Source organism: Rhinoderma darwinii, chromosome 4 (genome assembly GCF_050947455.1).
Source record: "Rhinoderma darwinii isolate aRhiDar2 chromosome 4, aRhiDar2.hap1, whole genome shotgun sequence".
Classification (NCBI taxonomy): Eukaryota; Metazoa; Chordata; class Amphibia; order Anura; family Rhinodermatidae; genus Rhinoderma; species Rhinoderma darwinii.
The window spans coordinates 93,443,715-93,716,229 of NC_134690.1; the positions used below are offsets into that span (position 1 = coordinate 93,443,715).

Consider the following 272,515-nt stretch of genomic DNA (forward strand, 5'->3'; position numbering starts at 1 on the left):
AGTGTCATAGTTCCTGGGCAGAGCATCAGGTAGTTGGACAGTGACATCAAGGGAATCGGGCAGCTCAAAACTCGTAATGTCACTTTGCATATATGGACAGCAGAGACGCAAGTTCCCATGTGAGGAACACCCCGCCAAATTGTTGCCGATGCACTGCCCGGGGACTCCGGCTTTGCAAAGCTTCTGACATCATTGTCCATATATGCACAGTGACATCAGGAGCAGTGCTGGAGTCCCAAGGCAGAGCGCTAGTAGATGCTCTGCCTCAGGACTTCGGCCCTGGGAAAGCTCCTGCCGTCACTATCCATACACAGACAGTGACTTCAGGAGTTTTCCCAGTGCCAGGGAGACGTATCCCACCGTATGCCATAGAGTGGGATATGTTTGGCCCTTCATTGGAGGTATATGTCGGGAGTCTTCCCGGCGTATACCTCAGATAGATGGTCAAAAAGTGACGTGAATGGGGCCTAATACTGGAGTCGCCACTGTTATGTGATATAGTGGCCTTTGGGCCCCTTCAGATGTGTGGATCCACCCAAAGGCCTTGTTCACACGGAAAATGCATGCAAAATCTGCATCAAACTTGCACTAAGCCCAAACCGGAAATGGATCCAGGAGTGGAGACAATTTTAAGCCTTCCTTTATATATTTCTGCAGTTTAGGTTCCTGGCCTTGGCTTAAAAAATACATGCAAAATCTGCACTGTGTAAATAAGGCATAAAGGTAAACTCAGACATTGCGGTTGAGGTGCAGTTGAAACCGCCTCAAAAGATCTGCATGTGTGTTTACATAATTTTCAATCCGGTTAAGGTTTTAATCGGTGAAACATGTTAAATAAATGAGGCCTTACGACCAGTGGGTTATTCTCTACTAGGAGCATGCAGTGCTTCTAGGGAAGAATATTTCCGTATGAATAAGAAAGAAAAAACCTATTAAATTGGAGGTAGAGAATAGCGCCATAGATATTTAGGGGAGCCATATTACAGCGCCAAACAACTGTACGGAGTTGTAATACACCCCTGTGCGCAAGGCCGTATTAGGATATAAAAAAAAATATACAATCGGCTGCCACTGACTCCTTTACACAGACCCATTGGACCATTTTTATTATTTAAGGGGAAATGTACATACCAGGCATTATAATAAAACAGCACAATTTCATTGTAAGAAAATATAATTGAAAGCACATTCATACCAGCTCCTTCAAAATTCACCTGTCACAAGATATATACATTACCACATGATGTCCAAAAGTGTAAAATGGTGGGTTCTGTTTGTGTCAACTATAAAGTCCCCTGAATGGGAAAGTATTGCTCTTCTGCTGACCGCCTGAAGCTGTCCGGCGGGTGATGCTGTCAGATGGAAGTCCTCTCTGCCTGCAGGCTCTCAAAGTCTAAGGCTCAGATTTACTAAGACTGTCGTTTTATAAGCCAGTCTTAGCGATCTGCTTCACTAGAATAAGATGTGACAGATTTATTAAGAGCCGCAAGCCTCTTAATAAATGTTCGCAACTTCCCGCTGGCTGTGCGCTATCATTGTGGGTCAGGTCCTTACATGCGACAAAGCGCTCAACGCCATGTTGTATGAGCCGCGTCATGCGAAGGAGAGACGGTGGGGAGAAGAGGAACGGTGAACGTCCCTTTGGAAAGCCAGAGTATTTTCGACAAAAGTGGCGAGGGCGTTGTAAAAAGGACTAAAGATGCAATTTGCACTAGAAAGGTTGATACATTTTTGGGCAAAATAGTGTGTTTGAATGAAGGAGGTCTAAAGAGCTACCAACAAAATTTAACAGGATTTGAATTAGTCAGTCAGTGTGTTTAGTGTAACTTTGTGATTAGTCTTTATTAAAAAATCGTTTTACTGTTTGACATACATCTGGTTTGAATTCTCTATACAGAGCACCTGTATCGTTCGCTTTACACTGAATCCGTCAGTCCCACGTACCTGACAGGTTCAGTGTTGGCGGGTCCAGCGTGTCATCACCTGTAAACGATCACATCTGACGGATTCAGTGTAAAGCGAACGATACAGCTGCTCTGTATAGAGAATATAGAACAGCTGTATCTCCAAAAGTATAATGATTTTTTAATAAAGACTTATTACAAAGTTAGACTAATCACACTGACTTATCTATTTATTTTTAAAAAAATGCCCTCAAAATGTTTACATAGCTTTTATGTAGTAATTACTAAAGATACCTATACCATTGATATTCATACACATTTACAGTGAGCCTTCTTGCAAGTAAAAACATATTTTTAGCAACCCCAGTAAAAACAACCTTGTCATTAAATACGCAAATATATTTAGGTAAACTGGCCAGAAATAGATGAATTACAAAAACCATCACGAAATAAGGAATCTGCTAATTCTTTAAGCCCATGGTCTCAACCTGTGGCTCTCAAGCTTTTGTAAAACTACAACTTCCAGTATGCTTTAACAGCCGCAGGCCGTCAGGGCATGCTGGAAGGTGTAGTTTCACATCAGCTGGAGAAAACCAGTTATTAGAGCACCATGTTATTGACCATTTCTATAAGCCTTTCGAACCCTTGTGTGTTATTATACAAATATTTTCCATCTTGTTGGTATATAAGGTCCAGTTCACACTTTGGATTTTGATGCAGTTTTTTGTAGCCAAAAACTACAAATGGATACAAAAAAGAAAAAAAAATATGACTCATACAGCTTTAAATAATCCTTCATCCTTCTCCCTGTAGACTCTTGCTTTTGGCTGAAAAAGAAAAAAACTGCATCAAAACTGGGCGTTAAATAAACCCCTAACAGCACAGTCATGTTTCAGGAGTCATTCTTCTTAACACTCCCCAACTTGTCCTTCCTTTGATGGTCCCCTCTAGTTTAGGATATTCAGGAAATCCATTGACAGTCAACTCTTTACAAGAGGCTATAAATGTCATACCGAGACAATGAAATACAATGAATGTGCCCACCTTTCCGGAGTAGGTGCAGAGGTTTCTCTTCTATATCGTGTGAGAAGCCTCAGAAAGTTACTTTAACACCTGGTGGGACTAGATTAGCTACTGAGATTTTGTAATGGACCCTAAAATCCCCCACCCCCGTACACCTTGGCAGATTTGCCACTGTTCTAAGCTACTTTCCCTGGATAGAGCGTGGCAGCATCAGATGGAGATCCTGTTACGGCTAATCTATTGACACATAAGTATAGCGGTTATATGCCTAACCACTGCCTGCTTGACCAACACAATACGATTTACCCCAACATGTCTGAGATCTGTACTGTACGGTCATGCCAATATTGGTCTTTTGAGTGCACTTCCATTTGTGTATTGTTAATTATCAAAACACTATTCTCACACAAACGGATGCTAAAGTCACAATCACATAATAGTCAAAAGGGTCAACAAACTTTGTGACAGCTGCATTTACCAAGGTCTCACAATTGGTTTGGCCTGGTGAAAAGCACGGTCAGTAAATTTCACATGGGTGAGATAGGGAATCCGGATAAGATAAGACGTGTTTGAATGATTCGCTGAGAGTATGAAGTTATAAAAACAATGTTCATTCAGGTGGTTAACATCAAAAGCTTTCCAGGCCTAAAATATATTTTTAAAAAAAGACAGCAAAAATATAGATAGCTTTCCATATGGAAGTTAAAAAACTTACATGAAATACAGAGTAAGTCAACAAATCATTGATATATTGCTCAGTATACAAAATTTGGCACCTACATCGTCACCTGCACAGTCATAGCACTGATTTGGTACTGACCGCAAAATATTAGAGCATTAGACCTAACAGCAAAGCAATGGCTTGGCACCAACACCAAGAAGGTGATTTATTCAGATTAGTTTTCTACTATGCTTAGAAACGGAGAAAGTCATTGCAAGGGCGACCTTTCTCCACTTAGCATCAATATTTCTCTTAAATCTAAAGAAGAACAAGAGAAAAAAAACTCCAGTGCAGTATAAAGCTTCATGCCTCCAAATAACAGGACTATGGGGTGATGTATGGGTACTACACAGTAAAAACGTTACTCATTCCTACCAACTCAATCCTATTTGGAAAACTGTTGCAGAGACATTGCAAACATGAATCCATGATGAATTAATACTGCACTTAGAAATATGGCCTTGAAAGTTCCTACAGGAGGAAAGTCAGTCTGAAACTGTGAAGTCCCAAGAATCGGAGACTCCTCCATTTTTAAATCAAAAAGGTTTAATCCTTTATTTGGAGCACTTTAATTTTGAAGTTAACACTGGTAAGCCATAAACACCGATGTTGTGCCGTGGACTAGACAGTTGATCAATTTCTTCACATTGTCTGTTCCTGTGATGGGACGGAAAAGCACAAATAAATTTGGTCTTAGTCTTAAACCCTATCTCTATCTTTGTGTCATAGTGTTAAGTGCAAGTTGTATCTCCTTCATTCGGATTTTTGTAAGTCTGCTGGAGCCATTATCACTCTGCTTGCTTTCCACCCTCTCCATTCCATTCTGAGCTATGGCTGAGCGGGATCTGGTTCAATACTTCATCTGCAAAAGAGACACCAAAACGTTTTTTTCAGGCCTTCTTGATATCAAAATATTTCAGAAGTTAAAGCTGGTAAATTATATAATGTAAGCCTACTTCCGAGCTCAGTCCCTATCTATCCTATTCTGCCCTCAGATAGGAGGGCAGAAGCATAGGAGCATAGGAAACCTGACAGGGCCTAAATATCTAAATAAAAATATTAACCTAATTCATTATTTCTTCTCCCATACCACACTACAGCACCTCACAAAATGTAGAATATGCAGCTCCGGGAACCGCGTAAATGATGTTGTCAGCAGTCGCAATTTAGATCTATCTATCTCATATCTAGCACACAAGAAAATGGCGAAAGCACACTGTGAACACCAATGTCACCTAAGCCACTAAATATAAATAAATATGCATTACTGCTAAATCTACTTACAATAGGGAGGTTCTTAGTGCGCATTTTGATCAAATTGTCTCATATCTATCTGTCTGAAATATATCGGTATATAGTATAGTTTTAGGCTGGGGATACACGACGACTTTGGCCACGACACAGGTCCCATGGCCATAAATCACTTTGTCCAGTAGCCTACATCGCAAGTAAAATTACAGCGACCACATTCACTTTCATTACTTGCCACGTAGGCTACAGACTACAGTGATCTTTGGCCGTGCAACTTGTGTCGCGGCCAAGGTCACCGTGTAGCCCCAGCCTAACACTATACTATATATCAATATATATGAGATAGATACATACGGTATATACATACATAGATAGATAGATAATTTACTAGTATAGAAAACCTGTTACACAGGTTTCCTAGCAAAAGGAATGATGATAAGTATTTGTAAAAAATATTACAAGAAGATAGAAGTGTATTTTAAAACCTAGTTACCAAGATTTGAAACCTAAGAAAAATGCGGAAGCGTTTGCTGAATAATAGATTATTCACCCAGAGTAAAGGTATAATACCACAGAGAACAGTGATAACTCTCTGAGTACAGATAATAAAGATGTTACCTGCAGTCCTATGTAAGGCTTTATTCACACGACAAGTGTCGGCCGATAAAAATGGCCGTTTTGGTTAGTTTTTCTCTGACGTTTTGCATCCGTTCCTTTTCCGTTCCGGGCCGTGTTTCCCATTTTAACGGATGATTTTGACCCGTTTTGCATCCGTTTTTTTCCCTGTCCGTTTTGAAAACGGATGAATTTAATTTGTAAATTTTCTGCCACACACTTCTCTCTGTAGAGAATGCCACACACTGCCCTCTGTAGATAATGCCACATACTGCCCTCTGTAGATAATGCCACAACCCCCCAGTAGATAATGCCACACAGACCCCATTGTAGGTATTGCCACACAGACCCCCTTGTAAGTAGTGCCACACAGACCCCCTTGCAGGTAGTGCCACACAGACCCCCTTGCAGGTAGTGCCACACAGACCCCCTTGCAGGTAGTGCCACACAGACCCCCTTGCAGGTAGTGCCACACAGACCCCCTTGCAGGTAGTGCCACACAGCCCCCCTGTAAGTAGTGCCACACAGCCCCCCTGTAGGTAGTGCTACACAGCACCCTTGTACATAGCCACCCTCACAGATTGCACCCCCCATACCTTCCTGCAGGGGACCACTCCAGGAGAAGTCCCTGACTTCAATGTCCACAGCGCCGGGGATTCCGCTTCAGAAGTCCCTGGACATTGAAGTCAGGGACTTCTGGAGCGGAATCCCTGGCCACAGCTTCAGCCAAAGATGTGGCCGGGGATTAGAGATTCAGCTCCTACAGGGAGCAACAAAATACCCTCTTCCTCACATGCACTTCGCACTGTGAGGAGAAGAGAGCGAGCGGCAGAAAGCATGGCCGTCAGTCAGATCCCATAGAAAATCGGCCGTGTGAATAGTCCCATTTGGGGGTCTATTATTTCTACTGCGGCCGTGTGACAGCCGAGAATCCCTGTCGTGTGAATAGGGCGTAACACCACAGATAACACACAGTGATAACTCTGAGTACAGATAATGTAGTAGATGCACACACACAAATATATACGCATACAGATACATATATAGGCACTTAGACACACAAATACACACACACACACACACACACACACACACACACACACACATACACTGGAACTTATACACACACAAACACAGAGACACACAGGCAAATAGAGGCACAAACAACAGACAGACTGAGCACTCACATCTCCTTCCTCACAGGCTTCTTGCAGGTCGGGCTGTGGGCGGAGCTAACTGTGCCTCGGACACCACGTCCTTGGCAAATATATATACAATGATTGGAGAAAAAAAAAAGTGTGTGTTTTATTACTTACTGTTCCCGCTCTCGGGCAGCCTGCCAGGAGAGGGACACATTACAGGGGGGCAGTGCCAAGAGGGGCGGGGGTGTCGCGAGAATGGAGCAGGGAGTGCCGCAAGGATGGCGAAGCAGCCGACGGGGAAAGTATTGTGATCATTGTGACAGGTTGTCACAATGATCACATGCCCAGAGACCGTGCTGATTGGTCTCTGAGCAGAGCTCAGTGATGTGAGCTGTGTAGAGACAACTGTATCACGGAACTAAATGCCGCTACAGAGCGGAAGAAAGTATAAATCTGCAGGACATTCTGAAACGTCCCTGCTGAGTTAATTGCGGACTGCCCGGACATTTATACTCCACCGCAAGTTGTTAAGCAAATAGTAATACACCCATAACAGAAATAGGGTATGTTTTAGAAGTATCTGTATATTCTTACCTTTTTATGTCATCCCACATATTTTAATTAGAATATGAATATGCTGCTTTAAAAGCCCTACATCATTTATATACAGTGGATATAAAAAGTCTACACAACCCTGTTAAAATGCCAGGTTTTGTCATGTCAAAATATCAGCACAAGATGAATCATTTCAGAACTTTGTTCACCTTTAATGTGACCCATAATCTGTACAATTCCATAAAAAAATAAACTGAAATCATTTAGAGGGGAAAAATAAAAATAAAACAACTACAATAATGTGGTTGCATAAGTGTGAACACCCTCTTATATTTGGGGATGTGGTTGTGTTTAGAATTAGCCAATCACATTTATTCATGTTAAATAGTAGTCAGTACACAGCTGCCATTATTTTTTTTTAAATCAAACAACTGTTTATTGAAAATATATAACATACAGCTTTCATCTGTTATAGTTCCACATTGGCAGAAAAATACAGGTTACATTATATATAACATCAGGTCTTATAAACTCTGTACATACATTATATATTTCCCATATATTTCCGTAATAACATCCCCACCCCCTAACATTAACTCCCTTTCACACCCCTTTCTTCCACCCATTCCCCTCCCTGCGCGTCCATGTCTCTATCCCTTGGTATATCTCACTCCATTTTTACTGACCTACCAATCCATAGTATTGTGTCCATTTACCCCATTGCTTATCATATTTATGAATCGCTCCACGTTTCATATAAATTCTTCGTTCCAACGTCACCGTACAAGTAACATAACTCACTAGTTCAGAAACCTCCGGGGGATCCCCCTGTAACCAGTATTTGGCAATTAGTTTTCTTGCGTGATATAGTACTTTTTTAATGGATAACAGTTCAGCCCTATCTTCCTCCACCCCTCCCATGCAGCCCAACAGATATATCTTAGGATCCAGCGGGAATTCCCTGCCATATACCCGAGACACCATTTCTTTAACCTCTCCCCAATATCCGTGCAGCCTCGGGCAGCTCCAGAACATATGTTTTAAATCCGCCCCATTCAATGAACATCTCTGACACTCCATCGTAGATCTAAGCCGCATTTGCCAGAGCACCTTAGGTGTTCTATATACTCTGTGCAGAAGAAAAAGTTGCGACCTCCTATGCGCTACACTAAGGGAAGCTTGGCTAAAGTGGAATTGCACTGGCTTACCGCCAAAAAGACATCTGCCAAGGTGGGTCCAGGCACTGCCAGGTCATGTGTGCCTCCTTCCGAGCCGTCTGCTTGATTGTCCGGCACCCCTCCTCCATTTTCTTCCTCATCCGACTCCATCTGAGTCCTCAGTGGCTTAAACCGAGAACCGGAGCCTGAGCCTTCCGCCATCCTCTCCCTATTACTCATCGGCCCCCTGATTACAGCAGGCTTCGTAGGTGTGTGCCGGGCAAAGCGCTCTAACCTCGATGCTGCCACCCCTCTCACATCTCTGCGCGCCGCGAAGGAGCACGCTTCGGCGCCATCTTGCTCCTTCAGCTCCTCGTCCTCTGCCGCCTTTGATTTCCAGGATCGGGTCATTATGAGCGTCGTTAATGGTCCAAAATATCGTCCCCAGGTTCTTCACCACTTTTCCTCTCGTGACAGGTAAGACACCGCGCGAAGTTAACACTGGCAGGATACAATTTAAGGAGAATGGCAGCGGGAGCTCCGGATCCTGCTTCCTCTCACATGCGCTGCTAGGCCACGCCCCCCCCCACAGCTGCCATTATTTAAAGTGATTCTGAGTAATCTCATATAAAGTTCAGCTGTTCTATTAGGATTTTCCTAACATTTTCTTTGTTGCATGTGACAGCAAAAGCCATGGTCTGTAAAGAGCTTACAACACATCAAAGAGATCTGATTGCTGAAAGGCATCAGTCAGGAGAAGGGTACCAATGAATTTCCAAGGCATTAGATATACCATGGAACACAGTGAAGACGGTCATCAAGAAGTGGATTACATTTGGCACAACAGTGACATTACCAAGAACTGGACGTCCCTCAAAACTTGATGAAAAGACCAGACGAAAATTGGTCTGGGAGGCTACCAAGAGGCCTACAGCAACATTAAAGGAGCTGCAGGACTTTCGGGGAGGTACTGGTTGTGTAGTACATGTGACAACAATCTCCCTTATTCTTCATATGTCTGGGCTGTGGGAAGGGTGGCAAGACGGAAGCCTTTTCTAACAAAGAAAAACATCCAAGCCCGGTTATGTTTTGCAAAGATCAACATCAAGTCTGCCAAAAGCATGTGGGAAAACATGTTATGGTCTGATGAGACCAAGGTTGAACTATTTGGCCATAATTTCAAAAGGTATGTTTGGTGCAAAGACAACACTGCAGATCTCCAAAAGAACACCATTCCCAAAGTAAAGAATGGTGGAGGCAACATTATGCTTTGGGGCTGTTTTTCTGCAGCTGGAACTAGGGCTTTAGTCAAGGTGAAGGGAATTATGAACAGTTCCAAATATCAGGCAATATTGGAACAAAGCCTGCAGGCCTCTCCTAAAAAGCTGAAGATGAATTTCAACTTTCAGCACGACAAAGACCCAAAGCATACCTCCAAATCAATAAAATAATGACATCACCAGTAGAAGGGCAAAGTTTTGGAATGGCCCAGCCAGAGCCCAGACCTGAATCCCATTTCAAATCTGTGGGGTGACCTGAAGAAGGCTGTACACAGGAGATGCCTCGCAATCTGACAGATGTGGAGCGCTTTTGAAAGGAAGAGTGGGCAACAATTGCCAAGTCAAGATGTGCCATGCTTCTACCCAAAAAGACTGAATGCTGTCATAAAGTCAAAGTGTAATTAAACAAAGTATTAGTTTAAGGGTCTGCATATTTATGCAACCACATTATTTTTCCACCCTAAATGATTTCAGTTTGTTTTTCAATGGCATTTTACAGATTATAGGTGACATTAAAAGGTGGAAAAGATTCTAAAATGATTAATCTTGGACTGATTTTTTGACATGACAAAAACCTGGCATTTTAACAGGGATGTGTAGACTTTTTATATCTACTGTATGTATTTTTTTTTTACTTACCTGTTTGGGAGCAGGCAGGTGGATATACCTCTTCCCAGGTATATTCTGCAAGGTTAACAGGCTGTGTCACCCATAGGTCCCTGAGAAGTTCATCCAGAGTCATACGCATTTCTGGGTCACGGTGAAGTAGGCCAGAGATAAGATCATGCAACTCTAGACGATGAAAACATACAGTACAATTATTATGACCAGGTTCCCAATTCGCTACTATGTTCACATCACATTTTTTGCCTACGTTTGACCTATACATTGGGAAAAAGCTCCCAACATATACCTTAAACATAGACTGTGACGGATGCCTAAAATAGATATTAATAGTATCCATTAAATGAATAAGTAGTGTACGGTGATCATGAGAGTTAACCTCTTAATGACCCGGCCCTAATGACCAAGCATACTTTTTCGTTTTTTTCATTGTCCCAATTCAAAAGTCAGAACTTTTTTTATTTTTCCATCGAAATAACTGTATGAGGGCTTGTTGTTTGCGGTACAAGTTGAATTTCTCAATATACGTATAGTATATTGATTAACTTAATATTTTTTGTTTGGGAGGGAATTAAATTTAAAAAAACAAAAAAAAAACACAGCTATTCCAGCATTGTCTTTCGCAGTTTAAATTTACGCAGTTCACAATGCGGCATAAATAATAATAATAAGGTTTTTTGCTTTACACTTTTACAAAATAAAATTACTTCTTATGGGGAAAAAAATATATATTTTATTTTTACTGTGCCCTATTTTTTTTCTAAACTTTATTTAACTGTAACATAAATGTATTTTATTTTTTTCTAGTCCCACTAGGGTACTTCTGATCACTGATATAATGCTCTGGTATACTCAGTATACCAAAGCATTACGGCCTGCCAGTGTATATGAATGTACGTGATAATATGGAAAGGGGTTAAATGGAAACCATTATAGCCTATGGGTAACGTATGCCACATCCCTTTATCGTGCCCGTCACCTATTGACTATAATGGTATCTGTTTAACGTTTACGTCATGAAATGCTATTCAAAAGCCCATGGCGTGTACATTAAACATATGTTGGTGACATATGCCATACAGTGGCGTATGTCACCCTAAGGCTCGCATGTTAAAAAACAGGTATACCGCGTAGTATACTTTTGGAATACTGTAGCCTACTACGCTACTTCATTCTCAAAAAAAAAGGTATACCGACGTATACCAGCCCGACGGAGGTCAAAAGGATACACTTGGCCTCTGTCGAGCTAATGGAGCCCTATGGACACCTTTAGCCAAAACGTAATTTGATCAGGGCCTAATCCTATTCAAATACATTGCTAAGCAAACGTTACAGCAGCTAAAATGTAAAAAAACAAAACATGAAAAGACCTTCTACTACCATTCACAGCAGATTGTTCATGTTTTATTCTCTAGGACAGGTGACGAGAATGCTGGTGACGAGAATGCTCATCATGAGAGGCCGACAGTAGGTGTGTCAGAATGACAATACTCATCATGCTAATTCCGCAAGTGATAGACAGCAGCAGCCCTGCTCTAACAGCGGAGATCAGAGAAACCGCTAACCTCCGCTGTTTAACCCTTTGAAAAAAGTCCATGATGCGCTCGATATATGGAGATAGTATCGCTAGTAGTAGATATGCGCATATCAACTACTAGGGATACTATCACCATATACTGAGTGCATCATGGACTTTGTGTGACTAGACAATTGGATTGTCTGATGAAGGTTGTGTCTGTACAAAAACATTTACAAATATGATTTGTCCGAATAAAAACTCATATAAAAGATCAGTTTAGAGTGCAAATTTTTACTTCATCCAGATAGGAGGATCTAAAAATAAAAGCGTTATTACCACAGGAATCCAAAGGAGAACAAAATACCAAACGTCCAGAATTGACCTGGCCCTTAAAAAAGGTTAAAGCAAAAGGGACAAAAAGGCTGCAGAGTTGTCTCTGGATTGTGGATCTTAGTTTATAAACTAATAAAAGAATTGTTTACAGACTGCACCATATCCAGTACATTATATAGAACTCTGTTAGTCGGATGGCCACTAACCTGGAATTCCCACTAATCTGGCATTGGTCAAAATATTAACAAATATTATTTTTATATAGTTCTAATAGTCCAGAAAGTGAGTAAATACAGATAATTTGCACACTAAATAACCTAATATGTCTGGAATCCATTAGAAGAGGGGAATCAGATGAATGGTGGGTAAAGGGTAGATGGGTATAAGGGGGTTTCTGTTATTATAGTTATTTTTAGTTTAAAAAAAGGCAATCCAACATCAAGGTGATTCAGGGCAGTATACAATGTCAGGAGTTCTGTAAACACACAAACATGTGCGTCACAAGTATTTATTATGTTACCTAGTGAACGTGCCTATGAGGTGTCTTACCTTGAGATACAGAGAATGGAGGGTTCAGTTCTGCCTCCAAGATCTCCTCAACCTCACAGAAAGGATTCTCTCCAAATATCAGCGTGTACAGAGTCACCCCAAGAGACCACATTTCCAGCTCAGGACCTGGATACCTGAAAATATAGACTGGAATAAACATTTGCAGAGATTTACAATTGTACAGGATTCAGCCTACAACTGGCCTGCTAAAAATGCTACAAACAAATAGCTTTTCTAGTCCTGTATAATAATCTTAGCAGCACTGAGCATTGTCCCTGCAGAATGTTGTTTTACACAATGCCTAATAAAATGAATAGACGGCCATATATTGTGCCAAGTCTCCCTAGACGAAAGTCGCTATCTCCAGCAGGTCCCTCCACTCTGGATAATAGGTGGAGGTCCTGAGTGGACAACCCCTTTATTCTTTGTAGACAATTAGAAAAGGGCCATCAGCACCACTCGTGGTTTCTTCTGTGCAAAATTGGCTCCAGGCTTTACCGGAGCCAATTTGGGGCTTGAGAATGGCCAATTGATGGCTGAAATGTCACCTTCACTGTATTTGCAACTTTTGATGGAATAAAGACCAGGCTTATTTTACAATCTGGTGTAGTGGCTATACATCTTTTGAACGACTTTAATCTAGAATATCCCCAATAAATTGACAAGTGATATTTGGTTTCACATAATGTCATTTCGCTTTTACAGTTGGACTCTAAGATTACACGGTGGGTACTTACAGTAGGCGATTCCGCCATGGATCATGAGGAAATTCTGTGACAGAAATCTGCACACAGAATAGTTTCATTAAAGGGATATTCCGATCTTAGACATTTATGGTATATCCACGGGATATGCCAAAATGTTTGATAGATGTGGGTTTTAGAGCTGGGACCTGCACTTCTTTAGAGAACGGGGGTCCCCAGACCCCTTCTAGCTGGAATGTGGAAGTCGTCTCACCAGGCAGGAGAGGGGTTGGGGGTCCCCTGTTCTGGAGTTCTACATCCAGGTGGAGATTTAGTGGAGAGGTGGCCAGGATTACAGAAACAGCCTATGCTGCACAACGCTGCTTTTGTAACTCCAATCAATTTTTGATGGAAGTTAAGAAAACAGCGTAGCGCAGCGAGCTAGGCTGTTTCCATAATCCCGGCCACCTCTCCACTAATTCACCGTCTGGGAGCGGAGGCCATCGGTTGCCTCGCAAGGCAGGGACAGTGTATACCCCGTTCACGAGATAGGTGCAGATCCCAGAAATAGAACCTGCAGCTATCAGAGATTTATGGCAAATCTTGTGGATATGCCAAGAAAAATTCAAATATGAATCCTCTTTTAAATTTCAATAATCAGCATGCTGCAGATTATAAAATCTCTGGCACGGTCAATATTCTGCATGGATTTTTTTCTAGTAGTATGTGAATGGGGCATAAAATACCCCAATCACATGCACTGTAGGCAGAATTGTTGCAGGTTTTGTCCAAAATTAGGTGCAGAATCTGCTCCTTAATCCTGACAGAGTCCACAACGTGTGAACATGACTGAAGACTGTTTATTGCCATTATGAAGTGTTAATGCCCTAAACAATATTATCTGGTTTAGTATATAGTATCAGTCATATCTGTTCTTTGTTTTAATAGGGCAATCTTTGTATTACTAAACCAGTATCACTAAATTTATTTTATTATCTGTTGAGATATTTTAAAAACGAATTGGTTGGACCATTGCATACTTCTGGTGTACTGGATCTCACAGCTGCAACAGTAGCAAATGAATTACAGAAGCTAAATAAACGTACGGATTGCCGAGGAGAACTTCTGGTGCACAGTATTCGGTGGTGCCGCAGAACGTAGAGAACAATTTCCCAGGTTGCAAACGGGTTGCAGAACCAAAGTCAACCAGCTTTATCGTGAAGTCTGGAGCAATAATAATATTTTCATCTTTAATGTCACGGTGCAAAATATAGTGACTATGTAGATATCCCACTGCTGACACCAACTGCAATCACACAAAACGACACATGAATGACTGGTGAAACCAAAATATTAATCAATTGATAATAAATAAAGCAGTATAGAACTAAAAGTGCTCTAATTTGGCATCAATGGGACCCAATAAGTGCCAGATTATTAAATATTTTAGATTATTGGAAGTTGAAAAGTATGTAAAAGTAGACAACTAATTATGAAATTCCTAAAGGTTACCTCTGCTCAGTCTCCTGCTTCTGCTTTTAATGAAATGCAATATTACACAGTCGAGTCACATTATTATGACCAGCAGCTAATATCCAGAGTAACCGCCGTGTGCAGCACGGACAGCAGCTAGACGGGCTGGGAGTGACTCAATAAGGTGCTGGTCGGTTGTCTCAGGTATCTGGAGCCGTGCTGACTGCAGTGCATCCCACATTTGCCGCAGGGTGCGTGGGGGAAGATCCATAGAGCCAACAAGACGATAGAGTTGGTCCCACAGATGCTCAATTGGGTTCAAGTCTGGTGAATTAGGGGGTCAGGGAAATACTTGGAGTTCTTGGTTGTGCTCTTACAACCACTGTCAGACATTTCTAGCCGTGTGACATGTCGCATTGTCTTGCTGGAAGATTCCATCTGCCCCAGAGATGACAAACAGCATGTATGGTGGACGTGATCTGCATCGATGGATTCATACAAAAATCGGTTCAGGATGCCTTCCACATGGATGAGTGGTCCCAGAGAATGCCATGAAAAAATTCCCCAGACCATAACGCTGCCGCCACCAGCTTGTGTTCTTCCAGCAATGGTTGCAGGGTGTTTGTTCTCTGATGTTTCTTGCCTGGCACGCCAACGTCCGTCCGTTCAATGAAGCAGAAAACGTGACTCATCGGAGAAGGCAACCCTTTGCCAATCATCGGTGGTCCAAATCCGATACTGTTGTGCAAATTGAAGCCTTTTTTTTCCGCTGCACCTTTGTTAGCATAGGAGCAGTGACCATCCGTCTGCTTCGGAGCCCCATATGCAGTAGGGTTCGCTGAACTGTTGTTTTAGACACGTCTGGTTGCCCCCTGGTTGAATTTCAAGGTGAGCTGCTCCACTGTAGCGTGTCGTTCGGCCCTCGCACACCTTCATAGTTGACGTTCATCTCTCACATCAATGGCACGTCGTGCTCCGCAGTTTTCACGTGTGATATTCCCAATGGTGCCATTTGTCCACTCACTATACACTTTCACCACAGCAGCACGCGAACAGTTCACAAACTGCGCTGTTTGAGAAATACTGCCACCCTTGGTCCGAAAGCCAATAATCATCGCTTTTTGCAACTCTGATAAATCTGCACTTTTACCCATGACAACAACGAGTGATATGTGTTCAGACAGCCTATATACCCACCAAGCCAGCCCATGAGACATCACTTCCTTCAGGTTGTCATAATGACGTGACTCGACTATGTATATGTGGTTTTGTGATGAGAACAAGTGGTGGATTAGAAGACTTTTTGTCTTATTGGATGCTGGATTAAAGGAGTTTCACGTAAAATTCCTTTCATCAGGCATCTGACAGCCGAGAAAATGTGGATGTCTGGGACACGTTTCTGGATATGAACTGCAAGGTAACCTATAATCTATCAAGCCCAAAAGGAGAAGAATGAGTAGAAATTCTGAAAAAATAGTAGCAGATTTCATTTTGCCATTTTATTTTGCGTTCTTTTCCTGGAGCCTTTCAATACATACAAGTACATTTCACATACTTTGCTATGACAGTCTAATAATCCGGAGTATTTGATAACCTGGCACCTATTAGGTCCTGTTAAGGTTAGATTAAGGCCCCTTTCACACTGCGTTTCCACTGCACGTTTGATGTATGCATCGGGAAAGCTTCTGGTGCATACGTCAAACATACCCATAGGCTCCCATTATACCGATGGAGGCCAATAGTGTTTATTGGGCTTCCACTGGGCAGTAAACATCGGGGATACCCATTTTTTGTTGGATAGAATAGCGTAGTCGACTACGCTATTGTACCCAGAGGTATCCTACAAAAAATGTATACTGCACGAAATATGTTTTTTTTTTTCCAACATTGGAGCCTTTGGGTGATGGATGCCACTGTATGCCATCCGTCACAGGCTTCCATTAAACGTATACCTCATGAGCTTTTCAAAACAGATTCATTAAACAGATGTCATGTTAGCCTATGGGTGACAGATACCTTAGAGAAAACTGTCACCCTTAGGCTATTATGGGATCTATCTGACAATCATCTGTTAAAAAGGTCATGACGTATCCGTTTAATGGAACCCATAATAGTCTATAGGTGACAGATGCCCTGGTTAGGCATCCATCACAGCCTGCGTTTAACGTATACGTCGGAAGGTTTTCGTCAAACGGAAACCATAGAGTGTGAAATGAGCCTAAAAGAAGTTTTACTGAAGTAATACATCTACACTTACACAGTAAGGTGTGAATTTAGAACGCACACAATGAATGGCCTAATGCAAAATTACATTGCAGACATTAAATAAAACAATACTTGCCTCCATAAAATTAATACTGCACAATCTGAAGCACAAACCGTTCTTATCAGCCTCTTCCATGTAGCATGGAGGGAGGATATATTTTTCCTAGTTAAACGTAAAAGTAATATTCCCATCTTAGACATTTATGGCATTTTCCTACTGTGATGGGGCGGCTCTCACCTGGCAGGAGAGTGGTGGGGGTGGGTTCCCTGTTCTGGAGAAAGGTGAGGGGTCCCAGAAGTGAGACCAACATCTATAAAGACATTTATGGCATATCCCGTGGATATTTGTTAAAAAACAGCTCTACCTGTAACACTGGTAGAGCTGTTTTTTAACAAATATTAGTGGAATCTGAGCTAGAACCCCACTAATCTGCTATGACTAATGTCTTATTGTACAGTATAGATGATGTTGCTTTAATCATTTACAAAACATAAAATAATTAAAGTGAAATTGCTCTGACCTGACGAAAGATGTAACTGGCCAGAGACTCATCCAAATTAGGCTGATTGTCAATGAAGTCAAAGAGGTCGAGTGCGTCGCCATAGAGTTCCATCACTAGCTGAAAAAACTTGTCATTCTCAAAGACCCCAAGGACCTGGAAGGCATTAAATATATGCAGAAGCAAAAGAAAAATGAACAGTGAGAGGAGTATCAATGAATGCACTATACTGGAAAGTATGCCTACATATTGAGTCACTATGTAGGCCTAGTCAAAGTAACAGACAGGGGGAGACCAGCAACCAAGGACAGAAAAAGACTTCCAGTAGTAAATTTATAACTTTTTTTTTCCTTCAGTTTCTCAGCCGTGTTGAAAAATGTCCAGATCCCGGATTGTCTTTTTGAATCGTTTAAAACAAGAAAAATAATTTAAATCTCACCCTGATAATATTGGGGTGCTGTATCCTGGACAAAATTGCAATTTCTTGTGTGACCCTCCCAAGTTCAGGATCCTGCACCCAGCAGTCATCTATCACCCGATCCTTACGAATAAATTTCACTACAACCTGTTGAAAGAGAAATACATTTTTGTCATGATATAATCAGTGTTTACTGACTGTAGATATCGCTGTTACAATTACTTGTTATGACACCTCCTGTGTTCTTTTGATTCCCTCTTAGGCTGGGTTCACACTGAGTTTTTTACAGGAGGAAAATCTGCCTCAAAATTCCGTTTGGAGTTTTGAGGCAGATTTACCTCTGCCTGCACGCCGATTTTCGCTGCGTTTTTCGCCCGCGGCCATTGACCGCCGCAGGCATAAAACACTGCAAAATACGCTTTCTCTGCCTCCCATTGATGTCAATCGGAGGTCAGAGGCGTAGCGCCCGAAGATAGGGCATGTCCCTTCTTTTTCCCGCGAGCCGATTTTTCCCGTGCCGCTCAATGGCTGTGGCCGAAAAAGAATGCAGGCAAAGTGCAGACAGGTCAAAATCTGCCTCAAAATTCCTGTAGGAATTTCCACCTGCAAAATACTTGGTGTGAACAGGGCCTTAGAACGTCCACCTAATGTGTCCAGGACCAGTGGTCACACATGCCCAGTAGGACAGTCCCACCACTCAGATCCTCCTGTACAAGGATGGCAAATTAATTTTTCAGACCAGCCAATAAGAAATTAGTCCGCTAGAAGCTGCTGCTTCTTACCAGCACTGGTATATTAGGTAGACAATCTGAGCAGTGAATCACGGCTCCACAACAAGTACACTTTAAGGCCAAAAGTATGTGGACAACCTTAATTATGGAGTTCAGGTGTCTCAGCAACACCATTGCAAACAGGTACATAAAATCAAGAACACAGTGATGCAATGTGATTCCAAAGACAAATTTTAATAGTAGTATGGGTGTTACTGAATATGTCAGTGACTTTAAACGTGGCACTGTTAGGCTGGGTTCACACGACCTATTTTCAGACGTAATGGAGGCGTTTTACGCCTCGAATTAAGTCTGAAAAAACGGCTCCAATACGTCGGCAAACATCTGCCCATTACTTTCAATGGGTTTGCCGATGTACTGTACCGACGACCTGTCATTTTACGCGTCGCTGTCAAAAGACGGCTCGTAAAATTACAGCCTCGTCAAAAGAAGTGCAGAACACTTCTTGGGACGTTTTTTGGAGCCGTTTTCTGATAGACTCCAATGAAAACAGCTCTAAAAACGGCCGTAAAAAACGCTGCGAAAAACGCGAGTTGCTCAAAAAACGTCTGAAAATCAGGGGCTATTTTCCCTTGAAAACAGCTCCGTATTTTGAGACGTTTTTGACTCTACGTGTGAACATACCCATATAGGATGCCTCCTTTTCCACAAGTCAGTTTCTGAAATTTCTGATCTGCTAGATCTGCCAAGGTCATATATATTAAAAAAAGGACAAGGAGTCATGCACTATTTTTTATGAAAGTGAAAAAGTCTAAAATTTAATACATTTTCAAAAAATGGGGAATATAAAATACACAGACAATCCCACCAAGATTAACGCCTCATTCACACGACAGAGTCCGAGTGTCGGCCGATAAAATCGGCCGTTTTGGGCCGTTTTTCCCGGCCGGTTTGCATCCGTTCCGGGCCGTGTTGCCGTTTTTAACGGCCGATTTTGCATCCGTTTTTTTTTCCCTGTCCGTTTTAAAATCGGATGAATTTCATTTAAATTTGTTGCCACACACAGCCCTCTGTAGATAATGCCACCCAGCCCCCTGTTGGTAATGCCACCCATCCACCTGCAGATAATGCCACCCAGCCCCCTGCAGGTAATGTCCCCCAGTCCCCTGTAGATTAATGCCACACAGCCCTCTGTTGGTAATGCCACACAGCCCTCTGCTGGTAATGCCACACAGCCCTCTGCTGGTAATGCCACACAGCCCTCTGCTGGTAATGCCACACAGCCCTCTGCTGGTAATGCCACACAGCCCTCTGCTGGTAATGCCACCCTGCCCCCTGTTGGCAATGCCACCCTGCCCCGTTGGCAATGCCACCCTGCCCCCTGTAGGTAATGCCACCCTGCCCCTTGTAGGTAATGCCACCCAGCTCCCTGTATGTAATGCCACCAAGTCCCCTGTAGGTAATGCCACCCTGCTCCCTGTAGGTAATGCCACACAGCCCCCTGTAGGTAATGCCACCCAGCCCCCTGTTTGTAATGCCACCCTGCCCCCTGTAGGTAATGCCACCCTGCCCCCTGTAGTTAATGCCACCCTGCCCCCTGTAGGTAATGCCACCCTGCCCCCTGTAGGTAATGCCACACAGCCCCCTGTTGGTAATGTCACACAGCCCCCTGTAGGTAATGCCACACAGCACCCTGTAGGTAATGCCACACAGCCCCCTGTTGTTAATGCCATCCTGCCCCCTGTTGGCAATGCCACCCTGTCCCCTGTTGGCAATGCCACCCTGCCCCCTGTAGGTAATGTCACCCAGCCCCCTGTAGGTAATGCCACCAAGTCCCCTGTAGGTAATGCCACCCTGCTCCCTGTAGGTAATGCCACACAGCCCCCTGTAGGTAATGCCACCCAGCCCCCTGTTTGTAATGCCACCCTGCCCCCTGTAGGTAATGCCACCCTGCCCCCTGTAGGTAATGCCACCCTGCCCCCTGTAGGTAATGCCACACAGCCCCCTGTTGGTAATGTCACACAGCCCCCTGTAGGTAATGCCACACAGCACCCTGTAGGTAATGCCACACAGCCCCCTGTTGTTAATGCCACCCTGTCCCCTGTTGGCAATGCCACCCTGCCCCCTGTAGGTAATGTCACCCAGCCCCCTGTAGGTAATGTCACACAGCCCCCTGTAGGTTGCACCCATCCCCCCCTTCCAGGATAAGTCACTGACTTCAATGTCCATATATGGACAGTTTAGTCACTGACTTCTCCTGGAGTGGAATCCCCCGGCCACAGGGTCGGGGATTCCGCTTCTGAAGTGAGTGACGTCACTGTGTCCATATATGGACTGTGTAGTCACCCACTTCTCCTGTAGCGGAATCCCCGGCCAAGGTGTCGAGGATTCCGCTTCAGAAGTGAGTGACGTCGCTGTGTCCATATATGGTTTCAACTGTATTTTTATAGAAAATTTTCAAAATATACATATGACATAAAGATGCATGGGAAGGCCATGCAATTCACTTGACATCGCAGTAAATTCCAATAGACAAACAAGACATCAGGGAAAAGACACAAGGGGAAAAAAAGGGGGGGAGGGATAGTCAGAGCTCAATCTACAACCTAATCTTGAGATATCTGTAACCAATGCTTGTCCCACGGGTCCCACACCACTTTGAACCTGTCCAGTTCATTGTCAATAGAGGCCGTCATATGCTCCATTGTGCGAATTTCCCTAATTCTAGTCAGTAAGTCGATGTGAGAGGGAGGGGCGGTCTGTCTCCATTTCCAAGCTATCAACGTCTTAGCGGCGGTGAGAAAGTGTCGAAAGAGTCGGGCTAATGGTTTCCCCAAAGACCTAGGAGGGACATTCAGGAGATAATGAAGAGGGTCTAGAGGAATATCCTGCTGCAACACCGCCAACGCCAAATTCCTAACCTCCAACCAAAACTGTTGGACCAGTGAGCAGCTCCAGAAAATATGGAACAGGTCACCTCTCTGATTTCTACATTGCCAGCAATCCGAAGGAATACCCGGATTGAAGCTATGCAGAAAGGCAGGGGTATGGTACCAAAACATAAAAATTTTATATTGGTTTTCTTTATATGCAGTGCAGATGGAGGTTTTAGCTGCTTGTGACCAGATAATCTGCCATAATGAGAGAGGGATAGATTTATTCAGCAGGGTCTCCCACTTCAACATATACCTATGCCCAGGCGGAGGGGAACCATCCGGGGATAGCAGTATTGCGTAAATGGCGGATATAAGCCCCTTAGTGGTGGTAGTATACCTACACAACCTTTCGAAGCTTGTAGGTGTAGTGACCCGCATGGATCTGAAAGTTTGTTGCATGTAATGTCTGATCTGAAGATAGTGGAAAAATGCAGAAGAGGGGACATTATGATGTCTTTGAAAGTATGAGAACGGGTGAAGCTCTAGCGTGTGGGGATCAACCATGCCAGCCAAGTGGAATACCTCAATTCCCGCCCACAATCGGACTATTCGGGAGGTAGTACCGCCCGGAATAGTGGGAGTGTAGAGTACTGAAGTCAAGGGCGGGCAACCCGACGACAAATGAAAGCGTTTTTTACAAGTTTCCCACACCTCTCTTTGAAATCTCATGGGACCCAACAGAGATGAAGACGGCATTACCAGCGGGTCGCCCCATAACAAGGCGTTTGGGTGAACCGGGGCCATCCATAGCCATAGCTATTTCGGTCCAATTGTTGTATGCCCTTAAGGACACCCAACAGGGTATGCGGCGGAGATGTGTCGCCCAGTAGTATTTCACCACATCAGGATTTCGGGATTCGATGTCTGCCGGAGTGCCATATGAACCTGAGGATGGAAGACTGCATAGCCCGCAATTCCCTCATAGGTACTGCCACTGGCAGGGTCTCAAAGAAGTACAGTAATTTAGGGAGCAAGGTCATTTTGACCGCTGCTATGCGTCCAAAAAATGACATGGGAAGAGGATCCCACCTGGCCATTAGCTGACGTAATTCCACAAACAGAGAGGGGAAATTAGCCTTGTAGACCGACGTATAGGAGGGAGTGAGTTGGACTCCTAAGTAGGTCAGGGAGGTTTCCTTCCAGTTGTAGGTGTAGTTGTAAAGTCACTTCTATACACGAAAAGGAAATATTATGACAAAGGTAATAAGGCGCATTCGCTTCTGGCCAGGCTATTGCGGGATCAGGCGACTGCTCGTACTCCACAGGCGGTTAGGGATAGCGCGGGCATCCTCCAGCATCATCCAGACACGATAGCCTCACTCTTCCACGACTATTATAAATCCTTATATCACTTACCGACTACCTTACCACCTGATCCAGCCCGCCGGCGGGAAACGCTGCAAGCCTATCTCTCATCCTGTACTCTCCCTAGATTGAAATATGAGGAGCTTTCATCCCTGAATACCCCGATCTCTGCAGAGGAATTGTATGATATACTGAAGGACCTCCCTGGTGGTAAAGCCCCTGGGCCAGACGGCTTCACGTATGAGTATTATAAGACATTTCCAGAGATCTTGGTTCCACGGATGGCTTCGTTATTTAAAGAGGCTCTGTCACCAGATTTTGCAACCCCTATCTGCTATTGCAGCAGATAGGCACTGCAATGTAGATTACAGTAACGTTTTTATTTTTAAAAAACGAGCATTTTTGGCCAAGTTATGACCATTTTCGTATTTATGCAAATGAGGCTTGCAAAAGTACAACTGGGCGTGTTGAAAAGTAAAAGTACAACTGGGCGTGTATTATGTGTGTTACATCTGGGCGTTTTTACTTCTTTTACTAACTGGGCGTTCTGACGAGAAGTATCATCCACTTCTCTTCAGAACGCCCAGCTTCTGGCAGTGCAGATCTGTGACGTCACTCACAGGTCCTGCATCGTGTCGGCACCAGAGGCTACAGTTGATTCTGCAGCAGCATCAGCATTTGCAGGTAAGTAGCTACATCGACTTACCTGCAAACGCCGATGCTGCTGCAGAATCATCTGTAGCCTCTGGTGCCGATGTGTCCTCGCTCGTCTGACACGATGCAGGACCTGTGAGTGACGTCACAGCGTGATCTCTCGAGAACACGGCTGTGTCTGCACTGCCAGAAGCTGGGCGTTGTGAAGAGAAGTGGATGACACTTCTATACACAACGCCCAGCTAGTAAAAGTAGTAAACACGCCCCGATGTACGCACATAATACACGCCCAGTTGTACTTTTACTTTTCAACACGCCCAGTTGTACTTTTGCAAGCCTCATTTGCATAAATACGAAAATGGTCATAACTTGGCCAAAAATGCTCGTTTTTTAAAAATAAAAACGTTACTGTAATCTACATTGCAGCGCCTATCTGCTGCAATAGCAGATAGGGGTTGCAAAATCTGGTGACAGAGCCTCTTTAAGTGTTACAAATTTAACCATGATCAAAGATGTAGGAAAGAGCAAAGAAGGATGTGGAAACTGCGGATGTGTACAGCTCACAGTTATGTCGGGGCCAGTCCCAGTCCGGTCTCAAAGCAAGCAGTGTTCTATCTTCTACCTTGGAGGATTCAATGTCGTCTCGGTTGTTATCTCGGATGAAAGTAGGAGGGAAGGGAAAGACACTGGGGTAAAGACGTACCAGGGAGACAATACACATATCTGCAGTAAGAACAAAGAGAAATGCATGAGATCAGTGTACTTCAAACAAACTCAGAAATTACTACCAGGGAGAATACTATACCCTGGGGCAGGTGATATTAAAGCAAGTAAAAATTGGTAATACAATATTACCCTTTGCAACTCTCTCTAAAAACAGAGGGAGAACTGCAAAAATGTTACCCCTATCAAAAGAGGAGGTCGGGTCTCAGCAGTCAAAGAACCTAGTACAAAAGTACACATAAATACTTAACCCCTTAAGGACGCAGCCTAGTTTTGGCCTTAAGGCTCAGAGCCCATTTTTCAAATCTGACATATTTCACTTTATGTGGTAATAACGTCGGAATGCTTAAACCTACCCAAGCGATTCTGAGATTGTTTTCTCGTGACACATTGGGCTTCATGTTCGTGGTAAAATTTGGTCGATATATTCAGTGTTTATTGGTGAAAACTTGCAAAATGTAGAGAAAATTTTGAAAAAATTGCATTTTTCAGAATTTAAATGCATCTGCTTGTAAAACAGACGGTTATACCACCCAAAATAGTTACTAGTTCACATTTCCCATATGTCTACTTTAGATTGGCATCGTTTTTTGAACATTCTTTTATTTTTCTTGGACGTTACAAGGCTTAGAACATAAACAGCAATTTCTCATATTTTTAAGAAAATTTCAAAAGCCTTTTTTTTAAGGTACCTCTTGAGTTCTGAAGTGGCTTTGTGGGGCCTATGTATTAGAAACCCTGATAAAACACCCCATTTTAAAAACTAGACCCCTCAAAGTATTCAAAACAGCATTTAGAAAGTTTTTTAACCCTTCAGGCATTTCACAGGAATTAAAGCAAAGTGGAGGTGAAATTTGCAAATTTCATTTTTCTTGCTGAATTTCAATTTTATTCATTTTTTTTTCTGTAACAAAGAAGGTTTTACCAGAGAAACACTACTAAATATGTATTGTCCAGATTGTGCAGTTTTTAGAAATGTCCCACATGTGGCCCTACTGCGCTCGTGGACTAAAACACAAGCCCTAGAAGCAAAGAAGCACCTAGTGCATTTTAAGGCCTCTTTTTTATTAGAATATATTTTAGGCAACATGCCAGGTTTGAAGAGGTGTTGAGGTGTCAAAACAGTAGGAATCCCCCAATAGTGACCCCATTTTGGAAACTACACCCCTCAAGGAATTAATTTATGGTTGTTGTTACCATTTTGACCGCACAGTTTTTTCACAGCACGTATTTGAATTGGGCTCTGAAATGAAAAAAATGTCATTTATTCCAATAAAATGTCATTTGTGATCAAAATTTCTTATTTTCACAGGGAACAAAATACCCCATTTTGTTGCCCAATTTGTCCTTAGTGTGGCAATACCCCATTTGTGGTGATAAACTGCCGTTTGGGCCCATGGGAGGGCTCAGAAGGAAAGGAGCGCTATATGTTTGTTGGAGTCCAGATTTTGTTGGATTGGTTTTCGGGTGCCATGTCGCATTTACAGAGCCTCAGAGGTATCAAAGCAATGGAAACCCACCAAAAGTGACCCCATTTTGGAAACTACACCCCTCAAGGAATTCATTTATGGTTGTTGTTAGCATTTTGACCACACAGTTTTTACACAGCACCTATTTCAATTGGGCTGTGACATTAAAAAAAATGACATTTTTTCCAATAAGATGTAATTTTTTACCAAAATTTCTTATTTTCACAGTGAACAAAATACTCAATTTTGTTGCCCAATTTCTCCTGAGTGCATCAATACCCCATTTGTGGCAATAAACTGCCGTTTGGGCCCATGGGAGGCCTCAGAAGGGAAGGAGCGCTGTGTGTTCTTTGGAGTACAGATTTTGCTGGTTTGGTTTTCGGGTGCCATGTCGCATTTGCAGAGCCCCAGAGGTATCAAAGCAATGGAAACCCACCAGAAGTGACCCCATTTTGGAAACTACACCCCTCAAGGAATTCATTTATGGGTAATGTGACCATTTAGACTCCATAGTTTCTTCACAGAACTTATTTGAATTGGGCTGGGAATTAAAAAAATATATATTTTTTCCAATAATATGTCATTTTAGCTCAAAAATTCTTATTTTCACAAGAAATAAAATACTCCATTTTGTTGCCCAATTTGTCCTGAGTGCGGCAATACCCCATTTGTGGTGATAAACTGCCGTTTGGGCCCTTGGGAGGGCTCAGAAGGAAAGGAGCGCTGTGTGTTCTTTGGAGTACAGATTTTGCTGGATTGGTTTTCGGTTGCCATGTCGCATTTGCAGAGCCCCAGAGCTATCAAAGCAATGGAAACCCACCAGAAGTGACCCCATTTTGGAAACTACACCCCTCAAGGAATTCATTTATGTGTGTTGTGACCATTTTGACCCCATAGTTTTTTCACAGAACTTATTTGAATTGGGCTGGGAATGAAAACAAAATTATTTTTTTCAAATAATATGTAGTTTTGGCTGAAAATTTCTTATTTTCACAAGAAACAAAATACTTCATTCTGTTGCGCAATTTGTTCTGAGTGCCGCAATACCCCATTTGTTGTGATAAACTGCCGTTTGGGCCCATGGGAGGGCTCAGAAGGAAAGGACCACCATTTGGCCTACTGGGGATTTTCTAGTGCGAAGTCATGTATGCAGAAGCCCCTGAGGTACCAGTACAGTTGAAACCCGCAAGAAGTGACCCCGTTTTAAAAACTACACCCTTAAGGCATTCATCTAGAGGTGTAGTGAGCATTTTGACCGGAGACCTACACCCCATAAACTGTAATGTGGGTTCTCCCGGGTATGGCAATACCCTACATGTGGCTGTTATCAGCTGCCTGGACACACAGCAGGGCCCAGAGGGGAAAGACGAGGGGGGATAAGCTGTGTGGAGTGCATCAGGGTAAGTAAAATTGGGGTAAATTATAAACCAAGGGATGTATGATAAATTTGAAAACACTTTCATACAGAGCTCTGGTTATTCGGGACACGTGTCACATTGATATATTGTGTCATCCATTATCGCCCTCTTATAGCAGACTTTGCACCTCTTTTGACTTTTTCCCTTCTTGCCAGTTTGGGGAACTTCTCCTGGAAAGTGTTGCCCTGGTACGATGCGTGTGGGCTCGCTTCCAGAAGTACTGGGTGCCCCCCCTTCTTGGTCCCTAAAGATTAGGTTCTTGATAATCACCTCTTGAAATTCCAGGAAAGTTCCCGTCTGGCCTGCACATCGACGTAGCATGTACGCATTGTACAATGCCATCTGTATGATGTGCCCGGCCAGCTTCTTATACCACACCGCATGGCGCTGTAGGGCTTCAGGGCTTGATCTTACAAGTCCACCCCTCCCATGTACCTATTGTAGTCCAGGATGCAGTCTGGTTTGGGGGTGGCCTTTCCTTCATATATCCTAAACCTATAGGTATACCCTGATGCACTCTCACAGCTTATACATCTTTACGCCATACCTTGCCCTCTTACCCGGCAGGTACTGGCGGAATTGAACCCTCCCTTTAAAATGTACCAGGGACTCATCAATAGAAATACACTTCTCGGGGGTGTATGCTTGGGAAAACCGGGCACTGGAACGGTCTAATAGGGGTCTCCGTTTATACAAACGGTCAAAACTGGGGTCATCTCGGGGTGGGCGCTGCTCATTATCAGTATAATGTAAGAAGCAAAGTATTGCCTCATTTATTTATTTTTTTAGGTTCCAGTTCAGTTCTGAAGTTGCTTTGAGGGGCCCATATATTAGAAACCCCTATCAAATACCCCATTTTAGAAACTAGACCCCTCAAAGTATTCACAACAGCATTTAGAAAGTTTATGAACCCTTTAGGTGTTTCACAAAAATTTAGAGCAAAGTAGAGGTGAAATTTACATATTTTTTTTGTCAGAAAATCCTCTTTATACCATTTTTTTTATAACACAAAAGGATTTATCAGTGAAACGCAACTTAATACGTATTGCCCAGATTCTGCAGTTTTTAGAAATATTCCACATGTGGCCCTAGTGCGGTAATGGACTGAAGCCCCGGCCTCCGAAGCAAAAGGAGCACCTAGTGGATTTTGAGGGGATTTTGAAGCCTCTTTTTTTATTAGGCACCATGTCCGGTTTGAAAAGGTCTTGTGGTGCCAAAACATTGGGAACCCCCCAAAAGTGACCCCAATTTGGAAACTAGACCCCTTGAGGAATCCATTGTAGTTTTCTTGGGGTGCATGCGGCTTTTTGATCAGTTTTTATTCTATTTTTAGGTGGAGTGGTGACTAAAAAACAGCAATTGTACGATTGTTTTTTTTTTCGTTTTTTTTTACAGCGTTCACCGTGCGCTATAAATGACATATTCACTTTATTCTGCGGGGCGATACGATTACGGCGATACCATATGTTTATAGTTTTTTTATGTCTTATGGCGTTTGCACAATAAAATACGTTTTGTAAACAATCATTCACTTTTTGTGTTGCCATATTCTAAGAGACATAACTTTTTTATTTTTCAATCAATAAAGCCGCGCGAGGACTTATTTTTTGCGTAACGAACTGTAGTTTCGATCAGGACCATTTTTAGGTACATGCGACTTTTTGATCTCTTTTTATTCCATTTTTTGGGAGGTGAAGTGACCAAACAATTGTGATTCTGGTTCGGTTTATTATTATTTTATTTTACGGCGTTCACCGTGCGGGATAAATAATGAAATAATTTTGTAGCTCAGGCCGTTACGGACGCGGCGATACCAATTATGTATAGTTTATTTGTTTGTTTATATATTTTTATTAATAATAAAGGACTGATAAGGGAAAAGGGGGGATTTTTACTTTTAATACTTTTAAATCTTTTATTTTCTTATTTTTACACATCTTTTTTTAACTTTTTTTTTACTTTATTACTTTGTCCCACTAGGGGACATGAGGGCAGGAGGCCCTGATCGCTATTCTAATACACTGCACTACATGCGTAGTGCAGTGTATTAGAACTGTCAGCTACTCACTGACAGCAAGCATAGTGGGTCCTGACATTGTCAGGACCCACTAGGCTTCCGTCTATGGCATAGTCGGACGCCATTGTTTGGTGTCCGGTTGCCATAGTCACCATCGCCGGCCGCTATCGCGTAGCAGGCCGGCGATGGCAGCTTAACCCCTAAAAAGCCGCGATCTCTATAGAACGCGGCTTTTAAGGGGTTAATCAGCGGGGACACAGCGATCGGTCCCCGCTGTAGGAGCTGTGACAGCTGCTGAACAAGACAGCAGCGTCACAGCTCCTGTATGTGTCGGGAGGACGGCCAAAACGGCCGTTACTCCCGAGACGTACTATTACGGCATGGAGCGCGAACGATACAGCTGCCATGACGTAATAGTACGTCAAGGAGCGGGAAGGGGTTAAAGGCCAAAAAACAACAAGGGGTGAATGAGCCAAGTGTATCCAGGCCAATCGCACCCTGCCACAATTTACGTTAACGAACTAAACAGAAGCAACATAAAACAAGAAATATATTCCTAAATGCATTTTAGCCTAGGATAGTGCAACTGGCGAAGAGAGCAGCTGGTATGGGTGACCAGACTCCTTCACATATATTACAGAGGTGCCGTGTAACAGCGCAGCGTCCATCAATTCAGATTAGGTCTCGATGAACTTCGGCTTGGCTGTCGTCTTGGGGAGAGCCTCCGCTTGTTTCTGACCGGTTGCCAAACTGGAGGTGGAGACGAAGGCGGCAAAGGAATCTCCCAATTCTGAATCTTGGGCGCTGGTATACCAAGGGAGTCACAAAAATGAGGCAAATCCCCCGGGTACCTCAGGGTTGCAGAGACGCCATCTCTTCGGGCTGTGAGGGAGAACGGGAACCCCCATCGATAAATAATATTGTGATCCCGCAAGGTGGCGAGTAGCGGACGCAGCAGACGCCGTTTCTGTAGCGTAATCCAGGACAGATTCGGGAATAGCTGAATCGGAGCACCGTCATACTCCAGATCTTTATGCTGTCTGGCCTTAAGCATAATGTCCTCTTTAGTACAGAAATCTTGGACACAGCAGATGATATCTCGGGGTTGAGATGTAATAGACTTCGGTTTCAGCGCTCGATGCGCTCTGTCAAGCGGTATCCGATTAGACGGGTGTGCACACAAAAGGTCGTTAAAGATAGTCTCTAACACGATGGGAAGGTCTTCAGACCCCGAGGGCTCCGGTATACCCCTTATCCGTATATTGTGACGGCGACCCCGGTTATCCAAACCCTCCAGGTGCAGTTGCATATCTCTAATGGACGCCAGTTGAGAGGACACCGAGGATTGTATCACAGAAACATGGCGCCTAGTGGCATCGTGGTCATCTTCCAGGGCCTCCACCCTAGTAGCAATTTGCTGTATATGCTGAGAAACCCCCGCCAATTCTGAGCGAAAAGCTGCCTTCACTTCTTGTATCATACTCTTAAAGTCCTCTTTAGTGGGCAATTGTGAGAAACATTCCCTCCACATAGGAGGCACATCTAAGGGTAGCAAAGCAGAATCCTCCAGGTCGGAATCTGAGGCATACACAGGGGCCTGAGCATAGGGGGTCAAGGATGGTGTGTCCCCTAGGTCCCGTCCCCTCCCCTCCCCGGCTGCTGGATCGTGGACCGTTGGGATTTAGGTGCAGGCCAAACCTGAAGGGCCATTTGTGCTGAGGTCTGTGGCATTGGTGGGTCAAGCGGCTGTACTGGGTCCACTGGCTGTGCGTGTGCACCACGTGGCATGGCCGCCATCGCCCCAGGCAAAGAGGTTCCAGCTCCCTGCTGTTCACAGGACGGGGTGGGGGGCAGTATAGGAGAGCTGGGAGGGTGTAGTTTAGCCGTCTGGCTATTCAGCTTACCCTGCGAGTGGGGAGCTGCATCGTCCCCTTGCAAGGACATCTCTCCCTCCTGCCGACACGAGGCTGACAAAGATGGCCGCCGCTGGAGCTGAGGGAGCGGCGTTGTCTGCCGACGGAGAAAATAGCCGTCTAGCATTGGTGGAGCAGGAGCGACCTGGTGCAACGCTGCAGGGGTAAGTCCAGACCCTTGGGGTCTTTTTTTTCCCCATATGTGGGCACCTGTTACTGCGGTAGGCTGCGGTTGATATGTGGCAGGGCACTGAGCTCCTCGTTTATGCGACCGGCGCCATCGACTGCTGGCCACGCCCCCCCCATGTCCATATATGGACAGTGTAGTCACTCACTTCTCCTGTAGCGGAATCCCCAATCCCCGGCCGGGGATAGGAGATTCCGACTTCTACAGGGAGCGTAAAAAGACCCTCCTCCTTCTCACATGCACTCTGCACTGTGAGGAGGAGGAGAGAGAGCGCGAGCGATGTAATACATGGCCATCACTCGGGACACATTCCGGTGATGGCCGCGTATTACCCGGCCCCATAGACTTCTATGGGAGCCGGGTGGCCCGGTAAACGGCTGAAAATAGGGCATGTCCCATTTTTTGACGGCCAGGTTTCCCGGGCCGTCCAAAAATCGGTCGTGTGAATAGCCCCATTAGGGGTCTATTGTTCCTAATGCAGCCGGGTGACTGCCGATTAATGAACGGCCGTCACCCAGCCGGGAAACCCTGTAGTGTGAATAAGGGCTTACTGTATGTAGGCTACACAAGAACAAGCAATTGTAAAAATATTGAAGGGATACATGCATAACATATGAATATGTAAACATCAATGAAATACAGAGGATACCCTATATAGGACATATCCGTTAGTCAAAAGGGGACATAGTGCAAAAATTTTAATATGTACGGAAAACGAAATATTTAAAATTGTGGAGAGAAATATATAAACATATCCACAGAAAAGAAGGGCATAAACAATGTCACTGTAAATGCAGTTTATGGCAGGGCGAGTGCCAGACTGCAAAGTTGCAAAGTCCACCTCCACTACCAAGAAAAGCCCTATCAACTGCAAACCTAAAAGGAAGGTCCTACATAGGTACCCTAGGCATAGTGTCTTACCCATAGGTGAAGCGTAATCCGCGTGCCCAAATAGCGCCCCAAGGTCAACTGTAAGTTCCATTATTGTGAAGTGGAAGCGTGTAGGAGTAACAATAGCGCAGTAATGGAGTGTTAGACCAAACAAACTCACAGAGCGGGGCTGCCAAGTGTTGAAGAATGTGGGGCATAAAAATCGCCTATCCTCTGTTATATCACTCACTAGAGAGTTCCAAACTGCCTCTAGAAGTGACATTAGTACAAGAGGAGTATATTGGGGGCTTCATGACATGGATTTCCTTGGTAAAGCAGCTGCATACAAGCTTAAGATCACTATACACAATGAAAGCATCCGCTGAGGTGGTGGCAAGCACGCCGCTACTGGACTCTGGAGCACTGGAAATGTATTCTCTGGAGTGATGAATCACATTTCACTATCTGGCAGTCTGATGGATGAATCGGAGTTTGGCGGATACCAAGAGACCGCTAACTACTGGAATACATAGTGCCTGTAAAGGGAAGTGTCCCCTATTTTTGTGTGAAATATATATATATATATCCCTGGCTCAATCAAAATATATATATATATATATTTTGATTGAGCCAGGGCTCAAAATAAATATATATTTATTTTGAGCCAGGGCTGTAGACACACAGCCCTGGTCATGAATCACAAACAAAGCGGGACAATTAGCATTGCCCTGCTTTGTTTGGAAACCATAGAGACAGGAGATACGGTTTGATCTCCTGTCTCCATTTCAAACTTCCCGCACGCGCGGGCGCTCATGAGTCGGCTGGTGATACATGATCACGATGCCGACCCATGTTAGCCAGGGGTGAGCGCCCCTCGTCCCCCGCTGCGAGCGTACTGGCAGGGTTAAATACCCCTGCGTCGGTACGCTCAGAAGTAGAGACTACCTCACCGATCCACCAACGAGGAGCAGCTGGGACCTGCCTGCCTCCCACACCACCAACGTCAGCTCACCTGTCCTGTGGTCTCCTGCCCTGCGGACCTGCTCCAGCTCCTGCCTCTGCTCCCCTGCACCACCAAACGCTGAGTATCATAGTGTAGCCACGGCTACACTTTAAACTCTCCCTCTCTGTCACTGTTAACCGTTGCTGCCCTGAAAAACCCTTGGTGCCCATGAGTAACTTTGTTAACCCTTGTTGTCCCTGAGTAACCCTTGCTGTCCCTGAGTAACTTTTGCTGTCCCTGAGAAACCCTTGCTGTCCCTGAGTAACTTTTGCTGTCCCTGAGAAACCCTTGCTGTCCCTGAGAAACCCTTGCTGCCCCTGTGCTAACCCCTTGCTGCCTGAGTCCCTGAGTTAACCCTTACTACCCCTTGCAGTACCTGAGTTAACCCCTTGCTTCCCTTGAGTCCCTAAGTTAACCCTTGCTGACCTGCTCATCCCCTGTTGCATCCCTGGTTAACCCTTGAAACATTTTACCCTTCCCATTGTTAATCCTTTACCTGATTAACCCTTAGGGTATGTGCACACGTAGTGACCAAAAACGTCTGAAAATACGGAGCTGTTTTCAAGGGAAAACAGCCCCTGATTTTCAGACGTTTTTTGAGCAACTCGCGTTTTCGCTGCGTTTTTTACGTCCGTTTTTGGAGCTGTTTTCATTGGAGTCCATCAGAAAACGGCTCCAAAAACGTCCAAAGAAGTGCCCTGCACTTCTTTGACGAGGCAGTCATTTTACGCGTCGTCGTTTGACAGCTGTCAAACGACGACGCGTAAATTACAGGTCGTCGGCACAGTACGTCGGCAAACCCATTCAAATTAATGGGCAGATGTTTGCCGACGTATTGGAGCCGTATTTTCAGGCGTAAATCGAGGCATAATACGCCTCGTTTTTCGCCTGAAAATAGGTTGTGTGAACCCAGCCTTAGCGTACAGGGACAGTTATATTAGGAGGGAGTGGGACAGAGATAGTGAGTGTATGAGAATTACAAGTAACTTATGTGTATTGTATTGCAACGTAACGTAACTTCTATGTATGTTTAGGTAAGTGGGTGGCGTATAGATTAGTATTGTAATACCGTGTTTATACTTTACTGTGATTAGTTACTGTATTTTATATATGGGAGTGATTAATAAATATTACCTTTATTTACTGTACGGTCTTATTCCCTTAAGTAGCAGCAAAGCAATTAGATCGACGTTCGTATAAAGGAAAGGTAGGGGAACTAGGCATAACCCTAGTGACCCTGATTATAAAGGAGGTAGTAATAGTGGGTGACACTAGCCGGTGAACCTCGCTATTACTCCAGTCCTTTTACAGCGCCTACTGTAAGATTTGGTGGAGGAGGGATAATGGTCTGGGGCTGGTTTTCAGGGTTTGGCCTCTTATTTCCACTGAAGGGTAATGTTAATGCCTCAGCATACCAAGACACTTTAGACAATTGTATACTTCCAACTTTGTGGGAACAATTTGGGGAATGCTCTTTTCTGTTCCAGAATGACTGTGCCCTTGTGCGCAAAATGTGGTCTATAAAGACATGGTTTGGTAAGTTTGGTGTGGAAGAATTTGACTGCCCGCACAGAGCCCTGACCTCAACCCCTTCGGGTTAAATTGAAACACTGATTGCAAGCCAGCCCACCTGGTCCAACATCTGTGTCTGCTCTCACAAATACTCATTTGTCTGAAGAGGCACAAATTCCCACAGGTAATGAAAAGTCTTATAATATACTAATATACCTTTTGTTTTAGGCCTTATTCACACGAGCGTATTTCACGTCCATGTTACACGCGTTAAAAAAAACGCACGTCACACGGACCTATGCAATTCGATGGGGCCATTCAGACATTCAGTGTTTTCCACGCAGCGCGTGTCCGTTGTGTGAAACTCACTGCATGTCCTATACTTGTGCGTTTTTTGCGCCTCACGCACCCATTGAAAATCACGGACAGCACACAGAAGCACATCCGTGTGCCATGTGTTTTTCACGCAACAGTTGCTAAAGAAATGGAGAAAAAGGAAAACACCTCCTTCAGTTTATTTTGCTGATGTAATAAACGCAAGACATATGCGCGTAAAAAACGCAGACATGCACCGTACAAGGATTTCACACAGAACTGCAACGCAAGAAAAAAGCTGCGTTTTTTACGCGCGTAAAACGGACACGTTCGTGTGAATAAGGCCTTAATTGCATACCATTTTTAAAGGGTAACTAAACTTTCAACAAACTTCTGACATCTCATAGTGACAAGTCAGAAAATTTGCGCACGGAGACCCCACCGATCGCTAAAACGAAGCGACAGTATCGCGCTGAGCCGCTTGATTTCTGATTGTCTTTTCTCAGAAAGCCGTTGTATGAGTGTACGGACTCAATAGAAAGTCTATGGGCCCATACTTTGGCTTTTCTCGGAAAGAAGATTTAACAATCAGAAATGAGGGGTGAGAGCTTCTGCCGCTTCGTTTTAGCGATCATTTAGGGTCTCAGTGCTCGGACCCCCACCGATCAAAACTTCTGACATGTCACTAGGACGTTTGTTGAAAGTTTAGTTCCACTTTAAGTTCTTTGCTTGCTGTCAGTGAATGGTAAAATAATGGAGAAGAGACATGGGTAGACAGCGTGGTTAGACAGTATAAGAGCGTCTGCTGCAAATCTACTATGTACTAGTTCCTAGCAGAAAGAGCCAGCACTCGGTCTCCTCTCATTGATTTGTGAGTGGCATGCATTTTGGACAGTGAGTAGTACATGTTGAATTATCTGCCGAAGGTCGGAAAATTATACAGTGAGGCACATTCTAAAATAATCCATCTTGGCGAGTGTTGCTATATATTATTTTTATATAGCTAAATGTTATCCAAGGTTAAAAAAAATTATATTCCTAATATTAGGTGGATGTTAGTAAGTGATCAGAATAAAAATAATGGGGGGGGGGGGTGACATTCTCTCTAAGGTATAACTTGTAGCTATATAACAATATGACGAAATCCATAATAACAGTATAAGTCACAAATTGAAATGGTTCCAGAATGAAAAGTTTATACTGAACAGGACACGTGAAAGTAAGCACTAACCTCCTTTGCATCTTCCTTGTGTTTTGCAGACCACACAAATCCAAATGCTCCTTTACCAAGAGGGAACAATGTCTCATATTTCTCCTCATACTGACCGTCACAGGCACCAAGCGTTTGGAGATCTTGAATATCCGTACAATGTCCGGCTTCAGCATTGCTGCGGATCAGCTGCAATGAGAATTGTTAAAATGTAGTGACAATATAACTAACAGCAAACCCGTCACCGGAAAAGGTTTCTTTATTTAGAGGAGCTCTGGGATTATAACATTGCTGGTCTGTCCTAAGGAAAGGCCACCAATGTTATAGTTCCAGAGAAATCCTTTAAAGTGGTTTCTCACAAAATCCAATGATAGCATATTGATGAGATATGTCATTAATATCTGAACTCTCATATTGGAGACACACACATCCTTGTTGCATGGTCTCTCTTTGCAGCAATAGGTGTCTGTGCTTTTTGGCAATGGCCAAAGGACGGAAGTCAGAGGGGTCTCCCCACTTTATGCAAATAAAGCTTAAAGGGATAAAATGACTGTGTTAATGCTTTTAATTTATAAATGTAAATACATTTGTAAAATACTTACATTTTCCAAAATGGCCCCGTTTCCAGATCCTGCCGTGGGGTATTTGACGGGTGACGTCACTCTCTGCACTGTCTCTGGTCGCTGTGTTGATCTTCAATTCTTTTCTGGGTATACGACACGTCACTTGTGCCGTATATGGGCTATTCTGTTGTAACGCGCATGCGCGGTCCCTGCTGTTTTCTCGAGAACAGCAGGGACCGCGAGAACAGCAGGGATCGCCCATGCGCGTTACGGTCTGTGCAGCAGAACAGCCCGTAAACGGCACGTCACAAGTGACGTGTCGTATAACCGGAAAAGAATTGAAGATCAACTCAGCGGAAAGAGCCAGTGCAGAGAGTGACGTCACCCGTCAAGTACCCCACGGCAGGATCTGGAAACGGGGCCACTTTGGAATATGTAAGTATCTTACAAATGTATTTACATTTATAAATTACAAGCATTAACATATAGTCATTTTATCTTGGACAACCCCTTTAATCACTGTATAAACGAAAAGTTCTAAAACTTTCTACTATAGTTTATGTTTCAATTTGTCACCATTTTCAAGATAATGGGCTGGTGTTTCTTACACCAGTTTTAGTTTTTATAACGTTGGAGTAAAATGCGCCTAATTTATTAAGAAACGCACACCTCTTAATGAATTAGGCCGTTCATGCTGCAGAAAGCCAAATCCACACCAACTGTGAGCTGGCATCAATTTGTGCCGTAGTTTACACCAGTTTGTGGCAGAAATTATAGTAAATTTACCGGGCTGTAATTAGCCCTAACCCCTTTTGCCAAGACTTGGATTCTTTTAAAACGGCTACGGAATAAAAGCGAGAGAAAGATAAAAATGTTTGCTCAAAACAAGCGTGCGCCAAAACTTACGACTTTTTTTTACCGGATAATAAATTTGCCATTATTTTGTTGTGATTGAATGAGAGCACTCTTGTTTACATTCTCGGGCTTTACTTAGCTAGTCCTGCTCTTATCGGAGAAGTGGATCAAGTCCAGGAATGTAAGCGAAATACATCAACATCAGCCCTACAAACCTCACTGATAAGTTTTCTACAATGTATTAGGCCTCGTGCACACTTCCGTCGGCAGTTGTATAGCCACTAATGACGGATCAGTGAAACACGGACTGCAAACGGATGGCTTCCTTGCGCAGTCCGTTGTTTCACGGACCAAATGAATGAAAAGGCCGAGACTGTTCCGTAAAAAACGGACAAGAGTAGGACATGTCCTATTTTTGACGGAACGGCCGCACGGTTTTCGTTAAAATGGAAGTGTGCATGGCCCCATTGAAATGAATGTGTCAGGGTGCTATCAGTTAAAAAAAATGGATAGCAACCGGACGAAAAAAACTGAAGTGGGCATGAGGCCTTAGTCTAGAGCAGGGCCGCCATCAGGGCAGTACGGCTGGTACTGCGGTCAGGGGCCCGGCCACAATGATTGAAAAAAAGGGGCCCGCCCGCTTCTCAGCTACTTTACACATTTAAATGAGAGCCCCAGCGTTAGTTACTTGGAGAAAGGAACGGACTCTGCAATCTAATAGGGCCCGCTCCTTACTCTGAAGTAACTAACGCTGGGATCTTGAGAGGACTAACATAAGGGGAAGATGCTGCATGGAAGCAGAAGCTCCGTGTGGAGAGAGACACGGCCTTCTCTACACAGCCGACTGGACCTGCAGGCTGGTGAGTGATTCTCCCCTCTCCGTGCTGCTTCACATCCCTCCTGACCCCTTTTGAAGATTATATAAAGTGCAGAATGTTTAAAAAAATAAACGGTTTATTTTTTGCCACTATTTTCGCAATCGTGGTAAAAATGGTGCCGTTTTGCCCGCAAAACCGCATCATTTGTGCCGCGATTACTAAAATTGCATAACAAAAGGGTACAAAACTTGTTACAACAGTGCTGTTAGGCTATAGTCGAAGTACGGCAAAATCACGTTTTGCCGCGATTTTGCAAAAAAAAAAAAAAAAAAAGGGATTTGATCGCACTGTGTAAATAGACTAATGCCTTATTCAGACGGCCATGCTCGGTCCGTTTTATATGGACCGTGTATCGGCCATATTTCCCAGACCGACCCACAGTTCAGGGAGCCAGGCTCCTAGCAACATAGTTATCTATGACAGTAGGAGTCCCTGTCTATCCGCGGGACTACTGTCCCATACTCTAATCATGTTTTCAGTACGAGGACGGGGACAGTATTCCCGCAGGGAGGCAGGGACACCTAGCATCATAGATAACTACGTCGGGAAATACAGCCGACATACGGTCCGTATATCAGACTGAACACGGCCATCATGGCCAAACTGGCGGATTTGTCTCCTATTTCTGATGCGGATTGCGCACTGAAAATGCACTACAAATTACAATATAAGGCTATATTCAGACGAACGGGTGTGAAATCGGCCATCAGCCAATTTGCACCCGTGTGGGACCCGTTTTCACGGATGCCTCATAGACTGGAGTCTATTGAGGGATCTGTAAAAAATGAACATAAAAAGGACATGTCCTATTTTTACAGGCCTTTCACACGGTCCTTAAAAACAACGGCCGTGTGAATAGCCCCATAGAAATACATGCAACCATGTGACGGCCGTTAAAAGACCAGCCGTCACACGGACATTTAACACGTTCGTCTGAATAAGCCCTAACTCATGTGAATGCAGCAGAAAAAAATCTACATGGCATTTAGGACGTGGTGCTGATTTTTAATTTAGCAGCATGCCTATTATATTGCAGAATTAGAACGTATTTTACCCTTTACAATGCAAAGGGTTAATTTGCTGCAAATCCCTAGCAAAATCTGGAAGGCTACACGCATACGTTGAGGAATTTGGTGCAGAAAATCTGCATCAAAACCACAGGTAAATGCAGGTAATTCTGCAGGTATAATCCACACCTAAGGGCTCGTCCACACGAAATTGCGGCAGAAAATTTGTGCCACAATTCCGTTCGAAGTAGCAGACTTTAGGCTGCGGAAAAAAACGCACAAATTCCTGTGGTTTTTACTGTGGAAAATGGTGCAGATTTTTCTGCGTTTTTCTCAATGCTGGGAGATGGTGACATCTCCTCTGAAAAACGCAGCAATTCAGTCCACTTTCCACAGCAGGAATTGACATGCTGCGGTCCGAAAAATACGCACCGCAGGTCATTTTCTGGTAGGAAGTTTTCTGCATCGTGTGGAGAAGATTTGTCAGATCTCACCCACTATGCTGCTACTTTATTCTGCTCCATTTTTACTGTCCGCAATTCCGGACGGAAAAAAACCCAGCAATTTCGCAACGTGTCGACAAAGCCCTAAGGCTATATTCACTGAGAGTTTTTTGCAGGCGGAAATTCTGCCTCAAAATTCAGTTTGGAAGTTTAAGGCAGATTTTCTTCTCCCTGCACGCCGATTTTCGCTGCATTTTTTCTCTTTCTCTGCCTCCCATTGATGTCAATGGGAGATCAGAGGCATTACCGCCCGAAGATAGGGCATGTCCCTTCTTTCTCCCGCGAGGCGGTTTTACCGCTCGCGGGAAAAAAGACGCCTCCGTCTCCCATTGAAATCAATGGGAGGAATTTTCGGGCCGTTTGTGACGAGTTTTGCGGCGCGGTTTCCGCGTAAAAAAAACTCAGTGTGAACATAGCCTAATAGTGCATTCTTAGGTGCGGTTTTTATATTTGGATGTGAAAATACAGTAGGTGCAGGTTTTATGCTGCGGATTTGAGGTTTTAGATTTATTTATTTTAAACTGGTCAGACCACAAGCCAATTTATATGCAGAAAAAAATCTGCACCATGTAGATGAGATTTCTTGGGATCTCATTTACTTTGCTGGTACTGTATTACGCTGCGGATTTGCCGCACGAAAATACATACGGCAAATCCGCACGTAATATGCATCGTGTGCATTTGGCTTAACAGAGTTTTTTTTTTAACTCGAAGGCCCCGTTAGCACGTGATGGATTTGATACGGATTTCGATGACAATCTGCATCCCATGCATATGAGGTTTCCGCAATCCAGTTCACACGCTACAAAAAAATTTCCACGTGTATTTTTGTCCGCAGCATGAAAAGAAATCCAGCATGCTACTTATTTTGCATGGAAAAGCACAGGATAAGCCCCGTTGAATGACAATGGGACTAATTCTCGTGCGGATCTGCTACACACTTGTGGCACATCTGCTGCAGAAATCCAAGGGTAAGCCTCAGATTTTTTCCTCTGTAAAAACACATTGGACTTTAATGGCAATGTAAGAAAGTTAGTGCTCCTTACATCCTCGCAAGTGCTTCCCCCTCTCTTAAAGCCCCCTTCACATCGTGTTATTGCTCTACGTTCATCATAGAGAAAATCTCCGAACATACACTATAAACAACATAAAGAAAAATTTATAGGGCTCCATTATGTCCTTTCAGCCTACGTCGGGCTGGTAGACGTCGATATACCTTATTTTTGAAGGATGGGATACTAGAAAAGACTTTGCTATTCCATCCTGAGAGATTCCACAAAAAAACCATATACCACTCCTGACACTACTATATGGACAGTGATGTCACAAGCTTCCCAATACTGGAGTCCCCGGACAGAGCATCACAAGTGCTCTGCCCGTGGACTTTGTCCCTGGGAAAGCTCCTGACATCACTGTCCATATATGTAAAGTGACATCAGGGGATTCTCCAGGGCAGGAATCCCTGGTCAGTGCGTTGCTGACTCTCTGGCCATGGACTCAGGCTTTGCAAAGCTTCTGACATGACTTTACGTACATGGACATCAGGAACAGCGCCAGAGTCCTTGGGCAGAGAGCAAGTAGAAGCTCTGCCCGGGGGCTCCAGCCCTGGGAAAGCTCCTGACAACACTGTCCACTTTCCGTTGTCCAACCCCCGGTAATGCAGGGGGGCCCAGACATCTTGACTGTATCTGGCCCAGAAATTCCTCATGGTGGACCGGGTCTAGAATCCTGGCTGTTTACCTCACAGAGTGTTGCCTAGACTGCATACAATTTTACCTACTTCTCAGCTGAGTGCAGGACTAGGTATTTTCTCTTTGGGAGACAACCACCTACTTACAGCTGATGGGTACTGACGACAAGCCTCTAAATACAGTCTGAAAAGTGATTGAATGCCTGACTGTACATGTAACCACTGCTTCAGGTGAAGTCCTGACTGAGAAGGTGGTTTAATTCAGAATTTTCAGGCAGCTTCACATACAGATGTGTCCCCAGGTAGCGCAACAAATTCTGTTGATTTTTACCTCAGAATTGCAACAAATTTCTCTCAAATTACTACAAATAGTAAGTAAATAGGAATGTATATCTCTCCCCATCTTAAAGTTTTCCCATAATAATAATTTATCATCTATCCACAGGGTAGGTGATAAGTATCTAAATGGTGGAGGGTCCAACTTCTGAGACCCCCACCGATTCTGAGAACAGGCTTACCTGCCCAACCCCGTGCCCCCCATAGAATTGGAGCGCATACTGTGCATGCTCGGCCACCGCTACATTTACTTTCTATGGGGCTGCCGTTCGGCTATTTCTAGCAGCCCCAAATAAAATCATTAAATTTACCATCTGCAAACTACATTTTCTCTAGGGAGAGGACAGCCACCTAGAATAAGCGCCTCTCCCGCTTTTAGGCCTGCCATCACTCTCAGAATGTATCCACTAATCTGGGGACTACAAGAACTGGTTAACAAAGATAACTATTTTTCTTGACCATTTTTGGTTATTTTGTATGAATCTGCCACATTACATGCTATGATGTTACAATGGGTAAGCCTTGAATATATTTTACATATAGACCTAAGATTGTCCTTTAAACAATCTGAGACAGTTCATTCACCAGCAAATTCACTTATTGTACAGAAGTTACAATAGCTTTGTCCCTTTCCATCACAGAACTCTAAAATCTCTTGTGAATAGATACTGTAAGTCATCGCCTCCGAAAAAAAATCTGAGGTAAAGCCCTGTCTGAGCAACACGTCACCTGAGGAGAAACCGCTCCAATCATGACTTCACCTGAAACAGTGATTACATGTACAGTATCGTATCCAATCACTTTTCAGACAGCATTTAGGAGGCTAGCCGCCTGTACCCATCAGCTGTAGGCAGTGGCTGTCCTTGCCCTCAAAGATTCCTGCAAACTCTCTTGTACGGATTTACAGATGGAGAATGTAAACAAGAGTGTCTCATTCACTCACAGCAAACTAATGTCTTGACGGTGAGGAACTGAAACACTAAGTATATTAGAAAGTTGTGGAACTTTACATTTTATTGTAATTACACTTTTTGTGCGGAACACTGGAAAACCCCCTTTAACCCTTTCGTGACCGCTTATTTTGGGGATTAATGTCCAAGCCATTGTTGCCCTTTTTTTATCTTCACATTTCAAAAGCCAGGACTTTTTATTTTGTAAATAAAGCCTTGTTTTGTTTTTTTAAATGGCACCATTCTGGGGTACATGTAATATTGGGAAAAAACACGGAAATTCCGCCATTGTATTTTCTGTCCTAAATTTATGCCGTTTACCGTGTGGTATATATAAAATAATAACTTTATTCTGCATGTCGTTAAGATTACAGCGAAACAAAATTTACACTTTTGAACAATGAAACACTTTTTATATCGTTATATTCTAAGAGCAATAACTTTTTTATTTTTCCGCCGACGTAGCTATATGAGGGTTTATTTTTTGCGACACAACTTGTAGTTTTTATTGGTACTATTGTGTTGTACAAACGACTGTTTTATTGCATATCTTGGAACACAAGATGAACAGAAAACACGTTTTTAGTACTCACCCTAAAATCGATTTCTCATTGAATCCATTGGGGGATACACAACCATGGGTATATGCTCCTGACACTAGGAGGCGACACTATGTAAAGATTCTTGGCTCTGCCCAGGCAGGCTATACCCTTCCCACAGACACTGGATAATTCAGTTTGCACAAAAGTAGTAGGAAAAAAAAAGAACACAAATATGTCCACACAGTCCCGGGAGAAAACCAAACAGGACTACAGGACCCGGGACTAGAATAAACAAACAAAATAATTAAGAGGACTATGTCGCTAATGAATTGAACGAGAAATAGATTTTAAGGTGCGTACATAAAATAGTTTTCTAGCTAAACATTGGGGAACACAACACCATGCGACATCTTAGAGCAAAAACAGAGGGAGGGAAAAAAACAAATTAAAAGTACAGTTATGAGGCTCAACCAACATGCAGTTGCCTGAAACACTCTGCGACCCAGACTGGCATTAGTAGAGGACAAAGAACGAATTTGTGAAAACTTAGTGAAGGTGCGCACAGAATCCTAGGTAACAGCCTTGCAGACCTGAGCAACTGAGGCATGATGCCTGACCACCCAGGAAGCACCAACAACCCTAGTAGAATGGGCAAGTAACCCAAAAGGAAGGAACTTTACCCTTGGATCTTGGCTCATTGAGGTTTTCTGGACTTCAATATAGTCTGGGTGACTGGCTCAGAGAAACCCCAGAACCTTGACTTCAACACCCGCGCCGTTAAACGCATGTGAGGTTAGGTGGGGTTGAATAGCGGACCCTGGGAATGGAGGCCAGGAAGAAGCCATGAAGGGTCCGTGAGAAGGTAGATTAGATCTGGATACAAGTACAGGCAAGGCCAGTCCAGAGCACAAAAACCGAGAGAAGGCCGCATATGGGGAGTGTGGTTCTGAGGCAAAAGAAAGTTCTTACCGCTTGTAGCCTCAGAAATCAGCTCATCTAGACGTTCACCAAAAAGTCTGCTATCCACGAAGGTAAGATCGATATGCAAAACCTGGACCCAGAGCAGAACCTGCAGCCACAAAAACAGATTTAGCCTGAAAATCCAACCTCATGTCGAGGGGTTTGCTGAGGGAAGCCAGGGTAATACTAGTAGACATTGATAGCCTAGAAATAGGCTGATCAACAGAACGAGAGACAGACCACAATGAGACCAAATATTCCTGAAAAGAAAACAAAGTATCTGCATGATCATTGGCAACAAGACGTCTATCCGGATGTCCACTCCTTGGTTAATAACTTATCAAATTCGGTATGGTTTAGAAAATATAGCTTATTGCGCCATTGGCACTGTAAGGGAGCGTCCTCCTGTGAAGAGCTGGGATCATCTCCTACATTCATAGTGTCAGCATGTATTAACGCCGCTTAGCAACTGACAACTTCGATTCCGGAGTCAGAAAACACATGTGAGGAAAGAGACTGATCCATATTGAAGGCAACATGATCCTTAAAGGCTGCAATAGGATCCCCCTAGAAAAAGCTTGACAAGGAATGAGATCTTCTCACATCACCCCCTATGTTTCTTATGGTATCTGGCGCGAGAAGTGGATTGAGTATTATCCAAAGGAAAGGAAGGAGGGGCCTTAAACTCAGCTGCAATCTAAGAAGAAAGACGCTCCAAAGACTGAACCATGGTTTGGGATAGTCTAGAAAGGTGCCCTAGGGCCAGAACAAAAGCCATCACCCATTCAGGGGGTGCCAAATCCCCAGCGGGTGGAAGGAGCCATACGGGAAGTCCTGCGGGCAGAATGGGGTAGGCTGTATAGGCTGCTTGGAACGATCCTCCCAAAAAGAAGACATCACAGAAGGGAACACAAACAAACAGCAAAGTCTGAAGAAAAGAATGACCCCCTGGGGAATTTCAGATAACAAATAATACTAAGGTTGTCACGATACCAGAATTTGGACTTCGATACCGATACTTCGTTTAGTATTGCGATACTCGATACCAAAACGATACTTTGCCAACAATAATAATAAAAATGTTCTTACATTATATGATGTGAAGCGCGTGGTATTATGAATTTTGAACCTCCATGTGTCTCACATTAATAATAATTAACCCCATCATGTTCCTCAGTCATAATGGACAACATTGGGTTAATGTGTGAGGTACATGATGGGGTTAATTATGGTTAATGTGAGGCACATGGAGGTTCAAAATTCATACCTCGTGCCTCACATTAATAAGGGAAAGAAAGCAGTTTTTTATTTTATAACAGCGTAAACATAAATGATGTTATAAATTTGTTATTATGGTTGCGACGATACCGAATGTGTATATTTTATGCATTGAGACTTATTTTAATGTTTATTGTAAAAAAGTGTTTGTTTTTTAATTTAACATTACTTTATTTATTTTTTTAAGTTTTTATTTTTATATTGTTTTGTAGTGCGCCCGCCATGTTCTGTCTTCAGTGCCGGCAATCATTAGTGCAGCACTGGTCGCATCACATCATGATGACCGCGTGCGCACACTTGTCAGGACTCAGGAGCAGGGCAATGGCTGTATTACACAACCACAGCCCCGCTCTAACTACATTCATGTGTTACTATACTTAGTATACTATGCTTAGTATCGAAATACATGAAATAACGGTATTAAACAGTTTCAGGGTGCACGGTATCGGAACAGTATCGAAGTTTCGATGCATCGTGCAACCCTAAATAATACAGCCAAAAGGCTGGCCTACCAGACCTCTGGAGCGGTGTCCCCCTGTAGCTGAATGCAGGACAGATAAGGAAAGAAAAGAACTAAAGCTAAAGTAAATAAAAAATAGCAGCAGACCTGAGTACTAGGTCATGTGCGTTTTCTACAACACTAGGTTAAAAACGGAATTAGCCAGTGTCTGTAGGAAGAGTATGGCCTGCCTGGGCAGAGCCAAGATTTTGTCCTACCGAGTGTCGCCTCCTAGTGGCAGGAGCATATACCCATGGTGCGGTTTCCCCCCATGGATTATCGAAAAAACATAAATTCTGGCATTATTTTTTATTGAATTTAAGGCGTTCACTGTGCAGGTTAAATAACAGAATAGTTTTATAGTTCGAGTTGTTACGGTAGCGGCAATACCAATTATGTGTAGATTTCCTTAGTTTTAGTTTTTTCATAATAAAGCATTTTGTAAGGTGAGCAAGTGAGGGTTTTAGTATGTTTACTAGGGATTTTTAAATTAATTTCTTTATTATTTTTATTAAGCAATTTTTAACTTTTTCATTTTGGTTCCACTATGGGACTTCACTATGCGATTGTTTGATCGCTTTTATAATAAACTGCAATACCTGTGTATTGCAGTGTATTATGCTTGTCAGTGTAAAACTGACAGACATTCTATAGGGGCAAACATAATGGCAGACCTGGGGGAAACCATCAGCACCCCGCGATCGCACCACGAGGTTGCCGATGGGGTGATAGAGGGAGTCTATAAAACTACTTAGATGGCGGTTTAAAGAGAACCTTTCACCTGCCCATACATGTGCAGCTGAGTGCAGCATGTAATAGGCAGAGCTGTACAAAACCGGTCTCACTATAAGAAAACATTTCCTATCTTTCTCCGTTATTTAGATATCGGTGACATTATATTTGTAGCTGATTGGACAGTGTCACAGCGATGTTACACGCCCCTTTGTCAATTACACGACCATTGACAGTTCAGGGGCTTATTTAAATATCTGGCGCCAAATATAATGGCACCAATATCTAAATAACAGAGGAAGATAGTAAAAAAGTTTAACGTGCCCCAGGGTTTGTGCAGCCCTGCCCATTACATGCTGCACATGTATGGGGAGGTGAAAGGTTCTCTTTAAACGCCCAGAATAGGAGTTAACTGCGATCCTGGCAGTTAGAGCGGCCCTGCAACAGCTCTACCAGGCACAGGACACTCGTGCCTATGGGCTTATGACACAGAGCAAAAGGTGGTGTTGTGGCATAAGTACCCTTAATGACCGCCATGAAACGGCGTATGGACGGTCATTAAGGGAGACATGGTCAGAAAATTGTCCATAAACGAATGCAGCTCCCAAGAAAAGGTGGAGCACAGCTTCTCCTCCAAAGACCAGAAAGTGACAGGGGAGATACTTACACAGTCTGTGTGTATAGTGTGCTTATCCAAACCTACAGCATTATAAAAGAGTTGCTATATATCCTTATATTCCATGCCCTTTAATGATAATGAGAAGAATCTGCTGTCCCTGTACCAGTCCACCAGGGGAGGGCCCAAACATATCTGCTAGAAGCGAGGGCTCCCGTATTATACCAGGACAACACTTCCCAGCAAAATTCCACAAACTGCAAAGGTGCGGAGTGTGGACCAAAAGGGGCATAAGAAAGGACGCCATATATCAGTGCGACACCGGCCTGTGCAGAAAGGATTGCTTCACAGCGTAACACACATCTATGGATCATTTTATTGTTTTTTTTATCCCATTATTATACCACCTGACTATGCCCCTGATATCCTATGCACAACTTACATGTACCCCCACATTATATACGGAAACACCAGCAATACTCAAACAAACCTACTACCAAGTAAAATCCGCTCTCCAAAAGCCAAATGGCACTCCCTCAGCTCTGAACCCTACAGCGTGCCCAAACAGCAGTTTACTTCCACATATATGGCATCGCCATACCCGGGAGAACCCTTTTAACAATTTTTGGGGTGTGTGTCTCCAGTGGCATAAGCTGGGCACGTCATATTTGCCACTGAAGTGGCATATCTAGGGAAAAATATTAATTTTTAATTTGCACCATCCGCAGCGCATTTACTTATGGAAAAGACCTGTGGGGTGAAAATGCTCACTACACCCCTTAATAAATGCCTTGAGGGGTGTAGTTTCCAAAATGGGGTCACTTCTCAGGGGTTTCTTTTTATTATTTCACATCAGAGCCTCTGCAATTGTGAACCAATACTTTGTAAATCGCCAAATTAGGCCTCAATATTACATGGTAGTCTTTCACTCCTGAGCCTGGTCGTATGTCCAGGAAAAAGATTAGGGTCACATGTAGGGTGTTTCTAAAACCGGGAAACACTGCATAATAATTAGAGAGCTGTCTTGTTATGGTGGCACAAGCTGGGCACCACATATTGGCATATCTATGGAAAAAATCCAATTTTCACTCTGCAACATCGAGGGCACACTAATTTCTAAAAAACACCTGCAGGGTTAACATGCTTACTACACCACTAGGTAAATGCATTGAGGGGTGTAGTTTCCAAAATGGGGTCACTTCTGGGGGGTTTCCACTGTTTTGGTCCCACAGGCGCCCAGAAACCAATCCAGTGTTATGGAATAAATATATGTATAATGTATCTGGGGCCCCAAGGAGTGAAATGTTATAGAGGAGAGCATGTGAATGGGTATTTTAGAAAGGGTAAGAGAGGAAATAGTTTGCAGCTGCTCTGCTGTCTCTTTTGAAATTGCGAACAGATGGCGGTCAATCACTTGACCAACCCCCCTAAGCATAAAAGGGAATACCTTGTGTTCCACCAATGGGTTTTATTGAATATACAGATGACTCATATGTTATGGAGTGTTTTTGTGTGACGCTATAAAAGCGACCACTACAGTTAAATAAAGTCAGAAGTATTTTGCCTTGAGAAACGTCTCAGTGTATCTGTTACTTCTCCGAGCAGCTCGCCCCCTCCCCACCTGATTTGAACCTGCATGGAGATCAAGGCGTAACGTGACCTCAAATTGCGATCACAGAAATTGGCGCCCGAACAGGGACTTGACCAGAAGGACGGCACCCCACCTTAGGGGATCTCCCGGGACTTGAATGGCGACCACCCGGACGAAGGAACGTGCAGACCACTGCTGCAGCAAGGTAAGAAGACTTAATTCTTACAAACTCTGCTCTGCACCTTCCTGTCTGGTAGGTCACCTTCCCGGTAGTACTCCTGAGGAATAGAGGGGCCACATGAGGGTATTTTTAGTGTAAAAATCTGGTCAAGTCTATATGTAATCCTACCCTCAGGATAAAGTGCCTGATCTCCATGACAGTATTTGTATGAATGTTGTAGAAACCCAGTTTTGTGTCACAAATGCATTTTAGAATAAGGAAATTGTTTTTGGAAAAAAACTTCCGATAATCCGGCAAATTACCAGAAACATGTGTACATGCTTCAGGTGACTATGGGGATTATGATAGGCTAAATTTTAGCCCGGAAATCGAAAATTTTGTGCAATCTGATAATCCGGAAAAATACCGAAAATGTGTGTACAGCATTGAGGTACTTGCGGAGATTATCATGCACTGATTTTCAGCTCAAAATTCCAGAATTTTCTGCAATCTGATAATCCGGCATGTCAAATGAACAGCTTGATTTTACGTTTGCCTTGTTATTTGGATTAGGAATATTTGTCATATTACTCTTATGGTGTGGAGGATATCTCCTTGAGTGGTGTCTCAGACGAGGAAAGTTATAAAAGGACTGTGAAAGGGAAAGATCCTCTGGCCAGAGTAGAAGAGTTAGTACGGAAACTAGAACTGTCTAAAATAGATGAGAAAGAAATTCATCTGTCAGTAGCTAAAATCTGTAACAAAATAAGAAGTATCAAGTGGATAAGTAACTGTCGAAAATAGGCAAGAAAGAAATTTGCCTATCAGGAAACTTACCCCTTGAATTACTTAGGGTGTGCCAAAAAAGGCCACCACTTACAGTCACATGAGGAACTTGGTGTTCCTATTAAGGAGTTTCGAGGGGATAAGTAACTGTCTAAAATAGGTGAGGAAAAAAAAAAAAAAAAAAAAAAAAAGAAATTCACCTATCAGGAAAATTACCCCCTACGTAACTTAGGGTCTGCCCATAGGCGGCCACTTATAACTAAGTAAGATGGGGAACTTGGTGTTCCTATTACGAGATGAGCACCCACAAGGACTGACAGCCAAACAGGTAGTAGCAGAAAGAGAAGGTAAAAAGGCAACGCAAGGAACGAATCAGTTAATGAAGGCATGTGGAATGGGAAAAGCGGGAAGATTAGATCTGGAAAAATATAGATGATATAATGAGCAGATCCTTTGTGGGATTATTGTTTAGTTGGTTGTAATTTGGCTCAGTTGGATAGTGAATTAGCAAGCACCTGTTAAAATGGTGTAAATTTATTAGGGGATTGTAAATCCAGAACCACACAGAGTCAAAATGACAAAGCAGATTGGAGTAGATGGATTGTAGCATCTTTTAGAAAGCAACAAAGAGCCTACAAATGTATGTAATGTTAATACACTGAAGTAAAAGTGCAGGAGGTTGTCAGAGGAAATTCATATTTTATAAAGTAAAGTTTAAAGCAAAGGAAGCTATAGAAGTAGTAGTTGTTTTAAAGTTGCAAGTGACCTTATAGTAAATTCCCATATGGTATAATTTAGAATCAACTAGTGTGATAAGAGAAGGGGGAGGTGAAGAACAGCTGCTAGTGAGATAAGAAATGTAATCTTGTTCTTGAAATGAATGGACACAACATTGAATGCTGATATAGATATTTTGTATGACTTTGTGTCATATTGTATGTATTAGAGAACAGGACCAGCCGACGCCCGGTAATGGCGTCCGTACCTCATGTTGAGTGTGTCCTCATTGTTGGTGGGAAACCCCCTGCGCACTGTTTCCAATGGGAGAGGCTGCCCCCCCCTGCCCCTGATGTGGCCACGCCCGGCCCAACCAAATCAGTATGAAATAATCACCTTGTTAATTTTGTCATTTGTAGTGTTTTTTCTATTTACAGAAGTTCCAGTCTAGTTCACTGATGAAACAACACGTAATTATAAGATAGAGATGGTGGCCGACAGATTGTACGGTTAAGCATTAACATAGATAATTCCTATACAATGGTGTGATGAATGATTGCAGATACGTATGTTGTTTTGCCGGCATTGAAAGTGTTAAGATTGTGAGAAGCTGTGAGTTTGTGACCCCCCTCCCTCCCCCCTAAAGTGTGCTGTGTTTGGGAGGAGGAGGAGGGGGGCTGACTGGGTGCAGTCTGCAGGGCTGATGAGACAAAGGGATTTCAATATGCACTGCTGAGATATATATATATCAGTAATGTCTACAAACTGAAATAAATTTCTTCTCTTTTGCGCAAGCGCTGTTGGTTATAAAAGTTACGATATTTATGTGTTATGATGTGATCAGATTTCATGTGTTTTGATAATTCAGATGTATTAAACTACAGATACTGTGAGACACGGGGGGGGGTTTTGAAAATGTATGTGCCCCCACCGTTATACTGTTTATTGGTTTGCAGTAATTAATGTTATCAGAGATAATATTTTCTGTTTTATTGAATAACTAACTACAATTGTTCTATTTTTGATTTCACACATAAATTATGTCATTGTAAAGATCAAATGTATTTTGTCAGGAAAAAGTCATTTTTGTTTCAGGCTGTTGTACATTACAGGGGGTTAAATTAGTGTTATGTCGAGATGTAGTTTTGAACTCTGCTACATCACTCTCGCAGAGTCCACAAAGGGGGGAAGGGTGAAGGAACTGATCAGGTACAATTTTGGTTTATGTGTAAGAGACCATCCCCCTCCAGCAAAGTTACACAGGAGGCGATGTGACATCACTCACACGAGTCTTTATGGATTTAGATGAGGGAGAAGGCAAAACAAAACTTGTATATTACTGCTATTCTAACTCAAGTACAACCTAAGCATTTGTCAACTGCAAGACATTTGAGATTAACCTGTGCACTCCTTCTCCCTGAGCAGGTCACACTCCATAGCTGTACTACATTGAACGCAGCTACCTTACTGCCTTTGGAGCAAGGGGGAGAAGACGTAGGTAAAGTATGGTCACAATTTTTGCCTGAAACTGATGAACATGATTGTATGGCCCTTATGGCCCAGGAAACAGTGGGGTTCGCACATGTAAGAGATACCCCACTCCAAAACCCAGACCTAATACTCTTTGTGGATGGTTCAAGGTATTGTGTAGAAAGATCTTTTCTTACAGGATATGCAGTAACCACCGAAGATGTAGTCCTAGAAGCAGCCTCCTTACCAGCGTCCCGCTCAGCACAAGAAGCGGAGCTTAAGGCCCTGGCAGCAGCATGCCAACATGCAGAAGGAAAGACAGCAAATATATACACTGACTCTCAATATGCTTTTGGGATTGCACACGATTATGGCCCCATATGGAAGGCTAGACAGTTTTTGACCTCTGCAGGTACACATGTAAAGAATGCAGACTTTGTAAAATACTTGATGGAGACCCTGATGTTACCCACAGAAGTAGCAGTAGTAAAAATTAAAAGCTCACACTAAGGTGAGTTCACCAGAGACAAAAGGGGAAATGCCCTGGCGGACGAAGCAGCAAAGCAAGCAGCACAGAAGCTACCCGTGTTAGCAGCCGTATGTCAGATAAAAGATCCAGAGGAAACAAGACCAGCTGTAAGCCCGGAACTACTGCAAAAACTTCAAGGACAAGCAACAGAAGAAGAAAAAGACAAGTGGACGGCCCAAGGAGCAACGCTACGAAAAGATGGCCTCTGGCAGTGCCAGAATAAACTGTGCCTGCCTAAGACAATGTTCCCAATGATGGCCCAAATAACACATGGAGCGACTCACCAATCAAAAACGGCAATGATGGACTTGGTAAACAAGGTGTGGTATGCTCCAGGGTTTAGTGTGATGGCCAGCAGTTTTACACAAGGATGCATGATCTGTGCAACACATAATATTGGAAGAACTGTAAAAGTACCACAGAAGCACACACCCAGACCTATATATCCGTTCCAGAGACTGCAGATAGACTATATTCAACTACCCAAAGTTGGTACCTATGAGTATGTGCTTGTTTGTATTGATCTCTTTTCAGGATGGCCAGAAGCTTTTCCAGTAACCAAAGCTACAGCCGTAGCCACAGCAAAGAAACTGATCAACGAGGTGGTGTGCAGATATGGAGTTCCAGAGGTGATCAAGAGCGACAGAGGAACTCATTTTACGGGTGAAATCATGAACTATGTGTTGTCAGCTCTAGGCATAAGTCAAGCCCTACATACACCATACCATCCACAAAGTAGTGGGAAGGTTGAGAGACTAAATGGGACTCTCAAATTGAAAATCCAAAAAGTAATGGTAGAAACCGGGAAACCATGGACCGAGTGTCTACCATTAGCCTTGTTCTCAGTAAGATACACGCCCACAAAAAGAACAGGTCTCAGCCCATATGAGATCTTATTTGGGTCGGCTCCCAGATTAGGATGTTATTTTCCACAGGTGCTCCAAATGCAGTATGGTAGACTAACAGATTATGTATAAACGCTGAACAAACAATTGACCAAGGTGCATGCACAAGTCTTTGCTTCCATTCCAGGTCCTGATTCAGTTGACGTATAAGCTAGAACCAGGAGATTGGGTCGTTGTCAAAAGACACGTGAGGAAGAGCCTTGAGCCACGGTTTGATGGTCCTTTTCAAGTCCTACTCGTTACAAGCACCTCAATGAAGCTCGAAGGAAAGACAAGCTGGATTCACGCCAGTCATTGTAAAAAGGTTCTTCAGCCAGAAGAATGAAGATCTTTGCGGTTGTTGCGGCGGTTGTTGCGTGTGCTCTTATACAAAAAGGCAGAACTGCTACTCCTGTACACGTAATCAGTACAGAATCACTGGAACAGTTCAGGACAGGGTGGGCGAATGCCACAGTGGATAGAAAGCAGGGTAACTACACCTGTAAGGCCAATGCCCCGTGTTATACTACAAATGTGACTACAACCGAAGGGACTTGGAGAAAAGGACCACATGGAGGGACTGTGTACCTTCACATAGACAAAACAGCCAACATTAGCATACAAGAAGAGACGCCGGGGCTGTTGCTTTGTTGTTATGAACCAGATTTACAGTATCTACAGAAATATACAACCAGTAAAAATAGAAATGAAATGATAAATAAGACTTATGAAAGATGCAACAAGGAGAGGCTCAACTCTACGATTGTAATAAAAGGAACTGATGGGATGATATTATGTATGAATAATAGCCAAATAAGAAATAGAAGATATTTTGTATTCTTGATAACAATTTTAAGAGATAGTTTTAAGCCACATATAACAGTACAAAGTCTGGAAAGAATCGCACACACTTGTAAGAGCGCTGTAACCCAACAGCAGAAAAAGAATGTACACTTCAATATTTCCTTCCCTGAATCCCCCAGCTGTCATAGACAAAAAAGAGAATGGTATGACCCGCTATGAGGAGGGGTAGGAACGGGATTAGGAGTATTGAATGGGATACAGTTAGAAACAGTTATGAACAAATTAAACTCAGTGGGAGATGACACATGTACTGCATTAAGGAGAGGTGCCTCATGGTTACCTACTACCTTTGTCTTACAGCGAAAGGGTTAACTATAGATGAACTATTTCTAAATGTTTTTAATGAAAGTATGCTAACCGAATATAGAACATTACAGAATGTATCAACTTTTGTAAATTGGACAGTATGTACGCTTAAAACGATGTGGCAACAAGAACAGATGAATAATTTTAAGAATAAATTGTTTAGTAGTCATGTTAGGCAATGGACAGACATTCTGCCCATAGGAGAGAGAAATGATACGTGGTTATTGTTACAGCCTGAGTATACTGAGTGTACACCTAGATGGTGCGCAGGAAGACTAATAGCATTCAATGTGAAAAATCCTACTCTATTATGCAAATTTATTGTTATGCCAATGGTAATGATTGATCCGGTGACATTATTAGGACAATATTGGATGCCAGAAATGAAAGGAACACACATAGATTCTCAAAATAAGACAAGGAATATAGATTTGTGCCAATTAACAGAGCAAGGATATGTATGTAATCAACAGTCAGGGATATATGAACCCTGTCTGATGCAGCACCAGGATAATGTATGCGCACTCACTATAATCCCAGAAGCTAACCTACAGGTTTATATTGAAGTAGGTCCACAGCATGTATGCTTAATAACTAACGACAAGCAGACCCTTAGCCAGTTTAATCTCATAGGACCATTTTCAGGATGTCTATACAATGTGACGCATTTGACTTGGGGGAACCAAACTATAGTGTTCCTGCCTACTTTAGAAGAAATAATGTCCACTGTATGGGTACCTGAACCTTTGCCCTATGGAAATTTTAGTTTGCCACTGGAAGAGTTAAAACAAGTGTTACAAAAGTCTAAAGACGTAAAGAAATTGATAGCAGCCCATAATGTAACTCTAAGTAAAGTGAAAGTATTGGCTACAATAGCAGCTAAGGAAGTAATAAATTTATCGTCAGCAATAAAAGATGCTAGTGCCCATCACTGGTATGACATATTTACAGGATTTTCCCCCACTGCCACTAAGATACTGCATGTGTTATTCCAACCCTTGATATGTTTCATAATATTGTTTATATTGCTTACATGTTTTAATTATTATACATTTTGCAAAATAAGGGAAGCATTCAATCAGAGGCCTATACATTATGATGAAAGAATGTTGTGAGATTACCCCACCTACATACCTGTGTGAATCAAGTGAAGAAATGGATCGAAGCCTTGCTATCAGGAGATAGAAGTAGCATTGGAATTTAGGTGTTGGTAAAATCACAAAAGGAGGGATTGTTATGGAATAAATATATGTATAATGTATCTGGGGCCCCAAGGAGTGAAATGTTATAGAGGAGAGCATGTGAATGGGTATTTTAGAAAGGGTAAGAGAGGAAATAGTTTGCAGCTGCTCTGCTGTCTCTTTTGAAATTGCGAACAGATGGCGGTCAATCACTTGACCAACCCCCCTAAGCATAAAAGGGAATACCTTGTGTTCCACCAATGGGTTTTATTGAATATACAGATGACTCATATGTTATGGAGTGTTTTTGTGTGACGCTATAAAAGCGACCACTACAGTTAAATAAAGTCAGAAGTATTTTGCCTTGAGAAACGTCTCAGTGTATCTGTTACTTCTCCGAGCAGCTCGCCCCCTCCCCACCTGATTTGAACCTGCATGGAGATCAAGGCGTAACGTGACCTCAAATTGCGATCACACCAGCAAAATCTGCACTCCAAATGGTGCTCCTTCCCTTCTGAGCCCTGCCGTGTGCTCAAACAGCAGTTTATGACCACATATGGGGTATTGCCGTACTTGGGATAAATTGCTTTATAAATGTTGTGGTTATTTTTTTCCTTTATTTGTTGAGAAAATTAAACATTTTGAGCTAAAGCTACGTCTTATTGAAGAAAAAGGATTGTTTTTATTTTCACTGCCCAATTCTAATAAATTCTATGAAACACCTGTGGGGTCAAAATGCTCACTACACCCCTAGATGAATTCCTCAAGGGGTGTAGTTTCCTAAATGGAGTCACTTTTTGGGCGTTTTCATTGTTTTGTCCCCTCAGGGGCTTTGCAAATGTGACATAGCCTCCGCAAACCATTCCTGCTAAATTTGAGCTCCAAAAGTCAAATAGCGCTCTTTCTCTTCTAAGCCCTTCCCTGTGTCCAAACAGCCGTTTATGACCACATGTGGGATATTGTTTTACTTGGGAGAAATTGCTTTACAAATTTTGCGGTGCTTTTTCTCCTTTAGTCCTTGTGGAAATGAGAAAAAAAAAAATCGGTAAACCTACATTTTCTTTGAAAAAAAATGTAGATTTGAATTTTCACTAATTCCAATAATTTCTGTAAAAAACCTGTGTGGTCAAAATGCTCACTATACCCCTAGATAATTTCCTTGAGGTGTGTAGTTTCCAAAATGGGGTCATTTTTGGGGTATTTCCACTGTTTTTGCACTGCAAGAGCCCTTCAAACCTGACATGGTGCCTAAAATATATTCTAATAAAAATAAGGCCCCAAAATCCACTAGGTGCTCCTTTGCTTCTGAGGCCGGTGCTTCAGTCCAGTAGCACGCTAGGGCCACATGTGGGATATTTTGAAAAACTGCAGAATCTGGGCAATAAATATTGAGTTGCTTTTTTCTGGTAAAACTTTCTGTTACAAAAAAAATAAATGGATTAAATATGAATTTCTGCAAAAAAAAACAACGAAATTTGTAAATTTCACCTCTACATTGCTTTAATTACTGTGAAACGTCTAAAGGGTTAAGAAACGTTCTAAATGCTGTTTTGAATACTTAGAGGGGTGCAGTTTTTAAAATGGGGTGACTTATTGGGGGTTTTTAATATATAAGGCCCTCAAAGCCACTTCACAACTGAACTGGCCCCTGTAAAAATAGCCTTTTGAAATTTTCTTGAAAATGTGAGAAATTGCTGCTAAAGTTCTAAGCCTTGTAACGTCCTAGAAAAATAAAAGGATTGTCCTAAGCTTACTAGATTCTGGAGCAGAGTCTGTGGCCTTGCTCAGAGTCTGTTTGGCACAATTCTACATAAAGATCCCAAGTTAGCTCTCCTTCATTTCAAACTCCGAGCTTACGCACGCACAATTCCGGTTGTTTTCCTACATTCTTCTGGCCGCTAAAATGACTATTGATCACTCCTGGAAAAAAACCTCCGTTATTTTTGCAGGTGTCAAATCCAGAATGGATCAAATATTTGTTAATGAAAAGCTTACGAGCATTCTACTTGACAAGATTGCCGGATTTGAGTCGCTCTGGCAGCCCTGGATCAATTACGCCTACTCTCACCTGCCCGCCGCAATAATTACTGCTTTTTAATTTAATACATTTTTCTAGACCTCTGACTGACCTCCCCTATACCCCTCCTGATTTTCCATCCCCCCTTTTCCACTCCCTCTCTCCATTTACTAATTATGATTTTTGTTTGTTCTTCTCATTCTTGTAATGATTATACGATATATGTTCTGGCTCACTGAAGTATCAATCGATGCATGTTGCATATTTTTCTTTTGTGTTCTTGACTTGTATTTCCCTATTTTATTGTAAAATATCAATAAAATTTGTTGAAAATAAAAATAAAAGGATGTTCAAAAAACTATGCCAATCTAAAGTAGACATATGGGGGATGTTAATTAGCAACAATTTTGTGTGGTATAACTGCCTGTCTTACAAGCAGATACATTTAAATTGAGATAAATACACATTTTTGCAATTTTTCGCTAAAATGTGGTGTTTTTCACAATTAAATACTGAACGAATCGAGAAAATTTTGCCAGTAACATAAAGTCCATCGCTTGGATAGGTAAAAGCATTCCGACGTTAAAAAACAAAACAAAAAAAAAACAACAACATTTGCCCTCCGAATAGCCTTTAACCCTTTAATGACCGCCGATACGCCTATTCACTGCGGTCATTAAGGGGCTTTATTCTGGGCCATCGCCTTTTCACGGCGGCTTAATCAACGACCTGCACGGGTGTCCCGTGCATGCTGGAGCGGGTGCTCGGCAGTCTAATGACAGCCGGGCTCCTGCTCCAACAGTAGCGATCAAAGTTACTTCGATCGAGGGGCGTGGCCTGAATGCAGAGTGGAACGGTCGCATTTGCTTGAGCTCTGCTTCGAGACCTCTTAGCGACGACGTTAGCAATGGTTCACAACTTCTTACCTTCTCACTTTCGCTCCTGGGGAGTTCAGCATGATGACCCTTAAGAAAGGATTGAAATCGGACCCCTCGCGACTCATGGACTTCTTCGCTTCCAGAGGCCCTCAGGCTGGTGCCGACGCGCCATCTTCAGATGACTCCTCTCCCGCTTCCTCCTCCAAGGGTGATGTCGGCGCTACAGAGCCCTGCCCATCTGGAACGCGTGAGTCCTTACCTTGTATTGGCCTGCATGCTCAGAGTCCTTCGAAGCTGCAGAGGGGATCCGAGCTGGTCCAGCTGCCTTCTGACGCCAACATGGCGGAGTCTGTTCACGTTCTGCCACGTGCAGTTACTCTTCCGGGAAGTCCTACAAATGAACAACCCTGGCTGGTGCATGAGGCCCTGAGCCAGGGTGAGGTAATCTTGCCGATATCCTCACCTATCGACCCTATTGCAGACATTCGTCCACAGAGCAGATTGCCTCGGAGCTCCTTATCAAAACTATGATTTTAGCGCTCAGAAGTTCTTTCCAGCATGACTTGTCACGCTACTCCGGCAAAATGTCGGCTGCCATTGATGACCTAGGGGAGTGAGTGGACCATGTGGAGAACAAAATGGGCGATCTGACTCGAGCTCACAATGATATAGTGGATGCTCACCAGTACCTGGAGGAGGAGATGCAATTTCTCAAATGTAAGTTGGCTGATTTGAAAGATCGGAATAGGCGGCAAATTTCGAGATATCCCTGAATCGTTCCACTGTCTGAACTTATTGCTTTCTTGCAAGGCCTAATTAAGGAACTGATCCCGTCATCTTTACATAATGACCTGGTTATTGATAGAGCTCATAGGCTCCCCAAGCCGAAGTTCCTGTCTCCTGAGATCCCTAGAGATGTAATTGCAAGAATTCATGTCTTTCAAACAAAAGACCTTCTTATGGCTAAAGTCCCACGGTTTGCAGACCCTCCCTCCGCCATATGAAAAGATCCATTTGTATGCCGATTTATCTCAAGCGACAATACAAACGAGGAAGAAATTTACACCTCTTACTCTACTTTTGAGAAAAAATAAATGTGGCTTATAAGTGGGGATATCCTACGAAGTTACTCATTCATAAAAATTGCGTTACACATGCCTTTGGGAGCCTGGAGGAAGGATCTTCCTTGCTTGTCCGATGAGGACTCTAGATGGACTCCACGACTTTGCCTACTTCAAAGGGATCGCCTTCAAGGATTTCAGTGGATTGGCTTCAGAGTTCCAGTCATCGTTGATTCTATGTGAAGTTTTTCTCTTTATTGAGTTCTAATAGGATGGTCTTCAGGTAGACTTTTTTCCCCCAAGTTTTGAGTGATAGCTCACCATACGGTTTGGTGAAGTCACTTTTGTTGCTCCAGTTGCTGCATTGTATCTCTTGCTATGTATGTACTGCTGTTTACCCTCCCTGATTCTTCCCTTTCCCATCCCATATGCTTATGTGATTGGTTCTCGTTGTTATGGCGAACAAACTAACCTCCTTAAATGTAAAGGGCTTAAACTCCCCATTCAAAAGAGCTTGTTTTTGGAGAGACACTTTGTCCTCTAATACAGACGTCCTTTGCTTACAGGAGACCAATTTCTCTCAATCCCATTGCCCAAAACTTAGTCACAGGAAATTCCCTGTTATTCATATGTCTAACGCTGGTAAGAAAAAGGCCGGGGTGCTGATAGCATTACGAGACTCTGTTTCTTTTCAGTTGCAGGATAGTGTGTCTGATGAGGGGGGGGGGAGATTTCTCGCAAATTCATTTTCTGAACAAAACCATGCGTAAGATTCGCAAGATTGCTAAAGGTAAAATTATTATGTGCGGTGATTTCAACATTATTCCGGATGCCGCTTGGGACACTACTAACCAGGACAGGACATCTCTGCCTACTCTCTCCTCTTGGATTCATAGGGAGAATTTGTATGATAATTTTAGATGCTTAAATTCGTCTTCTAGAGAGTATACCTTTTATTCCACTAGACACAGAACCTTCTCTAGAATAGATTTCCTTTTGGTGCATAGGGGGTCCCTTCAGTGTATCGCATCATCTGAGATTGGACAAACAACCTGGTCGGATCATGCCCCGATTTACCTTTCCATCTCCCTATCCCAAGCTCTTTCCTCCACCTTTTCGTGGCGTAATAATACCTATCTCATGAGTATCCCCAAATATAGAGATGTTATAGCTGAACATTTGAAGGAATACTTTATATTAAATAGTTCCTCTGAGATTAACCCCGTTACTCTATGGAACGCACATAAGGCGGTTATTAGGGGCTTAATGATTCAACAAGGGGCCCGTTATAAAGAGCAGAAACGTTCGGATTTAGAGTCTCTTCTCACACAACTGCGGTCTTTAGAAGGGCAATTGCAACACGATAAGTCGCTACATATTCAAAAGGAGCTCATGTTCCTAAGGCATAAATTGAGGGGTCTTCTACTGGATGATTACGATAGGCAGATCACTTCCCTACGTATGTCCTATTATACTTCGTATAATAAAGCGAGTAGGTTGATGGCACATAGAATTAAGCTTCACCAGCTGAAGTCGAAAATACCACACTTAACCCCTTAATGACCAGCCTATTTTAAACCTTAATGACCAAGCCATTTTTTAAGTTTTTCCATCGTCGCATTCCAAGAGCTATAACCTATTTTTGCGTCGACATAACTGTATAAGGTCTTGTTTTTTGCGGGACAAGTTGTATTTTTTAATAGCACCATTTTGGGGGACATATTATTTATTGATTAACTTATATTAACTTTTATTTGGGGGGGAAATAGAAAAAAAACTGAAATTTCGCCCATCTTTGTCGCGTCTTAAATTTACGCTGTTTACCGTGTGATATAAATAACACAATAACGTTATTCAGCGGGTTGTTACGATTGCAACGATACCAAATTTGTATAGTTTTTGTATGTTTTACTACTTTTACACAGTAAAAACGCTTTTTTTTCAAAATTATTTGTTTTTGTATCTCCAGATTTGAAGAGCCGTAACGTTTTTATTTTTTCGCCGATGCGGTTGTATGAGGGCTTTTTTTTTGCGGGAAGTCTTGTCGATTTTATTGGTACCATTTTGGAGTAGATGCGATTTTTTGATCACTTTTTATCACATTTTTTTAAAGTCAGGATTCACAGAAAACAGCAATTTTTCCATAGTTTTTTTTATTACATTTTTTACGGCGTTCACCGTGCGGGTTAAATAATGTAATAGATTTATAGTTGGGGTCTTTACGGACGCGGCAATACCAAATATGTGTAACTTTTTAACTTTATTTAGTTTTTTTAATAGTAAAGCATTTTGTAAGGGGAAAAGCTGGGTTTTTCATTTTTTTTCACATTTTTTTTTTAAATTAACTTTATTAAACTTTTTTTTCACTTTTTTACTAGTCCCACTAGGGGACTATAATATGCGATTCTGCGATCGCATTTATAATACACTACAATACTTTTGTATTGCAGTGTATTACTGCCTATCCGTTTAAAACGGACAGGCATCTGCTAGGTCATGCCTGCGGCATGATCTAGCAGGCATTCACCACAGGCAGCCCTGGGGGCCTTTATTAGGCCCCCGGCTGCCGTGGGAGACACAGACACTCGGCGATCGTATCGCCGGGTGTCGGTGGGAGAGGGAGCTCCCTCCCTCTCCCAAAAACTACTCAGATGCGGTGCACGCTATTGTGCACCGCATCTGAGGGGTTAAACGGGTGAGATCGATACTAATATCGATCTCACCCGGCAGAGCAGGGACGCCCCCAGCCCTCAGCTACCTCTGGCAGCTGAGAGCAGGGAGATTTGACAGCTCCCTGCTCTGTTTACTTATTCCGATGCCGCGACGTAAAAAGTCTATGGCATCGGAATAAGGCCCGTTAGTGACCGACGTAAAAAGACGATGGGCCGGTCACGAACGGGTTAATTTCACAGGATACTGGGACAAAACTTACTAACCCTAAAGATATTGCGTATCAATTTAGGTCCTTTTACTCTAAATTGTATAATTTGACCAACGACAATTCCACTCCCCAACCCCTTGAACACGATATAAACAGTTTTTTGGGATCCATAGATCTTCCATCTCTTTCTGCAGATCAATTGGAAATCTTGAATATCCATATTACTCCACTTGAACTCTCCAAAATTGTTGGATTGTCTAAATCCAATAAAGCCCCAGGTCCTGACGGGTTCTCCAATGAATACTATAGATCTTTCGCTCCTATTCTTACACCCCATTAGCTTCTGTTTGTAACCTTGCTATGTCCTCTGGGAAACTTCCCCAAGAGATGCTTCAGGCTACGATTGTAACTATCCCTAAACCAGGCAAGTCTTCCGATACTCCAGCCAACTTTAGACCTATATCTCTTCTCAACTGTGACACTAAATTATACGCCAAACTTTTGGCTTCCCGTTTGATACATATTCTTCCTACAATAGTAAATTCCGACCAGGTTGGTTTCACCAAGGGGAGACAGGCCCCAGATGGGAGAAGACGGATTATCAATCTTTTGGACAGGGTGGGACGCCTTCTTTCTTCCTTACAATGGATGCAGAAAAGGCGTTCGACAGGATTCATTGGGGATTTGCCTTTTCCACTTTGAGTAAATTTGGGTTTGCAGGAAACATTCTACGGGCTATACAGGCTTTGTATACATGTCCTTCAGCTAGGGTTCTTATGAAAGGAACTCTTTCTACCCCCTTTCTAATTACTAATGGGACTCGCCAGGGGTGCCCGCTTTCACCACTATTGTTTACATTGGTAATGGAATATCTTGCAAAATCTCTAAGTTCAAACATGCATATTAAAAGGTATTCCGGTAGGGTTTCAGCAACATAAGCTGGGTTTATTTGCCGATGACGTTATATTGACACTTACTGACCCTTTGTCATCCCTGAGAGAAGTGACTAATGTTATTTCTAGTTTTGGTGGGGTTTCTTATTATAAGATAAATGCCTCTAAGTCTCAGATATTGGGTTTGAATGTTGGGTATGCTTTGAAGAGAATCATACAGACCGAATTCCCTTTCCAGTGGGAGTCTGGTTCTATTCCCTATCTGGGGGTTCGTCTTAGTTATCCTATCTCCAAGCTCCCTAAACTTAACCTTCTGCCCCTCATGTCAACCCTTCAGGATATCTCCAAACATGAACCATCATGGCTGGGACGTAATGTATGCTAGAAGATGTTTATTCCCCCGAAAAGATTGTATGTTCTTCGCACGCTAACTGTTCCTATTCCCTCTTCGTTACTTATGAAATGTCAAACTCAACTTCGGTCCTTTATATGGGGAAGTAAGCAACCCAGAATAGCAGCTTCTGTTCTTATGGTACACATTGGTAGAGGAGGGTTGGGGGTTCTTAATATACTGAAGTACCACAAAGCATTGTTGATTAAACAATAGGGAGCTTGGATATCCCCCACTTTGGCTTCTGCTTGGCCTTCATTTGAGCAACATATATTTGGGAGCAGTTCTCTTCGTAGTGTTTTGGTGGCCTACGCTGTGAATCCTTTATTTCCCCTTCCAAAGAATCCTACTGTACAGGCCTCCCTTCAGGGCTGGCTCTCCCTCCTTTCAGCTTCCTCCAACCTTAGTAAGGGTGAGCAGATACAAATCCCTATATATGATTTGGAACTCATGATTCCAATTTTGGGTATTAAGAGCTGGACTAGTAAGGGACTACATAGTCTCTCGGATTTGTTTCATGGGGATTCTCGCAGGTCATTCACGGATTTGGTCTCCAGGTTTGGAGTTCCTGACCGGGATGTCTATAAATATTTACAGATTAAGACATGGTTAGCATCTTTCCCCAGTAAAGTAGTTAATCTACTGGAGGTTATTAGTAAACATTTATCTGATCCTAACAAAGGGGATTTGAGCCATACTAGAAAAATGTATGATATCCTGAACGGGGATGTGGGGATTGTCAAGCGAGCTCACTTTCTAAATTAAGAGAAATCTTGGTGAAACCTATCCACCGAAACAATGGGCTAGAACACTTAGATGGACTATGAAGTCCTCCCTTTGTTCAAATCTCCTGGAAGTATTCCACAAAGTACTAATGCGCTGGTATTATACACCTTCTAAATTGGCCAAAATTTATCCCCAGTCTTCTGACCGTTATTGGCAATTAAGTGGGCAAGCAGGTTCCATATTCCATATTTTTTGGGAATGCCCAGTATTACGAAACTTTTGGCTCAATATCTTTGGTTTGATTAATAATATTATAGGGGTTGTTATTCCAAACAAACCTGCTTTGGCAGTGCTGTCGTTGGGGGTGGAGGAGATACCATCAGATTTTAGATGACTAGTTTGTCATATTTTGCATTCCGCAAAACTTATCATAGCCAGAGCTTGGAAATCCTCTACGTCCCCTACTTGTACCGAGCTGATAAACATGGTGTCAACGCATTGTATTTATGAACGTCTTTTTTATTTCAGACAACACAGGTATTCTTCCTTTGTTGATTTTTGATTAACCCCTTCGCGCTCAGCGACGTAATAATCCGTCGCGCTAACTGTATCGTTAGCGCTCAGCGACGGATTATTACGTCGCGGGGATAACGGCCATTTCGGCCGTCCTCCCGACACATGCAGGAGCTGTGACAGCTGCTGTCTCGTACAGCAGCTGTCACAGCTCCTACAGCGGGGACCGATCGCTGTGTCCCCGCTGATTAACCCCTTAAAAGCCGTGTTCAATAGTGATCACGGCTTTTTAGGGGTTAAGCTACAATCGCCAGCCTGCTACGCGATAGCGGCTGGCGATGGTGGCTATGGCAACCGGACACCAAACAATGGCGTCCGGCTCTGCCATCGACGGAAGCCTAGTGGGTCCTGACAACGTCAGGACCCACTATGCTTGCTGTCAGTGAGTAGCTGACAGTTCTAATACACTGCACTACGCATGTAGTGCAGTGTATTAGAATAGCGATCAGGGCCTCCTGCCCTCAAGTCCCCTAATGGGACAAAGTAATAAAGTTAAAAAAAAGTTAAAAAAAGATGTGTAAAAATAAGAAAATAAAAGTTTTAAAAGTATTAAAAGTAAAAATCCCCCCTTTTCCCTTATCAGTCCTTTATTATTAATAAAAATATATAAACAAACAAATAAACTATACATAATTGGTATCGCCGCGTCCGTAACGGCCTGAACTACAAAATTATTTCGTTATTTATCCCGCGCGGTGAACGCCGTAAAAGAAAATAATAATAAACCGTACCACAATAACAATTGTTTGGTCACTTCACCTCCCAAAAAATGGAATAAAAAGAGATCAAAAAGTCGCATGTCCCTAAAAATGGTACTGATCGAAACTACAGTTCGTTACGCAAAAAATAAGTCCTCGCACGGCTTTATTGATGGAAAAATAAAACCGTTCTGGCTCTTAGAATAAGGTAACACAAAAAGTGAATGATTGTTTACAAAACGTATTTTATTGTGTAAACGCCATAAGACATAAAAAAAACTATAAACATCTGGTATCGCCGTAATCGTATCGCCCCGCAGAATAAAGTGCATATGTCATTTATAGTGCACGGTGCACGCTGTAAAAAAAATAGATTAAAAAAACAATAGTAGGATTGCTGTTTTTTAGTCACCACGCCACCTAAAAATAGAATAAAAACTGATCAAAAAGCCGCATGCACCCCAAGAAAACTACAATGGATTCCTCAAGGGGTCTAGTTTTCAAAATGGGGTCACTTTTGGGGGGTTTCCACTGTTTTGGCACCACAAGACCTCTTCAAACCGGACATGGTGCCTAATAAAAAGGATGCCTCAAAATCCACTAGGCGCTCCTTTGCTTCGGAGGCCGGCGCTTCAGTCCATTACTGCACTAGGGCCACATGTGGGATATTTCTCAAAACTGCAGAATCTGGGCGATACGTATTAAAGAGGCTCTGTCACCACATTGTGCAACCCCTATCTGCTATTGCAGCAGATCGGCGCTGCAATGTAGATTACAGTAACGTTTTTATTTTTAAAAAACGAGCATTTTTGGCCAAGTTATGACCATTTTCGTATTTATGCAAATGAGGCTTGCAAAAGTACAACTGGGCGTGTTGAAAAGTAAAAGTACAACTGGGCGTGTATTATGTGCGTACATCGGGGCGTGTTTACTACTATTACTAGCTGGGCGTTCTGAAGAGAAGTGTCATCCACTTCTCTTCACAACGCCCAGCTTCTGGCAGTGCAGCACTGTGACGTCACTCACAGGTCCTGCATCGTGTCGGCACCAGAGGCTACAGTTGATTCTGCAGCAGCATCAGCATTTGCAGGTAAGTAGCTACATCGACTTACCTGCAAACGCCGATGCTGCTGCAGAATCATCTGTAGCCTCTGGTGCCGACACGATGCAGGACCTGTGAGTGACGTCACAGTGCTGCACTGCCAGAAGCTGGGCGTTGTGAAGAGAAGTGGATGACACTTCTATACACAACGCCCAGCTAGTAAAAGTAGTTAACACGCCCCGATGTACGCACATAATACACGCCCAGTTGTACTTTTACTTTTCAACACGCCCAGTTGTACTTTTGCAAGCCTCATTTGCATAAATACGAAAATGGTCATAACTTGGCCAAAAATGCTCGTTTTTTAAAAATAAAAACGTTACTGTAATCTACATTGCAGCGCCTATCTGCTGCAATAGCAGATAGGGGCTGCAAAATCTGGTGACAGAGCCTCTTTAAGTTGCGTTTCTCTGGTAAAACCTTTTGTGTTATAAAAAAAAATGGTATAAAGAGGATTTTCTGACAAAAAAATTTTTTTTATTTCACCTCTACTTTGCTCTAAATTCCTGTGAAACACCTAAAGGGTTCATAAACTTTCTAAATGCTGTTGTGAATACTTTGAGGGGTCTAGTTTCTAAAATGGGGTGTTTGATAGGGGTTTCTAATATATAGGTCCATCAAAGCAACTTCAAAACTGAACTGTAACCTAAAAAAAAATAAAAAATCAGGCAATACTTGGCTTCTTACATCATACTGATAATGAGCCGTGCCCACCCCGAGATGACCCCAGTTTTGACCGTTTGTATAAACGGAGACCCCTATTAGACCGTTTCAGTGCCCGGTTTTCCCAAGCATACACCCCCAAGAAGTGTATTTCTATTGATGAGTCCTTGGTGGATTTTAAAGGGAGGGTTCAATTCCGCGAGTACCTGCCGGGTAAGAGGGCAAGGTATGGCGTGAAGATGTATGAGCTGTGCGAGAGTGCATCAGGGTATACATACAGGTTTAGGATATATGAAGGGAAGGACACCAGTGCTCAGCCCCCAGAATGCCCCCGCTTACTGGGAGTTAATGCAAAAATTGTGTGGGATTTGGTACACCCACTGCTGGACCAGGGTTACCACCTCTACCTGGATAATTTTTATACCGGCGTCCCACTCTTCAACTGCCTCGCTTCCAGTCCTGTGGCATGCGGCACTGCTAGAAGAAATCTGAGAGGCCTCCCTAAGACTCTGCAGGGCAAACAAGAAGGGGTGAGCGCAGGGCACATTCTAGCAGCAACATATTGTGTGTCAAGTACAAGGACAAGAGAGATGTCACAACAGTACCCATGTACCTGTACGAGGTACCAGTACAGCGACCCCTAAACCAGACTGCATCCTGTACTACAATAGGTAAATGGGAGGGGTGGACTTGTCAGATCAAGTCCCGAAGCCCTACAGCGCCATGCGCTGTGGTATAAGAAGCTGGCCGGGCACATCATACAGATGGCATTGTACAATGTGTACGTGCTACGTCGATGTACAGGCCAGAGGGGAACTTTCCTGGAATTTCAAGAGGTGATTATCAAGAACCTAATCTTTAGGGACCAGGAACGGGGGGGGGGGGGCACCCAGTACTTCTGGAAGCGAGGCCACACGCATCGTACCAGGGCAACACTTTCCAGGAGAAGTTCCCCAAACTGGCAAGAAGGGAAAAAGTCAAAAGAGGTGCAAAGTCTGCTATAAGAGGGGTATAAGGGAGGACACAATATATCAATGTAACGCGTGTCCCGAAAAACCAGAGCTCTCTATGAAAAAGTGTTTTAACATTTATCATACATCCCTTGTTTTATAATTTACCCCAATTCTACTTACCCTGATGCACTCCGCACAGCTTATCCCCCCTTATCTTTCCCTTCTGAGCCCTGCTGTGTGCCCAAGCAGCTGATAACAACCACATTGAGGGTATTGCCATACCCGGGAGAACCCACATTACAGTTTATGGGGTGTATCTCTCCGGTCAAAATGCTCACTACACCTCTAGATGAATGCCTTAAGGGTGTAGTTTTTAAAACGGGGTGACTTCTTGCGGGTTTAAACTGTACTGGGGCTTCTGCACACATGACTTTGCACGAGAAAATCCCCAGTAGGCCAAATGGTGGTCCTTTCGTTCTGAGCCCTCCCATGGGCCCAAACGGCAGTTTATCACCACAAATGGGGTATTGCTGCACTCAGGACAAATTGCGCAACAGAATGGGGTATTTTATTTCTTGTGAAAATAAGAAATTTTCAGCCAAAACTACATATTATTGGAAAAAATTAATTTTGTTTTAATTCCAAGCCCAATTCAAATAAGTTCTGTGAAAAAACTATGGGGTCAAAATGGTCACAACACCCATAAATGAATTCCTTGAGGGGTGTAGTTTCCAAAATGGGGTCACTTCTGGTGGGTTTCCATTGCTTTGATACCTATGGGGCTCTGCAAATGCGACATGGCACCCGAAAACCAAACCAGCAAAATCTGTACTCCAACAAACACATAGCGCTCCTTTCCTTCTGAGCCCTCCCATGGGCCCAAACAGCAGTTTATCGTCACAAATGGGGTATTGCCGCACTCAGGACAAATTGGGCAACAAAATGTAGTATTTTATTTATGGAGACAATAAGAATTTTTGAGCTAAAACGACATATTATTGGAAAAAATATTATTTTTTTTAATTCCCAGCCCAATTCAAATAAGTTCTGTGAAGAAACTATGGGGTCTAAATGGTCACAACACCCATAAATGAATTCCTTGAGGGGTGTAGTTTCCAAAATGGGGTCAGTTATAGTGGGTTTCCATTGCTTTGATACCTCTGGGGCTCTGCAAATGCGAGATGGCACCCGAAAACCAAACCAGCAAAATCTGCACTCCAAAGAACACACAGCGCTACTTCACTTCTGAGGCCTCCCATGGGCCCAAACTGCAGTTTATCGCCACAAATGGGGTATTGCTGGACTCAGGAGAAATTGGGCAACAAAATGGGGTATTTTGTTCCCTGTGAAAATAAGAAATTTTGATAAAAAATGACATCTTATTGGAAAAAATTTAATTTTTTTCATTTCACAGCCCAATTCAAATAGGTGCTGTGAAAAAATTGTGCGGACAAAATTGTAACAACAACCATATTTGAATTCCTTGAGGGGTGTAGTTTCCAAAATGGGGTCACTTCTGTGGGTTTCCATTGCTTTGATACCTCTGGGGCTCTGCAAATGCAACATGGCACCCGAAAACCAATCCAGCAAAATCTGGACTCCAACAAAAACATAGCGCTCCTTTCATTCTGAGCCCTCCCATGGGCCCAAACGGCAGTTTATCACCACAAATGGGGTATTGCCGCACTAAGGACAAATTGGGCAACAAAATGGGGTATTTTGTTCCCTGTGAAAATAATAAATTTTGATCACAAATGACATCTTATTGGAAAAAATTTCATTTTTTTAATTTCACAGCCCAATTCAAATAGGTGCTGTGAAAAAACTGTGCGGTCAAAATGGTAACAACAACCATAAATTAATTCCTTGAGGGGTGTAGTTTCCAAAATGGGGTCACTATTCGGGGATTCCTACTGTTTTGGCACCTCAACACCTCTTCAAACCTGGCATGCTGCCTAAAATATATTCTAATAAAAAAGAGGACTCAAAATGCACTAGGTGCTTCTTTGCTTCTAGGGCTTGTGTTTTAGTCCACGAGCGCAGTAGAGCACATGTGGGACATTTCTAAAAACTGCAGAATCTGGACAATACATATTTAGTAGTGTTTCTCTGGTAAAACCTTCTGTGTTACAGAAAAAAAATGAATAAAATTGAAATTCAGCAAGAAAAATGAAATTTGCAAATTTCACCTCCACTTTGCTTTAATTCCTGTGAAATGCCTGAAGGGTTAAAAAACTTTCTAAATGCTGTTTTGAATACTTTAAGGGGTCTAGTTTTTAAAATGGGGTGTTTTATCAGGGTTTCTAATACATAGGCCCCTCAAAGCCTCTTCAGAACTCAAGAGGTACCTTAAAAAAAAGGATTTTGAAATTTTCTTAAAAATATGAGAAATTGCTGTTTAGGTTCTAAGCCTTGTAACGTCCAAGAAAAATAAAAGAATGTTCAAAAAACGATGCCAATCTAAAGTAGACATATGGGAAGTGTGAAATATTACTATTTTGGGTGGTATAACCGTCTGTTTAACAAGCAGATGCATTAAAATTCTGAAAAATGCTATTTTTTCCAAATTTTCACTAAATTTTGCAATTTTTCACCAATAAACACTGAATATATCGACCAAATTTTACCACGAACATGAAGCCCAATGTGTCACGAGAAAACAATCTCAGAATCGCTTGGATAGGTTTAAGCATTCCGACGTTATTACCACATAAAGTGAAATATGTCAGATTTGAAAAATGGGCTCTGAGCCTTAAGGCCAAAACTAGGCTGCGTCCTTAAGGGGTTAATGTGTATGAGATGTCTTGATGGATCTTTTATTTTCCTTTTTACCTTTCCTGTCCTCCTTTTCTTTCCTTTCTGACCCTGTCCTTTCCAGATAATTTGTGTTCCTCCTTGGTCGGCGGTCGACCGTTTTTCTTCACGGTTTTGTTCACGGTTGCCCTTCTCTATTGGTGTATATGGCTTTGTTAAAAATAAAGTTCAAAGATGAAATTTAAAGATGAAAAAAGTTTACTTCGATCGTGGCCTTCTAACCCCTCATATGCCACGGTCATTAGCGACCGCTGCATTTGAGTTGTTTACAGATGGAGGGAGCTCCCTCTGTCATCTATCGGCAGCCCACAAATGCAAGAGGCATGTCATAATAGATGCCTGTCAGTATTACACTGACAGGCAGTAATGCTCTAGTATATGAAGTATACCAAAGCATTATATCTGCAATCTAAAGATCGCATAGTGAAGTCTCCTAGTGGGACTGAAAAAATAATTAATGTGAAATAAAAATCCATAATAAAAGGTACACGTATAAAAAAAATTCCCATAAAAAAATGTTTTTTAGTAAAAGTGTAAAAATAAAATAAAAAGTACACATATATGATATTCCCGCAATCATAATGACCCAAAAAATAAAGTTAGCATATTATTTAAACCACAAGGTGAACGCTGTAAATAATAAATATGAAAAAAACAACGTCAAAATTGCTATTCCCCATTTTGAGAAAAAGTTAATAAAGAAAACCTTTTTTTAAAAAAAATTGCTTCCCCCCCGCCCCCCAAAAATAATAACGGTTAATCAATGAGTCCGCTGTTTCCCAGAATGGTAGAAATGAAGTCCGGCAAAAAACAAGCCCTCATATAGCGACGTTGATGGAAAAATAAAAAAGTTACGGCTGTTTGAAAGCGGCGACACAAAATAAAATTATTTTAGTTCACAAGTGTTTTCCATTCTGCAAAAGTAGTAAAACATAAAAAACTATACAGGTTTGGTATTGCCGTAATCGTACCGACCCACAGAATAAAGGTAGCATGTTATTTACGCCGCAAAGTAAACAGCGTAAATGTAAAATGCGTAGACCAATGGTTAAATTGCTGTTTTTTTTTTATATCCCCCCAAAAAAAAGTTAAGAATTTTTTTTTTACATACCCCAAAACGGTGCCATTGAAAAATACAACTCATCTAGCAAAAAACAAGCCCTCATACAGCCATGTCCATGTGAAAATAAAAAAAGTTATAGCTCTTTGAATGTGAAGATGGAAAAACTAAAAAAATTGCTTGGTCATTAGGGCCCAAAATGCATGCAGGATGCATTAGAAGCGTGCAGGATGCATTAGAAGCGTGCAGGATGCATTAGAAGCGTGCAGGATGCTTCATTGCTGCGATAAGGATTGCAGTCTAAGCTATACCATGTGGCGGACTGGGTGCATGAGGGACTTTAGTCTATATTATAGAGGACTCTTGTGTTTTACTGCTCCAAAGTGTTGTCACCTACCTCTCCCAGGCTACGCTCAGACTGCTCCAGAAGTGACTGAGAGGAACTAGCCAAACTGGAGAGCAGAAGACGAGTTCTGGCAATCGCTTCCCTCTGTCCCTGCATCATGTCTTTACAAACCCAGACATTGAATAACGGCAAGCCAGAGGAGCACGCAGCATGCACTTCAAACTGCATATCTGCGGGACACACAAAAAGAAAAAGAAATTAAGTAATAAATAAACAATGTGTCTTTTTTTTAGATTTCAAATAGAAACATATTCTAAGAGTAATATCTGTAAGGCTCTGTTCACATTAGCAGAACCATGACAGCTATGTAAGGGCCTGTTCACATCAGCGTTGGCTTTCCCTTCCGGGGTCCCGTCGGAGGTTTCCGTCGGATGAACCCCACAACGGAAAGTCAAACTGAAACCACAGCTTCCGTTTCCGTCACCATTGATATCAATGGTGACAGAAACATTGCTAATGGTTTCCGTTCGTCACCATTCCGGCAGGTTTCCGTTTTTTTGACGGAATCAATAGTGCTGCGACTGCGCTATTGATTCAGTCGTTAAAACGGAAACCTGCCAGAATGGTGACAAACGGAAACGTGTATTTTTGATGCCAAGAATAATGCTGCAGACTACACTATTGTTGACAAATATACCAGAATACTAACAAAGTGTGAGAGGGGGGGATGAGGGGGGAATACAGTGTGAACAGAGCCTTAGAAAATTTGATTTCAGTCTAAATGTCAATGATATATTCGTGGTATTGTATATCCCCCACCTGGATAGAGATAAATTAGTTCTCCGTAATATTGAAAGAAATGAAAATAGATCCGGAGTAATAAAATATAACTTTTACTGAACTTGTTTAAAATAGATAACAAACATGTGTCAATGAGTAAGGATATCAAATGCCAATACTGCATGCCAATTCGTATTCAATGATTTATATCAAAATCAAACAAAATTTCTGAAGACAGCAAGAAAATATCAGTCCGCCTTAAATAAGGTTTCCTAGTATTATGATGTATTATGATCACTTTCATCAGGAGGTTTTATCCAATATCTTTTCCTCTTGCAAGGACCACATATATAGATTAAAGTAAAAGACCTGGGGCAGTTGCCCTCCTACCCCTTATTTTCAGTTGGTAGTCCTTTTGGTCAATGTGTCCGAGGATGGTTATATGGCTTCTCCTGAAGGGATAGATGGTAAATATTTCTCCCAACGCGTTTCCCTGCTGACCAGGCAGTTCCTCAGGGGAGATGGGTCAAAGCAGCAGCTGTATCCAAATTTGAGGTTTAGCTGCCTAGAGATCAGTATTGCCGTCAATTAGTATGAGACGAAGGCTCATAGGTCTGAGCCTGCTTGCAGTGGCAAGGGGTATCCTGTTTAAAACATTCTTGCAGTGGCAAGAAGTTTAGTCCTTCCAATTTGGAGGTAAACAAAAAGACGCCTGTTCCTGGCGTTTACCTCCAAATTGGAAGGTCTAAACTTCTTGCCACTGCAAGAATGTTTTAAACAGGATACCCCTTGCCACTGCAAGCAGGCTCAGACCTATGAGCCTTCGTCTCATACTAATTGACGGCAATACTGATCTCTAGGCAGCTAAACCTCAAATTTGGATACAGCTGCTGCTTTGACCCATCTCCCCTGAGGAACTGCCTGGTCAGCAGGGAAACGCGTTGGGAGAAATATTTACCATCTATCCCTTCAGGAGAAGCCATATAACCATCCTCGGACACATTGACCAAAAGGACTACCAACTGAAAATAAGGGGTAGGAGGGCAACTGCCCCAGGTCTTTTACTTTAATCTATATATGTGGTCCTTGCAAGAGGAAAAGATATTGGATAAAACCTCCTGATGAAAGTGATCATAATACATCATAATACTAGGAAACCTTATTTAAGGCGGACTGATATTTTCTTGCTGTCTTCAGAAATTTTGTTTGATTTTGATATAAATCATTGAATACGAATTGGCATGCAGTATTGGCATTTGATATCCTTACTCATTGACACATGTTTGTTATCTATTTTAAACAAGTTCAGTAAAAGTTATATTTTATTACTCCGGATCTATTTTCATTTCAGTCTAAATGTGTAAGCTTATCTTGCACTTTTAGAACTTAATGTGATCCTATAATTATAAGGCAAATACATAGACAACTATTCCCTAATATACATATATTTTGTTTATATGGTTTCCTAAATAAACATGGTCTTGTAATTTTAAAGGAGAAGAAATACGCTTTATTTTCCAGAATGTAATATGCATAAAAATTCGACAAAATTATATGCACATCTGAGATTTTGTTTTCAATCTAAACGTGTTTTCTGATCCTAGGGTGAGCCTACAATTATACAGTATATTAGACTATTATATAGCAGGGAATACTGCTTGTATTATTGGAATTATGGAAGTATATAGATAATAGAACAATGAGCCCAATGGGAATTCAAACTCCCTGCATCTTTTATGTCAGAAGAGACAGGCTGTTTTACAAGAGTAGACATCTTATTGCCATTTGAGTGAAAGGTACTGACAGATATAAGTGCAAGGTAAGTGCTGATGCAAAGCAAATGAGGGTTCTCAATAGCCACTAGAATATAGTGGAAATAACCTTTATCTTGCCATTTATATTAACTAGCTACATACAAACCAAACTGTTTTTAAAAAGGTTAACATTGTTAAAGTTATTTTTTAAAGGGTTTGTCTCACAAAGATAACGACTTTTTAAATAGAAGGCAGTTGGGCGATCAACTGATCGCCTAAGGTCTGCCTTCTATAACCCCTGGAGATCAGCTCTTATGGCCGGGAGAAAAATAGTTTTTTGCTTGCTGCAGGGGAAATGAAGTATTACTTGGCGACCAATAAAATGACCATGTCATTGTGAAACAAAACTTTTACCTACACCTTTGTCCTCTTACATAAATCACACGCTATGTCTCTTTACAGAATTTTTTTGTGTTATCTTTATCAACATTTATTTTTCACAATGTTGCTTGGACATATAACACAATCTGACTCATATCAATTAATCTCAAAGAAAAATGGTCCTTGTTGCCCACAGCGGCCATAGTTCATGTTTGATGTTTCTAAGGTCGTTTTGAAAATCACAACTGAGCTCGGATTGATTTCCATGGACAACAAGACCATTCTTCTACTGAGAAAGTCTTGATACAAGAAGCCAAAAGCACTGGTGAAACAGGGTGCTTGGTTTGAATCTATCCATGGGGAAATTTGGTTAGCCATATATATTTGCTTTTCTGCAGTTCAATTCTTAACCAATTGAAAACAAAGGAATAGCAAAGCTTTCTTACAGAGTCTGGAGCCATCCCGGTGATAGCAGCTTCCGGTGAAAACTCCTTCTCGAATTTCAGAGCTGATGTATTGAGTTGGAAGGTCTAGAGGAGTCATTGCATATCGTGGCACCATCAATGACTGAGTAGAACCATCTGTAGCAGGTGTAGATGTTGCATGGGAATACTCCTTCCTTGGAAGTTGCACATCTTCATCTTGCTCTGAGGCTACATCTGGCGATATGTTGGAAGAGTCATTGAGTAAGCCAGGAATATCTTGCTCTGGGTATGTATCCCTAGAGGGTCGTAGTCTCCGGGGTGAGTGGCTGGTAGATTGATGTTCAGGCTCAACAATAGTGAATGGGACTTCATTAATAGCACACACTTCATCATGTTCAGGATACAATACACTGGATAAAGATGAGGAATCTTGCAGAGGAGACTTTGTATCTAGAGAGGAGTTATTTTGTGAAAAAGCTTGTGATTTACCAATGACTGGACTACTGTGACATAATGGAGAGGGACTTGAGACTACAAGTGATTTATCAAGACAGGTTGCACATTGTTCTGTGCTAGTGCAATGACAAAATATAGTGTCGCTTGTTCTGTCTTTGTGGGGGGTGGCATTAACGGCGGTATCAGAGCATTTAGAAAGAGTAACTGCTGGGAATACTGGAAAAACAGGTAATGGAGCTACCTGAACGGAAACTGGTGACGTATTGTCCACAGACGGGGGCTGTGTTTTCGTCACCTTTGAGGAACCGTTAGAAGACAAAGAGGAATTATTTACACAAGATGCTGTCTGTTTACTGTGACTTCCTGTTAAGTTCATACTTTGCAGACAGTGGGTGAGAGGCGCCAAATCCAGCTCCATACCCAAGCTTGGAAGGAGGTCACGTAGGTTGCATTTCTCTCTCCCCTGACGTCCCTGCCCTGGCTCATCTTGTGTAGGTGTCCCAGGAGAGAAGCAGCATGCAGGCAAGGTACAATGGTCTCCATAAGCAGCTTTATGTTGGCCATTAATTGTCCTAAGAATACAAAGAAAGTGGCGTCACCATACTGCAAATAACAAAATGTCATCTTTTACAGTGAAATAAAGAACCTCTTTACTTAAAGAGTACTCGTAAAATTTCTGTTACACTGTATTATGAGAAACTTTGTAATTTATATTCAAATATATCAGGGATAAACTATTGTATTTTTGCATACAAGACTCTCAGACACAAGAGTCATGCTCAGCAACTCCTCCCCAAACTTTATCACAGGATTTTGAAACAAGACTATGGCCATCTTGTCGTATTCACCTGGCTATGACTGCAAGTTGTTGTTTTTTTCCCTGGAGAGCCTGCCTAGTATTAACATATTCAAAATCGCAGCATTTAGTATATATTTGCAAAAGGCACCAAAAATACAGCTATTAAAAAAAATTGGTATGTTATGAATATTAGACTGATATTAGTAAGTGATTAAGATAAAATGTAATTAAATTCCAAATGGTCAGGAACCCCTTAGTTATGGAAAATTTCAAAAGCCTTTTTTTTAAGGTACCTGTTCAGTTCTGAAGTGGCTTTGAGGGGCCTACATATTAGAAACCCCCATAAAACACCCCATTTTAAAAACTAGACCCCTTAAAGTATTCAAAACAGCATTTAGAAGTTTATTTTAACCCTTTATGTATTTCACAGGAATTAAATCAAAGTGGATGTGAAATTTGCAAATTTCATTTTTCTTGCTGAATTTCAATTTTATTCCATTTTTTTTCTGTATCACAGAAGGTTTTACCAGAGAAACACTACTAAATATGTAATGTCCAGATTCCAGTTTTTAGAAATGTCCCACATGTTTCTCTACTGCGCTCGTGGAATAAAACACAAGCCCTAGAAGCAAAGAAGCACCTAGTGCATTTTGGGGCCTCTTTTTTATTAGAATATATTTTAGGCAGCATGCCAGGTTTGAAGAGGTGTTGAGGTGCCAAAACAGTGGGAATCCCCCAAAAGTGACCCCATTTTGGAAACTACACCCCTCAAGGAATTAATTTATGGTTATTGTTACCATTTTGACCCTACGGTTTTTACTCAGCACGTATTTGAATTGGGCTGTGAAATTAAAAAAATGATTTTTTTCCAATAAAATGTAATTTTTCATCAACATTTCTTATTTTCACAGGGAACAAAATACCTCATTTTGTTGCCCAATTTCTCCTGAATGCAGCAATACTCCATTTGTGGCGATAAACTGCCGTTTGGGCCCATGGGAGGCCTCAGAAGGGAAGGAGCGCTGTGTGTTCTTTGGAGTGCAGATTTTGCTGGATTGGTTTTCGGTGCCATGTCGCATTTGCAAAACCCCAGAGGTATCAAAGCATTGGAAACCCACCAGAAGTGACCCCATTTTGGAAACTACACCCCTCAAGGAATTCATTTATGGGTGTTGTGACCATTTAGATCCCACAGTTTCTACACAGAATTTATTTGAATTGGGCTGTGAATTAAATAAAATGTAATTTTTTCCAAGAAGATGTAGTTTTGGCTCAAAATGTCTTATTTTCACAAGGAATAAAATACCCCATTTTGTTGCCCAATTTCTCCTGAGTGCAGTAATACCCCATTTGTGGTGAGAAACTGCCGTTTGGGCCCATGGGAGAGCTCAGAAGGAAAGGAGCGCTGTGTGTTCTTTGGAGTCCAGATTTGCTGGATTGGTTTTCGGGTGCCATGTGGTATTTGCAGAGCCCCAGAGGTATGAAAGCAATGGAAACCAACCAGAAGTGACCCCATTTTGGAAACTACACCCCTCAAAGAATTCATTTATGAGTGTTGTGACTATTTAGACACCATAGTTTTTACACAGAATTTATTTGAATTGGGCTGTGAATTAAAAATGGTTTAATTTTTTCCAATAAGATGTAGTTTTGGCTTAAAATGTCTTATTTTCACAAGGAATAAAATACCCCATTTTGTTGCCCAATTTCCCCTGAGTGCAGCAATAACCCATTTGTGGCGATAAACTGCCGTTTGGGCCAATGGGAGGCCTCAGAAGGGAAGGAGCGCTATGTGATCTTTGGTGTCCAGATTTTGCTGGATTGGTTTTCGGGTGCCATGTCGCATTTGCAGAGCCCCAGAGGTATCAAAGCAATGGAAACCCACCAGAAGTGATCCCATTTTGGAAACTACACTCTTCAATAAATTCATTTATGAGTGTTGTGACAATTTAGACCCCATAGTTGTTTCACAGAATTTATTTGAAATGGGCTGTGAATTGACAAAAATGTAATTTTTTCCAATGAGATGTCGTTTTGGCAAAAAATTTCTTATTTTCACAAGGAATAAAATACCCAATTTTATTGCCCATTTTGTCCTGAGTGCGGCAATATCCCAGTTGTGGTGATAAACTGCCGTTTGGGGATTTCATGGTGCAAAGTCATGTATGCAGAAGCCCCTGAGGTACCAGTACAGTTGAAACCCCCAAGAAGTGACCCCATTTTAAAAACTACACCCTTGAGGCATTCATCTAGAGGTGTAGTGAGCATTTTGACCGGGTACGGCAGTGGGTTCTCCCGGGTACGGCAACACCTTCAACGTGGCTGTTATCAGCTGCCTGGGCACACGACAGGGCTCAGAAGGGAAAGATGAGGGGGATAAGCTGTGCGGAGTGCATCAGGGTAAGTAAAACTGGGGTAGATTAAAAATAAAGGGATGTATGATACATTTTAAAACACTCTTTCATACAGAGCCTTAGTTTTTCGGGACACGTGTCACATTGATATAGTGTGTCCTTCCTTATCCCCATCCTATAGAAGACTTTGCACCTCTGACTTTTTCCCTTCTTGCCAGTTTGGGGAACTTTTCGGTATGATGTGCACGACCAGCTTCTTATGCCACACCGCATGGCGCTGTAGGGCTTCAGGACTTGATCTGACAAGTCCACCTCTCCCATGTACCTATTGTAGTCCAGGATGCAGTCTGGTTTGGGGGTCTCTGTACTGGTACCTCGTACTGGTACATGGGTACTGGTGTGACATCTATCTTGTCCTTGTACTTGACACACAGTATGTTGTTGCTAGATTGTGCCCTGGTCTCACCCCTTCTGAGTGTTTGCCCTGCAGAGTCTTAGGGAGGCCTCTCAGATTTCTTCTAGCCGTGCCGCATGCCGCAGGACTTCTTGAAGCGACGCACTTGCAGAGCGGGACGCTGATATAAAAATTATCCAGGTAGAGGTGGTGCTGGGGGCTGAATACTGCTGTCCTTCCCTTCATATATCCTAAATTTGTAGGTATACCCTAATGCACTCTCGCACAGCTTATACATCTTCACGCCATACCTTGCCCTCTTACCCGGCAGGTACTGGCAGAATTGAAGCCTCCATTTAAAATGTACCAGGGACTCAACAATAGAAATACACGTCTCGGTGGTGTATGCTTGGGAAAACCGGGCACCGAAATGGTCTAATAGGGGTCTCAGTTTATACAAACGGTTAAAACTGGGGTCATCTCGGGGTGGGCACGGCTCATTATCAGTATATTGTAAGAAGCGAAGTATTGCCTAATTTATTTATTTTTTTAGGCTACAGTTCAGTTCTGAAGTTGCTTTGAGGGGCCCATATATTAGAAACCCCTATGATACACCCCATTTTAGAAACTAGACCCCTCAAAGTATTCACAACAGCATTTAGAAAGTTTATGAACTCTTTAGAAGTTTCACAGAAATTTAGAGCAAAGTAGAGGTGAAATGTACATTATTTTTTTTGTCAGAAAATCCTCTTTATACCATTTTTTTTTATAACACAAAAGGTTTTACCAGAGAAACGCAACTCAATACTTATTGCCCAGATTCTGCAGTTTTGAGAAATATCCCACATGTGGCCCTAGTGCGGTAATGGACTGAAGCACCGGCCTCCGAAGCAAAGGCGCACCTAGTGGATTTTGAGCCCTCCTTTTTATTAGGCACCATGTCCGGTTTGAAGAGGTCTTGTGGTGCCAAAACAGTGGAAACCCCCCAAAAGTGACCCCATTTTGGAAACTAGACCCCTTGAGGAATCCATAGTAGTTTTCTTGGGGTGCATGCGGCTTTTTGATCAGTTTTTATTCTATTTTTATGTGGCGCGGTGACTAAAAAATAGCAATTCTACTATTGTTTCTTTGTTCTATTTTTTTTTACAGCGTTCACCGTGCGCTATAAATGGCGTATTCACTTTATTCTGCGGGGCGATACGATTACGGCGATACCATATGTTTATAGTTTTTTTATGTCTTATGGTGTTTGCACAATAAAATACGTTTTGTAAACAATCATTCACTTTTTGTGTTACCTTATTCTAAGAGCCATAACGTTTTTATTTTTCCTTCAAGAAAGCCGTGCGAGGACTTCTTTTTTGCGTAACGAACTGTAGTTTCGATCAGAACCATTTTTAGGTACATGCGACTTTTTGATCTCTTTTTATTCCATTTTTTATGCGGTGAAGTGACCAAAAAATAGTGATTCTGGTACGGTTTATTATTATTTTTTTTTACGGCGTTCACCGCGCGGGATAAATAACTAAATAATTTTGTAGTTCAGGCCGTTACGGACGCGGCGATACCAATTATGTATAGTTTATTTATTTATTTTAATAATAAAGACTGATAAGGGAAAAGGGGGGATTTTTACTTTTAAAACTTTTATTTTCTTATTTTGACACAACTTTTTTTTACTTTTTTACTTTGTCCCACTAGGGGACTTGAGGGCAGGAGGCCCTGATCGTTATTCTAATACACTGCACTACATGCGTAGTGAAGTATTAGAACTGTCAGCTACTCACTGAGAGCAAGCATAGTGGGTCCTGACTCTGTCAGGGCCCACTAGGCTTCCGTCGATGGCATAGCCGGACGCCATTGTTTGGTGTCCGGTTGCCATAGTCACCATCGCCGGCCGCTATCGTGTAGCAGGCCGGCGATGGCGGATTAACCCCTAAGAAGCCGCGATCGCTATTGAACGCGGCTTCTGAGGGGTTAATCTGCTGGGACCACCGCGATCGGTCCCTGCACATTGAGCTGTGATAGCCTGCTGTCGGAAACAGCAGCTATCACAGCTCATGAACGCGCCCCGTGCGAACGGCGCCGTGTTTACTCCATGACATACTATTATGTCATGGAGCGCGAACGATGCACTTACCATGACATAATAGTATGTCCTGGAGCGTTAAGGGGTTAAGGGACACTCCATGATTCGAGTATACATCCAGTCCTGAATATCTGTTTTCTAAAAGAAAAAAAAACAGCTGTTCCCAGAGGTAAGCCATGTCCATCTTGGGCCTAATGACATTCTGTATTTTTGCAGTCACCTGGAGCCAGTTTGATTCAGGAACCCTCTCTAAGCTCATCCTCAAGTCCTGAACAGATCCCCAGGGGCTTTGGACAAGAAGATCAGATTAGGTGAAAGCATCCCTATCCTGGTGGCAATAGGATGGAAATCTCAACAAGGGCACCCAGAAACCAAGATCTCGGTCACTACAGATGCAAGTGCTTGGGGAAGGGAAGCCCAGATTGGGGCCTCCTTCTAGGGCATGTGGCCTTGAGGAATTCTTCACCAGTCCTCAAACTTTAGACAGTGGAGAGCTGCCCGGGAAGATTGTAAGGCAGGGAGCCATCTGATCTTAAACAAGCATATAAAACTTTACTCAGAACACTGTACCACAGTGAGCTTTATCCAACAGCAAGATTGTACCAGCCGCAAAGCTCTACGAAACCTGTCATCACAGATTCTCAGCTGGGCAGAACTGAACATCCCCTCTCTGACTCCAGATCACCTGAGTGGTGCAAAGAACCAAGTAGCAGATTTTGATGAGTCGCAGACATCTAGACCCAGCAGAATGAATTCTGAATGAGGATATACCTGTATGGATCTATTTGCCACAAAACAGAACTAGAAGATCAAAAGATTCTTCTGTTTAAATCCAAGCGATAAACCTACAGGGGTTAAATGTTCTGGCTCAGAATTGCGATTTCAAGTTGGACTATGCCATCCCTCCTTTTCCTCTCATTCACAGTGTTTTTACAAGATACAATCTCAGAAAGCCCAGATAATTCTGGTAGTCTCTCTATGGCCCAAGAGAAGTTGGTTCAGTCTACTTAGATGCAGAAGAATCTCTTATCCTTCCACACAGAGAAGACCTAATATAATACATGTCCAATCAAGTGTCCAAACAACAGAACCCTACACTAAGCAGCCTAGATCCTGAAAGGGTAATTCTGAAGGGTAAAGAGTTATCAGATCGGGTTACCTTCATCTTCAAACCAGCAGGAAACAGGTTATTTCATCTCTATAAACGTATACACTAGAGATGTTGGACAGTCCGAAAAGCAGATTAAGACCATTTTCTCTGCGCCTTTTCATAACATGAATGAGCGTGAAAGACAGGTCATTATTGGGTGTAAAGTTGTTCATGCCAAACAACAGATCTGCATCCCATCAATAGAAGCCCAGACCAGGCCACAGATCAAGGAAGAGATGGATTGGCAATTTGTAGTTTTAAGTTATGGCGTCGTTGTCCAGAACGACAACCTTCACAGACCAGCCATAAACGACAAGTCATTCAGAAAACGGCTGCTTAAAATCCCTAATGTATGGCTAGCTAAAGATCTGGGAAAAAATTCCTGTCCTGGTGTGGGGAAAAAGAGCCAGACCCTCTGTGTCCCCCACATCCCAGAGGTTCTAGATTTTCTCCAAGACGCCGTGGATTATGTACTTTGCAAGTTGAATAGCCACTCTATTTATGCTGTCATGTCTCAGAATAAAGAAGTCACAGACACGCTGACTTCAGCGCGCTGTCACTTAGTTAATGTTCCAGAGTGCTGGGGCATTTAGTACTTGTGGTGCGGGGTCTGGCACTGCAAGCTTGAGTCTAAGTATATTTTATATATTCACGCTACCCCTGCCCTCCAGACGCTGAATGACACTTTTCTCCTTATTACTGTGCAGAAGGAGAAAAGTGTCAATTAGTGGCTAGTGGACGGGGGGAGCGTGAATATATGAATATAGTTAGTCTCATGGTTGCAGCGCCGGACACGCACTCCCAGTACTAAATGCTCCTAAACTACGGAACATTAACGAAGAGACAGCACACTGATAAGCAGGTATGTCACTGCTTTTCTCTGCCCTCAGCCTCATCATCCATGGTCAAAGTTCAAATCAAAATGATAAATATTGCTCTATTTACCTTTCATTTGTCCCTGTATAATACAAACAGAAGCACAAAGTGACTTCTTCGGACACCAAGCTAAAACTGGTTAGCTCAGTGTCTGCAGGAGAGGTATAGCATAGTAGGAGGAGATAGCACTTTTTTGACTAGTGTACGCCTCTTAGTGGCAGCAGCTTAACCCAAGGTATGTGTCCTCTGAAGACATGAATGAGAAAGTCTGATTGGTTAGATTCTAACCAATGGACCGTGCACCCATAGCAACTTTTCTGCCGGAGAACCTCCACCAATTAGACTTTTATGTCCATCTAACAATATTGTTCTAGCATAGGCCAAAGTATAAGTCTGAATATATACCTATATTGGTAATCACAAGCTGTAAAAATATCACAATGTTACACAAGGTAAACTTGAATCTGTATTTCCGAATATCGAAATAAAAATTTACATGAATAAAAAAAAAGAGAAAAGAAAGGATACCTCGCAGATAGGGGAGATGAGGGGCTCAGTACTATAGAACAAGCAGGGTGTTGGTATCCTTCTCCAGTCACTAGTAGATCCTCAGATTTGCATTTCTGAACAGACTTCTCTACAAATCAGAGCACAAAACAATGAGGGTTATTTAATCATCGAGAAAAGTGCACCTCCTATGCAGATTTTCTTATTTTTATGGCTAGGTCTCTTACCAGAAGAGCCATTGCAAATGACCTCACATGATTTGCTTCTAAGTTGTGCCTCTTCTGGTGGCGACAGTAGAGAAGACTCTTCCTCAGCACTGCGCATATAATGGTAAAATCCAGGAATCAGGAAGGCAATGTTCTAAAAGAAAGAACACTGTGATACTAAAACAATCTAAAACAGTCACTTAAAAAACAAATGATAAATTAAGGGAGAAACAGAAATGGAGGAAACCAACTTTCTACCCCCACAAAACTGCCAATTGTATTCAATATAAACATAGGTAAAGAAAGAAGGAATCCTGCAGGAAAATCCTTACACCTTTGAAAGGGGCTGGATGCAATTTCTCGTCTAAACGTTTCAAAAGAAAAACCGACAAGCACCTTTATTGCAAAACATCCCGCTGGGCATCTGAATCCACTATCTACATTCTCCAAGAAGCTCAGAAGTATAACAGCTGTTACAGAGGCCCTATATATTAGTTCTTGCTGGCTGTGCTCTGCCCCTAAGAATAACATACAATTCTGCTACTTTAGATGAGGGAGGCCCTGTGATAAGGAGAACGGGGGACCCCGAAGTTCTCCATGACAAACCTCGGACTTCCGGGGTCTGTCTGCAGCTCCGGAGAAATGACTTGAGCACCGGTCGCGCTTGTGCGCATGCGTGATCAGCGCGCCTTTTATTTTTATTGACTTTCGGTCCCCCGGTCTCCTTATCGCTGCCAGCGATCACACATGTATCCCCTAACCTGTGGATAGGGGATACATCTCTTTCATAGGACAAACTATAGGCTGTTTTTTTTTTTGTGGGGGGTCTGTATGGTGTTATCTACAGGGGGGACTCTGTGTGGCGTTATCTACAGGGGGTGTCTGTGTGGCGTTATCTACAGGGGGAACTCTGTGTGGCGTTATCTACAGGGGGGACTCTGTGTGGCGTTATCTACAGGGGGTGTCTGTGTGGCGTTATCTACAGGGGGGACTCTGTGTGGCGTTATCTACAGGGGGGACTCTGTGTGGCGTTATCTACAGGGGGGACTCTGTGTGGCGTTATCTACAGGGGGGACTCTGTGTGGCGTTATCTACAGGGGGGACTCTGTGTGGCGTTATCTACAGGGGGGACTCTGTGTGGCGTTATCTACAGGGGGGACTCTGTGTGGCGTTATCTACAGGGGGGGCTGGATGGCGTTATCTACAGGGGGGATTTGGGGCTGTAAGACGTTATCTACAGGGGGGTCTGTATGGCGTTATCTACAGGGGGGACTCTGTGTGGCGTTATCTACAGGGGGGACTCTGTGTGGCGTTATCTACAGGGGGGACTCTGTGTGGCGTTATCTACAGGGGGGACTCTGTGTGGCGTTATCTACAGGGGGGACTCTGTGTGGCGTTATCTACAGGGGGGACTCTGTGTGGCGTTATCTACAGGGGGGACTCTGTGTGGCGTTATCTACAGGGGGGACTCTGTGTGGCGTTATCTACAGGGGGGACTCTGTGTGGCGTTATCTACAGGGGGGACTCTGTGTGGCGTTATCTACAGGGGGGACTCTGTGTGGCGTTATCTACAGGGGGGACTCTGTGTGGCGTTATCTACAGGGGGGACTCTGTGTGGCGTTATCTACAGGGGGGACTCTGTGTGGCGTTATCTACAGGGGGACTCTGTGTGGCGTTATCTACAGGGGGGACTCTGTGTGGCGTTATCTACAGGGGGGACTCTGTGTGGCGTTATCTACAGGGGGGACTCTGTGTGGCGTTATCTACAGGGGGGACTCTGTGTGGCGTTATCTACAGGGGGGACTCTGTGTGGCGTTATCTACAGGGGGGACTCTGTGTGGCGTTATCTACAGGGGGGACTCTGTGTGGCGTTATCTACAGGGGGGACTCTGTGTGGCGTTATCTACAGGGGGGACTCTGTGTGGCGTTATCTACAGGGGGGACTCTGTGTGGCGTTATCTACAGGGGGGGCTGTATGGCGTTATCTACAGGGGGGATTTGGGGCTGTAAGACGTTATCTACAGGGGGACTCTGTATGGCGTTATCTACAGGGGGACTCTGTATGGCGTTATCTACAGGGGGGGCTGTATGGCGTTATCTACAGGGGGGATTTGGGGCTGTAAGACGTTATCTACAGGGGGGGGTCTGTATGGCGTTATCTACAGGGGGGACTCTGTATGGCATTATCTACAGGGGGGACTCTGTATGGCATTATCTACAGGGGGGACTCTGTATGGCATTATCTACAGGGGGGACTCTGTATGGCATTATCTACAGGGGGGACTCTGTGTGGCGTTATCTACAGGGGGGACTCTGTGTGGCATTATCTGCAGGGGGTGTCTGTATGGCGTTATCTACAGGGGGGATTTGGGGCTGTAAGACGTTATCTACAGGGGGGACTCTGTGTGGCGTTATCTACAGGGAGGACTCTGTGTGGCGTTATCTACAGGGGGGTCTGTATGGCGTTATCTACAGGGGGGCTGTATGGCGTTATCTACAGGGGGCTGTATGGCGTTATCTACAGGGGGGCTGTATGGCGTTATCTACAGGGGGCTGTATGGCGTTATCTACAGGGGGCTGTATGGCGTTATCTACAGGGGGCTGTATGGCGTTATCTACAGGGGGTGTCTGTATGGCGTTATCTACAGGGGGGATTTGGGGCTGTAAGATGTTATCTACAGGGGCTGTGTATGGCGCTATCTATAGGGGGCTGTGTATGGTGCTATCTATAGGGGGGTGCGGTGTGCTGGAATCTATAGGGAGGCACTATCTACAAGGGGGGGGGTTGTGTGATACCCAGCGGAGGGGGGGCCCCAGTCAAAAGTTTGCTATGGGGCCCAGTCTTTCCTAGTTACGCCCCTGCTCATATGCAAAACATATCCCTATAAAACAGGACTTCTACCTTCCCCATGAGCTGCGTCCGGTCATATCCAAAAAGGGAACGTGAAAATGTTCCAGTGATTCCCTGGATGGTACCATCTAGCAGAAGAGTTATCAGACCGCTGATGGAGGACAGGACACTGAGGCTGGCATAGTATTCTTCTACTGGAGACACCTCTTCTGAAAAATCATTTATTAAAGTCAGGCTGAGAGGAAAGGTAGCTCCGTTACGTGTCACTCCAACGACTCGTTGTTGCTGTATGCTCTGAAACAAAATAAGACACACAACACAATTCATAAGCCAAATTAGCATTTGCCCCTACTTAACAGAGTAATCTGTGCAAATGAATGATTGAACGATCTGCTCTTTAGTAAGACCTCAGTGATTACCATTATCCAGCTATTCTGCATCATAGATCAAAATGTTAGAACCACATAAACATCTTAAGATTTATTATTGGTTGGATTGGGGTCTGCAACTTTTTGCCACTCCAGCTGTTGTAAAACCCAGCATGCCCTGACAGCCTTTGAATGGAATAATAATGTCAGGGCATTCTGGGAGTTGTAGTTTTACAACAGCTGGAGTGCTGAAGGATGCTGAGCCCTGGGTTGGAATATCAAAATGCTCTAATAACTACGGATCATGCATTATCGATTTGCACCAAAAACAGAGGCTTCAAGGGGAGTGGCCTGAATCGGAAGCCCACTAAACAAGGTTGTGGTCACAATCACTAGCTTGGTGGTTTAAGTGGCTTGTGAACTAAGTGGAGTTCTAAAACCGGATTGTGTTGCTGTACTTCTGTATTGTGTTGCTGTATTTCTGTATTCGTTCCAGCTGAACAGCTGACGAGGGGGAAGGGGTTAACTGGACACAGGTGGTATAAATTAGTCAGCAGACCTCATTTTGAGCTTGCTCTTTCTGAGCTTGGTGGTTTAAGTGGCTTGTGAACTAAGTGGAGTTCTAAAACCGGAGTTGAAAAGAGGAGTTGAAGCCCCAGTAAGTACTCTTCTTTTTCTTTGACAATTATTCGCTGTTTTGGTGTAACTTGGATAATGGATAGCAAGATTGGAGGTTTTCTTCAGTGCACAGTTTGTCATATGTATACACGACTGGAGCCGGAGTTCCAGGGTGAATATCTCTGTGGCAGATGTGAGCATGTTGTTCACCTGGAAGCTCGTATTAGAGATCTGGAGGAGCAGAATGCAACACTGAGGAGGATAGACAATTTTGAGCGGAGCTTGCTGCTCACAGAGCATGCAGTTAGTGGGTTAGAACTGGAGGGTGAAGACATGGGTGAGCAGGATCAGGTAAGTAGCTGGGTTAATGTAGTTAGGGGCAGTAGAAAGGGGTCAAAGACAAGGAAGGCCGATCCGGTTTCTGGTATTCCAAGCAAAATTGCCAGGTTGGGTGATGATGCGAGGGTGTCAGTCTCAGAAAAGGCAGCCCTAGTGGATACTGATCTCCCTAACAGCCGGGAGAACAGCCCAGCTAGTAGTCGGCGGGATGGTAATGCAGGCAAGCCAAGACAATTGATAGTCGTAGGGGATTCTATAATCAGGAAGACGGATAGAATAATTTGTCGCCAAGACCGCCTCAACCGAATGGTTTGCTGTCTCCCTGGTGCCAGGGTTCGGCATGTGGTGGAACGGGTGGACAAATTGCTGGGAGGGGCTGGTGATGATCCAGCTGTCGTGGTCCATGTCGGTACCAACGACAGAATAAATGGTAGGTGGAGGAGCCTTAAGAATAATTTTAAAGAACTAGGCTACAAGCTGAAGGGAAGGACCTCCAAGGTTGTATTCTCAGGAATACTGCCTGTGCCATGCGCATCACAGGAAAGACAGCGGGAGCTTAGGGAGTTAAATGCATGGCTAAGGTCTTGGTGTAGAGGAGAAGGATTTGGGTTCCTAGAGCACTGGGCTGACTTTTCATTGGGGTACAAACTGTATTCTGCAGATGATTTGCACCTAAATGGAAGGGGGTCCGCTGTGCTGGGGGAGAGAATTCTAGCTGGGGTGGCGGAGTTTTTAAACTAGGGCTGAGGAGGGAGGTCAATGTAGAAAAAAAAGGGGTAGCCAGGTTAGAGAGGGGTCAGACTATATTGGTGGGGGGAGAAACAGAATGTGGGGAGAGGACTAGACAACAAGATAAGGAGATCCTTTCGTTACAAAACATCAGTGTAAATAAAAAGGACCGATTAATGTCAAATCACATTTCTGATAATAAAAGTGAAAAACTGACAGGCAAGTTAAAGTGTATGTTCACAAATGCCAGAAGTCTAGCAAGCAAAATGGGGGAGCTGGAGGCCTTGATACTGGAAGAAAATATAGATATAGTTGGTGTTGCTGAAACATGGCTGGACTCTTCACATGACTGGGCTGTAAATCTACAGGGTTTTACACTTTTTCGTAAAGACAGGACAAATAGGAAAGGTGGTGGTGTATGTCTGTATGTGAGAAGTGATATGAAGGCGAGTGTGAAAGAGACAATAGTGGGTGAAGACTGTGAGGAGGTTGAAACCTTGTGGGTGGAACTAGAAAGGGAGGTGATCACTGAAAAAATTACTTTTGGTGTAATCTATAGACCCCCCAATATAACTGAGGAGATGGAAGGTCAGATATATAAACAGATGGAGCGGGCTGCACAGGCGGGTACTGTAGTGATAATGGGAGATTTTAATTTCCGGGATATTAATTGGTGTCATGGTTCGGCTTCAACTGCAAAGGGGAGACATTTCCTCAACCTGTTGCAGGAAAATTTTATGGGCCAGTTTGTGGAAGACCCGACTAGAGGTGAAGCTCTGTTGGATCTGGTCATTTCTAATAATGCAGATCTTGTTGGGAATGTCAATGTTCGTGAAAACCTCGGTAACAGTGATCATAATATAGTTACATTTTACCTATACTGTAAAAAACAAACGCAGGCTGGGAGGGCAAAAACATTTCATTTTAAGAAAGCCAATTTCCCCAGGATGAGGGCTGCAATTCAGGATATAGACTGGGAAGAACTAATGTCAAATAATGGAACAAATGATAAATGGGAGATTTTCAAATCTACTTTGAGTTATTATAGTGCAAAATTTATTCCTACAGGTAATAAGTATAAACGACTCAAATTAAACCCCACATGGCTTACACCTTCTGTGAAAGGGGCAATACATGACAAAAAAAGGGCATTTAAAAAATACAAATCTGAGGGTACAGCTGTAGCCTTTGTAAAATATAAAGAGCTTAATAAAATCTGTAAAAATGTAATAAAATTAGCAAAAATACAAAATGAAAGGCAGGTGGCCAAGGATAGTAAAACAAATCCTAAAAAATTCTTCAAGCATATAAATGCAAAAAAGCCAAGGTCTGAACATGTAGGACCCCTAGATAATGGTAATGGGGAGTTGATCACAGGGGATCAAGAGAAGGCAGAGTTACTAAATGGGTTCTTTAGCTCTGTATATACAACTGAAGAAGGAGCAGCTGATGTAGCCGGTGCCAGTGCTGTTAATATATCAGTTGATATACTGAATTGGATGAATGTAGAGATGGTCCAAGCTAAATTAAATAAAATAAATGTGCACAAGGCTCCGGGACCAGATGGGTTACACCCTAGAATTCTTAAAGAGCTTAGTTCAGTTATTTCTGTCCCCCTTTTCATAATATTCAGAGAATCTCTAGTGACTGGTATAGTGCCAAGGGACTGGCGCAGGGCAAATGTGGTGCCTATTTTCAAAAAGGGCTCTAGGTCTTCCCCGGGTAATTATAGACCAGTAAGCTTAACATCCATCGTGGGGAAAATGTTTGAGGGGCTATTGAGGGACTATATACAGGATTATGTGACAATAAATAGCATTATAAGTGACAGCCAGCACGGTTTTACTAAGGACAGAAGTTGTCAAACTAACCTAATCTGTTTTTATGAAGAGGTGAGCAGAAGTCTAGACAGAGGGGCCGCTGTGGATTTAGTGTTTTTAGACTTTGCAAAGGCATTTGACACTGTCACCCATAGACGCCTAATGGGTAAATTAAGGACTATAGGTTTAGAAAATATAGTTTGTAATTGGATTGAGAATTGGCTCAAGGACCGTATCCAGAGGGTTGTGGTCAATGATTCCTTCTCTGAATGGTCCCCGGTTATAAGTGGTGTACCCCAGGGTTCAGTGCTGGGACCACTATTATTCAACTTATTTATTAATGATATAGAGGAAGGGATTAATAGCACTATTTCTATTTTTGCAGATGACACCAAGCTATGTAATATAGTTCAGACTATGGAAGATGTTCATGAATTACAGGCAGATTTAAACAAACTAAGTGTTTGGGCGTCCACTTGGCAAATGAAGTTTAATGTAGATAAATGTAAAGTTATGCATCTTGGTACCAACAACCTGCATGCATCATATGTCCTAGGGGGCGCTACACTGGCGGATTCACTTGTTGAGAAGGATCTGGGTGTACTTGTAAATCATAAACTCAATAACAGCATGCAGTGTCAATCAGCTGCTTCAAAGGCCAGCAGGATATTGTCGTGTATTAAAAGAGGCATGGACTCGCGGGACAGGGATGTAATAATGCCACTTTACAAAGCATTAGTGAGGCCTCATCTAGAATATGCAGTTCAGTTCTGGGCTCCAGTTCATAGAAAGGATGCCCTGGAGTTGGAAAAAATACAAAGAAGAGCAACGAAGCTAATAAGGGGCATGGAGAATTTAAGTTATGAGGAAAGATTGAAAGAATTAAACCTATTTAGCCTTGAAAAAAGAAGACTAAGGGGGGACATGATTAACTTATATAAATATATTAATGGCACATACAAAAAATATGGTGAAATCCTGTTCCTTGTAAAACCCCCTCAAAAAACAAGGGGGCACTCCCTCCGTCTGGAGAAAAAAAGGTTCAAGCTGCAGAGGCGACAAGGCTTCTTTACAGTGAGAACTGTGAATTTATGGAATAGCCTACCGCAGGAGCTGGTCACAGCAGGGACAGTAGATGGCTTTAAAAAAGGGTTAGATAATTTCCTAGAACAAAAAAATATTAGCTCCTATGTGTAGAAATTTTTCCTTCCCTTTTCCCTTCCCTTGGTTGAACTTGATGGACATGTGTCTTTTTTCAGCCGTACTAACTATGTAACTATGTAACTATGGATGATTTACCATGGTTGGGGTCACACGCCCTGGAACATGGCTGAGTGACTGGACAAAGAAAATTGCTTATCGAGCAATAAAAAGGAAACGTTTTGGAAAATGAGAAGTCCAAAAATGCTCTTCAGTGCCATCCATCAAATGCGGTGGAATGAAGAAAATAAATAACAATTTGGCTAACTTTAAATTCTTCCTCACCTTGGTGTGAAACTGCAGCTCGAATTATGCCTGAAAAAACGCCCCTAAATTGCCTACAAACATCTGCCCATTGCTTGCAATGGGTTTTACGGTGTTCTGTTCCCACGAGGTGTAATTTTACGCGTCGCTGTCAAAATACGGCGCGTAAAAAGAGGCCCGCGGAAAAGTGCATGTCACTTCTTGGGCCGTTTTTGGAGCCGTTTTTCATTGACTCCATTGAAAAACAGCTGCAATAACGGCCGTAAAATACGCAGCGAAAAACCCGGGTTGCTACAAAAACTTCTGAAAATCAGGAGCCGTTTTCGCCTGAAAACAGCTCCATATTTTCAGACATTTTTGGTCACTGCGTGTGAACATACCCTTATGGTCACTATACCACTGCAGAACTATAGTTCCCACTTTATCGGTCAAGATCTGTACTACTGGCAAGAAACATGGAGCCTAATGGGTAGCTGATTCTAGGTGATGATCACCTCCGTGCTTGTTGCTTGGCTGCTTTTTAGATGAGCTCCATTAGGGCAGAGATGTGACCTATGACTACATTAAAGGGGTATTCCCATACATGGTATATACCATGTCTGACAGATGTGGGTCCAAGCTGTGGGATCGGCACCAATCTCTAGAACAGGGGTAACGGCTGTTTTTTGTAACTCACATTAAAGAGACTAGAGAGAGACACATACATGCACGGCCACCTCTCCATTCATTCTCTACATAATAAAGCAGAGGACGCCTCACCAGGGGGACAGGAGTCAGATGACTCTGCCTTCTGGAGATGGATGCAGGTTTTAGAGCTGCGACCTACATCTATCAGACATTTATGGCATATCCCGTTGATATTCCATCAATGTTTAAGATAGGCATACCCCTCAGTCTCTGGAAGTCTGAAATTCACCTCCAGTCTTATCATAAGTCCAAGCTGCCCCCCCCCCCCCCCCACGCTGCAACTGAATAATGTGATGTAAGGCCCCATGCACACAACTGTGCCCATAATCACAGTCCGGATTACGCTGACGGCCACCCGAATTTGCGGTCCGTCCGTACTCCTATATAAAGTATGGGAGCACGGTCCGTAAAAAGTAAAAAATAGGACATGTCCTATCTTTTGCGGAGCCTTTCTACAGCACGAACAACTTTCTGTAAAAAAAAAGGAAAGGTGTCCGTGGGCAATAGAGATGAATGGGTCCATAATTACGTCTGAATTCTACAGTTGTATGCACTTGTCCTAAGGCCTTATTCACACGAGCGTGTGCGTATTGCGCACGCAAAAAACGCTGCGTAGCAGTTCCGTGTGTCATCAGAAGGTGCTGCGTGGCTGCGTGATTTTCACGCATATGCCATGCTTATGACACGCGGTTTTGAAGTTTATAAAAAGAAATGGAGGAAGTGCTATTATTTTTTCCTTCATTTCTTTATCTACTGTTGCGGGAATCACGCGCGTCACACGGAAGTGCTTCCGTGTGCCGTGCCGTGCCATGAAGTCAATGGGTGTGTGATGCGAGAAAAACGGTTAAGTATAGGACATGTCGTGAGTTTTAGGCAGCGCACATACGCTGCATGAAAATCACAGACTGTCTGAACGGCCCCATTCACTAACATAGGTCAGTGCGATGGGCGTGATTTTCACGCGCGTATCACAGACGTAATACACGTTCGTGGGAATAAGGCCTAAGGCTCTATTCATAAAATGTATTCTCCGCCTTCTTCTATGTGCCATGTACAGGGTTAACTATGCAATTAACACGATCTTACGCTGGATCTATAATTAAACTCAGTCATAAGGGGCTTTAAATATTAGAAAAGCAACGAATAGAGCAGATTTCCAGGCATGATTTAAAATGAGCTACGATCTGATGATTGCCATGGGTAAATATCGCCTTTGCACTTCTTTGTATAAATCTCTACCACAGTGCACTACCCTTTTTAGGCTTCATATTTGGTGTCATTGTAAGAAAGATTGCCCATGCAGAATGATGGTGCCACCACCATGCTTTACAGTGTGTATAGGGTGGCATGCCGGATTGCAAAACAGCATTTTGATGTAATGAGATTAAAGAACCTGTAACTGGTGAAGTACCCGAGCAATAGCTTTCATATGCACATTCTCCCATCTCAGCCACAGGGGATTGTAACGCATTCAGAATTGCCAAAGGTCTCTTGTCGGTATCTGCCAATCCAACATGTGCCTCCTTTTTAGAAAAGAGTTTGTAACATACAGTAGCTGCCCGCACAGACTGCGAATGGACACTACTCCATTAGAGCAGCGCCAGTATCCTCTGAAACACCAGATAGAAAGATGGTGGTGTTACTGTAATCGCTGCAAATAGTTATTAGGATGCCTGTCCTCTGTAAAATATGTGCATACAAGATTGGCAGGGACATAAACAGTCAACACGGATTTTATCATAATTCCCTAGGGAAAGGTTTTTGACCAGAGAATCTCTTTAAACATATATTACCATTTAACAAACGGAGTGTTAAAAGTCCTTACTCAAATGTCAGTGTTATTGATAAAATGTATAAATTGTAGTTCACTTCCACACGTGTATATATAACAGCAGCTTCACACTACCACCAATGCAAAGATACAAAAAATATAGTTTCAACTGCTGTATGTGTATGTATATAGATATACTTTTGAGTTTTAATTTTTTTTAATTTGCTCGGAAAAAACCTAGAGCAAGGCTTGTATTAGGCGATCAGTTTTAGTGATGTCACTAATCTGCCAGGGGGTGCAGAAGATGAGTTTGCGCCACTTGCAAAACCTACCTAACTAAACTCCTATATATATATATTTTTTAAGTCACTGATCAGAGATATATATATATATATATATATATATATATATATATATATATATATACACACACACACACACACACACACACACACTACCGTTCAAAAGTTTAGGGTCACTTAGAAATTTACTTATTTTTGCAAGAAAAGCACAGTTTTTTTTCAATGAAGATAACATTAAATTAATCAGAAATACACTCTATACATTGTTAATGTGGTAAATGACTATTCTAGCTGCAAAGGTCTGGTTTTTAATGCAATATCTACAAAGGTGTATAGAGGCCCATTTCCAGCAACCATCACTCCAGTGTTCTAATGGTACATTGTGTTTGCTAACTGTGTTAGAAGGCTAATGGATGATTAGAAAATACTTGAAAACCCTTGTGCAATTATGTTAGCACCGCTGTAAACAGTTTTGCTGTTTAGACGAGCTATAAAACTGACCTTCCTTTCAGCTAGTTGAGAATCTGGCGCATTACATTTGTGGGTTCGATTAAACTCTCAAAATGGCTAGAAAAAGAGAGCTTTCATGTGAAACTCGACAGTCTATTCTTGTTCTTAGAAATGAAGGCTATTCCATGCGAGAAATTGACAAGAAACTGAAGATTTCCTACAACGGTGTGTACTACTCCCTTCAGAGGACAGCACAAACAGGCTCTAACCAGAGTAGAAAGAGAAGTGGGAGGCCCTGCTGCACAACTGAGCAACAAGACAAGTACATTAGAGTCTCTAGTTTGAGAAATAGACGCCCTCACAGGTCCTCAACTGGCAGCTTCATGAAATAGTACCCGCAAAACGCCAGTGTCAACATCTACAGTGAAGAGGCAACTCCGGGATGCTGGCCTTCAGGGCAGAGTGGCAAAGAAAAAGCCATATCTGAGACTGGCTATTAAAAGGAAAAGATTAATATGGGCAAAAGCACACAGACATTGGACAGAGGAAGATTGGAAAAAAGTGTTATGGACAGACGAATCGAAGTTTGAGGTGTTTGGATCATACAGAAGAACATTTGTGAGACGCAGAACAACTGAAAAGATGCTGGAAGAGTGCAAGACGCCATCTGTCAAGCATGGTGGAGGTAATGTGATGGTCTGGGGTTGCTTTGGTGCTGGTAAAGTGGGAGATTTGTACAAGGTAAAAGGGATTTTGAATAAGGAAGGCTATCACTCCATTTTGCAACGCCATGCCATACCCTGTGGACAGCGCTTGATTGGAGCCAATTTCATCCTACAACTGGACAATGACCCAAAGCACACCTCCAAATTATGCAAGAACTATTTAGGGAAGAAGCAGGCAGCTGGTATTCTATCTGTAATGGAGTGGCCAGCGCAGTCACCAGATCTCAACCCCATAGAGCTGTTGTGGGAGCAGCTTGACCGTATGGTACGCAAGAAGTGCCCATCAAGCCAATCCAACTTGTGGGAGGGCATTCTGGAAGCATGGGGTGAAATTACTCCCGATTACCTCAGCAAATTAACAGCTAGAATGCCAAAGGTCTGCAATGCTGTAATTGCTGCAAATGGAGCATTCTTTGACGAAAGCAAAGTTTGAAGGAGAAAATTATTATTTCAAATAAAAATCATTGTTTCTAACCTTGTCAATGTCTTGACTATATTTTCTAGTCATTTTGCAACTCATTTGATAAATATAAGTGTGAGTTTTCATGGAAAACACAAAATTGTCTGGGTGACCCCAAACTTTTGAACGGTAGTGTATGTATATATTATAAATGGCCAAAAAAAAGTGTGAACTTATTCAGTTACTGATCAACTGCAGCAACAAAAATGACAGCACAAAGAGTGTGATCACTAAGGGGTGATCAGGGGGTAAATGGAGGATGGGGTATTAATATTAGATAAATGCAGATCTGTAACACACAGCTCTCTAAAACACAACCGCTCTGCTCCCTCTCTGCAACTGCAATGATGGTGCAAAGCGGGATCATAATGTAAAATGGCCACCAGTGTTCTATGATTGGTCAGTCACGACAGACAGACAGACAGATCAATCATAGCAATTGCCAACGAGGGACCTGACTGATTGGTCCCTCAGTGATGTGTAGTGATTGGCTGCTGTACATTACAGCAGCCAATCAGATGTCCTCACTTCCCCCCAGTGCACGATCCTCCACCTCCAACATGGCGATGGTCAGTCAGTAATGACTGACCTGTCGTGATGATCGCCGATGAGGGACCGCTGCGATGGGTCCCTCAGCGCTAAGCAGTGATAGTCTGCCTATCACTGCTCTAAACCTGCGTGCATGTTAACGCGAAGACGTAATAGTACACCCATGACGTATTAGTACGTCACAGGGCGTTAAGAGGTTAAACCTCGGTCTAGTGCATGGCGTTTGAACGAGTCCCTTCTGACAAATCCCCAAATATCCGAAGAAAATGTAACTGAACTGGAACACTACTTCCAAATTAATTGCACGACTGACACTTCCCCAGCTATTAACTGGGAGGCCCACAAACCTACCCTTACAGGAAAACTTATTCAAGATTGCCTCACGTCTAAAAAGAACTAGAGACCAAACTCTTAAAGATAAGGAAGCGGCTTATTTAGCTTTAATTAGACAATAAAAGGCAGATAATAAACTTGATTTACGCGCTAAAATTTAAAATGCCTGTATGGAACTTAAAGGGAATGTGTCCCTAGAAAATTTTTTTTTTTTTTTTTTAGTTAAACAGTTAGTGTATAAATGATTAAACATTGTTCTAATTTTTTACATTTTTTCACGAGTCAGGAAATATTATAAATTAGATTCGAATTTATAACATTTCCCAGTGCTGGTCACTAGATGGAGCAATTCCCAAAATTGCAGCATTGGCATTTGGTAAAGCAACCACATTGCTTTATGCTGCAAAATTTGAGAATACACACTCGCTCTAGTGAGCTCACAGAATCCCCCCTCCTTTTATCCTGGCTAGTGCCAGGAGAAAGGAGGGGATTGAACGGTCAAACCTCCTAGACTGTGTGTCGCCATTTTTTGAGCGAACACACAAGTGTAGTAGGTTTACATACAGTAGTAATCACACACTAAAACACGTACATACACAGAAATAACTTACCTGCTCCTGCCGCCGCTCCCTCCGGTCCGTCCGCTCCGTCTGCTCCCTCCGCTCCAAGTGCTTGCTTCAGAACACAAGTCCGGAAGCCGCGACCGGAAGTAGTAATCTTACTGTCCGGCCGCGGCTTCCGGTCCACAAGAAAATGGCGCCGGACGTCGCTCGGCCGAAGACGTTCAATTTGGACTGTGTGGGAGCGGCGCATGCGCCGTTCCCACACAGACGGCGTACATCATAGTGGATGGAACGGGTCCCGTTCGCATTCACTATGGGGCTGTATGTGCCGTATTCCATGTCTGTATGTGTAGTTAATCGACACATACAGAGATGGAAAAAAAAATGGCAGCCCCCATAGGGAAGAAAAAGTGTAAAAAATAAAATACAAACACACAAATAAATAAAACATTTTTTTAATAAAACACTAAAAGCAATTCATATAAAAATAAAAAAATTTGCGACACCCTTCCTTTAAGTTGTGCCTTACTACTATCGCAGAGCATCACATTCGTTGGACACAATATTGATTTTTTTGGCCAAAGTGACAAACCAGGCACCTTTTTAGCTCGGAAACTTGCTCCATTGTCTCGTAACTTTATGGTCCCTAAACTAAGACTAGCGAACAAGCAATCTCACGCAGCACCCTAAAGAGTTTCTCAATAGTTTTTTTTTTTTTTTTTAAATCAAACCAGTTTTTATTGATAGTACAACATACATTATAAATCTCATGTATATCTAGTCAATTCCAACAATCAATACATTTTCAGTTTTGTACAGAATATTCAGTTACATTTAACATAACTCCCCCTTCCCTGCAACCGAACTCCCCCCCCCCCCCCCGCAGTATCTCCTTCTTTCCCTGGCTCGTACATTTTCTCTCCCGCATCATACTAATATATTCATAAGCGATCTCCTGATCCTGTCCCCTCAATCTGCCTCCTACCTCCCTGCCGTACCATAGTTATGTATCCACTTTCCCCATTGTTTATCATATTTGTGCATTGCCCCACGTTTCAGATATATCCGATGTTCTAACGACACCGTGTGATTAACATATCCTACCAGTTCAGACACCTCCGGGGGATCCGCGTTCAGCCAATATTTTGCTATCAGCTTCCTAGCATGGTATAAAACTTTTTTAATAGCCAGTAATTCAGCCCCATTTCCTCCCTCCTCCCCCATACAACCCAACATAAAGATCTTAGGTTCCAACGGGAAATCCCTCCCATATACTCTCGCTACCATGCCTCCAACCTCCTTCCAGTAGTCATTCAGCATCGGACAGTCCCAGAACATATGCTTTATGTCTGCCCCATCAAACGAACACCTGGGACACTCCTTCGTTGGCCTAAGCCGCATTTGCCATAACACCTTAGGTGTCCTATACACCCTATGCAGGAGAAAAAGTTGTGACCGCCTATGTGCTACATTAATGGACAGCATTTTGGGCGATTCGAGTATCTCCTCCCACTCTTCATCTGTTATAGTCCCCACATCTTCTTCCCATTTGCGTCTGATCTCCCCCATCGGATCTCCAAGGAATTTGGAAAGTAATGTACTATATATCACCGAGATAATCCCCTTAGTGTCCTTTGCCCCCAATACCTGTTCCATCGCTCCCATAGTGGAGCAGCTCAAGTCCACCGCCCTACCCTGGGCCTGTGCTGCGTGACGCAACTGGAGATACTGATAGAACATCCGATGTGGGAGCCCAAACTCCTCCTGCAATTGTGAGAACAATTTGAGACTTCCTCCCTCATACAACTGGTATACATATCTGACCCCTGCTTGTTCCCATTCCTGGAAGCCAGCCAAGATACTAAATTCCCATAGGTATGGATTGTCCCATAGAGGCATATAGTTGGAGCACCCTGTAACGCCCAATATTTTCTTGCATTCCCACCAGATCCTATGTATCAATAGCAAGGTTGGTTTCCCTTTCGCCTCCCTCCGCAACTTATGAGACTCCATGGCCTCTAGTATATCCGTGCATTGACTCAAATAATACACCAGTTTCCCACTAGAGTCCCACTCTTCCCTATTCTTCCAACCTTTAAAGTGTTGCACTTGGGCTGCTAGGTAATATATCCACGCATTTGGAATAGCCAATCCTCCCTGGTCTGTTGGTAATTGTAGTTTTTCCAATTTAATCCTGGGGATCCCCCTTTTCCACACCAAGTCCCTAAACAGATTATGTATTCTCCTGAACCAGTACTTAGGCAACCACACTGGGGCATTATGCACAACATAAAGAACCTGAGGCATCAGAATCATTTTAATCAGGTTTGCTCTTCCTAGCGCTGAAAGTGGTAGTCCTAGCCATATTCTAGTCTTTTCTTTTAGTTTGTCCAGTAATGGTTTTACATTCAGTGCGACAAAATCCTGCACCCTCGCCGAGACCTTAATCCCCAGATATTTAAATTCCTTAACACAAGGTATATCAATTCCCCCCCCCCTGCAGTGGCCCCTCTAATGACTTGAGTGGCAATAATGCCGACTTGCTCCAATTAATTTGCAACCCTGAAAATTTACCAAACCGTTCCAATACGGTCATTATCATAGGCAGTGATCGATCTATCTCTCCCAGGAATAGCAAAATATCATCCGCATATAGTGCAATGCGTTCCTCCAGGTCCCCACATCGAAACCCTTCTATACCCGGATGTTGCCTTACTATGTTTGCCAGAGGTTCGATCGCTATAGCGAATAGTAACGGGGAAAGTGGACATCCCTGACGTGTCCCCCTCCCTAATCTAAAAGAGTCTGACATCCTTCCATTGGCTCTGATTCTAGCCACCGGTTCCTTATACAACAATTTTACCCATGTTATAAAATTTCTCCCAAAACCAAACCGCTCCAAAACAGCCCACAGATACCCCCATTCCACGCTATCAAATGCCTTGGCAGCGTCTAAGGACAGCACTGCTCTACACTGCGTATCTGCAACATCTGTCTGCAAATTCAAGAATAATCTCCGTATATTAATCGCTGTAGATCTTGATGGCATGAATCCCGACTGATCCGGGCCCACTACTTTAGTTACCACTCTTGTCACCCTGTTAGCCAGAGCCTTTGCCAGAATTTTAACATCAGCGGGCAGCAGGGATATTGGTCTATAGGAATCTGGCTTTGTTCGATCTTTCCCCTCCTTGGGAATGACCACTATTGCTGCTTCATACATAGTCTGCGGTAATCGCCCCCTGGTAAAACTATCTTGGAACACCTCCAACAACTCTGGCAGAAGCTCCCCCCCATATGTTTTGTACAGCTCAGTGGGTATTCCATCCATCCCTGGAGCCTTTTCATTTGCCATAGAACTCACCGCTTCCTGCAGTTCCTCCAAAGTAATTGGCTCCTCAAGCCACTCTCTCTCCTCCTCCCCCAGAGTAACCCACGTCATTTCCGCCAAATAGTCTGTCAGAAGATCTTCTGGATAATCTACCCTCGTGCGATACAGCTCAGTATAAAAGGACTTCAACACTCCCAGTATATGCCCCGTTTCTCCCACCAGTGTCCCGTCTTTATCCTGCAATTGGTGGATGAACGCACCCTCCCGCTGAGGCCTAGCCATATTTGCCAACAATCTACCCGTCATTTCTCCCTCCTCATAGTATTTTTGTTGCAAAAACAACCTTTTATTAGCTGCTTGTTCCAGCTGATGTTCCTTTAGTAGTTTTTGGGCGACCTTCCACTGGGCCAAAGTTTCTACTGTACTATTAGCAATATGATTCTCCTCAGTTAACGTCACCCTTTCCCTCAGATGTTCTCCCACCTGTCTTGATTTATTCTTTATGATCGTGATCTCCCGAATATACACCCCCCTTATATTTGCTTTCATAGCGTCCCATAGGATATCTATAGGAACCGTACCTTTATTAAACTCAAAGTACTCCTGCAGGCTCGTATTTATTATCTCCTCCCCCACTAGGTGTATCCAGAACGGATTTAGCCTCCAGTGCAGTCTTAGCCCCCCCATCTGTGGGCTGGTTCGAACCTTCAGTATCATCGGGGAGTGATCAGACAATGACCTTGGTAGATATTCCACCCCTTCCACCCCCTCAATCCCTAACCCGTTACTAAACATCAGATCTATTCTGGATAATGACCCATAGGTAGATGACACACAAGAATATTGCGTAGTAGAGGGCCATTTTGCCCGCCAAATATCTGTATATCCAACCTCCGTCATGTATTTCCCAAACCGCGTCAGAGAAGCCTCTCCTACCCCCCCCCCCCTTTTGGAAATTTATCGCACCTTTTATCCATTACGTTGTTGAAATCTCCCATTAGTATAGTCGGAACCATAGGCCAACTAGCCAACCTCTCCAACACTTCTCTTATTGGAACCACAGAGTATGGGGGAGGCACATATAGTACCACAATTATACATTCCCAGTTAAACAGTTTACAATGTACCCCTACATATCTGCCCTCTCCATCTCTAAAGGAAGCCAAACAGCAAAAAGGTACATCCCTATGAACCAGGAGACTAACCCCCCTCGAGTATGTGGAGTGAAAGGAGTGGAAGCTGTGCCTAATCCAAGCCCTATGTGCCTGTTGCACAGTATCAGCGGTAAGATGCGTTTCCTGTAGTCCCATCACTCCAGCAGACTGTCCTTTCAGGAAATCGAATATAGCTCGCCGTTTTGTTGCCTCCCCCATACCTCTCACATTCCATGACAAAAGATTTACCCTACCCCCCATCTAGCCATTTCTTTTAACTGACAGTGGCAATTACCGTTGAATCCAGTGTTAATCAGAGCATACTGCATTTCAAACTCCCTTTCCCTCCAAAACATTTTCCCCCCTCCACCCACTTCCCTAACCCACCCAACTTTACATAAACTTACCCTCCAAAGAGGGCCCGGGCTGGCGAAGAAACCTCCACCAATGTGACTATTCAGCTTCCCATTCACATTGCAGAAATACATCTCTTCCCGCAATATAAACTTAAGAACCTCAAACCTCCCGCCACCTTACCACAATAGACATATAGCATTTCTGTGACTCAAATACCTGATGCTTCAATTAAACTGACATCTCTGTCTCCTCCTCTCCCCATTATAGACATATAAACTGCAGACCCACATTAGAACAACAAATAAATGCAGAAAACAGTGCCTTATTCCTCTGCGCAGCTCATCCTTCTCTTTTTTTCATAAAAATCAGAGTCCCCCTTTCAGCCCTCCACCTGATGATCACGCCGCATCTTCCCCTCGATCCTGACGAAGGCGATCTTCGTGACTATCCAGCCATCTCAGCGCATCTTTTGAGTTCTCAAAAAATTGTACGGATCCCAGCGCCGCAACCCGAAGCTTCGCCGGGTACAGCATTGAATATTGAACACGCAGATTCCTCAGTCGTCGTTTAATATCCATAAATTGCATCCTTCTTTTCTGAACCTCTGCAGAAAAATCTGGGTAAAATGACACTTTCACACCATTCACCCGTATATCTTGCTTTTCCCGGGCTTGCCGAAGAATTAAATCTCTGTCTTTATAATGAAGCAACTTTACCAACACAGGCCTTGGCGGCCGTCCAGGTGGGCCAGGGCGAGTTGGTACTCTATGGGCTCTTTCCACCGCAAACAGTGGGGTCAGCGACTCCTTACCAAACACCTCCAATAGCCATTTTTCAAAAAATGAATCCGGGTTGGACCCTTCTACTTTTTCAGGAATCCCCACCATCCTCACATTGTTTAGACGTAGGCGATTTTCCAGATCATCAGCTTTAGATAACAGGTAATTAACATCCACAGCTACCGCATTTACATCCCTCCTCATGGGCAGCATTCTGTCTTCCAATTCGCTGACTCTGCCTTCCACCGCTGTTGTTTGTTCCGAAACTAGTTTCTCAATAGTTTATTTTCATTCTACTCCTCCCTGTACAAATCTCTTCCCCAGCTAGATAAATTGAAAGCTGATGCTTTATTTCAGGATATCTTCTTGCCTGTATTAAAAGACCCACACAGAGATAATATGGATGCCCCTATATAGTTTTGGCTGCGATTAAATCTCTCAAATCAGCTAAATCCCCAGGACCAGATGGGTACTCTAACCTATACTATAAAAAATTTGCGGATGTTTTGGCCCCTTACTATGGTGGGGTTGCCAGGTGGTTTTGGCAACGAAACTTTAATATGTTATATTCGATAACTAAGATTAATTTTAAACTATCCCCGTCACAGGCATTACTTAATGACACCGTCCCTGGATTATCTAAGGCCTCTCATAAAATTTGTATATTTTTTTTTTCCTGGCAGCCAAAATTGCTATAGCAACATCCTGGAAAATTCCTGTAATTCCTCTTCATCTGGTTAAGACTAAACTTAATTGGATTATGGTCAATGACCGTTTACACTGTATGGTCTCAGATAAGGAGGAGCTCTTCCTTCAAGCTTGGCAGCCATGGCTCAGTTACCTTGAGACGATCTCTTAGGTTCATTTTGCCTAGAAGACATTTGACCCTCATTCTCCTACCTTTCCCCCTCTTTCTCTTCCTCCCTTTTATTCCTTCTTTCTTTTTTTGAAATGTGGCAATATTTGGAATATATTTGTCGGTCATGATTCGATTTATGGGGATTGCTCCCGGATGCTAATTGCATTGTTTGATGTACAGCTTATCTTTTCTTGAAAAGCTTCAATAAAAATGATTGAAACATAAAGGGGTTCTATGCTAACCTTGGATAGTGTAGTGTACTTCTTACATTGTACAAACGACGAAAATTTTGAACGAGCAGACTTAATGTTTGTAGCCACATCAATGCTCGTAGCTCTAATGATGAGGTAACTTACATTATTATTATTATTTATACAAGCAGATTCAACCGGATAGTCAAGAGCCTGAACACAGCTCTATACACGATCCCTGACCCTAAAGAATTTTATTGGGGTGTACATTACAAAAACAAGATTTTTGGACTCACAGTAAAATCTATTTCTCATTTAACTTATTGGAGGACACAGTTAGATAGGTATATGCCACTAGGAGGTGACACTAAGTAGGAAAGAGTCTTGGCTCTGCCCAGGCAAGTCATACCCTTCCCACAGACACTGGCTAATTCAGTTTGTGCAAAACCAGTAGGAAAAATGAAACACAAACATGTCCACGGTCCCAGGAATAACGTAACCAAACTGTCAGAACAACAGGTCGCGGTCCTGGAATAAACAAACATAAAAGCGTGGGATCTGAGTTCTCCAATGAATTCAACAAGAAATAGATTTTTCAGAAAAGTTAAAAAATCTTGTTTTCGCCTTGTTAAATATCATTGGGGTACACATCAGCACCATGGGACATTCTAAAGCAGTCCCAAAAGGGTGGGAAAAATGAAGTTAAAAGTACAGCCATGCAACCCGTCTAACACACAGCTGCATGAAACACTCTACAACCAAGACTGGTATCAGCAGATGCCAAAGAATAAATTTGGTAAAACATACTGAAGGTGTGCACAGAAGCCTAGGTAGCAGCCTTGTAGACCTGAGGCACGAACAGCCCTTATAGAACGGGCAGTAACCCGAAGGGGAGGAACTTTACACCTGTACCAATAGGTTTCAAAAATCCCAGACCGGATCCAATAAGCAACGGTGGCCCTGGATGCTGCCAAACCCTTGCGTGGCCCCTCAGGAAAAACAAACAAAAAGGACAGCTAAATAAAGGCAATGTAAAGCCTACTCCCTCTGATGAGATGTGGAGGGACAAAAAGGAGGGAGAACGATCTCTTCATTAATATGGAAGGAAGAGACAACCTTGGGAAAGGAGGTCAGGAAGAAGCGGAAGATGCCAAGGCATGTTAATGAATAGGTGGATTAGGTCTGCATCGCTGGGATGTATACCTCCCTCCAATAATGGGATGACAGGCCGGGGGCAGAGCAAACATGCAGAAAAGCATCAGAGGGACAAGTGGTGCCAAACAGCACACAAGAGCGGAAAGTGGTGCTCTTCCTGCACACAACAAAAATTACTGCACCAAATGTAGGTAAGTAGGAAATAAATGCCTTTAGAGCAGGACATTTATCTCCCAATAAACAAATAGTCCCTATAGAGATATGGACATCCACACATATCCCTAGAACAGTGCAACAGAATCCTCTAAGGAGAGAATATAAAGAAGATGGGAGTCATGGGTGACTTCAATGCAGTACCAGATGCCTTGGTGGATCGTACGGGAGGGGCGGACCAGGCATCTGCTTATCTTAATTCCTGGTCCTCGGCACTTCATCTCACTAATGAGTGGCGTTGGAAATTTCCGTCTGACAAATTATACACTTATTACTCATTGTAACATCTATGGCCACGGTCCGTCGTTCGGTTGTTAACCTTGACGGCCGTGGCCATCTTACCTCGCTGCAGGGTCGTCCTCCTGTGAGGCTCCGGCACTCACTTCCGGACCTCGAGTGTCTCCGGCGGGCGCGCGCGCCGGCGCGTGCACGGCCTTAAAGAGCCAGTGCGCGCATTTTTGCAGGAAGTCTGCAATCCAGCCCAGGATGCCCTGGGCTATAAAAAGGGCTCTTTCCTCCTGCGCTTTGCCAGAGCATTGTTCGTTACCCTTCGTTTGTCGTGCTTATGGTCTCCCAGTGTCTTCCAGTTTCCCAGTGTACCTTGCTCCTGTATCCTGTTTCCGTGCTACCTAGTGCTATTGCCGTGCTGTGCTACAGCCTACGCTTGATCTGCTACGCCTCACCTCACGACTTCCCGCCGCCTGGTCCTGGACGTGCCTGCCTCGCTACTGCCTACGATTGCCTAAGGTACCCTCGCTGAACTAATTGAACTCTGTAGTTAACTGTTTGGCCAGCTGCCATTCCGCTACGCGGTACGGCCCAGTGGGTCCACACCCCGCATTGTGACACTCATCTACTCATAAAACCTTCTCTAGGATTGACCTTGCCATGGAATCGGGGGAATTCCATTACTATTACTCCCAGGAGTATATATGATCATTCAGCTCTTTTCTTAACATTTTCAACTGGTCCTCCCATTGACTCTAAGGTCTGGAGGCTACATCCGGCGTGGCTTGGTAATACTGAAGTAGTGTCGGAGGTCTCAGCCGCTCACGAAGTTTATTGGGAAAACAACTCCTTCCACCCAGACCCGCTAATTGTGTGGGATGCATATAAAGTTACAGTGAGAGGAGCATTTATAGCAGGGGTGGCTAAATATATGAAAACCTCCAGGGACAAAGAGAGGTTCCGGACATGTGAGGTCCAAAGGGCTGAGCAAGACTATATTGCGAACCCCCAACCTAACACCAAGAGCCACTGGGTAGGAGCCCAAAGGGAGTTGCTTCTTCTACATACTGAGCAGACTAAGAAACGAGTGCTAGCTACTGAAGCATCTGTATTTGAGTTTGGTGATAGGAACGGTAAACTCCTGGCATATATATCGCGCTCAGAGCGTCCCTGTGTGTCCATTCCATCCGTTCTCTCCTTAGAAGGAGTGTTATGCACTACCCTGAAGGAGATAAATAAGATTTTGTGATTTTTATTCTGCACTATATAGTTCAACATGTTGTGGTCCAGTAAGTACTGTAGAGCGTTTTTTTAAACTCCCTTCCCTTATGGCGTCTGTCAGCTGCTCAAGCAATTGAGTTAGATAGCCCAATTATAGTTGAAGAAATAGAGGCTGCTATTCAATCCTTGCCTTTGGGCAAAACTCCGGGATTTGATGGATTGGGGGGTGAGTGGTATGGGGCCAATAGTGATGTTTTGGTGCAGAGACTTCGGGACGTCTATTCTAGTGCTCTTCAGTTGGGTATATTGCCGGCCTCTATGCGGGAGGTACTTATTGTGGTGGTGTTGAAGCCAGGGAAGTACCCTACTCTACCGTATTCTTACCGTCCTATTTCACTTAATAATTCTGATGTTAAGATACTAGCCAAAATCCTTGCTAATAGATTAAGGACGATTGGCCAAACTGGCTTTATGCCGGGGAATAGTACGGATATTAACATACATAGATTGTTCTTGAATTTTGATGTGGCGAGGGGAGATGTATCTCCTGGGTTCGTTCTCTCTCTAGATACATATAAGGCCTTTGACTCGGTTGAGTGGCGATATTTATGGATGCTCCTTTCCAGGTTAAATTTTGGTCCAAGGTTTCTGGCTCTTGTTCGTCTCCTATATGAGGGACCTTATGCTAGGGTGAGAACGAAAATGAATATATCTGACTTTTTATTGGGATGTGTTACTCGTCAGGGATGGCCACTTTCCCCGCTATTATTTGCCCTTACCATAGAACCCCTGGCAGTGGCTATCCGCCAATCCTCTGACATACAGGGTATTACTAGAGGCCGCACAACGGAAAAAATATCTCTGTATACAGATGACACTTTGGTATACTTGGCAGATGATGGTCCTTCCTTGGCTTCTCTTAGAGCTGATTGATACATTTGGCAGCTTTTCAGGTCTATCAGTGAATTGGGCCAAATCTGTTATGTTTCCACTTACTCCTGGTTATTGCTCCCGCCAGAACCTCCCTGTACCATTGCAGATAGTCTCCCAATTTACATATCTAGAGATTGAGATCTCCCTTAATATAACAAGATATGGGGAACTGAACCTTGACCCTTTGGTGGTAGCCACTGAGAGACAGTTGAACACCTGGAGGAACCTTCCGCTGTCACTGTATGAAAGGCTTAAAGAGGCTCTGTCACCACATTATAAGTGCCCTATCTCCTACATAAGGAGATTGGCGCTATAATGTAGGTGACAGCAGTGCTTTTTATTTAAAAAACTAACACTTTATTAGCGTTTTTAGATTTATGCTAATGAGTTGCTTAATGCCCCAGTGGGCATATTTTTACTTTAGACCAAGAGGGCGTTGTACAGGGGAGTGTATGACGCTGACCAATCAGCGTCATTCACTTCTCTCCATTCATTTACTCAGCGCATACGGATCCTGTTAGATCCTTATGTGCTGTCTTATACGAACACATTAACAATACTGAAGTGTTTAGACAGTGAATAGACATTCCACGGGATGTCTATTCACAATCTCTGCACTTCGTTACTGTTTCTATGGTAGTTACAGCAGAGGAAGCGTGATCTCGTTGTAACCTGTCATTTACCGCGTAATCTCGCGAGATTATGCGTCCTCTGCTGTAACTACCACAGACAGAGTAACGAAGTGCAGAGATTGTGAATAGACATCCCGTGGAATGTCTATTCACTGTCTAAACACTTCAGTATTGTTAATGTGTTAGTATAAGACAGCACATAAGGATTTGCCAGACACAGCTTCTTTGTCGACGCCTGTGGTTAATCAGCCTGCATCTGTGCCTAGATCTGTTAGAGTGACTTGATCTGCTACCACTCAGGCTGGGAGGCTGAGGAGTGGGAGAACCTATCACAGCCTGGCCAGACGGTGCTAGCTCCCGCCCTCTGTCTATTTATACCCTCATTTCCTGCTCCTCCTTTGCCTGTGATTCTTCCGTTTCCTGGCTCTGCTGCTCCTGCTTGTACTATTGTCCTCTGCTTCAAATTGACCCTGGCTTTACCGACTACTGTCCTGCTCTGCGTTTGATACCTCGTACACTCCTAGTTTGATTCGGCTCGTTCACTACTCTTGTTGCTCACGGTGTTGCCGTGGGCAACTGCCCCATTTTCCTTAGCTTCTGTGTACCCTTGTCTGTTGGTCTGTCGTGCACTTATTGAGCGTAGGGACCGTCGCCCAGTTGTACGCCGTCGCCTATGACGGGCCGTGCAAGTAGGCAGGGACTGAGTGGCGAATAGATTAGGGCTCACCTGTCTGTCTCCCTACCCCGTCATTACAGTTATACTAATAAAATTGGAACCTCGATTCATTTTACTTACAAGCGCTGGACCACAGTCCTTTGTTTCTTCTGTTTGCCGCTGGCCGTGCAGGATTCCGGGCGCTGTCTGAATAGGACACATCGAATGGTGAGCTGGAAGATTCCCCCTCCCCTTCCCCCTACATGTTTTTCTGCTTCGATAGATATAGATCTGAGTAATGCAGCCACTGCACTGGCTGGTGCGCTTATGACTTCTTATGAATGTCTGAAAAATTTGTTATATAGATTTAAATCCCTGGGATGCGTACCAATGCCACTTTGGACGGTGGCTGTGGCCTGGAGGTCAGCACACGGTCTGCTAAAGGTCACTACGGTCCCCTCATACTCACCTAGGACTCTAGGATAGTTGTTTTCGCTGCCAGTCGGAGGTCGGTACCTTTATACATTGTGTGTGGATGTGTCCCAGAGTTGCCCCCTTTTGGTCTGAGGTAGTGGAATTTCTTCATACCCATTATGAGTTTCCGCAACTTCTTACCCCTCAGATGTGCCTCTTGGGCATTATCAATGAAGTTACACAAAACTACTACGATAAGATATTCTTTTGCTTTGTTCTTTTTTGTGCCCGGAGGATTATAATTATGGCTTAGAAGAACACAGAAAGTCCGAGTTTAATACACTGGCAGCAACTGGTAAATAAATATATACCTATGTATAAAAAGCTTTACCTTAGAAGAAAATGTCCAGATAAATTCGGAAAAATTTGGTCCAGGTGGTTAGAGACTCTAGAAACTGCGGTTTTATTTGTCACTTGAGAGTGGCAAAGATGTGGGGGGGGGGGGGGGTTAGAGCACAAGGATGACTGTGAGTGAATGTTAGTTTTTAATTCAGTTAGGCTTTCGGAGATTGATAATTTTACATATCCTGTATATGTCATACTATGAATCTGCTCCGGATTGACATTTCTATATGGTACTAATGACTGATGCCTTTCTGAATGTCTTTTATTTTGTATTAATTGTATATTGGTATGTGTTTTGTACAACAAAAGTTTTGAAAATAAAGCCTATTAAAATTAAAAAAAGAAGACGGGAGAAAGTAACCTTGCACGTATAGTGCGCTTACTTGCATTCCGTCTGCGGAAGCAGAAAAGACAAGTTTGGTGACTGACGGTAAGGAAAATTCAGGAATATTTCCTGGTTTCCCAACACCCGAAGAAGGCGGACTAGGCTGAGAACATGCTGACAACGCACCAAGCTAAGGCAAAAATAAATAAAAATAAAATAAAAATTATCAAGCACACCTGAGTATCAGGTCATGTCTGCCTCTTACGGCATTGGGCTAAAAACTGAATTAGCCAGTGTCTGTGGGAAAGGTATGGACAGCTTGGGTGGAGCCACAACCCTTTCCTACCTAGTATCGCCTCCTAGTGGCTGGAGCATATACCCATTGTCCTGTGTCCCCCAATGATATTAATGAGAAATAGGAGCACTACAAATTTACCCTTCGTGTTGAACTTCTTTAAGAACATAATTGTATTCTAACAAACTTCCCATATATTTCTATGACTCCACAAAATATGTTGCTGTTAAAAATAAGGCAGTTTTGGGCAGGGATACATTTTAAGGCATACTTTTAGCTGGATCTGTGTCGGTTTGGCTATCACAGATTATATGTGATAAGACCCCCATCACATTTATTTTACAGGTATTACATATTATCTGCTTTATTCCAAGGTGGTCCAGTGCTATGGATTACAGTACCTGTGACATCTCTTTTCTATGACGAGGGATATGTATGGTTGGCATCAAGTCTGTAATATGTTGACCCAAAAGCTCCTCTGGATCCATATATCCATATAATTGTGCACAGGATGGGTCACAGGACACAATCCTACCCTGAAAAACACACAAAGGCTTATTATTAAAGTGGTTATGTAGGGGCCAAAAATTATTAGCAGTGTACTCACTGCAGTATGTGAGTACAATCGCTAATATACATTCCAGTCCTCCGTCGCGCGGATTCTGAGATTTTCATAGATTTTTATAGCGCTGCCGGGGACCGGAGGTCCAGTTGCACAGTCTTCTTTGATGACGATACGACTCTTTGCCATGCGACCGAACCCGCTGTACTCCATGTACAAGCAGGAGCAGAAGTACAGCGATTACATGGAGTACAGCAGGGTCGGTCACGTGACGAAGAGTTGTGTCGTCATCAAAGAGTTCTGGTCCCCTGCAGCGCTATAAAATGTTATGAAAATCTCAGAATCAGCGCGACGGGGGGCCGGAATGTATATTAGCGAGTGTACTCACATACTGCTGTGAGTACACCGCTAATAATTTTTTGTCCACGAATTGCCTGTTTAATGACATTTTTAGGATCAGATAATAAGAAATGAAATATCAGTATTTAAATCTCATTACAAATAATAGGCAAAGATTATTGCCATTAACTACTATATCAATTTACATTCATGTCGTGAAAAGCAACACGGCCCTCCGAGTTCAAATATGTGAAAATTATTTACTAAGCTTTACCCTAATGTAGAAAAGAACCCCTAGGTACAACCTGGCTTTGTACAGTAATGCGCACCAAATTTCCAACAGGCGCGCTCCAGGGAATTCAGCGCACGCTACACTAGCAGTGCGCCAGTCTAAAATAATATGGGCAATTTATTAAGGCTGGCGTTTCAAATGCCAGTCTTCATAGTAAGAAAAGTTAGAGTAAGTTGATTTTGCTTTTATTTATTTTCTCTGCATTTCCTTAGCAAATGGTCCGTGAAAACAGACAGCACACGCATGTTATGGGCAAGTCTGGTCTGCAAAAACAGACTGCTGTGAGTTTCTCGCAACGGGCAGACACTACGTTGAAAAGAATGGCGGTGTAAATAGCTTCATTGACTTGTACATGTCAGTGTGGTGTCAGCTGTTAAAACAGACAGCACATGGACGAAAAATACGGTCATGTGAATTAGAACTTAGAGAACCTTTCACCTCCCCATACAGGTGCAGCCGGGTGCAGCATGTAATGGGGAGGGCTGCACAAACCCTGGGGCACTTTAAAAAAAAATGTCTACCTCCCTCCGTTATTTAGATATCGGTGCCGTTATATTTGGTGCCCGATATTTAAATAACCCCCTGGACAGTCAACGGGGCGTGTACTGGCAAGGGGGCGTGTTACTATAGCTGTGACACTGTCCAATCAGATATGGACAGTGCCACAGCAAGAGCGAGCAGAGAAAGTGCACGCTCTCTCTCTTCAGCTTTGAAGATCAGTCTTTTCACCCGAACTGGCAAGGGGGCGTGTCACTGCTACGCACAGTGTTAGAGCTGTGGAGAGGAGAGCGCACTCTCATCTCTTCAACTCTTGCGAGAAAACAGTCTTGTTTTGTCAGCCGAACTGGCAAGGGGGCGTGTCACTGCTACAGACAGCGTAAGCGCTCCCCAGCTCTTACTGTCTGTAGCAGTGACACGCCCCCTTGCCAGTTCAGCAGACAAAGTACAAGACTGATCTCTCGCAAGAGCTGAAGAGATGAGATCGCGCTCTCCTCTGCACAGCTCTAACACGGTCCGTAGCAGTGACACGCCCCCTTGCCAGTTCGGGTGAAAAGACCGCAATCGCGCACACACTCTCTTCTCGCTCTTGCTGTGGCACTGTCCATATCGGATTGGACAGTGTCACAGCCATAGTAACACGCCCCCATGCCAGTACACGCCCCGTTGACTGTTCAGGGGGTTATTTAAATATCGGGCGCCAAATATAACGGCACCGATATCTAAATAACGGAGGGAGGTAGAAAAAAATTGTAAAGTGCCCCAGGGTTTGTGCAGCCCTCCTCATTAAATGCTGCACATATATGGGGAGGTGAAAGGTTCTCTTTAAAAGAAACATTAGAAGGCATATGGAATCTGCTAAAAAAATAAAAAATAAAAAAAATTCATATGGTCCTATTGGACACTGTTTTAGGGAGGTAGAAAATGTCCGACATGCAGCTGTGTGCACAGCCTTCTGCACGCAGCTGTGCTGTGTGCATGAGGCCTAAAGATATTGTAGTGGTCCATAAGGAGCTTTGTTATAGTAATACAGATACTCACATCCTGCTGGAACGATAGAACTGTGGTGATGATCTGCACAGTATCCAATAACAGCAGGCATTGGTTTTTTAGTCGGCGTATCCAGAGGCACAACACAATCACCTCCCCTCCATTTCGCACTGCTTCAACCTGAGGAGGGGGGACGGGAATTACAGAAAATGGAGTAATATTCAGTTATTTTGAGAAAAACTTAACGGCGTTGTAAGTTCAATAGGAGGAAATCATTTTCCTAATCTAAATCAGTCACTAAAAAGCATCCGCTCTGGATAACAGGGCATTCTGCCGCTAGGACCTTTAGCATACAGCTGTTATCTGCTGTAACAATTGGGTACATGGACAGGAATGGTCTTCATGCTACAACCCCTTTAACTAAAAACTGCCAATGGGTTTTCTAAACAAGACCACAGCTTTAAATATCACTAGTGATAGGTCATATTATACTTGCGGCCAGATCCATGATTGCGAGATCGTGGAAGTCCAATTCTCCCTTAACTGCCAAAGAATTATGTCAACATGTACAATTCGCACATAACATGGAAGACTGTTGGTTAAATTGTCTCATTCTATTACTCAGTTTGATATTAGATGGGATCCATGGGTTTCATATTACACGGCTCCGGTCCCTCATATAAGCAATTCTACTCCATAAAAATCTGCAGGTCTCACAATCGTCAGATTGGGGATGTTGATTACCCTTTGGTCTGGGGTCTATAGGGTCCTATTAGAGGTTCTTTTTTTTTTTTTTTTAGGATCACGGTCATATGCAACGGTGTTGAGATTTGTAGTGATGTATTGTATCTTCAGAGTGTATATGTGAACAATGTTTTAAATGTATGTGTTTTTCTCGGTTTTATTTTATTTGTTTTCCTTATTTTTTTTCTGCTATGTACGCACTGTTGTATATAAGTGATACATTGAGATTCATTATTTTGGGTACCTGTGTGCACCCCTCATCTTTGCAGAATTGTATCATTTTCTGAAAGTTGCTATTTTATATGACTTTGGAAACTAATAAAAAATTTAAATAAAAAAAAAAAGGAATTGTCTTCATGCTACAACCCCTTTAACTAAAAACCGCCAATGGGTTTTCTAAACAAGACCACCGCTTTAAATATCACTTACCACTTCTCCAGGTACCCTGGAAATCCCATCGGCCTCTATCAACTCCTCTTCCAGAGTCTCTGAAATTCTGTGACTGGAAGCCGGGATCAACATGGACAGATTCATGCCAATTAATTCAAGACTACTGTACCCAAACATTCTGCACGCTTTATCATTTGCCATCAAAACCTGAAAATAAAAATAGGTAATTCTGAGAAGAGCTATATGTAGGACTAGAAAAAAACAAACAGAATTTGGCAAGTAATGAATAAACGGTTGAATGAATAAATTGTTGAATGAATGATGAATGAATGAATGAATGCATGCATACATTTAATGTTAGAAAAGAGTTAGGGTTTGCATCGGGAATTTAAAAAAAAAAAATGGAACTGCTCTATTATAAGAAAAACAGGCAAGGATGACTACTGCAGATGAGGGACAGATGAAAAACAATGGATCAGTCAGGGGATCTTATTAATAGCTTTTTATTACAGAACAGCCATGTATCGAGCAGTGTATAATGAAAAGCCAGGTCCTTTGTCCATCTTTTTCCCATTTGTTATGGTTTTAATACAGAAAATAAACATATTTCTTCCCTTCTCGGTGATATTAACCCCTTCCCTCTTTGGCCGCTTTTGACCTTCCTGACAGAGCCTCATTTTTCAAATCTGACATGTTTCACTTTATGTGGTAATAACTCCGGAATGCTTTTACCTATCCAAGTGATTCTGAGATTGTTTTCTCGTGACACATTGGACTTTATGTTACTGGCAAAATTTGCCCGATACATTCAGTATTTAATTGTGAAAAACACCAAAATTTAAATGTATCTGCTTGTAAGACAGGCAGTTATACCACACAAAAATGTTGCTAACTAACATCCCCCATATGACTACTTTAGATTGGCATCGTTTTTTGAACATCATTTTATTTTTCTATGACGTTACAAGGCTTAGAACTTTAGCAGCAATTTCTCACATTTTCAAGAAAATTTAAAAATTCTATTTTTACAGGGGCCAGTTCAGTTGTGAAGTGGCTTTGAGGGCCTTATATTTTAGAAACCCCCAATAAGTCACCCCATTTTCAAAACTGCACCCCTCAAAGTATTCAAAACAGCATTTAGAAAGTTTCTTAACCCTTTAGACATTGCGCAGCAATTAAGGCAAAGTAGAGGTGAAATTTACAAAGTTCATTATTTTTTCCCAGAAATTCATTTTGAATCCATTTTTTTTGTACCACAGAAAGTTTTACCCAAGAAATGCAACTCAATATTTATTGCCCAGGTTCTGCAGTTTTAGGAAATATCCCACCTGTGGCTCTAGTGTGGTAATGGACTGAAGCACCGGCCTCAGAAGCAAAGGAGCACCTGGTGGATTTTGGGTCTCCTTTTTATTAGAATATATTTTAGGCACCATGTCAGCTTTGAACAGGTCTTGTGGAACTAAAACAGTGGAAACCCCCCAAAAGTGACCCCATTTGGGAAACTACACCCCTCGAGGAATTTATCTAGGGGTGTAGCAAGCATTTTGACCGGCCAGTTTTTTTGCAAAAATTTTTGGAACTAGGCCATGAAAATGAAAATCTACATTTTTTCAAATAAAATGTAGGTTTAGCTAATTTTTTTTCATTTCCAAAAGAACTAAAGTAGAAAAAGCACCACAACATTTGTAGAGCAATTTCTCCCGAGTAAAACAATACCCCACATGTGGTAATAAACGGTTATTTGGACACACGGCAGGGCTTAGAATTGAAAGAGCGCCATTTGGCTCTTGGAGCTCAAATTTAGCAGGAATGGTTTGCGGAGGCCATGTTGAATTTGCAAAGCCCCCTAGGGGACAAAACAGTGGAAACCCCCAACAAGTGACCCCATTTTGGACACTATACCCCTCGAGGAATTTATCTAGGCGTGTAGCAAGCATTTTGACCGGACAGTTTTTTTGCAAAAAGTTTTGGAACTAGGCCATGAAAATGAAAATCTACATTTTTTCAAATAAAATGTAGGTTTAGCTAATTTTTTTTCATTTCCAAAAGAACTAAAGTAGAAAAAGCACCACAACATTTGTAGAGCAATTTCTCCCGAGTAAAACAATACCCCACATGTGGTCATAAGCGGCTGTTTGGACACACGGCGAGGCTGAGAAGGGAAAGAGCGCCATTTGGCTTTTGGAACTCAAATTTAGCAGGAATGGTTTGCGGAGGCCATGTCGCATTTGCAAAGCTCCTGAGGGGACAAAACAGTGGAAACCCCCAACAAGTGACCCCATTTTGGAAACTACACCCCATGAGGAAACTATCTAAGGGTACAATGAGCAGTTTGACCGCACAGGTGTTTTACAGAACTTATTGGAAGTAGGCCGTAAAAATGAAAATCTACATTTTTTCAAAGAAAACGTAGGTTTAGGTATTTTTTTTTAATTTCCACAAGGACTGAAGGAGAAAAAGCACCACAACATTTGTAAAGCAATTTCTCCCGAGTAAAACAATACCCCACATGTGGTCACAAACATCTGTTTGGACACACGGTAGGGCTCAGAATGGAACTAGCACCATTTGGATTTTGGAATGGTTTCTGGGCGCCATGTCACATTTGCTGAGCCCCTGTAGTACTAGTACAGTGGAAACACCCCAAAATTGACTCCATTTGGGAAACTGCACCCCCTGAGGAATCATCTTGGGGTATAGTGAAAATTTTGATCCCAAAGGTTTTTTGCTGAATTAATTAGAATTAAGCCATGAAAATGAAAAATTATTTTTTTTTCCAACAAGATGTAGTTTTAGATCAACATTTTTACAAGGAATAGAGAAGAAAAAGCACCCCAACATTTGTAAAGTAATTTCTCCCGAGTACGGTAACACCCCATATGTGGTTATAATCAGCTGTTTACATATATGGGAGCATTCAGAAGAAAAGGAGCAGTATTTATCTTTTGGAGCGTAGATTTTTCTGGAATGGTTTGCGGACGCCATGTTGCATTTGCAAAACCCCTGATGTACCAAACAAAAGTGACCCCGTTTTAGAAACTACACCCCTAAAGGCATTTATCAAGGGGTGTAGTGAGAATTTAGACTCCACAGGTGTTTTTCAGAAATGAATACGCAGTGGATTGTGCAAAGTGAAAATTGCAATTTCTCCACTGATCTGCCCATTCACCGCACAAGATTTTGTGCCCCTAGAGAATCTTACCTCATAAATTGTTAAGCGGTTTCTCCCGGGTATGGTAATGCCTTACTTGTGGCCATAAATTGCTGTTTGGGCACACTGTAGGGCTAAGAAGGGAAAGACCGCCATTTTGAGCATGGATTTTGCTTGGTAGTTTTGTTTGGGGTTTTGCTGGTATTTCCGTTTATAATGTGGCATATGTCATCTGTGCGGAGTATATCAGGGGTATATGTAATCTGTGCGGAGAACATCAGGGCATAATAAGAGGGTATAATAATGGGGTAAATAATACAATTATCCATAGATGTGTGTTACGCTGTGAAGCGATCCATTATGCACAGGCCGGTGTCACACTGATAAACGGTTTTCTTTCTCACTCCCCTTCTGTAACGCTCTGCACCTTTTGGGGACTTTTTCTCCTTCGTAGTTTGGGAAATATTACTGGGAAAGTTTTGCGCTGGTATAATACGGGCGCCCTCGCTTCCAGCGGATGTGCTATGTCCCTTCCCTTTCCTAGTTCCTAAATACTAGGGCCCTGAAACTGAAGGAATGTTCCCCTCCGGCCTGCGCATTGAGATGTTTTTCATCACCGCATTACTAGTGCCGTAACTTTTTTATTTTTCAGTTGATTGAGCGGTGTGCGGGCTTGTTTTTTGCGAGACGGGCTGTAGATTTTATTGGTACCATTTTAGAACACATACGACTTTTTGATCACTTATTTCATTTCATTTTTTGGTAAAGGAAATTACCAAAAACAAGCAATTCTGGAATAGTTTTTTATTGTTTTTTTTATCGGCATCCACAGTGCGCCCTAAATTACATGTTAGCTCTATACTGCGGGTCGATACGATTACGGCGATACCAAATTTATATAGTTTTTTTTATGTATTGCAGCTTTTGCACAATAAAATCACTTTTTTTATAAAATCATTTGTTTTCTCTGTCGCCATATTCTAAGACCCATAACTTTATTATTTTTGCGTGCACAAAGCGGTGTCAGGGATTATTTTTTGCGGGACGGATTGTCATTTTTTATTAGTACTATTTTGGAGTAAATGTGACTTTTTGATCACTTTTTATAGCATTTTTTGGAAGGAGATGTGACCTAAAAACAAATATTCTGGCGTTGTTTTTCATGTTTTTTTTTACGGCGTTCAACGTGCGGGATAAATTACATAACAGTTTTGTAGTTTGGGTCGTTACGGACGCGGCGATACCAATTATGTATAGTTTTTTTTTTTCATTTTTACGGTTTTTCCCATAATAAAAGACTTACTATGGGAAAAAAGTCAGTTTAGCTTTATTTTTATTTGAAATGTGTGTTTTTATTGTTTTACCACATTTTTATTATCTTTTTTTTTCTTTTCTGACTTGTCCCACTAGGGGACATGAGGGCCTGATGCCCCGATCGCTACTCTAATACACTGCACTACATACGTGTATTAGCACTGTCAGTTATTCACTGACAGCAAGCCTATGAGGACGCGCCGCAGGCGGGTCCTCATCGGCTCCCGTACAAGGCAGACTCGGACGCCATTTTCTGCCGTCCGATTGCCACAGCAACCCAGCGCTTGCATCACTGGGTTGCCGGTAGGGTGAAAACCTATCAGATCTGAGGGGTTGATCTGCCGGATCGGAGAGTAGCTCCGGTCCTGGCAGTTACAGGAGGGTGCCAGCTGTATAATACAGCTGTCACCCAGCGGTGATGGTGCCGGCTCTGCTTCTGAGCCCGCACCATCACTGCGCCGTACATATACGGCGCTTTGCAGGAAGCACCTCCCGACAGCGCCGTACATGTACGGCGGATGTCGGGAAGGGGTTAAGTTTACACGGAACCATTTTTGATCGTTTGGATGATGGTAATGAAGATTAATATTTTCCATCAAAACAATCATCGGTGAGGAGACGTCCCACCCCGGCGGACAGCGTAATAGTTGCCTAGTAAAGTCTCTCCCTAGAGCCGCTAGCTAGGCATTGTAAATGTGGCATTTACTAATGTCGCTGCTGGCAAGAATTTTTAGGTATGCCTGAGCAATTCATATCAACAGTAAACAATGGGTGAGGTTGCCACCAGTGGCATAATTGAAGAGTCATCTTGCACAATGTAAGTTGCACCTTCAAGGCTATGTAAACCTTTGTAGCCTTTTTTTTTTAATGAAATGTACAATATGTTTATATAATTTTTCTTAAATTTACAGTTATTAAAAATGTTATTTACTTTTACGCTGCAGCTTCTATGTATGCTCTATACATAGAAGCTGCATAGCGCCGCTTCAAGTCAAATCCGTCAGCTGACTATTGGATTTGATCTACAGCAGCGCTATGCAGCCTCTATGTATAGTGCATACATAGAAGCTGCAGTGAAAAAAGCAATTAATTTTTTTTTAAATAAAATGTCAATTTTAATTTAATGTATAGAAACACATACACATAAACACATAAAAAAAGGTACGAAAGTTTACATAGCCTTTAACTCCTTAACGCCGAAGGACGGATATATCCGTCCTCAGCAGCTGCTTGTTCGCGCAGGAGGACGGATATATCCGTCCTGTGATCGCGCGGGTACTGACAGCGTACCCATGCGATCAGCAGCAGGAGCACGGCTGTTATACACAGCCTGGCTCCTGCTGCAACTGCCGGAATCGAAGCGCGCGCCGATTCCGGCAGTTTAAACCATTAAATGCCGCTGTCAATAGTGACAGCGGCATTTAATGTGTTTGACAGAAGGAGGGAGCTCCCTCTGTCACCCGATCGGCGCCCCCGCAAACAAAATCGCGGGTCGCCGTCGGCTTTCCATGACAGCCGGGGGTCTAACAAAGACCCCCAGGTCTGTCTTCAGCATCTGCCTGTTAGGCGATGCCGGAGGCATGACCTAACAGATTGCCTGTCAGTTTTACACTGACAGGCAATAATGCTTCGGTATACTAAGTATACCAAAGCATTATATATTCGATCAACAGATCGCATAGTGAAGTGTCCTGATGGGACTTAAAAAAAAAATGACAATCAGTTAAATAAAGTTTGTGAAAAAAAACAAAAAAAACTGTCAAAGTCAAAGTCACAGTCAAAGTCAAATAAAACTACTTTTTTGGCCCAAAAAGTGGTTTTATTTAGTAAAACTGTCAAAACAAATCACACATACACATATATGGTATCCCCGCGATCGTAACAACTTGACCAATAAAATGAACACATTAATCAAACCGCCGGATGAACGGCGTCCAAAGAAAACGCAAAAAACAACGGCAAAATTCTCTTTTCTCCCATTCCCCCCATAAAAAATAAAATAAAAGTTAATCTATAAGTCCTATGTACCCCAAAATAGTACTAATGAAAACTACACATTGTCCCGCAAAAATCAAGCCCACGTACGGCCACATCGACGGAAAAATAAAAACCTTACGGCTCTTGGAACGCGGCGATGCAGAAACAAGTAATTTCTAAAAGGGTTTTTATTGTGCAAACGTAGGAAAAACATATAAAACCCTTACATATTTGGTATCCCCGTAATTGTGCCAACCCATAGAATAAAGTTAACATGTTATCTACGCTGCATAGTAAACGGCGTAAATTTATAACATGAAAATCAATGCTGGAATAGCTGCTTATTTTCAATTCTCTCCTAAAATAAAGTTAATAAAAGTTAATCAATATGTTATAAGCATCTAAAAATGGTACAATTACAAAATACAACTCGTCCCGCAAAAAACAAGCCCTTATACGGCTATGTCGACGGAATAAAAAAAAAGTTACGACTCTTGGAATGCGACCGTGAAAAAACAAAAAATAATCCTTGGTCATTAACGTGCAAAATGGCCCGGTCATTAAGGGGTTAAGCAAAATTTAAAAAAAACAAAAAACAGGCACATATGAAAGCAAAGAATAAATAATGTGAACGCATTTATTTATTTATTTTAAAAAAAACAAAAAAACAACAACTTAAAAACCTAACATTTCAGCTATTTCTGTAAGATGTGTAAGAAACACAATATTCAACAATATCCAAAAATGGAAATGACTCAGATATTTTTTCTATTGAATTATAGTAGTGTAGTTAAATGTGTGCCATAATAAGATTATTGTGTTTTGCCACACACCTCATTGTTAGGATGCACAGTGAGATACGTCACCCATGGGACCTCATTGTAAAAGAAGAAAAAAACACAAAGTGACACTTTTGATTTATGCCAGGTGAATGTGGGCCTATTCGCCGAATTTAGGGCTCTAACGTAATGTAAACAGAGCCTACAGAACCAGGCTGGGCAAGGTTTTCCATCTTTATTTTCTGGTGTGCCGTGTTGTCATTTCTTGAACTGTAAATCTCCTTACTTATTCTATTATTATGCACATTTCCACTACTGGTAGTATACAATCTTGGTGCTTGTCAATTAAAGTAGAACCTATAGGCTGGTGGATCAGTCAGGATAAAACAGATTGTCACAGTTCTTGATCCCCAGACAAGCCTAGCACGTAGCATCCAAGGAAGTAAGCCTATTTTTATATTTTTTCTAGATTCCCACACTGAGATGTATTATCCACGTCAAAAGCCTTGAATAATCCTACCTTGAATAATTAATCTGCGTGCTTTCCTTCACATTGATGTGGCTTAACCCTTTCATGACCAAGGGTCATTGATGCCCCTGTGTCCAGGGCAAATTTTCCATTTTTGATATGCACTTTTTTTTTTTAAACGGCTTTATTTTCAAAACTTTTGTTGTAGAAAACACGTACCAATATACAAACAATACAAAATGAAAGACATTCAGAAAGGCATTAGCACCATATAGAAATGTCAACTCGGAACATATGCATTTTATGACAGTAACAAAATGTACATATTTACCATCTCCGAAAGCCAGACTGAATCAAAACGAACATTCACTCAGTCATCCTTGTGCTCCCAAACACACACACACACACCTCCGTCACTCTCAAGTGACCATTATACCGCAGTGTCTAGAGTCTCTAACCACCTGGACCAAATTTTCCCGAATTTATCTGAACATTTTCTGCTAAGGTACAACTTTTTATACATAGGTATATATTTATTGACCAGTTGCTGCCAGTGCAGTATACTCGGACTTTCTGTGTTCTTCCAAGCCATAATTATAATCTTCCGGGCACACAAAAGAACAAAGCGAAAGAATATCTTAGCATAGTGATTAACTTAATTCATAATGCCCAAGAGGCACATCTGAGGGGTAAGAAGCCGCAACTCATAATGGGTATGAAGAAACTCCACCACCTCCGACCAAAAGGGGGCAATTCTGCGACACATCCACACACAATGTAGAAAGGTACAGACCTCCGTTTGGCATCGAGAACAACTATCCGAAACCAATGCTCCCATCCTCTTAAGCCTAACTGGCATGTAATAAATCCTATGCAAAAACTGAGACTGTATGAAAAAGTCCCGTGCACTGACCACCGAATCAAAAAAGATGGATTACTTACCGGTAATCTGTTTTTCATGAACCTATGAAAGCACCCCTGGAGAGACATCCCATTCGCTGGACAGGAAGCTGGACAATATAAAAAAGGAAACCCCTCTCCACACACCCAGTCTTTAGAAAGAACTCAGGATGAGAATTAGTTATCTTTTATTCATGTATACAGTGTGTGTGTATGGACACAGCCACATTTATTAATCATATTTTCTTTTTTTTTCTCTGCGCCACCTTAGTGAAAGACACCCCACACCATAAATCTATATTTATAGACATATATATACTATATACAACAAATATCAAGAAAGTTTACTGAAGTGGGGGAAACTAGGCGGTGCTGTCATAGGTTCATAAAAAAACAGATTACCGGTAAGTAATCCATCTTTTACCCCTTCACCTATGACAGCACCCCTGGAGATGTAAAATAGAACCCCAGTTTTAGGGTGGGACTACAGCTTGTAAATCTTTCCTACCAAAGGCTAAGTCAGTGACTGAATGCAACGGTTACCTATAATGCTTAATAAAAGTGTGGGGTGAACTCCATGCAGCCGCCCTGCAAATCTGGTGTAGAGATGCGTTGGCTCTTTCAACCCAAGAAGTAGCTACAGTTCTGGTGGAATGGGCTCCAAAGAACTCTGGGGGGATTAGTGTTCTGGCCCACGTAGGCTAAGTGTATGGCCTGTTTAATCCACCTTGCTATTGTCGGTCTGCTAGCTGCCGAACCTCTATTTGGACCCTGGAACTGAATAATGAGATTCTCTGAAGACCTCCAGTCCTTTGTGACCTCCAGGTAGTGCACTAAGCAACTCCTTATGTCTAAACAATTAAATTCCTGTTCTCTTGGATTTTTCGGGGAGTCACAAAAGGAGGGAAGAATAATCTCCTGGTCCTGATGAAAAGGGGAAATTACCTTTGGCAAAAAACCTGGTAAGGTTTTCATGATTACCCTATCGTCCAATACTAAAATGTAAGGGGGGGAAACCCAAGAGGGCCTGAATCTCAATTACCCTTCGCGCGGTGGTCACTGCTAGTAAAAAATCATTTTTAGAGTGAGAAACTTAATGGACAGGGAGTCCAAAGGTTCAAAGGATGAACCCATCAAAACAGTAAGGACTAAATTTAAGTCCAAAGGAAAGACTGAAGATATTATTTGGGGTCTTATCCTGGAGGCCGCAATCAGGAACCTTCTAATCCAGGGGTGTTCTGCTAATCTGGAATCATAAAAAGGAGTTTAGGGCAGAAATCTGTACCTTTAATGTACTGGGCTTGAGGCTTTTGTCTAGCCCTGCCTGAAGAAAGTCTAAAATCAGGGGAATATCTGGATCTGCTAATGGATCTATATCAATTCCTGAAAAGGAGAGAAAAGTTTTCCAGTCCCTTAAATATATCTTAGAGGTAACCTGCTTCCTACTTGACAGTAAAGTAGAGATGACAGTCTCAGAGATACCTCTTTCCCAGAGGATTACCCTTTCAGTCTCCATGCTGTAAGATGCAGCCTGGAGATGTCTGGATGAACTACTGGGCCGTGGAACAGGAGATCTAATCTGTCTGGAAGGATCCATGGTTGGGTTACGGACAACTTCCTCAACCAGGTGAACCACGGCCTCTTTGGCCAAAATAGAGCGATCTAGATAACCGAGGCTCTGCCTTCTCTGATCTTTTTTAAAACTCCTGGAAGTAGAAAGAGAGGGGGAAAGGCATAACCCTGTTCCAGGCTCCAACTCTGAGAGAGAGCATCTACTGCTACTGGATCTTCCCGGGGATCTAGGGAAAAGAATCTGGACACCTTCTTGCTCTCCCTGTTAGCGAAACAGGTCTATGGAAGGATACCCCCACCTGGCCACAATCATCTGGAAGGCGTCCCAATTCTGGGACCACTCCAACTGTAGCAACTGTATTCTGCTCAAGAAGTCTGCTACCCGATTGTCCCTTCCAATTAGACGGACAGATGAAAGGGACGATAGATGTGGCTCGGCTAGGGAAAAGATCTCTGTAGCTAACTTCATCAGAAGCCCTGATCTTGTACCTGCCTGATGGTTTACGTATGCTACTGCAGTCGTGTTGTCTGAAAAAAACTTTACTCTCTTTCCCAAAAGTATAGGAATTGTGCTCCTTATTGTCTGAAGTACTGCCTCCAGCTCCCTGTAATTGGAAGACCTTATGGAGGTTTGAGGATCCCACTGACCCTAAAGGCATGGGCTCCCCACCCTCAGGGGCTGGCATCTGTTGTAATGCTCAGGGTTGGGGAAATTTTCCATGAAACACCCCTCCTGAGGTTCTCTACTTTCATCCACCACCTGAGCGAGTCTGGCTACTGAGGAAAGGATCAGGGAGTGATCTAGAGAGCGCTTGCTCTTGTCCCACTTTCCTAGTATGTCCCTCTGCAAAGGCCTGGACCTGAACTGAGTCCACATTATGGCCGGGATACAGGAGGTCAAAAGGCCCAGGACCGATATAGCACTTCTGAAGGAAGTCAAATGATCTAAAAAGAGGACTGAGACTCTTTCTATCAAAGGCTGGATCTTTCCCTGAGGGAGAAAAGACATCTGTCTGGAGAAGTCTAGAAGGATCCCCCAAAAAAATTGATCTTTTGGATGGGGTTAAGACTGACTTGTTTATGTTTATATTCCAACCCAGATCTATGAAAGTCGACTGTACTGACCGTAGATGGAGTGTCAAGGTCTGGGCGGTGTCTGCCACTATCAAAAAGTCGTCTAGGTAGGGAATGATCAGAATGTCCTTTGTCCGTATATATGACGTGCTTTCTGATATAAGTTTGGTAAACACTCTCGGTGCCTGAGAGATACCAAACGGGAGCGCTCTGTATTGGAGGTGGATTAGGGAGTCGTTTAAAACTACTGCCACCCTCAGATACTTCTGGTGAGTGATGCAAACAGGGACATGGTAATAAGCATTCTCCAGGTCTATTGGTGCCATCATACAATCCCTGAAAAGAAGATTTACTGTAGAGGGGATACTCTCCATCCGAAATATTTTGTAAATCAGGAAGGAGTTTGGCTGCTTTAAATTTATTATGACCCTGAATCGGCCCTCCTGTTTCTTTACCAGAAAAAAGGGGGGGGGGGAATAGTAGCCCTTCCCTATCTATGGCCTCGGTACTGGTACCAGAACCCCTTTCCTGATAAGAGAAATAACTTCTGACTCTAGGGCCTGCTGTTTTTCTGAATTCTTTGCCTCTTAATCGGGAGGAATCGGTCTGGAGGAGGGGACATGAATTCTAGTTTGTACCCAGTTCTTATGATATCTAGAACCCATTTGTTTGAGGAGATCCCTTCCCATTCTTGATAGAAAAGGGATAAGCGACCTCCTACCCTGCTCCCTCTGGCATCATTGCTGGTGATCTTTATTTTTGGGATCACTCTGAGGCTTAAAACAAGAAACCCCTGTTCTTTTTAGGGACTTTAGAGGATCTAAAATCTTGTCCCTTGGAAATGGGTTTTCTATTAAATTTCCTGGGACGAAAGGAGTCTGGTTTGCCTTGGTTAGGAAACCCCCTCCTCTTATCGGATGCTTTGTCCAGATCAACCAGTGGGGGCCCAAACAAAAAATCACCTGAAGAAGATATAGAACAAAGTCTCCCTTTGGAGCCTGCATCACTCTTCCATGTTTTTAGCCATATTGCTCTTCTGGCTGAATTGGATAAGGGTGCGGATCTGGCTGCCAGACGGACCGAGTCCACTGAGGCATCAGCCAAAAAATCTGCAGCTTTAGACAAAACCGGAAGGAAAGCCAGTATCTGATCCCTATGAGTCTTGTCCCTGAGATGAAGCTCCAACTGAGCTATCCAGACCTTTAAAGACCTGGCTACACATGTAGCCGCAATAACCGGCTTAAAGGCCCCCGCAGAGGCTTCCCAGGTTCTTTTAAGGTAATAGTCTGCCTTCCTATCCATAGGATCGGGGAGAGGTCCAAGATCCTCAAACGGTAAGGCATTCTTCCTGGATATCTTTGCTATCGGGGCATCCAGTCTGGGAAAACTATCCCAGTCCTTACTTAAGCCCCCCTCAAAGGGATATTTTCTCTTTAAAATCTTGGGAATGCCTAATTTCCTGTCAGGGTACTTCCATTCCCTCTTAATGAGGCTGGATATATTCCCCCTGGGACCCTCTCTGACCTAGGAAAACATGCAATTTACAAGGAAGGACAGAATTAATAATATGAAAAAAATGTCTGTCCTACCATGTTTCCTAGAAGATCCCATGCCGTCTAAGTACCGGACTGGAGGACCTTCCTGGGTCTGATCGCTCAGGTCGTTCCACGCGTCCTGCTGCTTCTCCTGGAGGTTCCATGCTGGTTGCTTTGCTGGAGAAGCCGTTCCGGTTCAGGCCTAGAAATAGGTCTAGTATTGGCTGGGGAGGCTCCCAGGCCACGACACGCTGTAGCCCCTCCTCCCCACATGGGGACGTCCGCGCGTCCTTCCCACCGGAAGGGACGTGCGCCGCGACCGGAAGTGGTCACTGCAGTGCGCCGCGACCGGAAGTGGTCCCTGCAGTGCGTCGGAAGCGGCCGAACGCTGGGTCAGGAGTCTTGGCTCTCTGCCTGTAACCGGAGCCAGGCCTAACCACAGGAGAGCGTCTCCCCCTCCCCAGAGGAGACCCCACCCGCGGCGGGAATCTCCACCTCCGTAGAGGGAACCGGTGACCGGGAGATACCAGCCCCAGACTATGGCTTACTCCCTAAGAGACTTATACCCTCAGAACACCTCCAGGAACAAAAGAGAGTACCTGCTGGAGGGTCTGCAATCCTGGAGAGAGTGTCTTGCCATCAGGACAATCCCATCCGGAGAATGGGAAACCTGACTGGGTGTGTGGAGAGGTGTGTCCTTTTTTATATGGTGAGGCTTCCTGTCCAGCGAATGGGATGTCTCTCCAGGGGTGGTGTCATAGGTGAAGGGGTAAAAAGAGGATTCCACCTCCCGCCAGTCTTCTTCTGTCAAGTTGGGGACATCACCACTCCATTGCAGATATGCCTTATCAAAGGGTCTAGCACCCAGGGTTGTCAGGAAGGTGTATAATTGGGTGAGGACCTTTGAGAGATCTGGAGCCCCAAGGATCTTCTAGCCTAGAGAAACCCACCTGAGGTGACATAGGGCCAAATTGGCACACCGGGCATGCCGTAGCTGCAGATAGTGAAAAAAAAAACTCTGAAATGTTAAATCTATCCTTAAGTTCGGAGGATACAAAACCAGACTCCACAGCGAACACCTGACCCAGGAATTTGACCCCTGACCCCGACCACATCCCTGCTCCCGGCAGTGATTCAAGATGAGGCAACTAAGGATTATTCCATAGTGGAGTCCGAGGCGAGTATGAAGGGATCGTATTAACCTGCAACAGAGCGTGTGCAGTCCTCCAAGCCACAGTCCGAAGCGGCAGAGGTACGCAACCCGGAGATTTAAATCTATATAGCAAGTTAGTCAGACTTTCATAAGAAGTCATAAGTGCACCTGCCAGTGCAGCCGCTGCATTACTCAGATCTCTATCTATTCACCAACGTGCCATCACCAGTTAAAAAGCAAAATAGTAGAACTTAAGATTTGGTAAACGCCCCCCCCCCCCCCCCGTTGTTCAGGGGCCCGCAACAGACTAAGGCTGAACCGCGGAGCACCACCCTGCCAATAAAACGATCACAGTATACTATCAAGAAGTTGAAAGAATTTATTCCGCAACACAACAGACACAAAATAGATACAAAAATTTAGTTAAGTATATAATCTTAAATAAATTAATCCATCCATACAGCGACAGCGGAAGGTTCCTCCAGGCGCTCAATTGATATGCAGTTCTTTAAACGATAATATCTTTGGAACCGCTTTGAATATCACAACTATGTTTACTTTGTTTTCTATAAGACTTATGAGGCTTTCATTTTCTAGATTAGTTTAATTAATTCAGTGTTTTTAATTTTTATTATGAGCAGACAAATAACTAAAAATTAAAAAAATAAAACATTTTTTTGTAATTTTTTTATATATATCTATAGCAAAAAAGGTAAAGAAGCAGCACCGTTTTCCAAATACGTAGAGTCAGGGTGCAATATTCCAATTTGGACACGTGACCAGTTTCCCCAGACACGAAGTCAAATCCTCCAAAACACGAGACAGCACTCCTCAATAGTGAAAAAGTGGATTCATTCACCACATGCGACGTTTCAGCCTTACTCCATGGGAGAAAGGCCCCATGGAGTAGGGCTGAAACGTCGCATGTGGTGAATAAATCCACTTTTTCACTATTGAGGAGTGCGGTCTCGTGTTTTGGAGGATTTGACTTAGTATCTATATCTACACACATACACTGTAGCGTTCTGTAATAATTTGATCGCTGTGAGGGGAGTGTGAAAAGGGCTATATACACGCGACCGTGAAAAAAATGGCAGTCAACAACGAATCAACGGTCAGTTTTTCATGGCTGTTTTGCATCAATGTGTTTCAAAATTTGAATCCATTTTCCGGCCGTCTGGCCGTTTTTAACCGGCATTTACCTTCCGTTTTTCAAGAACGTTAAAAAAAAAATGGATGAATTTTATTCATTAGGGTTATTTGTCCCAACCCCCTGAAAACACCACAGTGTCCATGTAGATAGTGACGCAATACCACTGTAGATAATGCCATATTGCCCACATATATAGTGCCAGTAGCCACATAAATAGTAACCACTGTAAATAGTGCCACAGTGCCCACATAGTGCCACAGTTCTCCCTGTAGATAATGCCCATATAGTGCCACACACAGTGCCCATGTAGATTGCACCAGTGTCCCCTGTATATAGTGCCAATATAATTCCACAGTACCCATGTAGATAGTACCACACCCTCGGTATATAGCACCACCTTTAGATAGTGCCACACCCCCTGTAAATAGCGCCACACCCCCTGTAGACAGCAACATCCCCCCTGTATTTAGCAATATCCCCGCTGCAGCTAGCGCCAAACCCCCCCCCCCCCCCCCGAAACTGGCACCCCTTCCTTTAGGAGCGGAATCCCTCTGGCCGAAGATTCCTAAAGGAAGCCCCTGATATATCTGTATATCTGTCCATATATGGACAGTGATGTCAGGGGTTAACTCTAAGAGTGGAATCCCCTGCCAGAGCGGGGATTCCGCTCCAGGAGTAGCTCCTGACCTCCCTGTCCATATATGGTTAGTGACACCAGGGGCTTCTCCAGTAGCGGAATACCCGACACAGAGCGATCTGACACCAGGGATTCCGCTCCTAGAGAGAGCCGCTGACGTCATTGTCCATATATGGATAGTGTATTCCGGGGAGGGTCTTAAAGCCCTGGTCGACATGAGAGTGCAGTGCTGCTCACACTGAGGCAGCACTGCACTCCAGGCTGTCAACGTTTATACACGTGCTAACTGCACAGGGCATTGAACGTATATAGCCGTATGGCAGTCGTGAAGGGCTTAAACAAGTAAATTAAACTTATTTCATAGAAAAAGCAACCGATCATACTGTAGTGTGTAAGTGTATATGACATAAATACACCCCTTCCTATGTTAATACCTGCGTGGTCTTGGTGTTGACAGTCAGTACAGCTCTGCTTGAGCTCCGTACACATGATGGTAGAGAGTGGATGGTGTCGTCTGGGGTAGGTAGACCGCCGGATGACTGTAAAAGATTGTTGCTAGCAGCTGAAGAGAGACTGTAAGAGCTCCAGTCCTCCCCTAAGAAAAATAAATAAATAATGTAGTAACACAGTTAGTAAGGTTGAAAAGAGATACAAGTCCATCCAGTTCAACCTATTACCCTGTAGTGTTGATCCAGAGTAAGTTAAAACAACCTTAACCTCTTCGCGCTCAGTGACGTACTATTCCGTCATTGTAACCATAGCGTTCGTGCTCCATGACGGAATAGTACGTCACGGTAGGAACGGCCATCTTCCCGACACATACAGAGTAGTGACAGCTGCTGTCTCGTACAGCAGTTGCTGCAGCTCCTATAGCGGGGACCGATCGCGGCGTCCCCGCTGATTAACCCCTTAAAAGCCGCGTTCAATAGCGATCGCGGCTTCTTAGGGGTTAAACCACTATCGACGGCCCGATACTTGATGGCGGGCAGCGATGGTTGCTATGGTAACCCGGAAGCCTAACAATGGCGTCCGGCTATGAAATCTACGGAAGCCTAGTGGGTCCTGACAAAGTGGCTTGTGGTCAGCGAGTAGCTGACAGCTCTAATACGCTGCACTACGCATGTAGTGCAGTGTATTAGAATTGCGATCAGGGCCTCCTGCCCTCAAGTCCCCTAGTGGGACAAAGTAATAAAGTAAAAAAAAGTTGTTTAAAAAGAAGAAAATACAAGTTTTAAAAGTAATTAAAGTAAAAATCCCCCTTTTTGCCTGATCAGTCCTTTATTATTAATAAAAATAAACAAATTAACTATACATAATTGGTATCGCCGCATCCGTAATGAACTAAAAAATTATTTCGTTATTTATCCCGCGCGGTGAACGCCATAAAAGAAAATAATAATAAACCGTACCAGAATCACAATTGTTTGGGCACTTCACATCCCAAAAAATGGAATAAAAAGAGATCAAAAAGTTGCATGTACCTAAAAATGGTTCTGATCGAAACAGTTCGTTTTGAAAAAAACAAGTCCTCGCACGGCTTTCTTGATGGAAAAATAAAAAAGTTATGCATCTTAGAATATGGCAACACAAAAAGTAAATTATTTTTTTTACAAAAACTATTTTAAGTGCAAATGCCATAAGCTGTTTTTTAGTCACTACGCCTCTTAAAAATAGAATAAAAACTGATCAAAAAGTCGCATGCACCCAATGAAAACTACAATGAATTCCTCAAGGGGTCTAGTTTCCAAAATAGGGTCACTTTTGAGGAGTTTCCACTGTTTTGGCAGCACAAAACCTCTTCAAACCGGACATATTTGGTATCGCCGCGTTCGTAACGACCCCAACTATAAAACTATAATGTTATTTGTCCCGCACGGTGAACACCGCAAATAAAATAAACGAAAAACTATGCCAGAACCACTATTTTTTGGTCACCACCCCTCCGAAAATATACAATAAAAAGTGATCAAAAAGTCGCATGTATGCCAAAATGGTACCAATACAAACTACATCCCGTCCCGCAAAAAACAAGCCCTTACACAGCTTTTCTGACTGAAAAATAAAAAAGTTATGGCTCTCAGAATATGGTGACACAGAAAATAGTTTATTTTATAAATAAGTTATTTTATTGCGCAAACGCTGTAAAATGTAAAAATAACAATATACATATGGTATAGCAGTAATCGTATCGACCCGCAGAATAAAATATAATGGTCATTCATAGCCCAGGGTGAACGCCGTAAAAAATAAATAAAAAACATTGTCAGAATTGATTGTTTTTGGTCACCTTGCTTGCCGAAAAATGGAATAAAAAGTGATCCAAAAAAAATAACTAAAAAAAAAAAAATCACATGTACCCCAAAATGGTACCAATGAAATCTACAGATTGTCCCGCAAAGAATAAGCCCTCACACGGCTCTGGTGGTGAAAAAATTAAAAAAGTTCTGGCTCCCAGAATATGGCGATGCAAAATGTGCAGTGTTACAAAAGCGGATAAGATCCGGTGCCATTTATAAGTGCCACACTGGCCACATATCTGCAGATTATTATTTATTTACCGCATTATTATACCCTCTTATGATGCCCCTGATGTACTCTGCCCAGCCTACATGTACCCCCCACATTATAAACTGAAATAACAGCAAAACGCCAGAGCTACTACCAAGCAAAATCTGCTCTCCAAAAGCCAAATGGCGCTCCCTCCCTTCTGAGCCCTACAGAGTGCCCAAACAGTCGTTTAGGTGCACCGATATGGCATCGCCATACCCGGGAGAACCCGGTTAATATTTTATTTGTGGTATTTGTGGCACAAACTGGGCACAATATATAGTGCACTAAAATGGCACATCAGTCGAAAATTTTAATTTTCACTTTGAACCATCCGCTGTGCATGAAACCCTTCGCGCATGACTTAATAGCATGTCGTCGTGTGGGGGGTGATGTATGTAGCGTCTCACGCAGTGAGCCCGCGCCATACGCTGCGGGTGTCAGCTGTGTATTACAGCTGACACCCGGGACTAACGGACAGAAACAGCAATCGCGCTCTTACAGGAGCATGTAAAAATGACAATATACTGCAATACTTTAGTATTGCAGTGTATTCTACCAGTGATCTAACGATCGCTGTTTCAAGTATCCTATGGGGACTAATAAAATGTGTAAAAACAAAAGTAAATAGTTATTAGTGGAAAAAATTAAATAAATATTTAAAGTAAAAAAAAAAAAACTTTTCACATTTTTTCTCTAAAGTAATGTAAAAATTAAAAAAAAAATACACAAAATTGGTATTGCTGCGTCCGTAAAAGTCCAAACTATTACAATATACCATTATTGAACTCGCACGGTGAACGCCGTGAAAAATAAAGAATTTAAAACGGCAAAAATCGCAGTTTTTTGGTCACATTGGCTCTATCAAAATTTTTTATAAAAAGTGCTAAAAAAGTTGTATGTACCAAAAAATTGTACCAATAAAAACTACAGCTCGCCCCACAAAAAATAAGCCCTCGCACCACTCTATTGACGGAAAAATAAAAACGTTATGGCTCTCGGAAAGCGGGGAGGGAAAAATTAAAAAGAAAAAGCAAAACATGGATCAGTCCGGAAAGGGTTAATTACTTTCTAATTAAAAAGCATTTATGACCACATGTGGGGTACAGCCGTAATCGGGAGAAATTGCTTTACAAATGTTGGGGTGCATTTTCTCCTTTATCCTTTGTGAAATTGAAAAAATTCAACATTTTAGTGGAAATAATGTTGATATTAATTTTCACGGCCCAATTCTAATAAATTCTGCAGAAGACGTGTGGGGTCTAAATGTTCAAAATACCCCTAGATAGATTCCTTAAGTGGTGTAGTTTTCCAAATGGGGTTACTTTTGGGGGGCGTCCACTGTTTCGATCCCCCTCAGGGGCTTTGCAAATTCGACATGACACCCAAAAACTATTCCAGCTAAATTTGAGCTCCAAAAGCCAAATAGCGCTCCTCCCCTTCTAAGACCCGGTGTGGGTCCAAACAGCACTTTATTACCACATATGACATATTTATGAAATCGGGAGAAATTGTTTTACAAATGTTGGGGTGCTTTTTCTCCTTTATTCCTTGTAAAAATTAAAAATGGCTATGTTTTTTCAGCAAAAAAATAGATTTTTACCTTTACAGACTAATGCCAATGAATTCAGCAAAAGAACTGTTTGGTCAAAATGCTAACTTTACCCCTAAAAAAAATTCCTTGAAGGGTGTAGTTTCCAAAATGGGGTCACTTTTGGGGGGTTTCCACTATTTTGGTTCCTCCAGTGCATTGCAAACGCGACACGGCACTGAAAACTATTCCAGCAAAATCAGAAATCCAAATGGCGCTCCTTCCCTTCTGAGCCCTGCTGTGGGTCCAAACAGCAGTTTATTACCACATATGGGGTATTGCTATAATCGGAAGAAATATGCTGGCGTGTTTTTTATACTTTATTCCTTGTAAAAATTAAAAATGTCTATGTTTTTTTCAGAAAAAAAGTAGATTTTCATCTTCACATACTAATTCAAATAAATTTAGCAAAAAAACTGTGGGTTCAAAATGCTAACTATACCCCTAGATAAATTCCTTGAGGGGTGTAGTTTCCAAAATGGGGTCACTTTTGGGGGGTCTTTACTGTTTTGGCACCACAAGACCTATTCAAACCTGACATGGTGCCTAAAATATATTCTAAAAAAATGAGGCCCCAAAATCCACTAGGTGCTCCTTTGCTTCTGAGGCCGGTGTTTCAGTGAATTAGCACGCTAGGGTCACATGTGGGATATTTCTAAAAACTACAGAATCTGGGCAATAAGTATTGAGTTGAGTTTCTTGGGTAACACCTTCTGTGGTACTGAAAAAAATGTATTACAAGTGAATTTTGGCAAAAAAAAATGAAATTTGTAAATTTCATCTCTACATTGCTTTAATTCCTGTGAAACGCCTAAAAGGTTAAAACACTTTATGAATGCTGTTTTGAATACCTTGAGGGGTGCAGTTTTCAAAATGGGGTGATTTATGGGGACTTTCGAATATATAAGGCCCTCAAAGCTACTTGAGAACTGAACTGGTCCCTGAAAAAAAGGCCTTCTGAAATTTTCGTGAAAATATGAGAAATTGCTGCTAAAGTTCTAAGCCTTGTAACGTCCTAGAAAAATAAAATGATGTTCAAAAAACTATGTAAAAATTTAGTAGACATATGGAAAATATAAACTAGTAACTATTTTGTGTGGTATTACTATCTGTTTTACAAGTAGATACATTTAAATTTAGAAAAATGCACATTTTCGCAAATTTTATCTAAATCTTGGTGTTTTTTTTAAAATAAATATTGAATTTAGCGACCAAATTTTTTCACAAACAAAGTACAATATGTCACGAGAAAACAATCTCAGAATCACTTCGATAGGTAAAAGCATTCCAGAGTTATTACCACATAAAGTGACATGTCAGATTTGAAAAATCGGCTTCGTCCTTAAAGAGGCTCTGTCACCAGATTTTGCAACCCCTATCTGCTATTGCAGCAGATCGGCGCTGCAATGTAGATTACAGTAACGTTTTTATTTTTAAAAAACGAGTATTTTTGGCCAAGTTATGACCATTTTTGTATTTATGCAAATGAGGCTTGCAAAAGTACAACTGGGCGTGTTGAAAAGTAAAAGTCCAACTGGGCGTGTATTAGGTGCGTACATCGGGGCGTGTTTACTACTTTTACTAGCTGGGCGTTCTGACTAGAAGTATCATCCACTTCTCTTCAGAACGCCCAGCTTCTGGCAGATCACGCTGTGACGTCACTTCCCCAGGTCCTGCATCGTGTCAGACGAGCGAGGACACATCGGCACCAGAGGCTACAGATGATTCTGCAGCAGCATCGGCGTTTGCACGTAAGTCGATGTAGCTACTTACCTGCAAACGCTGATGCTGCTGCAGAATCAACTGTAGCCTCTGGTGCCGATGTGGCCTCGCTCGTCTGACACGATGCAGGACCTGGGGAAGTGACGTCACAGCGTGATCTGCCAGAAGCTGGGCGTTCTGAAGAGAAGTGGATGATACTTCTAGTCAGAACGCCCAGCTAGTAAAAGTAGTAAACACGCCCCGATGTACGCACCTAATACACGCCCAGTTGTACTTTTACTTTTCAACACGCCCAGTTGTACTTTTGCAAGCCTCATTTGCATAAATACAAAAATGGTCATAACTTGGCCAAAAATGCTCGTTTTTTAAAAATATAAACGTTACTGTAATCTACATTGCAGCGCCTATCTGCTGCAATAGCAGATAGGGGTTGCAAAATCTGGTGACAGAGCCTCTTTAAGGCCAAAACAGGCTCAGTCCTGAAGGGGTTAATGGACCAGACTAGTCCGAAAAACAGAACAGAATTGGACATGCTGTGAGTTTCTCAACCCCCCCCCCCCCCCCACTGCGGATTAGAACACAAAAATAAATCGGAAGTGAGAATAGCCCCACTCAATTGCATGAGTCAGCGTGCTGTCCGTTATTATAACAGACAGCAGACTGACGAGAAGCGCTTTTGCTTGAAGAAGTCCTTAGTATTAAGAGTATTGGGTGTTACCTGTTAGGCTGGCTGTATTCCAGTGGCTCCTGGCTCTCCCACCATGTCTTCTTCTTCGTGGGCTGGGGAGCTGGGGAAATGACTTGCTCAGCACTGAAACACTGTGCAGTGGAGAATTAGGAGATTGTGGTACCACTGAAGCCGCCATTTTTAAAAACAACGTGGTCCCTAGACAGAAAAATAAAGTGTTGTAAGTAAAGATAACCATTAGCCCACATTTACTAAGAATGGCATCTCTTACTACAATCTAAGTAAAGAAGATAGTTGGGGTTGGATATGTTAATCACACGGTATCACTGGAACATCGGATATATCTGAAAAGAGGGACAATTCAGAAATACGAGAAACAATGGGGTAAATGGGTGCACGTCTATGGCAATGCGGATCACTAGATGAGATTTGGAGGGGGGCTGACACACATGCATGTTTAAGGTCTGATGGAATATTGGTTTACTATGGAGGAGACACGGAGGAGGAGTGATGGAAAAATCAGGAAAGAGAGGGGGTACTGCAAGGGAGGGGGGTAGTTTAGTTGGGGGGAGAAATAGGCTACGGTGTAAACAAAGATGTTGTATACATGCCATAAAGCACTTGAAGAAATTTTGCACTATTTAAGTGAGGTTATGTTATTCTCATTTGTTTTCTGTAAAGTACTGTAAAAAACGTACAGGCTGTATAACAGATGTTGTATTATCAATAAAAACTTGTTTGATTAAAAAAAAAGAAGATAGTTGGAGTGATTTGCACCAAATTTATTTTAGAAAAAGCACGCCTCTTCATAAAATTGGTGCATTCTAAACTGATAGAAAACTTGTAGATTTGCACCATTTTCACCTATTTTTCTTAATAAAAGTGGTCTAAACTATGACTCCTTGGAGACAACACCCACTTTTCTCATCACTTTTCAGATTTCACGAGCAATGAGAAAAGCTGCAAATTTTGCCACAAATTTGTCGCACATCTACAAAACCTGGCATAAACTGCGAAATAAATAAATAATGTGTCAAAATATTGAAAGTCACCTAAAGAGAGAGTGCAGAAGAATCCATTCCTATAAGAGAATTGAACGTAAACATTCAATGAATGGACACTTTATTAGACACCAATCTAGTAGTGCGTTGGACCTTCTTTGGCCTTCAGAACCGCAGAAATTCGTTGTGGCATAGTTCCCACTAGGTGTTGAAATTGTTCTGCAGGAATATTAACCCATGCGAACAGGACAGCTTTTTGCAGTTGCCGCTAAAGTGTCCTGCCATACGGTATACAGCTGCCACGAAGGAATGAACTTGGTCAACCACAATACTTAGGTAAGCCCTACTGTTCAAACGTCCATTTACAGGTATCAAAAGGAAAACATTCCCCACACCATTATTAGACCTCCACCAGCACAAACTGTTGACACTTGACAGGAAGGGTTGATTGACTCTTGCTTTTTGCGCAAATTCTTACCCTATCATCAGCACGGTGCAACAGAAATCTGGATTCATCTGACCGGGCGATGTGTTTCCACTGCTCACTGAACAAATTTTTATACTCTTTTGCCTACTGGAGTCTTGCCTTTGTTTCTGGTCTACTATTACAGTCCATCCGTGCTAAGAAACGACACGTTGTCATTTCAGAAATGTTAGTTGTAGCACCAGTGATGTATTCGGTTGCATTTTTATTGACTGTGAACCGCCTGTTCGTCAGAACGATTCTTGACATCCTCCTCTGACACCATTCGACAGCAAGTTGTTTTTAACGCCCACAGGATCTCCTGCCGCTGGATGTGATTCCTCGATCGCGCAATTTTTGGTATACTCTCCCCACCGTTGCACAAGAAAAACCCACAAGGTTGGCAGTTTTTGGAATATTGGCCCTGGTGTCTAGCATTGATGACCATGCCTCATTCCAAGTTTCTCAGATGGCTCAATTTTCCTATTCTAAAGTGGATTCACACTGAAACTGATCCAAAGAAAACTTGCGGACTTGATTTTATGCTGCTCTGCGGGTCACATGTCTGATTTCCGTACAGGGAAACTCCAACCGTGAGAAGGCAGGTGTCTCAAAGGCATTTCACACAACAATATTTTGGTCAGTATTTTGCATCAATATTTGGAAGCCAAAACCAGGAGTGGAACCTACACAGAGAAAAGTAGAATGAAAAGATTTGCACCTATTCTGTGTTTTCGGTGCACTCCTGGCTTTGGCTTCCAAATACTAATGCAAAATACTGACCAAAATACTGCCGTGTGAAAGAGGCCAAATAAAGTGGAAGAAGCAGCTGCCGAGAGTTTGATAACCAGAGTTCTGTAGTAGAGAAGCAGAGCACCAGTGCTTAAGAATATTAGAAAGATGCTGCTAATCATATATCAGGATCTTTATTCATTTCTATGGGGTTGCCGAGTGCTATGTTCAGCAGCACAATAGAAATGAATGGAGCAGTGACCAGGCATGCGCACTACCGCTCCATTTCTATGCGGATCCCAGGTACGGCAAAGTTTGCCCGTTCTCTTGATCGTGGGGATCCATGGGGTTGACCCCCACCGATCAGATATAAATATGGATTATGGGAAATGCCCTTTAAAGTAACCTTAAAAATGAAAATGATAAACAAATGACCCCTAGGCACTTTGTGTCCCTGTATTGTGCCCCCATGAGACACAATATTATCCACTAGAACTGTGTTCACACAGAGTTTTTTGCAGGAGGATAATTCCTCCTGCAAAAACTGCTCCAGACGTTTTTGCACAGTGGTTTGACAAAAACTCGTCAAAACACTCATCGAGGTGTTTTTTTTACCCTTCTGACTGAGTGAAATGGGGTTTTGGAGGCGGAAACCGCCTCAAGATGGGTCATGTTGCTTCTTTTTACCGCAACGCGTTTTTTTTGCTCGCGGTAAAGGCATTTTCGGGCGTTTTTTGACGAGTTTTGCGGAGCTGTTTCCGCACCAAAAAACTTGTAAAAAAACTCTGTATGAACTAGGCCGGGTTCACACTGAGTTTTTTGTAGGCGGAAAATCTGCTTCAAAATTCCGTTTGGAAGTTTGAGGCAGATTTTCCTCTGCCTGCACGCCGATTATGCTTTCACTGCCTCCCATTGATGTCAATGGGAGGTCAGAGGCGTAATCGCGCGAAGATAAGACATGTCCCTTCTTTCTCCCACGAGCTGGCTTTTGGCAAGTTTTGCGGCGCGGTTTCCGCGTCAAAAGACTCTGTGTGAACAAACCCTTAAATGTCATACATATTGTATGCCATTTTTTTTTTCTCTCTTCAGAAAAAAACCGCTCTATGTGACTTTGTATGAAAACAGAGGCACACAGAGATACAGTATTGCCCCATATGGGCAACTTCTCAAGGATCTGTACAACATGGCTCCCTAACACGACCGTGTGTATAGACACTTTATCATATAAAGTATAGAGTGAATAGTAAGGTCTAACCTTCGGGAGTTGTCACTCTACGGCCCTGCTCACACTGAGTTTTTTTTGCAGGCAGAAAATTTTGAGGCAGATTTTGACCCACCTGCAAAATTCATGCCGCGTTTTTCGCCCACAGCAATTGAGGGCCGCGGACAAAAGACTCCATGAAAGCGCTTTCTCTGCCTCCCATTGATTTCACTGGCGGGTCAGAAACGTGGTTTCTAAGTCAAAATCAACGCGAAAAAACTTTGCGGGGCTTAGACTTGTTCTGTTTATTTTTCACTCCTGGTTTTGGCTTCTAAATTTTTATGTAAAATACTGAACAGAATACTGCCGTGTCAAAGTGGCCTTAGGGTATGTTCACACGAGGGCGTCCGTAACGGCTGAAATTACGGGGATGTTTCAGCCTGAAAACATCCCCGTAATTTCAGCCGTAACGGCATGTGCAGGCGCTTGAACGCCGCGTCAATTACGGGCGTAATTAGCGCTGCTATTCATTGGAGTCAATGAATAACGGCTCCAATTACGGCCAAAGAAGTGACAGGTCACTTCTTTGACGCGGGCGTCTATTTACGCGCCGTCTTTTGACAGCGGCGCGTAAATTACGCCTCGTGTGAACAGACAAACGTCTGCCCATTGCTTTCAATGGGCAGATGTTTGTCAGCGCTATTGAGGCGCTATTTTCGGACGTAATTCGGGGCAAAAACGCCCGAATTACGTCCGTAAATAGGCCGTGTGAACATACCCTCAGGGCTCTTTTACATATACTTTTTGCAACCAAATGTAATAAACACCATGAGTTGCAAACGTTTTTAATGGCGTTTTTTTACAAGCATTTTTTATGGCGTTTTTTTTTATTTTGTATTATTTAGTACATGCGTTTTTTCAGGCCTAATGAGAAATATATGGAGACAATCACCAAAAAAATATATATATCACTGACCCCAGAAAACGACAAAAACACCACAAATGGATGCAGGATTTCTAATATTTCAACATTGACTCTAAAGTAACATCTGGCCGCAGTGTTATGGGGCAAAAATTAAATATAAAAACAAGGCAACAGAAAAAGCGAGTTAGGCCTCATGCACACGACCGTAGCCATGTGCACGGCCGTGATTTTCGGGTAGGCCGGGGGCAGAGTGTCACCCACAAATCGCAGGCCGTGCACATGGCCGCGTCCATTATTTCCTATGACCCTGGACCGCAGAACACGGCCGTAATATGACATGCCATTTCTTTCTGCGGTCCGGACTCCTGGGCCATGCACGGACTGTGGAAACCATGGTCGTGCGCATGGCCCCATAGGAATGAACGGGGCCGCAATTCTCACGTGGATTTTCGGAGGAATTGAGGCCGCAAAAGCACGTTCGTGTGCATGGGGCCTTACTCATACGAGTGTTGAATATGTCCGTGTGACGACCGTTGAAAATTAGAACCTGTCCTATTTTGTTCCATTTTCACAGATCCCTCGATAGGCTCAAGTCTATGGGGTTCCGTGAAAACGGGAACCGCACGGACATTAAAAACTTCACATTTTTCACTTCCGAGTTTGCCCACGCTTGTGTGAATCTAGCCTAAAAGCGGTGTACGAATCCAGCATTACGTTTCCTGATGTTCTATTTCCAAAATGCTCCAGAGTGACTTCCTTGAGGAGTGCAAGCTATCCTGCGCTGTAGTGGATAAGTAATAAAACAATGGGACGAGTCCATACTGAGAAATGATCAGAGCGGCTGATATGACAGAAGGTGAAGCATTAGTATCTTCCCACACAGCCAATATGATAAGCCAAGCGTGAAGCAGTATGTAAGAAAACAGCACCCGTCACTGCACTAAGTGTCCGCCTGTTTCTGACAGATCTCACCAATATGTATTAGTGCACAGAGTATGTACAGGACAGCAATACTCCTATGCTGAGAATGACAAGAAATATATGGATTACACATGTTGTATTTTTTTACGGAAATGACAGCACCAACCAGCGATCAGGTATAACCCAATTCCACTGTAGATGTAAGTTCACACAGAGCTTTTTGGTGCTGATTTTGATGCGGAAACTGCGTCGAAATCAGACTCCCATAGTCTTCAATGGGATGCAGAGGCGTTTTTTTTTTTCTCCCAAGCGGCTTTTAGCCGCTCGCAGAAAAAATAAGTGTCATATCCTTTCTTTGCTGGGGTACCGCCTCTGACCTCCCATTGAAATCAATGGGAGGCAGAAATAGCGTTTTTTGCAGCTTTTGTTTGTCTGCGGTTCTCAATGGTAAAAAAAAAAACTTAGCGAAAGCCGCAGCAAAAAAAACTGCAGGCAAGTCAAAATCTGCCTTAAAATTCCTAAAGGAATTCCTGCAAAATACTCATAAAATATGGTTTGCGAGAAACACGTGCGACTTGTTGATGAATATTGCGCAGATACCATTATTATACTTTGTTGCAGTGGTGCCAGAGGTCGCACTAGATATTTTTCAGCAGAGTAAAAAATACTCCTCTTAGCGTTTTTCAAAGACTTTATTTTAGCCAAGGGGAAATATATAACTTGCAGTAACGCAATTGAATAGTAAATACGATTAAAAAAAAATGTAGGGGGAAATTTTGGCATCAGAAAACTAGCGTAAATTATTGTGGAAATCTACGCCAGCTCCAAGCCGTGCCAAGCCCCATTCCTTGCTCTCCAAGATTGGGCTACATCCCCCAGCAGACAATGAAATTATATATGCTCACTTCACCACTCTTCTTCTCGCCTCCGGGTCCCCTGCTTTTTGGAACCATTTTTCAGTGACACAGCTCCAAAAACAGCCTAAAAAAACGGCTGAAAATCAGGAGCTGTTTTACCTTGAAGACAGCTCCGTATTTTCAGAAGTTTTTGATTTTGTGTGCGGACATACCCTAAGGCCTCATGCACACGAGCATAAAAACGCCCGTAATTACGAGCCACAATTACGGGCCCATAGACTTCTATTGGCCACGGGTACCTCCCCGTATGCTTACAGGAAGGTGCGCGTGCCGTTGAAAGATATAGAACATGTCCTATTTCAGGCCATAATAACGGCACGGGCAGGCCCATAGAAGTCTATGGGGCTCCCGTAATTACGGGTGGCTATGTGTGTGCAACCGTAATTACGGGAGAGTTGCTAGGCGACGTCTGGGGATAGTCACTGTCCAGGGTGCTGAAAGAGTTAACTGATCGGCAGTAACTCTTTCAGCACCCGGGACAGTGACTACCGCCGGAGTTGATAGTATTAAAAGTTAACTTACCCAGAACTCTTCTTCTTCCTCCTCCAGTCCGGCCTCTCGGGATAAAGTTTCATCCCATGTGTCCGCTGCGGCCAAACACAGGCTGCAGCGGTCACATGGACTGCCGCATCATCCAGGGAGATCTGGCTGGATGTCAAAAGAGGGACGCGTCACCAAGACAACACCCTGGGTACGTATGAACTTTTTTTAACTATCAAACGCTGCGGAAACTCTGCCCGAAAGGGCTGCCCCTTCTCTTTATCCTGATAGAGAGAAGGGCTGCTGATTAGCGCAGAGAAAACTGGTCCGTAAATACTGGTGGAATACGTGTGACAATGGACCAGTATTTACGGGAGGAAAAAAATACGTTCGTGTGCATGGGGCCTAACACTGCTCGGTATCAGAACCTTGTATGAGCCGTGGCCTGCTAAGGCCCCATGCACACAACCGTATTTTCATCTATCCTGAAATACTGTCCGTAAATACAGATCCGTAGGCATCCTTATATACGGAAGGGTGTCCGTAAATACAGTCCGTATTGCAACTGTATATACGTATCCGTAAAAAAAGAGGGAGGCTGCAAATTATGTCATCAGCATGTTGCATAGCAACACTTCCGTAAATACGGACGGTATACGGATGCACATCCATAGCCGTCTGTATTTACGGAAGCGCCCATAGACTTCTATGGGAGAGTCTTTGCTGTAATTACTAAGGCCCCATGCACACGACCGTGCCCGCAATCACGGCCCGCGATTGCGGGCACGGCCGGCCGCTGACTGACAGCCGCATTTTCGGGCCGTGCTCCCATACAAAGTATGGGAGCACGGCCCGCAAAATGCGAAAGAACGGACATGTTCCATAATTCCCGGAACATTTCCACGGCACTGACACCCTTCCGTAGTGCTACGGAAAGGTGTCAGTGTTCAATGAAAGTGAATGGCTCCGTTTTTGCGGACCGCAATTGCGGTCCGCAAAAACGGAGCTTTTTTGCTGTCGCGTGCATGGGGCCTGACAAGAATACGACAGGTTTTATAATTTTTTCAGCACGGACACCCATCAGTAAAAATACTGAAAGATGTCCGTGGCCAATAGAAATGAATGGGTCCATAATTGCTGCCAGTAATTACTGATGAAAAATACTGACGCGTGCATGGAGCCTCAGGGAGGCCTTAAAAACACGTGAACAAGGCCTAATGAAACAGCACCAGTCCGGCACTGTGCCGGGAAATGTAAGGCCCCATGCACAAGGCCATGCCCGTAATCATGGCCGTGATCGCGGGCACAGCCGAGGACAGCCACACGCATTTGCGGGTCTTGCTCCCATATAAAGTATAGGACTACGGTCCTTCAAAAGCTAAAGAACGGACGGGTCCTATCTTTTGCGGTACACTTCTACGGCCCGGACACCTTCCCGTCAATATACAGGAAGGTGTCCGTGGTCAATAGAAGTGAATGTGTTCGTAACCGCGGACAATTTTTACCGTCGTGTGCATGAGGCCTAAGACAGTATCATTCAATAGCACGCATATGTACAACGGCTCTGTAAAAACGTAGTCATTTTTTTTTTCTGAAACTGGAAAAAAAAAGGCAAAATAAAAACATTTCCTCTTCATAAATAACAACAGAGGCGACATTTTTATGTAACGTGAACACATTTTCAAAACTGGTAAAAAAAATTTGCCAAATTTATCAAAATGGTGATAAACACTTCTTTTCCTTACCTCATGTTCGGTGTAAAATCACACCATAAAAATAAAAAAAACGTCTCAAACCGTTAGTTTGGCGCATTTCATTATTCCTTTTAGCCACACGCCTGTCTAGACACTTGAAAACTGTCAAATAAAAACCAGTGTCTAAAACACATGAATTTGGCACAGACCCGATACGATACGACACTTTTCACATTACTTAGTAAATCGCCCCTATTGACAATCACTGATGATTTGCAACCAGTAGAATTTATTTCAGGAAAAAAAAATTATAATAATTTGGAATAAAAATAATTATATAGATGACATGTTGTTTACAACCTAACTAGTTCGAAAACTACAACACCCAGCATGCTCTAACAGATGCATGCTGGGGGTTGTAGTTCCACGACAGAAGGAAAGCTACAGGTTGTGGGTCACTGCCATACAAAGGAATCAGAGCCTCCTATGTGTGGAGCGCAGTTACCTCATACCCAACACTACATCATCACATACAAAGAACCAGGCGGCCAGCGATTGTGTGTGAAGAACAAGCAGAGCCAGTACAGAGGTCAGTGCATGATGGGGGGCACGGCTGACCGACCACCTCACTAACAAAGCACACAGGTAATATGCTGATTACTCACACGATCACACCTCTTATGTCATCCTTCCCAGGGACAGCGTATAGTTAAGCGGAAAAGGCGGGACTAACAGGTTTAAACGCGTAGTCCAATCAGAACGCGCTGACTTATGACCGCTAGAAGTACTAACCAATCAGCAAGTAGAAAATGTGTCCAGGCGCAGGGACACGCCTCTAGCCTACCAGAAAAGAGCGGGCCAGCGGTTGCTAGGGACGCGCACAGTAGATGTGTTTACATAGACGGTCCCTGTCTGCAGGAGTGGGAAGGAGTGTTAGACAATGATAAACCTGTCTCATGGGTCGTCCCTTGTGAAATAATATACATGTTATTGTTATTATTACAGTCCCTGCTTTTACTGGGGATTAGTGTTCTGACTGTCGGTAGATCAGAAGGTCAAGTGCAGCGAAGATCAATTACCAAGTTTTCTAAAAAGGTTACAATGACTGTGCTGATACTCAGAAAAGTAGTCCCTGCTCTCCCACTAGTCAGAATGCAATGTACCAAATCCATTAGAAAGCATTTTGGGGCATGTTTTGTAGGACCTCATCACGGCAAAGTGCACACATGGTCCTTATTTTTTTGTTTATACAGGAAATATCAGAGGCACATTTTACTCTATCGGTCCCTAAGATTCCTATAGATGCTGTATTACAGATCTGTACATTAACCCCTTCAGGACTGAGCCTGTTTTGGCCTACAGGACGAAGCCGATTTTTCAAATCTGACATGTGTCACTTTATGTGGTAATAACTCTGGAATGCTTTTACCTATCCAAGCGATTCTGAGATTGTTTTCTCGTGACATATTGTACTTTATGTTAGTGAAAAAATTTGGTTGATAAATTCAATATTTATTTGTAAAAAACACCAAGATTTGGAGAAAATTTGCAAAAATTTGCATTTTTCTAAATTGTAATGTATCTGCATGTAAAACAGATAGTAATACCACACAAAATACTTACTAGTTTATATTTCCCATATGTCTACTTTATGTTTGCATCTTTTTTTGAACATTCTTTTATTTTTCTAGGACGTTACACGGCTTAGCAGCGATTTCTCATATTTTCAAGAAAATTTCAAAAGCCTATTTTTTCAGGGACCAGTTCAGTTCTGAAGTGGCTTGGAGGGCCTTATATATTAGAAAGTCCCCATAAATAACCCCATTTTGAAAACTGCACCCCTAAAAGTATTCAAAACAGCATTCAGAAAGTGTTTTAACCCTTTAGGCGTTTCACAGGAATTAAAGCAAAGTAGAGGTGAAAGTTAAATTTCATTTTTTTTTACAAAATCCATTTGTAATACATTTTTTTCTACACCACAGAAGCTTTTACCCAAGAAATGTAACTTATTATTTATTGCCCAGATTCTGCAGTTTTTAGAAATATCCCACATGTGGCCCTAGTGCGCTAATTTACTGAAACACCGGCCTCAGAAGCAAAGGAGCACCTAGTGGATTTTGGGGCCTCCTTTTTTTTAGCATATATTTTAGGTACCATGTCAGGTTTGAAGAGGTCTTGTGGGGCTAAAACAATAAAGATCCCCAAAAGTGACCTCATTTTGGAAACTACACCCCTCAGGGAATTTATCTAGGGGTATAGTTAGCATTTTGAACCCACAGTTTTTTTGCTAAATTTATTTTAATTAGTATGGGAAGATGAAAATCTACTTTTTTTCTGAAAAAACATAGAAATTGTTAATTTTTTCAAGGAATAAAAGAGAAAAAACACCCCAACATATGTAAAGCAATTTCTCCCGTTTATAGCAATACCCCATATGTGGTAATAAACTGCTGTTTGGACCCACAGCAGGTGTCAGAAGGGAAGGAGCACCATTTGGATTTTGAAATACTGATTTTGCTGGAATAGTTTTCAGTGCCGTGTCGCGTTTGAAATGCACTGGAGGGAACAAAATAGTGTAAACCCCCGGAAAGTGACCCCATTTTGGAAACTACACTCATCAAGGAATTTTTCTAGGGGTAAAGTTAGCATTTTTACCCCACAGTTGTTTTGCTGAATTCATTGGAATTATTCTGTAAAGGTAAAAATCTACTTTTTCTCTGAAAAAAGGTAACCATTTTTAATTTTTACAAGGAATAAAAGAGAAAAAGCACCCCAACATTTGTAAAACAATTTCTCCCGATTACGGAAATACCCCATATGTGGTAATAAACTGCTGTTTGGACCCACAGCAAGGCTCAGAAGGGAAGGATCGCTATTTGGCTTTTGGAGCTCAAATTTAGCTGAAATGGTTTTTGGGTGCCATGTCGCATTTCTAAAGCCCCTGAGAGGCCAAAACAGTGGAAACCCCCCAAAAGTGGAAATGACACCACTTAAAGAATCTATCTAGGGATATAGTGGGCATTTAGACCCCACAAGTCTTTTGCAGGATTTATTAGAATTAGGCCGTGAAAATGAATATCGACATTTCTTCCACTAAAATGTTGCATTTTTTCAATTTCACAAAGGATAAAGGGGGAAAAAGCCGCCCAACATTTGTAAAGCAATTTCTCCTGAGTACGGTAATACCCCACGTGTGGTCATAAATGGTTTTTCATTAGAAAGTAATTAACCCTTTCTGGGCTGATCCATTTTTTTTCTTTTCCTCTTTAGTGGTTTCCTCCCCGCGTTCCAAGAGCCATAACTTTTTTATTTTTCAGTCAATAGAGCGGTATGAGGGCTTATTTATTGAGGGACGAGCGGTCGTTTTTATTGGTACCATTTTTTGGTACATACAACTTTTTGAGCACTTTTTATAAAATTTTTAGGTAGAGCGAAGGTGACCAAAAAACAGCGATTTTTCCGTTTTAAATTCTTTATTTTTCACGTGAGACGCTCCATACATCACCCCCCACACTACGACATGCTATGTCGTGGTGCACGAAGGGGTTAATGTGCAGCGGATGGTGCAGAGTGAAAATTAAAATTTTCCACTCAAATGCCATTTTAGTGCACTGCATGTTATGCCCAGTTTGTGCCACTGAAGACAAAAACCTCATAAAATATTAACCGGGTTCTCCCGGGTATGGCGATGCTATATCTGTGGACTGGTATTTACGCACGCTGCAGGGCTCAGAAGGGAGGGAGCGGCATTTGGCTTTTGGGGCGCAGATGTAGCTTGGTAGTTGTTCTGTTTGGGTTTTTACTTGTGTTTCAGTTTATAATGTGGGGGCATATGTTATCTGTGCGGGGTACATCAGAGTATAATAAGAGGGTATAATAATGCAGTAAATAAATAATAATCCGCAGATATGTGGCCGATGTCGCACTGATAAATGGTGCTCAATCTTATCCGCTTTTGGAACACTGCACATTTTGCATCGCCATATTCTGAGAGCCAGAACTTTTTTTATTTTTTCACCACCGGAGCCGTGTGAGGATTTATTCGTTGCGGGACAATCTGTAGTTTTCATTGGTACAATTTTGGAGTACCAGAAATTTTTTTGATCACGTTTTATTCCATTTTTTGGCAAGCAAGGTGACCAAAAACCATCAATTCTGACAATGTTTTTCATTCTTTTTTTTTATGGCCTTCACCCTAGGCTATAAATGACCATTTTACTTTATTCTGCGGGTTGATACGATTATGGCGATACCATAAGTATATAGTTTTTTTATGTTTTGCAGCGTTTGTGCAATAAAATCACTTATTTATAAAATAAATTATTTTTTGTGTCACCATATTCTAAGAGCGATAACTTTTTTATTTTTCAGTAAAAAAAGCGGTGTAAGGGCTTGTTTTTTGCGGGACGGGTTGTAGTTTGTATTGGTACCATTTTGGCGTACATGCGACTTTTTGATCACTTTTTATTGTATATTTTGGGAGGGTTGGTAACCAAAAAATTGTGATTCGGGCACTGTTTTTAGTTTATTTTTTTTCGCGGTGTTCACCGTGCGGGAAAAATAATACTACAGTTTTATAGATGGGGTCGTTACGAACGCGGTGATACCAAATATGTGTACTTTTTTTAACGTGTTAATTTTTTTCCTATAATAAAAGACTTATAGGAAAAAAAGCATTCTTTGTTTATGTCACTTCTAACTTTTATTTTTACACTTTTTAAAAACATTTTTATTATGTTTTTTTTACTTTTTTTACTTGTCCCACTAGGGGACACTTAGACTTGCAGCTCTGATCGCTGCTGGAACACATTACACTACACACGTAGTGTAATGTGTTCTAACTGTCATTGTGACCTAACTGTCACACTGACAGGAAGCATCGGAGGACCGGCCGGAGGCTGCTCCTCCGAGGCTTCCGTACATGGCAACCCGGAGGTCATTGTCTGGCCTCTGGTTGCCATGATAAGGATCGCCAGCCCCCGCAAATGCATGTGGGGGGCTGCCGATCCGCTGTAAACCTCTTCAATGTGGTGATCGCAATCGACCACCGCATCGAAGGGGTTAATTGCCGATTTAAGCGGCGACAGGCCGCTGATCGGCAACGGGGAGAGCAGGGCAGATGCCCTGCACAGTTAACCGCCGCTGCGGTGTAGCGCCGCACGGCGGTTAACTGTTAAAGCGCGGACGTAACTGCACGCCCAGGTGCGCGAAGTTACTGCTCACCTGGACGTGCATTTACGCCAAGGTGCGGGAAGGGGTTAAGGATCTATGAGGATATGTTCCCACACACAGGATATGCTGCAGATTTATTTGCAACAGAAAATCTGCCGCAGAATCGCAAAACACTTCTGGTAAACCAGTCACCGAAATCCGCAGCAAATATAGCATTTTTTGCTGCGCACACTGCTGCTTTTTTTTTTTCCGCTGCTGTTTTACCTGCGGATACTGCATCAAGCATTGATTATTGATTTGCAACTGCAGATTTCCAGCGGCTTTTACAGCGTTTCGGCTGCATAAAGGCTGTACAAAACTGAACTTGCGCGTTTTAGTGTGGAATTTATGCTCCACATTCAAGTCTATGGGCCAAAAATGCAGGATCTCTGCACAGAATACGCAGTATAAATAGAAATGCTGTGGAATTTAGGGTATGTTCAAAAACGTCTGAAAATACGGAGCTGTTTTCAACGGAAAACAGCTCCTGATTTTCAGATGTTTTTTAAGCCACTTGCGATTTTCACTGTGTTTTTGACGGCCATTTTTGGAGCTGTTTTCAATATAGTCTATGAAAAACGGCTCCAAAAACGGCCCAAGAAGTGACCACTTCTTTTTTGAGGCCATTTTATTTACGCGGCCGTTTTTCAAAACAGAACGCCGTTTTTCCCATTGAAATGAATGGGCAGATGTTTGGAGGCATTCTGCTTCCGATTTTTCTGCCGTTTTTGCCCCGAGAATAGGCCGTGTGAACATACCCTTAAAGTCGCACCGCTGAACACTTTCTGCATGACTTCTCTGCATTTTTTTTTTTTTTTCGTTAAATCTCATTCACTTTGCTGCTACAGTAAATGCTGCGGAATTCTATTATGGAAATTCTGCAGCGTTTACGTTGTGTGAGCATCCAGTCTTATGACTCCTAATGCAGTATCAATAAACGGATGCCAACTGGGTAGACTGGCTAGAATGAGCCCTTACTCAAAAACTATGCCTAAACCTGCTACAAATCCTACATCATGTGCATTATTATGACCAGCAGCTAATATCCAGAGTAACCGCCATGTGCAGCACGGACAGCAGCTAGACGGGCTGGGAGTGACCTAATAAGGTGCGGGTCGGTTGTCTCGGGTATCTGGAGCCTCGCTGACTGCAGTGCATCCCACATTTGCTGGAGGGTGCGTGGGGGAGGATCCATATAGCGAACAAGACGATAGAGTTGGTCCCACAGATGCTCAATTAGTTTCAAGTCTGGTGAATTAGGGGGCGAGGGAAGTACTTGGAGGTCTTGGTCGTGCTCTTTCGACCACTGTCGGCCATTTCTAGCCATGTGACATGTTGCATTGTCTTACTGGAAGATTCCATCTGCCCCAGGGAAGACAAACAGCATGTATGGTGGACGTGATCTGCAACGATGGATTCATACACAAATCGGTTCAGAGTGCCTTCCACATAGATGAGAATGCCATGAAAAAATTCCCCAGAACACAACGCTGCCGCCACCAGCTTGTGTTCTTCCAGCAATGGTTGCAGGGTATTTATTCTCTGATGTTTCCTGCCTGACACGCCAACGTCCGTCCGTCCGTTCGATGAAGCAGAAAATGTGACTCATCGGAGAAAGGAACCCTTTGCCAATCATCGGTGGTCCAATTCAGATACTGCCGTGCAAATTGAAGTTTTTTTTTCCGCTGCACCTTTGTTAGCATAGGAGCAGTGACTATCTGTCTGCTTCAGTGCCCCATACACAGTAGTGTTCGCTGAACTGTTGTTTTAGACACACGTCTGGTAGCCCCTTGTTTGATTTTAAAGGTGAGCTGCTCCACTGTAGTGCGTCGTTCGGCCCTCGTGCACCTTCGTAGCCGACGTTTATCTCTCACATCAATGGCACAACTGTTATTCCCAATGGTGCCATTTGTCCACTCACTATACACTTTCACCACAGCAGCACGCGAACAGTTCACAGACTGCGCTGTTTGAGAAATACTGCCAAACTTGGTCCAAAAGCCAATAATTATCAGTTTTTGCAACTTGCAAAATAAATCGCCCCTTTTACCCATGGCAACAACGAGTGATATGTGTTCAGACAGCCTATCACACACCTTATATACCCACCAAGCCAGCCCACGACACATCACTTCCTTCATGGGATACGTACTGCCGACGTCGAAAGTAGGAGGTGGTCATAATAATGTGACTCGACTGTGTATATACATTATTAATTTCATATAAGATAGATCTGTCTCATAATAAATCATGATTGTGCATTAGAATTAGATGTTGCTGTTCTGTACTGCTTACTCGAACTGACTACACACTTTCGATAGTTGTCAACGGATTCCAAAAGCTTAGTCAGGATCCTTTGGGAATCTAATGCATACAAGGGCAGCCTGACTGTTCGATAATGGCTTGCGTCAGTCATGTTGGATTTCAACTTGCCCAATCCTTTATTCTCCCAGCAGATAAGTGGCTCCAAAAGGTATCAGACATGGGAATTTTTACTCTGTCAATCCGAGTTCTGCCATCACCTATCTAAAGTGTATGGCCAAGCTTACAATGCTGCTGTTCTCTTATGTTGTGTAGTAACTGGGGTTTATGTAGTAAACTACACTGGCTCCTGTTACTACAGTAACATTTTACTTACCCACCTCGCTCGAGTCAGGTCCGGGCGCTGTGCTGAGTCCTGACATCACGAAGTCACAACATTATCTGCACCGCGCACCACATCATGACGCTGAATGGCGTTAGGACCCGCGCTGTGTCCTGAGATGAACAGGAGGGTAAGTATGAGTATATTGCCTGCTGGTCCCTGTGTCTAATCCTTACATGTGAAATACCGTCTGCTCGGGCCCTGTACGATGGGCCCCAGCTAAGAGTACCACACATGATAGGCTTAGAAACAGCCTGTATCTAAGCCTACCATGTGGGATACTGTCTGCTGAGCCCTGTATGTAATCCTGTCGTGTTATTTCTCCCGTCCTTTAGGCAGCACTGATGAGTAAATGAGGACTGCTCAGAACAACGAAGCTAATAAGGAGTATGGAAATTAACTTCTATAAATATATGAATGGCCCATACAAGAAATATAGTGAAATCCTGTTCCATGTAAAACCCCCTCAAAAAACAAGGGGGCGCTCCCTCCATCTGGAGAAAAAAAGGTTCAACCTGCAGAGGCGAAAAGCCTTCTTTACTGTGAGAACGGTGAATCTATGGAATAGTCACCGCAGGAGCTGGTCACAGCAGGGACAGTAGATGGCTTTAAAAAAAGCTTAGATAATTTCCTAGAACGAAAAAATATTAGCTCCTATGTGTAGAAATGTTTCCCTTCCCTTTTCCCGTCCCTTGGTTGAACTTGATGGACGTGTCTTTTTTCAACCGTACAAAATATGTAACTATGCTCCTAATTAGGACAGGAGAACACGCAAGGGTTAATATAAATAATTTATAATTACTAATTGCTTTCCCCTTAAATACTCCCCCAAGACAAAGAGGCATGTCTTTTCTTCTGTCCTAATTAGGACGTCCTGCTGTCCATCTCGGGATCAGCTCTCTGCTCTCCCAGGGTTGCGTAGCAGTGGTGCTGCTCTAGGGAGTCGTAGCCTCACCCCCTGCTATGTCACGCTCCATGCGCTGAGAGTACCTGGTTCTGACTTGGAAAACCATGTGTGCCCCACTTCCGACGCTCAGAATCCTCTATAGGAAATGGGGCAGTGGAAAGTGCGGTTGCAGCTGCTGTACACGCTGGCAGTGTTGTGAGTATAGCTCCCGCAGTGCCTCTGCATACATGTGCGCCCCACTTCCAGCAGTGACATGAAATGGGGCAGAATTTGATCATTCTGCAGGAGCCGCATTTTCTGGTCAGAGTGGAAGGTTTAAAAGTCCCTTACTTTCAGTATACCTCGGCACATGCCGGGCAGCCAAGCCAGGGAGCATACAAGGTGCATGGTCTCCTGCTTTCTTTCTCTCTCTCTATGCAAAGGGGATTTTGTACTATGTGTGAGGGTTTAGCATCAGGAGAAGTTGGTACAGCGGTTTCTTAGTAGCCAGAGACAGGGACACCGTGCATTAAAGCTCATAACAGGGCGTTGCCTGTGTTTTATTCTTGTCAAAGAAACAGCCTCTTGTACAACAAGGCAAAATACAAAATAAATCCTGCTCGTCTGAGCACTAACTAAACAAGATATTATCTAACTATACCAAGTGCCTTCCTACCAGGCACTGGACACAAAGTAACACAGATCTTTACTCACATAGAATACAGGCTACTCCAGACTTAGTAGTCTCCGGTCTGAGTCAGGGGTGAGACTTCACACACTGTGTCTGAACCTTTTTATATACAGGCTGCAGGTGCAGCTGATTGAGCAGCAGCCTTGTCCTACAAACAGAGATAGACTAGGGATTGGGGAACCCGCCCTGCTCTTCCCCAATCCAACTCCAGGCCCTTTTTCCGGCTTTTCCTTAAGCCGAGATTGGAAAGCTAGAGCTTTCTATTGCAAAAAATACTCATTCCCTGGAGCCTAGGATACATATGACAGGATTCTAGGGGAAATATACCTTCCCTCAATGACTTTACCTGTCACTGTCTCACATACCCTCCTCCTCTGTTCGAGCCCGTGGGATCGGACACATTTAGCTACAAGGCAGTGTGTCCTAGACAAACCGTCAGCATTGCCCTACAGTTTTCCTGCTCTGTGTTCCACAGTATATTTGAAGTTCTGCAAAGTAAGAAACCACCATGTAACTCTTGCATTTCTCTCTTTAGCTTGACACATCCACGTAAGAGGAGAGTGGTCTGTAACCAACCTAAACTGACGACCCAATAAATAATATCTCAGGGACTCAAGTGCCCACTTAATTGCCAAGCACTCCCGTTCAACTATGCTATAGTTTTTCTCAGCCGGGGTAAGTTTTCTGCTCAAATAGGTCACAGAATGTTCCTCACCACCCACCTCTTGTGACAGAACTGCTCCGAGCCCCACATCAGAAGCATCAGTTTGGACAACAAACTCCTTTTTGAAGTCAGGAGTGACTAAGACTGGTTGATTACACTGGGCTAGTTTCAACTCTTGAAATGCGCTTTCAGCCTTCGTGTCCCACTTGACCATGACAGACTTACTTCCCTTGGTAAGATCTGTCAGGGGCGCTACTGTGCTGGCAAAGTTTGGAATGAACCTGCGGTAATAACCTACAATTCCTAGAAAAGCTCTGACCTGCTTTTTGGTTGAGGGCTAGGGCCAGTTTTGGATAGCCTCAACTTTGTTGACCTGTGGCTTTATCACCCCTCTCCCAATTATGTACCCCAGATACCGTGCTTCCTCCAAGGCTAAGGAACATTTCTTTGGGTTTGCTGTTAACCCCACGGCTCTGAGGGAGTTTAGTACTGCTTGTACTTTTGGTAAGTGGCTTTCCCAGTCATCACTAAAGATTATAATGTCGTCCAGATATGCCGAAGCATACCGACGATGGGGTTTGAGGACTATGTCCATTAACCTTTGAATGGTCGCTGGAGCCCCATGTAGCCCAAGTGGTAAACAAATATATTGAAACAGACCATCCGGGGTGATGAACGCAGTTTTCTCTTTGGCGCCCTCCGTGAGGGGTACTTGCCAATAGCCTTTGGTTAAATCAAGTGTTGAAAAATACCTTGAATGGCCCAGTCTCTCTATTAACTCGTCAACTCTTGGCATTGGGTATGCGTCAAACTTTGACATCTCATTTAACTTACGGAAGTCGTTACAGAAACGTAATGACCCATCTGGTTTCGGAATCAATACAATGGGACTTGACCATTCACTTTTTGACTCTTCAATAATCCCAAGGTCTAGCATTTTCTTGACCTCCTCAGATATGGCTTGTCTACGAGCTTCAGGGACTCTGTAGGGTTTCAAGTGGACCCGAACCTGAGGCTCGGTCACAATGTCATGTTATATTATACTAGTCTGTCCTGGCAGTTCTGAAAACACGTCTGTGTTTCTCTGCACAAACTCTTTTGTCTCTTGTTTCTGTGGCTTTGCGAGGGATTCTGACACATACACATCTGGGTTAAGACTATAGTGGGTACTTACTGCCACGAGGGTCTCTCTTTCTTTCCATGGCTTAACTAAGTTTACATGGTATAACTGCACTGTCTTCCTTTTACCTGGTTGGTAAACTTTATAATTTAAATCCCCCACCTTTTCAATTATCTCATACGGCCCTTGCCATCTAGCAAGAAATTTGCTTTCTACGGTTGGCACTAAGACCAACACTCGATCACCAGAGTTAAAATTTCTAACTTTAGCAGTTCGATTATACACCCTGCTCTGAGCATCCTGAGCTTGCTCCAAGTGTTCCTTAACTATCGGCATGACCGCAGCGATTCGGTCTTGCATCAACGTGACATGCTCAATTACACTCCTATAAGGTGTGGACTTTTGCTCCCAGGTTTCCATGGCTATGTCCAGGAGACCACGGGGTTGTCTGCCGTATACAAGTTCAAAAGGAGAAAACCCTGTGGATGATTGAGGAACTTCATGTACAGCGAACATCAAATAGGGCAGAAGACAGTCCCAATCCTTCCCATCCTTACTAACCACCTTCCTCAACATGCCTTTTAATGTCTTATTGAATCTTTCGACAAGACCATCAGTTTGAGGGTGATATATAGAGGTACGCAGGTGTTTAATTTTCAGCAGTTTACATAATTCCTTGGTGATTTTGGACATAAAGGGAGTTCCCTGATCGGTAAGGATTTCCTTAGGTAAACCAGTACGGGAAAACCTGTAAAACAACTCTCTTGCAATGGCTTTTGAAGAGGAATTTCGCAAAGGGACTGCCTCAGGGTAGCGTGTGGCATAGTCCAACACCACTAGGATATATTGATGTCCTCTAGAGGATTTGACTAAAGGGCCGACCAGATCCATGGCAATTCTTTCAAAAGGGATCCCAATGATAGGCAAAGGCACCAGCGGACTCCTAAAATGTGGCATAGGAGCCGTTATCTGACACTCCGGGCAGGACTCGCAATACCTCTGAACTTCCGTATATACCCCCGGCCAGAAGAATCGTTGTAAGATACGCTCTCTGGTCTTTTCGCAACCTAGATGTCCCCCCAGCACGTGTTTATGAGCCAGGTCCAACACCGTTCTACGATACGGTTGGGGTATCACCAGCTGTTCAACAACCTCCCCACGTACGTTATCTATCCGACACAGCAAATCCTGGTTAACCGCCATGTGTGGAAACACCTTATCAGCGCCTGGATGTTGAGGCACTCCATTTAATACCTTAGTATTTTCCCTGGCTTTTACCAATGTGGGATCGGTAAGTTGAGCAGTCCCAAAATTGTTACGTGATACATTTAACTCTGGTATCTCAGAAATTTCCTCCTGCTCATCTGTTTCACCAGCAAAAACAGCCAGAGGAAATTTATCAGGCTCAGTGGTCACCCCTACTGCTGGCACCTCAGCATCCTCGTTAAAGGGTTCTGGGCTAATCACAGCGCACACATTAATACCATCATTACCATTTACAGTGGAGGTTACATCTTTCTTCCTCCACAAGTCCCAGAACACTGGGAAGTCTCTCCCCAGGATCACACTGTGCATCAGGGACTTGACCACACCCACTTCATGGCAAGCGGTTCCACAGGAAGTCTCTAGAGTGACCAAAGCGGTGGGGTATTCTTTAGTGTCCCCATGAATGCACAGGACCCCTATACTATGTCCTCTGAATGTTCCAGGGTGTATCAGGCTGGCATGCACCAGGGTAACCAGACTCCCAGAATCCAGCAAGCACTCACAGTTCACCCTTCCACTTTTACGACACACATTTGCCGTAACATGGTCTCGTAAACCGTCTCAGCAGAACAAACAGGACGTGCCAACAAGGATATTCGCCTTGCTACATCACACTCCATTGGCTCAGTAGTCAGGGGACAATTGGCAGCAATATGCCCAGGTCCATAACACCGCCAGCACTGTATGTGGCCCCGGTCCCCAACTTGAGACCCTGGTCTGGCCTTCAATGTCTCTCTGGGATTGCTTCCCTCCGTCTGCTCCCCTTCTGAGCCACCTCCCTTAAAGACATTTCTCACCCCTCTAGTAAATGGAACAGTCTTACCGGGTGCTCTGCACGATTTGCTGTTCCTGGGGTTAGAACATCCAGGCGGTACTTCTTGGAGTAGATCCTGAGTAGCTCTGTACCTTTCAATCAGGTTCACCAGCTGTTCCGCATCTGTAGGATCTCCTTGACCGACCCAACGCTAAACCTTCGGTGGTAAGGAGCGGATGTATTTGTCAAGCACCGCTCTCTCTACGATCTGCGCAGGGGTTGATTCCTCTGGCTGTAGCCATTTCCTTGCAAGATGGACAAGATCATACATTTGTGATCGGGCTGGTAGGTGTTCCACAAAAGTCCAGTTGTGCACCCGTCGAGCACGCACATTCATATTAACACCCAGACGGGCAAGGATCTCACCCTTCAGCTTGGAGTAATCCTTGGCATCCTGCTCATTGAGATCAAAGTACGCCTTTTGCGGCTCTCCCGTTAGGAAAGGTGCCACCACTGCTGCCCACTGATCTGAAGATAACTTCTCTCGTTCTGCCACTCGCTCAAACACCATGAGATAGGCCTCAACGTCGTCGGTGGGTGTCATCTTCTGCAGAGATGTCTGTACCGCTGCACGAGTGGTTTGGCGCAAACCATGAAGCCCCGCTGACCTCTCCACTGAGGCCTGAATTTGGTCTTGCAAATGGCGATTAATTTGCTGCTGTTCTTTTAAGGCCAGTCTGTGGGCTTCACCCAGCAGAATATTGGTTTCAGACTGTGCACGCATGGCTTCCTCATGCACCGTTCGCTGAGTCGCGCTGGCTTCCTGCAAAGCTGTGCTTATCTTTCCCTGGTTGATATTAGCCTGAATCAGCTGTTTAAGTATTTCATCCATTTTAACAGTCTCTTTTAACCCTGTTGCCGCCTTCACCCAAGACATACACTTCCAAGCACTCTCGGGGAGAAAAAAAATTGTGTTGTTGCCCATAGCAACGATTTTCCGCTTGGAGCAGCAAAAGTCCTTTTTTTTTTTTAAATATCCTTTTTATTGTCAGTTTTCACATTTTCTTACAAACATTTCACGTAAAAGTTACATCATGAGTGCGCAGCACTCAACTGTCATGGAATTAACTTTGAATTAAATTCAACATAACATATTAACATATAAACATATAAACATGGCATAAGTGTCGATCTTCAAATGGACCTAAAGCCTGACTTCCCCCAACCCCGACACGACCTAGGTCATCAATAAGTTTCTACTTGTCATTTATCCCCCAGCTGGTTTAAAGTTGCAAGCCCCCTAAAGTGCCTGCCAAGAGCTGTGTGCAGTACCACTTTGTGTGCTGGAAAGGCTTAACAATTTCCGCTATTTCGGCTGCTGTACATTGCGATTCTATGAATATTTGCCACTTATCAAATAGCTTCTTGGTTCCCGTTTCCTTCCGCCTTTCCACCTCCACCCTCTCAAGAACTAATAACTGTTTCAGCCGTGACACAATCAATTCTAACCCCAGCGTGTCTGCCTCTAACCATTTACTCAGGAGGCATCTCAAGGCTACCAGTAAAATCGTGTGCACCAGCACGGGAGGTGATCTCACTCCTCGAGCACCCTCTTCCTCCGGCGGCCGCGCCTGATGGAATAGTAGCGCTTGAGGCGTCATTGGGAGGTTCGTTTTCCAATGGTCTTTAATATATTTTTGTACCATCCCCCAAAATCGTTTCGTATGTACACACCCCCATACTCCATGCCACAAATTCGTCAGTGGTGTATTGCATTTGGGACAACATGTAATGCGGTCAGGGAAAGATTGTGAAGGCAAAATATTAAAGCCATATATAGCTGCATGCATCAACTTAAAATAGGTTTCCCTCCAGCCGTCATTTATAACACTCTTCCGTACCATCTCCCAACCCCCCAGTATGATCTCTCCTATACCTGGATCCTGAGTCCACCGTTCCCAGATTTTGAAACTAATCCTTGATTGCGGACTAACAAAACCATCTCTCAGTGCTCTATACAACCCTGAAATGTTCGCCCGCCCAGTTGTTGGACCTATGACCTCATCCAGAGTGTGCGAGGTAGCTTCCTTACTCAAATCCCTGAGCCTGGAGGTGCAAAATGCTCGTACCTGAAGTACTTGCAAAAAATTAACCCTACCTGCTATGGGTCTGAGTTTAGTGGTGATTTCCTCCCCAGTTAACCACCTCCTTTCCTCTATGTGCATAAGATCCCCTGCGTTGTCAATGCCTACCCTCCCCCATGAGGCAATTTCGTCCCCCTTACCTATTCCCGGTAAAAATTCTGGGTGTCCGCTCAACGGCATATATTTCGATACCAGGTGAGGTAACCCAAACTGCTTACGTACCACTTTCCAAGCTAGGACTGTATCTCTCAATACAATGGAGGTTTTGAGACGGTACGGAAGAGAAGCAACTCTACAATGTAACAAAGCTTTCAGGTTCCAGGGTGAAGCATATTCCCCCTCCAGATCTAAGTTGGAATAATTGCTTGTTTCATGAAGCCAATCTACTACATGACGAAAAAGACAGGCCACGTTATAACCCCTGACATTCGGAAAATTCACACCCCCTTCTTGTTTAGCCATCATGACCTTGGTAAGTGCTATGCGAGGCCTTTTTCCTGCCCATATAAATTTAGTGAATGAAGCCGTCAGTTTCGAGACATCCACATGCTTCAATAAGAGAGGGATTGTTTGAAAGGGGTATAGCAATCTGGGGAAACTAACCATCTTAATCAGGTGGCATCTTCCCAGGAGGGTCAACGGCAATTGGCCCCATCTAGTGAGTTCCGCTTGTATTTTTTTAATTAACGGGGGATAATTTAGGCCATACAGGGTGTCTGGTACTCGCCCTATTCTGATACCCAGATAAGTGATGCAATGTTCAACCGGGGATATCCCACATCCCAAGGATTGCCAAAAGGTCTTAGGCAATGGCCTGCCCAACTCCAGCAGTTCGCTCTTAGCTATGTTGACTTTATATCCCGAGCATTGCCCAAATTCCTGCAGAAATTGAAAAACCGTCCCTAAATGTTCTTGAGGATTTGACATAAAAAGTATAACGTCATCAGCGAACAGGGCTAACTTCACTGCACGAGACCCTACTTGAATGCCTCTGAACATATCCGATTCCTCCAGGAATCTAGCCCTAGGTTCCAATGCCAGATTGAATAACAGGGGTGACAGGGGACAACCCTGTCGTGTTCCTTTATGTAATTGGAAGGGATCTGACAGGAACCCTGAGGAGTGAACACGTGCCTGCGGGTTATTGTAGACTCCCCTCAGGAAGACCCGGAAGTCTCCCTGAACGTTCATTTTGTCCAGCACCATCCCCAGCCATTCCCATTGTATGTTATCAAAGGCTTTCTCTGCGTCTAGCGCTAAAAGTGCCGGCCTGGTACCTGGCTGGGGATCGTGCCTGACTGTTTCTAGCACCGTCAACACTTTACGTAGATTCGTCACTGCTGCCCTGCCCTTTACAAATCCTACTTGGGATTTTTCCACCAGTATGGGTAGATACATAGCCAGCCGATTGGCCAAAATTTTTGTGAGCAATTTCTGATCTTGGTCTATCAGTGAAATGGGACGGTACGACCCCGGGTCAAGAGGATTCTTCCCCTTCTTGGGTAACACCTTTATATGCGCTACTTTGGCCTCTGCTGGTAAAGCACCCGTTCCTAGTAAAATATTAAAGTATGCCACCAAGGTAGGGCTGATTTCTTCTCTCAGAGATTTAAAAAACTCTCCTGTGAATCCATCCGGACCCGGGGCCTTTCCGTTAGATAAGGTCTTAATGGCGCTCCACACTTCCTCTAATGTAATCTCTGCGCTCAAGTGACCATTCTGCTCCTGGGTGAGCCCTGGCAGCTTCACCTTCTCCAAAAATTCCTTCCCTTTTTGGAGATCTATGGGAGTTTCTGAGTAAAGGGCTTGGTAGTATTTACTTAATATGGTGTTGATCTTTTTTGGGTCTGAGGTAGGAGTTCCATTTGATTCGTTAAGTGTTGAAATGTGTGACGGTGCATACCTCCCCTTCGCTAATCGCGCTAATAATTTGCCCGCTTTATTGCCGAAACGCATCAAATCGGCATCAAATTGGGACCGGTAAATACTCTCTCTTTTGTCTAACCACTGATCAAACTGTCGCTTGGCTTCCCTCCATTCCTCCCCCAATGGCGGTGATGGAGAGTGTAGGAATGCTGTGTATGCACACCGTAATCTGTTGCTCGCTGCCTTGTATCCTTCGGTCGTCTTACGTTTAAGATTAGACATATATTGCATAATTTTCCCTCGTATTACCACTTTGGCTGTACGCCAGAAAGGCGGGAAACCTCCAGATAAAATCCGTTCCTCTAGCTACTGTGTCGGCCAAGGTAATGGTAACCGGGGCATGATCCGAAATAACTAGATCTTCAATTGCCGCTTCACGTAAACGCTGCGATAGTGCGTCACTAACTAGCAAGTAATCAATACGCGACCATGACTGATGAACATGGGAGAAATGTGTATATTCCCGCGCATCTGGGTGTAGACTCCTCCACGCATCTATTAGGGCTGTGTGTCTTAAAAAGTCGGGCAAGATCCTATCTCTATTTCTCTGCGAACTAGTCCCTGCGCTCCTATCCTCCCTTGAAGACCTTACAGTGTTAAGGTCCCCCCCTAGAATCAAAAACCTAGTGCGATCCTGCTGGAGTTGGGTTTCCAAATGACCAGAAAAACCAGTGTTAGCCGTATTTGGGCCATACACATTATGAATACTGATAGTTTCCCCTGCATGCTCCATCACTAGATGAATCCAACGGCCCTCGTCATCCCGCTCCTGGGACACCAGCGTAAACTCAAAATTTTTATGTACCAAAATAATAACTCCCGCCTTACCCTCCCTTGCCGACGAGCCAAAAACCTGACCCACCCAGAATTTTTGCAAATACTTAAACTCCGGCTCGGTAAGGTGAGTTTCCTGCAATAGGGCCACGTCTGGGTGCAATAGTTTCATGTGTCGCAAAAGTTTGGTCCGTTTCTGTGGGGATCTCAGCCCTTTTACGTTCCAAGAGACTATTTTCATGTTATTGGGCCGTGCATAGGATGAGCTAAAGTGTCTAAAGTCGTGATAGGTTCGGGGAGTCAGATCCGCCTTTTTGCAAGAGCCATGTACAAACATTAACAACATAACCAAAACCCGGCTTATAAGCCAGAACCAAACTCCCTGTCAAGGCCATCCGGCCCTTATCTAACAAAACCATAAAATCACCTACGGCAAGGGTTATCAGCCCCTTAAAGGAACAGTGTCATGGCAAATAATTTTTTTTATATGTTAAAGATGTTAGTGCTTTAATAAAAACGTTTTTATTCATTTGTGTGTTTGTGTTTTACTTTTTCTTATTTTTACACTTTTTCTTCCCTATGGGGGCTGCCATTTTTTGTTCCATTTCTGTGTGTGTCGATTAACGACACACACAGACATGGAGTACGGCAGCCACAGTCCCATAGGGACTGTGAACGGCTCCCGTCCCATTCACGTCCGTGTACGGCGTCTGTGTGGGAACTGCGCATGCGCCGCTCCCACACAGTCCTATTCGAAATTGGCGCCGTCCGGCGCCATTTTCCTGTGGACCGGAAGTCGCGGCCGGACTGTAATATTACTACTTCCGGTCGCGGCTTCCGGACTTGTGCACATGGAACAGCGGCAGCAAAGGGAGCGGACAGGCCGGAGGGAGCCGCGGCGGCAGGAGCAGGTAAGACATTTCAATGTATGTTAGTGTTTGTGTGTGTTTACTACTGTATGTAAACCTACTACACTGTGGGTTACCTCAAAAAATGGCGACACACAGTGTAGGAGGTTAAACCTTTCAAACCCCTCGTTTATCCCGGCACTAGCCAGGATAAAGGAGGGGGGGATGCTGAGAGCTCACTAGAGCGAGGGCTTTTAACCCAATGTTGCAATGCTGCAATTTTGGGAACTAGCTCCATCTAGTGACCAAAAATGGGTAGTATTATAAATTAGAATTAATTTATAATATTTCCTGACTATTTCCTGACTCGTGAAAAAAATAAAAAAAATTTGAACCATGTTTAATCACCCACACACTAAAATTTTTAAAAAAAAAACATGTTTTTCTGGCAACACCATGCCTTTAATACCCACTGGTGTACGTGACTTCACTTTTTTCTGTTGTGTCAAAACACGCCCCTCCCTCCCCCTCCCCCCCAGACCTGCATATATGTCTCCTTCCATGAGGAAGTAGCACCTGCCCTTGCCACCTCAGTACCTCTTTGTCGCCTGTGCACACATTTATACATTTCCATACCGTCAGTTTAACAGCCTAGAGTCCGTTTAGATTATATCCTCACATATCCACATAAATCTTGTTTCGCCTCTAGGTTTCCCTGCCTCCTTTTCCCAGATCTCCAACCACAACTTCCCCCAGCCTGCCATCTGTGACAGATACAATGCCTCCCCTACGCAAGGGATTAGTTATATCATTCCCGGTCGATCCCGCCAACAAGGAAAAATCTCAGAGCCTGATCTCACTTCCTTACTAATCTCCTGTAGTGAAAATGCCGGGAAATACCAGAATGCATACATTTCAACATTGTAACATTATAACATTAGGTCAGCTGTTGACCGGTACAGAGTGCCGTATAAGACCGCCAAATATCGCCCTCAAAACTTTCAAATTATCTGTAAACCTATCTGTAGCCGGTCGGAATCTGCAATTGGTCTACAGCGTCCACAAAATCATCATCCCATCAGCTTAAATAAAATGGTGCTGAAAAGGACTTCGTCCGTCAATCAGGAGACGTGGATCGGGTGCGGTCCCGCGTTCGCCTCTGCGGTTTCGGAGAGTCCCCTCCATTTCCGGCTCGACCCCCCCGGGATCTTCCTGGTGTGGACATTAAGGCTTCTGCCCAGGTTCGCTCCATATTTAGTCGGTTCCGTTTGTCTTCTCTTGACTTGCGATTTGGACTGTGTGCTGGACTGTGACGCTCCTCTTGCTGGGTTCTGTGCCTGCAAAGCTCCGTAAGTGCGTCCTCCGCTTCCTGTGGCGTGGTGAAAACCTTGTTCCGCCCGTTCTCTTGAAACACCCGTAAGATGGCTGGGTACTGCAGGTTAAAGCGTATTTTCGCTTGGAACAGCGTGGTGCAGATCTTGCTGAAAGCCCGCCTTCGTTTTGCAACCTCCGCCGAGAAATCCTCAAAAAGTAGCACTTTCATGCCCATTACTTCCAAAGGACGCGATCTGCTGCGGAATGCTTTCATGAGTGCCACCTTGTCATTGTAATCCAACAGTTTAAAGATTACTTGTCTGGGACGAAGTGAACTGTGGTCATCTTTTGCTGGGAGGTTTCTGGGCTCCGGCCCCACTCTGTGCGCCCTCTCCACCCGGCAGGGACGGGGAAGACCTAAAGCTTCTGGCAATGTCCTCTCACTCACTCGTTGCAAATCAGAAGATATCACCGCTTCTTTCAGCCCCACCAGTCGCAGGTTGCTCCTCCTGGAGCGGTTTTCCAGATCCTCCACCTTGTCTCCCAGCTGCGTAGTAACAGACAGCACCCCTTTAAGTTTGGATTGCAGACGCTCATTTTCATCCTCCAGCAGCGTCATGCGCTGTTCTAACTCATCAGCTCTGATAGTGACTTGTGCCAGCTCCGCATGCACGCGGTTTAGGGAATCTTGCACCGTTTTTTCCAGCGCCTTTTGCAGGTCTGGCGCTATCTGTTTGGCTACTTCACGGGCCAGGGCTACATAATCAATGGCTGCAGGAAGAGAGGACATTATATGCTCTGTCGGACTTCAAAGCTGGGACTGATGGTGCTGCATCTCATCTTCCTGTGTGTATAGCAGGGTCGCAGTGGCGGGAAGCGCCGCCATCTTACCTCCCTTTACCACGGCCGCGGCTGAGTTTTCCATGGCTGGCTTCTGCGTGCTTCTGAGGAGGTACCTGTCCATACAGGCACCACCGGGTATGTTTCCGTGTGCAGGGCTGGTGACTTCTCCGCTGATTGTCGCCGCCGAAGCGACTATTGCGATCAAACAGGCTGGACGGGAGCGGGAGCTCAGTCACTCGCGTCCTGCATCCCCAGCGCCGGAACCGGAAGTCTGCAAAAGTCCTTTTAAATAGGTGTATGTCTCTTTAAGACCGTGCCCGCATCGGCCACCATATGTGAGCGTTTAGCATCAGGAGAAGTTGGTACAGCGGTTTCTTAGTAGCCAGAGACAGGGACACCGTGCATTAAAGTTCATAACAGGGCGTTGCCTGTATTTTATTCTTGTCAAAGAAACAGCCTCTTGTACAACAAGGCAAAATACAAAATAAATCCTGCTCGTCTGAGCACTAACTAAACAAGATATTATCTAACTATACCAAGTGCCTTCCTACCAGGCACTGGACACAAAGTAACACAGGTCTTTACTCACATAGAATACAGGCTACTCCAGACTTAGTAGTCTCCGGTCTGAGTCAGGGGTGAGACTTCACACACTGTGTCTGCACCTTTTTATATACAGGCTGCAGGTGCAGCTGATTGAGCAGCAGCCTTGTCCTACAAACAGAGATGGACTAGGGATTGGGGAACCCGCCCTACTCTTCCCCAATCCAACTCCAGGCCCTTTTTCCGGCTTTTCCTTAAGCCGAGATTGGAAAGCTAGAGCTTTCTATTGCAAAAACTACTCATTCCCTGGAGCCTAGGATACATATGACAGGATTCTAGGGGAAATATACCTTCCCTCAATGACTTTACCTGTCACTGTCTCACATATGTTATACTGTATATTAGAGCTGTGTGTTATGCCAATGGATACATTGATGCATTTCTTTTCTGGTACCCTTTATGTTCCTATGGTATTTGTATGTTCCCACAGATATCCAGCCAAGAACAAGGGAAATAAATAAATCTTAACATAGGACCTGTACTAGTTGTCAACAGCCCTTACCTGATTCATGTTCCACTGATCTCTGTGTTCAGTGCTGGCAAACCTCTGACGATGACCTTGCACTAGGGACTAAGGATTTTTTCAATGGTTTCAAAGCCATTTGTCCAAGTCGTTCGACAAAGTGGAATCTGAGAAAAGAAAAAAATCCGAAAAGCTTCATAAAGGGTCTAAATGTCATAAGAAAACTCCTTCCTCCTCTGAGTCTGAGACTATAGTCTTGGCTGTAAGTAAAATCTCAGATGAGAAGATCACTTCCTGTTCCATAAAGATAAATCTTCTAAACTTATCAAGGCTGTTCAAGGAGTTAAGGAGACTGATGAATCCCATAAAGATATTGTTAAAAAGGATTCTCTTTTCTATTTCCCTAAAAAAAAGGTGAATTTACTAACTAGTAATCTGGAGATCAAAAATCTCTTTGAGCAGCACTGGGACAATCTGGAGAAAAAATTAGATGTCGGGTCAAGGTTTCGGGCTGTTTATAACATCGACCCTAAAGAATCAGAAGAGTGGGAACACCCTCCAAAGGTGGACCTCCCTATGGCAAGATTGTAAAAAAATATCAGTGTTTGCAACTGATGAATCATCCCTCCTGAAAGAGCCATTTGACAGAAAAGCAGACTCCATGCTAATTAGAAGTTACCAGGTTTCTGCTTCAGTCCATAAGTCCTCTCTGGCTGCAGTGCCGGTCGCTCGTGCACTTAAGCTGCGGTTGAATCAAATGGGTCGTGATATCTTGGATGGTGTTTCTAGGGAAGACATTTTTCAACATTTATCTACTGTAAAGGATCTGCCAGGTACAGCTTCTGTGTCAACGCCCATAGGTAATCAGTCTGTACCTGCTTCTATGTCTGTGAGACTGACTCCATCTTCCACCACTCAGGATGGCAGGCTTAGGAGTGGGAGAGCCTATCACAGCCTGGCCATACGGATCTAGCTCCCGCCCTCTGTCTATTTATACCTGCCTTTCCTGTTCCTCCTTGCTTGTGATTCTTCTCGTTTGGTTTCCTGGCCCTGCTGCAGCTTCTGAACTATTTGACCCTGCTTCATATTGACCCTGGCTTACTGACTACTCTCCTGCTCTGCGTTTGGTACCTCGTACACTCCTGGTTTGACTCGGCTTGTTCACTACTCTCCTGCTCTGCGTTTGGTACCTCGTACACTCCTGGTTTGACTCGGCTCGTTCACCACTCTTGTTGCTCACGGTGTTGCCGTGGGCAACTGCCCCATTTCCCTTAGCTTCTGTGTACCATTGTCCGTTTGTCTGTCGTGCACTTATTGAGCGTAGGGACCGTCGCCCAGTTGTACCCCGTCACCTAGGGCGGGTCGTTGCAAGTAGGCAGGGACTGAGTGGCGGGTAGATTAGGGCTCACTTGTCTGTTTCCCTACCCCCATCATTACATCTACTCTTAAGATCACAGCTTATTTTCTAGGTTATTTTCCAGTAGATACACTCAGACTTTCTGCCAAGAATATGATGTTATCAAATTCTGCCTGCAGAGGGCTATGGATCAAGCTACGGACAGGAGATGTGGCTTCTAGTCATGATTTCTGCTCACAACCCTTTCACCCTTCCGCTCTCTTCAGAAGAGATCTCAAGGATGTCTTGAAGAACCTGAGTGAAGGTAAAGCTAATTATTTTCCACAGGTTCCTAACAGAACTGGGAACCGCAGTTTTCTTCAACAAAGGGGAAGAGGCAGACAGTCTATGGGTAGACCCTTCTGGCAAAGGATAGGATACAGGCTTACATGGAAAAATCCTGCTGCTCCATTGAATAGAAAACCGATTTCTGACGCCAGAACAAACCTGTCACCTATAGCAGCCCGGATAATAGATTTTGCGCAGCACTGGGACAACATCACCACAGATGCATGAATACTCTCGTTAATGAATAGGGACTACGCTCTAGAATATTCTCGCCTAGCTCCAAACAGATTTGTAGTTGTCTCCGCCAGAAAACCTCACATATTCACCCTTATTTCGGAGTTTTTGGACAAATACGCATGAGAAGAAGTTTCAGTACAAGATCAAGGACTGGGCGTTTATTCAGTGGTTTTTGCTGTGCCAAAACCAGAAAACAATTGGAGACTAGTCATAGACTTACGTATTCTAAACAGACATCTCAGAAAAATTCAATTCAAGACGGATTCCATAAAATCTGCCATTGCCATACTTCAGCAGGGGGACTATATGGCAAAAATGGATCTAACGGTGGATATCTCCACCTCCCTATCCGCAAGAAAAACAGAAAGTTCCTCAGAATTGCTATACGCAAAGAAAATTGTCTTCACAATCAATTCACCTGCCTCCCAATCAGGATTACATCCGCCCCGCAGGTGTTTACAAAGATCACAGTTGTACTGGCAGCAGCGCTTTGTCTTCAGGAAGTTCAAATCATCCTGTACCTAGATGATTGGTTAATCTTGACTCATACCAAAGACCAGCTTCTCAGAAATGTTGCAGCAACTGTATCTCTCCTTCAATCAATTGGATCAATTGGAAAAAGTCATCATTGAATCTAACCCGTCACATCCAGTTTCTGGGATTCAACCTATGTTTGGAGAAGATGTTCATCACTCTCCCATTTTAGAGGTTTCAAAACACCAAACAACCAGTCTCTTTTCTAGTCAAGAGTCCGAAGACTACAATCAGAAGGGCTATGAGAGTTCTGGGCCTCCTAACCTCTGTAATAGAGGCAGTACCCTGGGCAAAAGCCCACTTCAGAACTCTGTAATACAATATACTTTTAGTATGGAACAAATCTCCCACAGGCCTAGCTCCGACTAGTCTCTAACTCTCCAGCCATATACTTGTTTCAGTCTCAGGTGGTGCTTAGTGGAAAAGAATATTCGCAGGGGCAAATCCCTCAAATATGAACATCCTTGCCAATTGACAACAGACGCCTCCTCTTCACTATGTCTCTAGACTCAAGGAATCTTCAGGACAGAGCCCTCTCCTCCAACCAGAAGGTTATATAGTTACATAGTTAGTACGGCTGAAAAAAGACACATGTCCATCAAGTTCAACCAAGGGACGGGAAAAGGGAAGGAAAAAATGTCTACACATAGGAGCTAATACTTTTTTATTCTAGGAAATTATCTAACCCTTTTTTAACGCTATCTACTGTCCCTGCTGTGACCAGCTCCTGCGGTAGACTATTCCATAAATTCTCTGTTCTCACAGTAAAGAAGGCTTGTCGCCTCTGCAGGTTGAACCTTTTTTTCTCCAGACGGAGGGAGTGTCCCCTTGTTTTTTGAGGGGGTTTTACATGGAGCAGGATTTCACCATATTTTTTGTATGTGCCATTAATATATTTATATCAATTAATCATGTCCCCCCTTAGTCGTCTTTTTTCAAGGCTAAATAGGTTTAATTTTTTTAATCTTTCCTCATAACTTAGATTCTCCATGCCCCTAATTAGCTTCGTTGCTCTTCTTTGTATTTTTTCCAACTCCAGGGCGTCCTTTCTATGAACTGGAGCCCAGAACTGAACTGCATATTCTAGATGAGGCCTCACTAATGCTTTGTAGAGTGGCAATATTACATCCCTGTCCCGCGAGTCCATGCCTCTTTTAATACACAACAATATCCTGCTGGCCTTTGAAGCAGCTGATTGACATTGCATGCTGTTATTTAGTTTATGATTTACAAGTACACCCAGATCCTTCTCAACAAGTGAATCCGCCAGTGTAGCTCCCCCTAGGACATATGATGCATGCAGGTTGTTGGTACCCAGATGCATAACTTTACAGTTATCTACATTAAACTTAATTTGCCAACTGGATGCCCAAACACTTAGTTTGTTTAAATCTGCTTGCAATTCACTAACATCTTCCATAGACTGTAGCTATCTTCCTAGCGCTACAACATTTCCGCCATCTTCTGGTCAACAGACAGGTGAAAATATAAGCAGACAACCTGCTATGCGTGTATTACCTAAACAAGCAAGGAGGCACTCGGAGCAGACCACTGAGCAACCTATGCCAGAACATCATGTCTTGGGCAGAGAGGTGGAATGTCACTTTATCTGCAGCCCACATACGGGAGACTCCAACGTCCAGGTGGATCGCCTAAGTCATTCCTCTCTCAAACCAGAAGAGGGGTCTCTAAACCCATTCATTTTCCAACAAGTTGTGAATATCTTTGGAAATCGTCAGATAGATCTCATGGCGACCAGGCAGAATATGAAGTTGCCGAAGTTCTGCTCTCTTTACAAGGCGAATCGACCCTTTGTGATACATGCACTATCCCTCCAGTGGAACAAAATATTTCTTTACATTTTTCCGCCCATTCCCCTAATTCAGAGACTACTTTGGAAATTGAAGGAGGAGAAGCCAGAAGACATCTTGATCATACCCTACTGGCCTCGCAGGGTGTGGTTTCCCTTGCTGATGAACCTAAGCCAAGACGAATTCTGGAAATTTACACTGGTTCCAGATCTTCTTTCCCAGAGGGGTTTTCTTCATCCTGCACCGCAGAATTATCTTACAGCATGGGGATTGAAAAGGAATCTTTGAGTCATCTGGGTCTGTGTCCCACAGTAATTACCACACTTTTTTAAGCTTAAGCGCTTCCCGACCACCCACAGTAAATTTACGTCGGTGCTTGCTGGGCTCTGTGCAGCGCCAACGTGAATTCACGGTGGGTGTTAAAAGCGCAATCGGGTGTCTCAGAGTAGCGCTGACACCCGGGTCGCGCTGTTAACACCGGCCTCTGGTCCCGGAGACATGATCGGGTAATTATTGGTTCAGGTCCCGATCATGTGATCGCAGGGAAAGTTTGTTGTAGCACCAAACTGGAAAGTTTGGTGCTATAACAAACTGGAGTGTTTGTTACTACAACAAACTTTCCCGGGGACTGATTGTGGGTGCTGCCGTCTGTTGTCATGACAAAACCCGGAGCCATACAATGGCCTCCGGGTCAGCCATGCACGGAAGCCTGCTTCCTGTCAGTGTGACTCTCAGCATCACACAGACCGCCCGTAATACATTACCCTACCTAGGAAGTGTAATGTATTATAGCAGCTATCAACGCTGTAGGTCCTCAAGTAAAAAAAAGTTTAAAAAAAAGATACGATAATAAGAATGTTTTATAAAAATAAGTTATAAGTTACAAAAATAAAAAATGCTTTTTTTCCTATAATAAGTCTTTTATTATAGGAAAAAAATTAAAACTTTAAAAAAGTACATATATTTGGTATCACCACGTTCGTAATGACCCAAACTATAAAAATATATTATTTTTCCCGCACGGTGAACACCACAAAAAAAAAGAATTAAAATACAATGCCGGAATCACAATTTTTTTGGTCACCACAACTCCCAAAATATAGAATAAAAAGTGATCAAATAGTCGCATGTACCCCAAAATAGTACCAATAAAAACTTCAACTCGTTCCGCAAAAAAAAGTCCTTACACAGCTTTTTTGACCGAAAAATAAAAAAGTTATGGCTCTCAGAATATGTTGACACAAAAAATAAATTTTATAGACAAGTGATTTTATTGCGCAAACGCCACAAAACATAAAAAACAATATACATATGGTATCGCCGTAATCAAATCAACCAATAGAATAAAGTAAACTGTCATTTGTAGCGCATGGTGAACACTAAAAAAAGGACGAAAAACATTGTCAGAACTAGTTTTCTTTTGTCACCTTGCTTGCCAAAAAATCTAATAAAAGTGATCGAAAAATCACTGAGGGGTGCAGTTTTTAAAATGGGGTGATTTAAAGTCTTATTTCGCTAGTTCGCCTTTGTTGGACCTCCATTTACCTTTATCCATTAGTACTCTCCTTTCTGGGTCTGGTTGGGGAGCTGTGAACCTTACAGGCCGAATTTACGACACTTTGAATGGGGAAGTAGGGATTTCCAGGCGAGCAGATTTTTTGAATTGGGAAAAAGATCTTGATAAAACATTTACCTTGGCTCAGTGGGAAGCGGCGCTTAAAGAGGCTCTGTCACCAGATTTTGCAACCCCTATCTGCTATTGCAGCAGATAGGCGCTGCAATGTAGATTACAGTAACGTTTTTATTTTTAAAAAACGAGCATTTTTGGCCAAGTTATGACCATTTTTGTATTTATGCAAATGAGGCTTGCAAAAGTCCAAGTGGGCGTGTTTAAAGTAAAAGTCCAAGTGGGCGTGTATTATGTGCGTACATCGGGGCGTTTTTACTACTTTTACTAGCTGGGCGTTCTGACGAGAAGTATCATCCACTTCTCTTCAGAACACCCAGCTTCTGGCAGTGCAGAGACACACAGCGTGTTCTCGAGAGATCACGCTGTGACGTCACTCACTTCCTGCCCCAGGTCCTGCATCGTGTCGGCCACATCGGCACCAGAGGCTACAGTTCATTCTGCAGCAGCATCAGCGTTTGCAGGTAAGTCGATGTAGCTACTTACCTGCAAACACTGATGCTGCTGCAGATTCAACTGTAGCCTCTGGTGCCGATGTGTCCTCGCTCGTCCGACACGATGCAGGACCTGTGAGTGACGTCACAGCGTGATCTCTCGAGAACACGCTGTGTCTGCACTGCCAGAAGCTGGGCGTTCTGAAGAGAAGTGGATGATACTTCTCGTCAGAACGCCCAGCTAGTAAAAGTAGTAAAAACGCCCCGATGTACGCACATAATACACGCCCACTTGGACTTTTACTTTAAACACGCCCACTTGGACTTTTGCAAGCCTCATTTGCATAAATACAAAAATGGTCATAACTTGGCCAAAAATGCTCGTTTTTTAAAAATAAAAACGTTACTGTAATCTACATTGCAGCGCCTATCTGCTGCAATAGCAGATAGGGGTTGCAAAATCTGGTGACAGAGCCTCTTTAAGTGGACTTTGAAATCTTCGGTTTGTATGAATCTTTTGGAAGTTTTTCATAAGGTTTTAATGAGGTGGTATTATACTCCGTTTAAATTGGCTAGGATCTATCCTCAGACCTCTGATTTATGTTGACGCCTTTGCGGCCAGGTGGTTACAATCTACCATATCTTTTGGGGTTGTCCCCATATTTCCACCTTTTGGAATGACGTTTTCCAATTACTTTTGGCGGTTATAGGTATACCCATAGCTAAGGACCCCGGCCTGGCTCTACTGTCTTTGGAGGTAGAGAAGATCCCGCCTGTTTTTCGACGCCTAGTGTGCCATGTTCTACTCACAGCCAAACTTTTGATAGCTAAGGCCTGGAAGTCCTCGAAGACCCCCACATGTGGGGAGGTTATCGCCAAAGTGTCAACACATTGTATATATGAACGTCTCTTCTATCTTAGGCAAAATAGATATGCTTTTTATATTGCCTTCTAGAATCATTGGATACTGTATAACAAAGTGGCAGTCGATGCAGCTCATGTACCCTCGGTTCCCCATCCCTCCCCTTCCCTTCCCCTCCCTCCCCTGTCCTGATTCTTCCATTTTGTTATTTGTTCAGTTATCTGGATTTGACTGATCATTGCTACCAGAATTAATGCGACGAAAGATTTCCAATGTACTGATTATTTGTTTCAAATGTTATTGTATTTGAAAAATTTCAATAAAAATTGAAAGTTGAAAAAAATGGGGTGATTTATAGTGTCTATCTAGTACATAAGGCCCTCAAAGCCACTTCAGAACTTAATTGGTCCTTGAAAAAATAGCTTTTTGAAATTTTCTTGAAAATGTGAGAAATTGCTGCTAAAGTTCTAAGCCTTGTAACGTCCTAGAAAAAAAAAATAATGTTCAAAAAACGATGCAAATATAATGTATACATATGGAATATGTGAAATAGTAACTATTTTGTTGTGTGGTATTACTATCTGTTTTACAAGCAGGTACATTTAAAATTATAAAAATCATAATTTTTGAAAATTTTCTTTACATTTTGGAGTTTTTCCACAAATAAGCAATGAATTTATTGACCACATTTTCCACTACCATAAAGTACAATATGTCACGAGAAAACAAACAGAATCGCTTGGATAGGTAAAAGCATTATAGAGTTATTATGACATTAAATGACACATGTCAGATTTGAAAAAAAGGGTCTGGTCCTTAAAGAGGCTCTGTCACCAGATTATCAAATCCCTATCTCCTATTGCATGTGATCGGCGCTGCAATGTAGATAACAGTAAAAAATTTTTATTTTTTTTTAAACGTTCATTTTTCAAGTTATGAGCTATTTTATATATATGCAAATGAGCTTTGAAATGGACAACTGGGCGTGTTTTTTTTTTCGTATTTCCAACTGGGCGTGTATTGTGTTTTTAACTGGGCGTGTTTACTTGTTTTACTAGCTGGGCGTTGTGAATAGAAGTGTATGATGCTGACAAATCAGCATCATCCACTTCTCATCGTTCCCACCCAGCTTCTGGCAGTGCACAGACGTCTATTTGACCATTTGTGAATATTTTCCTAAGAACGGCGTCATGCAGTGCTGACAGCCATGATTTCAGCTATGTGTCATTTCTATGAACTATGCAGTAGTTTTGTTAATCTTATGGTTTATTAGTTGAGGCGCTGTGAGCCTGGCGTATTCATGAGCTGAGGGATAGCTGCACAACCACCACTGATTCATAGCTTTTACTGTGCATAGAGAGAAAGCTGTCAATCAGCAGCGGGGGAGCCTGAAGCTCACGGTTACGTCTGAATACAAGTTCACAGGGCTTGCAGCGTACTGCAGCTGGTAGGATATTAGTTCACCAAAACGACTGCATATTTACACACAAATGACAAACTGCTGAAATCAGCATTTCTGTTACTACTTCATGCTTCTCTCATAGAGTGCATTATTAAAGGGGTTGTCCACGACCGGACAACTGATGACCTATCAACAGCGTGTTCTCGCGAGTCGATGTAGCTACTTACCTGCAAACGCTGATGCTGCTGCAGAATCAACTGTAGCCTCTGGTGCCGATGTGTCCTCGCTCGTCCGACACGATGCAGGACCTGGGGAAGTGACGTCACAGCGTGATCTCTCGAGAACACGCTGTGTGTCTGTGCACTGCCAGAAGTTGGGGGGTAACGAAGAGAAGTGGATGATGCTGATTCGTCAGCATCATACACTTCTAGTCACAACGCCCAGCTAGTAAAAGAAGTAAAAACGCCCAGATGTACATACACAATACACGCCCACTTGTACATAACTTTAAACACGCCCAGTTGTACTCTAGAAAGCCTCATTTGCATAAATATAAAAATGGTCATAACTTGGCCAAAATTGCTCGTTTAAAAAAAACAAAAAACTTTACTCTTATCTACATTGCAGCGCCGATCTGCTGCAATAGGAGATAGGGGTTGCAAAATCTGGTGACAGAGCCTCTTTAAATCATATGGTAGCTTATGGAGAGTCTTCTCAGCCTGGTGCCAATCCAATAATATTTCCTCACCTAAGGTTCCTGATCTATTATTCTTTCTACAAAAGGAATTTGACAAGGGTCTAAAGCCTTCTCCATTAAAGGTCCAGTTTGCGGCAATTAATTGTCTTTGCAACAATGAATTTTCAAATCAGCCGTTAATCAGAAGATTCTTTAGGGCTCTAAGAAATTTTCGTCCTCCAGTTAGACCTCCTTGTCCTCTCTGGGATCTAGGTCTGGTTCTTAATTATCTATCAGGATCTCACTTTGAGCAAATTCAAGAGGTGCCCTTTAACTCCTTCCTGACATTTGACGTATGGGTACGGCATGGAAAGCTGGTGCTTCCGACATTTTGCCGGATCCATACGCCAAATGCATGGCACCGGCTCAGAAGCTGAGCTGGTGCCATCATTTGCCAGATGTCAGCGGTATCTTACAGCTGACCTCCGACTGTAATGGCGGGGACCAGAAATTAGCTTAGATCCCCACCATTAACCCTTTAAATGCAGTGCTGAAACGCGATCTCTGCATTTAAGGTGTTTGCAGCTCATCGGAACCCCGGTGGCTGCAATGGCAACCAGAGACCTAATACTGGCCTCCCGGTCTACCTAGCACGGAAGCCGTTCAGGACCCGCTCAGCGGCAGAGCCTGAACGGCTTCCGTAGCCGCCGGCAAAATGGCGCCCGCTCTGGAGCTGAGCCGGCGTCATCAGCTGTGAATGTCAGATATATGTTACAGCTGACATCCACCTGTAACGGCAGGAACTAGAGCTAGCTCCGATCCCTGCCATTAACCCCTTCAATGCAGCGATCGCTGCATCTTAGCGGTTGCTAGCAGATCGCCAGCCTTGTGTCACGTTGTGTATGTGGACCCACTGGGCCGTACCGCCTTGATGGTATTGCAGCTGGCCAACAGGATGCAGGTCACAGTCTATAGTTCGTATAGTGTACCTGTGGTAGCTCGGACAGTAGCAAGACAGGCTCGGCTGGGACTAGGCAGCAGGCAGATGTCAGGTGTGGTGTAGCAGGACAGGCGTGGTATACAGCACAGCACGACTACAGCTCAGCACGGCACTTGACCAGGTTAGCACGGGATACAGGATACAGGTACAGGAACGGGGAACACTGGGAATTGGAAAACACTAGGAGATCATTTGCTTAGACAAACTTTGGGTACGACAACCATGCTCAGGCATGGAAGGAAGGGGCTGAGCCCTTCTTATAGTCCAGGGTATTCATGGGCTAATTTTGACATAAACTTCAGGTGCACGCGCTGGCCCTTTAAGAGCAGGCACGAGCGAGGTAAGCGGCCGATGTAAGCGCTGGCGTCTCCTGAGGAGGAGACTGGGGCCAGCGCTCGCAGACCCATGGCTGCGGCCGTCAGGAGGTGAGTGAGCTTGACGGCCCACGGCCATGGACATGACAGTATCCCCCTCTTACGCCCCCACCTCTTGGGACCAGAGCGAAAGAGAAACATCTTCAGAAGGGTAGGAGCATTGAGGTTCTCCTCTGGCTGCCAGGACCTCTCTTCAGGACCAAAGCCCCTCCAATCCACCAAATAAAAAGTTTTTCCTCGTGGGCGTGGCTTGGATGCAGACCGCGACGGACGCTTCTTGGTGAGCTCCGTCCAACAACCTCAAGCGACGAGGCATTAAAGCATACCCGAAGCTGGGAATTGGGTCTGATCTCCTGCTCCTGGTCCGGTGTAGAGGATGATGACAAGGAAGAGGGGGAATAAGTCCGGCCCGAAGCGGCTGACGGACTTCTTCTCGTCCCGCAGCATGAGAAAGGACGACTCACAAGATGGCGCCGGATGCAGCTCCCCCGGGGCTGCGCGTGACAGAGAGTCGGGAATGGATTCACCGGCAGATTCAAACGGTGAGCCCGCAAAATCCCCTGAATGCCTGACGCTGGCCGACCCGAGGTGCAGAGACAATCAGCTGCTACTTTCCCCTAGCTCCCCGGTGTCACCGGTAGGAGGACATATACATAGGGCGGCTGTGAGGCGACATCTAGAAGAGAACACCCTTCCCCCTGATAGTCAGGTTTTACAGAGAGCCCATCTTTCCTCCTGCAATTCAATACCAGAAGATATTTTGCTGGCTGAAAGTGATCCGATATCTAGCCTCCCTACTACAGATCAGGTGGCATCGGAATCTTTTATTAAGGGCCTGGTGTTGGCCCTCAGAGGATCCCTGCAAAAGGACTTGGCAAAGATTACAGCTACACTACACACTAATATAGAGGATCTAGGCTCCAGAGTGGATCATGTAGAAACTAAAATGGGGGACTTTACCCAGGCACACAACGACCTAGTAGACGCACACGAGGCTTTAGAAGAGGAGATAGAGGTCATGAAATCTAAGATGGCGGATATGGAGGATAGGAACAGGAGGAACAACGTTAAATTTCGGGGCATCCCGGAATCTGTGTCTCCATCTGATCTCCCACTGTTCTTGCAAAAGCTGATTAAATCTCTCCTACCACAATCCACGCCTCAAGACCTGATCATAGATCGTGCACATCGTTTAACTAAGCCTAAAGCTTTGCCATCAGATGTCCCAAGAGACGTTCTTTCGCGCATTCATTTTTTTCATGTCAAGGAAGCCTTAATGTTTGCAGCCCGAAAGGCCCAGAAGCTACCAGATCCATATGGAGGAGTGCATCTCTACGCGGATCTCTCACAAGTCACGCTTCAAGCCAGACGAAATTTCCTACCTGTTACTCTATCGCTCCGAAACAACAAGATCCCGTATAAATGGGGATTTCCTACAAAGCTTTTAGTTCGGAAGGAGGATCGCACGCATGTTTTTCATAAACCGGCAGAAGGAGTTAAGTTGCTGAAGGAATGGGGAGTCCCGATGACCGACCTGCCCGTGAAACCCTCACCTAGGGGGCTGTCTAGAATTTCTCCGGAGTGGCGAGGCCAGGCCGATTCTCGCTGAAGGTTTTTATATTTGAGATCATGAGGTTGAGTCTCTTCAAGTCGAACTCTCGTCCCCAGTAATCCTTACAGGATCGTTGAGGTCTTCCAGATCCTGTTGCCTTTACATTTCTTCTGGGACTGTTTCGTCCCGGACCTATGTGGTTATTATTGTGGTTCAATTGTCCCCTGTTTTTTTTCTTCCACACCTTTTTCACCAGGTATATTTTCTTCAGGATGCATTCAGATGTTGATACGAAGAGATTAATGTATATTGCATATTGTATAATGCTCAATAGGAAATGTGATAATGGCGGTTAAAATAGTCTCGATGAATGTAAAAGGCTTGAATAGCCCATTTAAGAGGTCCTCCGCATGGAAAGAGGCCCGTAACTCTAGAGCAGATATTCTGTGTTTACAGGAAACTCATTTCCAGAAGTCGCATTACCCTCCTTTTGTTAACTCCAATTTCCCTCATGTTAGAGTTATGGACACTACTAGCAAGAGCAGGAGGTCTCTCCCTACACTCTCACCGTGGGCTCAGAAGGAGGACCTTTATGATGTGTTTAGATGCCACAATGTGTCGTCCCGGGAATTTACTTACTACTCTTCTTGCCACCACACTTTTTCTCGGATCGATATGTTTCTGGTAGATAAATGGTTGCTTCAGGCTGTCATTAAGGCAGAGATAGGGGAGATCACATGGTCAGACCATGCCCCTATTTCCATGCAGATAGCGCTGGCCCCCTGGTCTCGTCCCTTCAGAAATTGGCGCAACAACACCTTCCTGATGGCCCTTCCCAACTACAAAGATCATATTTCCTCTCAGATACAGGAATATTTTGATCTTAATGACTCCCCAGAAGTAGATCCCTTTACCCTGTGGAACGCTCATAAAGCAGTGATGCGGGAACTCCTGATCCAACAGAGTTCGCATTATTATAAACAGAAGCGGGTCAATACGGATAGGGTCTTAGACCAGATTAGAGTTCTAGAGACCCAACAAAAATCCTCCCCTTCGGTTACACTAAATGATGCCCTGACCAAACTTAGGCAGGAACTGAGAAGGCTGCTTATAACGGACTTTGATAAACATCTAACCTCGCTTCGTATGACCTATTACACCTCCCATAATAAGGCGGGCAAATATATGGCGACAAGGGTTAAATTGAAACAACAGAAGAGCAGAATTCCATTCCTGGAAGCAGAAAACAAGGATCCTAAGATTTCCAATCCTCAAGACATTGCTGACAGATTTAGCTTATTTTATTCTAAGCTTTATAACTTAAAGGATGACCCTGCCACGCCTCACCCGACTTCGGAAACCATAGACAGGTTCTTGGACCAGATACATCTGCCTAAGATAACCCCCCCTCAGCTAGACCAACTTAATGCCCCTATTCTAACAGATGAGGTGATCAAAGTTATTAGGCTGGGTAAACAACATAAAGCCCCGGGACCGGATGGGTTCTCATCCGAATATTATAAAATAAATGAAAGAGTCTTAGCCCCTTATTTGGTGCGAGTATTTACCGCAGCAATGGCCAGGGGTAATCTTACCGAGGAGATGCTACAGGCGACCATAGTGACTATTCCCAAGCAGGGGAAGCCTCCCACCCTGCCGGCTAATTTTAGGCTCATCTCACTGCTGAACTGCGACACCAAACTCTATGCAAAAATATTGGCCCAGCGCCTACTGATTATCCTTCCTACTATAATACACAATGACCAGGTGGGCTTTACTCAGGGTTGGCAGGCTCCAGATGGTACCAGACGGATAATCAACCTGATTTCCAAGGCAGAGATTAGCCGGACGCCTTCTCTTCTCCTCACACTGGATGCGGAGAAGGCGTTCGATAGGATTCACTGGGACTTTGCTTTTGCAACAATGCGGAGGTTTGGTTTCTCTGGTCCCATTCTGAAAGCGATAGGAGCGCTATATTCCTCACCCTCGGCCCGAGTACTGGCTAATGGAATGATGTCCAAACCATTTGGTATTACTAACGGTACCAGACAGGGATACCCCCTCTCGCCCTTACTATTTACGATGGTTATGGAAACTGTAGCGGAGAGGATTCGAATGGATTTGGAAGTGCGGGGGATTTCAGTAGGACATAGACAACATAAAATCGGCTTATTTGCAGATGATGTCATTTTAACCCTCACAGACCCATTGACATCTCTTAGGAAAGTATCGGAAATTTTGGAATGGTTCAGTAGGGTCTCGTACTATAAACTTAACGTGTCCAAATCTCAGATATTGGGCTTGTCAATACCCAAGAGACTGCGCCAAGACATCCAGAAAGAATTCTCGTATGGGTGGGAAGAGGAGTCGATCCCTTATCTAGGTATTAACTTATGTTCTAAAACCTCTAGACTGGCGCATATTAATATTCTTCCCTTACACGATAAATTGCAGGGGGAACTGCAACGTCTGTCAGACACGGAGCCTTCCTGGATAGGCCGTATGGTTCTATATAAAATGTTAATTCTGCCTAAGATACTATATATTTTTAGGACAGTTATGGTCCCTATGCCTAGGTCTCTACTTCGTAAGCTGCAAGAACAGTTGATGAGATTTATATGGAATAAGGGGAAGCCTCGAGTAGCCCGCCAGCGTCTATATGTCCATAGACGGAGGGGAGGCATGGGAGTACCGAACCTGGAAGCGTACCATATAGCTATAGGGGTAAGGCAATTGAGACACTGGTGCCTTCCGTTTACGGGCTCTAGTTGGCCTACGATTGAGCGTCACCTGATTGGGGATATCCCTCTTTCCTCGCTACTGTTATCCCAGACAAAATTTCCTAAGAGTATTATCCCGCGATTCCCTACGGTGACAGCATCAATACAGGCTTGGAAAGCGGCCTTAAAAGCAATACCTCCCTCCGCTCCCACTCGCACGATCCCTCTACCGGTAGATACGTTGGAGCTTCTGGTTCCTAACCTAAGATTGGGGAACTGGGCCGCCTTGGGGGTTACTACACTACCCGATTTATTTGATAATGACTCTATAAGATCTTTCTCAGAGTTAAGGGCAGAATTTACAATCTCACAGGCAGATCTCTTTATGTACCGGCAGGTTCGTCACCTTCTTCCATCTAGTTCCCATGCGCAGGTTCAGGTGCCATCCGGGCTGTATGATTTGGTCTTCAAGACCATCATGAGGGAATCTACGCTAACCCGAGCATTATATGATATACTTCTGGGGGATTCGGAAGCTTCCAAGACCCCACAGATGGCAAAATGGGAAAAAGAGCTAGGGGTCACCTACAGTGTTGAGGTATGGAGCAAAGCGATTATGTGGACACTGCGAGCCACTATGAACTCGAATCTTCTAGAAATCTTTCCCAAATTACTCTTGAGATGGTACTTCACTCCTCTCCAATTGTCTAAGATATACCCGTCTTCTAGTCCCTTGTGTTGGAGAGGTTGTGAAAAAGTGGGATCATTATTGCATATTTTTTGGGAGTGCCCAGTTATTGCTCCACTGTGGAAAGCGGTATTTGACTTATTGTCCACGTTAGTGGGCGTCCATCTAGAGCCCAGTGCAGCATTGGCCCTCCTGTCCCTGGACATAGAATCTGTTGAGACATCCCGGAGAGTTATCGTATCTCACATATGCCTGACAGTTAAACTTTTATTGGCTAAGAGATGGAAATCTAACATAGTTCCCTCTCTAAGGGAGGTGATCGATAGGGTTCTCAACTCATTGCGGGTACGAAAGGCTCTTTGCACTCCGGCACAACGGATTGGCGCGCTTCAAATCCCAATGGCAGACATGGTCAGACAAGTTCCCATGTTGAGGAATCAGGGTTCACAGGAAATGTTAATTTATTTTTTTTTTAAATATCCTTTTTATTGTCAGTTTTCACATTTTCTTACAAACATTTCACGTAAGAGTTACATCATGAGTGCGCAGCACTCAACTGTCATGGGATTAATTTTTAAATTAAATTCAACATAACATATAAACACACCAACATAGAAACATGGCATAATTGTCGATCTTCAGATGGACCAAACAAACATGACTCCCCCAACTCCAACACCACCTAGATCATCAATGAGTTTCCACTCATCCTTTCTCCCCCAGCTGGCTTACAGTTGCATCCTCCCTAAAACGCCTGCCAAGAGCTGCGTGCAGTACCACTTTGTGTACTGGAAAGGCCTAACAATTTCCGCTATTTCGGCTGTTGTACATTGCGTTTCTATAAATACTTGCCACTTATCAAATAGCTTCTTGGTTCCCGTTTCCTTCCGCCTTTCCACCTCCACCCTCTCAAGAACCAATAACTGTTTCAGCCGTGACACAATCAATTCTAACCCCGGCGTGTCTGCCTCTAACCAGTGACTCAGGAGGCATCTCAAAGCTACCAGTAAAATCGTGTGCACCAACACGGGAGGTGATCTTACTCCTCGAGCACCCTCTTCCTCTGGCGGCCGCGCCTGATGGAATAGTAGCGCTTGAGGCGTCATTGGGAGATTCGTTTTCCAATGGTCCTTAATATATTTCTATACCATCCCCCAAAATCGTTTCGTATGTACACACCCCCACACTCCATGCCACAAATTCGTCAGTGGTGTATTGCACTTGGGACAACTTGTAATGCGATCAGGGAAAGATTGTGAGGGCAAGATATTAAAGCCATATATAGCTGCATGCATCAACTTGAAATAGGTTTCCCTCCAGCTCTCATTTATCACACTCTTCCGTACCGTCTCCCAACCCCCCAGTATGGTCTCTCCTATATCTGGATCCTGAGTCCACCGTTCCCAGCTTTTAAAACTAATCCTTAATTGCGGACGAACAAAACCCTCTCTCAATGCTCTATACATTCCTGAAATGGTCGCCCGCCCAGTTGTTGGACCTATGACCTCATCCAGAGTGTGCGTAGTAGCTTCCTTACTCAAATCCCTGAGCCTGGAGGTACAAAATGTTCGTACCTGAAGTACTTGCAAAAAATTGACTCTATCTACTATGGGTCTGAGTTTAGCGGTGATTTCCTCCCCAGTTAACCACCTCTTTTCCTCTGTATGCATAAGATCCCCTGCGCTACCAATGCCTACCCTCCCCCATGAGGCAATTCCGTCCCCCTTGTCCATTCCCGGTAAAAACTCCGGATGACCGCTCAACGGCATATACTTCGATACCAGGTGGGGTAACCCAAACTGCTTACGTACCACTTTCCAAGCTAGAACTGTATCTCTCAATACAATGGAGGTTTTGAGACGGCACGGAAGAGAAGCGATTCTACAATGTAACAAAGCTTTCAGGTTCCAAGGTGAAGCATACTCCCCTTCCAGATCTAAATTGGAATAATTGCTTGTTTCATGAAGCCAATCTACTACATGACGCATAAGACAGACCACGTTATAACCCCTGACATTCGGAAAGTTCACACCCCCTTCTTGTTTACCCATCATGAACTTGGTGAGTGCTATGCGCGGCCTTTTTCCTGCCCATATAAATTTAGTGAATGAAGCCATCAATTTCGAGACATCCACATGCTTCAACAAGAGAGGTAGCGTTTGAAAGGGGTATAGCAATCTAGGAAAACTAACCATCTTGATCAGATGACATCTTCCCAAGAGGGACAACGGCAATTGGCCCCATCTAGTGAGTTCCGCTTGTATTTTTTTAATTAACGGGGGATAATTTAAGCCATACAGAGTGTCTGGTACCCTCCCTATTTTGATACCCAGATAGGTAATGCAGTGTTCCACCGGTGATATCCCGCAAACCAAGGATTGCCAAAAGGTCTTTGGCAATGGCCTGCCCAACTCCAGCAGTTCGCTCTTAGCTATATTGACTTTGTATCCCGAGCATTGCCCAAATTCCTGCAAAAATTGAAAAACCTTCCCTAAATGCTCCTGAGGGTTTGACATAAAAAGTATGACATCATCAGCGAACAGGGCTAATTTCACTGCACAAGATCCCACTTGAATGCCTCTGAACATATCCGATTCCTCCAAGAATCTGGCCATAGGTTCCAGTGCTAGATTGAATAGCAGGGGCGACAAGGGGCAACCCTGTCGTGTTCCTTTATGTAATTGGAAGGGATCTGATAGGAACCCCGAGGAGTGAACGCGTGCTTGCGGGCTAGTGTAGACTCCCTTCAGGAAGACCCGGAAATCTCCCTGAATGTTCATTTTGTCTAGCACCATCCCCAGCCATTCCCATTGTATGTTATCAAAGGCTTTCTCTGCGTCTAGCGCTAAAAGTGCCGGCCTGGTACCTGGCTGGGGATCGTGCCTGACTGTTTCTAGCACCGTCAATACCTTGCGTGAATTTGTCACTGCAGCCCTGCCCTTTACAAAGCCTACCTGAGATTTTCCCACCAGTATGGGTAGATACATAGCCAGTCGATTGGCCAAAATTTTTGTGAGCAATTTCTGATCTTGATCTATCAGCGAGATGGGGCGGTACGACCCCGGGTCAAGAGGATTCTTCCCCTTCTTGGGTAACACCTTTATATGCGCTACCTTGGCCTCTGCTGGTAAAGCTCCCGTTCCTAGTAAAGTATTTTAGTATGCCACCAAGGTAGGGCTGATTTCTTCTCTCAGAGATTTGAAAAACTCCCCTGTGAATACATCCGGACCCGGGGCCTTTCCGTTAGATAATGTTTTAATGGCGCTCCAAACTTCCTCTAGTGTAATCTCCGCGCTCAAATGACCATTCTGCTCCTGGGTGAGCCCTGGCAACTTCACCTTCTCCAAAAATTCGCTCCCTTTTTGGAGATCTATGGGTGTTTCTGAGTAAAGAGCTTGGTAATATTTACTTAATATGGTATTGATTTTTTTTGGGTCCGAGGTAGGAGTTCCGTTTGATTCTTTAAGTGTTGAAATATGTGCCGGTGCATACCTCCCCTTTGCTAACCGCGCTAATAATTTGCCCGCCTTATTGCCGAAACGCATTAAATCAGCATCAAATTGGGACCGGTAAATACTCTCTCTTTTGTCTAACCATTGATCAAACTGTCGCTTGGCTTCCTTCCATTCCTCCCCCAATAGCATTGATGGTGAATGTAGGAATGCTGTGTACGCACGCCGTAATCTGTCGCTCGCTGCCTTGTATCCTTCGGTCGTCTTACGTTTAAGATTAGACATATACTGCATGATTTTCCCTCTTATTACCGCCTTGGCTGTACGCCAATACAATGACGGTTCCGAGCGATGCGCTACATTATCCCCATCGAATTCCATCCACCACCCCTTAAGCTTCTGTGTAAAGCCCTCATCCTTTGCCAGAAAAGCGGGAAACCTCCAGATAAAATCCGTTCCTCTAGCTACTGTGTCAGCCAATGTAATGGTAACCGGAGCATGGTCCGAAATAACTAAATCTTCAATTGCCGCTTCACGTAAACGTCGCGCCATTGCGTCACTAACTAACAAATAATCAATACGCGACCATGACTGATGAACATGAGTGAAATGTGTATATTCCCGCGCGTCTGGGTGTAAACTCCTCCACGCATCTATTAGGGCCGTGTGTCTTAAAAAGTCGGGCAAGATCTTATCTCTATTTCTCTGCGAACTAGTCCCTGCGCTCCTATCCTCCTTTGAAGACCTTACAGTGTTAAGGTCTCCCCCTAAAATCAAAAACCTAGTGCGATCCTGCTGGAGTTGGGTTTCCAAGTGACCAAAAAAACCAGTGTTAACCGTATTTGGGCCATACACATTATGAATACTGATGGTTTCCCCTGCATGCTCCATCACTAGATGGATCCAACGGCCCTCGTCATCCCGCTCCTGGGACACCAGCGTAAACGCAAAGTTTTTATGTACCAGAATTATAACTCCCGCCTTACCCTCCCTTGCCGACGAGCCAAAAACCTGACCCACCCAGAACTTTTGCAAATACTTAAACTCCGGCTCGGTTAGGTGAGTTTCCTGCAATAGGGCCACATCAGGATGCAATCGTTTCATGTGCCTTAAAAGTTTGGTCCGTTTCTGTGGGGACCTCAGCCCTTTAACGTTCCAAGAAACTATTTTCATGTTATTGGACCGTGTTTAAGATGAGCTAAAGTGCCTAAAAGTCGTGTGGAGTCCAGGGAGTCAGATCCGTCTTTTCCCAAGAGCCATGTACAAACATTAACATTAACATCATAACCACACCCTGGCTTGTAAGCCAGAACCAACAAGGCCAACCATCCCTTACCTAACAAAATCATAAAATCACCTGCGGCAAGGGTTAGCAGTCCCTTAATACCCACTGGTGTATGTGACTTCACTTTTTTCTGTTATGCCAGAACGCGCCCCTCCCTCCCCCTCCCCCCCAGCCTGCCTATATGGCTCCTTCCATGAGGAAGTAACACCTGCCTTTGCCCCCTCAGTACCTCTTTGTCGCCTGCGCACCCTTATGTACATTCCCTTATCATTACTTTAACAGCCTAGAGTCCGTTAGGATTGCATCCTCACATTTCCCTATGAACCTTGCTTCGCTTCAAGGTTTCCCTACCTCCGTGCCCCCTATCTCCTACCACAATTTCCCTCAGTCTGCCATTGTAACAGATAACACTAATCCCTTGCGTGGGGGAGGCATTGTATAACTCCCGTTCAATCCCGCCCACCAGGGACAATCTCAGATCCTGATCTAACTCCCTCACAAATATCTTGCAGTGAAAAAGCAGGGAAATATCAGAATGCATATACTTCAACCTTGATAACATTGTAGCATTGTAACAATAGGTCAACTATTGACCGATACATAGTGCTGTATAAGACTGCAAAATATCCCCCTCAATAACTTTCAGATTATCTGTAAACTTATCTGTATCTGGTCGGAATCTGCAATTGGTCTACAGCGTCCACAAAATCATCATCACAACAGCTTAAATAAAATGCGCCAAAAAGGACTTCGTCCGTCAATCAGGAGACGTGGATCGGGTGCGGTCCCGTGTTCGCCTCTGCGGCTTCGGAGAGTCCCCTCTATTTCCGGCTCGACCCCCCCGGGATCTTCCAGGTGTGGGCATTAAGGCTTCTGCCCAGGTACGCTCCATATTTAGCCGGTTCCTTTTGTCTTCTCTTGACTTGCGCTGCGGACTATGTACTGGACTGTGACGCTCCTCTTGCTGTGATCTGTTCCCACAAAGCTCCGCAAGTGCGTCCTCCGCTTCCTGTGGAGTGGTGAAAACCTTGTTCCGCCCGTTCTCTTGAAACACCCGCAGGATGGCTGGGTACTGCAGGCTAAAGCGTATTCTCGCTTGGAACAGCGCGGTGCAGATCTTGCTGAAAGCCCGCCTTCGTTTTGCAACCTCCGCCGAGAAATCCTCAAATAGTAGCACTTTCATGCCCATTATTTCCAAAGGACGCGATCTGCTGCGGAAAGCTTTCATGAGTGCCACCTTGTCATTGTAATCCAACAGTTTGAAGATCACTTGTCTGGGACGATGTGAATTGTGGTCAGCTGTTGCTGGGAGGTTTCTGGGGTCCGGCCCCACTCTATGCTCCCTCTCCACCCGGCATGGACGGGGGAGACCTAAGGCTTCCGGCAATGTCCTCTCACACACTCGTTGCAAATCAGCAGATATCACCGCTTCTTTCAGCCCCACCAGTCGCAGGTTGCTCCTCCTGGAGCGGTTTTCCAGATCCTCCACCTTGTCCCCCAACTGCGCAGTAACAGACAGCACCCCTTTGAGTTTGGATTGCAGGCGTTCATTTTCATCCTCCAGCAGCGTCATACGCTGTTCTAACTCATCAGCTCTGATAGTGACTTGTGCCAGCTCCGCATGCACGCGGTTTAGAGAATCTTGCACCGTTTTTTCCAGCGCCTTTTGCAGGTCTGGCGCTATCTGTTTGGCTACTTCCCGGGCCAGGGTTACATAGTCAATGGCTACTGGAAGAGCGGACAGTACATGCTCTGCCGGGCTTGAAAGCTGGGACTGATGGTGCTGCAGCTCATCTTCCTGTGTGTATAGCAGGGTCGCAGTGGCGGGAAGCGCCGCCATCTTACCTCCCTTTACCGCGGCCGCGGCTGATTCCTCCATGGCTGGCTTCTGCGCGCTTCTGAGGAGGTACCTGTCCATACAGGCACCACCGATGATGTTGCCGTGTGCAAGGCTGGTGACTTCCCCGCTGATTATCGTCGCCATAGCGACTATTGCGAGCTTACAGGCTGGACGGGAGCGGGAGCTCAGTCACTCGCGTCCTGCATCCCCAGCGCCGGAACCGGAAGTCAGGAAATGTTAATTTAAGACAGAGGAATTATTGAAGGTACTATAACGTTGTATTAATCAATTTATACTTGGTATGTATCCTGGTTTTCCCCCCCTCCCCCGTTTTTTCCTTCTGTCTTTCCTTCCCCCCCCTCAGATTACTTATTGACTGATTGTCTACACTGCATTGGAACTTCCTGATAAGGAAGCTGTTTATTATATGTAACCTGTGGTTTCGTTGATAAATCAATAAAAAACAAATGTTTTTTAAAAAGTTTTTCCTCTTACTTTCTTGGTGTCCAAGATCTCCTTAAACGAAGGTGTCTGAAGGGCCGCTGGAGGCAACCGCAGAACTAGGAGTCTTGGTATAGCAGTTCAGAACTACCGGCTTCAGGAGGGAGACATGGAAGGAGTTGGGGATCTTGAGGGCAGGAGGCAGCCGAAGCTTGTAGGCGACAGGGTTGATCTGCTGCAGGATCTCGAAGGGTCCGGGAACCTGGGAGCAAATTTGCATAATGGCCCCCTCAGTCTTATATTTCTGGAGGACAGCCAGACCTTCGTGCCAGGGAGAAATTAAGGAGGTTCTCTTCTCCTCATGTCTGCCTTCCGTTTAATGCGGTCGACGGCCAGTAGGGTGGAGGATCGAGTCTGCTGCCAGATCTGCAGGAAGTCTCTAAAAGCGGAATCAGCTGCTGGTGCCCCGAACATAACGGACACCGGGAGAGGAATTCGTGGATTTTGGCCGTAGACAATGAAGAACGGTGTGGTTTTTGTGGACTCGCTAGTGTGATTGTTATATGAGAACTCAGCCCACGGAAGAAGCTGCACCCAGTCATCGTGCTGCTTGGAGATGAAGTGGTGTAGGTAGTTCTCCAACATCTGATTGATCCCCTTGACTTGACCATTGGACTGAGGATGGTAGGCAGAGGAAAATTCCAATCTCATGTTGAGGAGTCTACAGAGGGCTCTCCAGAATCTAGAGGTGAACTGGAACCCCCGATCAGACACAATATGCCGCAGCAAGCCGTGCAGGCGGAAGATGTGTTGGATGAAAAGGATTGCCAGATGAGGAAGAAGGAAGATCGGTCAGTAGAACAAAGTGGGCCATTTTCGAAAATCGATCCACCACCACCCAGACAGTACTGCATCCTGCAGAGTGAGGCAGGTCAGTAATAAAGTCCATAGCTATATGCTGCCAGGGAGCATCGGGCACCGGCAGCGGCTGGAGCAGACCAGCAGGTCTGGAGTGAGCAACCTTGTTAGCTGCACACACTGAGCAGGAAGAAACAAAGTCCATAATGTCTTTGGGCAGCGTGGGCCACCAGAAATGACGGGCAATCAGGTCTCGGGTCTTACAGGTACCCGCGAGGCCTGCGAGTCTAGGGCAGTGTCCCCAGCGGAGGATTCTCCCACTGTCAGCCAGGCGCACAAAGGTCCTATCCGGAGGGATGTCTTTAACTTGCAAGGGGTTGACAGAGACAATGCAAGACCTGGTAAAGAACAGCAACCACCTGGCCTGACGAGGGTTCAGCCATTGGGCCGTCTGGAGATAGGTGAGATTCTTGTGGTCCGTAAAAATCAGGATGGGATGAGCTGCGCCCTCTAGTAGATATCTCCACTCCTCCAGGGCCAACTTGATGGCCAGTAACTCCCGATCCCGAATCGAGTAGTTGCGTTCTGTGGAAGAGAAGAGCTTAGAGAAATATCCACATACCATTGACTTGCCCTTGGAACCTCTCTGGAACAGGAGCGCACCAGCACCGACAGATGAGGCGTCCACCTCCAACGAGAACTGTCGAGAAACATCTGGATGATGGAGGATAGAGGCTGACGTGAAGGCACTCTTCAGGCAATTGAATTCAGACTCTGCCTCAGGAATCCACACCTTGGCGTTCATGCCCTTCTTGGTGAGGTTAGAGATAGGAGATGCCAGTGAGGAGAAGTTTGGAATGAACTCTCTGTAAAAATTGTCGAATCCCAGAAAGCGCAGTATGGCCCTCAAGCCTTGAGGGCGTGGCCATTCCAGGACGGACTTGACCTTTTAAGAATCCATCTTGAGACCTTTATTCGAGACGATGTAGCCCAGGAAGGCTTCCTCAAACACGCACTTCTCCAACTTGGCGTACAGATGATTCTCCCTTAACCGTAGCAAAACTTGACGGACATGTCTCTGATGAGTCATAGGATCTGGAAAAAAAATCAAGATGTCATCAAGATAGACCACAACACAAACATAGAGGAGGTCACGGAAGATGTCATTAACGAACTCCTGGAATACCGCGGGAGCATTACACAGGCTGAAGGGCATTACTAGATATTCATAATGTCTTCCATTCGTCACCCCGGCGAATCCGAATTAGGTTGTAAGACCCACGCAGGTCTAGTTTGGAAAAAATCTTGGCACCATGTATACGATCAAACAGTTCTGAGATCAATGGCAACGGATACTTATTTTTCACCGTGATCTGGTTGAGACCCCGGTAGTCGATACAAGGACACAGGGAACCATCCTTTTTCTTGACGAAGAAGAACCTGGCTCCTGCCGGGGAGGAAGACTTCCGTATGAAGTCCCTCTCCAAGTTCTCTTAAATATAGGTGGACATAGACAAAGTCTCTGGCAAGCAGAGAGAATATACCCTACCACGGGGAAGGGACGCACCAGGAATCAGCTCGATAGGACAGTCATACGCCCGGTGTGGGGGCAGCGTCTCCGCCTCCCTCTTGCTGAAGACATCCGAAAATGCAGCATAATGACCAGGCAATCCTAACGGCCTTGGACAAGTCAAAAAACAAGAGAAGCTCGGAGTGGAGAGCTCCTACTTGGTGCCTCAGCGGCTTGGTCACAGCTATAACTGGGTTTGGCAGAGGTAATCCATTTACCGATGCAACTATCATCTCCAGAGGGGTGGTGGGTAATTGGAGAAGATCCACCAGGTCTCTATGAATGAAATTAGCAGTGGATCCAGAGTCCAGATACGCAGAGACCCGATGCGTTTTCTCGCCGGACACTATGGTCACGGGTATGGACAATTTAGATGAAAGTCCTCCTTTACCCAAGGTTGTCTCTCCTACCAACCCTAGGCTTTGGGACTTTTGGGGACACAGGCGCACAAGATGGCCTCCGAGGCCACAATATAAACAGAGTCCCGAAGTGCGTCTGCATTGTCTCTCTTGGGTAGATAGCTTAAACTGGTCCATCCTCACAGACTCCTTAGGAGGGTCGGCACCTAAGGATAGCAGGGGTTGCTGCAAGGTAGGGACCGGACTAGGAAGGCCTCCTTCCCGACAAGCTTCTTGGATCCGTTCTCAGATCCTTATATCGATCCGAGCGGCCAGAAGGATGAGGTCATCCAGGGTAGACGGTAGATCTTGACCGGCAAACTCGTCCTTAATCTTAGGAGACCGTCCCTGCCAGAATGTAGCCACCAGGGCCTCATTGTTCCACAACAGTTCTCCCACCAGGGTGCGGAAGTGGATGGCGTACTCGCCCACGGAGGTGTCTCCTTGGCGTATGATCAGCAAGGAGGCCGCTGCAGACAAGACTCATCCAGGCTCCTCAAACACTATGCGAAATGTCCGGAGGAAGCCCTGGAAGTCACGGGTCTCTGGTCCTCGTCTCTCCCAGATAGGATTCGCCCATGCAATGTCCTTGCCAGTGAGGAGCGAGATGATGAAAACGACCCTTGCGTCTTCAGATGAAAATGCCCTTGATTACAGGCTGAAGTGGAACTGGCACTGGTTCAAAAATACACGACAGGATGTAACAGGACAGGCGTGGTATACAGCACAGCATGACTACAGCTCAGCACGGCACTTGACCAGGTTAGCATGGGATACAGGATACAGGTACAGGAACGGGGAACACTGCGAACTGGAAAACACTAGGAGACCAATTGCTTAGACAAACTTTGGGTGCGACAACAATGCTCAGGCATGGGAGGAAGGGGCTGAGCCCTTCTTATAGTCCAGGGTATTCATGGGCTAATTTTGACATAAACTTTAGGTTTGCGCACTGACCCTTTAAGAGCGGGCACAGGACCCGGCTGAGGTAAGCGGATGTGAGCTCTGGCGTCTCCTGAGGAGGAGACTGCGGCCAGCGCTCGCAGACACATGGCTGCGGCAGTCAGGAGGTGAGTGAGCCTGACAGCCCGCGGCCATGGACATGACACCCTGACATGCAATCAGGGCTAACGACTGCTGCTTTGGCAACAGGAGACACAATGGCCTCCTGCTCTGCCATTACGGAAGCCGATTAGGCCCACGCCGGGAGGCGAAGCTTAATCGGCTTGCTGTCAGTGAATAACTGACAGATCTAATACATTGCACTTCGTAGGTAGTGGAATGTATTAGAAAAAAAAATCACACAGTTGGACCTTCAAGTCCCCTAGTGGGACTTGAAAAAAAGTATAAAAAAAGTGAAAAAAATAAAAGTTTGAAAACGTAATAAAAGTTTCAAGTAATAAAATAAAACACAATCGCCCTGTTACCTTGTCAAGTCCTTTATTATTGAAAAAAATTATAAACTATACGTATTTGGTATCGCCACGACCGTAACGACCTGACGTATAAAAATATTATATTATTTATAGCAGCGTAAAAAAAAACAGGTTAAAAACTATACCAGAATTTCTGTTTTTTGGTCACTTTGCCCTACAAATATTGGAATAAAAAGTGATCAAAAAGTCGCACGTATCCAAAAATGGTACCTATAAAAACTATAGCTTGACTCGCAAAAAACAAGCTCTCATCCAGCTCCGTCTAATAAAAAGTTGGCGACAGAAAAAATACATTCTTTTTACAAAAGTAATTTTATTGTGCAAAACGTTGTAAAACATAAAAAATTAAGTATCGCCGGAATCGGACTGACTAAAGTTAACATGTAATTTATAACGCATAGTGAACGCTATATAAAAAAAACGTAAAAAACTGTACCAGAATTGCTATTTTTTGGTCACCTTGCCTCCCAAAAAATAGGATAAAAAGTGATCAAAAAGTTGCAAATACCCCAAGATGGTACCAATAAAAACTACAGCTCGTCCGACAAAAAAACAGCCCTCATACCACTACGTCTATCAAAAAATAAAATGAGTTAAGGCTCCAATAAGTCAGGAAATAAAAAATATGCAGTTGTGCAGGTCCGAGGTTCTTCTCTTTCAAGAGGCGATTTATCAAGGCCCTAAAATTAGGGAACCAGGAAGGGTAGGGCCCAAATATATTCGCTGGAAGCGACGGTGCCCGTATTATACCAGGACAACACTTTCCTAGCAAAATTCCCCAAACTGCAAAGGTGCAGAGTGTGGACCAAAAGTGGGATTGTCAGGCTTTCCAGGCATGCCTTCAGCTTTCAATTTACAGAGGTGGTTATTCGGTGTGAAATAACAGGGGAAAGGAAGATACCCTGAAATACGGACCTGACAGGATAAGAAAGGACCATTTATCAGTGCGACACCGGCCTGTGCAGAAATGATTGCTTCACAGCGTAATACACATCTACGGATTTTTTTTTTTTTTACCTCATTATTATACCACCTGACCATGCCCCTGATATACTCTGACCTGATTACATGTACCCCCACATTATAAACGGAAACACCAGCAATACTCAAACAAAACTACTACCAAGCAAAATCGCCCTCCAAAAGCCAAATATTGCTCCCTCCCCTCTGAACCCTACAGCGTGCCCAAACAGCAGTTTACTTCCACATATACAGCATCGCCATACCCGGGAGAACCCTTTTAACAATTTTTGGGGTGTGTGTCTCCAGTGGCACAAGCTGGGCTTTACATATTTGCCACTGAAATGGCATATCTAGGGAAAAATATAAATGTTTAATTTGCACCATCCGCAGCGCAATCATTTATGGAAAAGACTTGTGTCGTTAAAATGCTCACTACACCTCTAAATAAATGCAATTGTGAACCAATACTTTGTAAATCGCCTAATTAGGCCTCAATTTTACATGGTACTCTTTCACTCCTGAGCCCCGCCAAATGTCCAGGCAAAAGATTAGGGTAACATGTAGGCTGTTTCTAAAACCAGGAAGCACCGCATAATAATTAGAGAACTGTCTTGTTATGGTGGCACAAGCTGGGCACCACATATTGGCATATCTATGGAAAAAATCCCATTTTCACTCTGCAATATCGAGTACACACTAATTTCTACAAAACACCTGCAGGGTTAACATGCTCCCTACACCCCTGGGTGAATGCATTGAGGGGTGTAGTTTCCAAAATGTGGTCACTTCTGGGGTGCCCACAGGTGCCCAGAAACCAATCCAGCAAAATCTGCACTCCAAAAGCCAAATGCCACTCCTTCCCTTCTGAGCCCTACTGTGTGCCCAAACAGCAGTTCATGGCCACATATGGGGTACTGCCGTACTCTGGAGAAATTGCTTTACAAATGTTGGGTTCTTTTTTTCCTTTATTTGTTGAGGAAATGAAAAATTTTGCGCTAAAACTACGTCTTATTGAAGAAAAAGGATTGTTTATATTTTCACTGCCCAATTCTAATAAATTCTATGAAACACCTGTGGGGTCAAAATTCTCACTACACCCCTAGATAATTTCCTCAATGGGTGTAGTTTCCAAAATGGGGTCACTTTTGGGGGGTTTCCACTGTTTTGTCCCCTCAGGGGCTTTGCAAGTGTGACCTGGCCTCCGCAAACCATTCCTGCTAAGTTTGAGCTCCAAAAGCCAAATGGCGCTCTTTCCCTTCTCAGCTCTGCCGTGTGTCCAAACAGCCGTTTATGGACTGCAAGGACCCATTATCCACTTTACCTGCCCAGGACCTTAACCATCCTTCTTTGAATTAACACACCAACACCTTCTTTATGCAAATGTGGAAGTGGCCACAGCTTTATTATTATTTACAACCATCGGCATGAAGACATATATATATTTATTTATTTCCTCTCCTCCTGAAATGCCGATGCTCCCTGTCTCCATCAGGCATGTAGGGTGCTACCTCCGTCTTCATCTGCCGTACTTTTCCGCCAGCTGTGACATCTACGAAAAAACCAGAAAAACGCCAGAACAAGAATATAACCGTAGAAAAATTTTAAAAAACAAAACCAAAACCACCAGGGGAGGGAGGGCGGGTGTTTCTTCCACTGCAGCTTGAAGGTAAGAGGGCTTCCTGCTCCAAACCTCTGCCTTATATCTTCTTAACCACGCCCCTCTTACCCCTTGTTGACCAATCCTGATCCTGGGCATTATTTTAAACCGTTCCATCCTTTCTTAACCCCTTGCAGTCCCTGACACTCTCCCTAGGCGCTTCAGTGTCTACAAGACTGCAAGGACCCATTATCCACTTTACCTGCCCAGGACCTTAACCATCCTTCTTTGAATTAACACACCAACACCTTCTTTATGCAAATGTGGAAGTGGCCACAGCTTTATTATTATTTACAACCATCGGCATGAAGACATATATATATTTATTTATTTCCTCTCCTCCTGAAATGCCGATGCTCCCTGTCTCCATCAGGCATGTAGGGTGCTACCTCCGTCTTCATCTGCCGTACTTTTCCGCCAAGAAGGGGGAACTGAGAAACCTACTCAGTCCCCCGACCACCCCCACCAAGCAACGCCAGCCCTCTCTCGGCACCATCCAAGAGATCCAATAAAAAGATATCGAGCCCGATATCATTCAGATGCACTCCATCCGGTGCCAGCAGATCTGCATTATCCCCCTCCAGGGATTGGTGTCGCAACCCGATCCCCCCTATAGAGCGAATGAACCGCGACACCCGCACATTAATTAACCTGCGCACTCTCTCCAAAGCTGCCATATTCCTCGCTCCTCGCCACACCGTGCGCGCCACTATTTCGGACCAAACTATCACGCAACGGGCGAACAGATCCCGAAAACGCGCCAAATCAGTTCGTATAATTGACAATAACTCAGCCATTTTCACTTGGCCGATATCATTTCCACCCGCATGGATGATTAGGACAACAGGTCCGTACGTGTGCCTTGTAACTGCCACTACTTCTGGCAGTAACTGCACCCACCGTAATCCCCGGACACCTCTCCAATGGACGTCGGCCTGTGCGAGGCCCAAATTCGGACCTAATGGCCTTCGACCCGCTCGAACCGCTGCCCAATGCACATACGAATGCCCCAAGATCCACACTTGGGGGCGCCGCAACCCTAACAAAGAAATTAAGCTACATTCCGGTCAAATGAAAATTACAGGCAGGGTTAACATAACACTCCATATAACAGGAAGGAAAAACAGGGGGGGGGGGGAAGGGGAGGGGGCGACCTTTCTTATGAAAACTTCCAGCTTACACCATCTTTAAAACCAGATCAGGTCGCACATATGACTTATAGCTATTAGAGCGCCATCTACCCAGACTCATGATAGCCGCTGAATCCAAGCCCAAGGCATCCGCCTCAGTTGCCGCACCTATCCTAAATGAATGTGTACCAAACTCGCCCGGCGGCAAACCTAGATACTTCAAGCCGGCCTTAAAAATCGCCTCAAATTGAAAACGCGACATCGCGGATCCATCCTGATGGATCAAGAATTGCGTCCCGGGCACTCGGACCAACACGAATTCCTGGACCCATTTTACCGGGCAATACTGCCCCCCAATCCTCCCAATCGACAGCCAAGCCCCCTTTCCTACCACATCAGTCTTTGACCTCCGCACACAGACCCTGAGAGAATCTCCCAACGTTACTACATCCGATCCGAGAAGACCACCGCTCGCACTTACTCTGTGCGGAACCAGCTCACTAACCCGCAAAGCGGCAAAGAAAGCCAACGAAAACGCCGCGCCGAACAAGGACACTTCATATTCATCCCGACACACAAAACATAAAACGGCTAGAAGCCGACCCAAAAGTGAAAAAGATACTGGCCGCCTCGTGTCCCTTGAACACGCCTCTTTTTTCCACCCTTTTAAAGACTGCCGAACTACAAATTCTTTTGTAACATCTCTGCATCCCCACAATTTTAACATAAAGGCCACTCCTGCTAAAAACTTGCTCGCCGTGGCCGCACTACCCCCTTCCTGACGTATTTGTACCAAACTTGCTAACGTGACGTCCAGGTGACACCCCTCCTGTGATGGGAAGTCATTCCCCGCAATCTCCAACCACCGATCCCACGCTCTGCAATGACTCTTCCAAGTCGCCGGTACCACCGAACCCCTCAACAGTCTCATAAGTTGTCCTCGACCAGGGCCCATAAGTGAAGGGGGGGGGACACCCCTTCTGCCAAAGCTGCCGGGTGCAATTCCCGAAACCGGGACATCTGTGAACGAGACAAAGCATCAGCCATCACATTACTGACACCCGGAACATGTTTTGCACGAAACCACACATTCAAACGCAAACACTTCAAAACCAACCGTCTTAATAAAGCTAATACCGACAACGAACTAGACGACAACCCGTTCACCGCATGCACCACCGCCATGTTGTCTGTCCAAAATACAATCCTCTTATTCACCATCACGCTACCCCATAACTCTATTGCAACTATAATAGGAAACAATTCCAATAGCGTTAAATTACGTAAGACTCCCAAATCACTCCAATGCAAGGGCCAAGGGGATCTACACCAACTTCGGCCCAAAATTGCTCCAAAACCATCACTTCCGGCTGCATCCGTAAATAATTCCAAATCTACATTAGACAACTCAGCGTCCTGACACACCGACCTCCCGTTAAACGAACTCAAAAAAGAATGCCAGACAAACAAATCCTTCCTCATACAAGAGGTTACCCTGATAAAATGATTTGGCTTCGAGATACCTCTAGTGGCTAAAGACAAACGCCTAGAAAAAACACGACCCATTGGAATTATACGACAAGCAAACACCAGCAATCCCATTAACGACTGTAACTGTTTTAACGTCACTTTTTTCGACCCCATGACCTGGTCAACCTGCGTCACTAGCCTTGCCAATTTATCATCTGGCAACCGAAAAATCATCCGCTCGCTATCTATTTCGATACCCAAAAATGACAAAACCGTTACAGGACCTTCCGTCTTATCCTCGGAAATAGGTACCCCGAAACGCGACATCACCTGTCGAAACACTCTCAGCAACGTGCTGCACAACCCAGAGCCCCCCGGGCCCACAAAAAGAAAATCATCCAGATAATGAATGACCGAGTCACAACCAGACTCCAAACGAACTACCCACTCTAAAAATGACGCAAACATCTCAAAGTAACTGCATGATATTGAACAACCCATAGGAAGGCACATATCCACGTAAAACCCTTTGTCTAAACAACAACCCAGCAGGTGAAAACACTCCGGATGAACCGGCAGCAAACGAAAGGCCGCTTCAATATCAGATTTGGCTAACAACGCCCCTTGTCCAGCCGCCTGTACCAACCTTACTGCAACATCAAAAGACGTATACGAAACCGCCGCCTCCACCCTAGAAATACCGTCATTAACAGAACCACCGCGAGGAAAAGAAAGGTGATGAATCAGCCTAAACTTTCCTCGTTCCTTCTTTGGAACTAAACCAAGGGGGGAAACTCGCAGATTCGTATACGGCGGCTCGCTGAATGGACCTGCCATTCTTCCTAATTCCACTTCTTTAGCTAATTTTAGCCGCGCAATGCCCACATTCTCATTGATCGACTTCAAATTGTCAGCCAATGACAATGTCGCAGAATATTCAAAAGGAATCTCAAAACCAAACGAAAACCCGTTAGTGAGCACCTCTGCTTCCCGCCTCCTGTGGTACCGCTCTAACCATGGGCCCATCTCGAGCACGTTCACCGGCGTTCTCCGCTGCGCCGGAAGGAGGTGCCTTGACCGGCTGCTTACCTCTCCGGAAACACCGGAGCGCCGAATGAGCGCCCCCACAGATGGAGCATTCATGTCGAAATTTGCACGTGGCAAAGAAACGACAGTGGCCCTCATTGTAGAGCCAACAGGCACCTGTGGGCCTAGCGGCCGCAACTCCAGGGGCGGGGCCCGGTGCTGCGGCCGCACTGGGAAAGGGGCGTTGTTGCCTACTCCCTTGCGCTAAAATAAGCTGCAACCACACGTCCGTTGCCTTCGTCGCCCAACTAATATCAGGCGACAAAGCCAAACGTCGCCGAAATTCTTCATCATATCGCCACCAGGCCGCACCACCGTGCAGCCTGTGGGCGCTGAAAATTGTGTCAAAATAGACAAACAACTCGGCCCCTTTCCCAGGATAGCGTTGGCAAATAACATGAGCCAGTGTAGCGTAACACTGTACCCAGTTGCCAAATGTTTTCGCTACTTTTGCTTTCCTATCCGAACCTCTCTCAAAGCCCCGCTCTTTGTCGACAGTCACCTGCTCCACCGAGACCAAGGACCAAATATCCACAAATTCATTCCTCCAAATCTTGTCCTTGACCTCAGCTGACAAATGAGTCCCGAGAGGAGCGACTCCACAAAACAATGAATCTCTAAACGTCAAACTAGCTAAAGCATTCTCTTTCTCAGACGGGGGCATAGCTCCCTCTGGTGGCACAGAGGGACACGACGTTCCCTCATTCACTTTCAACCCAGCCACCACGGCTTTTAAAACAGAAATCAAATCCGCACCCGCTGCATTAGGTTTATTAAGCCATGCATCACCGCAGGCCGACTCACCGCTCCCAGAGGTCCCACCGACTCCAGAGGGTCCTTCAGCCACTTGCCGCGGCACTGGAACCACGGCCTGCACCTCCTCCACCGGCCCGGCGGGAGGTACAACCTGGGACAGCTGCTCCTGATCCACCGACAAGCGATGCACCTCCCGGCGTCGACTGCGTCTCTGCGGACGTGAGGATCTCCTCGACGACCTCCTCCATGATCCGGATGATGCGGACGTCGTCGCAGACGAGGAGGAGAAACCATCGCTGGAAGACGAGGAATACCGTCGACCACGCCTCTTCCCGTCACCTGACCTGCGACGTCCATGATGGCCGTGCCGGCGATGTCCACCAGCCCGGCGTTTCCTCCCTCGCCTGGAACGCTCCCTTCTTGGACCTGCAGGAGAGAAAGATGACAAGGCAGGAGAAGGGCAAATAGCATCCAAAACACCCTCACTCCTATCTTTCCTAGCACACTCCCCCCCTGCCCCTGATCCGTGCTGACAGGGGCCCGGGGGGGACCGGGGTGGAGAAGCGACAGGCACCGCAGAACCCCCCGCCCCCTGGCTGGGCTGCTTGCTCACCGTCCGCCTCCCCGCACCCGCCGCCATCTTCTTTTTTCGTACGCCGCCATCTTGTGTCCTGGCTGCACTGCGCCTGCCAGGACGTCCCGCCCCTGTTCCCCCCGCCGCCAATTCTGGCTGCGTAGAGAACAGCACGGGGAAAGATGGCGCCGACCCCGGCTGCACACAGGCCCCAGAAGCAAGTCCCAGCTCCTGTGAACATGCCGCATGGTAAGCGACCATGTCGGACCAGTCGCCTGAGTCCGCCATATTCACCCCACTGTCACGATAGTCGGCCGCTGCCTCCGCGCCCGCATCAGCAGCTCGAGGCGGGTTGTACCGTGCCCGTGCCGGTTTAACAGCCGCCCTCTTACCGCCATGGGGAAGGACGCCAGCGCGACGAGTGGACGGGGGGGAGGGGGGCACTATGTCGACCGACGAAGCACCCGTCGACATAGGCCTAGGGGACCTGCTGGGACCACCGCATGACTGTGCAGCAGTCACAGCACCCCTCATAGCAACAGGGCTAGGGCTTAGTCTAACCGGAGGGCGTGTAACGCGCTGCGGCCTACCTCGGGTAGCCGCTCCCGACTGTTCCATGCCCCGCTCAGCTCCTCGCCTCTCTCCTTCCTCCAACAGGGATTCCAGCCAGGCAGGCCCCTCTGCCGCTACCCGCTGTGCCACCTTCCGCAACAGTTCTTCTGCCATCTTCTTAACGACCACGCTCTGAATCTCCACAGCAGCAGCAAAGGTGTTTCTTCCACTGCAGCTTGAAGGTAAGAGGCCGTTTATGACCACACGTGGGGTATTGTTTTACTCGGGATAAATTTCTTTACAAATTTTGCATTGCTTTTTCTCCTTTAGTCCTTGTGGAAAAGAGAAAAAAAATTGCTAAACCTACATTTTCTTTGAAAAATTGTAGATTTTAATTTTCCCGGCCTAATTCCAATAATTTCTGTAAAAAATCTTGTGGTCAAAATGCTCACTATACCCCTAGATAATTTCCTTGAGGTGTGTAGTTTCCCAAATGGGGTAACTTTTGAGGGGTTTCCACTGTTTTGGCACCGCAAGAGCCCTTCAAACCTGACATGGTGCATAAAATATATTCTAATAAAAATAAGGCCCCAAAATCCACTAGGTGCTCCTTTGCTTCTGAGGCCGGTGCTTCAGTCCAATAGCACGCTAGGGCCACATGTGGGATATTTCCCTAAAACTGCAGAACCTGGGCAATAAATATTAAGTTGCATTTCTCTTGTAAATCTGTTACAAAAAAATGGAATAAAAATAAATTTCTGCAAAAAAATATGAAATTTGTAAATTTCACCTCTACTTTGGTTTAACTCCTGTGAAACGTCTAAAGGGTTAACAGATTTTCTAAATGCTGTTTTGAATACTTTGAGGGGTGAAGTTTTTAAAATGGGGTGACTTTTTGGGGGTTTCTAATATACAACTCAGCCAACACATGTAGACCTATATGTGCACATTCAATATCCTAAGCATGCTCAGGCCATTTAGTTAGGCTATGCACTGCGAGAAGGATGGCGGACAGTGTCGGATAGCCGAGCAAGTGGTGTACGAGATCAATAGAATATCACTTGGCTTTCCGAGGAAAAACTATCAGAAACAAAGCGGCACAGCGTGCATTTCTGCTGTTTAGTTTTAGCAATCAGTGGGGGGTCTCAGTGCTCTGACATGTTTAAAGTTTAGTTACACTTTAAAAATGTTGCACCATTTTGCTTCTGCAGCTTGCATGTATTACAATACATCGCAAGGTGAACGATGCCGTTCAGTGACAATCCCCACAGCCGGTCTCACTGTCAGCTCACTCTCCAGCCCCTACTGTTCTCTCCTGAGCACTAATGTAACTTTTTCTTTCTTTACATAGTACATGTAATGCAATAAAAATATATGCTGCAAAGGCCTTTAATAAGGGTGACCGTACATGATGCGGCTGAGACACAGTATTTGCCACGCGCCCACCAACAGACTAGCAAAAACTGCACATGGTTTACCAGTGAAGCAGTAAATCGCATGCAATTTTTTAAAATGTTTTTTTCAATTACTGCAACTCTGCCTTGTGCATTGTGTATGGGCACCCTAAAGCCGGGTACCCACATAGTGTAAACGCTGCAGAATTTCCGCAACGGAATTCTGTGTGGAAATTCCAAGCATTTACTGTAGCAACAAAGTGAATAAGATTTAGAAAATATCAGGCCCACGCTGCGGAAAAAAAGCAGAAAAGTCGTGCGGAAAGTGTTCTGCGATGCGACTTTCAATTCTGCAGAATGTAAATTTATGCTGCGGGTTCTGTGCGGAGATTCTGCGTTTTTGGCCCATAGACTTCAATGAGGAGCATAAATTCGGCAGCAGATTTGTTTTGTTGCGGTTTTTACATTCTTTATGCAGCGGAAACGCAATAAAAACCGCTGGAAATCCGCAGGTGCACATATACTTTTCTATACTCGATATTTAACGCTAAAATCACAGGTAAAATCGCAGCATTTCAAAAGCAAAATGGTCTGCAAAAACGCACTATTTTCTGAGGATTTCTGTCAGATTCATCTGCGGTTTTTTTTATTCCGCTGCATTGTTTTTTTTAGATCTTCAGTGTATTTATCCGCAGCGTAATACAGAACCAGCATAGTCAATGAGATTCCAGAAAATCTCATGTACACGCTGCAGTATTTTTTGGGAGGGAAATTGACCTGCGGTGCTGATTTTAAAATCTTCAGCATGTCAATTTATTTTGCGTTTCCGCTTGTGAATTCTATCTGCCTAGTGCAGAGGAGAATCGCACCAAAACCCGCAGCATGAAAACATGCCAATTTACGTATCAAAATGTAAAAACCGCACCGAAAAACCTGCGATATGGTGCGGTTTTTACCTGCGAATTTCCTGTGGTTTTGGTGCGTATTTTCCGTAGCAAAATAAACAACGGGTGCATGTAGCCTAAGGCAGGGTTCACACGACCTCTTTTCAGACATAATGGAGGCGTTTTACGCCTCGAATTACGTCCGGAAAAAACGGCTCCAATACGTCGGCAAACATCTGCCCATTACTTTCAATGGGCTTTACGATGTTCTGTGCCGACGACCTGTCATTTTACGCGTCGCTGTCAAAAGACGGCTCGTAAAATTACAGCCTCGTCAAAAGAAGTGCAGGACACTTCTTGTGACGTTTTTGGAGCCGTTTTCTCATAGACTCCAATGAAAACAGCTCCAAAAACGCTGCGAAAACGCTGCGAAAAACGCGAGTTGCTCAAAAAAGTCTGAAAATCTGGGGCTGTTTTCCCTTCAAAACAGCTCCGTATTTTGATACGTTTTTGACTCTATGTGTGAACATACCCTTAGGGTATGTTCACACGGCAGCGTCCATTACGGCTGAAATCACAGAGCTGTTTTCAGGAGAAAACAGCTCGTGAATTTCAGACATAATGGCATGTTGCCGGCGTTTTTTGCAGCGTCCATTACGGACGTAATTGGAGCCGTTTTTCTATGGAGTCAATGGAAAACGGCTCCAATTACGTCCCAAGAAGTGACAGGCGCTTCTTTGACGCGGGTGTCTTTTTTACACGCCGTCTTTTGACAGCGGCGCGTAAAAAAAATGACCGCACAGAACATCGTAAAGCCCATTCAAATGAATGGGCAGATGTTTGCCGGCGCATTGGAGCCGTATTTTCGGACATAATTCGAGGTTAAAACGCCCGAATTACGTACGTAAATAGGGTGTGTGAACCCAGCCTAAGGGTGTATTAAGACAAAAGTGTAGAAAAAAATCCTCCAGCTCACCTTGTCACAAGTAAGTCAGCACACGGATCCCCGTGTCGGCACACGTCAGAAATACTTCAGAAGCAGAGGGGTTGGATCCAGCGCTGCAGGTACGATGTCTATTAAAACGGGAATCTGTTCCCAAGTTTTATTATATCTTGATTAAAATCGTAGCAAGTAAGCTACGTATAGTGGTTGAAGTGACAAGTGGGTATTGTCCAAATCCAGAGGGAAAAAGAAGTATAGGCGGTAGCCTACGCGTTTCTGACCTTCTCCAGGTCCTTAGTCATGGCTTATGGTCAATGCTTAAGCCATGACTAAGGATTTGGACAATACCCACTTGTCACTTCAACCACTATACGTAGCTTACTTGCTACGATTTTAATCAAGATATAATAAAACTTGGGAACAGATTCCCGTTTTAATAGACATCGTACCTGCAGCGCTGGATCCAACCCCTCTGCTTCTGGTGTATTAAGACGTTGAGGTGTGTTTAAAACTGTATAAAAAAATAAATGCGTTTTTATCGTAATTTTGATCGTTTTTTGATACGACTGCAGTAAAAAATGCAACCGCTTCGACAAACGCATTAAATCACAGTAAAAATTCAGATTACATTTTAACCGCACCTTAGCCGCCGGCTTGTAGGCAGAGGAAAATCTGCCTCAAAATTCCAAACTGAATTTTGAGGAAGATTTTCCGCCTGCAAAAAACTCTGTGTGAACCCAGGCTTAGGCCGGATTCAGACGAACGTGATTTGCGTCCGTGCAGCCCGCGTGGTTTTCACGCGGCTCGCACGGACCTATACAATTCTATGGGGGCATGCAGACAGTCCGTGAGTTTTGCTCAGCGTGAGTCGCTGAAAAAAACTCACGACATGTTCTATATTTAGGCGTTTTTCGCGCATCACGCACCCATTGAAGTCAATGGGTGCGTGAAAATCACGCATGCCCCACGGAAGCACTTCCGTGGGACAAGCGTTATTCGCGCAATAACAGTAAAAGAATGAATGTAAACAGAAAAGCACCACGTGCTTTTCTGTTGACAAACATCCAAACGGAGTGTCATAAAGATGGCGGCTGCGCGAAAAGCACGCAGCCGAGCATCCATATGAACAGGGCACACGGAGCTGTCAAGTGCCTTTTGCGCACGCAAAACGCCGTGGTTTTTGCGTGCGCAAAACGCTCACGTTCGCCTGAATCTGGCCTTAGAAGCACACTGATGTCACACGGACATGAAAGTCCATTTTTTGCACATGCAAATCGGACGCGCTCATCTGAATGAGGCCTAAGCCTATGTTTACACGTTCAAGAGGTGGATTTTTCAGTTTCAGTGTCAGTTTCTGGCATACTTTGAAAAATAAATCTCAGATTTGCCTATTTAAAATCCTAAGGCTATGTTCACACGGGGTATTTTGCCGAGTTTTTTGACGCGGAAACCGCGTCGCAAAACTCGGCAGAAACGGCCCGAGAACGCCTCCCATTGATTTCAATGGGAGGCGTCGGCGTCTTTTTCCCGCGAGCAGTAAAACTGCCTCGCGGGAAAAAGAAGCGACATGCCCTATCTTCGGGCGCTTCCGCCTCGGACCTCCCATTGACTTCAATGGGAGGCAGGAGAAAGCGTATATCTCGCTGTTTTATGCCCGCGGCGCTCAATGGCCGCGGGCGAAAAACGGCGCGATAATTGCCGCGAAAATCGGCGTGCAGGGAGAGGAAAATCTGCCTCAAAGTTCCAAACGGAATTTTGAGGCAGATATTCCTCCCCCAAAATACTCCGTGTGAACATAGCCTAAACTTGTGAACATAGGGCAGCGGATCAGCACACGGATTAACCCCATTGTAACTCAATGGGGCTTATCTGTGGATTTTCCGTGCGGAATCCGCATAAAAAAAAATATTCTTTGCAGATTTTTTTTCCACTGCATGTGATCAGAGTATAATTTGCATTTGATGCGGAATATCAGTGGATTGAGGATTCAGGCGCAAAATCCGCGCCTAAATCTTTGGCAAATCCTGAACGTGACTTGTATAATATAATTAGATATAGAGATATAATTATTAAAACGCCGCCAGCAATAACGGCTGTCGGCAAACAGTATGATTCATACTACATTTCCCAGAATGCACTGCAACATCGCGCATGTCGTCTGGAAGTCTCTCGTCTGTCATTAGTCACGTGTTACAATGACTGTCGCTGCTGATTGGCCGAGATGTATGCTTCCGGAAACTAGAGGAACAGTCGTACAATGGCGAGTAGCGGGGGAGAAGTGCAAGACATGGAAGGTAGGGATTGTGGGGACGGTGTCTAGTTGATGTAAATGACGTGTGCGAGTGACAGATGTACGCGGTTTAACGTTCAAATGTGTGCACGTCGTGCGGGTCGGGTTTAAACTGCTGTGGGACTACAAGTTCTAGAATGTACGGTCAGGCTTTGCTGCTACTAGGCAGAGCAGGTTATCCTGCGGAGGGGTGATGTAAACAGTATTAATGGTGGTTAGACATAGATGACAGCGGCCATATAGAAGTGCGATGTGTTATTTATGATGTTTACGGGCTGTGCCTAGTATATGTGCTGTGCAATGGAACCGAATTTATTGTTCCCTGTTATCAGCCATTTCAGGCTGGAGGGAGTTGGGATTAGTGACAGGTAGACGGTAAACCCATTCCTGCTCTACTTTATGTGACAAAAGTGACAGTTCTGAGAAACTCCAGACACGTTACATTAGGGATGTCACGATACCAGAATTTGGACTTCGATACCGATACTTCATGAAATATTGCGATACTCGATTCCAAAACGATACTTTGCCAACAATAATAATAAAAAAGGTTCTTACATTTCATGTCGGGCGCGAGGTGTGATGAATTTTGAACCTCCATGTGCCTCACGTTAATAGGAATTAACCCCATCATGTACCTCACAATGGACAATATTGGGTTAATGTGTGAGGAATATGATGGGGTTTGTTACTTTTAATGTGAGGCACGTGGAGGTTCAAAATTAATAACCTCACACCTCAATTTAATAAGTGAAAGAAAGCAGATTTTATTTCTTAACAGCGTAAACATCATAAAGGACGCTATAAATGTGTTATTCCGGTCACGACGATACCGAATACGTGTAGATTTTATGTGTTGAGACTTATTTTAATGTTTGTTAAAAATGTGTGTATTTTTTTTAAATTTCTTATTTAACATGACTTTATTTGTATTTTTTTAGTCTGTTTTTAAACTTTAATGTACTGCCATATATTTATATACTGATAGTAACAGGCAGTTGTTAGGACATACCTAAGTGTACTCTAACAACAGGAAATATGGTCAGACAGCCCTGGGGTCCTTCAATGGACCCTGGGCTTTCTGCCCATATATGGTATGTCCCTCCCTTTCTCATTTACCCCTCGAATGCTGCAGTCCGCTTTGATCGCAGCATTCAAGGGAATAGCGGCGGAGATTAGAGGTTTCTCTGATCTCCGCCGTTAGAGCGTGGGGTTGCGGCTGTGTAATGCAGCCATTGCCCCGCTCCTGACAATAAGTGCGCGCGGTCAGCATGAGGTGATGCGGCCAGTGCTGCATTAATGAGCGGCTGCACTGAAGACGGAACATGGGGGTGTTTTGTAGTGGGCCCGCCGTGTTCGGTCTTCAGGGCCGGCGCTCATTAGTGCAGCACTGGTCGCATCACGTCATGATGACCGCAGGAATGGGGCAATGACTGTATTACACATGTGTTACCATACTAATCTGTGCGGCCGCACAGCTTATCAAAATACATGAATTAACGGTATTGAAACGGTATCGAAATTTTGATGCATCGTGCAACCCTACATTACATACAGATGTGCGGCTGTTTACAAGTTTTATACTTTAGGCTTTTGAAAGGTTAATTAATTTAGTTATAAATTGGGCGTCTTTGATTGGAACTGCCACGTCCCCTTCTATGCTTGTGTCTGGGCTTTTTTTGTCACCGCACATCTTTCTACACGTAGCTGGGTCGGCGGACGAGTGTGTGAGGGCCTCGACTGCTCCCTGGGGTAAAGAAGGAATTGGTGTGCTGCTTTTCCACTTACCTGATCCTTTGTTCCCACAGGAGATAAGGGGCTGCCAGAGGTGTTTTGCATATGCTTATTCCCCTTTGGCTGAATGGGCATGTTTATGTTGGCGTTAGGTGTGGTAGCTGTCAGACGTACAGCTATGGCATGTGTATTGCCAGCTTAATTGATCTGTCTTTGCAGTGCCGCAGAAGACGTTACAGGTGCACGTGACTCAGTGTATTCCTATATCATGCAGCTGTCACTCTACAAAGAGTCTGTGCCCCTGCCTGGCACTTAGTAATATGCTATTAGTCAATTTGCTTGAGATTGCCATGATTTCTGTTTGTTTTTTTTTTTGTTTTTTTTTCCGATCCACTGGCATATTTGCGAGTTTCACTCAGACCTCCGCCTGTATTGATTCCTGACGTTGATTCATTCCACGCAGGACGGCCCCTGTGCATATTTCCTGTTACGGGGCATTGCCACATGCTGAATAATTACTGTGCGCTTTTTTTTCTACGTGGCTTTTGGCTGCGCAGGTTGTACAGCTCAAACAAGTGCTTTTAACTTGTATTACCTGTAGAAGCTGTGCGGTCAAAAAACAAATTGCAAACCCGTGGTAATGCACATAAAATAAAAAAGTGCATGGAGTATTCTCAGTAGCGTACGGCATGTCAGAACCCGTGCTTGTGGCATATAGATCTCATAGAGTGCGATCTTCCGCTCAAGACTTGCCGGACAGATCTAGTGATTCAGTACGTGCTGTGTAACCCTACTTGTCACCTGCAGCGTCAGGGCAATGTAAGTGCCCCTATGGTTTTCCAAGGCAAGAACCGCTAATCTCTGACAGTGTTCTGATCCTGCTGCTAGAGCGCCCCCATTACCTGTTATTGATAAGGGAAGATACTGTTTGCTGCAAGGGAAATGTTCTATTACATGGCGTTCATGCGCTTCTTCCACAGCTAGACCCTCTCTCGCTAATGGATGGGACAAATTGTGTTAGAACTAATTGCCTTCGTTTCTCAAAATAAAATCCTCCTTATCCCTATCATGGAGTTGTCTTGCAGATCCCCCTTTATACGTTACTATCGTAGATATGAGGCCGATTTCAGTCAGATCGATGGACCAGTTTAGATCGATGTTGGTCTGACTGGTTTGAGATCACGGTCCTATAGTTAGTCGCTGTTTCACACCTGAACCCCAATCCCTGTACTGTTCTGTCTTTATCTCCCATTGTCCTGTTACAGATGGTGCAGATAAGGTCTCCTGAGTGTGTTGCTGGAAGGTACATGATATTAACAGGTCCATTTTTACTTATCAGTTGATAAACGGGCCGAGTCTGAGGAGTCCACTGATGATGACATTAAGGAGAAGCGGGAAGTTCCAGATGGTGAAGTGCAGAATGGTGAACAACCTACAGGTACTAGTCCGCTGCCATGTCCATTCCAGAGTCCTTCGTTTTATAGTCCTGTTTGTCACAATACATTTAAGTGTTTTCCATCAGCGGGACGGCATATCTGCTGTTGGATACTCCCTTGGCCTTTGCCTATATATCCTCTCGATCGAAGATTCAGCAGCCATCACGTTTCTTATGACTGCCGGAGCACAAATTATGACACTGTTTATCAATGCTTATGGGTGACACAAAAAAATAAATCTAAATGTGTAATCCTTAAAGGGGCTTTCTGACCCAGTAACAGGGTCTAGGCAGTCCACACATGTGCCCTATTCTTTGTTTGTCTAATAAGTGACATGGCTCTTCTCCAAGAGCTATTCAGTGACTTTGCTTTTTTTCTTGTGTCAATCCCATCAATACGTTTTAGTTTTTTTTTAATTTTTTTTAACGTGTGCGATAATCACAAGTTGCCATGTCGCATGTGAAGTATTCCTAATGGAAGGCATGACGTTTCATGTGTACAGATTCCAATAAATCCAACAGCTTTGGATCGCATAAGGCCAATTGAATACCATCCCCTACTTACTAATATCGCGGGCAGCATATCGCTTGCGAGTTTGCTCTATATGTCGCTGTCGAGCCCTGACCTTATACTGCTTTAGACGACCTCTAGAATGTAACTTAATAGGGATTGAGTAAATTCAGTAAGGGGGAATCCCTCTATTAGCTAGAGCTACTCTGAAGGACTGCAAGCATTCCAAAAATCAATATATGTCCTTTGATTTCCATGAACAGCATGTAATGTGGCACTTAAGGAAAATGAAAACTTGCACGGCTGATCTCGGAGGCTCCCGGCATCTCTCTGGGGAATTGTAATCTGAGAACGGGAGAAGATTATACATCCCTTTCTGCACAGTACTAAATGTCTATGTGAAATCTTAATGATTCTAGACGGATTATTGTGTTGCCAGTGCCGTGCTGCCAGCTAATGGCATAATTTTAGGTCTCTTGATTGCCTGTACATTCGTTGGCAGCGTCAAGTTTGAAGTAAATAAAAAGAAGTATTGTGCACATGAACTCCTAGAATTCAGTACTAGCAGATAAAGCTGGTGCACAACACCGTGGGCCATTCACGAAAACAGGTGGAAATATAAAGGCTGGCGTTGCCCATAACTATCAATCGCATTCTAGATGTCGGCGACTAGCGCAGGGCAGAGATTGGTTGCAAATCTGACCACTGTTTTTCCATTCTGTTCATTTCTGTGAATGTCCAGCAGTCCTGGTCATTTGGTCAGTCTATGTGCACATACCTTGTCCCCGGATACATTGTATATAAAGAAGCAGTTTCTGGATAATCTTTATTTAGGGAGTGGAAACAGAGCCATTCCTATGTGAATTCTTGTTTCCGATCGTGATTTCTGAAGACTGTTCTCTTGGCTTTCTTCAAAGGAAGATCTACTGGAATATGTCTGATCTGTTCCTTAGCAAGAGTCCATGCATGTATGGGGTGACAACAGCAGATGTGCGTCATCCTGTGTGGGGGCTACTATTGTCACTAGTGGTAGGCTGATGTTGACAGCAGAGGAGCCAGATATGTTGGTTAGGGAGGCAGACCGCATTATGATGAGGGCTAGGTTATAAATTATACATTTATATTATGCAGAGAACTTATTTAGTAATGTTAAAGGGTAACTACATCTTTATAAACTTGATAGGGTTTTGATCGGTGGGGGTATGAGCACTGGACCCCCACCGATTGCTAAAGCGAAGCAGCAGAAGTGCTCAGGTGAGTGCTGTGCCACTTTGTTTCTGATCGGCTTTTCTCGGAAAGGCGAGCCAGCAGTGTACGTGTCTATTGAGCCCGTCCATCACTCAGAAGAAAGCCGATCAGAAACCAAGCAGCCCAGCACTCACCCGAGCACTTCTGCCGCTTCATTTTAGCAATCAATGAGGGTCTCATTGCTCAGACCCCCACCGATCAAAACTTCTGTCGTGTCACTCTGACACATCAAAAAGTTTCTTAAAAATGTACGTACCCTTTTAAATACTATATAAGATTTAAAACACTATATTGTTTTTTCTGCAGAAGACTTAGAGACACCGGTGAGCTTGGAGACCATTATCCTGGATCCTGAAGCGGAGGTAATAAAGAATTGACTTTTTATCTTTCCCCACAATGTGGAGGTTCATTGAAATGATGTTAGGCGTGAAGGGCTGCAAAGGGATCAGACCTCCCTTGGTTGAAATCACTGGGGCAAGTTTTTCCAATAAGTACATTTGGAGTTGATGAGTAATATTGTAAAATTTCAGTGAAAGTTTAGCATGTTTTCTATGGTGTTCTGGGCATTAAATGGGAATACTACTTAGTGTGAGGATATGTTCACACGGCCTATTTTCGGCCATTTTTTGGGCAGTAAACGCCTCCAAACATCTGCCCTATGATTTCAATGGGAAAGACGGCGTTCTGTTCCGAAGGGCTGTTTTTTTTATGCGGCTGTTATAAAAAACGGCTGCGAAAAAGAAGTGCATGTCACTTCTTGGGATGTTTTTGGAGCTGTTTTTCATAGACTCTATTGAAAACCGCTCTAAAAACGGCCGTAAAAAACGCAGCGGAAATCGCGAGTGGCTTAAAAACTTCTGAAAATCAGGAGCTGTTTTCCCTTGAAAACAGCTCTGTATTTTCAGACGTTTGTGTGTGAACATACCCTTATATCTATTTATTTATATATATATATATATATATTGCTGAGCAAGAGGGGGGAAAGCACATGACCGGGGGTTTGGTCTGCTTGAGTGCTGCACAGAGAGACTTCTGACCGGCTCATGTCATGCCCTAATAACATGCATATATTCTGCACAAAATGTGTTTTTGTTTTTTTTTTGGTTTTTTTTTCACTTTAGTCCGGAATAACTTTTTAATGATTTATATTAGGGAATATCATGATTAGCACTTATTACAATGATTGAAGTTGCTCCATTTTCAGCTTCCATCAGGCTACCATGCAGGTGTTCTAGGCAGAACTCACATTGTGTTTATGGCGACCTGTATTCTGTTAATCCTGTGCTTATGGGAATTAACATTGCCCCAAATCTTCACTGTAAAGTGCTGTGATGTTGCTGAGTTGTCATTCATTAAAAGGTTATATAGAGACTGTACATATTTTATTCTTCATTCTGTGCTGTGCCTTCATATTCATCCACAATGAGAGGCCTGGACTCACCTTCTGCTGTAACTTTACCATAGGAAGTTGACTTAAACCACATGCGAATAGGAGATATTCAAGGATTTGAGGTGCTCAAGAAAGTTCAGGTAGGCTGGATTTGATTACATTTACAGCAGTCCTTCTAGTCCTATGCTTGTGACTTCATTAGTAGCCTGAGTATTGAATAGTGTGCACTTTTGTCTCTTCGGTCTGTTATGTGACCGTGTATGAATTCTGTTCTGTATTATGTCAATTATACTGGAAATAGAACTTTCTGCTTCTATTTGATGTTTTTCTCCCTTTCTGTTCCCTTTACTTTCCCCCTCAACTGCCTGTCGCTTATGTCGTCACCGCTTCTCCTCTAACCTACCCTCTCTCATTGAATCTACCCCTGTAGACCCTGTGCCTGCGTCAAAACCTAATAAAGGTGATTGAGAACTTGGAGCAGTTGGTGACATTGAATGAATTGGACCTGTATGACAATCAGATTCGTATTATCCAGAACCTGGAGAACCTGAGTCAACTCCAGTGAGTCTATTCATACAGGGTAGTCCTTCTCCTTCCCATCAGTTCCTCCATTTCCTATCCTCCGCATAGTAGTTCTCCTGATTTCTCATCTGTGGCGTGTTCAGGAATCTAAAAACAGACGTAAGATTTGATGCTCGTCACAGCCCCACGTATCACACTAAAGCGGATCTGTCTATTTACAGCATAGGACAGTGAAGGAGATGTGGAACTCATGGATATATCGTTTTTTATGTTCTGATTCAGTATTTTCATGTAAAAGCTGTTAACGTCCTTCCAAGACTCTTAGAGCGAGCCTGTAAATCCTGCTAACCCACCCTCACACAGTAAATGGCAGTTCTTCCAGTATTTAGTCTCCTACGAGATAAGCTGTCAATCACTCTTTGTGGGCGGGGGAAAATCATAACCAAGATCAGCGGCTCTCCCACTATCCGATGCTGCAGTCCGATAGGACAGCATAAGACGGTGACTGAAGTTTACCACCTCCTAATCCAACAAACCCATTTCCATTCGTATTCGCATAGGCCCGGTAGACGGACTCAATATTTCTGATAAAAGTAGTAGAAATTAATAGTGTTTTGGTGTGCGTACCCGCATACATTAAGCATTTACCACCGCAATTACTGGTTTATGATGTGGGGAGGATTTAGGAAAATAATATATGTTTTCCTAAATGTTAGATTTTCCCCAAGCAGCCCCATCGTGTATAAATATAGTTGAGGAATTATTTTCTATTTATGGAAATCCTGGTGAATCATACAGCCAGTAACAGAATGTTCTTATCATGAATTCTACATTTTAATTCTTTTCGGCTCAGTGTTTTGTTTTTTGTTTTTTTTATAGTATTTTTGTACTTGGAATTTTATTTGTTTCCTAAAAAAATAAAAAATGTAACTATTACTTTTTTAAAATTTTAGTGAGGGAGTTAAAAATGCGAACCTCCGATGGCCTTTATGATATATTGCAATACTTCTGTATTGAAATGTATTGCGCCTATTGGGTTCTGCCTCTGGCAGGGCCTAGTAGGCATATGTACATGGCATGTAACCGTAAAGGAAGATTCCAGCACTCAAAAATCTCCCCAATTTAATCCACGATTTATTGTAACTAGCTTGAAAATGCATAGAAAGCAAGCCAATCAGCAAGGTTTACGCTTAGTCATATCCTAAATCTGGGTCATACCCACACCTCTTAAAAACCCAGATCACCAATCCCCAATTAGAGCATGCAAGTAATAGTAATCTTTGTATTCGGTATGGGTTTGCTATAACTTGCATGCACTAATTGGGGATTTGTGATACTGGGTTTTTAAGAAGTGTGGGTATGACCCTGCTTTAGGCTTGGACTAAGGACACCATCCGAATCGCATAATTCTTGCGGACTGGGTTGCTTTCCTTGGATTTTTAAATGAATTCCAATAAGTCGTGGATTTCATTGGGGAGCTTTTACAGCGCTGGGGTCTTGCTTTTCTGTTACATACTATTGGAATCTTGCCTCCTATCTGTCGATGCATAAGCCTGCTCCAACATGAACTGACTTTTTTTTTTTTATGTGTATATGGTAGAACTGGGCACCATTGTTAGGCCCCTGGTTTCCATGGCAATCCATCGGAGCTGGTAGGCTTACATGGGTAGTCCCCCTCCCTCTGTAAAACCACTTGGGTGTCACGGTTGCCAATGACTGTGCCTCACTAGCACTTTTGGAAAGTATCCAGCTCTAGTTTGATGTGTTTTTTTTTTTTTTTTAAATCACACTGCCATAGTTACTTGTTCTCGGTAGCATTGCGAAGTTACTGTTAGTGTGTTCTTGACGTGCACAGTTCTACATCCTGCATGACATCGATGGATAAGCTTCTAAGTATCCATTACAATTATGGTTTTAACAATTTATTACAGTTTGTATATAATTTCCATCATTTTTAACCACAATGTTGTCGGCTCATTTAATGGAATGTGTCTCCCACTTCGTGCTCGGAAATTTGTACATGTGGTTGTGTTATGTTCTTTTAAAGGGGTTTTATGTAAATGTAAAGCTTAGTCATTCAGTAAAACTTTGCAACTTTCTAATATACAGTTTCAGTTCATCGCCATTTTTAAAGGGATTGTACACTCATGATAATTTGTCCCCCAGCTGGGACCCTCAGTGATCAGATTTATTATGGGCGCAAACCTGGCAGTAAGTGTTAAACTTGTAATGCAGAACACAAGACCGGTCCTCCAGAGCAAGAGACGCTCTTTGTTACCGTTCACTGCTCTGGCCAAGAGATGAGGATCCTGAACATAAGAACCCCCCCTTATCAACTCCGAATTCCCCATATAGAGTATTTTGAATCATAACCCCTTTAACCATTTCCCGTCTGAAGTTTTTTTGGATTTTCGGTTTTATTTTTACCTCTCCACATAAATCTTTTATTTTTCTGTCGATACAGCCATATGAGGGCTTGTTTCTTTGCGGGACGAGTTGTAGTTTTTAACAGTACAATTTCCTGCACCATATAATGCATTGGGAAACTGGGAAAAAATTATTTGTGGTGTGGAATAGGCAAAAAAAACACTGATTCCTCAATCTTTTGAGGGGTTTTGGTTTTATGGCTTTCACCAGTAAAAATGGCATGTTATCTTTATTCTACCAGTCCATAAGATTACGGCGATACCAAAATTTATATAGTTTTTTTTATGTTTTACTACTTTTACAAGAAAGAAACTAATTGTTAAAAATCAAACTTGTGTCTTGTCGCGATATTCTGAGACCCATAACTTTTTTTAGTTTTTTTTGTCGATTGAGCCGTATGGCAGCTTATTTTTTGCGGGGCGAGCTGTAGAGCGCTGGCCTAAAAAAAAAAAGTGCAGACTGCAATTTTGGTTCCATTAAAAAAAATGGAAACCTAGCGAAGGGAGGCAAACAAAATGCATCTGAAACGAAAGAATTACCATTGATAATTCTAACGGAAGCGATGATTTCCGTTTGGACTCTCGTTCATCTCTTCCTCTGATGGAAGAGAGCTAAACGGAGCTTAACGGTAGTGTGAACTTAGCCTTAGAGGAAAAATTGGATTTTTTATTTTTTACCGTTTTAGTCACCCTAGGGGACTTGAACCAGCGATCATTAGATCGCTGGTATAATATACTGCAATACTAATGTATTGCAGTATATAGTAATTTTTACAGGCTCCTGTTAAGCCCCTTACAGGACACGAAGAAATGCAGTCCTGGGGGCCTTCATTAGGCCCCTGGGCTACCATGACAACCTTCGGCACCCCGCGATTGCGTCACGGAGGCACTGATGTCTTAAATGCTGCAATTGTGATTGATCGCAGCATTTAATTAAACTGACCGTTTCCTGGCCGTTCGTCCCAGGTGTCAGCTGTAATACACAGCTGACACCCGCAGCGTACAGAGCTGGCTCAGTGGGTAAGCACGCTCCACACATCACCCCACACACCACGACGTTCTATTATGACGTGGGGCGGGAACAATTTAAAGGGCTTTTCCATGATCGGACAACTGATGACCTATCCACTGGATAGGTCTTCAGTATAAGATCGGTGTGGGTCCGATGGCCTGACCCCGCACCGATCAGCTGCGCTGGCTGCCTCGGGGCACCGGATGTTGTGAACGGTATCCAGTAGTTGAAGCCAGAAGCAGATGTCTCCGACCACTGAATAGTGGCTGTTCTGCAGAACTTCAGCTTTGCTCCTATTCACTTGAATAGGAGCAGTACTGCAGCTTGGCCACTATTTCATGACCGGAGCCATCTGCTTCCGGCATAGACGTGCGGTGCCCGGAGGCAGCTGATCGGTCCGCGTGACGGACCCCCCCACGATCATATACTGATGGATAGGTCATCAGTTGTCTGATCGTGGAAAACCCCTTTAAGGTATGTTTGCTGTTAGTGGGTGAAAAATAATGTAGTGCCGTGTTAGTGGTTGAAAACACGTCCAGAGGCTTGAAACCCAGAATAGTAAATCTTAAAACCTAGCTCTTCTCTCATCTGATAGGTGGATGTAATTGTATCTAATCTAGACAATTCTCTGTGAGCCTAATATATTAGAAGACACGCCGATTTCTCCCCTGTCATGATGGTCAGTCCCGGCTGTTTAGCTCACAGAGTATTGTCTAGATTAGGTACAGTTGTATTTATCTCTCAGCCATGAGACTTCAGCCTCTGGATGGGTTGTGTAAATGAGCGCTGATAAACGACACTGCTCGTCGATTAAAGAGTGTTTGCTCGTTCATCGGCTGATCGTTACCCTGTTTACACAGAGCAGTGATCAGAAACGAGGGTGTGTGAACGCTCGTTTGCCCGATAATTGGCCCATGTAAAAGGGCCTTTAGTGTTCTCACTTCTAGATCTTGAGCACAGTGAGGAAATGAAACACAAAATATAAATTAGAAAGTTGCATAATATTTCAGCGGTTACGTTTTGTTTTACATCTAGAAAACTATAAACGATTTCTGCAGAAGTCTGCAACTGAGAATTAAGACTTCTTGAAACTTCTGACTTCCTAGTGTCACACTTTTTTTTTTTTTTTTTTTTTTTTTTTTTTTTAAAGCTGCTCAGAAGTTAAGCTAAGCTTAAGCTTGCTATAGAAGTTATCAGGAAATTGCTATAAAAGCATTGTAAAGCTACACTTAAAGGGTTATTCCCACTGCAGAAGAGGGGAACCTTGACCCGACACCCTTCCCCCTCATTTATCATTCCAAGATGGCTGCAAATCGGAGAAGACTTGGTGGGGAGGAGGCTGTATGTGGTTTTATCCATTGAAATCTTTGAATACATTGAAAACAAACAGCCAAACCTATCAGACATTTAAGGCATTCCCTCTGTTATGTTATTGTCTAAAGTGGGAATACTCCTCTAAATTTTATTATTAAAGAAAAAAAATATCTCTCTTTGACTGCTGCCTCTTCTTCGGTTTCGTTCACATCTGCGCTAGGGCTCCGTTTCCGATGTTCCATCAGAGCTTTCTGTCGGCACGGAGCCCTGATGACTACTCTATTGATTCCATAAAAACGAAGGTACTCTTGCAGAACGGAGACAAACGGAAACCATTGGCACCGGATCCTTCACCATTGAAATCACTGGTGATTGTTTCCGTTTGTGTCTGTCAGGGCTCCGTTCCGGCGGAAATCTCAGACGAAACGTTGGAACGGAGCCCTAGCGCCGATGTGAACGAAGCCTTAGCTGTTCATGCTTTCATAATGAGTAAGCAGTTGCTGAAGATGAAAAAAACAAACAATGGTTTGACCTGATCAGTTTTATGTATATTCATCCAGAGGAAGGCACAATAGATCCCCCGGCGAGCAGTCTGTGATCTCAACCTCTCGGGATCAGCCATCCCATGGAAATTTAGCACGCTATCTGATATTTGTGGCATCCATTATATCTTCTATTGCGTGTTATGATTACTTTGTAGCCCTGCCATTCCACATTACAGAAAATCACAATATAGTGAAATCTTGTATTTGCAGAATCCTGGATCTGTCATTTAACCTTTTAAAGCATGTTGAGGGTTTAGACTCCATGACTCAGCTTAAACGTCTTTACCTGGTGAACAACAAGGTTAGCCGTATTGAAAACCTCAACTCTCTAACACAGCTCCGTTTGTTGGAACTAGGCTCGAACCGTATTCGGGTAAGTGATCAATGTAAGCTTTTAGTGGACATGTAGTGAAAAGATTACACTCTGACTTTACAGCAGTCGCCCATAATTCGTTTATTTTACAGGTTGTTACAGTAAACAACAATCTGTGTCTTGTAACATACACTATATGGAAAAAAGTATTGGGACTACGCTATGCATTCCGTCAAAATGACGGAAACCTTGCACAACGGAGACAAAGGGAAGCCATTGGCACCTGATCCGTCACCATTGAAATCAATGGTGATCCAAACGGAAACCTATGGTTTTTGTTTGTCAGTCAGGGCTCCTGAGCCGGAACGTTGGAGCGGAGCCCTGATGCAGATGTCAACGAAGCCTAAGCAACTTTTATTAAAGTGTCTGAACATGGCCCAAGTGTTAGCTATGACCCTGAGAAATTTGCTTCCTCTTTGGATCTTACAACCTGTCGCATAATGTGTCAGTGCTGTTCACTGGCCAAAAAAGATCACTACAGGGAGAGTACAGCTGTCAAACACAATCCACATGGATACAGCTCCTATGCAGACCTATGTGTTTCCATCGTTACAGACCACAAACAACCCCTGTGTAGTCCGATCCTGCAGTCCTACTCCGTTTGTCCCTTGTTAGTTAGAACTAACAGGTCCCAGTCCCCAGTTTCATTGCAGAGGTTTCCTGTACTCTCCATTAAAATGAGTGGAAACTACGGAAACGAACTACATATAATCTAATTAAATTATGACATTCAACTTATATTTGTCTTAAAAATAGGATGAATTCATTTTGATCTTTTATCTTTGCAGGAGATCGAGAATCTGGATATGTTGCGAGATCTGGACAGTTTGTTTCTCGGGAAGAACAAAATCACCAAGTTGCAGAATATGGATACACTGACTAAACTGACAGTACTGAGTGTGCAGGTAACATCTACCGTTATTGCAGTGCAAATGTCCGCTGACTGTCATGCTGCACATCATTATATCTAGACTACAGTTTAAAGGGATATCCCGGTTTTAGCAAATTTTAATATTTTTTGTATAATGAAAAGTTATAACATTTTCCATTCTACTTTCTGTATCAATTCTTCATGGTTTTTTTTAGAAGCTTGCAGTTATTCAGTTACTCAAAAAACAAAACTGGATTTTATATTAATCACTTTCTCGTCACGTTTATTGGGGGGCATAGATGATGAACTTAGGTGTAGGTTGCTGCTGCCACTAGGAGGCAGACACTAAGTAAAAAAACAAACGATTACAACTAAGAGACTGAGACTGAATCTACAACCATAGTGGATTTGGACGCCTCCATACTATGCCTAGTACTTTCCGGAATAAAAAAAAGACAGTATGAACGGCCTATATGAGAAGTCAATTTGCAGTACACAGACCAAATCCAAAATCTGTAGTGACCATTCCCTAGGGTGGGGTGGGAAAGGACAGAAGGAAGGAAAATAACTTGTTCATTAATCATTAATATGCTTGGCTGCAACCAACTTGGAAAAAAACCTAGGTACAGGACCGAGAACCACCTTTCCTTGTGAATCACTAGGAATGGGAATTTACAGGCAGGGCAGCCAGTTTGGAGAAATGCCGAATGGAGGTGATTGCGATAAAAAAAGATCCTTTTCAAGAAAAGAGGTGGAGAGAAATGTTTTTCAGCGGCTCAAATGGAGTAGACTGCAATGCATCAAGGACAAGGTTAAGGTCCCATGGAGAAGTAGGCTGATGGTAGTGGGGGGGGGGGGCATTTTTGCAGGAAAATGTGGACTTTTCTGCCAACAGGAGCTGGAATAGAATGGAAAGAGCTGACACTTGACCTCTAACAGAGCGAAGGCCAAGACCTAAATCCAGGCCCTCCTAAAGGAGAGCGAAAGGCAAAAGTGCAATAAAGGGAACTTCATCTCCTCGCACCAGCGAAAAAAGGACTTCCGTGTTCTATGGTAGATCTGAGAAGAAAATGGTTTTCTGACCGTGAGCATGGTTTGGATCACTTGTTCGGAGAAGCCACACGATTTCAGCAAGGCAGCGTCAACAGCCATGCCGTCAATCGTAGAGCGATCGGGCAGCTAAATGTCGGGTCTCCGGCTGTCAGTGACTGCCAGGGACCCTGAGGAGGAGATAGAAGCAGCTTTCGCTGCTTCTGTCTTCTCTGATCACTTGTACGCAGCGCTCAATGAGCGCGGTGTATAGGAATAGAAGCAGTGGCCGCGCCGCTGTCCCTATTGCTCCCGGTATTCATGTGACTGCTCACATGATCGCCGGGTGCCGTTAGTGACAGACTGCTGCTGGGTCTTACTAGATCCAGCACAGCCCTATTAGTGACAATCATCACTATGAGAGGGCTGATTTCACCTGTAACTGGGGCTGCTGTAGTTACAGTGGAGAAGCATGGTGTAAAAGAAAGAAAAAAATATATATAAAGTTCTCCAAAGGTCTTTTTTGACCTTTTGAGAGACAAACCATAGTAATAAAATAATAAAAGTAAAGTGCAAAATTTTTTTTTATAATAAATACACATAAAATATCCACCCCAAAAAAAAGTCTCCCCCCCGCCGCCAATCATTGTCGTAACGCTAGAGCTGACCAAATTACCCTAATATAGACATGTAATATATTACAATTTACGGTAGACAATGACGATCACAAATAAAAGGTCTATTTGAGCGTAAAACTATTCTTACCAACAAAAAAAAAATAGCTGAATAGTAAAAAAGCTTATTCTTTTTACTATTTTCAAACTTTAAGAATAAAAATTCCAAAATATCAAAAAGGATGCGTATGAAAACGATAAAGAAAGAAACCTGCATTGTCTACGGAAAAAACGTCGCAAAAATCACGTCGTTAGCCCAACAAATAAAAGTTATAGCCATTTAACTAACACGGGCTAAAAAGGGCTGAACGGTGTCTGGTCCTGAAGGCTCAAAGTAGCCCGGACATGAACTGGTTAAGCTAAAACTGGTTACCTCTGTGACTACAGGAGGGGTAGAACATGGTTGGAGTAGCTAATGCTTTTTTACTTGGTGTCCGCTGCCTAGTGACAGTAGCCTATACCCAAGGTCATCTATGTGTTCCCCAATGACACAGACAACGGACGAGAAACCGCCTTTATTTGCAGAGACCGGATTGCCCTTTTAAAGGGCAAGTTCTGGAAAGTAGCGGAGTGTCTAAAAGGTCTCCGCTGTTTGATAACCAGCACACAATACGTTCAGGCTGCTACTTTGCAATGGATGATTTGGCCTGTGAGACCCTGCTGAATCTTCACTACTTTGGTGGACATCTAGAATTGTCACTCTCTATAAGACAAGTGTATAATTATATTTCTAGTTCTGACTGCTAGGGAGATGAAGATGATGGATGGGAGGTGGTGCCAGAGTAGATTAAGGGGTTACAATCAGAATTGAAATGGATTTCAGTTTGTTGTGATGGAATCCTCTTCTCTGCAACAAGAAGAAAAAAAAATGGGTAGACCAAGAAAAAAACCGACTTACAAATCATGAAGTGATTTGACTGAACACTGATCTAGAGATGTACCCACAGATAATTGGGGAGGTTATTATCCCCATGATTCCTTCTATGCTTTGCATTTACATTGGATTTGTTGTGGTTATACTTACAATTCTTTACAGCTGTCTCCTGCACTATAGTACAATTACATAAAGGGATGAAATCATTATCCACACAGGGTCTGAAGACAAGTCCTCTCATGGTTCATTGCTTCTGGGTACACATTCTAAAGCCATTTACAGTAATGCAATCCTTTACATTGCTAATGTATCATAATCCAAATGTTAAATGAAAGGCTTCATGGTCCGGTTTCAGGATGCATTCACTGTATAGACGTTCTCCTCCCCAGAGTAACCGTCTCTTGAAGATTGAAGGTCTCCAAAGTCTTGTGAACCTGCGGGAGTTATACCTGAGTGACAATGGCATCCAAGTCCTGGAGGGTCTGGAGAACAACGTAAGCTGCAAAACGGGGACAGGGAGGATTTTAAAGGGTCATTAGTGATCACAGAGGACGACACTTTCCTGACATTAAGTCCATTGAGGAGTTGGCATCTCCATAGGCTGTAAAGGCTTTCACAAAAGATTGTATTCCATTGCTCAGCAAACGTACAGTATGCAAGACTAGACGAGTTCTGTTAGTGCATCGGGAGAAAGTCTGTTGCCACACTAAGCACTTCCGAGTTTTGGGCCACGAAGAGGGAGCAGTTAGGTCTGGATCCTAGCGAGAGCTGTTGACTTGAAGTAGTAGGATGGAGCACCTTCTCTGCATCTAGTTGATCCAAAACTTGAGCAGGAACAAGGTAGTACAGAGTATGACGACGGGTTCCTTTTACGTTGGCTACATATTTGAAGGTTTTAGTTCAGAAACCTGCTAACTCTTTTATCCAGATGGCATTTTCTGGGCATGTAAAGCTGATTCTGTAGACTGATAGTACTGCTGTGTATTCTAGCTTAGTCTAGTTAGAGGTTTACCACGGCCTATAATCGATTTATATAGCTAATACAGCAATATAATAATATTTCTCATTCTGTTTTTCAGACGAAACTCACAACTTTGGATGTAGCTTCTAATAGAATAAAAAGAATTCAAAATATCAGACATCTGACAGAACTCCAGGAATTCTGGGTAAGGTCCTTGTGTTTTCCTCAAACGAAATGCTTCTATGTTAGAGTACATCTACACAAAGTTTGTTTCATACAAGGTTCTTCTAACAGGAAGTCCAGTTGGCTCTGACAAATTCTTGGAATGGTTCTTTACTGAAACTTATTTTTAATGCAGGCTGAGATGGGAAATGGCATGGATTGACTTCTGCCTTGATGCTTTTTTTCCCCCTCCGCACAATGCGGAACACTTCAGACAGACTGGTTTCTAAGGATAAACTTTTTCACAGCTAAAATGTTTTATGTAAGATTGTCAGGCAGCATATTCTTAGCAAAGTATGCGTTTCCCTTCCCTATTGGCAAAAGCTGAAGTCCGCTCGTGACTATTGCAAGAATTACTGCCATGACCGAATTCTTGCAATTGATGCGTGCATCCAAACTCCCCCCTTACCCCATAGGAAACATGGGGGTCAAAACCTTTGCAAATTTAAGTTGCAGCTTGACGAACATGCAAACCTATTTCAGCACACTTATAAAGAACTTCATTCTAGACCAGTCAAGTAACTCTATGTGTGTTCTCTATCACAGATGAATGACAATTTAGTGGAGAACTGGGCTGACTTGGAGGAGCTGAGCGGAGCCAAGGGTTTGCAGACAGTGTATCTGGAAAGGAACCCTCTACAGAAAGATAACCAATACAGGCGCAAAATCATGTTGGCTTTGCCTTCTATCCACCAGATTGATGCAACGTTTGTCCGATTCTAAGTTGATGGATGGCGTTCTGCCTCTCTTCCTCCTACTGTAGCAGCACAGTACAACTCCAACCTCTTTCATAAGATAGAAATGGTTTGTGTGATATCCCATTGCATTGTCATCTGACCGCTGTCATCACACTCTTATGTTCCTTGCACTGCATGTTTATCTCATCAAATTGAATGTTTATTGCTCATTCCATAGACTCCTCTGCTTGTCACTGGACTGTCTTCCTTTAGAAGCACCTCTAATGAATAGAAATAACAACCACCTCTTCTGATGGTACCACAAAACCGTATTTATTTCCGGACAGTAGTCCTCTGGTTAATAAAGTTTTTTTTAAAACCTCCGCATCTGGGCATTACAAATAACACTATGTGGCTTCTGTTCCAGGTGTAGTCATTCCACCACCTTACATGTCATAGCACTAATGGATCCTGGAATATTCCATATAGTTGCTGCATCTTGGAATATTGTTATAGTTTTGTTTATAAGAGTTGGTTTTATATCTGCAGCTCGGGCACTGTCTATTTTTCGCACACCCAATACCATGTTCAGGGTCTGTCATACCGATGGGTATAACATTATTAAAAAAAAATAAAAAAATGGCGAAACTAAAGATGAGCCTTTGTAGCTGTCCATCACATTTATTTGCCACTTGCTTTCTTTTTTTAACCCCTTCCCCCTGCTTGCATTCTGGGCCCTAATGTCCAAGCCATTTTTTAAATTTTTCCATTGTCACGTTCGAAGAGCTGTAACTTTTTTTATTTTTGCGTCGGCATAGCTGTATAAGGTCTTGTTTTTTTCGGGACGACTTGCAGTTTTTATTGGTACCATTTGAGAGTAGATGCGACTTTTTGATCACTTTTTATCACTTTTTTTAAAGTCAGGATTAAAGGGAATGTGTTGCCAGAAAAACATGATTTTTTTTTTTTTAAATTAAACATTTAGTGTGTGGGTGATTAAACATTGTTCAAATTTTTTTTATTTTTTTCACGAGTCAGGAAATATTCTAAATTAATTCTAATTTTATAATACTACCCATTTTTGGTCACTAGATGGAGCTATTCCCAAAATTGCAGCATTGCAACATTGGGTTAAAAGCCCTCGCTCTAGTGAGCTCTCAGCATCCCCCCCTCCTTTATCCTGGCTAGTGCCGGGATAAACGAGGGGTTTGAACGGTGTAACCTCCTACACTGTGTGTCGCCATTTTTTGAGCGAACACACAGTGTAGTAGGTTTACATACAGTAGTAAACACACACAAACACGAACATACATTGAAATCTCTTACCTGCTCCTGCCGCCGCGGCTCCCTCCAGCCCGTCCGCTCCGTTTGCTGCCGCTGGTCCAAGTGCACAAATCCGGAAGCCGCGACCGGAAGTAGTAATATTACTGTCCGGCCGCGACTTCCGGTCCACAGGAAAATGGCGCCGGACGGCGCCAATTTCGAATTGGACTGTGTGGGAGCGGCGCATGCCCAGTTCCCACACAGACGCCGTACACTGAAGTCAATGGGACGGGAGCCGTTCACAGTCCCTATGGGACTGTGGCTGCCGTATTCCATGTCTGTATGTGTCGTTAATCGACACAGACAGAAATGGAACAAAAAATGGCAGCCCCCATAGGGAAGAAAGTGTAAAAATAAGAAAAAGTAAAACACAAACACACAAATGAATATAAACGTTTTTAATAAAGCACTAACATCTTTAACATATAAAAAAATAATTTGTGATGACACTGTTCCTTTAACAGAAAACAGCAATTTTTCCATTGTTTTTTATTTTATTTTTTACGGCGTTCACAGTGCGGGTTAAATAATGTAACAACTTTATAGTCGGGGTCGTTACGGACGCGGCGATACCAAATAGGTGTAACTTTTTTGCTTTATTGTAGTTTTTTTTTAATAGTAAAGCATTTTGTAAGGGGAAAAAGTGGGTTTTTAATTTTATTTTTTTAATTAACTTTATTAAACTTTTTTTTTACTTTTATTCTAGTCCCACTAGGGGACTTCACTATCCTCCGATCGCTATTATAATACACTGCAATACTTTTGTATTGCAGAGTATTACTGCCTGTCCGTTTAAAACGGACAGGCATCTGCTAGGTCATGCCTGCGGCATGATCTAGCAGGCATTCACTCCAGGCAGACCTGGGGGCCTTTATTAGACCCCCGGCTGCCATAGAAGACACAGACACTCGGCGATCGTATCGCCGGGTGTTGGTGGGAGAGAGAGGGAGCTCCCTCCCTCTCCAAAACCATTCAGATGCGGTGCACGCTATTGTGCACCGCATCTAAAGGGTTAAACGGGTGAGATCGATACTAATATCGATCTCACCCGGCAGAGCAGGGACGCCCCCAGCCCTCAGCTGCCTCTGGCAGCTGAGAGCAGGGAGATTTGACGGCTCCCTGCTCTGTTTACTTTACTCTACAGCAGCGCCGTAGAATGGCGGCGCTGTAGAATAAAGCCCATTAATGACCGCCGTGAAAAGGCTTATCGGCGGTCATTAAGGGGATAAAGAACACCAGTGATACTAATTCCCCTATCCTCTCATTCATTTTATCCATTCACATAAGTGGGAGGTTGCAAACGGCATAGAAAATTGAAAGGAGTTTTCTGGATTCTGCAAATAAAGGTTTTTCATTGTATTATGAAAGTTTATACAGTTCTCCAATATACTTTCTGTATACATTCAATATAAATTCTTCATGGATTCCATGATCTTTGCTTGCTGTTAGTGAGTAGGAACCTGCATTGGTTTTTTTAGGGGATATAAATCGGTCCTGGTCTTGTGGTGATCAACACAGTTGCTTGGCTTGCTGCAGTACAATTATGACTTGTCTTGAAACAAGCCACAAACCTATGTGTGCATCACAATAATAAAGTGACCACAAACGAAGATCTTGAAAACCAGGAGAAAATAATACACAAGGTATGTAGGAAAATTTGTATTTTCTCTGAGATTGCACACAATTCCTCCAGAGTTTTAACAATGATGTAGTCTTGCAAATGCTTTGGGCAACGGGCGATCACAGTCCTGATGGTCCGTAGATGCTTACCATTAGAGGGAAATATTTAAAAGGAAACCCACCCTTTATATAGTAATGTGCCTATTACAGAAAAATAAAAAAATATAAACAAAAGGGAGGTATTATTAAAGTGTGTGGCACCAAGAGGGGGTGTTTTCATCTGGTGCAATATAAATGGTGAGTTTTTGTAGAGCGTGAAAAATAGGTGGGAAGGATGCTGGAAAATCGAGGGGCCAAATATGTTTGCGTTGCAAATTCTGCAGAGGCGAGTTGTGGCTGGAAGAAGTAGCCATGGCGTTCTGGGCCAGATGTAGACGAAAAGGGAAAGTGAACGACTCCAATCAGAGAAGACGCCACCTGTCAGGCACTAGATTTCACTGCCTGTGTAGAACTGGTATCTGACATTATAAACGAGTTATGGTCATTAAAAAAAAATAATAGCAAGGGTACTCCAGCACAGTGAGTAAAAAAAATTCATTAGCTTTATTATTCAGGACATCTAAACAAACTAAAGCTTATGCGTTTTAGGCAGAACATACCCTTAGTCATAGCATGATTGGTAACATTGATACAGGTGTAGAAAATACTAATGGAGCGGAAACGCCTACGGCATCTATTTTTATACTCTCCGTGCTGGATTATCCTTGCTATTTTTTTTTAAAATCTCTGCTGGACCTTGTAGTAACACACCAGTGCACGTGGAGGACAGAGCGTAATTGTATCTGAATTGCCTGGGTAGGTGTGCTGGTTTTCTTCTAACTTTTTTTTTTTTTTTTTGTAGTCCTGATCGAAATTAAAAAAATCTCATTTTACCATTTATCGTGCCATATTCGGATAAACATATACAAAATAGGCAGCACTCCCAGATACGTGAAAAAAAATAGAGCTTTTATTAGCCCCTTTGCGACGTTTCGGCACCACACACTAGAGCCTTTGTAAAGGAAAGGCTCGAGTCTAGTGTGTGGAAAACGCCAAGGTTTACAGAAGAATATCAAAAATTAGCATTTTTATCAATTTAAATTGAAATGTATCTGTAAAGAAGACGGTTATACCACTCAAAATAGTTGCTAATTAACATTTCCCATATGTCTAGTTTAGATTGGCATCTTTTTTTCCCAACATCCTTTTTATTTTTCTAGTATTTTACAAGGCTTAGAACTTTTATCAGAAATTAAAACATTTAAGAAAATTTCAAAATGCTATTTCAGTTGGGAAGTGGCATTTAGAGGCCCATACAATATAAGCCCCCATAAGTCACCCCATTTTAAAAACTGCACCCCTCAATGTATTCAGAACAGCACTTTTTTTTAAACCCTTTAGGTGTTTCACAAGAATTAAAGCTCAGTAGTATTTTTTTTCTTTAACACAGAAGCTTTTACCAGAAAAACGCAACTCAGATTTTATTGCCCAGATTCTGCAGTTTTCAGAAATATCCCACATGTGGCCCTAGCGTGCTACTGGACTGAAACACAGGCCTCAGGAACAAAGGAGCACCTAGTGGAGTTTGGGGCCTCCATTTTATTAGAATATATTTTCGGTACCATGTCAGGTTTGAAGAGGTCTCGTGGTGCCAAAACCAAGGAAACACCCCAAAAAAGACCTCGTTTTGAAAACTACACCCCACAAGGAATTCATCTAGGGGTATAGTGAGCATTTTGTCCCCACTGGTGTTTCATAGATTTTATTAGAATGGGGCAGTGAAAATAACAATTTTGTTTTCCAATAAGATGAAATTTTAGCTCAAAATGTTTCATTTTCTCAACAAATACAGGAGAAAAATAACTTCAACATTTTCTAAAGCAACTTCTCCACAGTACAGAAATACCCCATATGTGGTCATAAACTGCTGTTTGGGCACACGGCAGGGCTCCGAAGGAAAGGATCGCCATTTGGCTTTTGGAGTGCAGATTTTGCTGGATTGGTTTCTGGTCGCATTTGCAAAGCCCCTGTGGAACCAAAACAGAAGTGACCCCATTTTGGAAACTACACCCCTCAAGGTATTCACCTAGGGGTGTAGTGAGCATGTTAACCAGGTGTTTTGCAGAAATTAGTGTGCACTAGATGTTGCAGAGTGACAATGGCAATTTTTCCATAGATATGTGAAGATATTGTGCCCAGCTTTTGCCGCCATGAAAAGACAGCTCTAATTATTATTCTGTTTACCGGTTTTAGAATCACCCTAATCTTTTACCTGGACATTTGACAGGGCTCAGGAGTGAAAGAGTACCATGTGAAATTGAGGCCTGATTTCGCGACTCAAAGTATTTCTGTACAATGGCCGGGCTCTGATGTGAAATAATAAAAGAAACCCCTGAGAAGTGACCCCATTTTGTAAGCTACACCCGCCAAGGCATTTATTAACCCCTTAAGGACGCAGCCTGTTTTGGCCTCACCAGTTTATCAATTCCCTATCTCCTAAATAATCTAATAGGTGCTTTGCTGCTGATAACTACAGTGTGATTTGTTTTAAAAAAAACAACAATTATTTGCAAAGTTATGAGCATTTTTCGAGATATGTAAATGAGCCTTTTTAGACAGGTGGGAGGTAACCGCAGCGACACTCCTGAGATGGAGCTACCTCACAGCCTCTGCAATCCTGGTGTTCAAGTTTTGCTGGATTGTCTTTTGGGTGCCATGTTGCATTTGCAAAGCCCCTGAGGGACAAACAGTGGAACCCCCCCACCCCCCCCAAGTGACCACATTTGGGAAACTACAGACCTCAAGGAATGTATCTAGGGATATAGTGAGCATTTTGACCCTACAGGTTTTTTACAGAATTTTATTGGAGTTAGGCTGTGAAATTCAAAATCTTTCCCCCCCCCCCCCCTTTTTCAATAAAATGTAGTTGTAGCTCAGATTTTTTTTTCGTTTTCACAATAGATAAAGGAGAAAAAGCACCCCAACATTTGTGTCATGGCCGCGGGCTGTCAGGCTCACTCAACTCCGAAGGGCCGCAGCCATGGATCTGTGAGCGCTGGCCCCCATCTCCTCCTGAGGAGACGCCAGCACTCACTTCCACTTTTTTCGGCCCAGTCCCGTAGGATGCGCGTGCAGGCTTGTGCCCTCACTTAAAGGGCCACCGTGCGCATCTGAGTAAAAATTCTAAATTAGCCTTGAGCACCCTGGACTATAAGAAGGGCTCTGCCCCTTCCTACATTGCCTGAACTTTGTTGTTTCCAGTTCCCAGTGTTTCCCGTTCCTACTACCTGTCACATGTATCCCGTGCTATCCTGGTCCAAGTGCCGTATTGATTGGAGTCGTGCTGCGCTGAGTACCACGCCTATCCTGTTACATTTAAGGTATGTGCACACACACTAATTACGTCCGTAATTGACGGACGTATTTCGGCCGCAAGTAGTGGACCGAACACAGTGCAGGGAGCCGGGCTCCTAGCATCATACTTATGTACGATGCTAGGAGTCCCTGCCTCTCCGTGGAACTACTGTCCCGTACTGAAAACATGATTACAGTACGGGACAGTTGTCCTGCAGAGAGGCAGGGACTCCTAGCATCGTATATAACTATGATGCTAGGAGCCCGGCTCCCTGCACTGTGTTCGGTCCGGTACTTGCGGCCGAAATACGTCCGTCAATTACGAACGTAATTAGTGTGTGTGCACATACCCTTAGATGTTTTGATATGGGAGTATCTCTAACATTTGTGAAACGCGTAGGGTCAGACATGAGAAGGGATTTTTAGCGTAGGTGACGGCGCTATTGTTGGGTGACCCCAGCACTGGGGTTCATAGGAGCGGTAACTGCAGGGTTCCATTCGCTGTAACACGAATGGTTAAACTCTTTTTGATCCCATGTACTCAAACATACTCATCATAGGAGGGTTCGCAAATGAATCAGATAATGAAGTATATTTAATAATTTGTTTAACCTAACACGGTGGGCTCTTTTCACGGTGATTGTACCCCTGATTTTAGCGAGTTATTCAATCAAATTTAACGTTTTACTCATTCGTCACAATCAGTGAATTGTAAATTTCACAAATATATCATAAAAAAGTTAAATATTTACGAATTATTACAGTTCTTAATAAATCAATATCTGGGAATGGCTGCCTTTCTGCTCTCTGATCTAAGCACAAGAGGGGTGGATGAGCGAAGCTAAAAGTGTTTTCTCCGAGTGTGAATTGGTACAGACAACTCAAGGTGCATCCCTCAAATCTACGTTTAAAAATCTCACGAGACTGCATAAAGATTATACCAGGAGCTGGTGGGAAATCCAAAGTCTTGAAAATTATCTTAAAAACAAAATAGTACCTAGAGGCCTGAGAATTCCTATTGCCCCAGCCTCTAGATTAAAGACAACAACTATAAGGGAGAGGTGGGAACAGGAGATCACAGGGAGCTCACTGAGACAAATGCAAATTCTCGTGGAGGAGGAGAAAATTCAGTTTGAGCACACTAGTGTAGAATTGAAAAAAAGAGATCGAGACAGTAAAAACCTTAGCAGACGCTCCAGGTTTTGAGAAAAAAAGATAAGACCTTGCAGCAATCTTTAGAGAGATTTACTAATCCTATAAAGGAACGTAAGCACTTCCAATTCCAAAGAGGTCTGCAGGAATTTAGGGAGAAAAAAGCTTACGATTTTGTCAACCAGCAACAGCAGAATAAGGGGCCAAGGGAGTCTGATCCCTCCACATCAGAAAGTGAAACCACTGATTCTGAGAGAGTGGGTCATATTTTGGGGCTACTGGTGGGAGACAAAAATATAGGGGAGGTGCCAGAGGTAGGAATAGAAGTCCGTGGCAGGGCCTCTGCCAACAGTGGCAGTAATTTTTTATTCAACAACCCCCCCCCCCCCCCCCCCCCGATTGCCCGCTATATGCTGAGGGGACAAAAGGATTTGTAAAGGGAAGTGGAAAAGATAAACTACAAATTATAAATCTATCAGATCATAGTTTAAAGGCATCTGAGATCATGCTCTTAGAGAAGGGGCTTTCATTCGTCCCTACAGTGAGATTTCATTCATTTACCTGGGTGAAGGATTTACACCTATAACGTTTTTTAAGCATCACAATAAAAAGAAATGTCAAGAAATGGGTTTAGAAGAGTCTGATTTGGAAGGCCTAGAAGTGCTAGAGGGGTTACTCGAGGAATCGAATAGAGCCCCAGGACAAGGTCCGTTTTACTAGCCTAAAATCCAGAAGTAGGAAATTGCCGCCAGTTGGAGACTTTACCAATGTTGATTTATTTGTTGAGTTGGTGGGATAGGAGTTGAAGGCATTGGATCAGGATATGAGTCGGATGCAAAATAATCTGACCCGGTCTGAACGTGAGGCTCTGACTACCTTGGAAAAGAGACAAAATATAGTGTTTAAAAGCATCCGACAAGGGTGGGAACATTGTCGTTATGAATAGGGAGGATTATAAAAAGATGTGTGAAGATATACTACTCAATCCAGAGTGCTACACAATCCTCACAGAATCCCACCACCCAATTTAAGAAGGAGCTTCTAGACATTCTTCGGGATGCAAAAAGTAGAGCACCGATTAGTGCTAGCGAAATTCAATTTTTTGTTTCCACGATTTCCAACCATGGCATGTTTTTATAGCCTACCAAAAATTCATAAGGGGTACGCTCCCCTACCTCGTAGACCAATTGTATCAGGCATAAATAATCTAACCCAAAATGTGAGCACATATATAAATGTAGTTTTGCGTCCCTTTGTTCTTAGCTTGACATCTTATGTCTGTGACACCATGGATGTATTGAAACAAATTGATGGTATCACGTTGGAACGGGGTGCAATGCTGGCAAGCCTTGATGTAGAGGTGTTGTACTCCTCTATACCGCATGATCTTGGCTGCCAAGCAGTGGGGTATTTCCTCAAGTCACGAGGTACCCAATATGTGGCCCACAATCATTGTGTTGCAACTGCTACATTTTGTATTGGAAAAAAATATGTTTGTCTTTGAGGATCGTATTTTCCATCAGCAGCGAGGTACAGCAATGGGGAGTCCTACTGCTCCCACATATGCTAATCTGTACCTTGGCTGGTGGGAGGAGACTGTAGTTTTTGGAGACAAATTTTCCAAGTGGACCTCATCAGTAGGTCTTTGGATAAGATATATTGATGACGTGTTGTTACTCTGGAATTCCACAGTTGAAGAGTTTAATGCCTTTGTGGCAGCTCTAAATGAGAATGACTTGGGACTGAGGTTCACTAGCGATATTAGTGACCATTCACTATCATTCCTAGATCTCAAGATTACCAAAACAAAGGAAGGTGCGATTCGAACCAAAGTGTACCGGAAAGGGACAGCTACAAATGGCTTCTTACAATGGGATCGTTGACACCCTTATCCCCTGAAACGAGGTATTCCTAGGGGCCAGTTCATGAGGGTACGCCAAAATTGTAGTTCCTTAGACGATTTTGAGCTACAGTCACAGGATCTTGCTATTAGATTGAAGGAGAGGGGTTTTCCCAAAGAGGTAGTTAAAAAGGCTTATGAGATGGTAAGAGACTCAGATAGTACTTCGTCCCAAGAAAAAGAAAAGAAGAAAACATCACAAGGCTCATAGGCACTTTTGACTCCAAACAACCAGAAGTTCTGAAAATACTAAAAAGATACTGGCGTATTCTCAGTGCAGATATGGAGTTGGCGGATCAAATCACTCCTCAGCCATCAGTCACGTTCCGAAGGGGAGAGAATATCAGGGACAGAATGATGCATAGTTGTTTTGATCCTATACTACAAAAAGGAACATGGTTGGATAGGAAGATTCCAGGTACATACAAATATGGCAGTTGTAGAGCTTGTAACTTTATCCAGAATGGGAGGAAATTCAAAAGTATCACCACCAAAATCGAATATGATATACGAGATTTTGTGAACTGTAGAACAGCAGGTGTGGTTTACCTGATTACATGTCCATGCCCACTTAATTATGTGCGTAAAACTATCCGGCAATTTCGTTGCCGAATTAGAGAACATGTAGGGGATGTGACAAATGCTAGAGATACTCCCATATCAAAACATATACATGAAAAACATCAAGGAAGAGCAGAATATTTAAGTTTCCAGGTGATTGAACTGGTCCGTCCACCAAAACGAGGAGGGGACTGGGACAATCTAATCCTGAGAAAAGAGTCTCAGTGGATCTATAGATTGGCATGTATACAGCCAGATGGCTTAAATGAGCAGACAAATTTATACGTGTTTTATTTAAAGATCTATCAATCTATTTAGAGTCGTTTTTTAAACTTAAATTCTCCAAACTGGTACGTATGTCCCATATTATGGACATGGTGTATTATATCAAGCACTTTAATTTACTTACTAATTCACATCCCATAGTGTGTGACCGGAGGGCATGTTAGATTAGGGGTTGCCAGGTTACAGTTTTGAGCTGGATCGGACTCCTCATTTCCATGGCAATAGTTTACTCCGCCCCCAGACGTCAGGGCTAGAGGCATTAATGAGATGCACTTGGCTGCCTCTCTCTGCGCATGCGCGTTCGGCTAGGTGATGGCTGTGATTTGCGGGTATGTCAATTGACGTGCCAGGTGTCACATGACCATACGTCACAGATGACATTTGCGATTTTGATTGGAGTCAAGGCAACGAATGAACATTTTCGTAATAAAGCCATGGAGTTGACACAGGAAGAATGCATCAAACCAGCATCAGCAACAATGAAAAAAGAAGGTTCTTTTACTAATAAAAACGTCATTACCAGCTACAATACAGAAAACAAATTAGTCAGATCCATTTTAACCCCTTCCCTCTTTGGGCACTTTTGACCTTCCTGACAGAGCCTCATTTTTCAAATCTGACATGTTTCACTTTATGTGGTAATAACGTCGGAATGCTTTTACCTATCCAAGCGATTCTGAGATTGTTTTCCTGTGACACATTGGACTTTATGTTACTGGCAAAATTTGTTCGATACATTCAATATTTAATTGTGAAAAACACAAATTTAGCGAAAAATTGCAAATATTTGCTTTTTTCTCAATTTAAATGTATCTACTTGTAAGACAGGCAGTTATAACAGACAAAATTGTTGCTAACTAACATCCCCCATATGTCTACTTTAGATTGGCATCGTTTTTTGAACATCCTTTTATTTTTCTAGGACGTTACAAGGCTTAGAACTTTAGCAGCAATTTCTCACATTTTCAAGAAAATTTCAAAAGGCTATTTTTACAGGGGCCCGATCAGTTCTGAAGTGGTTTTGAGGAGTCTACACAATACAAACCCCTCCAAGTCACCCCATTTTAAAAACTGCACTCGTCAAAGTATTCAAAACAGCATTTAGAAAGTTTATCAACCCTTTAGACGTTTCACAGGAATTAAAGCAAAGTAGAGGTGAAATTTACAAATTTCATTTTTTTTGCAGAAATTCATTTTTAATCCCTTTTTTTTGTAACACAGAAGGTTTTACCAGAGAAACGCAACTCAATATTTGTTGCCCAGGTTCTGCAGATTTAGGAAATATCCCACATGTGGCCCTGGTGTGCTTATGGACTGAAGCACAGGCCTCAGAAGTAAAGGAGAACCTAGTGGATTTTGGGGCCTCCTTTTTATTAGAAAATATTTTAGGCACCATGTCAAGTTTGCAGGGCTCTTGCGGTGCCAAAACAGTGGAAACCCCCCACAAGTGGCACTATTTTGGAAACTACACTCCTTGAGGAAATTATCTAGGGGTATAGTGAGCATTTTGACCCCACAGGTTATTTGCAAACATTTTTGGAGGTAGGCAGTGAAAATGAAAATCTAAATTTTTTCAAAGAAAATGTAGGTTTAGCTAATTTTTTCTCAATTCCACGATGACTAAAAGAGAAAAAGCTCCACCAAATTTGTAAAGCAATTTCTCCCGAGTAAAACAATACCCCACATGTGGTCATAAACGGCTGTTTGGACACACGGCAGGGCTCAGAAGGGAAATAGCGCCATTTGGCTTTTGGAGCTCATATTTAGCAGGAATAGTTAGCAGAGGCCATGTCGTATTTGCAAAGCCCCTGGGGGGCCAAAACAGTGGAAACTCCCCACAAGTGACGCCATTTTGGAAACTACACCCCTTGAGGAAATTATCTAGGGGTTAAGTGAGCATTTTGACCCCACAGGTTATTTGCAGAAATTTTTGGAAATAGGCCGTGAAAATGAAAATCTACATTTTTTTCAAAGAAAATGTAGGTTTAGCTAATTTTTTCTCATTTCCACGAGGACTGAAGGAGAAAAAGCTCCACAACATTTGTAAAGCAATTTCTCCCGAGTAAAACAGTACCCCACATGTGGTCATAAATGGCTGTTTGGACACACGGCAGGGCTCAGAAGCTCCATTTGACTTTTGGGACTAGGATGTAGCTGGATATGTGTGTGGACGCATTGTTGCTTTTGGCATAATAAAGGGGTTAATGAATCATGAAATTACTAATTTACGGATGTATGGTACACTTTGAGGCAGTCCTTGATACACAGGCCTGGTTTTTCGGGGCAGGTTTCACAGTGGTAAATAGTGTATTTTCTTATTCCCCTTTTGGAACACACTCTGCACCTTTTTTGTGTCCTTCCCTTCTTTGCAATTTGGGGCACTTCATTGGGGAAATGTTGCCATGGTACAATACGTGGAGTATCGCTACCAGCAGATGTGCTTAGGCCCTCCCCTGCCTGGTTCCCAAATAGAAGTGCCTTAATCACCACCTCTCGGAAGTTAAGGAATGTCCCTGTCCGGCCTGCACATCGGGATAGTACGTAAGCATTATACATTGCCATCTGTACAATGTGCACGGCCAGCTTTTTGTACCATGTCTTTGTTTTCCGTAGGGCACTATAAGGCTTCAGTACTTGATCAGAGAGATCAACCCCACCCATGTACTTATTGTAGCCCAGGATGCAATTTGGCTTCTGGGTCACTGTGGTGGTACCTCGTTCAGGGACAGGGGTGCTGCCGCTGCCATCAATTGTGGTCAATATAAGGACATCCCTCTTGTCCTTATATTTGACGAACAGCATGTTTTCGCTGCATAGTTCCCTGCTCTCACCCCTTCTGAGGCTTTGGCTAAGCAGTGTTTTAGGGAGGCCTCTCTGATTTTTGCGCACAGTACCGCATGCTACAGTACTTCTGGCAGAAAGGCACTTAAATAGTGGGATGCTGGTATAGAAATTATCCACATAAAGGTGATAACCCTTGTCCAGCAATGGGTGCATCAAATCCCACACTATTTTCCCACTAACTCCCAGGACGGGGGGGGGGGGCATTCTGGGGGTTCAATAATAGAGTCCTTCCCTTCGTAAACCCTAAATTTGTGTGTATACCCAGATGTACTCTCACACAGATTGTACAATTTAATTCCATACCTTGCCCTCTTATTGGGCAGGTATTGGCGGAATTTAAGCCTCCCCTTAAAATGAACAAGGGACTCGTCTATGCAAATATATTTATCGGGGGTGTACACTCGTGAAAACTTGGTGGAGAAATGATCAATGAGTGGCCTGATTTTAAAAAGACGGTCAAATGTGGGGTCGTTGTCATTGCTAAAATTACAGGGATATCATTGGCAAGGGGGGGTGAACATACCACACTTGAGAGGTTATAATATAGCTAGCCTTTTCCGCCATGTCCTGGACTGGATACATAAAACTAGCCACTATTCGAATAGAAACTTGGAGTCGGCTCTGGCGGGAGAATATGATCTCCGGGCTTTGTTACACACTAAGCTAGGACACCTACCTCAAAAGGTCAAGTCCTCAGTCATATTACGTGACACAATAATGTGTTGGAAGGAAGTGAGGAAAAAACAGGGCCTTTCCTTCCAGTTATCTAAGTATTTACCCCTTTGGAATGATGCCCGGTTTCCGGCGGGGCAGTCTAGCAGTCTATTTAAGGCATGGAAAAACAAAGGGATAGACACAGTAGAACATGTATTGCATGGGACGGAACCAAGGTTAAAGACGCTAACAGAACTGGGGAGTGAATATGGAATTCAGCAAACTCATTTTTTACAATATATGCAAATTAGAGCTTTTTGTACGAAGCTGGTGGGGAATTTAGAAAAAGAAATAATAGACAATCCCTTTGATACACTAGTGGGAGAAGATTCCCATAGGAAGTCCCTGTCGGAATTATACCGGGCAATGAAAGGTATTTATGTAAAACTAGAAAATAAAAATCAATTTCCATATTGGAGACGTATTTTCAAAACCCCAGATATAAATGAACAATTACTGGAGGGATGGCAAACAGTGAGAAAGCATGTGATTAATGAAGTGTGGAGGGAGACACAATTTAGACTGATACATGCAGCCATTTATGCTTTTAATATACCACCCACAGCTGAAAATCCAAATAGGATGCATTCCTGCCCAAAGTGTGCTCAGCCGCACACAGACTTATATCATGGTATCTGGTTGTGTTCGGCTACTCAGGGATATTGGACGGAAGTATTAACATATATCAAGAAGCTATGGGGTAAAACTATTCCATTGAGCCCGACGCTGTTATTATTTCATTCAATAGCGTTAGTGGACACTGCAGAAGAGGGAATATTGCAACGCATACCGCCGTTAGCACACATAATAATACTTATAGCCAAGAGGTGCATCCTGAAAAATTGGTTGGAAACTAACACCCCAAAGATGGAACAATTAGTCCAGCAACTACATGGATATTTACATTCGGACAGAATGGAAGCACTGAGGCACAAAGAGCGGGGGACGGTGAAATTTTTTAGAAAATGGAGGCCATTTTTAGAACAAATGACAGAATCCGATATAGCAAAAACGATGGAAGGTTTTAGACAAACTAAATGGTATCTCATCGAAGATATTAAAGGGACATTAGGGAAACTAAAAACAGCAGAATCAAACAGTCAGATAGGAACACATTGAAAGCAAGACATAAAAGGAGCAAGAGAAGAGACAAATGAGGAATTATTGGTTAGGCTACCATAGTTAATGTGTTAAATGTTTTTGGTTTTGTATGTGTAATCTGTTGCCAAAGCTGCAATAGCTCTATAAATTAGAAAAGTTTGGACTTACCAGCGGAAGAAAGACTATGTACCATAGCTGTACCAGTTTCAGGGTATAAATAATGTGATGTATTGTACATTTCTGCTATAATATTATATTATATGTATGTTAAAGATATATGTAAAACTCAATAAAAAAAAGTTTAAAAAAAAAAAAAATGTGGGGTCGTCCCGGGGCGGGCACTGTGCATTATCATTATAATGCAAGAATTTTAAAATTGCTTCAAAGCGAGTCCGGGTCATGGCCATGCGGTAAATTGGGGTGTTGTACAAAATATCCGCACTCCAGTATTGCCTAACCTCTGGCTTCCTCACTAGTCCCATATGCAGCACAAGGCCCCAAAATTTCATCATCTCCGCTGCATCTACTGGGGTCCACCTAACAAATGATGAAGTGGGGTTTCTGGTTAAAAATTGTTGGGCATACAGATTCGTCTGGGCCACCATTAAATTAACAAACTCCTCAGAGAAAAAGACCTTGAAAAAGTCCATTTCTGTGAGGCCTTCAGTCTCAAACTGAATTCCTGAGCTACCTATAAAATCAGGAATTTGAGGCTCATAATTTTCAGGGAGTGGAGTCCACACGGGATCAATAATTGGGGTTGGCTCAGCTGCTCTCCTGGCTTGCCTTTGGGGGGGGTTCCTCATCACTGGAGGAGGAGGAAGAGGAGGAAACTAAAAGGAGTGGGGCATATTCCTCCTCTCCCTCGCTGGCCGACTCAGTGTCAGAGGCAATGATGGCGTATGCCTCCTCGACTGAATACATCCTTCTGGACGATTGAGACATTTTGATTTATCACAGGGGGTCGTGTAGTGTTTTTACACGTGTAATCAACTTTTATTTTTACACAGGGGGGTGTGTGTGTATGTGTGGTGTTTTTACACGTGTATAGTGAACAGAAATGAGAAGAGAAGAAAGAAGAGAAGAAAAGGAAAAAAAAAAAAAAGAATAGAATTTACTGTAGAGTTTACTGTACAGTTAGAAGAAAACAACTGAACGTCCGTCAGTAACTGACGCTATCTATTACTAAAAAAACCTGTAGTCTAACTAACGTGCTACAGTAAAATTAGGCTCTAAAAATTTACTGGACAAACGTCAGTAAAAAAAACAACTGAACGTCTGTCAGTAACTGACGCTATCTATTACTAAAAAAAACTGTAGTCTAACTGAACTACGGTAAATTTCTACTAAAACTGCAGAAAAAAGTTGCTAGATATATCTATCTAGGTCTAAAACTAAATTAAAGTTTCTAACGTTGGCGTATGCTACCTACCCTAACGCCCTACCTACTAGCTACACCTAACTACTATTATATTTTATATTGTATTAGAAAAAAACCTGCGCCAGAAAATATGCTGATCAGTGATGTGGTTCACTGATCAGCACGCAGCGCAGGACGCACACTATGGAAAGGTGCGGGTGAAAAAAAAAAACGAAAAACACCTGCGTCAACAAATTACCACAGATGCTGATAACTAATCAGCAGTCTGTAGCCGCAGGGTGCACACAGATAGATGGTGCAAATTTATAATTGGAAAAAAATGACAAAAATAAAAAATTCCTGGACCAAAGGTTGAGCACAAATTCCGATCAGTGATGGTGGTCACTGATCAGCGCTCAGCGTTCACAGGACCCACACAGGTAATTGGTGTGGGTGAAAAAAAGGCACGAAGAAAGAACCTGCGAGAAAAAAACAAAACACGGATGCTGATCAGTGAAGGCGGTCACTAACCAGCACTTCGTGGCCGCAGGGCGCACACAGGGAGATGGTGCAAATTAAAAAAAAATAAATCCTGCGCCAAAAATTGAGCACAGATGCTTATCAGTGATGGTGGTCACTGATCAGCGCTCAGTGGGCACAGGACTCGGACAAGGGTGGGGTGGGGTAGATTGGGACAGGGAGGGGGTGGATTGGGACAGGCCCAAGGGCAGGGACAGGCCCAAGGACAGGGACAGGGCCAAAAAAATCTGTCTGATCACAAAAAAATAAAAAGGTGATCACACAGAAGCAGCAAAAGGGCTTTCTTATTTTTTTACACAGTAGTGCAGGACGCACTACAAATACCAGTAGATCCGCAGCAGACACTTTCTCAACCGCTCTGCACGCTGCCTCAAACTGGAATGGCGGCGTGCAGAGCAGTGTCGATGTTCACCACACTGCCTGGTGCACTGATTGGTCGGTCATTACAGACCGACCAATCAGATCGCTCCTGGAGGTGGCATCACTGCCACCTCCCTAGGTGACGTTGGTGGCGATGGGTGTTGTCTTAGACAGCACCAATCGCCACTGTCTAACTGTGCCCTGTTACTCCAGGGCGCAGTTTTAACAAAAATCCCTGCTATTGGCCGGTCAGAATTGACTGGCCAATAGCAGCGATCGCCGATGCGGGGGGGCCAAAACGGCACCCTGGGTTAGTAGTAGAGATGGCCTGCTGTCATGGACAGCAGCCATCTTTACTTTGTCACGGTGCAATTAGCACCGATGACCGTATCACGTTGCGCAGTACCTATACGGCGCTTTGCGGGAAGCACCTCCCGACAGCGCCGTACATGTACGGCGGATGTCGGAAAGGGGTTAAATAAACATTGGCATATTTTAAAAAATTATCCATATCTCAAAGATCTGATACCCGATAATCCATTTATAACATTCAGAAGATCTCAGACTTTAGGTAATATTCTTGCCCCAAGTAGGTTACACAATAAACACAAAAAAACCTCAATTGAAAAAATGTTCCCCACACTGTGTGGCTCTTTTAAATGTGGGCAATCCAGATGTCTTTGTTGCAAAAATATAACACATAGAATGAACAGTTTTTCCTCATCGGTAACATCGGAGTCATTCCGATTACAGTCATTTTTAAGCTGCAAAAGCGACTATGTAATTGACTTATTAGGGTATGTTCACACGGCAACGCCAATTACGTCTGAAATTACGGTGCTGTTTTCAGGCGAAAACAGCTCCTGAATTTCAGACGTTTTGAAGTTTTTCGCAGCGTCTTTTACGGACGTAATTGGAGCTGGTTTTCATTGGAGTCAATGAAACACGGCTCCAATTACGTACCAAGAAGTGACATGCACTTATTTGAGGCGGGCGTCTTTTTACGCGCCGTCTTTTGACAGCGGCGCGTGAAAAAAAAGCTTGTCTGCACAGAACACTGTAAGACCCATTGAATTCAATGGGCAGATGTTTGGAGCCGTATTTTCGGGCGTAATTCGAGGCGTAAAATGCCTGAATTACATCCCTAAATAGGGCGTGTGAACATACCCTAACAATGTCCATTTAATTTACAGTATATTGGTAGGACCACACAAACCCTACGCAATAGAATCAACAAGCACCGTTCTAATGTCAAAAAAGGGTTCCTGAAACAAAGTGTTTCACGTCATTTCTCAAATATACATAATTGCAATTTATCCCCATTGAACAAATTCCACCTGAGACTGCTAATAGGTTCATCAAACTCAAACGTGAAAACTGCTGGATCTTTAACCCCTTAGTGACCACCAATACGCCTTTTTACGTTGGTCACTAAGGGGCCTTAGGCTAGGCTGACGCCTTTTCACGTTCGCCTAGTCTAAGTCCTGCATGGGTCTCCCGTGCAGGCTGGAGCCGGGGCTCAGCTGTCTGATGACAGCTGAGCTCCTGCTCCAACGCCCGCGATCGAAGTTTACTTCGATCGCGGCCGTTTAACCCGTTAAATGCCGCCGTCAATAGCGACCGCGGCATTTAATTTTGTTTACAGAGGGAGTGCGCTCCCTCTGTCACCCATCGGCGGCCCTCGAATGCAATCGCGGGTCTCCGATGGGGTGTCATGGCAGCCGTGGGCTTGATAAAAGCCCCAAGGTCTGCCCTGGACATATGCCTGTTAGGACGCGCCGAAGGCACGTCCTAACAGATTGCCTGTCAGATTTACACTGGCAGGCAATAATGCTCTGGTATACGAAGTATACCAGAGCATTATAGCAGCGATCGGAAGATCGCACAGTAAAGTCCCCTAGTGGGACTAATAAAATAAGTAATCAAAGTGAAATAAAGATTAATAATAAAAGTTACAGTAAAAAAAATAAATCCATTTTTTTCCATAAAAAGTGGTTTTATTTAGTAAAAGTGTAAAAAATAAATAAAAGTACACATATATGGTATCGCCACGACCGTAATGACTCCATTAATAAAGTTAATATGTAATTTAAACCGCAAGGTGAACACCGTAAAAAAAACGCAAAAAACAATGGCGAAATTGCTATTTTTTTCCCATTGCCCCCCAAAAAAGTCATAATAAAAATGAATCAATAAGTCTCATGCACCCCAAAACAGTACCAATCAAAACTATGTCTCGTCCCGCAGAAAACAAGCCCAAAAAATCACTACATTGATGGAAAAATATAAAAGTTACGGCTCTTGGAAAGCGACGATGCAAAAACAAATAATTTTAGTTCAAAAGTGTTTTTATTGTGCAAAAGTCGTAAAACATAAAAAACCTCTACATATGTAGTATCGCCGTAATCGTACCGACCCATAGAATAAAGGCAACATGTTATTTACGTCGCATAGTGAACGGCGTCAATTTAAAAACGCATAGAATAATGGCGGAATTTCAGTTTGTTTTTTTTTATAATCCCCCCAAAAAAAAGTTTATAAAAGTTAATAAAAAAATTATATGTACCCAAAAAGTAATGTAAAAGTAAAAAGTACAACTAAGTACAGCTATGTAGACGAAAAAATAAAAAAGTTATAGCTCTTTGAATGCGACTATAGAAAAACGAATAAAATAGCTTGGTCATTAGGGCCTAAAATGGGCTGGTCACTGAGGGGTTAAAGGTAATGTGTCGCTAGAATTTTTTATTTTTTTTTTAGTTAAACAGTTAGTGTATAAGTGATTAAACATTGTTCTAATTTTTATAATTTTTCACGAGTCAGGAAATATTATAAATTAGATTCTAATTTATAACATTTCCCAGTGCTGGTCACTAGATGGAGCAATTCCCAAAATTGCAGCATTGGCATGTGGTAAAGCAACCACATTGCTTTATGCTGCAAAATTTGAGAATACACACTCGCTCTAGTGAGCTCATAGAATCCCCCCTCCTTCATCCTGGCTAGTGCCAGGAGAAAGGAGGGGAGAAATTTTGCAGCATAAAGCAATGTGGTTGCTTTACCACATACCAATGCTGCAATTTTGGGAATTGCTCCATCTAGTGACCAGCACTGGGAAATGTTATAAATTAGAATCTAATTTATAATATTTCCTGACTCGTGAAAAAATTATAAAAATTAGAACAATGTTTAATCACATATACACTAACTGTTTAACAAAAAAAAAATACAAAAACAATTTCTAGCGACACTATCTTTAATGTTCTTAGTTTTAATATATTTATTTATCAACTTTTGTGTGTTTCGTGTAAACATTTCAAACTGCATTTTTGTTTTCTGCCATTTGTTACCGGTGTATGACGTCACTATTGATCTTTGACCTGTACAGATTTGGCGGGTTTTTCAGCTTTTTGCATAGTTAGCTAATTGTATTTAAAGTGTAACATTGCTTGTTTTTTTATGGCCTGATAAGGACATCAGTTCGATGTTGTAACGCGTAGCCCTGTACAATAAATTAGCGCTGTTCTGTTGGTCCATCTTTTGTTCAAATTTTTTCCTCCTAATTTGTAAAGTAAACTCTTCGGAGTACAACAATGCCCCACATAATAAACTGCTGTGTGGACACATGACAGGGCTTAGAAAGGAAGGAGCACCATTTGACTTTTGAAGCTCAAGTTTTGCAGGAATGGTTTGCGGCACCATGTTGCATTTGCAAAGCCCCTGAGGGACCAAAACAGTGGAATCCCCCCCAAAAGTGACCCCATTTGGGAAACTACAACCCTTATTGAATTTATCTAGCGGCATAGTGAGCGTTTTGACCCCACTGTTTATTTTTTGCTGATTTTATTGAAATTAGGGAGTGAAAATCAAATTTTTTTCCACTAAAACATTGAATTTTTCATAAGGAATAAAGGAGAAAAAGCACCCCACCACTTGTAAAGCAATTTCTCCCGAGTACGGCAATGCCCCATATGTTGTCATAAACTGCCGTTTGGAGACACCGCAGGGCTCAGAATGGCAGGAGTGCTACTTGGCAAGCAGATTTTGCTTGACTGGTTTTTGGGCGCCACGTCACATTTGCGGAGCCCCTGAGGTTCCAGTACAGTAGACACCCCTGAGAAGTGACTCCATTTTGGAAACTACACCCCTCAGGGCATTCATCTAGTGGTCTAGTGAGCATTTTAACCTCACAGCTGTTTTTAAAAATTTTGTTAGAATTAGACAGTGAAAGTGAAAAATTATTTTTTTTTCAAAAAATATGCAGTATTAACTACCAATTTTTTATTTTACCAAGGGTTAATAGGAGAAAAAACACCACAAAATTAGTTACTCATTTTCTGACGAGTACGGCAATACCCCATGTGTGGCCCTAAACTGCTGTTTGGGCACATGACCGAGCTCAAAATGTAAGGAGCGCCATTTGGCTTTTAGAGCACAGATTTTGCTGGATTGCTGTACAGGCGCCATGTCATGTTTGCAGAGCTCCCTTAGGTACCAGAGTAGAGTGGAAAACCCTGAGAAGGGACCAGTGGCAGATTAAGTAGACCATAGGCCCTGGGCTATTCCACAAACTTGGGCCCCGCTTGCCCACTGCTGCTCTGCCGCGTCTATAGCAAACGCCACCTTTTTGTGCGAGCATTGACAAATGGGTGTTACGATTCCCTTTGTCAAACATACTGACAGTCTACAACCATCTCTGACAGTATCACACTATGTAGAGAGACATCCTCCTGACAATGGGAATGTAACACACATTTGTCTATTAGTCCTGGGTACACAAAGACTTTATGTGGAATACAAGGATTTTCTACAACAGCCATGTAAGGAGAGGGGACAGATCCTCTATGATGGGAGTCATTCACTTTTCTTCTCCATCTGACACAGACCGGTATGGTGACTTCTCCTGATGAGACATCTTTGCTCCTCGCTTCTGCAGCCATTTCCAGCCTCTATAGAAAAACTAAAATTCAGATACCAAGGACCAGGACCATACATTAAAGGGGTTGTCCGGGCACGGACCGGTTTTTCATACTGATTACCTATCGATGTGCCCGGACAACCCCATTTACTCAGACTAATAAATTAGAATGCATACAGACCCCAGACCTTCTAAACGAATGTCGTCCCCAGACCAGACCCCCCTAAGCAAATACAGACCCCAGAACAAGCACCCTAAACAAATACAGACCCCAGAACAAGCACCCTAAATACAGACCTCAGACCTGACCTCTAAATACAGACCCCAGACCTGACCCTCTAAATTAATAATGACCCAGACCTGGCTCCCTAAATACAGACCCCATAAACTAATACAGACCCCATACCTGACTCTCTAAACTAATACAGAACCCGACCCCCTAAATATAGAGCCCAGACCAGACACCCTAAATATACTGACCCCATACCAGACCCCCTAAATATACAGACCGCAGACCAGACTCCTAAATACAGACCTCTTAACGCACCAGGACGCACTGGTACGTCCTGGTGCAGGGGGGGGGGGAATGGAGCGCGCTCCATATGCTGCGGGTGTTGGCTGTGTTTTACAAAGGACACCCAGGACTAACAGTCAGGAGCAGCGATCACGCTGTTCCTGGCTGTTCAATCCCTCAAAGGCTGCGGTCAATCATGACTGCAGCATCTGAGGCGTTGAAAAGATGGGACGGCCCCCTCCGACAGCAACGAGATCGGGCGGGGGTGACGATTGTAGTTATGGCAGCCCAGGGGCCTAATGAAGGCCCCCAGGGCTGCCTTCACTCTGCCTCTATTAAGCCGTACCTGTGGCAGGGCATAACAGATGCCTGTAAAAATGACGATATACTGCAATACATTAGTATTGCAGTATATTGTACCAGCGATCTAAGAATCGCTGGTTCAAGTCCCCTAGGGGGACAAATAAAATGTGTAAAAAGAAGTGAAATAAAGTTTTTAGTAGTGAAAAAAAAAATGAAAAGTTGCAAACGGTAATGTAAAAAATAAAAAAAGTAAAACAAAATCGGCAAAGTCTGAACTATTACAATATAGCGTTATTTAACGCACACTGTGAACGCCGTAAAAAAATTCAAAATCACTGTTTCTTGGTCATAAAAAAGTTATGGCTCTCAGAATGTGGTGAAACAAAACTTTTTTTTTAACAAAATGTTTTTTGTTTTAAAGTAGTAAAATATGAAAAAATCTATATAAATTTGATATCACCGTAATCGTATTGAGCCACAGAATAAAGTTAAGTTGTTGTTTTTACCACACGGAGAAAGATGTAAAAACAGAACCCAAAAAATGATGGAATAAACTGCGATTCCTCCAATTTCAGCCCGCAAATAATTTTTTCAGCTTCCCAGTTTGTTATATGATAGAAACTACAACTCCTCCCACAAAATAAGCCCTCACACCACTCTATTGATGGAAAAATCAAAACGTCATGGCTTTTGGAACGCGGCCGCCCAAAACGCCCAATGATGATCCGCCATTGGAAGTGACTTCATTTTGGAAACTACACCCCTCAAAGCATTTATCATTTGCATGGACATATGACTTAGGAGTGAAATGCGCATGTGAGGCCTATTTTGGTGATTTTCACAGCATTGACCCACAATTGCGGGGCTCTGAGGTCAAATAGTAAAACAAACCCCCAAGTAGTGACCCCCATTTTGGAAACTACACCTATTTTGAACCCACAGGTTTGTGGTTTTGTATTAGAAATGAACGCTCAGCGGGGCAGGGCCTAGCCTAGCATGTAGCCGGACGTGTGTTGCAGGAGCTCCTACCAGCCATCCTGAATAATCCTGCTTAAACTTACCAGTGCTTTCATTTAAGAGGTCCTTTTGATGTTGGTCGGTCATTGGACTCTTTGTGGGATCGTGGAGTGCGAAGAACTTTTCTTCTCAGCCTGACATGTTGTTTGCTTCGTCTTCCTGAGACCGGTGGAGCTATCGGACTCCATCTTGCAGCCCCGTGGTAGCTATTCTGCTCTCTGTCGCGGAGGACTTGGAGTTTGCACATGACTGTCGGATCGTGTTTTGATTTACAGGATTTATAGGGGCTTGTACACCTGGATCTCGTGAGTACATGATATCCCGAATATCGTTGGGGCCTCGAACACAACGCGGTTACATCGGACCAAAATTAAGTACACAGTGTGGTCCTAGCTTCCTGCAGACTACCCTAATGAATGACATTATGTCTAAAAAAAAGTAAAGGTGGCCAGGGGGCAAAAGATAAAGGCACTCAAGATGGCGCTGCTGTGTCGGTTAGAGAACCCAATAGACCTAATACGCAGAAGGAGATAGCTGCACACCTTGAGCAATATGCTTATTCTCCACTTGTGCCATCACAAAGTTGGTCTTCTACTGATCCTATACCTGTTGATTCGTTTGTTAATGTGGAGCTGGAGGGGACTACTTTTGGTGTAACTGATGCTGGACGGAGATTGTTATCTACTACTGATGTTCCCCTACCGGAGACTTCTACTCAGTCCGATGTTACCGCTGAGCCTACGATTAAGTATGAGTTTATGGCGGTCAAACAATGTAATTCTGCCCTGTGTGCCCTTCAGATGCAAGTGGGGGCATTATGGAATCTTTGACTATAAGCAAGCATGACATAAAGAGAGTAACGGAATGCACGACTGCGATGGAAGGTCGGGTCTAAGAGTTGGAAGACACCGTGACACCAGTGGTTAGAGACACTAGACAACAAGCTCCAGAGATTGCGGCTCTGAGGGTGAAAACTGATGATCTGGAGAACAGATCACGACGCAATAATAGATTGGTGGGTGTCCCTGAGTGGGCTGAAGGAAATAATCCTGAAGATTTTTTTGAAAAATGGCTTCAGGAGAAAATTGGCCACGCTAATTTGACAACATTATTTGCTCTTGAAAGGGCTCATCGGGTCCCCACCAGGCCTTTACCGCCTGGGGCTCCTTGTCCAATCTTGATTAAATTGTTGCATTACAAGGACAGAGACATGGTGCTTCGCAAAGCTAGGGACCATACAAATCTTAGTATTCATGGTTCTAACATGTCTATCTATCCTGATTACTCAGCAGAAGTGCAACGGAAGAGAGCTAAGTTTCTGGAAGTTAAGCGTAAACTACGCACCCTGAATGTCGCATACGGTATGATATATCCGACCAGGCTTCGTGTTGTGACGTTGGGTGAGACTCACTTTTTTTGCTACACCAGTGGAAGCCATGTCTTGGATTGAATGCCATGAGAGACGTCTGCGACATGATGTTAGAGAAGATACTTATACTTCAGCTCTGCTTCGGAATGTGCCTTTTCATTTGGAGTTGCAAGTTGATTTTGTGCCGGTTGCTGGACAGAATTGTTATACTTATGTTTTTTACCCTTCTAAGGGTATGTTCACACGCAAAATACGTCTGAAATTACGGAGCTGTTTTCAGGCAAAAACAGCTCCTGAATTTCAGACGTTTTTGCATGCACTCGCGTTTTTCGCGGTGTCTTTTATGGACGTAATTGGAGCAGTTTTTCATTGGAGTCAATGAAAACCGGCCTCAAAAATGTCCCAAGAAGTGACCTGCACTTCTTTGATGCGGGCGTAATTTTGACAGCGACGCGTAAAATGAAACCCCGGCTGAACAGAACATCGTAAGACCCATTTCAAGCAATGGGCAGATGTTTGCAGAGGTATTGGAGCCATCTTTTCAGGCGTAATTTGAGGCGTAAAACGCCTGAATTACGTCTGAAAATAGGTCTTATGCACATACCCTTATTCTGTCTATTGCATACCTGAGTAACGTGATTCTGGTAGTTCATCTCCTACAGATGGTGGAAGAGATGTTTTCTGGAATATTGCCTTGTATGTTACACATGGCTATAACTAACAGCAATGCAGTCCTATTACGAAGTCGCTTCTTGCTATTTTGGGGTTTCCTATTTCTAGATGCTAGTTCATTTGGAAGTTTGTATTGTTCACACTGCATGTTTTCTGGCTGGGGCTTCTCATATGGGAGGCTGTAATTGCTGTCTTATGTCTTTTTTTTGTTTTGTTGGGTATGTTCAGGGGTGGGGGTGGGATGACAGGTTTGTTAAAGAGTACCATGCACAGGTAAGAGAGCTTTTACCTATTTCATTTAGTGGTAACAATATATTCTGTTGGCTATTCTCCATATGTCATTATGGCGGGGACAGTTAATCTTCTGACGTGGAATGTTCGAGGTTTGAATGATGCTACCAAACGCTATGCAATCTTTAATGCCCTACAGGATCATCTACCTGCTCTGGTGTGCTTGCATGAAACCCATTTATTACCTGATTCTGTGCAATCCAAAGGGCATGGATTGCACATGCGTTCCTTTCCACGTTTTCCTCTTATTCAAGGGGTGTTAGTATTTTAGTTCATAGAATTATGCCGTTTGAATGTATTAAGTCGGCCGTAGAATTAGAAGTACGCTATGTCTGCATACATTGTAAACTATATGGTAGTGTATGTATTGTCATTGCCCTTTATGTTCCGGCTCCATTCTCTAGTATAGTGCTTGAGTCGGCTATGAGGTTTTTGGTTCATGATCTGGAGGCTCCATTGGTCGTAATGGGTGATTTTAATAATTTTCCCCAGGTCTTACTAGATTTGGTCATTTTCTGAGGGAGTTGGACCTTCAAGACCTTTGGAGGCTCCGGGAACCAAACCTAAGACAATATTCATGTTATTCGGCCTCTTATAATTCCTTGTCTCGTATTGACTTGTGTTTGGGAAATACTCGCATGTTATCATATGTTGAAGGTGTACGTTACCTACCTTGTTCTTTATCAGATTACACTCCTGTATTGGTAAACCTGGGTTTACAGAGGGATGCCTTTAATAGACATTTGAGTTGGAAGTTGAATCCATTTTGGTTAAAATTGGTAGGCGGGGGTGTATCAGTTAGATTGGAGGAATATTTTCAACAGAACGTGGGATCCACCTCTTTGCTCGTAGTTTGGGACGCTATGAAGGCCTTTCTTAGAGGTATATTTCTACAGGAGATATCTAGAGTCAAACGGAAGGATAGGGAATTAGGAGAACTGAAACAGTCTAGACCTCAAGACACGGAGGGGAGATATGTAGTAGACCCTACACAGGAAAACTTGAAGCATTGGAAAGAAGCACAGGAGGCACTTTCGGTTCATGATAAACAACGAGCAGAAAATAAACGCATGTTTAGGAGGCAGAGATATTTTGAGGAGGGGGAACGTACTGGTCATCCATTAGCGACTATTGCTAGGGCGCAACAAGCTACATACTTTGTGGCGGGTATTCGGACTGGGCAGGGTGTTCTTGTCACAGATTCGGAGAGTATTCTGACTCAATTTTGTGATTACTATAGGTTTTTATATAGTTCCAGAGTTGCGGTTACCGATGAGAGTCTGTCTACTTTGCCGTCTTTGTCGACAGAGCAATATGATTCATTAGAGGCGCCAATCATGCTGGAGGAGTTAACGTTGGCGTTAAAACAGAAGTCCAATGACCATGCCCCTGGGACTGATGGGTTTCCCGTTGAGATATACAAGACATATAGTGATTTATTATTGCCAAATATGTTCTCTATGTTTCAGGAGGCAGAGGAGAGGGGGAGATTGCCTGCTTCTATTATGGAAGCACCATTGTTGTTCTTTTGAAACCAGATAAAGACCCAGAGTGCACTGATTCTTACCGTCCCATTTCCTTACTTCCCACAGATATAAAACTTCTGGCTGAAGTCCTGGCCCTTAGGTTGGGTGGGGTTGTTACTTCTCTGGTACATGGTGATAAAGTGGGCTTCATGCAGTCTAAATTCACTGCTATAAATATTAGACGTTTGTTCCTGAATCTCCAGGCGGTCCCGGATAATCCTGAAAATAGAGCTGTGTTGTCCTTGGATGCTGCTAAGGCATTTGATAGTGTGGAATGGACTTATCTGTGGGCCGTACTGAGAGAATGGGATTTGGGCCTCGATTTATCTCGTGGTTGCGGATGATGTATACAGCGCCTTGGGTTCGGGTTAATAATTTGGTTTCTGATGCTTTTACTCTGGAAAGAGGTACGAGGCAGGGATGTCCTTTATCCCCTCTACTATTCGCTCTGGCCATAGAACCTTTGGCAATTAAGCTTAGAATGACTCGAGAAATAGTAGGGTTTACGTATGGACGGTTGGAGGAGTAAGTGGCTTTGTATGCTGATGATCTCCTTTTGTATTTGGGAGATGCGACGGAGTCCCTGTCTCGGGCTGTCTGCACTATTACTCAGTTTGGCACATATTCTGGTCTCACGATCAATTGGAAGAAATCGGCCCTGGTTCCAGTAGATCCCTTAATAGATTCTTTACCATCTAATCTGGCTATGGTACCGGTTACGGCACAATTTAAGTATCTAGGGGTGCAGATTACTCTCCGGGTTTTAGATTTTATTCCTTTGAACATGTTGGCACTTCTGGGAAAATTCAAAATGAAAACTGAAGCCTGGGGTAAAATACCACTGGGATTGGTGGGCAGAATTAGTTTGCTGAAGATGATTTTGAGGCCGCAGCTACTGTATGTACTCCATAATTCGCCAGTCTGGCTTCCTAACTCTCTGTTCTGCAGAATTGATAACATTTTCCGGGAATTTATATGGGGACGGGGTATCAAATTTTTCGGGAATTTATATGGGGACGGGGTACGCCTAGAATTAAGTTAGAAACATTGCAGTTGCCTACTGATGAGGGGGGTTTGGCAGTTCCTAATCCCCAGATATACATTTTGGCGGCACAACTGCAACATTTTAAAGGTTGGGGGAATTCAGATTGTGGAGGCTCGAGGTGCAATATTAACATATTTGTTAGGGCATGGTTCCTTGTTTTCCCTGCTAGAAGCGCAGCGCTTTAGACTTCCACCCATTCCTATGCCGACTCATTCTTTTTTTTTTTTTTTCAAATATATTTTTATTCAAAACCAGAACAGTTACAAGTATGCAATGTCTATCACACATACAATAATATATACACCAAATAACAATGTGTTCCAGCTTCAAAATTATTTTTCATTTTACTTGTCATCATTAAGTTGCAAGGTATGCAGTAAAACAAAACACAACCAACAATTCCCTTCCCTCCCCCCAACTCTCCCCCATCTCGGTGAACATTTTCTCAACTGGCCACCAGCTTGCCTAGCGTGCCCTGGATACTCTGTGAACTATACCATGATGTGTGTCGAAATGTGCGCATGAACATCCCTATCTCTGCTGTGGGATAATGTTGCTCTATGAATTTACGCCAAGTTTTAAAAAATTGTTCTGTAGACCTTTCTTTGTGTTTTTCTAGGTCCGTCTTATCATACCCCAATAAAGTCTTGAGAGTAATCACAACCTCCGCAATTTCCGGGACCGATGCCTGTAACCAGTGACGCAAGATGCACTTTTTGATAGCCAATAGAGCCATATGCACTCCTTTCCGGGCCACTAGAGGTGGTCCCTCCCCCCCTGGATCCAGAGGAATATAGTGAAACAACACTGCCTGTGGGCTTGCGTGCACCTCCTCCCCCCAGGTATCTTTAATAAATTGTAAAGCCCGATCCCAAAACGTGCGAATCTGTGGGCACAACCACATCCCATGAAGTAAATTGGCTTTATGTAAGTCGCATTTTGGACAATTACGCAGATAGTGTGCTGGAGCGTCCCTGTAAGATAAATTAAAGGCGTATGTCGCTCTGTGCATTAGCCTGAAGTGCATCTCACGCCACTGTTCATTCACCATGACCTTCCTCACCCTCTCCCATCCATCTCGTATCTTGCTGGAGATGTCTGGATCCTCCAGCTCCAACTCCCACGTTCTAAAGCAGGAAGTACTAAAGGAATCAAGATGAGCATTCCGAAGTTTACCATATAAACTTGCAAGACTTCTCCCCGCACCACCCTGCGGCACCATCCCATCAAATGCTCCCCGTATCTCTACTCCATCAATATTGCGGACTTTGTTTTTACATAACCCTGTTATTTGAGCATATTGCAAATATTGATTTTCCCTCAAATTGTATTTGCTAGAGACCTCCTGCCACGTAAGCCCCGACTCATTCTTTAATGCATAAAGTATGGTGGAAGACCAGGGACATCCAGGGCATCACGGGGATTACTCAGCACACACCTTTATGGTGCAATGTGAAGGTATGGGAGTTATATCAATTACAGGGGTTTGAGCAGTGGGAATCTGCCGGAGTTATTTATATTTTGCATGTATATACGGATGGTGTACTTAAATCCTTTCAACAAAGGACGAGTTTACTCTACCGAATACTTTCTTTTATCAGTATTTGCAGCATGCTTTAACTGCGCAATATGGAGAGTCCCCACCGGAAATGCAGGCTTCTGTCGTTTTGAATGTGCTTGAAACTGGCGGCAGTGTGAAGGGTGCTATTTCGTTCTTATACGGGCAATTGTTGAGTTTTGTGTTGAAATCCCCTTTGGATCAGGTGAGGGAAAAATGGTCACGTGATGTGGGAAATATTTCTGTAGACGCTTGGAAAACCATATTGGCGGATGTCACTTAAAGAGGCTCTGTCACCAGATTTTGCAACCCCTATCTGCTATTGCAGCAGATCGGCGCTGCAATGTAGATTACAGTAACGTTTTTATTTTTTAAAAACGAGCATTTTTGGCCAAGTTATGACCATTTTTGTATTTATGCAAATGAGGCTTGCAAAAGTCCAAATGGGCGTGTATTATGTGTGTTACATCGGGGCATTTTTACTACTTTTACTAGCTGGGCGTTCTGACGAGAAGTATCATCCACTTCTCTTCAGAACGCCCAGCTTCCGGCAGTGCAGACACAGAGCGTGTTCTCGAGAGATCACGCTGTGTCGTCACTCACTTCCTGCCCCAGGTCCTGCATCGTGTCGGACACATCGGCACCAGAGGCTACAGTTGATTCTGCAGCAGCATCAGCGTTTGCAGGTAAGTAGCTACATCGACTTACCTGGAAACGCCGATGCTGCTGCAGAATCAACTGTAGCCTCTGGTGCCGATGTGTCCTCGCTCGTCCGACACGATGCAGGACCTGGGGCAGGAAGTGAGTGACGTCACAGCGTGATCTCTCGAGAACACGCTGTGTGTCTGCACTGCCAGGAGCTGGGCGTTCTGAAGAGAAGTGGATGATACTTCTCGTCAGAACGCCCAGCTAGTAAAAGTAGTAAAAACGCCCCGATGTAACACACATAATACACGCCCAGTTGGACTTTTACTTTAAACACGCCCACTTGGACTTTTGCAAGCCTCATTTGCATAAATACAAAAATGGTCATAACGGCCAAAAATGCTCGTTTTTTAAAAATAAAAACGTTACTGTAATCTACATTGCAGCGCCGATCTGCTGCAATAGCAGATAGGGGTTGCAAAATCTGGTGACAGAGCCTCTTTAATGTAGCACACTGTAGATCCCAGCTATTCTTGCTTCATAGAGTTTTTGTACTCCGGTATTGTTGAAAAAAATGGGTCTTCGACCTGATGCCCACGCTGTTCGGAGGAACAGGCAGATCTTATCCATATGATGTGAGGATGTTCTATTCTGCAGAGGTATTGGGAAGAGGTATTTGCGTTGGTTGATAGGGTGTTTGATATCCAGGTGCCGTGTGCTCCGCTGGTGGGTGTTTTGGGTTACGTAGAAGATCTTGAGGTTCCTATTTTACAAAAACTGGCAATTCAAAAGATATTCTATCAGGCTCGTAAGCTGATAGCTATGGGTTGGTTGGACTCATTTGCGCCTGCATACAGGGAATTGATTAATCGTATGAATAGCATTATTCTGATGGAGAAGTCGATATATATCTTAAACGTGGTGCTCCTAAAAAAAGTTTAAAAGTCAATGGACAAATTGGTTGAGGTCGCCGGGGTTGCTATCAACTGCTCTAGTAAACGCTGTACCCCTTGGACTTTTGCATTAATTTCATTATTATTTGTTACAGATTTAAAGGGGGGATTCTATGCAGCTAGAGTAGTGCTGGGAGACTTGTGCTCAGGTGGACTATTGTTGTTCATAGTACTCTTTGCAAGTGGTGGAATACATGGGGGGGGGGCAGGGTGGTTTGTTATTGTCTTGTATATTGTGAAAACTGTGTCAATAAAAACTATTTGATTAAAAAAAGAAATGAACACTCAGCAGCTGGTGCTAAGTAAAAATTGCAATTTTCCACTTATATGCCACTTTAGTGCACAATATGTGGTACCCAGTTTGTGCCACTGCAGACAAATATCTCAAACTGTTAAGCGGGTTCTCTCAGGTATGGCGATGCCATATACGTGGAAGTAAACTGCTGTTTGGTCACACTGTAGGGTTCAGAAGGGAGGGAGCGCCATTTGACTTTTGGAGCGCAGATTTTGCTTGGTAGTAGTACAGATTTTAATTTAATAATCCGCAAATATGTGGGCAGTGTCGCACTGATAAATGGTGCCCAATCTTACCCGCTTTTGGGACGGCGTGCACACTTTGTGTCGCGATATTCTGAGAGCCAGAACTTTTTTTTTTTCTCCACTGGATCAGTGTTAGGGCTTATTTTGTTGCGGGACAATCTGTAGTTTTCATTGGTAACATTTTGGGGTACATGCAATTTTTTGATTGCTTAATTTCATTTTTTGTCAAGCAAGGTGACCAAAAAACAGCAATTCTGACAATGTTTTTTATTCTTTATTTATTATTTTTTTTATGACTTTCACCGTACGCTATATATGAAATTTTACTTTATTCTGCGGGTCGATACGATTACGCCAATACCATATGTATATACAGTAGTTTTTTTGTGTTTTGCAGCCAAGGGTGGCATTAAGGGGGGGGGGGGGTAAACTGGGCAATTGCCCAGGGCCTCATTCTCTGAAGGCCCCCTGCCGCTACAGGGCCTACTCCGGGCAGCACGGGCCCCCTCATGCCTGGTGGCGTCGCTAGCACCGGAGGAGGCCCCACTGCTAGCGACAGCCACATTCACTTGTATGTGTGTCCTCAGGACGCAGAGACAAATGAATATTATAGGCTGCAGGCCACGTTAGGGCTACAGCCTATAAGGCGCTGGGAAGATTCCCTGCCCAGGCTGGCGTGATAACATCACTGCATCACGCTGGTCTGCACATGTGTCCCGTCCAGAGGCTTTGCATCGTTCCGTCCGTCGCGGGAACGTGGCTAGGCAGGTACAATTTTTTTTATTTTGGGGGATGTGTGACACTATTTACAAGGTGGGGGAGGAGAGCTATGTGACACTATATACAAGGGGGGGAACGCTTCGTGACACTATATACAAGGGGGGAAGCACTGTGTGACACTATATACGAGGGAGGGAGAAGCGCTGTGTGACACTATAAACAAGAAGGGGGTTCTGAATGGCACTATATACAGGGGGGATTGCGGTGTAGCATTATATACAGAGGGGGTTGTGTGGCACTATATACACAAGGGCACTATACAAGGTGTGACACTATACAAGGGGGGCTGTGTGGCACTAATATATATATATATATTCATATACATACAGACATACACATGGGAGTGAGCTGTGTGGCACTATATACAAGTGAGGGGGGCTAAGTGGCACTATCTACTAAGGGGGGGTTGTGTGGTACTATATAGAAGGTGGTGAGGACTGTCGCGCTATCTACAGGAGGCACAAAGGGCGCATTAGTACTGTGGGGGCGCAAAGGGCACACGGTTAACGATAGGGAACTTTTATTGTGTCGAGCACTGAGGGATCATTATTACCATCTGGGGCACTGTGAATTACGAGTTTGTTTAGAGGAAAGGGTATAGGGGGAGGGATGCTTGAAAAGTGAGAAACCAACATGTCTGTGTGTCAAAATCTGCAGACGAGTCGTGGCTGGAATAAATAGTCACAGTGGTCTGGGCCGGATGGAGAAAAAAAAAAAAGGAAAAGTGAGCGACTCTAATCAGAGAAAACATCACCTGTGAGCCACTAGATATAAATGTGCTCTGATCACTTCTATTGCCTGCAGAGCTCCTGTGTATAAATGGCATCTACCACTACGCGGTCACTATATGTTGGTAATATAGGTATTTGTATAGTGGTTTTTATTCAGTAACAATATGGGGGTATTACTACGTCACTATGTGGTTTATGATGTGGCAGTATTATTCAGTAACAGTACTGGAGTATTATTCAGTAACAGTATGCAGGTAATATTTCATCTAGTATCGTGGTATGATTTAATAACTGTACATGTATATAGATAATTTTTTTGTGTGAGAGGGGGGACATATGCTTTGGGTCTTGGAAAACTCCTGGATGCGCAAGAAAAGATCGATTACTTACCGGTAATCTGTTTTTCAAGAACCTATGACAGCACCCCTGGAGAGACGTCCCATCCGCTGGACAGGAAACCTGAGGATATAAAATGGACACACCTCTCCACACACCCAGTCTTTAGGAAGAACTCAGGATGAGAAGTAGTTTAGTTTATATGTGTTTTTTTGGTTTTTTTTTTTTTAGTGAAGGTCCCTCACACCTTAATATGTATAATATTTACAGGGAGGCTCAAATTAAAGGTAGCGATCCAGTTTATGAGGGTCATCTACTACAGACATGGGAGGGTAACAGCGGGGTGCTGTCATAGGTTCTTGAAAAACAGATTACCGGTAAGTAATCGATCTTTTACCTATTCACCTATGACAGCACCCCTGGAGATGTAAAATAGAAATCAATATTTTTAGGGTGGGACCACAGCTTGTAGCACCTTCCTACCGAAGGCCAAGTAAGAGGCTGTATGTAGTTGTAATCTGTAGTGTTTAAAGAAGGTGTGAGGAGAACTCCATGTGGCAGCCTTACATATTTGGTCTAGGGATGCATCTGCTCTTTCTGCCCATGAAGTGGATACGGCCCTAGTGGAGTGTGCCCCGAAGAATTCTGGGGGTTTGAGTTTTTTATTTATGTAGGCTAGCCGTATGACCTGCTTGATCCACCTTGCTATGGTAGCTTTGCTGGCTGCTGAACCCTTGTTGTGACCCTGAAACTGGATAAACAAGTTTTGTGATGATCTCAGATCTTGGGTAACCTTTAGGTACTGGACTAGACATCTTCTTACATCTAGGCAGTTAAACTGTTGTTCCCTCTGATTCTTTGGGGAGTCACAAAAGGAGGCAAGGACAATGTCTTGGTTTAGGTGAAAGGGTGAAATCACTTTAGGAAGGAATTCTGGTAGGGTTTTTAAGATGACTCATCTAGCAGTAGGGTATGTGGAGGAAAGGCAGAGAGGGCCTGGATCTCGCTCACTCTACGGGCTGATGTAATGGCTAATAAAAAGGTCATTTTGAGTGTTAGGATCTTCAAGGAAATAGAGTCTATGGGTTCAAAGGGTGGTTTTATCAAAGCCTGGAGAACGAGGTTTAAGTCCCAGGGAGGAACTGGGGACCTTATCTGTGGTTTAAGTCTGCAGGCGGCCGCTAGAAATCTTTTGATCCAGGGGTGTTCTGCTAATTTGAAATTGAAAAAGGAACTTAAAGCAGAAATCTGAACCTTTAATGTAGTAGGCCTAAGGTTTTTATTTAGTCCCGCCTGGAGAAAATCCAATATTAGGGGAATATTTGGTTTGGTTAAAGGATTAATATCCCTGCCTGCGAAGTTTAAGAATGCGTTCCATGACCTCAGATATATTTTTGAGGTAATCGGTTTCCTACTGGCTAGTAGGGTGGAGATGACGGATTCTGAAAATCCTCTCTGCCTAAGGATTATCCTTTCAGTTTCCATGCTGTCAAGTGAAGCTTCTGAATGTCGGGGTGTAATACTGGGCCCTGATATAGAAGATCTGGCCTGTTTGGAAGAACCCATGGTTGGTGTGACAACATTTTTCTTAGCCACGTGAACCATGGTCTCTTTGGCCAGAAGGGGGCTATCAGTATCACGCTGGCCCTGTCTTCTCTGACCTTTTTTAAAACTCTTGGGAGGAGGTTCCGGGGGGGAAGGCGTAGCCTCTCCCTAGACTCCAGCACTGGGAGAGTGCGTCTATTGCGGTTGGGTGGTCTGAGGGATTTAGGGAGAAGAACCTCTGGGTTTTTCTGTTTCTTTTTGATGCGAACAGGTCTATTGATGGGGTTCCCCATCTGAGGATGATCTCCTGAAATACTGTGGTGTTCAGGCACCATTCTGATTGGTGATGCCTTTCCCGGCTTAGGAAATCTGCCACCAGGTTGTCCTTCCCTCTGAGATGAACGGCTGATAGAGTCAGCAGGTGGTGTTCTGCCAGAGAAAATATCTGTGTGGCTAGGCCCATCAGCGAGGCCGATCTTGTACCTCCTTGCCGGTTTATATAGGATACTGTAGTTGTGTTGTCCGAATAGATCTTTAGATGCTGACCTGAAATTGCCTGTATGGATCCCCTCAGGGCCTGAAGAACTGCTGCTAGTTCCCTGAAGTTGGAGGATCTGAGAGCGGTCTGCTGGTCCCACTGACCCTGAAGAAAAGAGGAGTCGTAATGGGCTCCCCACCCCCAGGGACTCGCATCTGTGGTCATATTGAGAGTAGGGGTTAACGTCCATGGAATACCCCTTGTGAGATTTTCCCTGCTTAGCCACCATCTGAGGGACAGTCTTGCTGTGGAAGAGATGTGAAAGGGTTGGTCCAAGGAGAAACTGCTCCTGTCCTATTGTTCTAGGATGTCCCACTGCAGTGGTCTGGACTTGAAGTGAGCCCATAGTACGGCTGGGATGCATGATGTCATGAGTCCTAAGACTGACATAGCTTCCCTGAAAGATGTCGTATGGCTCAGATAGATCTCTGATATCCTGTCCTTCAGGGGCCCGATTTTTTCTTCTGGGAGGAAGGTCATCTGTTTGGAGGAATCCAGCAGGGTTCCTAAGAATATACATCTTTTCGATGGATTTAGATTAGATTTTTTTAAATTTATGTTCCATCCTAATTTTGACAGTATGTCCCGGACTATCTGTATGTGTAGTGTCAGAGTTGGAATTATTTCTGCTACCACCAGAAAGTCGTCTAGATATGGAATCAGGAGAATGTCGTTCATCCTGATGTATGAGGTCATTTCCGCTATCAGCTTGTAAAATACCCTTGGGGCTTGAGAGATGCCGAAGGGGAGGGCTCTGTATTGTAGGTGGCATACGGACCCGTTGAGTGTTACTGCTACCCTTAGATACTTTTGATGACGATGACATATGGGTACGTGATAATAGGCATCCTCTAGGTCTATTGAGGCCATCACGCAGTCTCTGGAGAGGTTTATGGTTGACGTGATACTCTCCATGCGGAATTTTTTGTAGGTCAGATAGCTGTTCAGTTTTTTTAGGTTTATAATGACCCTGTGTTTTCCTCCTGGTTTGTTCACTAGGAAGAGGGGGGAATAAAAGCCCCGACCTATGTGTCTGGAACCTGGATTAGGACCTCGGTCTGCTGGTCCCTTTTTTTTTTATAAGTCACAGAACTTCTATTCCTAGGATCTTTTGTTGGACTGGGTTCCTTAGGTCCCTCGTGGGAAGGAATCTGTCTGGGGGAGGGTTGTGAACTCTAGTATGTACCCTGTTTTTATGATTCCCAGAATCCAAGGATTTGCTGAAATCTTCCGCCAATCTTTGAGAAACAGGGAAAGGCGACCCCCCCCCCCCACTGCCCCCTTGGCGTCATTGTTGGTCCCTATTTTTAGGGTCCTTCTGGGGTCTGAAAAGAAAGGACTTGTTTTTTCTAGGAAATCTTGAGGGTCTAAAGTCCTGTGCCCTAGGGTTAGCGTACCCCCCTCTTTTGTTACTTGGCCCTCTGGGACGAAAGGACTCTCTTGTTGGCCTTGTTTGTGCCGGGAATCCCTTTTTACTGTCTGATGCCTTTTCCAGCAGGTCATCAAGTGGGGGCCCGAAAAGGTAATCTCCTGAACAGGGGATAGCGCACAGCTTCCCTTTGGATCCGGTGTCCCCCTTCCAGGTCTTTAGCCAAATAGCTCGTCTAGCTGAATTCACCAGGGCCGCTGATCTGGCGGAAAGGCGTACCGCGTCTAATGAGGCGTCTGCCAAGAAGTCTGCTGCTTTAGAAAGTGTTTGGAGGGAGGCTAAGATTTGATACCAAGGGGTCTTGTCTTTCAAATGTACCTCCAGTTGTGCGAGCCACACTTTCAGGGATCTGGCCACGCAGGTGGCTGCAATGGCTGGTTTGAAAACCCCCGTAGAGGCTTCCCAGGTTCTCTTAAGGTAGAATTCGGCCTTTCTATCCATAGGGTCAGACAAGGAGCCTAGATCTTCAAAGGGAAGGGAGTGTTTCCTTGAGATCTTGGCTACTGGAGCGTCAAGCCTGGGGATGCTATCCCAGTCCCTGCATGCGTCCTCCTCAAAGGGATACTTCCTTTTGAGAAACTTGGGAATGCTTGTCTTTTTATTGGGAGCGTTCCATTCCTTTTTAATAAGGTTAGATATGTTCCTCTGGATGGGGAAGGTTCTATTCTTTTTAGGTCCTAGCCCTTGAAACATAGCGTCCTGGATAGACCGTGGTTCTTTGGGGTCGTCTATATTCAGTCGCCCTGACTGTTTTTAGGAGTAGGTCAACGTCCTCCGTTGTGAACAGATTTCTCTCTCTCTCTCCCTCCTCCTCACCTGAGGAGTCGTAGGAGCTGTACTCCCCTTCTTCGCCTAGCTGGGGGTCCCCTTCGGCTGAGGAATAGGAATCCATCCTGCTAGAAGAGGTGGCCGGAGGATCTCTTCTCTTTCTAAGGGACCTTAGTGAGCTCCTCACTTCAGCCCTTACAATATCCTTAAAGGAACAGTGTCACCAAATTATTTTTTTTCATGTCAGTTTTATGTTAGTGTTTTATTAAAAAGTTTTTATTTATTTGTGTGTTACTTTTTTCTATTTTCACACTTTTTCTTCCCTATGGGGGCTGCCATTTTTTTTTCCATTTCTGTATGTGTCGATTAACGACACATACAGACATGGAATACGGCAGCCACAGTCCCATAGGGACTGCGAACGGGGCCCGTTCGCAGTCACTATGGTGTACGCCGTCTGTGTGAACGGCGCATGCGCCGCTCCCACACAGTCCAAGTTAAAATGCGCGCCGTCCGGCGCCATTTTCCTGTGGACCGGAAGTCGCGTCCGGACAGTAAGATTACTACTTCCGGTCGCGGCTTCCGGACTTGTGCACATGGAGCAGCGGCAGCAGACGGAGCGGACGGACCGGAGGGAGCGGCGGCGACTGGAGCAGGTAAGTGATTTCTGTGTATGTACGTGTTTTAGTGTGTGTTTACTAGTGTATGTAAACCTACTACACTGTGTGTTAGCGCAAAAAATGGCGACACAGTGTAGGAGGTTAGACCGTTCAAACCCCTAGTTTATCCCGGCACTAGCCAGGATAAAGGAGGGGGGGGGGGGGATTCTCAGAGCTCACTAGAGCGAGTGAGTTTTTCCCAATTTTGCAGCAAAAAGCAATGTGGTTGCTTTACCACATGCAATGCTGCAATTTTGGGAATAGCTCCATCTAGTGACCAGCACTGGGAAATATTATAAATTAGAATCTAATTTATAATATTTCCTGACTCGTGAAAAAAATAAAAAAAATTAGAACAATGTTTAATCACCTATACACTAATTGTTTATCTAAAAAAAAAAATACATGTTTTGCTGGCAACACATTCCCTTTAATGCTTGTGGCTAAATTTGTGGGCTCTTCTGATATAATATTATCTAGACATTTCTGACAGTCTTTTGTTATAGGAAGATGCGAGTTTCTTTTTACATATCGCACATTCCTTGTTATGGGCCTTATCCTGCTTTTTCCTAGGACAATCCCTGGCCTAAACATATGCACAAGAGAAATGGGAACAGTATTTAAATAAGGGAGAGGTTTTTCTCTTACCCCACTCCTGGCGTCCTCAAGTACCAGACTGGAGGACTTGGCATCCGAGCATTCAGTGCGTCCTGGTGCTTCTCCTGGCGACTCCATGGCAGAAGAAGACTGGAGAACGAGTTCCTGTTGTTTCTGGCCTAAAATAGGCCAAGGATCGGCTGGGAGGCCCTCGCTCCGGACGCTGGAGCACCTCCTCCCCACGTGGGCCACCGGAACACCGCCCCCTGGAGTGTTGGACGGGCCCGGAAGTGACGCGTCGACCGGACATGCCAGTGAGAGCGCCGGAAAGCCGCCAACGCTGGGTCTGGTCCGGCCCCTTCCAAGCCGAACGAGCCCCGGGGATCCGCTCCCCGCCAGAGGAAGGCCCGCCCTGTGGACCTTAAACCACCATCCTGCTTTGCAGCAGGAGGGGGACGATGGACCGGGAGAGGAGGGAGTACCTATCCAAGGCTAAGGTTGCTCCCAAGAGGGAGACTTATACTTTCCAGAGCACCCCTAGTGGAATAAGGTAAGCCTTGCTAGGGGGTCTGCAATCCCGGGAGAAGTGTATTTTCCTCAGGAGAATCTTCCATCCGGAGGACAGGAAACCTGACTGGGTGTGTGGAGAGGTGTGTCCATTTTATATCCTCAGGTTTCCTGTCCAGCGGATGGGACGTCTCTCCAGGGGTGCTGTCATAGGTGAATAGGTAAATCAGTGATGCAGTTCTCTGCACAGCGCCTTGAATTGACTGGTGTTTATTGATACAGCAAGGCTTCGTTCACATCTCGGTCGGGCTTCCGTTCATTGGTTCCGCCAGACCTTTCAGTCAGGGGAACCCATGAACGCAAACCAAACGGAAACCATAGCTTTCCATTTGCATTACCATTGATTTCAATGGTAAGGTTTCCGTTGCAAATGGTTTCCGTTTGTCTGCGTTATGTAAGGTTTCCATTTTTTGGACGGAATCAATAGCGCAGACAACTGCGCTATTGTTTGCCCCCAAAAAATTAACCTTATGGAACGGAGACCATGGAAACCATTTGCAACGGAAACCTTACCATTGAAATCAATGGTAATGCAAATGGAAAGCTATGGTTTCCGTTCATGGGTTCCCCTTACAGAAAGGTCTGACAGAAGCTATCAACGGAGCCGCAACGCAGATGTGAACAGGCCCTAATTCAGCATTTGGGGGCCCACTTAACTTTGCCCAGAGCCACACTTTGTCTAAAACCGGCCCGGTTTTAAAATGCACAATAAAATCACTTTTTTTTTTTTAAATCATTTATTTTTTGTGGCACCATATTCTGAGAGCCATAACTTTTTATTTTTCAGTCCAAAAAGCTGTGGGTTTTTTTTATTTGTGGGACGGGCTGTAGATTTTATTGGTACTATTCTAGGTACATGCAACTTTTTGATAACTTTTTATTCTGTTTTGGGAGGGGGTTGACCAAAAAACAGCGAATCTGGAATGGTTTTTTATTTTTGTTTTTTTACAGTGTTCACCGCGCAGGTAAAATAACGTGATATTTTTTATAGTTCGGGCCATTATGGACGCAGCAATACCAAATATGTGTACTTTTTTTAAAAAATTTCCCTATAGGAGACTTGAAGGAATGAAGCCCTGATCGCTATTCTAATACACTGCACTACCTACATAATGCAGTGTATTAGAGCGCTCAGCTATTCACTGACCACAAACCTATTAGGCTTTCACTTCCGGTCAGGGTCTAATAGGCTTCCGTACTAGGCAGACCAAGCGATTGTGTCTTATTTTATTACCTGAAACATTTTATTTCTTACAACTTTTTTTTTTACACTTTTTTTTTTTTTTAGTCCCTCTAGGGGACTCGAAGGTGCATTTGTCTGATTTATTTTCTAATACATTGCGCTTCCGTACTTGGCAGACGAGGAAGCCATTGTTGCCATAAGCATCTCTGATCGCAGGGGTGATTTGGCTACAAGTTATGAAGATGCAGCGATCGCTTTTGATCGCTGCATCTAAGGGGTTAATGGCAGAGATCGGAGCTAGCTATGGACCCTGCCATTACAGCAGGGTGTCAGCTGTAACATACAATAGGCACCGGCCGCTGCGGACATGGGCTCAGCTTCTGAGCCTGCACCATCTTCCTGACGGTATCGGAAGCTATTTAGGCCCCACATCCAGACAGGACCTAGGAGGCTTACGTACTAGGCAGACCGGGAGGCCAGTGTTAGGCCTCCGGTTGCCATTGCAGCCAATCAGCACCCCGGTAATCTCGTCACTGGGGTGCAGATTGGCTACAAACACCTTAATTGCAGCAGTTTATTTAGACCACTGCATTAAAGGGGTTAAGGGTTAATGGCGGGGATTGGAGCTAACATACAGCTGAAACCCAGGGATGATGGCGCGGACTTAGCTTCTGAGCTCATCCATGTGTCACATGGATACAGCATTTTGCGAGAAACACTGGCTTTCCATGACTTATCCATACGACAAATGTCAGGAAGGAGTTAATACCCACTTTATCATCAAGACAAGAAACCACAATAAAAGGGAAGTGTTAAAAGTGCAAATTACAGATTGTATCCCGTTCAATTGAGTAGTGAATAGTGTTTCCTCAGCTACCGCCCAAGCATCCTTTCCGATAAAGACATTGATTGTGAAACATATGTTATACAATTAATAAATTGTTCCTGTGGTCTCCAATATGTGGGATGTACTATAAGACGACTGAAGGGTGGGATGTCTTAACAATGTAGAAACAAAGAACATTGACTATATAAGCGAAAGAAAGGGTGAAGACCGATATGGAGCTTCATCATAAAAGGACTGGTGCACTGGAGGATCCTCAAGTAGGCCCAGGCAATGAACTGAATCTCTCTGGCCACTGACCATTGGCTCCCTGCCCCACTGCTTACTCCTGTGAGGCACAGGCTGTTTAAGGTGGGGAGGATGCTGGAACTGTGAGGAGCCAATGATTCTTGTGTTGCAAATTCTGCAGAGGCAAGTTGTGACTGGAAGTAGTCATGGTGATCTGGGCCGGATTAAGAAAAAGGAAAGTGAACGACTCCATTCAGAAAAGTCATCACCTGTGAGTCACTAGATTTCCCTGTACTGTATCCAATTATATAGTCTGCAGAGTGCCTGTGTAGAAATGGTATATGCCACTATATACAAACTGGTTAAGATTTAAAAAAAAAAAAAAAAAATAATAGCAAGGGTACACTTCAGCACGTCCGTAAAAAAAAAAAAGTAGTTGCTTTATTATTCAGGAAATCAGGGAATGAAATCTAAACAAAACTAACCGCTTATGCGTTTCAGGCAAAACACTTAGTCATAGCTTGATTGGTAACGTTGATACAGGTGCAGAAATACTCATGAAGCAGAAACTCCATTTTGCTTCCGTATTTGAAAGTCAAAAGCTGGATTGGGTCCAAAACACAGATAAAGTACAAATCTTTCCATTATATTTGTGTGTAGGTTCCACTCCTGGTCTTGGCTTCCAAATACAAATACTGAACTAAAAGAGCATGACCAAAAGCACTCAAGACAAGAGGAGTTCTCAAGTTGCTCCTGCTCACCAACTGCTACCAAAGCTACCATTCTCTGACACAGGAAACAAAAAAAAAACTGCTTTATATCTCGCTCAATGCGCTGTTCATACCTTCAAGCAAGGGCTACATAAGGATTGGAAATCCTCTGCTGCGTGTTCGGGCTCATGGGCACCTTCTTCCCCACGCCATATTCTCTATGACTAGATGGGTCAGCTCCCGGCAGAGACTGAATCCAGCTGATCCTTTACCCTTTCGTCTTCAGTTGTTCATCCAAGCAGTTACCTACTACTGAAAGTTTGTTCCACAACTTACCGCTACAAACCGTAACCTAAAATCTTTCGGACTGCACGGTCCCGTTCACTGATTATTGTTAACGGAGGAGATGCCCTCCTGTATGGAGCTTTTGTTTGAGTGCCCAGGATTCACTGGATCTACACACACTATATACGGCTGAACGAATGGGGCCCTTTGCAAGTTTACTGCACTTGTTTATTTTACCAATCCAGTTTGTGTCGCTAAATGCAGTCTGGCAGCTCAGTTGGCAGCCACAAGTATGTCAAGATTGGGCAGCCACTTCTTTGATAGTGCCAGTGTCCTCTGTAGACGCTGTGGCCGGGGATTCCTCTGCTGAAGGAGCCCCTGACGACACTGTCCATAGACCGTAACATCAGGGGATCCTACTGGAACAAAATATCACACAGGGGAGGGGGGAGCGGCGTGGCGCTACACACCGGGGAGGGGGAGCGGCGTGGCGCTACACACAGGGGAGGGGGGAGCGGCGTGGCGCTACACACAGGGGAGGGGGAGCGGCGTGGCGCTACACACCGGGGAGGGGGGAGCGGCGTGGCGCTACACACAGGGGAGGGGGAGCGGCGTGGCGCTACACACAGGGGAGGGGGAGCGGCGTGGCGCTACACACCGGGGAGGGGGGAGCGGCGTGGCGCTACACACCGGGGAGGGGGGAGCGGCGTGGCGCTACACACAGGGGAGGGGGGAGCGGCGTGGCGTAATTTCAGCCGTTACGGACGCTGTCGTGTGAACATACCCTTAGAGCTATAAGTAGCCTCCGACTGCTCTTCCTCAGAGAAAATCAATCTACAAAAATCTTTCCCTCAACTTCATTGCTACTAGAGGATTCAAAGCCAGCGGATTTTCCAGCAGAAGTACTAGGGAGAATCTTTGTAAATTCCGCCATTGAACTTAAGACTTCAAAATATTAAAGGAAATTGTGAAGGAGACTCTTTTGGAACTAACTTTTATAGACCCTGCCCACACAATTTTTGTGAATGTACCCAGCAGTTTCTTCATACGTTTACCACACTCCTTGTAGCTTTCCTAGGGGCATCTCCAGAACCCTAAATAAATACAACACAACTGTAAGATATAAGACCAGAGGCGGTCTCACTAATAGTCTTTGTACTCGGGCGCAAAGGAAACGATTTACATTATGACAGTGTAATTACATGAACAGCCGTGCATC

At 43.7% G+C, this 272,515-nt stretch overlaps 2 protein-coding genes across 3 annotated transcripts; one reads left to right on the forward strand and one right to left on the reverse strand.

Annotated features, from left to right (window-relative positions):
* Window positions 1-2,107: 2,107 nt before the first annotated feature.
* PASK (PAS domain containing serine/threonine kinase) lies at window positions 2,108-147,729 on the reverse strand. The gene is made up of 18 exons (XM_075861368.1): window positions 147,652-147,729; window positions 138,683-138,850; window positions 132,539-132,699; window positions 116,430-116,597; window positions 115,308-115,436; window positions 112,977-113,111; window positions 88,302-88,544; window positions 85,421-85,553; window positions 85,215-85,323; window positions 76,590-77,596; window positions 73,280-73,458; window positions 36,297-36,464; window positions 18,034-18,159; window positions 17,616-17,750; window positions 14,463-14,662; window positions 12,674-12,807; window positions 10,288-10,440; window positions 2,108-4,510 (listed from the first exon to the last, which is right to left on the reverse strand). The coding sequence occupies exons 2-18, from the start codon at window positions 138,828-138,830 to the stop codon at window positions 4,437-4,439; spliced, it is 3,402 nt and encodes a 1,133-aa protein (XP_075717483.1). The 5' UTR covers window positions 138,831-138,850; window positions 147,652-147,729; the 3' UTR covers window positions 2,108-4,436.
* Window positions 147,730-209,676: 61,947 nt separating this feature from the next.
* PPP1R7 (protein phosphatase 1 regulatory subunit 7) lies at window positions 209,677-228,248 on the forward strand. Of its 2 annotated transcripts, XM_075861369.1 has the most exons (10): window positions 209,677-209,781; window positions 212,851-212,949; window positions 215,012-215,067; window positions 216,170-216,235; window positions 216,526-216,656; window positions 222,125-222,287; window positions 223,076-223,192; window positions 226,125-226,229; window positions 226,815-226,901; window positions 227,465-228,248. In XM_075861369.1, the coding sequence occupies exons 1-10, from the start codon at window positions 209,745-209,747 to the stop codon at window positions 227,639-227,641; spliced, it is 1,038 nt and encodes a 345-aa protein (XP_075717484.1). In that variant the 5' UTR covers window positions 209,677-209,744; the 3' UTR covers window positions 227,642-228,248. The 2 variants fall into 2 exon arrangements, with proteins under 2 accessions (XP_075717484.1, XP_075717485.1); XM_075861370.1 differs by lacking the exon at window positions 212,851-212,949 and having other exon boundaries at window positions 209,691-209,781.
* The last annotated feature ends 44,267 nt before the right edge of the window (window positions 228,249-272,515 follow it).

What these genes read in the sequence shown, in the direction of transcription:
- PPP1R7 (XM_075861369.1), top strand. Translation starts at nt 209,745, where the DNA reads ATGGCGAGTAGCGGGGGAGAAGTGCAAGACATGGAAG. An exon ending in GAGAACCTGAGTCAACTCCA is followed by an intron (nt 216,657 to 222,124) that starts GTGAGTCTATTC and finishes TTGTATTTGCAG; the next exon opens with AATCCTGGATCTGTCATTTA. An exon ending in TGACAGTACTGAGTGTGCAG is followed by an intron (nt 223,193 to 226,124) that starts GTAACATCTACC and finishes TCTCCTCCCCAG; the next exon opens with AGTAACCGTCTCTTGAAGAT.
- PASK (XM_075861368.1), bottom strand. Translation starts at nt 138,830, where the DNA reads ATGGCGGCTTCAGTGGTACCACAATCTCCTAATTCTCCACTGCACAGT. An exon ending in ATAGAAAAGAGATGTCACAG is followed by an intron (nt 88,545 to 112,976) that starts GTACTGTAATCC and finishes ATTTTGTTTCAG; the next exon opens with AGCATACAGCAACAACGAGT. An exon ending in CCAGTTACATCTTTCGTCAG is followed by an intron (nt 14,663 to 17,615) that starts GTCAGAGCAATT and finishes GTGTGATTGCAG; the next exon opens with TTGGTGTCAGCAGTGGGATA.